Here is a 288,358-nt window from a genome sequence, read left to right as displayed (position 1 = left end):
ATCTGGCTTCTGCATCAGTGAGGATTGGGAGAAACTGGGAAGCATCCCTAGCCTCTAGCCTGCTGCCTCCCTGGCTAATTCACTCATCACTTCAGGCTACATTTTTCTCCTCTTCCATTGCCACCATATCCCAGGCAAACAAATGTATTTCCCCTCTACCCCCATTTTCTCTGGTGTTCAGTGAACCCATTTTCCAGCCCCAGATCACCATCCAGCTTAAAACTTCCTTCATCTGTTTTTCTTCCTCCCCTCCCAGAGTACAATCTGTGACAGAGAAGTATCCAGCCAATGGTTTCACAATTTTACTTCTGTTCTTTGTTTCCTCTGCCAGAATCTCGGCTCAGCTGCTTATCCTTTGCTACCTGGCCTAACCATAGCCTTTCAAGAATTCTCTTTCCTTCTAACCACCCTCCTGTTAACCCTTTCCCCAGAACACTGGGCACCTCATGACCTCTGACCACAGCACTCCTCTGCTCAGCAACCTCTCATGGGCCAGCCACTGGAAGCCTCCCCAAGAGCTGATCCTAGCTCTTTCTAATGTGAGCTCCTGTTCCCCACTGGGTAAACCTCACAGTGGAGCCAGTCAGGTGATTTTCTGTTCCCCAAACACATTATGTGCCTTCCAACCTCTTTATGTACTTTCATGCCATTCCTCCACTTTCCTCTCAAAATGCCATCAATCCTTCAGAGTCAAAACCAAACATCAAAGTTTCCTTACAGGCACAGATAGCATAGAGTGTTAGTCACTCAGTCATGTCCAACTCTTCGCAACCCTGTAGACTGTAGGCTGCCAGGCTTCTGTGTCCATGTAATTCTCTAGAATACTGGAGTGGGTAGCCTTTCCCTTCTCCAGGGGATTCTTCCAACCCAGGGAATGAATCCAGGTCTCCTGCATTGCAGGAAGATTCTTTACCATCTGAGCCACCAGGGAAGGCCCTGTAGCACACAGAAGTCCTGGCCTATTTATAAAAACATGATTATCCAGAACTTTTGTGAATCTGTATATCACATAGATGTATATATCTTGGACTCACAAAACACTTGATAGTTAACAAAGAATTTTCACCCATATTATCTCATTTAATTCTTATATCAAACCCATTAGATGGGCAATATCAACAGCTGACTAACAAAGAAGCTGAATCTGGGAAAGTTGTATGGGTTACTCAAGGTCACCTAGCTGAGAAGTGACAAAAGTAGGTTTCACACCCAGGTCTTGGAACAACTCCGGGGTGCTTTCAACCCTATCACAATGACCTCCACAGTAATTTCTGCAGCAGATGGGGAAAGAGGCCAGGTAATGGAGGGTCACAGGAGGTTTCTGGGAACAGCAGTGGCATGATCAAAGCGTTGCTGCAGGAAGATTGATCTGGTGGGGCTGCGTAGAGGGGATGGAAGCAGGAAAGCCCTGCTGGAAACCATCTTGCCCTCCTCTGAACTCCCGGGGCTCTTTGTTTATACTCCCTATGAAGCATTAATCCAGTGCTGCAAATGGGTTATTTATTTGTTTACACGACTCCCTTCCTACTAACACTTTGCTTAGAGCAGAAAGGATTTAATGTGCCTTTAAACTGTCTTGTATTTTACAGCTAGATTAATACAACTAGGTTCTTATCTTCTCCACTTAATTTTAAGCCTTGAGTATAAAAAACATGGATTTTACATCTCTGTACTAACTGCATGTTTGACATGAGGCCATACTGATGGTGGATGTTCAGAATCTAACGAGTGAATGACATTTGAGACATTTCTGCTAAAGATAGGACTGGAGAGGAGTTATGGCTAAGTAAATTACAGTGTTTGATATTTCACAATAATCTGCAACCATTAATAGGATGAGGCAAAATTATATGAGTTTAAATGGTGAGAAGACTGTGATAAACTGTTTATAAATCACAGAAAACGAGACATTCCTAGCAGTTAAGAATCTGCCTGCCGACATGGGACACAGGTTTGATCCCTGGTCCGGGGATGATTCCATAGGCCGTGGAGCAATTAAACTCCTGTGTCACAGCTACTGAGCCTGCATGCCCTAGAGACTGTACTCGCAAAACAGAGAGTAACCCCACCCCCTCAACAACTAAAGAAAGCCTGCGTTGCAGCAACAAAGACCCAGCACAGCCCACAAATGAAACTAATTATAAAAATTTCTTAAAAAAAAAATCACAGAACACACACACGTATATATATGAAAAAAAAAGTGTGTGTGTGTTTGGTGCATATAGAACTATTAACGCTGGTTGCCTCTGGGAGAAGTAATGGAATCAGGAAAGAGTCATGTGGAATTTTATGTTATAGTTTATATACAGAGTTTACATAATAATTCTGTATAGATTTGTACACATTGGAAAATGTATTTTACAATGAGTTTGTATGACTTTTGTGTGTCCAGAGAATTTGGTAATGCAAACCATATACAACTAAGGACTAATATTACAGTTCCATGTTGTCTTGTCACCTTAGCCAGGGTGAAGAAAAGAACCATTTAGTCTCTCCCATGTGCTAAATGTCTTCATTTAACTTAATCATGAAGACTCTTTCCAGGCTGTTTGTGTATCCACCTCTGAGTCCAGTTTCCCTCTCTGTATTGCCTGTGCCCAGTGGAGGCAGAAAAGATGCCCTACACATCGTCTCCCGGTGTCCTTTTCTTCTTTACTTTTTAGGACTTAAAAAAATTTTTTTTAGGACTTTGAATGGTACATCCTGGTCCCTCCCTGTTTGACTCTCCTTCATCTCCTTGGGCCTGCCTGCCTGGATCCAGTCCAGTTGGCTACCACAGACACCCCAGTAAGATATCACAGTGCTCCTTGACATCTCCAGTGTAGCTCCTAGAGGCTTCAGTTACATGTGTTAAACCACCCTGGACCTTTTCTTTTACTTTCAGGAGAAAGAAAAATTCTACCACTTCTGACTTTCTTCCCTCCATCTCCCTGCCACTCCAGGTCAACAATCATAATTTTTCAGAAGGAAATTATTTTCTTAAAGATTCCATTGATGACAAAATACTGTCATTGGGTGATTACAACCTTTTCTAAGTATTAATACCTAAATAGTATTTAGAACTAGGGTCATTAGCCTTCTTTTTCTTGCATTTGAGTATTTTCTCTTTTGAAAAGTACATTTTTCCCCTTGATTTTTTTTTAATTCATCCATGGCTGTGTGCATGCTAAGTGGCTTCAGTTGTGTCCAACTCTTTGCAACACTATGGACTACAGCCTGCTAGGCTCCTCTGTCCATAGGATTCCCCAGGCAAGAATACTGGAGTGGGTTGCCATGCCCTTCTCCAGGGAACCTTCCCCACCCAGGGATCGAACTCGAGTCTCTTATGTCTCCTACACTAGCAGGTAGGTTCTTTACTGCCAGGGCCACCTGGGAGGCACTCTATTCATCAACTCACCACTGAATATCTTTTTAAAAATTGCATTAAATCTCACGTTCTAGTCAAGGCTATGGTTTTTCCAGTAGTCATGTATGGATGTGAGAGTTGAACTATAAAGAAAGCTGAGTGCCAAAGAATTGATGCTTTTGAACTGTGGTGTTGGAGAAGACTCTTGAGAGTCCCTTGGACTGTAAGGAGATCCAACCAGCTCATCCTAAAGGAAATCAGTCCTGAATATTCATTGGAAGGACTAATGTTGAAGCTGAAACTGCAATACTTTGGCCACCTGATGTGAAGAACTGACTCATTTGAAAAGACCTTGATGCTGAGAAAGATTGAAGGCAGGAAGAAAGGGGAACGACAGAGGATGAGATGGTTGGATGGCATCACCCACTCAATGGACATGAGTTTGAGTAAACTCCAGGAGTTGGCGATGGACAGAGAGGCCTGGCATGCTGCGGTGCATGGTGTCACAAAGAGTCAGACACGACTGAGTGACTGAACTGAACTGAACTGAATGTTCATCTCTCTTAACACTTTAATTATAATCAAAAACAAGTCATCTTATCAGACAGCACTATGTAATTTCACGTTGCATGACCAAGTGAACCACACTATAAAATACGAGGCTACTGAACAATCTCCAGGAACCCGAGGAGACTGTTTGTCATGACCAGGCATGCTCTACCACTGCTGTCACCGTCTTTCCCAGTTCCCTCAACTTCTTAATGAGCATCCCAAAGCTCAGGGGCAGTGTCGCTGAGGCAGTCAAGTCTGAAACCAAGAACCCTTTCCACCAAGAACCAGCTGGGTATGCAGTGCATCAAGAATGCCTACGATGAGCTCCACAGTCACCATACTTCATATACCTGTGCCCAGATGCACTGTACCTGACGTGTTATTGATCATATATAAGATAGGCAGAACTACATATGTAAACAACTTTCGGCAAGAAAGAGCTCTCTGCAGGAGGCACTGGCCTGTCACTAACATTAAGTCAGGCACCCCCTTGCTCTACTCATTTTCAACCCCAGCAAATCTTTCAAGTCTTTGGATCACACAATACCACACCGAACCTGTTGGATCTTTCCTAGACCAAAGAATTAGAAATGAAAAATAAGTAAATTAACAGATGCTCAGATCTCTTCCCTAGCTTCCCCTTAAGTCATCTTAGGAACAAACTGTGTGAACAAGATAGCATCTAAGGAGAAATCAGGGACTTTCCTGGTGGTCCAGTGGTTAAGACTCCATGTTTCCAATACAGTGGCCCAGATTCAATTCCTGATCAGGGGACTTCATCACACATGCCTCAACTAAGAATTCGAATGCTGCAACTAAAGAAATAATAAAAAAGAACCCCATGTACCACAACTAAAAAAGATCCCGAAAGCCGCAACTAAGACCGGAACCCTCAGTTCAGTCCAGTCGCTCAGTCTTGTCCGACTCTTTGCAACCCCAAGAACCACAGCACACCAGGCCTCCCTGTCCATCTAGAATACCGGGAGTTTACCCAAATTCATGTCCATTGAGTCGGTGATGCCATCCAGCCATCTCATCCTCTGTGGTCCCCTTCTCCTCCTGCCCTCAATCTTTCCTAGCATCAGAGTCTTTTCAAATGAGTCAGTTCTTTACATTAGGTGGCCAAAGTATTGGAGTTTCAGCTTCAACGTCAGTCCTTCCAATGAACACAGGACTGATCTCCTTTAGAATGGACTGGTTGGATCTCCTTGCAGTCCAAGAGACTCTTAAGAGTCTTCTCCAACACCACAGTTCAAAAGCATAAAGTCTTCAGTGTTCAGCTTTCTTTATAGTTCAACTCTCACATCCATATATGACTACTGGAAAAACCATAGCCTTGACTTGACAGAACTTTGTTGACAAAGTCATGTCTCTGCTTTTTAATATGCTGTCTAGGTTGGTTATAACTTTCCTTTCAAGGAGTAAGCGTCTTTGAATTTCATGGCTGCAATCACCATCCACAGTGATTTTGGAGCCCCAAAAAATAAAGTCAGCCACTGTTTCCCCCTCTATTTGCCATGAAGTGATGGGACCAGATGCCATGATTTTAGTTTTCTGAATGTTGAGCTTTCCTCTTTCACTTTCATAAAGAGGCCCTTTAGATCTTCACTTTCTGGCATAACGGTGGTATCATCTGCATATCTGAGGTTATTGATTTTTCTCCCAGCAATCTTGATTCTAGTTTGCGCTTCTTCCAGCCAAGCATTTCTCAAGATGTACTCTGCAAATAAGTGAAGTAAGCAGGGTAACAATATACAGCCTTGACATACTCCTTTCTGAATTTGAAACCAGTCTGTTGTTCCATATCCAGTTTTAACTGTTGCTTCCTGACCTGCATACAGGTTCTCAAGAGGCAGGTCAGGTGGTCTGATATTCCCATCTCTCTCAGAATTTTCCACAGTTTATTGTGATCCACATAGTCAAAGGCTTTGGCATAAATCAATAAAGCAGAAATAGATGCTTTTCTGGAACTGTCTTGCTTTTTCGATGATCCAGTGGATGTTGGTAATATGATCTCTGGTTCCTCTGGCTTTTCTAAAACCAGCTTGAACATCTGGAAGTTCACAGTTCACATATTGTTGAAGCCTGGCTTGGAAAATTTTGAGCATTACTTTACTAGCATGTGAGATGAGTGCAACTGTGTGGTAGTTTGAGCATTCTTTGGCATTGCCTTTCTTTGGGATTGGAATAACAAGGGACCTTTTCCAGTCTTGTGGCCACTGCTGAGTTTTCCAAGTTTGCTGAGATGGTGAGCACAGCACTTTCACAGCATCATCTTTTAGGATTTGAAATAGCTCAAGTGGAATTCCATCACCTCCACTAGCTTTGTTCGTAGTGATCCTTTCTAAGGCCCCCTTGACTTCACATTCCAGGATGTCTGGCTCTAGGTGAGTGATCACGCCATAGTGATTATCTGGGTCGTGAAGCTCTTTTTTGTACAGTTCTGTGTATTCTTGCCACCTCTTCTTAATATCTTCTGCTTCTGTTAAGTCCGTACCATTTCTGTCCTTTATTGAGCCCATCTTTGCATGAAATGTTCCCTTGGTATCTCTAACTTTCTTGAAGAGATCTCTAGTCTTTCCCATTCGATTGTTTTCCTCTATGTCTTTGCATTGATCACTGAGAAAAGCTTTCTTATCTCTTCTTGCTGTTCTTTGGAACTCTGCATTCAGATGCTTATATCTTTTCTCCTTTGCTTTTCGCCTCTCTTCTTTTCACAGCTATTTGTAAGGCCTCCTCAGGCAGCCATTTTGCTTTTGTGCATTTCTTTTTCTTGAGGATGGTCTTGATTCCTGTCTCCTGTACAATGTCACGAACCTCCATCTATAGTTTATCAGGCACTCTGTCTATCAGATCTAGTCCCTCAAATCTATTTCTCACTTCCACCATATAATCATAAGGATTTAATTTAGATCATACCTGAATGGTCTAGTGGTTTTCCCCACTTTCTTCAATTTAAGTCAATTTGGCAATAAGGAGTTCATGATCTGAGCCACAGTCAGCTTCCAGTCTTGTTTTTGCTGACCGTATAGAGCTTTTCCATCTTTGGCTGCAAAGAATATAATCAATCTGATTTTGGTGTTGACTATCTGGTGATGTCCATGTGTAGAGTCTTCTCTTGTGTTGCTGGAAGAGGGTGTTTGCTATGACCAGTGCATTCTCTTGGCAGAACTCTATTAGCCTTTGCCCTGCTTCATTCCATATTCCAAGGCCAAATTTGCCTGTTACTCCAGGTGCTTCTTGACTTCCTACTTTTGCATTCCAATTCCCTATAATGAAAAGGACATCTTTTTTGGGTGTTAGTTCTAAAACGTCTTGTAGGTCTTCATAGAACTGTTCAACTTCAGGTTCTTCAGCATTACTGGTCGGAGCATAGCCTTGGATTACTGTGATATTGAATCGTTTGCCTTGGAAAAGAAGAGAGATTATTCTGTCGCTTTTGAGATTGCATTCAAGTCAGCTAATAAATAAATATTTTAAAATAAATAAATAAATAAAAATAAAGGAAAATCACAAGAAGTCGACAAGCCTATACTCAGTAGGGGATGGTGATGATCTGACCCCTATCTTAATGGTTAACTGAGATTAGTTCCATTTTTCCCTTTAAAAACTCTCATGGCCAAGAATCATCAGAGGCGATCTTTGGGTGACACTGAGTCCACCATCTCCTCAGATGGCTGGCATTTGGATTAAAAGCAACTTTCCTTTCTACCAACATTTACTTCTCTCAAGGACTGATTTTTGAGTGGTGAGCAGCTGGACCTGAGTTCAGTAAAAAGTGGACATCAGGTAAAACTTTTACAAAAGAGCCTGTAGAAAATTTCAGGAAGGTTTTAAAGTTCACATTAAATTGTTCTTGCATGAGTCTGATGTCACCCAAATTCTACTTTCTAGGCGAATTCATTCTCTCACCTCTATAATCCTGGAAATTGAATCAAGCCATAGTTTTAATATTTCGTGGTCACAGATTCCTTGAGAAATTGAGGAAAACCAGGAGACCTCTTCTTCCTGAAAAAAGTACACTTGTTTATAAATATGAAAATCTACAATTTCAAGGCTTTTGCCCATTCTAATGCCCTTCCCATCTCAGAAGTTTGTTTTTTTTTTTTTTCTCCTCTTAGATCCTAGGTTAAGAAGCCTGAACTACAAAGCAGCACTATTTCCAATAGCCAAGACATGGAAACAACTTAAATGTCCATTGACAGATGAATGGATGAAAATGTGGTAGAATATTACACAGAAATTAGAATGAAATAATAACATGTGCAGCAACACAGACAGACTTAGAAATTATTATACTAAGTGAAGTAGGTCAGACAAAGACAAATACCATATGCTATCATTTATTTGTGTAATCTAAAAAAAGTGATACAAACGAACTTATTTACAAAACAAAAATAGACTCACATATATTGAAACCAAACTTATGGTTACTAAAGGGGAAAGGGGAGAGGGGTATATTAGGAATTTAGGGGTATCAGATACACATTATATAAAGCAGATAACCAACAAGGACCTACTATATAGCATAAGGGACTATATTTAATATCTTGTAATAACATATAATGGAAATGAAATGAAATGACGATTGCTCAGGCATGTCTGACTCTTTGGGACCCCATGGACTGTAGCCTGCCGGGCTCCTCTGTCCAAGCCAGAATACTAAAGTATTTGTTACTTTCTCCAGGGGAATCTTCCCAACCCAGGGATCAAACCCAGGTCTCCTGCATTACAGGCGGATTCTTTACCCTCTGAGCCACCAGGGAAGCCCAACATATAATGGAAAAGAATCTGAAAAAGAATATAGGTATGTATATGTATAACTGAATCACTTTCTGTACACCTAAAACACTAAATCAACTATACTTCAATTTAGAAAAGAACCTTGAATTAAAGGGAATAAATCAATCTTCTGGAAAAAAGTCCAGGGTTGTTGTTGTTCAGTCACTAAGTTGTGTCTGACTCTTTGCGACCCCATGGACTGCAGCACATCAGTCTTTCCTGTCTTTCACCATGTCCCAGAGTTTGCTCTTCTCATGTTCATTGATTGGTGATGCCATCCAACCATCTCGTCCTGTCTCCCCCTTCTCCTCCTTCCCTCAATTTTTCCCACTGTCAGGATCTTTTCCAGGGAGTTGGCTCTTTGCATCAGGTGGCCAAAGTATTGGAGCTGCAGCTTCAGCATTAATCCATCCAACGAATATTCAGGGTTGATTTCCTTTAAATGGAGCTTATAGATGGTTCTTACAGAGGATGAGCAGAATGGCTTTAAGCTTGTAGGTCAATCAGGAGTGAGGCTGAGAACAAAGGTCTATGCCAAACTGCTGACTTCCCTCAGATAGCAGAGTTGAATGCTTACAACAAACTTTTGTATCAGATCAAAGTGGGTGAAGCCTGGCTCTGTCCTATGGTAAACGCAGGCAATTTACTCATCTCCCATAAACTCCATGACCTTCAGTTTTAAAATGAGGAGAGGAATGGTTTAATGGGGATGATCTTAAAAATGAAGGACTTATGAAATTCTCCTTAAAATGCCTGCACAGATACTATGTATAAATATTATGTTGTTTCTCTTTTTCAGGCTCTGAAATGATTCTGTGCAGGTCATTGACACTATTCAGTTCAGTTCAGTTCAGTAGCTCAGTCATGTCCAACTCTTTGCGACCCCATGGATTGCAGCACGCCAGGCCTCCCTGTCCATCACCAACTCCCAGAGTTCACTCAAACTTATGTCCATCGAGTCAGTGATGCCATCCAGCCATCTCATCGTATGTCATCCCCTTCTCCTCCTGCCCCCAATCCCTCCTAGCATCAGGGTCTTTTCCAAGCATTGGAGTTTCAGCTTTAGCATCAGTCCTTCCAGTGAACACTCAGGACTGATCTCCTTTAGAATGGACTGGTTGGATCTCCTTGCATCCCAAGGGACTCTCAAGAGTCTTCTCCAACACCACAGTTCAAAAGCATCAATTCTTCGCAACTCAGCTTTCTTCACAGTCCAACTCTCACTTCCATACATGACCACTGGAAAAACCATAGCCTTGACTAGACGGACCTTTGCTGGCAAAGTCATGTCTCTGCTTTTGAATATGCTGTCTAGGTTGGCCATAACTTTCCTTCCAAGGAGTGAGCATCTTTTAATTTCATGGCTGCAGTCACCATCTGCAGTGATTTTGGAGACCAAAGAAATAAAATCTGACACTGTTTCCACTGTTTCCCCATCTATTTCCCATGAAGTGATGGGACCGGATGCCATGATCTTAGTCTTCTGAATGTTGAGCTTTAAGCCAACTTTTTCACTCTCTTCTTTCACTTTCATCAAGAGGATTTTTAGTTCCTCTTCACTTTCTGCCATAAGGGTGGTGTCATCTGTATATCTGAGGTGATTGATAGTTCTCCCGGCAATCTTGATTCCAGCTTGTGCTTCTTCCAGCCCAGCGTTTCTCATGATGTACTCTGCATAGAAGTTAAATCAGCAGGGTGACAATATACAGCCTTGACGTACTCCTTTTCCTATTTGGAACCAGTCTGTTGTTCCGTGTCCAGTTCTAACTGTTGCTTCCTGACCTGCATACAGGTTTCTCAAGAGGCAGGTCAGGTGGTCTGGTATTCCCATCTCTTTCAGAATTTTCCACCATTTACTGTGATCCACACAGTCAAAGGCTTTGGCATAGTCAATAAAGCAGAAATAGATGTTTTTCTGGAACTCTCTTGCTTTTTCGATGATCAGAGGATGTTGGCAATTTGATCTCTGGTTCCTCTGCCTTTTCTAAGCCAGCTTGAGCATCAGGGAGTTCACGGTTCCCGTACTGCTGAAGCCTGTATACTAGAGTATGAATTGAAATCAAATGCTAACTCAGCAAAAGCTTCTGCACATTGAACTTTCTTTCGGTGTAGGAAGCTGTCCCATGTCAGTCCTTGGGGAAAAAAATGGCAGCCATAAACACAAGGTAAAGGAGGAAGTTTAAAAGACACCAGAGCATCCTTTAAAATCACAGCTCTGAGATAGCTGAGCTAGATCTGGATGCAGGAAGGGACAAAAGGGAAGGACTGCAGCAGGGATTATGGAGTCAGGAGGCACATCTGGTCCTCTATAAGTAAGGAGGCACATCTGGGGCTCACGTCCTCTATATTCTGCTGGCTGTATCTGAAATCCAAAATTAAAGTCCATCTACGGTCAGTGAAAGGCTGGCTGCTCAGTCATCTGGAAGGTCCTATGGTCCAACCCACAAATCTAAACTGAGCAAAGATGTCAACTACATGAGTTAAAAAATACTGCCTCAAATTGCAAGCATATTGGCCTGACATCTATAACAAGGGAGCATGGCAATATAGTAAACACAGTTGATGGAATGCAGAGGCTCTATCACAGAGAACAGATGTCAAGCCAACCTACAAGGTGGCCAAAGTCTTGAGATCTTTGGGTACTGGTGGTAACCATGCTTTATGATTCAGCCATGTAATGCATCGTCCTGACCACTGCTTTTGACAGAGTTTCATTATTGTGATAAATGGCGTGGTTACAATAGCCACGCATGGTTCCCACTCAGGACGTTCTGTCTTTATTATACCAGGACACCCATAGTTTCTGGAGAGGCTTATGGTCTATTCTACTAACTCTCCAAGGAAAACACATAGAGCCTTTAGAATGATGACATAGTGTGATCTGAGGAGATTTAAGCTTTTATTTATCAATTTCTATACTAGTAATCTCAACCCCTTGAAGTATATAAAGATTTTATTTCATGTTCTATTAAAACAGACCTGTAGCACTTCCTCTAATTTAATGACTCAGGTGCATGTAATCTTAAAACATTGAAAGTCAGACATCTGTGTATGTGCTTATTGTTTTTTAGTGTATATATATGTTACAAACATAGCAAGTTGTTTGATGAAAGCATATGTCTCTGGATTTCATTTTACTTCATGGAATGAAATCTGAAACAACTCAGATTATTTAAGTAGGTTATTTAAAGCATAACATTGATTGTGCAACTTGTTTTGTTTTTTAAATATTTAAAAGGCCCATGAGTTGTTTGACCCTACAAACAGAGATTTTGGTTTCTAACTTGGTCTGATCTTCATTAACAACTGTTCCTTCCTCATAAACAGAAGAAATAGATAGGGATGCAAAGCTCTCTGTGTGCATGCTAAGTTGTTTCGGTCGTGTTTGACTCTGTGCAACGCTATGGACTGTGGCCCACCAGGCTCCTCTGTCCATGGGATTCTCCAGGCAAGAATACTGGAGTGAGTTGCCATGTCCTTCTCCAGGGGATCTTCCCAACCCAGTGACTGAACCCACGTCTCTTATGTCTCCTGCATTGACAAGAGAGTTCTTTACCCTCACTTAGTATCACCTAGGAAGCCTGAAGAGCTCACTAACTCCTTCCAAATCTGATGCTCTTGATGTGCTCTCACTCTTTCTCTCCAGTTAACTTTTTACAGGATTTGTTAACTGTCAGTTAAGGATAGATTAAATTTGGGAATCTTCACTTCTTGGAGAGCACCAAGCATTTGCAGGACTGAAAGTGATGAGAGATAATCTCTATTCTAAGAGACTAGCTTTAGTTCCTTGGAACTACTTAACACCTTGTTTCTTTGATTAACTGAAAACTTTAACTAGTAAAGCAGAGTTAAGAACGAAAGATGTAATTCCAGGGCCCAGGCCCACTGTGTATGTGAATGAATGGAAAGTTAATTGAGGAAAAAGGCAGAGTGTATTTCATTCATTGTTAATTTACGTGGAGTTGATAAGCAAAGAAGGAAAATGTTTTTAAATTCCCAGGTATGTTTCTCAGCTTATGTCAACATTTTGGGTTTCTTTTCCATGGTAATTTCAAAGGTCAGAATTGTGTTTTGTATGTTTTTATGAAATATTTTACAGTATAAACTTCTCTCTTGGAAAAGCTTTCATAGATGTAGCGTTCTAAAAATGTAAAGGATTTTTTCTAAGAGACCAGATTAAACTTTGAACATTCACACTGGTTCAGTAAGATAGTTAACTGTTTTCTTGTACATTTCTTAAAATGATACAATTCTTTCTCAGATGAAAGATTTTACTTTTAATGGATACAAAACTATGTAAACCACTTAAAGTTCCAGGGGGGTGAAATTGCAAAGCTGGAGAAGTGACTGGCTGCAAAACTGGAGAAGTGACTCGCTGTAGTGTCTGATGAACCTCTTCTTTGTTTCCATTATTTTTAGTTTGTTTTTCTAAGAATTTGCACCCTTGATTTTGGAACTCATTATTTCAAACTCTAAACATCTTAAAAACGAAAGCTGAAACTATAGAATTTTTTATGGTTTTAACTTGATTGTTCCCTTCCACCTTGAAAAGTGCCCACAACTAAGCCAAATTTGTAGAAAATGGCAAATGTTTTGGGTATGGAGTGATGTCCATAGCAGTGTGACCTTTCCTGCCTTCTCGTTGTATTACACGAAATGTTCCCAGCATTTTTCTAGAAAAGCTAACCTTATTTTTCTAAGACTCCTTTCATTATTTTTTTAGTCAAAAGGAGAGAAGTAATTTGCAAGGAGTTGGTATTGTGATAATGCCCAGGGATTCATTCTTTAGTGAGAATTCAGAAATGCATAACAAATAAAGACAGTTCAGTTTTTTCATCTGCAGAAATGGAAAGGAAGTTCATGGTTTACAAAGAAAGAAGCAATAATGCACTTACCTTATAAGACATAGTGAAGTAGTGCAGCAGGAAATTGAAAATATGCACACATGGAAAGGTTAAAATAGTTGTAAGAAAACTTTTGCAACAAACTTCATAAAGATTAAATGTGAGAGACCACTGAACATTCTCCCTCCTGTTATCTCGTTCTGAAACAAAATTACAAAGCACTGTTCTCAAAAGACTTTGTATTTTATTCTTGCCTCTGCTGCTGAAACTGAATGATCAAAAATAAGTTCCGGGGGACTTCCCTGGTGGTCAAGTGGTTAGGAATCCAACTTGCCACGCAGGGGACGCGGGTTTGATCCCTGGTCAGCAACCAAGATCCCACGTGCAGCAGAGCAACGAAGGCAGAGCACCACAGCTAGAGAGAGTCCTTGTACTGCAACTACTGAAGTACATGTCTTCTGCAGACTGAAAGACCCCACAAGACACAGTGAAGATCTGAATGCCACAACTAAGAACCCATGCAGCCAAATAAATAAGCATTATTTTAAAAAACAGCTGAGAATGGTGTTGCTTTTTTCCAGTGTCTTGGCTGTTCTCAGAATTCAGGAAAGATAGACTCTGTAATGAGACACATACACACACCCCAAAACCTTACATTTCCAAAAATAACACTGAGATTCCAGTATTCTTCCTCTTGCTTTTTGGTCTTGAACACCTATTCCTAAAAAATTCTTCTAAACTTGACCAAGGTTTTCAACCATCTCCTTGTCTCTTAGTCATTCAATCTGGTCCTCATATGCTAATTTTGGCCTTCCTCTGGTCAGGCTTCCTGTCATGGAGTCCAGATAGAAAGAATAATACGGAAAGAGGAAAATCAAGAGAAGAAAATGTCAACAGATAGGAGAGAGTGGAAGCAAAAGATTAAGGCAATTCCACAACTACAAAGGCCTAGAAAAAGAGAAAGAACCTGAGAAGGTTAATTATTTTAGGCCTGTAAAACATTTGTGCTTTTCAGACAAGGCTGGGAAATGAGGAAGTGATCAGCAAATGGAGAGAGAAGTTGCATTTCACCACCAGGGACAGGAGGAGCTGTGCTTGGGAGGGGGCCGTGGGCAGGAGCCAGTCGCGGACTTAAAGCTCATGAGCCTTCATGACATTTGATGAAAGGGGAGTGCCCAGGGAAGATATTTCTCTTCTTCTTAAGACTAGCAGCCTGGATTCCAGGGCCACTCTTGATTTCCCAAAGCATCCTAAGACCTCTTTTTTCAGCTCTGAGTCAGGATGGGTGGGGCAAGGAGTCTGGATATACCCTTTGGTTATGGGAGGCTTTCTGAGATCTTTCTGATGCTTCCAGGGTGATTCCAGACAGCCTGGTCTAAGTTTGGTAGGATGACCATACCCTACCAAATTGCTCAGGGCAGACAAAATTGACACCTGTTATCCCAAAAGAATTTAAGAGCACATCAAAGAGATGGATGTAAATCCCAAGCTCATCCTAAAGTTTAGTCTCTGAGATCTCTAGGAGACCAGTCATTCAACTGCTTTTTTGAATCTGAAGGAGTGTGAGCCAGAGTAGTTCACAAATGACAGAAGCCAGCAGCTCTCTGCATTCTCCCTGCAGGCTCGGGAGGGAAGATGACAGCCATAAACTAGAATCATAGGAAATTCTGACGTGTGCCCGCATGCTCAGTTGTGTCCAACTCTTTGCAACCCCACAGACTCTAGCCCCCTAGACATCTGTCCATGGGATTTTCCAGGCAAGTATACTGGAGTGGGTGGCCATTTCGTCCCTTAGGGGATCTTCCTGACCCAGGGATCAAACTTGTGTCTCTGGTGTCTCCTGCATTGCAGGCAGATTCTTTACCGCTGAGCCACAGGGAAAGCCCAGGAAATTCTGATATTCACCAATAATATTGAAGTCGTTCCTTCAATTCAGTTCAGTTCGGTCACTCAGTCGTGTCCGACTCTTTGCGACCCCATGAATCGCAGCATGCCAGGCCTCCCTGTCCATCACCAATTCCTGGAGTTCACTCAAACTCATGTCCATCAAATCGGTGATACCATCCAACCATCTCATCCTCTGTCGTCCCCTTTTCCTCCTGCCCCCAATCCCTCCCAGCATCAGGGTCTTTTCCAATAAGTCAACCCTTCACATGAGGTGGCCAAAGTATTGGAGTTTCAGCTTTAGCATCAGTCCTTCCAAAGAACACCCAGGACTAGTCTCATTTAGGATGGACTGGTTGGATCTCCTTGCAGTCCAAGGGACTCTCAAGAGTCTTCTCCAACACCACAGTTCAAAAGCATCAATTCTTCGCAACTCAGCTTTCTTCACAGTCCAATTCCCACATCCATACATGACCACTGGAAAAACCATAGCCTTGACTAGACGGACCTTTGTTGGCAAAGTCATGTCTCTGCTTTTGAATATGCTGTTTAGGTTGGTCATAACTTTCCTTCCAAGGAGTAAACGTCTTTTAATTTCATGGCTACAATCACCATCTGCAGTGATTTTGAAGCCCCAAAAAATAAAGTCTGACACTGTTTCCACTGTTTCCCCATCTATTTCCCATGAAGTGATGGGACCGGATGCCATGATCTTAGTTTTCTGAATGTTGAGCTTTAAGCCAACTTTTTCACTCTCCTCTTCCACTTTCATCAAGAAGCTTTTTAGTTCCTCTTCACTTTCTGCCATAAGGGTGGTGTCCTCTGCATATCTGAGGTTATTGATAGTTCTCCCGGCAATCTTGATTCCAGCTTGTGCTTCTTCCAGCCCAGCGTTTCTCATGATGTACTCTGCATAGAAGTTAAATAAGCAGGGTGACAATATACAGCCTTGACATACTCCTTTTCCTATTTGGAACCAGTCTATTGTTCCATGTCCAGTTCTAACTGTTGCTTCCTGACCAGCTTATAGGTTTCTCAAGAGGCAGGTCAGGTGGTCTGGTATTCCCATCTCTTTCAGAATTTTCCACCGTTTACTGTGATCCACACATTTGGCATAGTCAATAAAGCAGAAATAGATGTTTTTCTGGAACTCTCTTGCTTTTTCCATGATTCAGTGGATGCTGGCAATGTGATCTCTGGTTCCTCTGCCTTTTCTAAAACCAGCTTGAACATCAGGAAGTTCATGGTTCACATACTGCTGAAGCCTGACTTGGAGAATTTTGAGCATTACTTTACTAGCGTATGAGATGAGGGCAATTGTGCAGTAGTTTGAGCATTCTTTGACATTGCCTTTCTTTGAGATTGGAACGAAAACGGATCTTTTCCAGTCCTGTGGCCACGGCTGAGTTTTCCAAATTTGCTGGCATATTGAGTGCAACACGTTCACAGCATCATCTTTCAGGATTTGAAACAGATCAACTGGAATTTCATCACCTCCACTAGCTTTGTTCGTAGTGATGCTTTCTAAGGCCCACTTGACTTCACATTCCAGGATGTCTGGCTCTAGATGAGTGATCACACCATCATGATTATCTAGGTCATGAAGATCTTTTTTGTACAGTTCTCCTGTGTATTCTTGCCACCTCTTCTTAATATCTTCTGCTTCTGTTAGGTCCAAACCATTTCTGTCCTTTATCGAGCTCATCTTTGCATGAAATGTTCCCTTGATATCTCTAATTTTCTTGAAGAGATCTCTAGTCTTTCCCATTCTGTTGTTTTCCTCTATTTCTTTGCATTGATCGCTGAGGAAGGCTTTCTTATCTCTTTTTGCTATTCTTTGGAACTCTGCATTCAGATGCTTATATCTCTCCTTTTCTCCTTTGCTTTTCACTTCTCTTCTTTTCACAGCTATTTGTAAGGCCTCCTCAGACATCCGTTTTGCTTTTTTGCATTTCTTTTCCATGGGGATGGTCTTGATCCCTGTCTCCTGTACAATGTCACGAACCTCACTCCATAGTTCATCCCTTAAATCTATTTGTCACTTCTACTGTATAATCATAAGGGATTTGATTTAGGTCATTCGTTCCTTAAGTCATGCTAAATAAAGGTAGGTCTCCACTAGTGTATTCATTTAACTCCTCAAAAGATAAAGAAAAATTATAATCAGAGCTAAAATACCTAACAATGAAAGGTAACTGTGCTCTTGCTCTTTTAACCACTTTGGGAAAAGAGAACCAATTACAGCAATAAGAAAAAAATAGAAAGTAAAAAAAAAAAGATATAGAAAGTCATCACCCATAATATAAATGGGTAGGGCATTTCTTTGAATAATAATCACATGAATTTTACAAAAAATTTTTGCTTTATCTTTATATTTGATCATCAAGACAACTTGTGAGATGAGAATCATTAATGTTATCATAAGGGCTTCCCTGGTGGCTCAGATGGTAAGGAATCTGCCTGCAATGCAGACCAGGGTTTGATCTCTGGGTCAGGAAGATTCCCTGGAGAAGGGAATGGCAAGCAACCCACTCCAGTATTCTTTCCTGGAGAATTCCATGGACAGAGAAGCCTGGAGGGCTATAGTCCACAGGGTCGCAAAGAGTTGGACACGACTGAGTGACTTTCATTTTTATAAAAACTCACATAAATTGCAGGAATACAGAGAGAAAAAAGTAACAAACCTATCATCAAAACTATCATCTCAATGGAATAGTTTTACACATGTTTTATTTCAATGAACAACCAGAAGGACCTCTTGAGTTCAACTTTCCTTGCCAGCTAGTCTAGAAGATTCTGAACATTAAGGAACATAAAATAGGTAGTTGAGCCATAGTCTTGTAGGAATGCATTGCTTAAGTGACTCGTTACTATTCAATAACATACGGTCAGGAAAGTATTAAAATATCAATGCCCATTCCTCCTGTTACCACTGAAGTCTCATTTCTTCTTGCTAAATCTTTTCGTATGTCCCAACTCCAGGGCCCTTAGGATAACACAAATAATGGAACATGATTATTAGTCACCTTAAATCTTCCTTTACCAGGGTTATAAACTTAACTCCTTTAACATTTCCAATTGATGTAACTTGAATTTCTAATCCTATATAGATGGTGTTGTTTGAATACTTTCTTTGTGTTGCAGGAAATTTTAACAGGTTTTACTATGGTATCCATTCATTCATTACAAGAAAAAGATGTATATAATTTACCGATGTATTTATGTTGTTCACAGACTAAAATTTCTTTAGTTTCCTTCTTCCTCTTTCCCAATTTTTCAGCCCTCCCCTAAGTTCACTTCATTTTACAGGTAAGATTCCAGTTTCTGAGAGAAAGTGATAACCCCAACTGAACTTTAAATTAGACTTTTCAGTTAATTCTATGATCTATAACACCCCACTGAAGTTCCTAAAGACCTTTCATTGGCTAAAATGTTCCTTGTCAGTGAAGTTTTACTTGAAATGTAAGACTGAATTGCTATGTTTCTTTTTATCAGCAAAATACCTATCAATCATTTCGATTTTATATGCACGGCTCTACTAAAAGTAGAACTCACGATTACACAGCACTAAGTAAACTGCACAGAGTTTTCTTTGATAAAATGAAATATAAATTACACTTCCCTTTTCTCTGCTAGGCAAAACATATTTTTCTAGGTTTTGACTTATGATTATTCCCCTTGTAGTTTTCTGTCGTTGTCATTAATAATTGAAATTGCTTTAATACCTGAAGCATGTGCACTTGAAAATCACATTAGTCTAAGGATACAAAAAACCTTACTGTATCTTTAAACATCAAAATGATCACTTTTCACACTTGGAGGTTATTCAAGTCCCCTTCAAGTGAGTTTTTTTTTTTTTTTCCTCCATGGGTAATATTCCCTCCTGAAAAATCTTATACGGATTAAGCATCCAGTACAATTATCAATAATTGTGTTAATAATGTTAATGAAAGTGTACAGTTAAATGACAGAGACAATTAGTTCACACCATTTGGTTTATTTATTTAGCAGGGAGTATTGTTTAACATGTCAGTCCCGAGAAACAGAAACAGCCATGAAGGGGCTTAACATTACTAATAAAACAATCAGTATCAAAATATTTTATGTAACAATTTGTCCGTGTTCATATAATAATCTGTCAACCCTATGATTTGCTTATTATGTGAATTAACTCCGTAATCGCTCTGAGATTGGATTCAGTGACACCGTTTAACAGCTCCCGACTCGGGGGCTTTTACTCAATATTTTTAGGGAAGGAGCTGTCAGGCTAATCTGAGGATATTTGGAGAAAGCCAATCAACTGTCGCAAACTCGTAACCATTCATATTTTTCGTGGTTTGGTAGAGATTTTAACACTTCTCCCCTCCTATCCTCCACTTTCACTCCAGCCCCTCCTTCTTGGAAACGCTTTGAAAAATTAAAAAAATAACAATAATCTTAAATCCTTGTGCTGGCTCTACACTTGTCCCTAATTGGCGAAAGTCAAAGCGCCCTGCACCGGGACGCGGCTGAACGGAGCACGGGGACCAGAGGCCACCGAGGAGGCGGAAATGGAAAACCCCTCTTTCCGCCTCGGTCGTGGGCACTTGCTCGCTGCAGACCCGGGAGCCGCCGCCACCACCGCAGAGACCTCTAGGTGGGCGCCCAGGGCGCTTCTCTGGAGAGCAGCCGCCCCTGTACTCGACCCTAGTCTCCCTGCGGGCAGAGGAGGTGTCTGCGGGTTTCCCGCGCCGCCCTCGGTTTGGAAACCTGATTGCTCCCCAGCGCAACTTTCGCGCCCCAGGCAGCGGGGTTCCCGTCGGGGCTGTGGGCCAGAGGCACCCGGAGGTCGGCAGTGGCCGAGACCTCGCAGGCGGAGGGGCGCGGGCGGCGCGTCCCGAACCCTGGCGGCAGCGAGCGCGCGGGGGACGGCCGGGTGGCTCCGGGGAGCGCGGGCTCGGCTTTCCGGGCAGCGCAGCAGCCTGGCCCGCTACCCAGAGCGGTGGGGAGGGGGCGGCGGGTAGCCGCTGCAATCCGCTACTCAGCGCGAGGGCGGTGGGTGAGGGGCGACGGGAATGCCACCCCAAAGCTATTTTAAGTACAAAAGCCAAGCCATGGGTCATTCAGGACACCTAAGGAACAGTAATGAACCACAGCCTCCACCCACCCACAAACGTAATATTATGCATATGTGCTTGCCCCACGTTGGCTTGTCAGATTTTCCTTTATTAATTCATCCCTCTGCCCTCCTTCCCTGGCAACAATTCAGCCACTAGATTTTCTTTTTCTTTCCCCATCCACCGCACCCACCCCGCCCCCACCTTCGGACTAGAAGTTGGCTAACATCTCTTTATAGCAGATTTCTATTTAGTATTTTTTTTTTTTAATCATGTTTGGTAGGAAACTCACAAATACATACTCATACAAATTTGTTTTTCAGCAGCATCTTCTAGGAAGGCATTCCAAAGTCTGTCAGTTGACGTCATAGGAGACAAATAAGCCTAATAATTTTGGAAAATGAAATTAATGATCAGGATAATTTGGGAAAGGAATAGAAAGAACCAACTGAGACTCATTTCCACTTACTTATCAGAAACCTTATGACTGACCATCACTGGAGAGCAAAGCAATGCCAGGAATGTCACATGCTTCTTAGATCTTGGTATCCTGTCTGGGCAAAGATCCAGTGTTCAACACTACAGAGAAAGGGACAAACCTGTGTAGCCAGAAGTGAATAACACAGGCAGAGCAACCTTTGAAAGGACATAATTTCACTCAATGAACAGCTGGACCAACCTCTTCTGGTAGGACGAGTTAAGAAAGAATTGGGAAAAGGATAAAATAGGAATAAATGTGGGCTCCTGTCCTCACAGATCATTCAGTCTAGTGACAGGAAGAACGTTTAGATGGTAACAAGAGGTAGAAAGTGTAAAGACCTCTAAAATTGGCTCCAATTAAGTACTAGGGAATTCAACGGAGGCACGATTGCTGCTGCTGCTGCTGCTAAGTCACTTCAGTCATGTCCAACTCTGCGCCACCCCATAGACGACAGCCAGCTAAAAGATAGTCTTTTATTGAGTCCGGTCAAACTTCATCCCTATCTTGGGCTCCAAGTAAATGGAGGAATTCACTAAATGTCATTTCCCTGTAAGAATGTCTCTGCCTCTTCTAGAACCTTCAGTGTGTTTCCTTCTATTAGTCTTAAGCCATCACCTTCGTCCCGTTCTGTGTTTCTTAAGCATTCATTTTAGGGTCAGTTCCTATAAACTGAGGCTGAGCTGAGGTGACACAATCAAGGGGGTTAAAAATTTATGAGCTAAGTATGTTTTACTTATTCTTTCTTTCCAGAAAGAATCTGGGTGGTCTACAACTCAAAACACCACGTTTCAAATAAATTGGTAAAATCAAAATAGAAAACCAGAGAAGAAAAAACTGGCAACTTGAAATAAGGCAACCCTCAGAGTGAACGTAGGGTTGCCTTGATTTTAGTAATGAAGTTTCAGATTTGGTTGAGCTTCTTAGCAGCCAAGGTAAAGAGAGAAAAACTTGGATAGCGATCTTGCTTAAAAGTGCGAAGAATGCCTTTATTTTCAAATAAAACTAAATTTTAAAAGAATTTACTCTGCAGAGTATCATAAAACGCACCAGGGGATGTAACTGGCAGTGGCCTAACAGCACTTTTATAGAAAAGCAAAGAGGCTATCACAAGCCCTTTTGCTTGTAATAATCTTCCACAAAAATCAAGACATGAATGAAGCGGAGTCTTTGCAGACTGAGCTAGTATATTAAGAATTCAGTACTGCGGGTTCACTTTAAATCACTAAATAACATATCCACTGGGCAGCCTTCCCCATGTATCACTTCTCTCAGCTGAGCCAAATAGCTTAAAATTAGGATTCTTCTCTTTGGTCAGAGCCCAGAGTGTTGGTATTATTAATACTTCGGGATCATAGAGTACAGATTCACAGGGTTTGGAAAACAACTGAACAAATGCTACATTTGTCATCCTTCTACTAAAGCGACAGAAGCAAATCAGTGTGTTCACACAAAGACCACCCCAGGTTTCCACAGAGGTAGACTGCAGGGGCATCTCAAGGGTGAGCCAACATTTTCCTTAGGAAGTTGCTTTGAATGTGCTCCAGCACTTGAACAAATGTTTAATTGAGTCCCTGGAGCTCCATACTGTTTTGGCATGGAAAAAATGTCAAAGCTGGTGTTTCCTAATCACCCACAGTGGCTGGAGGAAAACATCAGTACCTATGAGTGAATGACAAGGCTTTCTGATGGGACTCCAGTATGAGTTCATTGCAAAATGAAATTGAATGAGTTGAGAATAGCTCCCACAAACTAGGATTTTAATTTTATTATAGTTGGTTAGGCCATTATTTTCAACGGGTGTTATATACAACAGCTACTTTTTTTTTTTGAGGCCATTTTTGGTTCATGGTAATAAAACAATGTCATCAGACCTGAGGAAAATGTTCCTCTTCCAACTTACTATGACAGGGAAACTTTTAAACAAAGATCACCCTGTTTCATACCCTCAAAGGACTGTTCTCTGATCTGTCAGGAGATTGTTCCTTCTTGTCTTAGGTTTTATAGGAGATGAAGAAATGAGAGTTTTTCTGAATTTTTAAAATTGTGGTAAAATATATATAATATCAAATTTATCATTTAACCATTTTTAAGTTTCCAGTTCAGTGTCGTGCAACCGTTACCACTATCTATTGTCAGAAGTTTTCCGTCTTCTGCACCTGAAATTGTTTCATTAAACACTGACTTCCTATTCCTCTCTTCCCCAGTCCCTGGTAATCACCATTTTACTTTCTGACTCTATGAAATTTGACTGTTCTAGGTCCTCATATAAGTGGAATCATATAGTATGTGTACTTTTGTGACTGATTTATATCATGTAATATAATGTTTTTAAGAACTTTTTAAAAAGACTGTGAATAATCTATGTTGAAATCATGCCTTTTGACTGATAACCAGTTCTTATGCACAAAATGAAGAGTCAGTGAAGCCTGCAAACCATCTTACATTGTTCTAAGAATCTAGGCAGCTTTCTCACCAAAGAGTTAGGCAATGTATCATTGAACATTAAGGAAGAGTAGTTGCATTTGTAACCTACTGGTTCCTTAGGTAAACTGTCAGCCTGAGAGCTTCACAAATATAGAAAACTGGAAAAAGTTTGGGGGGAATTATGCAAAAATGCAGTTGTATTTATAATTAGTGAGATACAGTGAGTTGCTGAGGGATCATTGTAAGTGTAAACAAGATCCTACCAGAGGTGTTGTCTGAAATAATCTGGTAAAGACTTGCAAACATCAGTCAGAACAGTCTGATTCTGTTTCTGCTATCTGTTGTTACTGTGAACAAATAAACCCCAAATACAATAGCTTAGAACTGCCATTTTATTTTGCTCACAATTTTATGGATCACGAATTTGGGGATGGGTCAGTTGGCCTGGGGTTTCTCCTGTTCTTACATTGACATGTCAGCTGGAACATCCAACATGGGTGGGCAGATGATGTTAGCTCCTGACTAAAAGCTTGACTGGGGCTACCAATCGAGTGATTACCTGTGGCTCCTCCAGCACAACACTCTCAGATATTCAGACTTCTTACATAGTAACTGGCTTCACCTACAGCAAATCTGGGAGAGCCAGAGGGACACTCCATGGCCTTCTATGATCTAGCTTTGGAAGTTACAGAGCTTCCATACTCTAGAGTATGGCAGTTACAGTTCTGCCATACTCTATTGGCCAAAATAAGGTCACCCAGATTTGCATTAAGCGGGCATGCACCTCACTTCCCAATGAGAAGAGTAGCAAAGTATCTAAAGCAACTTTTTAAATAAACACTACACATAGCAAAATGTTCTAACTCAATGATAATCAATATTAATCAGCTGAGCTTTGGTAGGAGGAGCATGAAGAACCTAGCCCAAGAGGCATCAAGAATCTATAATACATTGGAACAAAATTGGAACAAAAATGTAAAAGGAATCACTGATGGGTGTGAAGCTACCACACTAGCCTTTGACTGATTTAGCAAGAGAAAAAAAAATCTGTCATGATTTGGCTAATGCTATTTCTAGTCTCTGACATTAGCAGCTGAAGATAATTCCTAAATGCTACACTTTCTAAATTCTCTAACTAGACAATTCAGTTATGGCTCTAAACAGACTTAGAGCAATGAAGCTGAAGATTAGGCTGATAAAGAAATTGTAATTTCTAATGTGATATTCATCCATCTCAAGTATAGTGTAAATCAAAACTGGACTCTTAAGTATCTAAAATATTCAATAGTCATTGATTGAATACTTCCTGTGTGGATGAAAAACAAATACATAAATAATTGCAACATGGAGCTATAACGCAAAAACAGAGACAGTGTAAAGTATTTTGGTTGGACAGCTAATGGAATGATTCATTCAGATTGATGGATCAGTGAAGTTTAAGCGGTAGTAACATCTGGCCTGGGTCTTAAAAGATGAGTAGGAGGTTACAAGGTGAATAAGGAAGAAAAGAAAGAACATTGTTGGTAGATGGAACAGCATATTCCAAAGCACAGAGGTTTGAAATAGCCCATTGTGTTTTAAGCTTAGAGTCCCTTGTGTTTCTGGAATAAAGCAGGAAAATATAGCTTTGAAGAGTTTGGATGCTTGAAGTCAGTCATAGCCAGATTTGATAGTTGCTGTTGTTTTTGTTCCCCTACCCATGACATGTGGGATCTTACTTCCCCAAGGGATGAAATTTGCTTCCCCTGCATTGGGAGCCCAGAGTCTTAACCACTGGACCACCAGGGAGGTCCTAGATTTGAATCGCAGCTCTGCCACTTGACGGCTGGGTGGCCTTGTGTGACATGGTGGCCTTGTGGCCATGCTAAGATTGGATCTCATGGTGTAGATGGAGGGTGGCCCTGAAAGGACAGAAGCAGATTTGGATTTGCAAACCACTCTGATGGCAGCTCAGAGGATGAATGAAAGAAAGAAGTCAGAGAGACAAGCTATAATTGTTATTGGAGAAACATTCAGAGTCCCTACTATATCCACACACGGAGGCACTGGGCAAACAAACAAAATTACCACCCACCTTTGGGGGAGTTTATATTTTACCAGGGAAAACAAGCAAAAAAGCACGGAAATATATAAATGCAAAGACCACTACCCTTACCTGCAGCTTTTTAAGGCCAAAGATTTCAGCTCTAAATTGGCCATAGAAAGAAGAGATCTCTAGGAATACCCGCTGAGATTGAAGAATACAGATGCTATTTTTTAAGTGTCTTCTATTATCTATTTTGTATTCTCCGTCGCTCTCTCGTTCCCACGTTCCATCTTTTTGGTTTCGCTGGTCAAATTTTTTTTCTGTGCAGTATTTCCATCTCAAAAGCTTTCCTTAACCACGAAATCTTAGGAATTCCAAATGCCCTCGCAACCCAAAGTTCTACCTAGCACGTTGAGACTACAGTATTCAAACGCAAGAATGGGGGACAGTGGGGATTTGAACTGGTTGTTATTTAAGACCTCTTCACATCCTCCCATTGTGTTCATTTTGGCGGGTGGGTGGGGTGCCCCTTCCAACAGTACATTTGCACACATACACACACCCTCTCTGATGTAACTCTCACTCTAGTTCAACAAATATTTTAATAGGACCCTTTGAACAGATGTGACCTGTGGATTTATCCGATGACCCCCATCGGAAATAATCTGAAGTCGGGGGAGAAGACTGCCTTCCTCTCCAGGAGAGCTTTTATTGTGTACTCTAGTTAATGAGCCTCTTTTCAGCCTCAAACTGGGCGCGTCATTATCCATGTCGGCAAGGCAGGAGGAAGAGGTAAGAAGTCTCTCGGGTCCCCGGGGCTATCAGCCCTAGTTTCCTCCTGGCCCGAAGGCAGACCGACGAAAATCCACCCGAGTTTTCCTCGGGTTCCCAGCCGGACCATAGAGCGGAGAAAAGTAATCGATTTTGTCTGGGGCTGCGGCGCGCCTAACACTTCCTGCGGTGATTTGCAGCCGGGGCTGGAGGTCGAGAGCTTCCCATTGGCTCGCGGAACGACGCCGAGCAGTCTGGGTAGGCGGGGCCGGACGAAGGGGCGGGTCGAGGGCGGGGCCTGGAGCACTTGGTAACTTAACTCCTCCGAGCGGAGCAGGGCGGGACAGAGGTGGAGGGGGGACGGCCACGCCCCCAGCGCTCCCTCCTAGGGGTCCCTTGGCTCGCGGGGTTTTTTCTTTTAAGAATGAGCGGATGCCAGTGACAAGTTAATAGCTCTCCCAGCGCTCCTAGGTTAAACGGAACCTCATTCCTGCTCGAGTCTCCATCCACCGACCTGCCCCTGGCCGCCGGGGCGAGGGCAGGGGCAGGGAAGGCGTCTGCCACCCAGCCGAGGGGCCTTCTGTTCACAGTCCGCTGCCTCCCCGTTGGGCTTCGGCCCCGCCCACGGTCCCGGTTGATGACCCGGAGCCCCAGGCCCGCATTCACCAGGCCTCCTACTCCTCACACTCTCACCCCGGCCTCCTCTCCCCCGGCAGGTCCCGCCCTCACACGTGTGTGCACTCATGCCGCGTCCCACACTGGAACCAACCCACACCCAGCATCTGCCCCTCACACTGGCCGATCGATCGTGGGAATCGAGCAGAGGCCCTCCCCTCGTGCCTGGCCCCCCCATGTCATCCATCTCCCGTCCCGTCAGCCGCCAAGACTTCAAAGGCGACCTGGCCGCTGGAGGTCCTTCGAGCGATGCAGATCGCGGGCGGCCCGGGCACGGGGGCTCAGCCAGGCCGCAGCCGCTAGAGCCCCGCGGCGGGAGCCTGCTTCCTCCGCGGGTGGGAACTTTCCGACGAAGGCGGATGCTTGGTGCCTGACCCTGTCTCTTGATAGAGTCTCCCTCGGAGCTTAAGCCCTATTTCCTTCCTTCTTTCCTCTCTCCAATTCGGTCACCCCTCATTGATAGGCTCTAATCCTTTGATCTCAACTGCTTCTGCCTGGAAGATTTGGCCGCCTTTTCCTTTGCTCCCTGCCTTAGCGAAAAGCCGATTCGTTCTGAGCCGCATTGATGGCAGGGGATGGGGGGAGGAGGGCTGCTTCCAACTCTGGCACCACCTGGGTGGTCGCCGCGACCGAATGATTCCCTTTACAGCCATTCTTCTCCTCGACTCTATAAAGGCCGTTTTGCACAGAAGACCCTGAAGTAGTCTTATTTTGACATTGATCTTGCAGGGGTACAGTGACTAGTTTAGATTGATCTGTATATAGACTATGAGATCTTTTTAGGGTAAGGTGTGTTACTCAGTTGGATCACTTCAGACCCTAGTACAGGGCCTAGTAAATAAATAGTAGCTGTGCCTTCAGTCATGTTGAAGGAACCATCTTTTTAACTGAGGCTTACCTAACACTTTATCAGATACACTTAAAATGTTATATACAGCTTTCCAAGAAGAGAAAGAAGACAAGAACGAAAGGGAGGGTGGGGGTGGGGGGAATCCCAGAATAATTTCAGATCCATTGAAAAAAAACAGGTATGATTTGCATCTTCAGAGCTAACCCAAACAGATCCTGCACATCTAAATGATATCACAGAAGTGCTCAAACCATCATTAAACACCTCAGGTTCATATTGTTTTCCAGGCTAACAGTGCTCACCTTCCTTACTATGTAACGTTCTCCAACTTGGCACTGTTATTTTTTTCTGACCCACATTCAAGCTCTAGGTAAATGCTGAGTTGAGAACACAAGACTTAGCTGGATAGAGACTGTTCAAATATAGAAAATGGCAACCTATTTTTTTTCCAGTGAGAGAGCTTTTACGCTCTTTAAAGAAAAGTCAAGGGTTCACAGAACAAGATTATTAATCCCTTTTTAGAAAACATGGTGGCTAGATAGAGGCAGAGGCCCTGGGTGTGCCAGGGAATTAATAAACACAGTATACCTTCCTCTCTATTGTTTACAACATAGACAAAACTGTTCAATCAACAATAAGTTTTTGAGATATGCTCATTTTGAGACACATAAATCTTTATTGCACAGTTTTCCACTAAATGACTATTCTAGAATTTACTTATTCATTCTCACAAAATGGATATTTAGGATCCCTTTTTTCCTTTTTTTTTTTTTTTTTTTGCTATTAGAAAGAATGTTACAGTGATGTCTTCATACTGGGTGGTCTCCTTGTTTGCTCATGAGAATGCTTCTCTCACTTCTATCCCTAAAAATAAGGGTTGTAGAGTTACATAGCTTCATCTTTACTAAATAGTGCCAAATTGTTCTTCAAAGTTCTCATAACCATTTGCTGGCTTGTTAACAGTGTGTGAGACCCCCCTCACACTCTCACCCCGGCCTCCTCTCCCCCAGCAGGTCCCGCCCGCACACGTGTGTGCACTCACGCCACGTCCCATACTGGAACCAACTCACACCCAGCATCTGCCCCTCACACTGGCCGATCGATCGTGGGAATTGAGCAGAGGCCCTCCCCTCATGCCTGGCCCCAGTGTGAGGCCGGGGTGAGACCCCCACATCCCTAGCAAAACTTAGCATTATCAAACTTTCCATTTTTCTCCCAATCTCATGATAAAGAATGTCATTTGAATTTACATTTCCCTGATTCCTCATCGAAGACTTGTAAAACTTTTAACCAGCATTGTTGAATAGAATTTTCTGTGATGATGGCAAAGTTCTCCCTTTCATGGATTTCTCTTCACTTTAGTTGTGTGTGGGGGGTGTGTTTGTGTGCATGCACATGCATGCTCAGTCATGTCTGACTCTTTGCAATCACATGGATTGTTGCCTGCAAGGCTCCTCTGATAATCTAAACTGTCCAGCTTATACTGAAAATTTACTGAGCATTCAAAGTGTTCAAAGAAGTTGGAAAATGTGATCTATAGTCAAAGTAAATAAGTAATCAATAGAAACAGATACTGAGATTCCTCAGACGATGGAATTAGGTGACAAGGACTTTAAAGCAGTGATAATAAATATGTCCAAGAACTTAGGAAATGATAGGTCTAAAAGAGCAAATAAAGAAGAAATAAATGGAAATTCTAGAACTGAAAAGTATTAATACAATATCTATTATGAAGTACTCATTGAATGGGCTTAACAGCACATTGGAGTCTGCAGAAAAAAGGCCAGTAAACCTAAGTACAGATCAATAGAAATTATTTAATCCATAGAACAAAGAGGAAAACACTTTTAAGTGGTGGCAAAATATCAAGCAGCCTAATGTATGTGTTGAGTCTCAGAAAAAGGAGAAAAAGAATGGAGCAGACAAAAAGTATTTGAGGAAGTATTTCCCAAATTTGGTTTTAAAAAGCCATATAAACAAACAAAAAATTGACCTCCAAATCCAAGAAGCTCTGCAAACCCCAAATAAGATAAATACAAGGAAAACCACATTCCAGCACATCTTAGTCAAACTGCTGAAAACCAAAAACAAAGGGAAAAACAGCCAGAGAAATAAAGAAAACAAATCATATTCAGAGGAATGATGACAAAAAAGAAGGCTGACCTCTCACTAGAAACAATGGAGAGATGCAATGAGTATATGAATATTACTTTTATAATATTGAGGGGAGAGGAAGAGACCGATGAGGAAGAGGAAGAAAAGAGTAACAGTGCGGCAGCCAAACAGAAGCAACTGCTCGATGCTAGAAGCAGACTTGAAGGTGCCTTGTTGAAGCAGCTGGACTGCACTACCTAATCTAGAAAATATTAAGGAAGTAACATGCATGAAACCTACCCTCAAGGAGCTAACAGTGCCGCTGACAGTGTTTGATTAGCTATAATAAGATCAAAGAAGAGACAGAAGTGACCTAGCATGGCTGTGGAAGCTGGGAAGGGACAGGTGGGAGGAGAGATTGAACAGGGCTTGAAGAATGCAGTCAGATTTGGATGAAGATGGAACTCCGCATACAAGACCAGCGCTTGAGTACAGGTGGAGGACTGGGCGAGCTGCCCTCAGGAATCTGACCTCGATGGAAGTGGGTGGAGGGAGTGAACGTGTAGGGATGATCATGCTTTATATTTTTTCATACGTTTTTGGTTGTCTGTACAGGGCTACACGTAGAGTATATGCACACTTAGTCGTGTCCAACTCTTGGCGGGCCCATGGACTGTAGCCTGCCAGGCTCTTCTGTCCATGGGATTTTTCCAGGCAAGAATACTGGAGTGGATTTTGCCATTTCCTACTCTGGCGGATCTTTATAACCCAGGGATCAAACCCATGTCTCCTGTGTCTCCTGCATTGAAAAGCGGATTCTTTACCACTGTGCCATCTGGGAAGCCACAGGTAGTATAGGGTAGGGATCAAATGTTGAGGCTCTAAAGTCAGACTGCCTGGGTTAATCCTTTCTTTGACACTAGTAAACCAGCTACCAAAGCAAGTTACTTAACCTCTTGGATTTTTCTATTTCTTCACCTGTAAATGGATAATAAAACTATATAATAGGGATGTCACAAGGATTGAAGGCAAATATATATATATAATGCTCTTAGAGCAATGCCTGGAATACAGTAAATGTTCAGTAATGTTTACTGTTCTTATTAAATTGGATTCCCAATATATATATATTTGTTAGAGGAATTGGTGGTATTAACTGAAGTAAAAGTATATTTAAGTCAGCTGGGATATAAAGCAATGTAAGAAGTCAACCACAAAAATGGAAGCTACATCTGAAGTGACCTTCACTAGCTGCTTCGGGTGGTGTGAATGAGGCACTCCACAAAGCAGTGGCGTCTCACTGAAGATGGAGAAGGAGAGGTGGAAGCCTTTGATCTCAGGAGAGAAAATCTTTAAAAGACGGGAGACCTTAAACTTGGCTTGAGTCAAGTTATATAATTTTTAAACATCACTTGAAGAACACCTATATAAATCTAGATTTATTGCCTATCAAGTCACCTCTAAGCAAGAAAGTAAAGTCCTATCTCCTTCGCAAATAAAAACTATAAAGCAAAAACTGACCAATTACTACAGTCAGATTGACCAATTACTATAAAAAGCTGCTTGTTCACCACCGAGGTATGACCAATACAGAGAAAACTGGCCATTTTCACTTCATACTCATTTGCGGAAGATGACAAATATCCCCCTTGAATGAATACTTTCTAATCTGAAACTGCACGTGAAGATTCCAAGTGGAAACCTCTACTCATTTTTAAGTTCCACATTGTTGGTAGTACTGTTTCCAAAGAAGCTGCCTTAAGGTTATTAATGTGTGTTTTTAGCCAAGAGCCCTAGCTCATGACATCCACCATCCAAAGCCCAAGAGAGAGGGCTTACTTTGCAGATTCCCACCACAATATAGAAGGATTAGCTTGTACTTTGAGCTGCCATATGTCTAGCCAACTGATATCCATCTAGCCATAAGAGACTTTATCTATTTTTCAAATATATTTCATTCCATATAGCAATTACCCATTGGATGATATCAGAATTTCTGGTAGTTTCTGTAAGCGCCACAATTGACTTAAGATGAAAGGTGAATTAAAATGTGAGGTTCTGGGACTCCATGGAGTCTGGAGTGAATATAAAACCATGGATCTGAAGGTTTAACTCTCATCCTGTTAGCTGAATGACCATTTAAGTCATTCCATCACTTCATGGGAAATAGATGGGGAAACAGTGGAAACAGTGTCAAACTTTATTTTTTTGGGCTCCAAAATCACTGCAGATGGTGATTGCAGCCATGAAATTAAAAGACACTTACTCCTTGGAAGTAAAGTTACGACCAACCTAGACAGCATATTCAAAAGCAGAGACATTACTTTGCCAAAAAAGGCCCGTCTAGTCAAGTCTATGGTTCTTCCAGTAGTCATGTATGGATGTGAAAGTTGGACTGTGAAGAAAGCTGAGTGCCGAAGAATTGATGCTCTTGAACTGTGGTGTTGGAGAACACTCTTGAGAGTCCCTTGGACTGCAAGGAGATTCAACCAGTCCATTCTAAAGGAGATCAGTCCTGGGTGTCCTTTGGAAGGACTGATGCTAAAGCTGAAACTCCAATACTTTGGCCACCTCACGTGAAGAGTTGACTCATTGGAAAAGACTCTGATGCTGAGAGGGATTGGGGGCAGGAGGAAAAGGGGATGACAGAGGATGAGATGGCTGGATGGCATCATCGACTTGATGGACATGAGTTTGGGTGAACTCCTGGAGTTGGTGATGGACAGGGAGGCCTGGTGTGCTGTGATTCATGGGGTCGCAAAGAGACGGACACGACTGAGCAACTGAACTGAACTGAACTGAAGGGTTTGAGAACTGATTTTATGTTTAGGCCCCAAGTAAGTAAGTGGTCAGTTTTATACTGAATCATAAATTCAACTTATTTGTGGAAATGTTTAGAGACAAAAGGAATAAATATACAAAAATCAAACCATTAATTTCTACAAGACTTTGAAGATAGACAAGGTGCATTTTGCAGAATAAAAAAACTAGTCCTGTCTAAGGGAAACCTATTACCATTGACTCTCAAGCCTCTTCCACCAGAACCATGTGGCAATGTGAAATTCTTTAAGATATAGGAGAGAGACAGCAACCAACATACATGCTCTTGCAATAGATGCAATGACTTTGGTCAGGACTACTTTCCTTACCTTGCTTTATGTAGCTTCCTGAAGCTACGCAGATTGAATAATTCTGTCCAAAAAGCATCCACATGATCCAGAAAAAAACTAGCAAGATTCTGGTGAAACACACTACAAGATAAATTCCACGTTATCAAGAGTTGAACAAAGAAAGACAAATATATGATATCACTTATATGTAGATTCCAAAAAGATGACAGAAATGAACTTATTTACAAAACAAATAGATACATAGGTCTAGAAAATGTGGTTGTTGTTGTTGTTCACTCACAAAGTCGCATCTGACTCTTCACAATCCCATGGACTGCAGCAAACCTGGCTCTTGTGTCTTCCACTATCTTCTGGAGTTTGCTCAAATTCATGTCCATTGAGTCAGTGATGCTATCTAATCATCTCATCCTCTGCTGCCTCCTTCTCCTTTTGCCTTCAATCTTTCCCAGCATCAGGGTCTTTTCCAACGACTTGGCTCGTTGTACCAGGTGGCCAAAACATTGGTGCTTCAGCTTCAGCATCAGTCCTTCCAACTGAATCACTTTGCTGTCCACCTGAAACACTGTGAATCAACTATACTTCAATTTTAAAAAAAGAGCTGAACATATTCTTGTCTTTGATCGTAAACTGAAATTTTCTGAAACTGAAGCTTGTTACTGTTTTGGCAAACATGAGTTTTCCTCTATTCCTGAGGCATCCTCTGGGACCAGCTGGTCCCCAAAGCCTTTGAGATCATACCCTCTGAAGAGTACCACTGAAAAGAACAAGTCTTGGCACTGTACCATGTCCCAAATCTCTTCCTTCCCCTACTTTCTCTTGGACTTAGGAGACTTGGCAGTGTTACATCCTCCATAGCGTCCACACAGAAGCCTCTTACAACAGTGCCGTTCCAGGTATTCTGTTATGATTCTTGCAGTCACCAATGCCACAGAACCCATCATCAGTGAGAAGGACCTTTAGGGCCACTGTTACTGAGAAACAAGACAACCTTTAGCAGTCCATCCAACTAACATCTGAGACATCAATATCGTGCTTGCCTTTGAAAGTTGGAAGACATGTAACTTCTATTTTGCTGCAAAACTTGGTGCTCCTGGACATCGAAACTGCTTATTTTGGAGAGGGGGAGCAATGTCACAGGCTCTGTGACCTAGATATGGAAAGTTTTGTTTCTTTCTGAACTCTTCATGCTTTTTTGTAGTGATAATTGCTTGACTCTGATTAATAGTCAGATTCCCGGAGATGAACCAGAGCAAGGGCCCTTCTTCTCTCCTACTACACGTACAACCTTTTCTTTATTGAGGAGCCTCATCTCCACCTTCTTACACAGGCACAGTTCTCACTTCCAGTGCTCGTGGAAAACACAGGGTATTTAGGGTATTTGTCTTTACGTAAAATGATGTCAGGCATCCAAGCCTCCAGTGGATTTTGAGACTCTGGATCCTTGTGGGGGGGTGGGGAGTGCGGGGGTTGCGGAGGTTGGGGGTAGGCTGTGAAATCATGTTTTGAATCCTAGAGGTAAGAATTTTAATGAGAAACAACTGTTGAATAAGTCTCATTTTCTGAATGTGTACCACAATTTTATTTTGAAAAATGAGTTTTTGGTAAAACTGGCCAGTTTAATCAGAGTCGGGGAGAGAGGGGCTGTTTCAAGCGGCTGAGCAGAACTGAAAAATAAGTGAACACTCTTAAAGAGAAAGGACATGCTCTCTGTGGTGAAGAAACAGGAGAACTTTCAGTCATCCCACTAGGCCCATGTTTTCCCGGCTCTGCAGCACTCTTGTAAATTTGTAAATTTGCCACAGCTCACTTGTAAATTTGCCAGGGTGGCAGGGACACATGACTCTTAGCTGGGAGGCCTGCCAGCTATCAGAAGCCCCCAACTCTTAGGAGGGAGTAGGGGGCGGGTGCCCAGAGACCACCCTGGGTTATATTTATTTGGGGGGACACTTGCTGGTTCTGATAGCAAATCTCCCTAGACAGATGCAGCCCACATTGGAATGTCTCGGAGAGAATTCCACCAACTCCCCAGTATCAGACCTAGCACCTTATAAAATAAATCTTTACACTATACCAAAGGTAAGGACAGACTTCCCTGTCTAGCCCTAGATGTCACCTGATCTTTCAGGTTCTTCTGTGCCTGAGTCCATCTCAGCAAAAACCCCTTGTGTATTCTCCATAGGCAGAAACCCATAATTCTTACTCGTTTTATCGATTCTCCCTCTGTTCACAACCCCCTCTTTATTCCTCTCGTTCCTGGTTACCTCATTGTCCCTTGGCCTCCAAAGAATCATCTCACACCCGCAAGCCAGACAGATTAATGTCTCTATTTCCCAAGGTGTGTGTTTGGTCTGACTCCAGCTGACCACTGGGATTCTGGAGCCACGATCCTACCCTGAGGGGAAACTCCTTCCCCTTTCATACCAAATGTATGCATATTCCTGATTCTCAGTCTCAGCCTGGAAAAAAAAAAATGTAACTTCTCAAACATTTCTGAGAGGAAATTTAACACTCTCTTATCATACACAAACCTCCCTTGAACCTTTGAACCCTGAAAGAAAGACAGGCCCTCTTAGCAGTTTGGAATGATACACATTATGGTCTAATTTTAAATCACTATCTCTCAACTTGGGTGATTTAACCAGGGGGTTTGCTGGACTCAGGTACTGATGAGATGAGCTGGCCTCCTCTGCTCTATTTGCATCCCCACTGAACTCACCACCTACGATCTGCCCTTACAGGAATTCAGAAGCATGCCCTTCTGCATCGACGCCTGGAAGACGGGCCTAGGGATGCAGGGACCTCAAGAAGTGTTATGTCCTCTTGAAGAAAGGAGGGGAGAAAGAGAAAAAGTTCTAGAACAGTCTACTAGCACAACTTTTATTTTAGAGATGCCACTCCAATTATCATAGTTTTATTGGCTTATTTCTCCACAGTTTTTGAAGAAGCAGAGTTATGTGCATTTTGCTTACAAAAAAAAATTATTATTGGTCACTATAGTTTTTAAGAATTCAGTATAGTTTTCAGAGAGAAAGTTGAATGAACATAGTATATGTTAGTTTTGTTGACTTTTGTGCTGCAGAATTGCATTCATGTCATGATAATCACACATTCGTGACTTTTACCCAGAGAGACACCAGAAATGAACAGCAGCAATATGTGCACGTAGGGAGAGTTCCGTGTCAAAAACCCTAGAGCAGTGCCCCGTTTCCATGTCCCCTTGTTCTCCCCTCCTCCGCTTTCTCCTTTCCTTACCCCACTCAACAAATGGTCATTTATCTAAAAGCCTCGAAATGTAAAATTAAAAAAAAAAAAGGCATTTAGTCCCTGATAGATCCTTTCAAAGCTTTGTAACTACTGTCCATTTATATTCATACATCTACATATGTGCGTTCCCTGATGGCTCAGTGGTAAAGAATCCTGCCTGCAATGCAGAAAACGCAGGAGATGTGGGTTCAATCCCTGGATCAGGAAGATGCCCTGGAGGAGGAAATGGCAACCCACTCCAGTATTCTTGCCTGGGAAATCCCATGGACAAAAGAGCCTAGTGGGCTACAGTCCATGGGGTCACAAAGAGTCGGACACGACTGATCAGAGCAGAGCAGAGAGAGCATACACATATGTACGCATTGCCAGGAGCCCAGTCATTGTTCAAAGCTGAGATGCCATTGAAAACAGTGTTTAGATGCTTTAATTAGATGGGGAGTTCTTGGTTTGCTTTGCTTTTCATATTTTGTTGGCTGGGTAGTTTAGGGTGTGGCACTGAAAGCAATGCAATGACTTGAAATTCTACTCCTAATGGTAGAAAGGAGGTTTAGGGGACCAGAAGAAGTAGAAAACAACTAGTCAGAATTTTCTCCTCTGGCATCCCCTGTGCTAACTGACACAAGAGATTGTGGCCTGCTTGCTGTGCTAAGGATGAGTACGAACCACCAGCCTCTGCCCCAAAATCTCCACTCACGGAAGAGAAGAGGTCTTCTGCAAGACTAGTGTTCAGGGACTTCCCTGGTGGTCCACGGGTTAAGAATCTACCTTCCAAAGTGGGGAATGCAGGTTCAATACATGCCTCGTGGAAGCTAAGTCCACACCACAACTAGAGAGCCCAAGTACAGCAATGAAGACCCAGCATGGCTAAAAAAAAAAAAGTTATTCTTCCAAAAAAGAAAAAGACTACTATTGACAGTGATGATTTCATTTAATGTAATCATGTAGTCATCTTGAACTGTTCATCAAGTTGATGGCTGAATATAGCTTTACTCAAATTCAGACACCTAACTTGACTTTCTTTGCATCTGCTTAATAAAGTAGCAATGTCATCTTAAAAAAAAAACCTATAGATTTTTGAAACCCTGCATTCAAAGGTAATGTCAAAGTAAAGAAGCAAAAAGGAAGCATATGCAATTTTTCCTAACATATTGGAGGATGCAAAAAATCAAACTGAGCAGGTTTCAGGTCTTCTTGTTTCCAAATGACTCATCTACTTCCTGGCAGGCTGTACTTCCCAAGACAGTGGTGGTAAGATCTCCCATTACACATGGGCTCCTTGCAACCTGAGCTGGACACTTCTTGGACAGAGGGCCTGTGACTATGGCACCGGCGACACTATGTGACTTCTAAAGGCTATGCCATAAAAACGGATCCAGTTTCTATCTAGTTCTCTTGATACACTTGCTCTTGGAACCCTGCCACAATGCTGTGAAGAAGCCAGGCAGCAGCAGAGACAGGCCACATGTACGTGTTTTGGCTGACAACCCAGTTGGGGTCCCACCTGTCAGCTGACATCAGTTATCAGTCTGTGTGTGAACAAGTCTTCAGATGACTCCGGTCCCCAGAAGCCAACCCCAGAATTTGAGCCATCCCAGCTCACGCTTCGTGGAGCTGTCCTTGCAGAGTCCTGCTCAAACTGCAGGTCTGTGAGCAGATAAAGGGGCTTCCCAGGTGGCACTAGTGGTGAAGAACCTGCCTACCAATGCAGGAGACCTAAGAGATGAGGGTTTGAACCCTGAGTCAGGAAGATCCCCTGGAGGAGGGCATGGCAATCCACTCCAGTATTCCTGCCTGGAGAATCCCATGAGCAGAGGAACCTCGAGAGCTACAGTCCGTAGGGTCAAAAAGAGTTGGACACAACTGAAGTGACTTGGCACAAGCAAATAAAAAAGACTTGTTTTAAGCCACTAAGTGTGGCGTTTTCCTTATGAACCAATAGGTAACTCCAACCCTGAACTTTCCCCTCCTTATGGGAGTTTGTTGTTGGTCTTATAAATATCACAACATATAAACATCCACATATAACGAAGTCATGTAAGCCAGGATCTTAAGTTCCTAAGATTTAACCCCAGGAAAAAGTGAAAGCTCTATGCAAAATGAGTTACCATGGTTTAAGAAAAAGAAGTTTAAGAGCCAATTCAGCCATCACTAAAAATGCAGTAATGATGACCATTCCTGGGCACCTAGGATTCATCATCCATTGTACTGCAGCAGAGATGAACTGAGAAATGCTTCCTGAAAGAGATGGTTGGTTTCAAAAGATCAGAAAAAGAGGAATCTGAAGAAAGGATAGACAGGCTAGCAGAAGGCAACATGAGTTAAGCATGTACTTGGGATGAATCTGATCTTTGTATCACAGAATTTCAAAATCTCAAGATTACTTGAGGCTAACCCCACTTGGTCTAATTCACCACTCTCGTCAAATCTGAGTCCAATCTGCAACATACTGAAAAGTTATCATCTAGTTTCTGATTAAATATCTTTGATGCCAGGAAGAGCTCTCTTAACTTCCTAAAGAAGTTAGCTATTAGAGACCTTTTCCTTTGGCTAAACTAAAATCATCTTGCTGAAATTTTTAACTTGTGGTTCTATTGTGAAGTTGCATATTTTGCGGGGAGTTTGGTTTTAAAGTAAACACATGGCAACAGTTGCATATAGCTAAACTTGGTCTTGAATGTTCCTCTGGAAAGTACCCCAATAGTCATCAGTCTGAGTCCTCAGCCACAATTCCCTCCAGTGTTGGAACTGATTCCTTGTTTTTTCTTTTTATGTATTTATTTGCTGTGCCGGGTCTTAATTGTGGCACTTGGGATCTTTTAGTTGAGGCTTGTGGGATCTAGCTCCCTGACCAAGGATTGAACCTGGGCTCCCTGCATTAGGAGCACAGAGTCTTAGCCACTGGACCACCAGGGAAGTCCTGATCACTCTTTCTTTCATTGAGAACCAAGGAAATTATATAGTTGATTTGCATATAGGACATATAAGGACTTTTAAAAAATGTATCAATTCATTTCAAGGCTAGAGGTACACTCTGGGGAGATGTTCATGCTCTGAGAGGCAAAATGGTCCTGAGGTGGGGGATTCACACTTTTTGTCTCCTGCACATTTGGGGGTACACATATACTCATTAAGTGGATAGCTGGAGGAGCCTGCCACACGATTTAGACTGTGTTATTCCCTTTAAAATATGATTACTTTTGCAGAGCCATATAATTGAATTTGCATCCTTTAAATACAATACACGGAGCTTTCCTGGTGGCTCAGATGGTAAAGAATCCACCTACAATGCGGGGAGACCTGGGTTTGATCCCTGGGTAGGGAAGATCCCCTGGAGGAGGGCATGGCAACCCACTCCAGTATTCTTGCCTGGAGAATTCCATGGACGGAGGAGCCTGGTGGGCCATGGTCCATGTGGTCAAAAAGAGTCAGACACGACTGAGCGACTAAGCACAGCACAAACACATACATGACATATTACTGTAGCCTTTTAAAGCCACATGAAGTGAAGTGAAGTGAAAGTCACACAGTCGGGTCCAACTCTTTGCGACCCTATGGACTATACATATACAGTCCATGGAATTCTCCAGCCCAGAATCCTGGAGTGGGTAGCCTTTCCTTTCTCCAGAAGATCTTCCCAACCCAGGGATCAAACCCAAGTCTCCCACACTGCAGGTGGATTCTTTACCAGCTGAGCCACAAGGGAAGCCCGTAAAGCAAGTCTACTATCTGTTTAATGAAAGCCTTTGAAGACAGTTATTAGAACACTTTAAACTGCTCCACATGAAACATCATCTTCCTTTCAATGTTTTTCATAGAACATGGTTTTGAGCCCCTCATTCTTTCGTATTTCTCCTCTGAACAGATCTGAACATGTGTTCTTTTAAGTATAAGCCCCTAGTATCGATCAGGTTTTCCACGTGTAATCAGGTCAGCATAGGATAGAAGAGGCAGATACACATTACTGTTCTCAATATGGACTTTTGTTACGCAAGCTGAAAACTGCATTTGAGTTTTTGGCAATTATGTCCAATTGTTGAATTATAGCTACCACAGTCCTGTGTTTTTTAAAATCATGAAATATTGAAAGATGTAGAAAATAAAACAGATACCCACAAAGTCATCACCAAGATCAACAGATGTTAGCTTGCCTTATTTATCTTTTTCCTTCTGTGTGTTTATTTTAATATTAGTTTATTTGTGTAGTTGGCTGTGCTAGGTCTTAGTAGCAGCATGCTGTATCTTGGATCTTTATTGCTACATGCGAGATCGTTAGTTGTGGCATGCAAACTCTTAGTTGCAGCATGTGGGATCTAGTTCCCTGACCAAGGATTGAACCCAGGCCCCCTGCATTGGGAGTATCAAGTCTTAACCACTGGGCCACCTGTAAAGTCCCTCTGTTGTATTTATCTTCATCTCCTACATACGATAGCTCTGCAGCCACATTAACCACACCACCAAAAATTACTGTTTCACAATTATTTATTAAATCCCTAGTGTGTCATTTTGGGGGTGTTAATTTTGCTATTCGAGTGTATTATATATTATCTCAGCTTCACATTATTCACAAATTTGATTAGGGGGTCCTTCATATGCATTTATTACAATACTAAATGGGATAGGGTTGATGACAGAGACCTGGGACCCACACTAGGGACAATCCTCTAGAATGGCTGAAGCATTATTGTGTTTCTATGACTGCATGCCTTTGTTTATACTGTTCCTCCAGCCTGGAATTGCTTCTTACTTCCTTCCTCCATCTGACTAACTTATGTAATTAACCCTTTAAGACCCAGTGTCCCCTGCTCTAGAAGCTGCTAAGTTAGGTACCCCACCTTTGCACATTTCTCTACTACAACACCTTGCTCTACTGCAATCATTGGCAACGTGTCCATCTTCCCTCTCTCTTCTTCTTTTTTTTTTTTTTTTGCCACATTGCTGGTTTTCAGGATCTTAGCTCCCTGACTAGGGATTGAACCTGGGCCACGGCAGTAAAAACACCAAATCCTAACCACTGGACCAGCAGGGAATTCCCTTTTTTCCCCATGCCCCTCTCATCTTTTAAGCCTTTCAATGGCAAAATGTTCTCATATATATCTTTGCATTCTTAGTCTTTATCAGTGTGCCAGAACTTAAAAACTGCTAGTTCATATTAGGTGCTCAAAAGTGCTAGTTAAATAAAGATGTAAGAATAAAACAATTCAGTCAAATCTTCCTTCCTTTTATTACAGAAATACTTTCCACAACATCTCTAATAGATCATCACTTCTAACCACAGAGATTTGCTACCCCACAGGACAACCCATTACTTATATGAATGGTTCTGGATTTTGAAAGACTTTTCTCATATTAAGCCCCAAGTCAGTTTCCTGTACCAACACTATAAGTTCTCATTATGAATAAGTCGAGTCTCTTCTCTGCATGTCAAGGATTCTTTTATGGCACTCACTTGGGTAACTAAACAGTTATTAGTGAATATGTTATACATGCAGCTAGCAGAGCTGAAGAAATTATTTCAGTGCTCAGAATGGAGGCACTTTCTGAGGCATCCCATTAAGGATTTCTACCCTGAATTCTTTCCAGAAGCTAATTGGGTCTGTGAAGGCCACAGAGTACAGGTGTTCCATGTTCTATACGGCTCACATTCCTATGTAAACACGCTGCCACTTTCTTGAGCACTGCAAGCTCCTGGGTGGTCTTCGGGCCGCCTTCAAAGGGAAACAAGTTGGATTTTCTCTCCTTGCTAATCATTTGAGGACCTGGTTAGCACAGAGCTAGACTGTATTCTGGAATCTATTTCTTGAGTCCCTACATTCACACCTAAGGAGAAATTTCAGTGATTAAATCTGGCCCAAAACTTGTCTGAATAACCAAAGAGTGACCGGGAAAATACAACTGGGAGAAACCGGTAACTTCTGAGGAAAGTTCAATGCCTTTCTATCAGTTCTTGATTATAATTGTCACTTAGTATGGTGGGAGCAGTTGACATTTGCCCCTGAAAAATATGAAAGCAAAACATTTCCTTACAACTTAGGCTTTCATCCCGCCAGTGGTAGATATTTTCAAAATGGTGATCAGTTGGCAATATTTTATAACAGCTCATTCTTTATTCTCTCAGTATAAAATAAAGTTCTTCTTGTGAGTCAGGCAACGTACTAGGAATGTCACAGGCCTTACCTGATGGAACCCTTGTGACTAGACTGAAAAATAAATACTATTATCCGCATTTTACAGATGAGGCGGCTGCGGCTGCGGCTGCTGCTAAGTTGCTTCATTCGTGTCTGACTCTGTGCGACCTCGTAGACGGCAGCCCACCAGGCTCCCCCATCCCTGGGATTCTCCAGGCAAGAACACTGGAGTGGGTTGCCATTTCCTTCTCCAATGCATGAAAGTGAAAAGTGAAAGTAAAGTCGCTCAGTTGTGTCTGACTCTTAGCGACCCCATGGACTGCAGCTCACCAGGCCCCTCTGTCCATGGGATTTTCCAGGCAAGAGTACTGGAGTGGGGTGCCATCGCCTTTTCCATAGATGAGGCACTGGAGGCTTAAAAATTATGAAGTATGTCCAGTGGTAATGTCTTAAGGTCCAGAATTACTAAGTTGCAGAAACAATTCAAATCCCGATGACTCGGGGTTCTGACTCAAAAGCCCATAGGCTTTATATCAGGCAATGCAGGCTTTCATTTTAAATAAGCTTCCCTGCACAATCTTCCATTGGCAGTTGAGCCGTGCTGACTTCCTGATCCAGTGTTCCTGAATCAACCCTTTCATCTGCATGTGGGTGCACCCCATCAAAGTGATAACATCCTTGGATTAACAACCAGAGTATATCTAATTTTGTTTTTAAATAATGTTACTCTTAAGAATATCCAAGCTATATGAAGGTGACTGCGTGAATGTCTGCTGGCTTCTCTCATCTACCTCAGCTCTGAGCTGACAAGATGGAAGGGGTAGAAGGAGGTGATCCTTACTCGAGAGGGCCCAATAGAAGTATTTAGTAAGAAGACCAATTTCTTTTAAAAGTTTTGAGTCATCTGGACTGAGAATTCAGGGGAGAGCTTTTGTTAGTATTCATCACGAGTATTTTATTCATGTTATTTAGGCTTTTTTTTTTTTTTTCATCCATCGCCATGCTCCATGCTTCACAGCAAATTATGTAGACCAGGGCCTGACCAAATCTGACCCACTGCCTGTTTCTGTAAATAGAGTTTTAATGGAATACAGCCACGCTCACTCGCTTACATATTGTCTGTGGCTGTTTTTGCACTACAAAGGCAGAGGGAAGTGGTTGCAGCAGAGACTGCGTGGCCCACAAAACCGAAAATATTTACTTTCTGGCCCTTTACAGAAACAATTTGCCTACCCCTGCTTTAGGCAGAACAAAAATGTATGGATGTAGCGGTCCAGCAAGGAATCTCGGTGTCTAGACTAGAATGTGGAGGAATTTGGACTTGGATGGCTGGACTAGAGCATCTTTAAAGGCTCTTCCAAACCTGCACTTTGAGGCTTTAAAAATTCAGCCATATATACATGTGGATCTATAAAATATTTTCTCATAAAGTATATAAAGTAGGACCAAGATAGCAGATGTAGACTTGGAGGACAATAAGTATGTTAAAAACAGGCATTTCCATTTTGCTAATTCTTACCATGCTGATGCTCCAGCAAACTACGTATCCAGCACATTAGTTAAACCTTGAAGAGTCTCTAAAGACAGTTAAGGCTGAAGTGAGCCATGTCTGATTACACTGACATCAAGTATCTGGGAGAAAGCCATCTACATAATTGTACCATTTTGCTTGTCGGTATTTGTAAAATGTTATTTGTATCTTCGATGAAAAGTCCCTCCAGCCATGGAAGCTTGTAATGATGGGGATGTTTTATTAATTTATTTATTGACCAGGAAACTTATATATACTGCTACATGAAACAATGGAGGAAATGTGGCCTCTGCCCTGGGAGACAGCACTGCTCAATCCTGACTCTCTTCTCGTGCCTTAGGACCGGTTATAATGTTTTGGTTATTTTTTAAGATAGTGCCAAATAATTAAGATGCATGTCTGAAAATTATGTATAATGTCAGAGGCCCAAATCCATGGGACCTAATGCCAACTAGATGTCTTTTTGCATCCCTGGGAACGTTGGGTGCATTTTCATCAGAAAACCCATCTTTTGAAATTACAGGTTTTTTTAAGGCTCCTGTATTCTCTGTAGATCATCATTTGACTCACTAGTTAGTCACCTGGTCTTTTAACCTGCACCAAACTTTCTCTGCCTATAAGAAGGATGTCAAAAGTAGATTTTTACAGACATCTGATCACTGATGTGTAGCTTCAAATCATTATGCACAACTATTTTAAAAAAATATTATCTTGGTCTATTTTCAAGAGTCTATACTGGGAAATATAAAGACTGAAGTCAATTTCTTTCCATTGAATTTAAAATCAAGACAGATTTATGTGAGTAAACAGCAGATAGTGAAAATACCTGTTGAGTTTTGAATGATTTGCATGGGGAAAAAATATCTTAGGATTTGAAAATTGGAAAGAGGTCCTATCTTGGGTGGAAAAAAGATATCCTGCCAGAGGAAAGACGATTTCTTTCCATGTGTGGACATGGGGATTGTGGGCATGACCCGGCAACAGGTCAGAGCTGTCCTCACATTACTCTTGTACAGTGCCATTGTGAACTCGTTGATAGAATATTTTGTAATTGTTCTCAAGTCAGCCAATATATGAATCTTTTGTCTTCTGAGTCAATAAGGAACAGCATTTTCATCACCTATTTCTTTAGTATTTCCTCTCTTTTCTTCACCTGTAAGTGTCTAATAAAATATTCTATGTTAGGTACTTAAAAAGTATTTATTGACGAATGTCTTCACTGTTTCAATCAGCTCATTGGCATATCTACTGAGAATCAAAAAAATTGCACAAACTTAGGCTCAAAAGCCAAAAAAATTCTGGAGAGAAAATTTATAGCTTCTAGAAATGTTTAAAAGAGAATTTCTATAATGTTCTACATGAATCATTAACATTTCTTTCACATAATAACAATTTGTCAAAAAATCAGTAATCAATCTGTCCACTTAATGATTCATAATTTTTTAACAAGTAATAAAGTATCAGGGGTGTGTGTTTCAGTCAGGCTGCTCAGTATACAGCTTACTTTAGCAAGAGACAATTTCTCGGGTCTTTAAAAATTCTGGTATCAGGCAAGATGCTGTCAGCAATCTCAATGATACCTCAAAATTGTATGGTGAGTTTTTAAATCTTCAAATATATTTTCAACCGATTCTATTACATTTCCTACTCATCATAAGTTACAGATTTTCTTTCTTGACTGGGAGAAGAAGGAGTTGAATGACAAGCAATTCACTGAGAATGTTTTAATACATGGATGGGGAGGGATACTTGGGTGTATAAGGCAAGTGGGAAGACGCCCAAGGGTTGTTTGGAATTTTTTCAAGCAATTATGCTAATAACTCTAAAGCAACAAGTTCTTGATGAATCAATAACATTGAAAAAAATGGTCTTTTGGCAAACTAGTTCTTTGATGGATTGGTAGTCAATGACTTACTATTTGATTGATTTTCTGCACACTGGTCTACTTCTTATAAAATCATCTTTTCTCTCCCAAGAGAGACCCACTTGCGTGGATTGCCAAAAACAGTCTCATCTAGAAGCAGGTGGAGGAAGCTTCTGCCATATTTTCCAGCCATATAACTTCAGAAAAATAAATCGCTGCACTCCGGGTAAAGGAAAAATTCTCATCAAGTGTCTTTCTGAGAATATGCAAAATCTTTTTAGTTACTGAACATTTCAATGTGATTGCATTAGAAATAAGATTCCATTTTAATCATAAAAATGGCTTTGTCACAACTTCCAGTGGAGGTATGGGCTAGGAAGTGAAAGAGAGGAAAACTTGGATACACACAGGAAGGGATAGAGAAGAAGACTATTTGTAGGAAAAAGAGTAACAATGCTTAAGGCTGTCAGGAACAGAGGAAAGATGCCCGAGGAAACAAAATGGTATAGAGCCATTGGACTTTGGTGGGTGCTTACATACATAGGTGTTGAGTCCTCGTCTGAGACAAAGACAGTTATGTGCATTAAAGATAGAAGATTCATCCTCCCCCAAATAGTCAACCTTCCTAAAACATTTGGCAACAAACAGTTGGTAACAGATGTAAGCAATTTCCAGGCTTGCTTTGTGGACTTCATGTCCGTATACCTTCGCAACTGAAATGGGGATCCAAGGACTATAAAACGGGACATGGATTCTGACCATTGGACAAACCACTCCACTGATGTTTCCAGCGGTCACAGCCAGAGACTGATGGCAAAAAGGTACCAGAATTGACTGCTTGAGTAATGAAAGGTACTAGGTGTCATTGTTGAAAGACTGATCTACATTCTTTTCTCTGTTATTCGGATACTGGCATCCACGGGAAAAAAGGTCTGCAGAAAAAAACCCAAATATTACATTACCAAGTTTCCCATTGCATCATGTGTGAGGTGTCTAAGATTTTAAATACAGATCTCTATTCTTTACACATAAAAGTGTTAGCTTTCTTATTTCAGATATCAGTGCAGAATCCGGATTTCTCACCAACCTATCTTCCCATACAAAGAAACTAAACTTGAAATCCCTGGAAATTCTTCTTGGTATGAGTCTTTGTCTTTCCATTTCTTTGTTTCTTTTGCCTCCTCTTGCTTTCACTGGATGGAATTTATGCCTTTCTTCACTGAAAAAGGAGCTGCATCGAGTATAGGGGATCAGGAAGAGGTTTTTTTCACCTCCATGATTTAGGTAGCGATGCAGACATCTGGCAGCAAGGAGTTACAGAAAATCTCTCTATCCTTTCTTTTCTTTTTTTTTAAAGGGAGCCATTACTTCAGGTAGAGGGTATCAGCTAACATATTTCTGCAGGCATTGGCTCTTTCAAGACCTCCATTGGTGATCAAACCAAATATTTAAAAGGACATTTGCGTAAACAAAAGCATGGTCTGCATTCACAAACCATTTTCAGTAAGATCTCTTTTCAGTCAAGACTCTGACCATCTGCTTGCCATCTTATATTTTTTAATATTATTCTGTCAAATATATGCTCTGTCAACGCAGGTAAAAGAATACTTGAAAAATCTGAACGTACACAAATCAGGGGAGTCCAGATGACATGAATACTGAAGTCTGGAGGGAATTAGCTAATGTAGCCTTGCAAATAAGTACCCCCAAACAGAGCAGCTTCACAGCAATATTTTAACATACCGCCCTCCCTCAGGAAGTGCACAGGTAGTAAAATAAATACAATCAACATTGTCTTAGACTCCCCTGGCATAAACTGCTACCTTGGACAAGTTACCATTTACAAGGCCACACATACGAGCTTACTTGATCACTAAAAGGAAAAAAAAAAAGAGCATGTCACCAAGAAAGAGTGAAAAACAGAAAGAATGGTATTTTTCTAAAGATTATAGAGATTAAAATAAATAAATTTATATTAAAAAAATAAAAAATAAAGATTATAGAGGAAATCTGCAGGTTATTGTCTACTAACGGTGGCTTTCCAAGATCTAGAAAAGGATAAATCATATATGAGATGTAGCTGGGGTCCTAACCAGGACTGGAAACCAGAACGATCCTGATTCTGATGAGACTGGTCATGTGGCTATGTAACCACAGCCAGGAACCTCAGGTGGGCCAAACGTAGGGATCTGGCTATCTCATCGTTGAATACTGTGGTAAATTAAAAAGTGACTTCAAATTCTTTGACATCCCTCTCACTGGATGTTGGGGTTTATTTCCCCTCCTTTTGGGTCTGGCTGGCCTATAACTGCCCTGAACAACAGAGTCTGGCAGAACAATATGTATACCAGTTCAAGTCCAGCCCTTAAGAAGGTTTCTATCTTGGCTTCTTGACAAGTTGAATTGCTCTAAGGCTGCCATGTTGTATGGAAGCCCAAGCTCCTGACCCACAGAACCATGAGCTTCAGAGGAGGGTTGTTATTTCACATCACCCACTAAGGATGCTTTGTGATGCAGCAAGAGACAGAGCTAGCAGCTCCCCTTCCTACTTCAGGAAGCTTGACTCTTTTCCCTTTCTCTGTGTCTTCCTTTTTTTCTCCCCCTATTCCTCATTGTTTTCTTACAGCCCACTACATGAAGATAACTAGAGACATTTTTGTTTGCTTGTAAATGAACTCAGATTTTGGTACTGTTTTTCTTCCTTGTTCATTATTTTAGAAGAAGGTGAGCAATACTTAAAACTCTCTCAAAAAACAAGGTGATTATTATTTTAATGTAGGCATCAATGAATTCTTTCCAGTGGCCCAGAACCTTTAAAAAAATAGTGAATTGTAGGGATTTATCTGGTGGTCCAGGGGCTGGGACTGCACAGTCCTGAAGTGGAGGGTCCAGGTTCCATCTCTGGTCAGGAAGTTGGATTCCACATACAGCAACTGAGAGATTGCATGCTGCAGCTAGGACCCAGCATAGCCAAATAAATACATAAGTATTTTAAAAAATATATAATTATCTAGTAATATTACTAAAAAACCTTGTTAATTATAAATATGAACAATTGGAAAGAACTCAGATGTCTAACAAAATGATTAAATACTATGCAACTCACTTAAAAAATGCTCTTCTGACTATTTCAGCATTTCCAGGGCTATCTTTGCCTCATCTCTGAATACTCTTATCTTGCTAACCCTGATCTAATTATCAAGGCCCTGATACTGTTCCTCAAACTTATCAGGTATGCTCACACATCAGAGCCTTTGCACGCGCTGTTCCTTCTTCCTAGAAAATTTCAAGAAATGCCCACAACTCGCTCTCTCTCTTATTTCAAGCTCCGCTTATCAATGTAAGCTTACCTGACTATTATATGTCTAACATAGGACTCTTTCCTTCTTGACACTCCCGAACTCCCTCATCCAGCTATATTTTTCTCCTTACTATTTATCTCCGTCTGATCTATGGTGTTCTTACTTTGACTACTGTCAGACGACCGACAATACATATATCATCGAGAGAAAAGAACAGGTCATGAAATGCTATGGGGAGTTTGTACACATGCTTTACGAAGGTGTAACAGTCTCAACTCAACGCATAATACCTAGGAGAGATGAAGAGTCTCGTTTTGCCAGTCAGATGTAAAATTCGAGGAAGGCCTGGTGCTCCGGCCTGGGTGACAGAACAGCACAGAAGGTACCAAGAGATGGAGGGAAGGTTCAGAAAAGGCACAGGAGGCAGAATGTGGGGTGAGCCAGAGCCGAAGAAAGCACTACCCTGCCCATGCAGCAGCTACAGCCCCCTCTTCCTTACCAGCAAAATGTTGATTTTCTAAATGAATCAATTATGTTTTAATTGGAGTGTAATTGCTTTACAATGTCCTGTTAGATTGTCTCAGAATCAGCTATCAGTATACATATATCCCCTTTCTCTCAGCCAGCCTCCCACCCTCCCCTCAGCCAACCCCTCTAGGTCATCACAGAGCACCAAGCTGCGCTCCCTGTGTTTCACAGCAGCTTCCCACTAGCTAATTATTTTACACATGGTAGGGTACATATGTCAACGCCACTCTCTCAGTTCATTCCACCCTCTCCTTCCCCGCCCTGTGTCCACAAATCCAATCTCTACATCTGCAATCCTATTCCTGCCCTACAAATAGGTACAGTCTGTACCATTCTTCTAGATTCCATATATATATATATGTTAATCTCCAATATTTGTTTTTCTCTTTCTGTCTTACTTCACTCTATATGACAGACTCTAGGTAATCCACATCATTACAAATGACCCAATTTCATTCCTTTTTATGGCTGAGAAATATTCCATTATAGATATGTACTACAACTTCTTTCTCCATTCATCTGTCAGTGGACATCTAGGTTGCTTCCATGTCCTGGCTATCGTAAATAGTGCTGCAAAAAACACTGCGGTACATGTGTCTTTTTGAATTACGATTTTCTCAGGTATATGCCTGGTAGCTGGATGGTTGGGTCATATGGTAGTTCATTTGGGGAAACCTTGGGACCAGCCTAAAATACTCAGTCTTGAATTTCCCTGCAGTTAGGAGACTACTACATGAAATGTATTGGCCAATGAGAACTGAAGTGAGAGTTTCTAAAAAGCTTTTATTTTTCTTATATAGGTAGTGACCTTTCTTGTTTCCCCTTCTCTTTGCCTCAGAAGGATATGAGACTTAGAGCCACAGCAGCCATCTTGTAGCCATGAGGTACCAGATACGAGGCAGCCACTTACGATAAGCATGGTGAAACGAAAAGGCAGAAAGAGTCTGATTCCCAAAGGAATCAGGTAGCTGTGGTTCTATCTCAAAACTGCTTTCTCTGGACTTCTAATTTTTGCAGCCAAATGTGATTTAGAATTTTTAGGAGTTTTATAATTTTTTTTATTGAAATATAGTTAGTTGACAAAGTTGTGCCAATCTCTGCTGTACAAAGTGACTGTTTATTCTTTTCCATTATAGCTTTTCCATAAGGGAAAATTGGAGATTGGATATAGTTCCCTGTGCTATACAGTAGGACTTTGGTGTTTACTCATTCTATATGTAACAGTTTGCATCTACCAATCCCAAATGCCCACCATATTCTTCTCCCACTGCCTTGGTAACCACAAGTCTGATTTCTAATAATTTTTTACTTTCTTCTTTTAATTTACCATTTTTTACAATAAGCATATGCTGTTTATAGCAACAGTTAGAACTGGACATGGAACAACAGACTGGTTCCAAATAGGAAAAGGAGTTCGTCAAGGCTGTATATTGTAACCCTGCTTATTTAACTTCTATGCAGAGTACTACATTATGAGAAACGCTGAGCTGGAAGAAGCACAAGCTGGAATAAAGATTGCCGGGAGAAATATCAATAACCTCAGATATGCAGATGACACCACCCTTATGGCAGAAAGTGAAGAGAAACTAAAAAGCCTCTTGATGAAAGTCAAAGTGGAGAGTGAAAAAGTTGGCTTAAAGCTCAACATTCAGAAAACGAAGATCATGGCACCTGGTACCATCACTTCATGGGAAATAGATGGGGAAACAGTGGAAACAGTGTCAAACTTTATTTTTTGGGGGCTCCAAAATCACTGCAGACAGTGACTGCAGCCATGAAATTAAAAGATGCTTGCTTCTTGGAAGGAAAGTTATGACCAACCTAGATAGCATATTCAAAAGCAGAGACGTCACTTTGCCAACAAAGGTCTGTCTGGTCAAGGATATAGTTTTTCCAGTAGTCATGTATGGATGTGAGAGTTGGACTGTGAAGAAGGCTGAGCGCCGAAGAATTGATGCTTTTGAATGGTGGTGTTGGAGAAGACTCTTGAGAGTCCCTTGGACTGCAAGGAAATCCAACCAGTCTATTCTGAAGGAGATCAGCCCTGGAATTTCTTTGGAGGAAATGATGCTGAAGCTGAAACTCCAGTACTTTGGGCACCTCATGCGAGGAGTTGACTCATTGGAAAAGACTCTGATGCTGGGAGGGATTGGGGGCAGGAGAAGAAGGGGACGACCGAGGATGAGATGGCTGGATGGCATCACTGACTCGATGGACGTGAGTCTGAGTGAACTCCGGGAGTTGGTGATGGACAGGAAGGCCTGGCGTGCTGCGATTCATGGGGTCGCAAAGAGTCGGACACGACAGAGCAACTGGACTGAACTGAAGGAACAGTAGACCTGCTTTCTTTCTCTCACTTGAATTCCGGACCAAGTCAGAAACAAGTCAAAAGAGCAAGGCAGAAAAAAATACAAAATGTACTTTTACAGATAAAGCTGGTGTTGGTGAATGTTTCCTCTATCAGCAAGTTAGCTTCCAGAATGAAACAGATTTGCCAACCCAGTCACAGTTTGCATCTGGCAATCCTAACTCCTCCCTCAAGAGGGGCCCTGCTCTTGTAAAACTACAACATGAAAAAGTAAAGCTATATTCTCATAGATAGGTGGCTCCCAAAAATAAAACGAAGAGGAAGGGCTGGCCAAGGCATGCTCAGCTTCTCTTTCCAAACTCATCAAGGAGACCAAGGTCCTCTTTCTCCTGTTCAAGGAGCTTGCTTAGCTCACTCCTTCTCTCCCACACTCCACCAAGGGCAAGGTCAGTATGCCCCCTTCCTACCCCGCCTCATCAATAGACAACATCACCCCCACACGTCTAGCTCCTGCTCCTTACAGGAAGCTCACCCAAAAGTGGCGTCTGGTTAGGGTGTCAGATGCTCTAACTCTCCTTCCCTCTCTTCCCTGGGCAGAGGTTTAATCTCTTCCAGCTTTATCCGTTCATTTATATACTCTTTGCATCAGTTGGGTCTCCATCTGAAGATCTGACTCTGGAGAAATACTCTCTGGATTAGGAACATATGAAAACACATATGGAGTCCCTCCAGCCAGCTCTGACTTCCAGAATCACAGAGGAAAAAATCAGTCTTGTTCTATCGTTTTGGAAACAGAAATTTACTTTCAGCTTCAGGGAAAGTTCTCATTCTGGTTCTGCCATTTTCTTGCTCTGAGACCTCAACTCTTCAGTGTAACCTAAGATCTGGTTTCTTTGCCTGTTAACATTGGCATGTCAGGCATAGCATGGCTACCTTGTGTGCGTGTGCGCTAAATCACTTCAGTCACGTCTGACTCTTTGCAACTCCATGGACTGGAGCATGCCAGCATCCTCTGTCCATGGGATTCTCCAGGCAAGAATACTAGAATGGGCTACCATGCCCTCCTCCAGGGGATCTTCCTGACCCAGGGATCACATCCTTGTCTCTTACGTTTCCTGCATTGGCAGGTGGGTTCTCTACCACCAGAACCTCTTGGAAGCCCCAGCATAGCTGCCTTACAGAATACTTTTTGTAAGTTTTCTCAGGATGATATACCAAACACATAGGAGGTAATCAAGAAGTAATGGTTTCTTTGCATACCTGAAACTAATAAAATATTATACTACAATATAAAAAACTATGCTTCAACTACAAAAGAGAAATAATGGTTGTCATTTCCTATCTCTAATGTAAGGGAAGTTTCTCTCAGAGAGCTTTATGGTAGTCTTTTGGTCCATCTCACTTTTGGATAAGTGTTCCCTCTCCTCTCTAAAGAAATCACACATCCTAAGTTTAAAAAGAAAAAAAAAGCTATTCCTCGTTTTCCCTTCACAGAGCACTACCAAAGCTAGTGAGTGAAAGTCGCTCAGTCGTGTCTGACTCTTTGCAATCCCAGCCTATGGGATTTCCCAGGCAAGAATACTGGAGTGGGTTCCCATTTCCCTTCTCCAGGGGATCTTCCCAACCCAGGGATCAAACTCAGGTCTCCCACATTGTGAGTGGATTCTTCACCAGCTGAGCCACAAGGGAAGCCTGCATAATCCAAAGACCAAAACTGTCTCAAAGCCAACAGTCAATGTGGCTGCCGCAGAAGACAATGGAAGTCCTTCAGGGCCATGATTGTTATTCCAAGCCCCCATCTTCTGACCTTGATATAACCTGGTGGGGACCAGTGGACCATACATCAATTCCCTCTGTTCTCAAAGAACAGGAAGTAGCTTCTGCCATAACTTCTCTCTGTAAAGCTAAACCCTTATGAGTACTTGTCTGTGAATGGATAACATGCAGGTACCTCGATGACTTAGTCTTTAAAGGACTAGCAGCTAGCCTAGGGCAGGGAGCAGTGGTCTTTAAGTAATGGTGGCTCAGTGGTAAAGAATCTGCCTGCAAAGCAGGAGACTTGCAGAAGACTTGGGTTCAGTCCCTAGGTCGGGAAGGTCCCCTGGAGAAGGAAATGGCCGTGCACTCCAGTACTCTTGCCTTGAAAATCCCATGAACGGAGGAGCCTGGCACAGTTCAAGGAGTTGCAGAGAGTCAGATATGACTGAGTGACTAAACAACAAACAACAACATCCAGTGAATGAACGATCCAGGACCAGACATATTGATTCAAAGGGCTCCCATATAAAATGCATCGGGGAAAACACCGTGTCATTATTGTGATCATTTTCTGCAAGTCCATTTGATTTTAAGTAATGATTCCCCCAATGCAACATAAGGAGAACTCTCTTTGTACAACACTTCTGTGTGTCTTAGACCTTTGTTTTTTGCCGGACTCCGAGGATATCTAATCAATTCTATTACAATGAATGCCCTAATCACAAGGATTTGCCAATTGGATTCGTGTCCTTAAAACAGCATTTTTCCTTTGGTTTGCATTATAATCTCAGGGAGAATTTAGTTTTATTATAATGATGTGGCTTTAGTTTTAATATATGTGTCATTCTCCTAAGAAGATACATTTAGACTCTTTTTGTAATGCAAATTCTCAACCCCTAATTTATATGTTGTCAAGTTGGGGTTCTAGCATACTGTACTTGAATTTCTTAAAGCATGGCACACCTGAATTAGCTTTGGGGATAAAAGGAATACAGAGAAAATTGTAAGCAAAACATCTGATACAGTTTTACTTGCAAAGTTTAAATTTTCTGAATGGGATCAAGATGGCAAGGCTTGAAATGTGGCTGAAGGGAATAAGAGAACTATGGTAAATGTCTACATATCTGAAAGTGGTAGTGGCGAAGGTCTTTACCGTATTTCCTGGTGTATTTCTCCTTAGATATTTCCACATATGGACACACACATTGGAGAGACCTAGTGGAGAATTTCCCTGTCTCTTCCCTAGAATCATTACTGTCCCATACATTCTTCTGTTATGTGATAATGGCCATTCTTGCCAGCATTCCCTTTTTAAAGTAGATTTTGCTTTAACTTTACCAAACAAGAAAAAGGATTGAATTTAAAAAGCAGTGTAAGTCTGCTGGCTACTGGGAAAGGGCCTATCCTCAAATCTTACCTCTTTGGTCCTACAGAGGCCTCTCACTCCACCGTCCAGGTTTGCTTGAGAGGCTGGGGTAGGGGGCATGGTGGTCAGTCTGAGTGGGGGGTGGGGGATGCTGTCCCTGCCCTCACTGAGCTTACAGTCCAAGGAATGTTTGATTAAATGAGCCAGTCAGATAATAGAGCCCATGACAGGATCCAGGTCGGAGGCTTTGTACTCCTCTGTCTTTGGATGGGATTCTCCAGGCAAGAATACTGGAGCCGGTTGCCATTTCCTCCTTCAGAGGATCTTCCCAACCCAAGGATCGAACTCATGCCTTCTGCATCAGCAGGCATATTCTTTACCCACTGAACCACTGGGGAAGGTTTAAGCCTCTTCTGCAAGAAGTTGCAGGTTTTTTAAAAACAGCCACCTTCTCCTTCTGAGTGATCTCTCCTTTAGGCTAAGTAGACTCAGCTCTTTCAAACCCCTGACATGATTATGAATTCCCCAAGCCTTTGTACTATAAGGCTATGATACAAGTGACTAAGAACCTAACCAATAATGGTTTAGACAAGACGTATGGTTTTCTGTCTAAAATTTCAGGGAGATGAGCTATGACTAGTATGGCCCTGTACACCACCACAGACTTCCATCTTGTTCTTTTGTACATGGCTTACATCTCAAGGTCTGAGTGTTAGCATCCAAGTTCTAAGCAACAGGACAGAGGAGGGGCAGAAAGACCTGAGTGTGCCTATGTGTTGACCCTTAGCAAGGCCATCCAGAAATTGCCAATCTTGACTACACTTCGCTGATTCAAATTTAGTTGCATGCCTGCACATCTAAGGAAGAGAGGCTGGGAAATGCAATGTTTTCTAGGGAGCCATATGCCCTGCTAAACCTTGGAGGTACTCTTGCTTTAGGAAAGGGGGTAATGGATATTAGGGACAACCAGTTGTATTTAGCATACCATCCCTTTGTGTCCTGTTACTCATGAATACAAAGCTGCCAGAGTCAAGCATTTCTGCCTTTATTATCTAAGCATATTCTTTGATTTCCTCACTTCTGGATCAGGCCAGCATCATATCCCCGCCAGGGGCCTTCAGGAAAATAATATTTGCCTTGTTTGGCGGGCTCGTGGCAGAAGGAAACTGAGGCATCAATCTTTGTTGCTGATGTGCTGCTGTTGTCTTGCTTTTGTAGTCTTGTTGTCATTTTTCAGTCACCCAGTCATGTCTAACTCTTTGCTATCCCATGGACTACAGCACATCAGGCCTCCCTGTCCCTTACCAGCTCCCGAAGTTTGCCCAAGTTCATGTTCTTCTTCAATGAACATAGTCTTGATGAACCCAGGCACAAAATACTAATGCAGCCTCAGATCATTGGGACCATTTTCATAATCACATTGAATTACTGACCAGTATCAGGAATTGAGATTCTCTGCTAGTAGCAGATATCCAAGTGGCACGATAACTGATTAAGGGTTTATTCTTTCACATAAAGGGAGTTGAGAGGTCGTATACTTCAGAGCTGCCATAAAGGTTCCAAAATGCCATCAGGAACCCAATGCTACCTTGTTGTTTTTCTCTGAAACCCTTACTTGTGTCCATCATTAATGACACAACATGGCTGCTAGAGCTCCAGCCATTGTATCTATATTCTAGGCAGGAGGAAAGAGAGGAGCAAGAGGCAAAAAGGATTTCCGTCCTACATGAATCAATACCTTTAAATAGCGATCTTAAAAATCATTTGCAAAGATTCCCATTTATATCTCATTGGACAAAACTTTTTTTAGGGGGCAGGTTGGAAAATAAGTCTTAGCTAGGTACTGTGCTGCTCCAAATAAAATTAAAGTTTTATTATTAAGGAAGAGGAGAAAACAGAAATGGGTAGGCAACTCACAGTCTCTGCATGTTACTGATAACTCATGTGTCTGTTCTGTCTCATACCTACAGTTAGATATTTTGACCCAAGCAGAGGACCCTAAACCTTATCTTACTAAAAAGTGCTCGTTTCAGCCTATGAGAATCTTTTTAGATCCAATATACTCATTATTCTTCAAAACTAAATCATCTTTAAAGAAAGTTAAGTGAGCCAGCTGTTGAAACGTTCTTTCTGATTTTCTACCAGTTGGTGAAATGATGAAGAGATGGTAATAATCTATCTCCCAATATTTTTCTCTGATGCCTCAGCTTCAAAGACTTCCATCTCTATTCCAGAACTCTGAGATCTTTTTGAACAATTTTGCTTTTTCTTTTTGCAGAAACTTTTTATTGCTAGGGAGATGTAATTATTATTTCAAAGAAAACTTTTTTAGTTCATCTTCCCCTTCTTTCATTTTACCAAGTGTAGATCGCTACGTTATTAAAGTGTTACCAGCATCCACCTCAGTACTGCTCTGTTCTTACCACCCCACCACCCCACCTTTTCAGAAAACCTTTAAACTAAAGCAAGAACTATTTTTGCAGCATAAACTTTGCCTGGTCAATGATCAAGTTTCTGCTCCTTTTTGAGAGCTTTGGCGTAATCTAAATGAGTATATCTTTTTTTCTTTTTTTTTTTTAATTAGAAATTTTAGTTCAGTATATAATCCTCTGGGTAGAAAGTTGCTTCTTTTTTATTTTTTTCCTTTTTAAATGAGAGTTAAGAGTTATGTAATTGATCTTGTTTCATATTTTGAAGCTTTTTTAAGAAATAGAAATAATGACACTGTAACAACAACAAAAACAAATGGATTATTTTGAACCTTAAAAACAGCACCCAACAGTAGGAAAAACACTGCAATCACTAATTCCAGACCCTCTCTCTTGAGTCCTTATTTACAAAATATTCTTTCAGCTCCTTGCCTCTCACAATAGGAATTGATGGCCCTTTGCAACATTTGAAAATCTGTGTACTCTCTGTTGAGGGTAAAGGGGCCCAGCCTTCTCCCGGAGGGGAGGGGAAATTCTTTGCATTCCTTCCTGATGAATCACACACACACACACACACACACACACACACACACACACACAGAGCATGGTTTCTCAGTGGTCCTTTGGTGGGATACCCTGTTACAGGCTGAGACCTCACACACACACACACACACACACACACACACACACACACACACAGAGCATGGTTTCTCAGTGGTCCTTTGGTGGGATACCCTGTTACAGGCTGAGACCTCCAGTCATGAACTCTGCCACTTACTCACTGTGTCACTGGGGCACACAGGAAAACATTCTGGGCTTTAGTTTCCTTGCCTGTTCAATGGGGATGGTGATAGATATCTACTGTGCAGGATTCTTGTGGTTAACGAGATAACACAGGTAGCCTCTAAAATAAAATAGTAAAAGATAAGCTGGTCCTCTTTGTTTTCCTTTCCATGTTCCATTGTCAGTGCACCAGGTGGAATACTGCAGTCTGCAACACACTGCTTTCTACCTACTATAACACGAAAAATACAGGGCTGACACGGTGCGCCTGCGCGTGCTGTGCATGCACCAGCCAGAGGCAGCAGGAGCAGCAGCCAGCCTTCACTGAACGAGCTTCTTGTCAAACACTGTCTAGACATCAGCATTTTAACCTCTCCCAACAATGTAAGAGTGGCTGTCACTGTCCTTTAGTCGCCAAGTCATGTCTGACACTTTTGCGACACCACGGACCATAGCCCGCCAGGCTCCTCTGTCCATGGGACCCTCCAGGCGAGAATACTGGAGCAGGTTGCCATTTCCTCCTCCAGGGGATCTTCCACATCTCCTGCTTGGCAGACAGATTCTTTACCAGTGAGCCACCAAGAAAGTCCGATCAATGAGTTAGCATTGCCCTAATTTTGAGGAACAAGAGACTCTGAGAACTTGAGTCACAAAGTCGGTTAGTACAGAGTTGACAGTAAATGTCCTCTTTGTGTGTCCGAGATGCATGCCTTGTGTTAGGCAGATTCCTAAGAAGGCCCCAAATTTCACTCCTCTGTCATCCATATCTCATATAATCCCCTCCCCTAGAGTCTGGGTGGGACTGTGAGTCAGAGGAGAGAGTCGATGCTATGATTACATTATAGCCTTTAAGACTCCATCTTGGCAGAAGTCAGGAAGATTCTCCTGCTGACTTTGAAGAAGTAGGTAGCCATGTCATGAGGGGGCAGTAGGTTAAGACCTGACAGCAATCTTCAGAAGCATTTTTAGCTGGCTTCCTTCTCCTTGCCAACATCCACCAGGAAAAGGAATTTCAGTCCTACAACCTATGTTACTGAGTTTTGCCAACAATCTGAACAAGCTTGGAAGAGGATCCAGATGAGAAATGCAACACTGGCAACGCCTTGACTGCCACCTGTGAGACAGACACACCAAGCGGGGAAGCCAGACCTTCCACATCAGCACTGCTGACCTACAGAAACCAAGTTAGCAAGTTCATGCGAACCTGTCACGCAGCAACGGAAAATGAATACATGCTCTTTCTACTAGGCTCGGCCGGACCCACAGTCGGGAGATTTTTAGATTCTACCTGCACCTTCTTTGCCTACCAGCCTAGAGAGCTAGGAGCTTCCCAGATGGCATCAGTGGTAAAGAATCCACCTGGCAACACAGGAGGCATAAGAGATGCAGACTGGTAGCAGAGACTGTTCTTTCTGCCTGGGGTCTCCTCCCTGCCTCTCAGCTTCCCCGCTTCACTTCTCTTATCCTTTTAAAACTCAGCCCAAGGGGCACCTCCTACCTCCTAGATGCCAAAAAGTGTTTGTTGACCATGATAGGGTAAAAAGTCATTGCATTACAAATCAGACGGTCTTAGAGTAAAACTCTTCCCTCAAAATCCCCCTCAAGTATTTTTTTTTTGTATCTCTCACATTTTATTTTGATGTATCTACTCTTTCCTTCCTATTATCATGTTAGAGCTCCTCATGGCTCAAATTCTAAGTGATTTATATTTGTATTCAACTATATATGATTTAATAATAAATAATAAGTACATTTATTTAAAAAAAAAAGAGAGAGAGACGCAGATTCAGTCCCTGGGTTTGGAAGATCCCCATCGAAGGAAATGGCATCCCACTTGCCATTTCCAGTATTCTTGACTGGAAAACCCCAAGGACAGAGGAACTTGGTGGGTTACAGTCCATGGGGTCACAAAGAGTTGGACATGACTGAAGCAACTTAGCACAGCACCAGATAGCTAGGTCATTTCATTTTTAAAAGAGGAGCCCAATCATACTTGTCTTTTCTCCTTGATAGAGTGGCTGTGAAGCTTATCTAAAAATGTGGACTTTAATGTTCTTGGTGGGATATAGAGGGCTATCTTAAGTGATATTTGACATGTTTAACAACCAGTCAGAAAGGATGCTGGCCAGAAGCAATAGGCTCACAGTGGTACATGCTGGGAAACATATCTCACAGAGCAGGTGGGAAAGGTATCTGCAGGTTCAGATATTGATGTGTGGGAGCCCAAGACAATGTCACCAGGAGGGAATCTGAGCTCATAATGGAGAGATCTAGGACTTCCTTGGTGGTCCAGTGGCCAAGACTCTGCACTTTCACTACAAGGGGCACAGGAGTGGCTAAGACTCTGCACTTTCACTACAAGGGGCACAGGTTCCATCCCTGGTCGGGGAACTAAGATCCCACAAGCCACAGGAGTGAGTCAAAATCACTCATGTCCAACTTTTTGTAACCCTGTGGATTGCAGCCCACCAGGTTGCTCTGTCCATGGAAGTCTCCAGGCAAGAATACTGGAGTGGGTTGCCATTCCCTTCTCCAGGGGATCTTCCTGACCCAGGGATTGAACCCAGGTCTCCTGAACTGTGGTCAGATTCTTTACCATGTGAGCCACAAGGAAGCCATGGGGCACAGCCAAAACAACAAAAAAGAGAGAGACAGAGAGAGAGAGGGAGAGACCTCCATTCAGAAACTCTCTGTTCTGGGTGTCTTATAGTTTGGCTTTCCCATTATTTTCTTTAAAGTCTCTCATATTTTCAACAACTATTATGTCAACATATTCTTTCTAAAATAGACTCCGCTATTAGAGAGTGAGCATCCTTCATCCTCTCCATACTTCTGAGAAACAGTGGTGTCATTAGCTCTTCCCTGAGTCTGCTCAAGCAGAACAAAATGGAAAGATTATTTAATGCTCAGACGTATACTACTGAATGAGAAATGAGAGGTTGCTTCTTTACAGTGTCATTCACATTTATCCAATTTGACTGTGTTGATGCAAATTTTGGCCTCCAAGTTCCACGTTTTCCCTGTAGATACTTTGCTTTTTTTCCCTGCAGGTATTTTTGTCTTCTTTCCTAGGCTCAAGGTTCCCCAAGTATCTCAGTTGTTTTAGTGGCCTAATTGTGCAGTGGCATATTTAAAAGTCATTATTATCATCATCTATTAAATGCAGCCCAGAACAGTTTAAAAAATTGGGTGAGGCATTTTTGCAAAAGCATTTATGATGTGGGCTGCCAAGGAATGTGCAGCTGCAGGAGCTTCTTTCTCTAATCTCAGACTTTTACTTGAAAATGTATTAAGGGTGGATACCTGTGAAGAGGAACCAATTTGATCTCCCAAGAGCTAAAAGCACTGGCGAGAAAGACACACTTTGCCTGAACATGCTGAATCTACTGATCCTAGGAAATGTTAGCACTTAAAAAGTAGTCTTTTTATATAGAAATGAGCTGCCTTAACTAGGACTGCACCTGCTATCTTACTAGTTACGCCCACTAAGAATGGTAATGGTCATCTGAGTTAAATTCACCCATTCCAGTCTATTTTAGTTCACTGATTCCTAAAATGTCAGTGTTCACTCTTGTCATCTCCTGTTTGACCACTTCCAATTTACCCTGATTCACGGACCTAACATCCCAGGTTCCTATGCAATATTGCTCTTTATAGCATTGGACTTTACTTTCATCACCAGTCACATCCACAACTGGGTGTTGTTTTTGCTTTGGCTCCGTCTCTGCATTCTTTCTGGAGTCATTTCTCCGCTGATCTCCAGTAGCATATTGGGCACCTACTGACCTGGGGAGTTCCTCTTTCAGTATCCTATCATTTTGCCTTTTCATACTGTTCATGGGGTTCTCAAGGCAAGAATACTGAAGTGGTTGGCCATTCCCTTCTCCAGTGGACCCTACATTGCAGGGCTCATAGTTTCATTGAGTTAGACAAGGTTGTGATGCATGTGATCAGTTTGATCAGTTTTCTGGGATTGTGATTTTCACTCTGTCTGCCCTCTGATGGATAAGGATAAGAGGCTTATGGAAGCTTTCTGAAGGGAGAGATTGACTGAGGGGGAAACTGGGTCTTGTTCTGATGCTGCAGTGCCATGCTCAGCAAATCTTTAATCCAATTTTCTGTTGATGAGTGGGGCTGTATTCCCTCCCTGTTGTTTGACCTGAGGCCAAACTATGGTGGAGGAAATGAAGATAATGGCAACCTCCTTCAAAAGGTCCTGTGCATGCACTGCCACACTCAGTGCCCCGACCCTGCAGCAGGCAAGCTATGATCAACCTAGACAGGATATTAAAAAGCAGAGACATTACTTTGCAAACACAGGTCCATCTAGTCAAGGCTATGGTTTTTCCAGTAGTCATGTATGGATGTGAGAGTTGGACTATAAAGAAAGCTGAGCACTGAAGACTTGATGCTTTTGAACTGTGGTGTTGGAGAAGACTCTTGAGAGTCCCTTGGACTGCAAGGAGATCCAACCAGACCATCCTAAAGGAAATCATTCAGGAATATCCATTGGAAGGACTGATGCTGACGCTGAAGCTCCAATACTCTGGCCACCTGATGAGAAGAACTGACTCATTGGAAAAGACCCTGATGCTGGGAAAGATTGAAGGCGGGAGGAGAAGGGGACGACAGAGGATGAGATGATTGGATGGCATCACCAACTCAATGGACATGAGTTTGAGTAAGCTCCAGAAGTTGGTGATGGACAGGGAAGACTGGTGTGCTGCAGTCCATGGGGTCGCAAAGAGCCAGACACAACTGAGCGAATGAACTGAACTGAACAGAAGAATGGTAAGGCTATGGTGGTGGACACACTGCTGTGTCTAGTGACAGAATAAGGAGGGCTGCAATGGGACAAACGTCAAATGATGTTGGGAAATACTGAGCATTTCCTGGAGCTCAGATGTGGACCATGTAAAAGGGAGCCAACCTGGAAATACCTTAGAAGGGGTCCTCCCCAAATAGGTAAGAGCAGTGGAAGAACAAAGCTAGAAGTTTAGTTTCTCCTTATAACCTATAGATGTAATATCAGTCTGTCAACCAATTACAGCTGTATTTTTTTGAAGATTTTTTAAAATACGTTAATGAGATACTATAAACAATTGCTACTTAACAGAATGACAAGTTAAGTCACATTTGTTGGCATGGAGCCTTTTTGAGAACAGAAGACAAAAAAAAAGTTAAGTAACTTTTGAAATTAAACACTGAAGTAATTCACAAAAATGGGTGTTTGTCATCTTCAATTCTAATTGGTAAATCGTAATCCCAAAAGGATAATAGGAAAAGATAAACCACATTATAAAAATTGGAGTAATATAATTTTCTATAAGTTGTCTAAACACTACAAAGAGTTAAAAAGGAAAATAAAAATTATTTTCAATTACAGAACACTAAATAACTAATCCCTTCTGAATTGCCTAAACTACAATTTCTTTGGGAATGTACAGAATACACAGCCAGAAGATTCTTGCTAAAAGGAATTTCAACGTTTATTTACTCAACCTCATGAATGTAAATGTCATTTTAGGATAAAAGAGTTATTTGGGGGGATGGGCTGGGAGCAAACATAAAAGCCCCCAGGTTCCATGAAACAGTCTTACGTCTGTTCCACTCACCAGCAGGAATTATATTTGCAACAATGACTAAACCCAGAAACTTCTGTGAGGTTACTGGGCACAGAGGCCACACACATGATCTTCCCAGGAGAGGTGTGTCCCCAGGTGAAAGCTTTCATTCAGACCCTGTTGTCTAAAGAAGGAAGCAGGTTGGTAGTAACAGTTGAATAGTGACAGAAGACAAAAGTGGAAGGAGAAAAAGTGATAATAACAACACTTTCAGCACTTTCAAGGTCCCTTTCAATTTGCAAATGCATGCAAACTGAAATGCCCAGAGGGACCAGGAACATTAAGAGAAAGAAAAGCCAGCAGCTGTGAGAAAAGACAGCAGGACAAATGCTGCAGAAAACAGCAACTGACACTCTGCTTCAGGGGCAAGGGCAGTAAGGAGCAGGGACAAGTGTTGGGAACTGGAGACTCCACGGCAGGGGACACATGGTGGCTGAGCCTTCGGAGAAAGGGGATCCAACAGCCAAGACACTCAGTGCCCCCTGACTGCAATGCCCTGAACTTTTTCAATATTACCAGCGAGTCTTTTAAAAGCTGAAAACACTGCTGACCAGATAAAAAAGCGATGTTCTGTGATCCATGGTATGTGATCAAAATACTTTTTTGAAAATAATAATTTGGTGTTATTCAGATTCTAGTAGAGTGCTTACTAGTGCCTAGAACTGTGCTTCACACATATTAATCTTTTTCATTCAAATTAATACATAGCACCGCATGGGTAACAAAGTGTCAAATGTGAATTATTATGGTTTTGTTTTTTGTATGCAAAATAATCAACATATAAATAATTCTAAATAACTGCTCTTGATTCCTCCTAATTATATCCTTAATCATGTGAGGAGGCACCTGGAATGGAGTAGGTCAGACAGGGCATGGTCCACCCTGATAAGATGAATTTAGAGAACTGGAGAACATTTATGAAAATATTGAAGAAATCAGACCTATTTATTAGCTGTCAGAGCCGTGTGACTTTCATTACCTTCTATCAAACACTGTATTTGTTGTAGGAAGCACATAGGGATAGGAGAAAGATACAATCTGTAATTTCTGAGAATGTTTTTAAATGCAGTATTGCAATCTTGGTATGTGAAGCAAAAACTCTAAGGAACCAAGTTTACTCTTGTAGAAAAGATCTATGGAGGCTACTTCACTGAAATACCAAAAATCTGTATCCAGTGATGACTGAAATGTCCTAGAAAGTCATTTTTTCCCTTAAATTGTGCCCATTTAAAAGACTGGTTTCAAATAGAAAAAGGAGTTCGTCAAGGCTGTATATTGTCACCCTGCTTATTTAACTTCTATGCAGAGTACATCATGAGAAACGCAGATCTGGAAGAAGCACAAGCTAGAATCAAGACTGCTGGGAGAAATATCAATAACCTCAGATATGCAGATGACACCACCCTTATGGCAGAAAGTGAAGAGGAACTAAAAAGCCTCTTGATGAAAGTGAAAAAGGAGTAAAAAAGTTGGCTTAAAGCTCAACATTCAGAAAACGAAGATCATGGCATCCGGTCCCATCACTTCATGGGAAACAGATGGGGAAACAGTGGAAACAGTACCAGACTTTATTTGGGGGGCTCCAAAATCACTGCAGATGGTGATTGCAGCCATGAAATTAAAAGACGCTTACTCCTTGAAAGGAAAGTTATGACCAACCTAGACAGCATATTCAAAAGCAGACATTACTTTGCCAACTAAGGTCCGTCTAGTCAAGGCTATGGTTTTTCCAGTGGTCACGTATGGATGTGAGATTTGGACTGTGAAGAAAGCTGAGCCCCGAAGAATTGATGCTTTTGAACTGTGGTGTTGGAGAAGACTCTTGAGAGTCCCTTGGACTGCAAGGAGATCCAACCAGTCCATTCTGAAGGAGATCAGCCCTGGGTGTTCTTTGGAAGGACTGATGCTAAAGCTGAAACTCCAATACTTTGGCCACCTCAAGAGAAGAGTTGACTCACTGGAAAAGACTCTGATGCTGGGAGGGATTGGGGGCAGGAGGAGAAGGGGATGACAGAGGATGAGATGGCTGGATGGCATCACCGACTCAATGGACATGAGTCTGAGTGAACTCCGGGAGTTGGTGATGGACAGGGAGGCCTGGAGTGTTGCGATTCATGGGGTCGCAAAGAGTCGGACACGACTGAGCAACTGAACTGAACTGAAAACTTTTTAAATAATAACAATGGCAAAAAGTAAATTTTCTTTGAAAGAGATATATCAAATACTTAATATTATACTATGGTCTCAGTTTTTTTAATTCTCTGAGATATTTAAAACATTCACATAAAGTTACTGAAAGCAAGTTATTTTGAGAAAAGGAAAAGGCTGAAGAAGTGAAGAGGAAAAAGAGAAGGGCAAAGATCGAAAATACGTATTTTACTATTTTCTGGAAAGTCAACCTTAGGTTTCATATTTTAGGAACTGAGGTTATTATGGGTCCAAAAATGAATAAACACACATAAAGATACAATGAAAATAGTTTTCTTTTTTTTTTTAATGAAAAGCTTTAGCGACCTCCGTCGTGGCCTAGTGGCTAAGACTCTATGTTCCCAATGCAAGCGGCCTGGGTTTGATCCTTGATCAGGGAACTAGATCCCACATGCCCCAACTAAAGAACCCGCATGCAGCTGCTGCGGCTGCTGCTGCTAAGTCGCTTCAGTTGTGTCCGACTCTGTGCGACCCTATAGACGGCAGTCCACCAGGCTCTCCCGTCTTTGGGATTCTCCAGGGAAGAACACTGGAGTGGGTTGGCATTTCCTTCTCCAATGCATGAAAGTGAAAAGTCAAAGTGAAGTCACTCAGTTGTGTCCGACTCTTTGTAACCCCATGGACTGCAGCCTACCAGGCTCCTCCTCCCACGGGATTTTCCAGGCAAGAGTACTGGAGTGGGGTGCTATTGCCTTCTCCGAGACTTGGTGCAGCCAAATAAATAAATATTTTTTTTAAAAAAAGCTTTTGTTTTCCAGCAAACAATTTTAGAATTCTTTAACTGAATGTGCTTTTTAAGGGTACCTACAGAGACAGCACATAGAGGCAAGATTTCATTTTAAAAGTTTTTGTAGATTTTCCAAATCATTTAGTTATAATGGAATTGGGTTATAATGGCTAAAATAAAATCATCACTAGAAATAACTGTTTTCAATTTCAAGGCTTTGGAGATGAATTAGACTTGATATCCAATTCCTGAAGTGAGATACCTGGGAAGTGTATTGATCTCAGTAGGAAACATACAGCGAATTCAAACATTCTTGCCCTCTCTAATTTCTGTCATTTCTCCAGGATGCAATATTGCTTTTGATTTACTGTTTTGGCTGGGGAGAGGGGCACTTTCAGAGACTTCTAACTTGGCCTTTCCATGGTCTTTGATAACTCTGACCACACCAGCCAACACAGAAATCAGTCAGCTACCAAGTTATCTAGTTCAGCTACATTTGGAGACCAGGAAATGACCACTGCAGGGGCCCACAGTCCCAGTGGGCTCACCACTGAGTGGCCAGGTCTCCATCTATTACCTGGCCCTTCTGTGACCACATGCTAACAGAGAGCTAAGGTAACGCTTTGGTCCCAGGGTATCAGTGTTCCTTTTCCCTAGTAATCGGTCACAGATTTCTTTAGGGAAGGATGGGGGAATCCTTACTGTGTTCATTTCCTATAGTATTGTAGGGTTCTTCTTCCTGGGGACTCAGCCTCTTTAACCGCTGGGTTCCAGGCTCAAAAACTGGCTCAGGTTCAGAAAACTTTTATTGGGATGACTGCCCTTAGCTTCCTGATCATCCCCGCTTGAGTGCGTTTGTCTTTATGGATTGAGTAGTACCCTCATTTAAAAAAAATTTTTTTTAAGTAATTAACTTTTTAATTTATTTTTGACTGCTCTGGGTCTTCATTGCTGTGAGCGGGCTTTCTTTAGTTGCAGCAAGCAGGGGCTCCTCTCTAGTTTTGGTACGCAGGCTTCTCGTTGCAGTGGCTTCTCTTGAGTGGAACACAGGCTCAGTAGTTAAGGCTGGAGGGCTCACAGGCTCAATTGCACCTCAGCATGTGGGATCTTCTTGGACCAGGGATTTACCTCGTGTCCCTTGCATTGGCAAGTGGATTCTTAACCATTGGACCACCAGGGAAGTCCGAGTAGCATCTTCCTTGGCTGCCCATCTATTTTGCCCTTAGAGATACTGTATTCTAATAGTGTCCATAATACACTGAGCATAGACCACTCTCTCTGCCTTTATGACTTTGCCTCTCATTACAGTAACTATGTTTATTTAGGGGTTCTATCACCCCCACTGCTGCCAGAAATGGCCTCTCCTGCCATCCCGCCTGGTGTTCAGGGGACAAGCACCACTGAACTTCTTAGCAGGGCTGGTGAATGGCCCCTCTCACCATCATATCCCTGTTGCTTGGCAGATGATGCTCCTCCCTTGTTTCTGTAGAACAAAGGCTTCTCGTGGCTTCCTGGTCTTATACCACACACCCACTGAAGGAGAAAGAGTTTCTCCTCCCATCACAACAATTCTGGCACAACTACCTCACTTATTGTGATGCACCGCCTTTTCCAGGAGGCATCTTGGTACTGTGCTTGTACGCGGGCCTGCATCCTAGATCCTAGATAAACACTCTCTTATTCAACTTTCCACTACCCTTTATCAAGTGCTCACAGCATCCAGAAACACCCACCTGCTTCGGCCCCTACCCATCCATCTGCCCTGGGAGATCTAGTTCCCTCTCTCCCTCATCAGGTCCGATATGTCCTTGGCTGGGTTACGTTGGGACTGCATTCTAGTTACTGACCTCGTTAGCAAGCCAGGGGAAGGGCTACTCTTAAAAAAGGGTGGGCCCTTGTGCAGGCAGGCTCAGTGGGTTCAGGGGGAATCTGGGAATTCATGATTCTCATGAACATCAATCCAGATGTCCTGTCCATGTGCCAAGGTCACTCCCCTCCTTCCTCCTCCATCCAGGACTCTGACCTTGGCATAACAGATCTGTCTTGTTTGGGAGCATAACCTCCTTTTGAGCTCTGCTACTGTCATGATTAAGTCCTCTGGTCCTCAGCTTTCTCTGCTCTCCCTCCAAAAGATGAGAGCCTCTTTGTGCAGCCAAGGAGGCGGTCTCTGGCTTTCAGTCTTAGCTTTTAAATTTAAAGGCTTGGCTTTTTTGTCCTAATTGTATTTTTGAGAGTGCCCATTGAGTTTGGGTATAGCCAACCAATTCCACCATCCTCATAGTTAACCCTTTCTCACACATTTCTCAAATTCCTACAGCACCACACCAATTAGTGATTTTTGTCCCACGGGTCACCAGCATATCAACCCAGTTCACCACCGTCAAAGGTGTTAACAGTTGCACTGCTGCCTTGTACCAGCGGTTACCTGGACAACCCCAGTCATGGAATTCAAATTGCCAGCCAAGAGTTCCAAAATTCCATCCCAGGATCTGCTTTCTCAACCATTCCCGGTACTCCTAGTGGGGTTCCCCAGGAGGCAGACTCTGAGGTGGAGATTAGAGTTGGAGAGTTTTATAGTATTATGGAGCCTCATGGGATCACTTCCCACAGGAAAGGAGAGATGAAAGCAGGACTGAGCAAAGACATAAGTCAAGCTGTGTTGCAGTTTCAACCGAGTCTGCAACCGACTCTATAGGGCTCTCTAAGGCTAGGATGCCCCTTCTATGTTGTCTTGAGTTGGGGAAAAGGCCAGCCATTATACCCAACACTGATCAGTCATTGCATGCAGACATCACCAAAAAGGGTCATGACCCTGGGTGAGGCAGTTGTCTTCAGCCCATGCAATCCCCACAGAGGGCTGACCATGGAGGGCTCCCTGCTGGAGGAACTCCCAGTATCTGGGAGAGTTAAGTCCTTCATCCCTGAAAGGGGTTCTGGGTGGTGCATCCAAGTGTCCACCACACCCCATATTTGAATCTCTTAGACAGATATTCCTGGCTCAATGGATTGCTCTTTGCAAAGGTGGCTATTCATTTTAAACATCTGCAGAGAGAAGCCAAATAACACTGTGGCTCTGAATTATACTTTCCAGGTAATTGCCATTCACCTCACAGCTTCATCTACCAGAATCCTCTATCATCCATGTGCTCTTAATTCACACCAGCATTCTCTAAACCCACAATTCAGGGTCAGAACGCTATGCCTTTGGGGACACCAGGTACTAAGGCTTAAACTGTCTTTTTTCTTTCTCCATCTGCTTACTCTTTAAGACCTAGTTCAAATGTTACCTCCATGGTGACACTGTCCTCTAGTCCCCTACGCTAGAGCTATTTGCAATCTTCTTTTCTTCTCTACAAGTGTGTGGTAGTATAGTACTTAGCAGGCCATATTCATGATGCAAAGAGCTAAACTTGAGAGCCAAACTCCCCCTGTACCTAAGTCCTAGCTCTGATATTTAATAGCTGTGTAACACTGAGTAAGTTATTTAAGCTTTCCCTGTCTCAGTTTTCTCATCTGTAAAAGAGCGCTCTACCTGATAGGGTTGGGCTTTCCAGGTGGCTCCAGTGGTAAAGAACCTATCTGTCAGTGCACGAGATGGAAGAGGCTCAGGTTCAATCCCTGGATCTTGGAGATCCCCTGGAGGAAGACGTGGCAATCCACTCCAGTGTTCTTGCCTGGAGAATCTCGTGGAGAGAGAAGCCTGGCAGGCTACAGCCCATAGGGTCACAAAGAGTTGGACATGACTGAAGTGACTTAGCCATACTCATGCACCTGATAGTGTTATTGTGGAGTTGAATGAGGTATATGCCCAAAGCACATAGGACTTTGCAAGGCACATAATTTGTTCTTTATGTCTCTGCTATTACCTCATTGTAACTATTCGAGATTGTGCTTCATTTATTGGCTCATCAGGGCTCAGTACCATTTATTTGCCCGTTAGTAGCCAATAGAAGCAGAAGATATTAACAAGAGGTGGCAAGAATACACAGAAGAACTGTACAAAAAAGATCTACACAATCAAGATAATCTCGATGGTGTGATCACTCACCTAGAGCCAGACATCCTGGAATGTGAAGTCAAGTGGCCTTAGAAAGCCTCACTATGAACAAAGCTAGTGGAGGTGATGGAATTCCAGTTGAGCTATTTCAAATCCTAAAAGATGATGCTGTGAAAGTGCTGCACTCAATATGCGAGCAGATTTGGAAAACTCAGCAGTGGCCACAGGACTGCAAAAGGTCAGTTTTCCTTCCCATCCCAAAGAAAGGCAATGTCAAAGAATGCTCAAACTACCACACAATTGCACTCATCTCACACGCTAGTAAAGTAATGCTCAAAATTCTCCAAGCCAGGCTTCAGCAATATGTGAACCATGACCTTCCAGATGTTCAAGCTGGTTTTAGAAAAGACAGAGGAACCAGAGATCAAACTGCCAACCGGATCATGGAAAAAGCAAGAGAGTTCCAGAAAAACATCTATTTCTGCTTTATTGATTATGCCAAAGCCTTTGACTGTGTGCATCACAATAAACTGTGGACAATTCTGAAAGAGATGGGAATACCAGACCACCTGACCTGTCTCTTGAGAAATGTATACACAGGTCAGGAAACAATAGTTAGAACTGGATATGGAACAATAGACTGGTTCCAAATAGGGAAAGGAGTATGTCAAGGCTGTAGATTGTCACCCTGCTTATTTAACTTATACACAGAGTACATCATGAGAAATGCTGGGCTGGAAGAAGCACAAGCTGGAATCAAGATTGCTGGGAGAAATATCAATAACCTCAGATATGCAGATGACACCACTCTTACTCTTGTTGAAAGTGAAAGAGGAGAGTAAAAAAAGTTGGCTTAAAGCTCAACATTCAGAAAACGAAGATCATGGCATCTGGTCCCATCACTTAATGGGAAATAGATGGGGAAACAGTGGAAACAGTGCCAGAGTCTATTTTGGGGGGCTCCAAAATCACTGCAGATGGTGATTGCAGCCATGAAATTAAAAGACGCTTACTCCTTGAAAGGAAAGTTATGACCAACCTAGACAGCATATTAAAAAGTAGAGACATGACTTTGTCAACAAAGTTCTGTCAAGTCAAGGCTGTGGTTTTTCCATTGGTCATGTATGGATGTGAGAGTTGGGCTGTGAAGAAAGCTGAGCACCAAAGAATTGATGCTTTTGAACTGTGATGTTGGAGAAGACTCTTGAGAGTCCCTTGGACTGCAAGGGGATCCAACAAGTCCATTCTAAAGGAGATCAGCCCTGGGTGTTCTTTGGAAGGAATGATGCTAAAGCTGAAACTCCAATAATTTGGCCACCTCATGCGAAGAGTTGACTCATTGGAAAAGACCCTGATGTTGGGAGGGATTGGGGGCAGGAGGAGAAGGGGACGACAGAGGATGAGATGGCTGGATGGCATCACCGACTCTGGACGTGAGTTTGAGTGAACTCCGGGAGTTGGTGATGGACAGGAAGGCGTGGTGTGCTGCGGTTCATGGGGTCACGAAGAGTCGGACACGACTGAGCGACTGAACTGAACTGAGCCGACTATTAGTGCCTGGCACATGCAGAAGATAGCAATAAACACTTGCTGACTACAGCTATTACTGTAACACCTAGAAATCTGTATCTAGCACCAGGATGATAATGAATTGCCATTATGAAAAGCTAACAATACCATACGTTGCATGCAACCTTAAAGAAATATATACATTCTCCCTTGCGATGGCAGTGTTAAAGCAGTGTTTCCCAGAGTGTCTTTAATGAAACACCAGTCCTGCAAAATAATTCACAAAAAATGAATCACAGACCAAATAAGCTTGGGGAATGATACACACACAATTGGATCTACATCAGAGAATTAAGGACTCTGAAAAGTTCTATGGAGATGTGGAGTTTAATAGATAGGCACAAGTTCTTTGCCACTGCTCCTTTTAAGAATTAGGGTTTAGTTCCCTTCCTGCTCCATGAAGATTGAACTGAGTGACCAAATTCTAATGAACAGATTACAGCAGAAGTGACCTAGGCCTAAGACGAGGTCATAAAAGGTTTTACCATCTCCTTGTCTTCTCTCTTGGATCAGTTACTCTGGGAGAAGCCAGTTGCTGTGTGTCAAAGAGAAGCCCGTGCAGCAAGGAAGGAATGCCCCCCTCCACAGCCACATGAGTGAGCCTTACTGAACTGAGTTTTCCAGCCCGTCAGGCCTTCAGATGACTGCAGCCCTGGGCTGCATCTGGACTACACACTGTGAGACACTCTGAGCCAGAACCACCCAGTAAAGGTGCTAAATATGGGGGAAGTTTGTTATATGGCAATAGATAACTAAAGGATAATAAAACTTGTTTAACTGAATACAATCCAGTGTTTGACCCTGGACTCTGTTCCACGCAGTGCTCATCAACACTGCAGCCCATACTCTTATAAGAATCTTAAAAACAGCCTTACGATTATATACTGTCAAGTTTCTCTGAAGCTGGTTTTCAATCTTTTAGAAATAACCTTTCTTTCCCTTTTTAAATCATCCTAGAACTGATAACTTTTTAAAACTCCACTGTCAGGACTTCCCTGGATGTCCAGTGGTTAAGAATCTACCTGCCAACGCGGAGGACAAGGATTCGATCTCTAGTTTGGGAAGATGCCACATGCCGCAGGGCAACTAAGCCTGTGCACCACAACTATTGAGGCTGAGCTCTAGAGCCCACACGCCACGATGGCTGAAGCCCATGCGCCCTAGAGTTCATGCTCCACAACAAGGGGCACCCACACAGTGAGAAGCCCACACACGACAACTAGAGAGTAGTCCCCACTTGCCACAACTGGAGAAAGCCCGTGCACAGCAACAAAGAACCGATGCAGCCGAAAATAAACAGATCAGCTTTAAAAAATTCATACTCATACTATCCTCTCTGGGTTTTTTAAAGGGTAGTCTCAAGATCTTTGCTTTGCTAAAATGCCACCTTTTACTTATAAGAATAGTCTATTTTCATTAACCTTAAGTTCATGTGTGGCTTTAAAAATACATTTCAAGTTTTATTACTGAAGTGTGTATTGAAGTTTTAATATGCCTTACTTAAATTATTTTAATGTGCCTTACTTAAATTATTTTCTACCAGATTCAAATTAAGTATTAACTATTTTATGTAAAGAAAAGAACCCAAGCACTTCCTCGAAGTGTTGCTCCAGTTGTTTAGTCACGAAGTCGTGTCTGACTCTGGATCCCGTGAACTGTAGCCTGCCAGGCTTCTCTGTCCATGGGATTCTCCCAGCAAGAATACTGGAGTGGCTTGCCATTTCCTTCTCCGAGGGATCCTCCATATCCAGGGATTGAACCCATGTCTTCTGCATGGGCGGGTGGATTCTCTACCACTGAGTCATCCTAGGAGTAATTCCTTCTCAAAAACAAACCAAAAAAATCTTTCGAGTTTAATGTTGTTACTATATCAGCTTTTTAGATGTTCACATAAAAAATAATTAATACCTCTAAATAAATAATAAAATTAATGGTACAGGTTTCATTTCAGTATATTCAGATCTATGCTCATTAATATTCAAAGGACCCTGAGGTGAATCAGTATTGTCCTTGGGTGGTTTATCAAAGTTTTAGGTTGTCCATAATAAACTTGCTTTCAAGTTCAATGAAGTCAGTGTGGCATTTGCTTAATTATAGCTTTTTAGACATTTCAACTTCCTCTACTTACTTTGCATGAAGAGAAGCCCTTTGAAGCTCAAATACTTAGCCACCTCCCTACTTTATAAATAAGTTTTGAAAGAGCACAGATTGTCACTCGTTAAGGGAAAGCAGACATTTCCTGCCACTGCAGTAAGGGAACAGCTGGATAGAGAGGCTGAGTAGGGAGACCAAGCATCTTTCTCTGAGCCTGAACCACGTCTCCTCAATTCATCTTCATCGTTTTCCTTGAAGTGAATATCTAGAACACCAGACACATTAGTTTTCAAATGTAATAACCAAACACATTCCAAAGCTAAATGTAAAGAATTTTTAGTTTTACTACCTAATCTCTGATCTTCTGTTTTATATTAACTTAATCTCTGATCTTCCCAAATAGTCTGAATAATTGAGAGGACTCAAAGGTGGCACTGCCTCGAGAAATCTGTATGCAGGTCAGGAAGCAACAATTAGAACTGGACATGGAACAACAGACTGGTTCCAAATAGGAGAAGGAGTGCGTCAAGGCTGTATATTGTCACCCTGCTTATTTAACCTCTATGCAGAGTACATCATGAGAAACGCTGGACTGGAAGAAACACAAGCTGGAATCAAGATTGCCGGGAGAAATATCAATAACCTCAGATATGCAGATGACACCACCCTTATGGCAGAAAGTGAAGAAGAACTAAAGAGCCTCTTGATGATAGTGAAAGAGAGTGAAAAAGTTGGCTTAAAGCTCAACATTCAGAAAACGAAGATCATGGCATCTGGTACCATCACTTCATGGGAAATAGACGGGCAAACAGTGGAAACAGTGTCAGACTTTATTTTGGGGGGCTCCAAAATCACTGCAGATGGTGACTGCAGCCATGAAATTAAAAGACACTTACTCCTTGGAAGAAAAGTTGTGACCAACCTACATAGCATATTCAAAAGCAGAGACATTACTTTGCCGACTAAAGTCTGTCTAGCCAAGGCTATGGTTTTTCCTGTGGTCATGTATGGATGTGAGAGTTGGACTGTGAAGAAGGCTGAGCCCCGAAGAATTGATGCTTTTGAACTGTGGTGTTGGAGAAAACTCTTGAGAGTCCCTTGGACTGCAAGGAGATCCAACCAGTCCATTCTAAAGGAGATCAGCCCTGGGTGTTCTTTGGAAGGAATGATGCTAAAGCTGAAACTCCAATACTTTGGCCACCTCATGCGGAGAGTTGACTCATTGGAAAAGACTCTGATGCTGGGAGGGATTGAGGGCAGGAGGAGAAGGGGATGACAGAGGATGAGATGGCTGGATGGCATCACGGACTCGATGGACGTGAGTCTGAGTGAACTCCGGGAGTTGGTGATGGACAGGGAGGCCTGGCGTGCTGCGATTCATGGGGTCACCAAGAGCCAGACACGACTGAGCGACTGAACTGAACTGACCTGAACTGAAAGGTGGCGCTGGTGGAAAAGAACTCTCCTGCCAGTGCAAGAGACAGAAGAGACGTAGGTTCAATCCCTGGGCTGAGAAGATCCCCTGGAGAAGGAAATGGCAACCCACTCCAGCATTCCTGTCTGGAAAATACCATGGACAGAGGAGCCTGGCGGACTATGGCCCATAGAGTCACAAAGAGTTGAACACGACTCAAGTGACTTAGCACACATGTAAAAGACAGTTAAAGGGTACAATTTCTTCATAGTTGGTTAACCATATCGAGCTACTCTTCTTCAGTTCCACAGTGAAACCAATGAAATATGTATTTCTATTATCTATGGCCATGGGCTTTAGAACTGTATGGATTCTCAGTGGGGAGAGATAAACTGGGAATTGGGGATTAATAGATACACACTATCGGAGAAGGAAATGGCAACCTACTCCAGTACTCTTGCCTGGAAAATCCCATGGACGGAGGAGCCTGGTGGGCTGCAGTCCATGGGGTCGCTAAGAGTCTGACATGACTGAGTGACTTCACTTTCACTTTTCACTTTCATGCATTGGAGAAGGAAATGGCAACCCACTCCAGTGTTCTTGCCTGGAGAATCCCAAGGCCAGGGGAGCCTGGTGGGTTGCCATCTATGGGGTCGCACAGAGTCGGACATGACTGAAGTGACTTAGCAGCAGCAGCGGATATACACTATATATAAAATGGCTTCTCAGATGCCGCTAGTGTTAAAGAACCACCTGCCAATGCAGGAGACATAAGAGACACGGGTTCGATCCATGGGTTGGGAAGGTCCTCTGGAGGAGGGCATGGCAACCCATTCCAGTATTCTTGCCTGGAAAATCCCCATGGACAGAGGAGCCTGGCAGCCTATGTCCATAAGGTCGCAAAGAATCGGACACAACTGAAGCAACTTAGCACACATGCACATACATAAAATAGATAAACAGATACCTACTGTATAGCACAGGGAACTAAAATATCTTGTATTGGACATGAATTTGAGCAAACTCCAGAAGATAGAGAAGGACATGGAGGCCTGGCATGCTGCAGTCCATGAGGTCACACAGAGTTGGACCCGACTTAGTGACTAAACAACAACAAGAATAACCTATAATGGAAAAGAATCTGAAAAAGAATGTAAGGACATAACCGAATCACTTTGCGGTACATCTGAAACACTGTAAATCAACGATTTGCTCAGTTGCCTACTTGTATCTGATTCTTTGTGATCCCATGGACTATAGCCCACCAGGCTACGGAATTTTCCAGGGTAGAATACTGGAATGGGTTGCCATTTCCTACTCCAAGGGATCTTCCCAACCCAGGAATGGAATCCACGTCTCTTGCATCTCTTGCAGCAGAAGGTGGATTCTTTACCACTGTGCCACCTGGTAAGCCTGTGAGATGTTGGGCAAGTTATAATATATGTGATTTTATCATCTGCAAAGTGGGGGAAATAGCAGCACCGATCCTACAGAATTACGGGAGAATTATATTAGTTATTATACACAAAGCAAATGAGCTGATAAGTGTAAAGCATTTAGAACAATCCTTGCACAAGTCACGTGTCTCTGTAAGTTTTGACTCTTACTGTTCATATTAGTATGATTATTGAGGAATAAGGAAAAATGGAATAATAGTGGAGTTAATGTAAGAATCAAATACTTCAATTAAGAAGATAAACTGGGAGACTGGGATTGGCATATACACACTGCTATATATATATTTTATATATGGTGTAAATAAGAACATTACTGGGTAGCACAGAATGACGCTATTTATAAATAGCAATGAGGGACTTCCCTGTTTGTCCAGTGGCTAAGACTTCAAGCTCCCAATGCAGGGGGACTGAGTTCAATCCCTGATCAGGGAACTAGATCCCACATGCCTCAACTAAAAGGAAAAAAAAAACAACCCTCCATATGGCACAGCCAAATAAATAAATATTTTAAAAAACAGAGCACAGTGAGTTAAGCGCTGTGTTAGAACATTTACATATATCATGTCTTTATTCTCAATACAGTCCTAGGATATGAGAGATATTTCTAGTTCTGTTTTAGAGGAAAAAACAGGCTCAGAGAAGCAGACTGCATCACAGCTTATAGTTAAAAATAGTTTTATCTTGACATCAAAATTGCAAATAACTATAGGAACTATTATTTTAACTTTGTTACAATAATTCTTGTCCCTTAAATTTAAAAAGAATCTGTTTATAGGATATCTTTTAATTCAATTGTTACCTATAATCACAGACTCCAATATAAAGGCAGAAGGTGCAGTGGCATTAAAGATTGTATCTGTTTTCCTGTTACACCCTTAAGCATGTCAGGTATATCAGTTCTACAATCAACTGTGATAACTAGAGAAACAACAAATGTCCCAGAGGGAGCATTTTCTAGTGATTATATCATAGATACATAATAATATCTTTATAAGCTAAGCAGGAAAACATTCTCAGAAGCAGATTGTTCAGGTCAGTGATTTTAAAAGAATTCCATAGGATGAATAGCCCCTCTGTCAGAATAAAAGTTGTGGAGCAAATTCCATTATAATTCTCTTTTCTCAGTCACTTGGAACTTTCTCAAAAAGTCTCTTTCCAAGTGAAACTGTCCCTGGTGGCTGCCTCCCAAATGTGATTTTTTTTTTTTAAAGTTAAAGGAAAATTTGTTTCTCCATCCAAGAAGGAAATAGTTATTCAACCACTTTTTTCAAAGGTTTTTAAGTATAAATACCTCAAAACTCAAACTTTTAAATACTTAACATTTTCTGTAAAATTAGGTAGCGCTCAATTATTCTTTTTGGTATTAATATAACACATGAAAAATGAGGGACAAAATTCACTGAGAATTTTACAAAGTTTGATGTTATTTGCTGTATCAAATCTGGAGTAAAAGGAGGACTGGTTTTCAAGAGCTACAGTTGGACTGAAGTTGACTAAACATTTGACTGAAATTTCATTCGCAGTGTTTTATCTATAGAACAAGTCATGGAGCCAAACGTGTGTGTGTTAGTTGTTCAGTCATGTCTGACTCTTCGCCACTCCACCGACTGTAGCCTGCCAGGCTTTTCTGTCCATGGAATTCTCCAGTGTCCATGGGGTTCTCCAGGCAAGAATACTGAAATGGGTTGCCATTCCCTTCTCCAGAAGATCTTCCCGACCCAGGGATCGAACCCTGGTCTCCTGCATTGCAAGCAGATTCTCTACCGTTTGAACGACAGGGAAGTCCTGTTCAAATGCCATTGGGCCTGTGACAAGGCTAGCAAAGCTATTTCTGTAGTATTTCCCTCTGCCTTTGGTGATTTGCCTCTATTGAGTGAGAAGAGTCTTTTAAAGGTGAGTTCAGCAGCTGCCTAGGAACTCAGATGTCAAGGTCTCCTTTGGGTCTTCTGTTTCACCAGCGAAACATCTCCACCTCACCTACCTAACCAGGGAGTGCAGAACACTAGGCCTCTACATGTGAATTAATTCCCAAATAGTGTTTCAGGAAACTCTGTAAGGTAAGTGCACACATGCAGTTATTTCAAAAAGCATGTCACCTGCAAATTCTGTTGAACTGGACATTGTCAGCTATTATTCAGAACAAAGTTTAAAAAAAACACAAACAACTCACTTTGTAATATGTAAAATAAAAGAGGTGTTAACCAGCCAGCAAATTTGCAAATAATCAAAACTCACCTGAGCTGTTTGTTGGTGCCTACTATCAGAATTCTAAAACTAAGCTGAGCTGCCATTGTTGTGACATTTTATAAGCAGTAAATAACAAATGGGACTGTGAATGGCATGTTATTTTAGATAAATTGGTTTAGCAGCAAGTTACCCTCCAAATAGGAAAAGGAGTACGTCAAGGCTGTATATTGTCACCCTGCTTATTTAACTTATATGCAGAGTACATCATGAGAAATGCTGGGCTGGAGGAAGCACAAGCTGGAATCAAGATTGCCAGGAGAAATATCAATAACGTTAGATTTGCAGATGACACCACCCTTATGGCAGAAAGTGAAGAAGAACTAAAGAGCCTCTTGATGATAGTGAAAGAGTGAAAAAGTTGGCTTAAAGCTCAACATTCAGAAAACTAAGATCATAGCATCCAGTCCCATCACTTCATGGCAAACAGATGGGGAAACAGTGGAAACAGTGCTGACTTTATTTTTCTGGGCTCCAAAATCACTACAGATGGTGATTGCAGCCATGAAATTAAAAGACGCTTACTCCTTGGAAGGAAAGTTATGACCAACCTAGACAGCATATTAAAAAGCAGAGACATTACTCTGTCAACAAAGGTCCGTCTAGTCAAGGCTATGGTTTTTCCAGTAGTCATGTATGGGTGTGAGATTTGGACTGTGAAGAAAGCTGAGCACCGAAGAATTGATGCTTTTGAACTGTGGTGTTGGAGAAGACTCTTGAGAGTCCCTTGGACTGCAAGGAGAAAGGAGATCAGTCCTGGGTGTTCATTGGAAGGACTGATATTGAAGCTGAAGCTCCAATACTTTGGCCACCTGATGCGAAGAGCTGACTCATTTGAAAAGATCTTGATGCTAGGAAAGATGGAGGGCAGGAGGAGAAGGGGACGAAAGAGGATGAGATGGCTGGATGGCATCACTGGCTCAATGGGTTTGGGTGGACTCCGGGAGTTGGTAATGGACAGGCAGGCCTGGCGTGCTGCGGTTCCACAAAGAGTCAGACAGGACTGAGTGACTGAACTGAACTCCAAAAGTGGATTAAACAAGGTAGAAATATTTCTCTGTGGCTAAAAAGTCTCAAGACAACTGATCTTGGTTGGAATGGCATTCCCCAGTGACAGGGACAACCTCCTTCCAGGTGGTTGCCTGGTTATGTGAAGCTTCCATTCCAAGATCAGTTCATGTTCAAAGATGGTGGCTGAAGCTTCAGACATCGTTATCTCCATTTCAGTCTACGGAGGAAAGAATGAGGAAGGTGCATGCACTGTGTCCTTTCTCCCACTTAAAACACACAGGCTAGAATTCACATGGTCTCACCTGATTGCAAGGAAAGCTAAGAAATGTAGCTCTTATTCTAGAAAGATACGTGTCCAACTAAGACTCAGGACTTCTCTTTTTGAGAAGGGAAGCATGCGTATGTGAAGTAAAACTTTGATTAATTGATAAAAATAGTAAGTTATTTTGCTGTTGTCCAGTCACTAAGCTGTGCCCAACTCTTTGAGATCCCATGGACTGCAGCATGCCAGGCTTCCCTGTCCTGCCGTCTCCCAGAGTTTGCTCAAATTTATGTCCATGGAGTTATAGTGATCACAAAAAATGAGAAGGAGTGGTGGACTGAGATATTCAAATTGCATTAAGTCAGAATACAAAAAAAAACTATGATTGCAGGGTGTTTCCTTTTATCTGTTACTTTCTCAAGGTCTTAGAGGTCGAATTATCTTGAAAGTTAAGATCTAACTTAAAGATCTGCACATTCCAAAGCAAAGTGGATATTTGTCAATTAATGAGAAATTCAGATTACGTAGTTTGCAATCTCAAGGTTTGGAAAATTCCATATTAAATCAAGAATTGTCTTGATTGCCACTCTATGGTAATGTTTATGCTTAAATATTTACGATCTCTCAGAAAGATCTTATTGCTAAGAAAGTATGTCATGTCCTTCTCGCTATTTAGTACCTGGCTTCAGTGTACATTGTTCAGGTATTTTAAGAAACTAATATTCTCACTTCCCATCCAAACTGGAGAGAAAGTCATTTTGTTCAATGAAATATAAAAAAATAGAGTACATATCATTTAAGAATGCAAGTGATTTCCTTAGGAAATACATAGTGAATAACTTGAATCATCTTTAGGTGGCTATGAGTAAGAGTGCAGATTCTTCCACTTACTAAAGATGCGATGTTGGGTAATCTAACTTCTCTGAGTCTCAGGCTTGTTTGTTTGAAATCTAGAAGATAACTATTTCAAAGGATTTTCATGAGGATTAATGTGTATGTATGTATACTTGGCATACACCAAGAAGTCAATAAAATTTAAGCATACATTACACACTAGTGTTGTCTGTTTCAATCCAGCTACTTACAATTTTATGCCCATGCTCCATTTTTCCTTTCAAAAATTTCCAAGAAGTTGATTTATTAAGAGTTTCCCAACTAGGCTTATCTTTTAAAATTTGTTTAATATTTATGAAATATTACTAGATAATTATATATAAAAGCATACATTCACATACTCCGGTGTCAAAGTAAACAGGTAGAAGTTAGAGATATGTGATTAAATGAAGTGAACTCATTCATTCCCACAATCATTAAAACACAAAAAGTCAAAATCAATATTCCTTTTTCTTCTAACAATCATTGAAGTTTTTAGAATTACGCTTTTTTCTTTAATTTATAATTTTGTCTTTGCTGAGAAGGATGTTCTCTTCAAAGATATTTTAGTAGTTAGGGCACTGAAATTTACATCCACGTATTTTAAAGGTTTTTGTCACTTGTATGGAAATTATGTCTTTTAATAACTTATCAGTGGTCCAAGACCTACCAAAAGAGCCTTGTTCAAGATATAATAAACACGTGTACCAAAACTGCTTTAGCTTCCAGTCCCTAAGCCCAAGCTGTACCACATTTGCTATAATGGAGCAATATATTATCTTGAAATGAACTGTGGAAGCACTTTTTTTTGTTGTTGCACTAACATAAAATTTTAGAGAATAAATATATCACAGTGAAAAACTGGAAAATGTGAAACATTGCATCATTTGTTTGCATTTTATATAAACATCAATATTGCTTTTTCCAAAGAAAATATGGAAGAATATTAATTCTGATAAAAAATAAGTATTGCTAATGAGCCAAGCACATGAGATATTTGTCTTACAGTTTTATTAAATAAAAACCTCTACTAATAGAAGAAGATCATGTTACCTTTGGTTCCTATTCTACAGATTTTTACATAGGCAAAACCTCCTCTGCTTTCCTGGGAACATGTTTCAATTAAGCACGATGAGCATATTTCAATTAAGGTTTATATTTCATACATATTTTTACAGGTGTTAATGCCTACCACCATAAATATACTCAAGAGTCACACAACTGTAAAAGAGGGTCCCATTCTTTGTTTCTGATGGTGCATGTATGTAACCCCAAATGTCTACAGAGCCAGCAGTTACAGTGGACAAGCATTTCTTGCTGAAGTCACGTCAAGATAATGCCAAACTACTATATGTTCTTGTCAAACCGCTGCCAAGTTCTCCAGTCCAAAACCCTAATAATCTGCCTCAACTTAAAAGTCACCTTTAAAAAGAATTGACATTTAAAAATCCCATTCCTGGGCATATATCCAGAGAAAACTATAATCTGAAAAGATACATGCACCCCAATATTCATTCACAGCAGCACCACTTACAATAGCCAAGACAAGGAAACAATCAAAACGTCCCTCAACAGAGGACTGGATAAAGAAGATGTGGTACGTATATACAATGCAATACTACTCAGGCATAAAAAAAGAATGAAATATTGCCCCTTGCCACAGCATGGATGGACCAAGAGACCATCATACTAAGTGAGCCAAATCCCAAAGACAGACATCATATGATGTCACTTGTACGTGGAGTCTCAACTGTGGTACAAACGAACTTATTTACAAAACAGAAGCAGAGTTACAGATTAGAAAACAGACATGGTTACCAAAGGGAGAGTGGAGGAGGAATAGACAAGGACCTACAGTAAAGCACAGGGGATTATATTCAGCAACTTGTAACAGCCTATAATGAAAAGTGTATGAAAAAAGAGTTCATATGTGTGTGTCTGTGTGTGTGTGCTTGGTCGCTTAGTCGTGCCTGACTCTTTGTGACCCATGGACTGTAACCTGCAAGGCTCCTCCATCCATGGGATTGTCCAGGCAAGGATACTGGAATGGGTTGCCATTTCCTTCTACAGGGGATCTTCCTGACCCAGGGATCAAACCCAGGTATCCTGCACTGCAGACAGATATTTACCATCTGAGCTGCCATGGAAGCCCCATATATACATATATATATACGTATATATATGGAGAAGGCAATGGCAACCCACTCCAGTACTCTTGCCTGGAAAATCCCATGGACGGAGGAACCTGGTAGGCTGCAGTCTATGGGGTCGCACAGAGTCGGACATGACTGAAGCAACTTAGCAGCAGCGGCAGCATGTATGTGTATGTGTGTGTATCTATATATATATATATATATATATATATATATAACTGGATCACTTTGCTGTATACCAGAAATTAACATAACATTATAAAGCAACTACACAGCAATTTAAAAAAGAACTAAATTACAGCATCGATGTAACCATTTTCTGGCTAATAACTGCAGGTATACTCTTGCCTGGAAAATCCTAGGGACGGAGGAGCCTGGTGGGCCACAGTCCGTGGGGTTGCTGAGAGTTGGACATGACTGAGCGACTTCACCTTTACTTTTCACTTTCATGCATTGGAGAAGGAAATGGCAACCCACTCCAGTGTTCTTGCCTGGAGAATCACAGGGATGGCAGAGCCTAGTGGCTGCTGTCTATGGGGTCGCGCAGAGTCAGACATGACTAAAGCGACTTAGCAGTAGCAGCAGCAGCAGCAGCAGCAGAAATGCCCCTAGAACTAAATGCAGAGAGAGGTAAAATCAGCTCTTAATGACCCACTTTGTTGGAGGGACACAGATCTATGGGCTGTCCCAAATGACAGAGTGGGAAAACCACTTCCACAGTAGCAGAATTTGTTGTTTTCATATTTGAATATGGACTCTAAGAATTAAATTCCAAGTTAAGGTTCTAGTAATACTACTTGTCCCAGGAACTTGAGTTAGTAGCCCAAAGTCCCCAAGTTTCAGGTTGAGGTGTTCACTCAATCAAATTCCTTAAGTATTTGCTTTTCAAAGGACTTTTGCATGCAAAGTCAATAGTTGAGATGTCGACAAAAATACTTGGGAGGTAGGCGTGAGTTTTCACTTGAAAGCAGCACATGTGTTTCACTGGGTGAGTGAACAGAAATGTCAACACAACAGAGAAGTACGCAAAGACAGAGTTATCCACAGTCACAAGAGGGTGCTGGCTGGTCTGTCCACAGAAATGTTTAATCTAGTAGCGCTACTGGGTTATTTTTTTCCTACTCTAAGGCAGGAGGATTGCCTGATCATAATATTAGAAGCATGAAAAACTTATGGTCTAGCAAAGGATTGAATAAAACCTACCATGCGAATTTATTTTAGGATTAAAACAATAAAGTTGACAGGGTTTTGTTTTTTTTTCAAATTGACCATCTGACTTTTGTGTATTAAAACAGCTAACTTGATTTAATCAGTAATATTCTTGACTTTCCTCTTGTCACACGAGTGTATGTTCCTCGGTTCTTTGTCTCGTCACAACAAAGATTTGGAGTGACGGACATTAAAGCCCCCTCGGCGTGTCACAGCTCTCAGGTCTTGGATAGACCGTGTTATAGCTCTCAGGTCTCGAACGGACCCTGTTATAGCTCTTAGACAAATCAGTATTACAGCTCTATTTTATTTAGAAGATAGCAGGAAAATCCATCTTCACGGCGTGAGGGTATGTCGATCCAAAGTAACAAGTCTCAGATTAATCCTGAAGCTCAAAGATCCTTTTCTACTGACTTAAATGTTGATTTGGTTTGTGCTATCTTTGACATTTTTGTTTTAAGGTATCAGTGTGTTCTTAAAGAGATGGGAATACCAGACCACTTGATCTGCCTCCTGAGAAACCTGTATGCAGGTCAGGAAGCAACAGTTAGAACTGGACATGGAACAACAGACTGGTTCCAAATCGGGAAAGGAGTACGTCAAGGCTGTATATTGTCACCCTGCTTATTTAACTTATATGCAGAGTACATCATGGACAATGGTGGGCTGCATGAAGCACAAGCTGGAATCAAGATTTCTGGAAGAAATATCAATAACCTCAGATATGTAGATGACACCACTCTTATGGCAGAAAGCAAAGAAGAACTAAAGAGACTCTTGATGAAAGTGAAAGAGGAGAGTGAAAAAGTTGGCTTAAAGCTCAACATTCAGAAGACTAAGGTCATGGCATCTGGTCCCATCACTTCGTGGCAAATAATTGGGGAAGCAATGCAAACAGTGACAGACTTTATTTTGGGGGGCTCCAAAATCACTGCATGGTGATGAAATGCAGTGACATGGTGATGAAATGTATGGCTGCAGATGGTGACTGCAGCCATGAAATTAAAAGACGCTTACTCCTTGGAAGGAAAGTTATGACCAACCTAGACAGCATATTAAAAAGCAGAGACATTACTTTGCGAACAAAGGTCTGTCTAGTTAAGGTTATGGTTTTTCCAGTAGTCATGTATGGATGTGAGAGTTGGACTATAAAGAAAGCTGACTGTAGAAGAATTGATGGTTTTGAACTGTGGTATTGGAGAAGACTCTTGAGAGTCCCTTGAACAGCAAAGAGATACAACCAGTTCATCCTAAAGGAAATCAATCTTTTATGATTTCCTTGATTTCCATTCGAATGAATGACTATTCATTCGAAGGGCTGATGTTGAAGCTGAAACTCCAATACTTTGGCCACCTGATGCCAAGAACTGACTCATTGGAAAAGACCCTGATGCTGGGAAGGATTGGGGGCAGGAGGAGAAGGGGACGACAGAGGACGAGATGGTTGGATGGCATCACCAACCAACTCAATGGACAAGAGTTTGAGTAAACTCCAGGAGTTGGTGATGGACAGGGGGGGCCTGGTATGCTGCAGACCATGGGGTCGCAAAGAGTCGGATACGACTGAGCGACTGAACTGAACTGAACTGAACCAGTGTGTGGTCGGGGCTTCCACAGTGGCTCAGTGGTAAAGAATCCGCCAGTAATGTAGGAGGTGCAAGAGACACTGGTTCAATCCCTGGGTTGGGAAGAAGGCATGGCATCCCACTCCAGTATTCTTGCCTGGAGAATCCCTTGGACAGAGGAGTTTTGTGGGCTACAGTCACAGGGTTGCAAAGAGTCGGACACAACTGAAGCGACCTAGCACACACACACCAGTGTGTAGTGGGCTGAATGTCCCAAAAAGATAGTTCCAGGGACTTCCCTGGCAGTCCAGTGGTTAAGAATCCACCTTGCCGTGCAGGGAACATGGGTTTAATTCCTGGTTGGTGAACTGAGATCCCACATGAGACAGAGCAACTAAGCCTGCAATCGGCAACTACTGAAGACTGTGTGCGTTGATCTGTGCTCAATCCAAAACAAGAGAAGCCACGGCAGTGAGAAACCCATGCAACTAAATGAAGGGTAACCTCCACTCACAGCAACTAGATAAAAGCCTGGGTGCAGATACAAAGACCCAGTGCAAACAAAAAAAAACCTTTTTTTTTTTAAATCACATTGCTCTGAACATGTTGTTAAATCAAACCTCTGCTGTCTTCTCAGTTGACTGCAGAATGAATTGGTACAGTTGGCCAATGCAAGATACAAAAGCCCCTAAGACAGCATTGGCGAGGGAGGCCGGCAGCCCAGCCTCTTAAAAGCAGCAGCAAGTCATCCCAGGCTTTAACTCAGACTCAGTCCTGGGTAGCAAGGCAGGTGGGCCCCTTCCATCAGCACATTAGGCTGAGATTTAGTGCCATCACAAAGTGCTTAAACGTGCTGCTGAAATTCACGCAGTCTATATTTCTCATTGTATAGAAGTGAACTAGTGCCAGCGACTACCCTGAAAGCTTCTGGCTCATCTGAAATTGTCTTTGTAGTGCTATTTACACTAACATTTTTCTTTTATTTTTGGATGAGGTCTTTAGTAAAACAGAAGAACTTCCTCTGCCTTTTTCCTCCTTTCCCTCCACGCCACCCCCTTCCCTCTTAATCTCATGAGTGGGGGAGGGGAAACCACAGGACAGGATATCTGGCTTTATGCCACTGTGTCCTGCAATTGAACAGTCAGCAGATGAGTCCAGTGGTGGTATTTGAGAACAAACAAAAGGAAAATATAAATCCTTTAGGCAGCAGATATGTGTAATTTACTCTAGTTTTCTGTTTCAACTTTTTAAAGAATGCAAGATCTTAGACAATAGCGAGTCAGAAATAAGCCAGTTACAGCACTAAATCTCCCTCAATTAGGGTCATAACAAAAGCACTATTTATAAACAAATGGTGCAACTTGATAGGATTAAAAGACTGGTGGATCCAATTTATCATCTCCATCCACAATGTCCCAGGAGCGGTGAAAACCCTGCTCCTTATAGAGCAAGCCATGGAAGCATTTTCAGAAAAATGTTAGAATCCCTGGTTCCACAGAGGGTCTAAATTTGTGGCTATTAACTTGGGCTTCAGGCTCCCTCTCCTCGTTTTCTGTCAGCCCCAATATTTATGTAAGCAAAAATGTAAGGCAGTGGCACACCAACATTGGTGAAAACTGTAGGTTAGCTAAGGAAAATGAAATATCTGACATAACACCATCAGTTATAGTGCCTCTGATTTGTAAGCATTTGTGTTCCATTCTGAACAGATTTGCAAGATGAAGCCCCCCACAAATTAAATAGCCCCAAGACTGGATTCTTTGAGTCTCCATGTATAACCTTAGGCTTTTGTCAACCATTAAATGCTTAGGCGTGGCCCAGTCTAGGTCTCTGCCCTCACCTGCCACCGCTCCTTTTTATAGAGCCTTCTAGATGAATAATGCAGATCAAACATAGGCACCATGCTTCCCTACCTTCCTCTTTGATGAACCATTCCTTCTTTGGCCTGGGCATCTTCTCTCTCCCTGCCCCATGTTTAGTCTCTTTCTATTATTTTTTAGAGTTATTTGTACATTGGATCTGCTCCTAATCAACTGTAAGCCCTTGAGTGGAGGGAACTTACTCACTTTTGTCCCCTCTTATCCCCTGATCAGCCCCTAGCACACTGCTTTGCACATAGCAGACACTCCACAGTTAATTTTTGACTGCATAGACGAGCAAATAAATGACAAGTAGATTAAAAACCAGAAGCCAAACATTAAATAATTGAAATAATGATCTGGAAAAACAAACAGGGAAAAATAAATTCGAATCATAAGTAGTTAGTTCTTCATGAGAAAAATACTTGTCCTGTGAATCATTCTATATCTTTATCCTGCATTAAAATTTAAACTGGAATGTTCCCACTTAAAATGTCTGTGTACATTACATGTTCCAAGAGAAGTTAAATTCATAATCATGACTGTACTGTATTCATAAAAGGATGTTTTGCCATATCAGTATTAATGTCATTTTTTTGGTCTTTCTTGGAGAAATGTACATTTTAAGGCTAAGACTTCGCCACAAAAGAAATTCTATCCTAAACGTCTGATGCCAAGCCACTAAAAATTCAGTTGTCTATACTGTGAAGCCATCCAAACACCTCAATGAATTTTTTTTCCTTGTACTACATGGCTGCTCATCTGAACAAAGAAGAAGACTCACACATCATAAATTCTTGATGGGAAGATTGATCTGAAAAGGAAGATATGGAATAAAGTGTAAAACAGTGTAATATAGAGTCCTTGGTAAATGACTGGATTAAAAGAACGAGTGAACAGGACTTCCCTGGCGGTCCAGGGGTTATGACTCTGGGCTTTCACTGCAGGGAGTGTGGGTTTGGTCCCTGGCCGAGGAACTAAGATCCCACATGCCATGCAGCATGGCCAAAAAGTAAAATAATAATAATAATTCAAGTTAAAAAAAATTTTTTTAATAAAAGGAAAAGTGATCTGCCTTTCTACTAGATGTCTTTTCAGGGAGTATGGGAGCCCTCGCATGCTTTCCCAGATAGTGTGGTAAAACATGAAGTTAACTTTAGATGCGTCTTTGTTTATTAAAAACAAAGGCTTTGGAGTATCATGACTCTAGGTACCAAGAGGGAAAAGGGATAAATTAACTTGAGTACACGACAAAGAGATCCAGCTTAAACAAGCACAGAAAGCATTCTCATCACCTTTCAGAGTTTCTCTCTCTGATTCTAAACTCTGCATCCCCAAACCACTTCATGTTTCGGGACGGGAGAGAAGATGAGAAAGACAAAACGATGAGGGGGAGGACAGGAAAATGGGAACAAAGTGGAGGTGAGGCAGTAGCGGGACCACTAAAGAGCATCTAGAGTTACACAGAAATGGGGAATGGAATAAAAGCTGCGGTGAGCACCAGAGACAAACAAGATAAACTGAAGATTTCGGAATCATGCATGATAGACTATGCCTAATAATTCTGCAACCATAATCTAGTGGATGCCATGTACAGACACAATACTAAGCATTTTACCTGTACTGGAATCAGGGGTCCCCAGCCCCCAGGCCATGCACCAGCACTAGTCTGTGGCCTGTTAGGAATCGGGCTGCACAGGAGGAGGTGAGTGGTGGGTGAGTAAGCAAAGTTTCGCCTGTATTTACTGCCGCTCCCCAATGCTTGCATTATTGCCTGAGCTCCACCTCCCGTCAGATCTGTGGTGGCATAATAAGTACTATACCCTCGAATCATCCTGAAACCATCCCCACCCCACACCTTATCTGTGGAAAAACTGTCTTCCATGAAACCAGTCTCTGGTAGCAAAAATGTTAGGGACCACTGTATTAAATCATTTAAGCTCATGTCTGACCTAAACCATCTCAAACAAAACAGGAAATATATTGGGTTGTACAAATGAATAGTCATTCAGCTGTTTTCCAAGGCTCAAAAAATGTATTCCTCTCTCCATTTCTTCGCTCTATTGCCATTTTATTGACCTCAGGTCCTAGCAGGCTGCCCCTTTCTAATCCTCAAAAAGCTGCCTATAGCTGTGAGTTGAGGTACTTATTTCTTGCTCAATTCAGGGTGGGGGAAATACAGTTGGAACAAAAGTCCCAGACAAAAGTTCCAGAATTTGTTGTCCTGATTTGCCAGGTTTTGTCTTGTGATTATCCCATGAACCAAACTCAGTTCTGAGGAATTTGCTGACTGTTTTAAGCCAAGTATAGATTAACCCTGAAACTTAGGGGGTGGGTGCAATTCCACCCAAACTAGATTGATGAGAAATTCAAGGAACCATTAGAAAGGGGGCACAAATGAAATCTTTATAAAGGTAGACTGCAGAGATGGTAAAAATGGACATAAAAATAGATAAGTAGCTATTTAAAAAAGCAAAGACTCAGAATGTAAAATATTTCTATGATTCAATTTTTGTTAAAAGCTTCCCTGGTGGCTCAGAGGGTAAAGAATCTGCCTGCAATGCAGGAGACCTGGGTTCAATCCCTGGGTCAGGAAGATCCCCTGGAAGGGGGCATGATGACCCACTCCAGTATTCTTGCCTGGAGAATTCCATGGACAGAGGAGCCTGGTGAGCTACAGTCTACTTTACATGTATTTTAACATATGTATATATGCATGTGCCTGTATTTATCTATACTGAATTGTAGCAAGAGAAGCCATCCCAGGCTGATTTAGGTGGAAAGGAAAAATATTTTTTAAAGGTTTTGACTGGTTTGGAATCTCCAGGAAGTTGGCTATCTTGTGTCAGACTGCTAAAAAGAGGACCCTGAAAGATTTGTACACTAGTGATTTATTAAATGACGCTGGGAGATGCCTGTTAGGCAGTGGGGGAAGCAGGACAGGGAAGAGGAGAAAGCCCAGCAAAGGTGCAGTCTCCAGTGATGGTCCCCAAGGTAGCTACAGCCTGATCCCACAGAGAAACACGGTAGTAGAAGTTGCACCTCAGTATGGCCCCAACCCAAGGTCTAGCGGCTGGCCTTTCCAACTCTGCACCTCCAAGTCACTGGATAAGGGCTGTTACCCAGGAAGGCAACTTCAGAGGACTTCTAGCTTTCTGTGCCTCTTGGCAAAAGCTAATCGAGGAGCCGCGCAGGATGTAGGTGTTGCTTTTAGGATGAAAGCACCTTAAGATGCCGGGATAATGAAGCACACGAAACAGTAAAAGGGGATCTGGTGAGATCTGGGCAAGGCACAAACACGATGCACTCGTTTGGCAGAACCAGCTTTGAACGGGGCCCACTTAAACACAGTGACCACACTGTGCAGCTGCCCTGGGAAATCCTGCGTGGGGCTGGTGTCCTGCTGTGAACCCAGTGCCACTTCCCACTGCTGACTGTGGCCACCACCACTGCCCTCATCAGCGGGGATTCCTTGTGGTTCTTGCTCTTTGAGTCCCTAACTTCTAAAATCTAGAAACTGGGCTTTCCTGATGACTCAGACGGCAAAGAATCCTCCTGCAATGCGGGAGACCTGGGTTTGCTCCCTGGGTTGGGAAGATACCCTGGAGGAGAACACGGCAACCCACTCCAATATTCTTGCCTGGGGAATCCATGGACAGAGAAGCCTGGCTTGCTACATCCAGGGGTTCAAGGACACGACTGAGCGACTAAATACAGCACAGCCCACCGGGGGCTAGGTGATGGAGGTTAGAATGCGTGTTTATACCTCTGCTGTAGGAGATGCCAGAAAAAAATATCTGGCATTTTTAGCTTCTATACTGAGAGGCAAGCTGTGCATCATTATTAAGTGGGAATTCCCAAAGCACTGGGAGAGGATGCTCACCTTGTGTGGCCAAGAAGGGCAAGAGGTGTTCTTGACACATACTCACAGATACATAAAACATTTAAGAATTATCCAGACACTATTAACAGACATTACCTCTGGAGAGTGGAATTTTATATCTTTCTGTAGTATTTGAGAATTTTATAAGGGGCTTATTTTTTTTTTTTTAATGTTGAAGAACTGGTTTACTTCTTAAAAGATCTATGCCTTTATTAAGAACAGCTTTTAGGAGGTCTGAATGTTTTAATTAAATTATGTACTTTCTCCTTTCAGATTTGGTGGTGATCAAGCATTTTTTTCATTCATTTATTGAACATTTATTGAATCTTGTGCAAGGGCCACACAATGTAAAAAGACACAGCCTCCGCTCTCAATGAGGTTGTGACAAGGATTGGGAATAAGATGCTTTTGAATTTGCGAGTTTTATTTCATTTTGCTTTCTCAAATACCAGCCAGACTTTAGCTTCAGAAAGTAAGTGCCTCAACTAGGCAGCTTTAACTAGCTCTCCTTTTCTTCCCTATAAAATGGAATTGAAGACTGTAAGCTGTAGATCTTCCTGATGATTTCCAAGCTAAATGATGTTGGTGTATTTGAAAGAAAGTTGCTATGAAAGTATTGTATGCTCTTGAATTTCATTTATTTAAGATTTCATTAGAATTAGGTAACATCACCTCATGTTTTGTGTCGGACTGCAAAAGACTTATTGCTATCCAGATGTAATCCTTTAGCTGATGGTAATATAAGCATTCTCAAAGCTCATATTTCTAAGCCAGGGATTTAACACAAAACCATAGGTAATAAAGATGTATAAAATCTAGCATCTGAATCATCCCATCTTCCTGACATCTCATTTTGATTTATGAAACATTTAATGATATGGTCAAGCCAAGTGGTAGCTTGAAAGGAGTTACTTTATTCTACCACTCACCCTCAACTCCCTAAAGGTCCATATGGTCAAAGCTATGGTTTTTCCAGTAGTCATGTATGGACGTGAGAGTTGAACCATAAAGAAAGCTGTACACTGAAGAATTGATGCTTTTGAACTTTGGTGTTGGAGACGACTCTTGAGAGTCCACTGGACTTCACGGAGATCAAACCAGTCAATCCTAAAGGAAATCAATCCTGAATATTTATTCATTAGAAGGACTGACGTTGAAGCTGAAGCTCCAATACCTTGGCCACCTGATGCAAAGAGGAGACTCATTAGAAAAGACTCTGATGCTGGGACAGACTGAAGGCAGGAAGAGAAGGGGATGACAGAGAACGGGATGGTTGTATGGCATCAACTCACTCAATGGACATGGGTTTGAGCAAGCTCTGGGAGACAGTGAAGGACAGGGGAGCCTGGTGTGCTGCCATCCATGGGGTTGCAGAGTTGGACACAACTGAGTGACTGAACAATACCCTCAGCTCCCCAAAGCCACCTTAGGGAAGCAGCTTGCAATGTGAATTCAGCAGCAGGAGCCAGCCACTTTTACCAACCAGTGTATCTCCCCCAAGTCTCTCCTCTCTAGAAACTCTGAAACTCCACTGCTTTTAAAAGTCATCCTGGTTGACAATGGTCCAGTTGGCTGACATAAAATCATACACTACTCTCATAGGTAGCTAACACTCTTTTGATTTGGAATTAACTTATTATAAAAAGAATCACATTTGAAATCCACCCTTACATTCTGAAATATTATATGTCAACTCAGTTGACCAAAGTAACTGTTTCCAATCTGTTTTCTGTGGAACCCTAGGGTTTCATGAAGGTGCCTTTGGGCAGAGAAAGCCAGAGACTGACAGTGAGGCTGAGGGGCGAAAGCTGCAGAGTGCTGCTTTCCTGCCCAAGATCAATCCATTCTCTCCTAACTTTCTACATACTGGGCTTCCATGTAAAGCCTTATTTGGAAAAAAAAGTTTCTGTTAACTCAAAGTGACTTGAAATTTAAAATGTGTATTCTCTTCAACTCAGAAATGTAACTTTAAAAAATTACACTGCAGAAAAGAAAAATTGAACTCATGATCAAGATTTATATATCAAGAACTCTGTTATCATTACTTTGTAATAGCAGTACATTGGGAACAACCTAACACTTTGCAATAGGGGAACAGATAATCAAGCTATGGTATAGTCATACTATAGAAAAATACTGTACAGCTGATCAAAATGCATGAAAAGATCTTCAGGACACATTTAAGTTTTTTAAAAGAAAATTTCAGTAAAATGTGCTTAGTACGGTCCAATTTACGAAAAAATAAGGCTATATAGTTGCCTACTGTTGTTTTTGTTTAATCGTTAAATCACTAACTCTTTGTGACCCCATGGACTGTAGCCCACCAAGCAGCTCTGTCCATGGGATTATCCAGGCAAGAACACTGGAATGGGCTGCCATTTCCTTTTCCAGGGGATCATCCAACCCAGGGATCAAACCTGTGTCTCCTGCATTGGCAGGCAGATTTGTTACCACCGAGTCACTAGGGAAGTATATACTTACCTATATATTTAATAAATGCTTAGAACAAGGGACAAGAAAGTTATATCAACTGTTTCTAGGGATTACCTCTAAGAGAATATGTAAGGTTGGTAGGCTGGTAAAGAAGGACTGTCACACTTTCACATTTTCTTCCAAATCTTCCTGAGTTGTTTGAATGTTCTACACTCAGATTTTATCCACTTATAGTTTATGCACATTATTATAGAACACATTTTTACAGAGCTTGAAACCAACTGGGTGAGATCATCATGGTGCTATGATGAAACCATGAATATCTGCCTTTTTCCTACATTATCAAGTCAGTGCCACAGACAGAGTATCTCCGTTTGTCTAGAAAACATTGAACCTACTAATCCCAGACCAGTCTTCTTAACCACAGATACCACTGTTACAGTCAGATCAGGTGAGAGAGTGTCACTGGTTTGTGGCTTTCAGCTCAGCATGTGTCTTATTGGCAGGTTTGTGGCTCTGCTCTGTTTTTTGTTTTAAACCATATCATACAATTCATCCATTAACAGTACCCAGTTCACCACTATTTAGTATGTTCAGAGTCGCAAGACCATCACCACAATTGATTTTAGAGTATTTTTATCACTCCCAAAAGACAGCCCTTACCCATTAGCAGTCACTCCTCACGCTCCGCCCCATCCTCTACAATCCACAGATCTGTTTTCTGTCTCAACAGATACACCTATTCTGGAAGTTTAATATAGATGAACTTATACAACACGTGACCTTTTGGCTCTAGCTTCTTTCAGAACAAAACTGTTTCAAGGACACCACTGCATGCGTCAGTATGTCACTCATTTTCATTGCTAAGTAACAGTCCTTTAGAGGGATAAACCACATGTATCCATCTATTAGCCGATGGACATTTGTGCTGCTTCTGCTTTTTGGTTTGTGAATAATGTTGCTCTCCACATTTGCACCTAAGTTTTTGTATGTACCTACGTTTTCATTTCTCCTGATAATGTATCTGGGAGTGGAATTACTAGGTCATATGATAATTCTACTTTTTAACATTTTGAGGAATTGCCAGACTTTTCCAATGAGGTTCTACCTATTTACATCCCCACCAGCAATGTATGAGTGCCTATATCCTTGCCAAAACTCGTTTTGTCAATCTTTTTGATCATGGTCTTAGGAAAGAGGAAGCAGTTCCCATTATGTTCTTGTGTATTTGAGAATGACTACATGTATTAATTAGGCTTCTACTACAATAGCATCACATAATAAAAATAACCTCAAACTTCTGTGGCTTTAACCACAAGCATCTATTTCTCCCTTTAACATGTGTGCAGTGACGGTGGCTCTGTTGGGCTTGGCTGGGCATTGGTTCTGATCCATTTCATGAGTCCTTATCCTAGGACCAGGGAATTCTCTTCTCATAAGGGAGCTCAGAATCTCAATCTCAAACAGAAATACCCTGTGACCTAAAACAAGCACAAGTCACTTCTCTCAAACCATTATCAAAAAAATTCATGTCTCCAAACCCAAGTTTAGTGGAGCTGGTGAGCAAACTTGGCTTGCAATGGCAAAAGGTGCAAGTGTGTAAGCTTACTAAGTATAGAAGTAAAAAGCTGGGAGCAATAATCCAGTCTACCCTACCACTCAATTCTCTATCTCCACTTCTATCCTCTTTCTTGTTTTCTAACATAGCTTAGCTATTATGTGTAATATGTTGCTGTCATTAAATTTTACTATGCCTCAAATCGCAGAAACCCTTTTTGTTAACCAAATAACTCCTCCTCCCAACCTCTCCATCTAGACAACACCACCCAAATAGGAATTACCAGAAGCTCAAATAATTACAAATTAGAGCACTCGTCTCCCATCATGCTTTCTTCTCTTTTGAATCAAATGCTGCTAGCTTCCACCCAATATTTCTTCTTCTTTCTTAGAAAAAAAAAAAAAAAAACTGATTTGATTCAGAATAGCAATGTGCTTTTTCCCCAGCCTCTCTCATTTTGTAGCTGAGGTTCACCCTGGGATAAAAGTCTACTGTGAATTCCTGGAAAACTTTGGTTTGTCATTTTCTTCTCATTGCTGTTACCTAGGACAAGGATGTAAGCCTAGAGGTGAAATGGCTATATTTTAATCATCCCTAGATGAAAGCCACTTGCTAAGACTCGGTGCAGAATGCAAGGAGGAACATGGAACATGTATACCATCACGAAGCTCAGCCCCACCTGGCCTGCCCGCTTCTGGAGTATCATGTCACCCTCTGATAATCAGGCATCAGTGTCCACATGGACTACCAAATAATTTAGAAATGTTTTAATATGGTAATTGAAAGTGAAAGTGAAGTCTCTCCGTCGTGTCCGATTCTTTGTGACGCTGTGGACTGTAGCCTACCAGGCTCCTTCGTCTGTCCATGGGATTTTCCAGGCATGAGTACTGGAGTGGGTTGCCATTTCCTTCTCTAGGGGGATCTTCCTGATCCAGGGATCGATCCTGGGTCTTCCGCATTGTAGGCAAATGCTTTTACCGTCTGAGCCCAATGTGGTAATTAAGATTTCCTAAATGCTCTATAAACTTCTAATCTTTCATCTCAGTTATTCTTTGCTCTCTCAACCACCTACGCACCCAGTTTCCATTCTTTGTCCTTCTAAGCCATTTGTGTCCCACCTACCTGGAAGCTGATGTTGGTGACTTGTCATCCAGGGTCCCTTGCTTGTTGGCTTTTTGTTGGGTTTGGCCACGGAGGCACTGGCATAAGCAGGGCAGAAGGAAAAAGAAGTCAGGATACTTCTTCCTGTCCACTCTCTGCTTTGGTGCCTCTTCTCTGGCAGAGGTCACAAGCCTCCCAACCTCAGCTCCCATGCGATAGCCCTCTCCCAGGGCTCCAGCTCTCCGTAGGGTCCTTCATGCTACTTCCTCGGGTGATAATGGCTCCGAACACTGCTGGTGTCTGGCGGACTCAACATTCCTTGTTTGCTCCTATAACTCTGCCCAGTCTCCATATGTGGCCCCTGCAGTCCAGGGCCTTCAAATAAACCATCTTCAATGAACTGTTTCCAGCTGGCCCCTGACTAACACAGTAAAACCTTTCTCGGCATACATGCTTCAGGTTTGCATTTCAGTTACATTTCTCATAATCTTCCCTTTGCTTGAAATCCCTTTCCTCCCACTTAAGTGTCTACCTGCCCTTCCAGGCCCTCTCAAACACCACTGCTTCTAAGTAGCCTCCCTTAATTCCCACACCACGGAAATCTCTTCTTCCCCGAAATTCACTCAGCACATACTTGAGAGTTATTACCTGTATTTTGTTTTAAATTCTAGTGACTTACGTACATGTAACTCTGGCCAGTTTGTACATTCTTTGAAGTCTGAATGTACACTTACATCTGATTTGTTTTTCTCTCTCTCCTTCATATTCCTCCTTGAACTCTACCTCCCTCTCCAAAGCGCCTGGAATAAAGCTTCGTGCTAAATGGGTGTTCTATTCCTCATTTTTGTTACCATTTGTTACTACTGATTACTATTATAACAGACACCAGTTACTAATTTATTATAATGGTACACTTTATAAAAATTTATGAAGGGGATGGCATAGATTAAAATTTCCCTTTGGTGATAATGTGGTTGTTACATTTAAAATATGCAAATCCATCTATGATAATATACATCTATGATAAATGCATATGAAAATATGTAATTCATCTATGATACATATATAATAGGGGACTTCGTTTTTATTTAAAAGTTTTCTGATGATAAGTCAAATCCCAATACTTTTTCTTGGGTATCAAAGACACAAATCCTGCATGGGCAAATATTCATTTGTAACAGGTTTTTTAACATTATGAGTTGGAATAGAAGTGACAGTTATCTTCTAAGCCAGTATTTTAAAGCTGTGTCCTGGGGAATGCTATCCAGTCTTGCCAGGAATGGGGACATACTGAAAAGCCCTCAGTAGGCTTTCATTTGAAGAAGGGTTCTGATCTTCAGAATTGAAAACAATTTCTCTAATCTCACCTCCTATTCCAAACACCCTTACAGTGTTTCTGCTTAGTTGCTAAGTCTCTTGCCTAAATATCTCCATATCTGGAAATTCACTGACTATGCAATAAGATTAAACAATGTGTTTTCAAACAACTCTAAGTTTAGAAAGTTCTATATTATATTTGGCTGAAATCTGATGACCCCTCTTTCTTCCGCTTGAAGCAGTAAGGAATATAGCTAAAGTTACTTCCTCAAAATGACAGTACTTTACGATGGTGATTCTATTGCCACAAGTCTTTCTTTAGTTTAAAAACCTCATTTCCTTCCAATGGTCTTTGTATGACTTATTTGGAAAACCAACTAGGGTCGCAAGTTATTTGTCAAAATCTCGCTTAAAACACAATGCCTAGAACTGAATATAATTTTCCTGATGTATACTGACAAGGGCAAAACATAGTGATATTATTACTTTCTCTATTCTGAGTATTTAAAGGCAAGTTTTAGGAATTATCGATTTCTGATCTGGCATGTGAGGAGCTTATAAGTTACTATTCCATCCTAACCAGTAAAAGCTAAACAAACTAAAGAAAAAAATGCTTCTTAGATGCATAAGATCACATGGCAAATCACCACCTCAAAAATTGGAGACCTGGGTGAATATAGAAAATAGTAACTTCCCAGAGCAGAAACTTCTGGAGAATAGTACTGGGGTAAGAAAACCTGAAACGTAGTTGATGGATTGCTAAAGCAATAAAACAACAACAAAAAAAAATTAATTAAAAGCATACAGATTAGGAAGAAGAAAAAAACAGGTTTTTTTCACAGATGATGTAATTATGAAGAAAATCCAAAACAATCAACAAAAAAAATTCCAGGAACTAGTAAGTGACTATAGCAAGGCTGTAGAAACAAGGTTGTTATACAAAAGTAAATCTCTTTCTTACATACCAGCAGTAAACAAGCGGAATTTGAAATGAAAGCCATTTTACCATTCATATTAGCAAGCCTCCTGCAAAAATGAAATATTTTTGTATAAATCTAACAAAATATGTGTAAGACCTACATAAAAAAAGTTATAAAACTCTTACAGAAGATATGAAAGAACTAAATAAATGAAGAAACATTCCATGTTCATTAATAGGAAGATTCAATACAGTCAAGATGTTAGGTTTTTTAACTATGGATTCAACACAATCTCTATCAAAATCTCAGCAAGTTATTTCATGGATTTCAACAAGTTGATTCTAAAGTTTATACGAAGAGTCAAAAGCTGCATAGTAGCTAAGGAGTAATACTCCTTAGTATTGACCAAGGAGTCAAAGTCAGAATACTGATGCTATTCCACTTCAAGATATACTAGGAAGTTACAGTAATCAAGACAGTGTGGTATTCACAAAAGAACAGACAAATAGATCAATGGAACCAAACAGAGAGCACAGAAATAGATCCACACAAACACAGTCAACTGATCTTTGACAGAAGAGCAAAGAAAATACTATGGATCCAAAAACACCAAAACAAACAAAAAACAGACTTATAGACAGAGAGAACAGGTGGTTGCCAGAAGAGAGGAGGTGGAGGATACAAAATTACTAAAGAGGATTAAGAAGTACAAACCCTCACTTATTTAAAAAAAACACCATGGGAATGTAACATGTGGCATAAGGAAAATAGTCAGTAATATTATAGCAACTTTGTATGGGGACAGATGGTTACTAAAATTATTATAGTGATCATTTCATAATGTATGCAAGTGTCAAATGATTGTGCAGTATACCTGAAACTAATATAATACTGTAAATCAAATATATTTCAATTAAAAAAATAAGTACAATGGACAGTCTTTCTCAATAAATGAAGTATGGTTGATTTTTTCCTCCTTTTGAAACTAATTCCTCTGTATGAATACTTCATATTCATTGTCTTAAATCATAGTATGGCTTGTTCGTTGTTTTTCTATCTTAATTTGCTCATTAACAGGATTAACTATTCCTTCTACTTTAGCATATCTGAAAATTTGTGTATTATGCCAGAATGCTCATAGAAGAGACCACCTTTGAAGCTGATGTCAGCACAAAAGAATGTATAACATCCAAGCTACACTTCTCCATCTTTTCACAAAGATGTCATAAAAATTTTTTATCAAACGCTTACTTAATTCCAAGTGTTCTAATTCTACTGTATTTCCATGGTATGCTGCTGCTACTGCTGCTAAATCACTTCAGTCATGTCCGACTCTGTGCGAGCCCATAGATGGCAGCCCACCAGGCTCCCCCGTCCCTGGGATTCTCCAGGCAAGAACATTAGAGTGGGTTGCCATTTCCTTCTCCAATGAATGAAAGTGAAAAGTCAAAGTGAAGTCGCTCAGTCGTGTCTGACTCTTCACGACCCCATGGACTGCAGCCTACCAGGCTCCTCCATCCATGGGATTTTCCAGGCAAGAGTACTGGAATGGGGTGCCATCGCCTTCTCCCGTGTAGTATATATACTGTTGTTCTACAAGACCATGTATGACATCCTGTTGACATGAAAAAAATATTCATATTATTTACATAAAAATAGCTTATGAAACAGAATGTGCAGCATGAACCTATAGTAGTTCATTTAAGGTCTAGAAGGCTTCAGATGTTACAGGGTTATCTGTGAGTGATGGGGCAATTAGTAATTTTTTTTCTTTGCTTTTCTGTCACGGGCATTTTCTACAATGTATTTTCTAGTGTAATAAATATAACTGATCCAAAAAAGGAACAAATTCTTCTAGAAGCATTGTAGAGAAAGGATTTTCAAAATGTAAGGTAGAACTGGACAGACTTGGTGATCACTTGATGTGGGAAGAGGAGGGTTTAGAGTGATCCCCAACTAAAGAGTGATTGCTAGCTAAGAAAATCACTCACTTGAGCGTATTAATTGGTTAATTTAAAAAATCAGCTTTGGAGGAAAATATGATGGGCTACTTTCTATGGTTATGTAACCAACCACTTCAAAATTTAGTGGCTTAAAAATAAAAACATTTTTTTTATACTCATAAAAGTGCATCTGGGGCAGTGCTCAGCAGGGGTCTCTCCTCCCTGATTTGCTCTCATTAGTTTGGGGAGTTTTAGGGCCTGAGCTTGAGGGGATCAGGAATTATATGAATGTATGACCTCTCCATATGTCTCACCAGTATGGAGGCTTCAGGAATTCCAAGGTGCTGAGACTGAGGTGGGGGCAGGGGAGGCGGAGAGAGGGCAAGAAGAAAGGATGGAAAGCAGCACAGATCATGTGGTGCCATGCTAGCCATTGCTTCACTACAAGCCCAAAGACATACAGCAGGTGGTTGGGTGGCTTGGTAGGTGTGGTGCAACTACTTGGGTTGTGGTCTCCAGACAACTGTATGAGTAACTGTGTGTTTTTTGAAGCAATCCATGGGATGGAGGAAGGAAAGGGAAGTTTACCTGACCTGATCCTTCCTATATTGGTTTTCTGTTGCTGCACAATAATTCACCACAAACTTAATGACTTTACAGATCATTAAAATACCCACTTATTAGCTCATAGTTTTGTAGGTCAGAAAGCAGGTAGAGCTGGGTTATCTGCTGGGGGGCGGGTATCCCAAGGTTTGAATCAAGGTGACCCCTGAGTTTTCACTGAAGGCTCTGGAGAAGATTCACTTCCAAGCTCATTCTTGCTGGCAGAATTCAGCTCCTAGTGGTTTTACAAAGGAGGTCCCCGTTTCTTGGCTGGCTGTTAGTTTGAGGCTGCCCTCAGCTCTTAGAGGTCCTCTGCTTGCCTTGTGATGTGTTCTCTCCATATCTGAACAGGTAATGGACAGTCAAATCATTCTTGAGCTCTAAATCTCTAACTTCCTATTCTAAAATTAGCTAGAGAACATGCTCTGCTTTAAAGGTACACATACAATAAGGTCATGCTCATTAGGATAATTTATCTTTTTTTAAAAATTGCAGGACAATTGTTTTACAATATTGTTAGTTTCTGTCATCTATCAACATGAATCAGCCATAGGAATACATATATCCTCTCCCTCTTTAACCTCCCTCCCATCTTACACCGTATCCCACCCTTCTATCTAAGCTGTCACTGAGCACCAGATTTGACCTCCCTGCATCATACAGCAAATTCCCACTGGTCAATTGTACCAACTAACAAAATCTAATCTTGGGAGTAAAAGCCATCAAATTATACATCAATTATACACAGCACATTTACCAGGGTCCAACTTTTTGTGACCCTACAGACTATAACCCACCAGGCTCCTCTATCCATGCGATTTTCCCAGCAAGAATCCTGGAATGGGTTGCCGTTTCCTCCTCCAGTGGGTTTTCCCAACCCAGGGATTGAAGCCGCGTCTCCTGTGCCTCCAGCATTGCAGACAGATTCTTTATGGCTGAGCCACTGGGAAAGCCCACCCCAGGGTGGTAGACATTCCTGTATCTGATTTAAGAGCTGCTGGATAGTATACCAAGACCAAGACGGGCTGACGCTATAATGTTAACAGATGAGCCATGGAAATGAAACTATGCCACCTCTATTCCACTTCTATGACTTTTGACAAAAAGAATGCTCTGAGAATCCTCACACTTTTAGGTATTCAATAAATGTTTGTTGAAGGACCTATGTATTGGACAGAAGAGAATAAGTATTTCTAAGAGTAAATGAGAGACTACCAACAGGTAAACAGATTTTAAATGAGCACCTAGCTGTTTTCAAAGCATCTCTCCAGTTCTGAATGCATTACATTCCTGGGTCCTGAGAAAGTTAAGAGGTGAGATTACTGCCAAACCAATTCAACATGTATTTGTTAAGTGAACGAAGGAACAAATTAATTTTGTTTGGTGATCCTTTGTCTACAGGACTTGAAAGCCTATCCAAACCACCACCTCACCCACCCCCATCAAAATGCTAACTTAGTAGTGTATATTCTTTCTTGGTGATACTGTACGAAAACTGATTATCATTCTTACATTTCATTAAATACTAAACATCTTTTAAAAGGCACGATTACTAAAACTCGAACTGTGAGTTTGAGGAGTGCAAATAAGTTCATGTTAAAACACTGGAAGTATTTTTCGGAAATATGTTTGTGGAGAAGGAAATGGCAAGCCACTCCAGTATTCTTGCCTGGAAAAGTCCATGGACAGAGGAGCCTGGCAGGCTGCAGTCCATGGGGTTACATGACTGAGCATGTGTGCATGAGGGTGGAGGGTGATGGGTTGGTAGCAATAAACTGGTAGAACAAAAAAAAAAAGAAAGAAATATGTGTTTGCCCTGTGCTATACTGATCTTCTAGATACTGAACATATGTATATGTGTGTATATGTATATGTGTGTATATATATATGTATATATGTGTGTGAATATATGCTATACATCACATTCAATAATTATTAATTACAATTTTTTCTGTGACCCTATACAGATTTACTTCCAAAGTATCTTGCTTTAATAAATCTCTGGTTAATTATGTATAAAATACATACAGGATTAATTCAATCAGTTATAATCTGAGAAAATCCTTTAATCATTCTTTAACTTATGAATATGTTAAAGGATAAATATTTGATAAAGTACAATGTGAGAACTTCAATACCTTCATCACAGATGCATTTTCTTTTAATCGGAATAATTTTGATTATTCTGAATAATTTTGAAGATATTTTAATATATGTAATGCTTTTCTCATCCTATGGTACACTTGTAAAATAGTAAATTAGTATGTCTATTATGAACAAAAGTCTATTATGAACTAAATACTACCTACATACAAATGGTGCAAAAAACAGGTGTTAGAAATACTACCTCTCCCCATGAAATTTACTTCCAATTTACAGACAAGACACAATTAGAGAACAAAATATGATGCATTTAAAAAGTCTATTAGAGTTGGAAGAACCCTCAGAGATTTTAATCCTAAAATCTCAGATTTATCCTAAAATCCTCTCAGTTGAGAAATGAGGACAGAAAACATATAGAAACTGGAAAAAAGTATAGCTTCCAGGAATGAAAATATATAAAACGGCTACATGCAATATTTGTTTCCTATCTTTCTGATTATAAATTCAAAAAGGGTCAAACAGTCTGATAGCAAAGCGACAATGGTCCAAAAATAAGTGGTTCTCACCCCCATTTTTCTTCTGTGCTGTTCTTAGAGTCAAGGATTAACGCAAAAATAAAATTCTGGAATCCCTTCCTTGCCCGCTCTGTTTAATTGTTTTTATAATCCAAGAATATGATGTGCCCAACTTCATAACTGGCTAGCTGAAATCTTCGGTGATTTCTCCTACACTCATCCTCAGAATTTTATCTCTAGTCCAAGCAAAAAAACCCCAGAAACCCATTTTGTATGTGTATGTAAACTGCACACCACTGTGTGAATGTGATCACATTAAAATACGTGCAAACTTGGCAGTTAGGAAATGTCACTGCAATAGTTAGGACGTGAAATTTCAATCTCTTTGATGAAGATACCATCTTTCAGCCAAGCCCTGGCAGAAAATCTTAGGTTCCTGTTAGACCCCTCCTTCCTCAGTCAGCTGCCGGGCTCCATCCGGAGGGATGGGGGCTCTCCTTTTCCATCACAGTTAAGCGTTCCCAGACTCAGGAGAAACCCTGGGTTTCTGCAGGGCACTCAATATGCAGCTAAGTGTCCCAGCTCTGTAAAGGGCAGCTGGAAATGGATTTAAAATGGCAACGCCGACCAATCAGCGCCGCCGCGCCAGAAGCAGACATTTACACGCGCCTCCTCCACAGGCACAGAGGAACCTGGCGGTGCCTAACTCCCTACTTAGGGCTGTAAAGTAGGCGTTTTTTAATTCCACGGTGGTCTGTATTTGGGGGAAAGAAAAAAATCTTCCTTGAGTAAAAGTTTTTATTTTGGAATTGGCCCAAAATAATTTTGGGTGTGATGTGTGAAAATCTGAACCTAATTTTTTTCAGTTTTTTGTTATTCAAGGATGAAAAGAGGTACATTTTTAAATGTACTCCACCTTTTTCAAAACGGACTGGGGTCATTATGGTGTTCACATAACTCAGAAACAGCCCAGGCTATAAAATTAGGACTTGGCAGAAAGGGAGTTCCTAGGGAGAAGGTTAAATCGAGGTAAACTGAAGGGAGAGTTGGACAGTTGGCGCAATTGTGGAGTTAGGAAGCATGAGGTCCGCTCGTTAGGCAACTCCTCTACCCTGCGAGCGCTGGAAGCCGGGTGCATAGAGCCAGTCGAAGGGAGGTTTCGCTCGCCTTCAGCCCTTCCCAGAGAAAAACGCTCAGTGGAGGCTGGTGCGCTTGTGTGCCTATGTGCACACTGTTTGCAACTGTGCATGTGTTTCTGCGTGCATATGTGCATACAAGTGCGCGCATGTTTGTTTACATGTGTTTATGCCTGCATGTGTCTGTGGGAGTGTGCACGTGTATCTAAGTGCACGTGTGTGGATCTGCGAGCAAGTCTGTGTGTGTGTGTGTGTGTGTACGTACGCGCGCGCGTTCTCGATGGGTCGTGCAATCTGCGAGGAGGGTATTCCGGCACAGAGCAGGGCTGTGGGGTCTTGTTCCTACTCCCCTTCATTTGATCCTACTCCCAGGAAACTAGAACTCTGCCGCGCGTGCAGCCAGACGCTTCCTGCAGTGTTGGCTCCGCATCGTAGAGGTGCAGGTAAAGGCCAAGCCCCTAAACGCGGCTCCGGGGCAGCCACATTCCCGCGCCTTTCTAGGACAGCCGCCCAGGAGCGACCTCGGGCGGCGGGCGGGGCTAGGCCGGCGGCGAGCCGGCCCGGGATTCCCGGCCTGTCCCTTTAACCCCGCCGTGAGGCGGGAGCACGTGAGCGGGGCTCCGGGTGGCACCCGGGCGCCGCCGCCGCGGAGGCAGTTGTATTTCGAACACTGCCTCTGGCCCGCGGCCAGGCGCCTTGGCTCGGCGGTCTGCCTGGCCTCCCTCCTCCTCATACTTTTCCTCCAGCGCAGCCCCCTCCCCTTTATCCGCCCACGATTAGAGGTGGGCACTCCCCCCATCTCGCCGCCCCCTCCCCAAGCACACACACACTCAACCCGCTCGAATTCTGGGGTAGAAACTCAGAAAACTTCCAGCCTGGGCAGCGCGCGCTTGGTGCAGGACGCAGGAGTAATCAGCCCGTCCCCCTCCAACTCTCCGGTGCCGCTGCCGCCCGCTCCCGCCACCCGAGAAGGAACGGTGCCACCCACCGCTCCGTCCCCTGCCTGCGCCCAGTGCCCGACCGGATCCCCGCAGAATCTCCCCATCCTCCCTTCGCTTTCCGACTGCCCAAGGCGTTATTTGTTTTCTCTCTCTTTCTCTTTCTTGCTCTGCGAGCGCGGAGCGGGGGGGAAGAGGAGGAGGAATTCTTTCCCCGCCTAACATTTCAAGGGACACAATTCACTCCAAGTCTCTTCCCTTTCCAAGCCGCTTCCGAAGTGCTCCCGGTGACCGCAACTTCTGATCCCAAACTGAGAGGGGAGCCTCCCAACTTCAATTCCTCTTTTCCTTCTCCCTCGCTTTCCTCCTCCTCTCACTACCTCCACCTCCACCGCCACCTCCACCTCCGGCACCCACCCACCGCTGCCGCCGCCACCAGCAGCGCCTCCTTCTCTCCTCCTCCTCCTCCCCTCTTCTCTCTTTTTGGCAGCCGCTGGACGTCCGGTGTTGATGGTGGCAGCGGCGGCAGCCTAAGCAGCAGCAGCCCTCGCCGCACGCCAGCTCTCGCCCACCCCGCCTCATTCTCCAGCCCTACCTCGCAATCTCCCGAAAGGTGCCGGGCTGATTCAGGGCGACAGAGGCGAAGCGGCTGCAGCGGCGGTAGGAGCGGCGGCGGCAGCGGTAGCGGCGGCGGGAGGCAGGATGAGCGCACGCGGTGAAGGCGCCGGGCAGCCGTCCACTTCAGCCCAGGGACAACCTGCCGCCCCGGCGCCTCAGAAGAGAGGACGCGGCCGACCCAGGAAGCAGCAGCAAGTCAGTACGCGGGCGGGGTGGGGGCAGTAGCCCACCTCCGCTACCTCCGCGAGGGCCCCGCGACGCGCGGCCACCCTAGCGCGGGAGTCCAGGCGCCACGGCCGCCGCACGCCGCCGCGGGGGCGGGCTGCGGAGTCCGCGGCGCGAGTGCGCGGCTGAACCCCGCTTCCCTCCGGGCCGGGAGGTGGGAGCCGCGGCGGGCGGCCGGGTGCGAGCAGGAGGTGGGGTCGGGCGAAGCGTCCTCGGACTTTCGCTATTGTGCCCGGCCCGAGTGGCGCGGTGTCTCCTGGCGACGGGAAACGGCCGGGTCCGACAAACCGGGACTTGCCAAGTACTTTCCTAGTCGCTTTATAGTGGCCCGGGAGGCAGGGGTCCTCTGGCGGGTCAGGGTTGGAGGGGCTGAAGTCTTGGGAGCCCGGAGGCTCTTTCTCCCGCCAACCCGGGCTGCTCGCTGGCCAGGAACTGGCGCGCCGCAGCCGCCCCCTTGGCGCCCTCCCCAAGTTCTCGGTGGCCTGAGACTCGCGCCCTCCCGACAAAGAACTCGTGGGCCCGCCCGGTTCTGTTAGGGCTCTTTAAATGCGGCGCGGCGTCCGATCTGCGGCCGCCGCTGCTGAGGTGTCCCAGGAAAGGGGCTGCAGGAGATCCTGCGTCCCCGCGGGACAGAATTAACTAGTTTGGCTAAGGGCGCAGTGGAAAGTAGTGTCCAAGAGGGTGCACGGTAGCTAGGGTCACTTCCTCGCCAGGCGCCCAGTCCCCCTTTTGCCTCCGGATCCCGCGCCTCAGCGCTGCAGACATTAAATGTACCCTTCCAGAACGAGTGGCTGGGGGCTGGGAGGGGACGATCGAGGGGCGCCCGGGACCCCGCCGAGTGGAGGGTTTTGTCTGCGGATGCAACCAATTAAGCGTGCAGCCGGCGCTTGCAGAGCTGCGCGCAGCGCCCAGGGCGGAGGGGTTTTGTTCGCGGCAATTTCCAAGCCTTCGCGGGTAGGGCTTGAGCGGGACTTGTCTATTGAGAACATTTAAACTCCGCTTCCGCGGGCTTTAAAACTACTTCTGCGTTCTTTAGCTTTAAAGCGCTTCTTTCAGGGCAAATAGGCCGAGTAGAAAATAATCCTAGAGTCCCAAAGCTACCTAGAGCAAGGTGGGGAAACCGAACAATGTTTGCTTGCCATTGCGTTTTAGAAAAGCTGTTGTACCTTTTTGAAATCATCAAAGGAAACAAGCCAATCTAGAGGCCCCAGACTTTTCCCGCTCTGCCCGAGCGACACTTTACACCGCGTTAGGATCCTGTTTTACACCTCCCAGGAAGTCACTGCCCTTCCCCCCGCCCTTGTTTCCCACCCGCCGCCCAGCTTTCTCAAACTCTGCTAATTGCCCCCCACCTCTGAAAAATAATCCAAATAAAATTGCAGCGGGGTCTGGAGGTGATTGAAGGTTTTACCTTTGAGTTAAGGCAGAGTTCACAAAGAAAGAAAAATGTGTCTCCGATGTTTCTCCGGATGTGCCCACTGGCGCTAGTGGTCCCACAGAAGCTTGCAGGAAACCTTTCCCAGATTGTCTAAATAGGATGCGAATTTTCATTGAAGACTTTGATGCATTTTAAGCGAATTAGTCTCATTTAATCACCGAATCTGAATGAAATGTTAATTGATGATTCACTGGATAAATATTTAGGATCTGGAATATTAATCATCGCATTCTCTTAACCACTTGAGTATTTACTACTTGGCATAGAAGCCATTTAAAGTTTTGCTAAACCTATTGATAGTTTCAATTTCTCCATCCCAGACACTTGCATTCCTTCTCACTACCACCCGCCCCCCCTACCCCTTTTAGTTTCCTTCAGTTCATCCCCATAAGGGTTTTCCCAAAAGAAAGTTTTGGGAAAAATGCTTATTTTTATCAAAAGATATTTAAATGTAGACTGGAGACCATGCCTGCATCTCCAAAGGGAAGTGAAGAATTGAAGCAATTATCTAGATAATTCAAGCAAAGCCTTCCACAACGGAGTTACCCTAATTATTTGGAAATTTTAGGAGGAATGGAGTTATTTTAAGTTGAAAAAGTTGGATAATTGTTCCAATATTTTACTCAATGTGTTGATTGAGTCATAATTGACTTACAATGCAGATATACAGAATGCTCAAAAGCCACCTTTTCAGTATGGGAGATTGTTGAAATATTTATGATGTTAGCTTCATATTTCTGTTGTTTAAAATGGTAGTACAGTGGAGAGTAGTATTTGTGTAAAATGCTTATTATTTCTCTCAGTTGCCAAATACACAACCTTGCATATTTTGCACTTTAAGGATACATAACTTTCTTTCTGGAACATGCAACCTTGTCAGCCTTTGTTACCTTTCTCTGGTTGAAATAGAATCTAGTTTTCATATGCAAAATAGAATTTCCTCTTTTAATCCCTGGATTAAAAGTCTAGTTATTTCCCCTTTCTGTAAACTCTGTACCAGCATCATCCATTTGTGCTTGAATTGAATGTGTTCCAACGGTTCTGTTGAGCAGCACAGGCAGAAAATATATCTATAGAGTCAGGGTCAATTTCTTTCAGACATTCTTGCCACAACAGAATTTTTTTTTCCCTCGAAACTAGGAGCCAACCGGTGAGCCCTCTCCTAAGAGACCAAGGGGAAGACCCAAAGGCAGCAAAAACAAGAGTCCCTCCAAAGCAGCTCAAAAGGTGAGAGATTTCTTAAGTCCTCCCAACTTTCTCAACACCCGTAGGAACCTCCTTGTAATTTTCCCATTCTAGATCCACACCTAAGGATTTCTCCCAAGTGGGTAACCCAAGACTCATTTCCTTCATTTACTATTGGTGAGATTTCCAAGCATATACTTAGCATAAAAAGTTCATGAAGCTGCTTGGGGTTGTTTTTAAACAATCACCAAATAATAAGAAACTTAAAGCAGAGATGGGGGGGGCGGAGGTAAGAGAGTAAAGAATAAACAAATAAGATTTGTACCAAAAAAAAAAAGATTTGCACCAGTTGTGAAATAGTTAAAAAAAAAAAAGTATAGATTTTGTTTGGCAGTGAAGTTTTTGCAATTTCCTTAAAAAATAATAAAGATTAATTTACTTTGTGCTTATTTACATGATTACTGGAAAACCAAATCCCTCTCTTCAAGTTAAGGACTTTGCCAAATAGGTGATAATTAGAAGTAAATTCAATTATAGGATTCTGAGGGGGAAATTCACAAATTTTACAGCTTTAAATGTGCTGATAAAGTATTTTGCTTGTTTGCCATCAACCTGCAATATAATACATCATCGTCTCTCAAAAGCCTTTCCATCTCAGGTGATACAGAAATGTTCTGAATAAGACAATGAGAAATTTTTAAAACAAATGTTTGACTCATTTCTTGTACATTTTGGGGCAGAATAGAACCCAACGAAGTGTAACTTCCAGTGTTTTTCTTTATAAATTTTAAATTGCAGTTTAAAAACTTCATGTTTGATGGTATTTGAACTCACAAAGAAGAAATATCTCAGGATCAGTGCATACACAGAGAAATGAAGGTGAAGACATAAATCAGTTTTTAAGCTTTACAAATAAATCAGAAAAACGTTTCTGTATTTTATTTGTAGGTTTGTATACTTGTTAAAAACAAAGGTTCAAAATTCAGAAGTCAATTTTTATGTATCTTTACAGTAGATTTGAGTATACTATGTACAGTGTTTGTTAAGAATAACTATATGCTCATCTTTGGGGAATTAATGTTTTGTGTGGTTTTCTCTATGACTGTGAGCACTAACCATATTATATTTGATAGGTTTCAGTGTTGTAAACTACCATAGCAACCAGGGATACATATAAAGTTATTTAGGGAGCAACTGTGAGTTTTTGTCTGTTTTAAGTCTTGAACAGAGCTGAAAGAGCAGATTTCTAATATACTTAAATATAATTGCTTCTCAGAGTGGAGATTTAATCATGCTTATATTTAATCAATACACTTTAAAGTAGTTCTAAATTATCTTGTCATTTAAAAATGACAATATGTAATCTGGTATTACTAACATGAATACTTTGTGTTTTTTTTACCTGCTTATTAAATTAAATAAAAAGGGCTAATTTACCAAAGAAGTTTTTTTGTTGTTGTTGCGGAAGTTAATTTTATCTTAATTCGACTCTAATGAAATGGCAAAGGAATATCTTGGTAGCTAGCTGACAGACATTTAAACTATGATGTAATTGCCCTGAAAAATGCATCATTATAACATTTGCCAGGAAAAAAAATCTGTAAATCTCATCATAAATAAATTATTTAAAATTTAATACAAAAGAGGGAAAATTATCTCTCAGATTTTACGGTATTACATTTTCTGAATGAGTAAAGATATACTTCTATCACCTTTTCTTCATTTTGAAAAGTTTGCCAGTGACTAACAAAATCTTATATTGACAAAAGGAAAGCTGAGACTTGTGCCTAATTTACCACTTAAAGCAAAATAACAGAAAGTTGGTCTCTTCCCAAGTAAGGTGTAACTTATTGTTAGTTACTTTGGTGATAGGTGTTTATAAATGACCCTTAGGCTACTCATCTTTCTGATAATTCTTCATGTGTATGCATATAACATTACAACTTCCAAACCAGAAGTAGGATTTCTTTTTCCCAAGGAAAGTTTTCTCTGAAATCTTTCATTCTTGCAGACAAAAGTATTTCACACACTTCTGTTATAAAAGTTCCCTTTCTAATAAAACTGGATAAATATTTTTGCTCAGAACATGACTGTTATAGTTCTTCAGTTTTATAAATTACGCTTCATTTGGAAAAGATAATACTTCACAAAATAATGAATGACATTGATGAATTATTCATGGCATGAGTAAACTTAAGGTATTTTCAGTTTCAGATCAGTATTTATTGAGTTTGCTTTTACCTTATATAAACATGATTATCAAACATATTTTTTGTCAAACATATATTCTAACAAAACATATTTTTGTTAGGACTTTGAAAAGCAATTTTTTTTGGAAAAAGTTACATTGTTCATATCATGTAAGATAAACATACCCTGCTAGACTGACCAGGGTAGGGATGAGAAGTCTTCTGTGATTAATAAATTGGGAATTCTCCTACAAACCAAAGCTCATCATAATGGAAAATATATAACAAAAACTGGTAAGTATATAAGAGAACAGAGCTCTAAAATTAGAGAAGATGCAATGTACACTGGGATCCTGATGATGCTGTATGTTTAAATTTTCTTGCTGCTCGAAATTTCTTTACTTACACAGTTTGTATTTGGACTCAGTAACTGGCCTTGGGGCATTTGAAAACAAAACTGCTTGTTGGAAAATTAGCAATGTGAAACTTGACAATGCATGTGGAAAGTTGCAAGACCAAGTGGAGGACTACTAAATTAGCTATCACTTTAATTTCAGGCCACATTCAATATAAAATTGATTTGTGTAATACAAAAAACAAACATTTATGAAAACACAATTTGTTATGCTTGGAACTTTTGGAAGAGAATGTAACTATTCTTGACTTTGCTTCTAGTCCATTATGACAAGTTCTCATGGATAACCATTATGTAGAAATTCTAGTTATTCCCAAGAGCACCAGTCTGAGTGCTCAAAATTCATCTCTGAACCAGAGTCATATTGTTACCTTAATAAAAGATCAGAAGTTAATGTTTTCCTGAATAAATAATTTATTCATGTTGAGTATGCATGTGTGTGTGTCTTGACCCTTTTATTTATGTGTTAGTTTGAGATATACCTGTGACCAGTTGCCTCATAGTTTCCTTTTTGTTTTATTTTGTTTTCCTCTCCTGTTTGTGCTGAATGAAAATACTTTGTATTTTCATATTTCTCATGTTTGGAAAGTAGAGAGATATAATCTCCTTTAGTTTAGGGTTTTTGTTGTGGCTTTTAAATCATAAAAGAACACTGGAGGGATTTCTCAGAAGTCAAAGTCATCTGTAAGTCTCAAGCCAATTGTCCTTCAGGTACTTTTAGAAAAAAAAAAAAAATTCTGAGATTGAATTAAATTTAATTGAAAGAACTGCACATAAAATAGATCTCAGGTGTGAGATAGCCTTCCTTCATATCATAGACATTCCTGAACTTCCTTTGGACTTTAGGTATAGTAAAGAGAAAAAGCACAAAATGAAAATAGGGTTTAGGTAAAGTGTACTTCAAATAATGTATTCAGACAAACACTTGATTTATATTTTCCATTTGCCTATACAAAGAAAACCTGATATGAATTGGATACTGTAAAGAAATAAAGAAATTGTCCCTTTTCTAATCATGTTCCTTTCTCGAAAAGTGGTTGATTTTTCACAAATGATTAATAACACTATGCACAGATATTTTAGAAGGAAAGAATGGGGTTTCCTCATCATTTCAGACAAATGTTCAAGCATAGATCCTGAGTGAGGGCATGATTTTTTTGCAGGATATAGTAGGTCCAACTGAAGACAGGAACCAAAAGCATCATTATAGGTAAGCCAGGGAAAGATTGAATTGGAAGTTGTGGTACAATTCCAGCTTATAGCTTCTATGTTACTAATATGACTTAGTTTGAATTCCTCTGTTTTTATAGGCAAGCAATTTCCACTGGTACTCAGGGCTCAAGGATACAGATGATTCCAGTCAGGTGGAGTTACATAAAGCCCAGTTGTTGTCTCCATTATCTTGGTATTTTAGGCTGTTCTACCTAAACAATTGCCTCCTTTTTTTCACTTCACTTTCCAGAGAGGACGGAGCCTTAATGTATCAGTAAATTCTCTTTCACAATGCCTTTGAGTCATCGTAGATTATGATCCAAACATGGAAGATTCAAATGCATTTGAGTTATTTTCTGAAGTCCCTTTACTTTAGGGGACCCAGAAATCTCTTTCTTTGGCAGTTATCATTCTGAACTTTTTCATCGAAATCCTCTCATTACTTTGACTGACCTCCAGCGCTGGCTCATTTTTATCTCAAGGTCTCAACAGATCATTTTGCTCAAGAGAACACTCCAGATTGGTATTCTGTTTCCTTTTCAGTTCTTTTTAAAGACTAGATGGGTGCTGAAGAGCATTTTATGTTAGTTAAATCATTCAGACCTATCTTATCTTGTTACCTGACTTTCTGCAGTTTCCAGAACTCACTTGGGAACCATATAGTTTGGCATAAGGGTGGAACAATGAATTTTACTATCCTTAATTCTGAAATTGTCAGCTCTTGAGTTTTTGTTCTGCCAACCAGGAGAAAAAGGTAAATGGAAAATGGATTCCATTTTAGGCTGCTGCTTTATTATTCTATATTGCTTTAATCTACTGAACATTGCTGAATGGCATCTTCTGATTGATTCAGCAAGGAGCAGTCACAGCCATTTTTTTTTCTCCAGGATAATGTAAGGAACAGTTTGTTTGGAAGGTCACCCATGTGAACTCTCATATCATTGCTATTGATTTCTCTGATTACAAAAGAGGAAGAAAGAACCGTTTAAAGAGGAGAATCCTAAACTTTGAAAATAGGTTTTCCTGTCATTTTGGCCTTGGCTTTAATTTTGTTTTTGTATAAGTGAAGACAGGCATGTGTAAATAATGACATGGGAGTTGACAACAAGGACTTCCTTGGGGAAAATGAGCATGAACTACAATGGATGATAGAATTCACTTTTATTTCCTCTTTGAAAATATGTACTGATGGAAAGATTGTAATTGTTTTTAAAGACTGAAATGGTTGCACGTACAGTTTGGAAACTCATCGAACTAGATTAGCATAAAGGTTAAGTGAGAATTACTTATCATTTAGTGTGACAGTCAATCCAGTGGATTTTGATTACCACAGCACATTGATTTACACTGTATTTTTGAAAGAACTACTAAAAGAAATAAATGTGACTTTCTTTACTCTTTTAGGTGGCTCCATTTGCTCTTAAGTCTGTCGGTCTTGGTCATATATACATATATTTGTAAAAATACATGGAAACAAAGCAGGGTACCACTGAGCTGATAGTTTCTCTAGCTCTTTTGTGTGTTTGTGTATAGACTCGCTGACTGATTTAGAGTAGGGGCATTCTGACTTCCATGCATTATCACAGTACGCTGTGAGCATTTAGAATAACAAAAAGGTTAATAGCTATCTAAATTTGACCCAGAAGTCAGAAGTAGATATTGCACTTGGTTCCCAGTCTCAGCTTTTGCCTATGTCTTTATAGGAAACTCGGAAATATTTTAGTCTTAACTACTCATTTGATTTCCACGCTGGAAGTGTTGTGTGTGTGGTGGTTTTTTTTTTTTTTTTCATAATTTCCCCCAGGGATCAAACCTGGGTCCTCCTGCATTGCAAACAGATTCTTTACCATCTGAGCCACCAGGAAAGCCCCACATTTCCCCATGGATACTTATATGGGACTGTCTCCCAGAAGAACAGACCTTTTATTGCATTAAAATCAGATGAGGTCTCAATTCCACCACTTAAACACGTGGATAGATTGCTTAATCGCCCAGTTGGGGGTTAGTAATAGCTGCCTTACATAAGTAAGACAATGCTCAGAAAATCACTCATTACTTTGGAAACTTACAGAATTGGGAGGGTGGTTTTTTTTGTTATTGTTTTCTACTTTTTGGCCTTTCGTTTGGGTGTGTGAGATCTTGATCTTAGTTCCTCACCAAAAATTGAACCTGTGCCCCCTGCAGTTGGAGCACAGAGTCTTAAAACTGGACCCCCAGGGAAGTCCCAGGGAGGTTTTTTTTTTTTTTTTTAAGTAACATTTCAAAATATGGAGGGAATTAAGACATTACATTGGTTTACCCACTGTAGTAGTCTTGCCTGGAGAGCAGAGTTGGACACGACTGAGCAACTAACACTTTTCTACCTAGTGCTTTAACTTTTATCAGCCTTACCTTACATGTATAGCTCTGTTAATCTTCTGATGTAGGCTTTGTGGTCTTCATTCCACAAATGAGAAAACTGATTCAGAGACGTAGACTGTGACATGTCTAAAGTTAAGCTGTCGTAAATGGGAGCATCTGGATTTGAGTTCAAATCCAATTCTAAAACTTATGATTGTTCCATATTATGTGCTGTCAAATACTTTGTAAAATATTTGCTACAAGGTAGATTATGTTTTCTCCAGTAACCAGAAACATAGGTTGGAAGTTAGGTTTTGAGAAACCTTTGCTGGGCAGTTCTATATAAGCTTATAAAGGCATTGGGAGTATGGGCCCTCTGCAACCCACCCTCACAAATTTCTGGCCCCCGAGTAAACCAGAAGGCTGTGCCTTTGAAGATCATGGCACATCCAGAAGTTTTTTTATTTGCTAAATGAAGGAGCTGGATGAAATGTCTTCTAAAGCCCTACCAAGCCGTAGAATTCTGATGGCACGGGGGAAATAAGACACACAGGTGATATAAATACCAGAGTGACTTTCCGTCCTTCCTTCATGCAATAAATATGTAGTGAGTACATCTTATGCACCAGACACTAATGCTAAGCACCCTTTCCAAGTTCAAGAGTTCTATTTGCTAGATGAGTTTCCTTTCTTAATTAATTTTTTAGTGCTAATACATTTAAGAGCCTGGAGTACCAGAACTTCTTAGGGGCAGAAATAATTACATTTCCTACTTAACATTCTTCCCAACCCTCATGAATCTACAGTTCTGAATCTGAACTTCTTTGAAAAGAGAAAAACATGAATGAAGACAAGTCAAGAGGGAATAACGTTTCTAAAATATGACAGTTGCAAATATTAATGTAACGGTGCTGATAATAGTCTGAAATTCAGTTCTTACAAATGCAGAATTCCCACCCTCGCTCCCTACTCACCCACCCTGAGATAAGCAGTTAAGTATTTAGAGTAAGTTATTGTCTGAATTATGCATGGGTTCGTAGCGTGGAACCAAATTCCAGTCTGGCAAAGGAAAACCAAATATACACTTCCACAGTATTGCATATGTTGTTATATTAAAAACAAAACAGGCCTCCAAAATGTTTTGTTTGTTTTCTATTGAAAAATAATATCCTGAAGAGCGTTAAACACAGGAAAAAAAAAGTTAAAGCCAGTGTTTTCCAATATGTAAAATTCCTGGATCTGTGCTGGTTTACAAATGAAAATCCTAACTGGTTTTACAGGCTTTGTGAAGTTTGATCAGAATGATTAAATAATGTGGGTTTTAAGGAACAATGAAAACCTCCCAGATCGCCGCCACACAGCACAGCTAATGTGCTTCTTGTGGATGTCGTCTCAGAAGAGGGTTTCAGCTTACATGTAATACTGGCCCCAAGACCAAGGAGCAAGTTCACTTTTAACAAGTCCAAGTGATAATCAGGATACTTTGCCCTTCAGTTAATGGTGCAAATTTTATTTTTGAAGAGACTTTTTGTAAATGGGAAGCTCGGCTTAAAGACTTCTCCTTTGCTGGGCTTTCTTGCTCTATGAGAGATTTGCTTTCTCTAACTCTGAAATGTAGTGAAACAACCCTCTTTTAGAAAACAACCCTCTTCAACAGATTTTAGATACACCCAATCACATCATGGATCTGGAAGCATAACCACCATACAGAAAAGCCTAGCATAGAAGCGCCATTAGCCTTTAAGATCTCAAGCAAACTCCTGCTCTCAACCGCACCTACCATTCCCAGGCCCATTAAAAAGGATTTCTATCTTCCATGTTTGTATAATTTACTACTGAGTAAACTGCAATCTTACAGTCATTCCTAAAGATTAAATCAGACACTGCTTCTGTATTAGGGAATTTTCTACTCCTATAACTCACAATGTATCAACCAGAGGGTTTCTTAAAAGCTTCATTCTTAAGGTGACAGATGGGTGTAATGGAATATTTGCATTGACTGAACCTTCTATGAGATTGGACTAACTTGAAGGGAAACTTTCCCTTTAAGAGTTCGATCACATTAGAAGTGAAAGAACATATATTGAACACCTCCCGTATGGCTGCCACATCACTTCTCACTGGAGGCATTAGCTCCATTTCACACCTGAACCCAAATTAAGGTTTTCAGGGACCTGCCCAAACTCATAAAGCCAACATCGCAGAGCAGAGATTTGAGCCTTAGCTTTCCAGAGCGGAGTCTGTGTTCCTCCCTCTCTCGGAGACAACACTCAGAAAGAATGTGTGATTTGCTGGGCACCTCTAGTTACTCATGCCCTTCTGACTGAAGGTAAGACAAGGCTACCAATCCCTGAGAAGAAATGATTGCTTTGTGGAACCATTCAAAGTAGTAACCCCTACTACTGTGATTCAGAGTGCCCAAATCTGATGCTTAGCTGGAGTTAATTGATAATTTCAGTTAACTAAGATGTCTTTTTATAGTAGCAAATATATGAATGGTAAAGGAAGGTAGCATTGTTAGGAGAATAAGAGTCTGGGCTTTAGAGTCCAGCAGAACTGGGTTCAAATCTGCTTTGTGTGCAGACTGAGTTATTCACCTTGTCTATTTAAGACTTAATTGCTCTTTGCAAAATAAGAGAAATAACAATAGCTGCCTATACGGCTGTTGTAAAGATTAAAGTAACACATGCGAATGACTTGGCCCAGTGCCTAGGGTACTTTAAATACTTGATAAATATGCACTAGCATTATAATCAGATGAAGTTTCGGTTAATTCACAGAACCTGTTAGATTAATGCCAGGTCAAGACGATTTGGTGAAAAATTTTGTGATGTAAAAGTCTTACTTTGCCTATGTACCTGTGTATCTTTGTATCTATCAGTTACCTCCATCGGTTTTTACCAGGCAGATTGAAGAAAGAAAGAGTCATCTGACAGTGTAGACAGATACTATACAATAGGAAATGGTAGTATCATTGTACCAAATACACTGTCTGCTAACGCAAGTAACAGAAGTAAAATGTAAAACAAGTTATCCTGGCTCAGGTTACCTGTATTTTTGTGTTTAACCTTGAGAAGATTCTCATACACACAAGAGTATGTACTAAGTTTTTTTTACTCTGGAAATGAAAATTATAAATGTATTTTTATAGGAGTATATGATGGGTGTGTGTTGGTGAATTTCAGGATTACAGTAGGGGTGATAAAAGAGAAATTATGGTATTAAAATCGTACTCAAAAGGGAAGAAATAGCTGTGATACCAGAAAAATCTGTGAAGCAAAGCAATGAAACAAACTCTCAAGGGAGTTAGAAATATATTTATGACAGGTCTATGTTGAGTATGAAATTGTTAATAATATACATTTTTTATTAATTATTATTTTTAGCATCCCTAGTTTCTATCTCAGAGATAAACACTGATGATTTCTGCCAGCTTATTTTGCTTTCTCAGCTTTTGGTGAACTGATAGACAGGTGATTGTTTGAGGCAAAGAATAGGAAATGAACTACGTAGAGGTGGGCTAATATTTGTTTCTTTGATTTGGAAGCCTATATATTTTCCCTCATGTTTAGATTTGCTTTTGATTAACAATGTACTTTGTAATGTAGAAGTACTTTGTAAATTGTACAGTAATATATAGTGCTAATTTTCATAATTTTAGTTTTGCTATGGAAAGAAAATCATTTAATAAACTTTTTTTAAAATCTTACTTTACATAATTATGGATATATGGGAATTCCTGTTTTTATTACAGTCAGAAATAAGGATAAAATGGCTTTTTTTTTTGGCTGCACCATGCGATTTATGGGATCTGTACCTTGTTCAATCCTTGTTCTTTTGACCTCTTGTTCTGTCTTACCAGGGATTGAACCCAGGCCCAGGCAGTGAAAGCCTGGAGTCCCAACCACTAGACCACCAGGGAATTACTGCAAAATGGCTTTTTAAAAGCATTTTCATGCATTTCAGAGATCATTCCAGGAGAGTCTATTAGGGTGAGGGTTGCCTAGATCTCTCTTTGCATCATGGAATGAAAAATGAAGAAGATGAGCCTTCAAGAAGACTGAGATTGTTAAAGCAATGTCAATACCTCATCTGCAAACCAGAACATTCTTACTTGGAATGGGTCCTTGGTGCAGCACTTAAAAGAAATGTCAGGTAGGAAACGATATGACTTCCTTTTTCATTTTGCAGAAAGCAGAAGCCACTGGAGAAAAACGGCCAAGAGGCAGACCTAGGAAATGGGTGAGTAATAAGATAAAATTTGTGTTCTTTATTTGTAATGAAAAATTTCTGGGTTCTTTTTGTTGTTGTTGTTAATTTATTTCTTTTCAATTGGAGAATAATTGCTTTATAATATTGGGTTGATTTCTACCATAACATGAATCAACCTTATCTATATATATGTTCCCTCCCTCCCACCTCCCACCCCATCCCACCCCTCTAGGTTATCACAGAGCACCAGATTTGAGCTCCCTGCATTGTATAGTAAATTTCATTTTATCAATTACATTAATTTCTAACTTCTGGTTTGATGAATCTTTGAAAGGGTTAAGGCAAATTACCACCATTCCTTACCCTCAGGCTCCAGGAGTTTACTCAAAACACTTTTCTTGCCTGGGAGTGTCTCCTTTTTCTACCTCTTATCAACATGAAAAGAGTCTCTACTCTTCCTTCAAATGCAGTAACAATGAGATGACTTGTTCCCTGGGTTGAGTAACTAAGGTTAAAGGGTATTATGAAATGTTGGAAGTTGATTACAAATGGTGATAAAATTCAGATGAAATGTGTGTCTGAGATAACTTTTTACCTCTTTCTTTTTGTTTCTTATTGTTACTATTTCCTGGATGACTTCGCTTTGGACATATCTCATTTTCTAGGTGGTTTGTGTTTTCCTTTTCATATTGCCTTTGTTGGAAAACCAGGTTTTAATCTCCAGTTTTTCTTGCTTCCCTTAGTGGTCATTTTTACATACTGGCAGTGGCTTCCATGCAAGCTTACTTGACTGCATAGGCACACAGATCCTCAATCTTTTTGAGGTCAGAAATTCACTGGTGGCTGAAAATGCATGCTCAGTCGCTAAGTTGTGTTCCACTCTTTGCGACTCCATGGACTGTAACTCACCAGGCGCCTCTGTTCATGGGATTTTAGATAGAACCCAGGTCTCCTGCATTCTTTACTGTGGAGCCACCAGGGAAGCCCTCATTTGGAGTGATGTCATCTAAATGACAACTCTCTTCCTGACCCAGGGATTGAAATCGTGTCTCCTGCATTCACTTCAGTTCAGTTCAGTTCAGGTCAGTCGCTCAGTCGTGTCCGACTTTTTGCGACCCCGTGAATCGCAGCACACCAGGCCTCCCTGTTCATCACCATCTCCCAGAGTTCACTCAGACTCACATCCATCGAGTCCGTGATGCCATCCACCCATCTCATCCTCGGTCGTCCCCTTCTCCTCCTGCCCCCAATCCCTCCCAGCATCAGAGTCTTTTCCAATGAGTCAACTCTTCGCATGAGGTGGCCAAAGTACTGGAGTTTCAGCTTTAGCATCATTCCTTCCAAAGAAATCCCAGGGCTGATCTCCTTCAGAATGGACTGGCTGGATCTCCCTGCAGTCCAAGGGACTCTCAAGAGTCTTCTCCAACACCACAGTTCAAAAGCATCAATTCTTCGGGGCTCAGCCTTCTTCACAGTCCAACTCTCACACCCATACATGACCACAGGAAAAACCATAGCCTTGACTAGCCGGACCTTAGTCGGCAAAGTAATGTCTCTGCTTTTGAATATAGTATCTAGGTTGGTCATAACTTTCCTTCCAAGGAGTAAGCGTCTTTTAATTTCATGGCTGCAATCACCATCTGCAGTGATTTCGCAGGCAGATTCTTTACTGGCTAAGCCACATGGGATGGCTTTGCTAATTTTACCACCTGAAGCTTGTTGTTTATACTGCTACATTGCTTTGCTCTTCTGGTCTGTCTTTCCCAGTGACAGAGGAGACAAGTCTCAAAATGAATAAAACCATTTCTCAAGAAAGATGAAGGCATCTTCCCTACCCAGGATCATCTATGATGGGATCTTTAGCCTTCCCTTTCTCTCTTCTGTGGTTCCGTCTTCATGCTTCATCTTTTTCCAAAGTTCCTTTGCTGCTCTGCTGGATTGCATTTTCCTATTAGTTTGCCATTCCTCTCCCATCAAGAATTCTGCATCCCTTTCTATTTATACTTTGGTATTGCCTTTCATTCAGTTTATTCATCTTCTTGTATTTTTTTCCCCTCTGCTCAACATGTATTAGGATTAGATTTCTTAGCAGAAGGAAATGGGGATGATCTTTAGATTAAAAACATCTCAGTGTTGCAGGGCAAACTTAAAGTAAGAGCATTTCATTCAAAACCTGCTGGTCCAGAAATGAATTCTCTCCAAACCAACCCACCAGGTGGTGATCATCTAGACTCTGCTCGATTACTTTTCATGTTAGGAAACTCATGTCCTCTTAAGGCTGCCTCTTCTTTCCCGGAAAGCTCTGGACATTAGAAAATACTTCCATCTGACTCCTTGTAACTTCCATTCACTGTTCCTAGGCCTCCTTCCTAGGAATATACAGAGTAATTGTTACTTTTACTTGTGATAGCTCTTCAGACAGATGAAGGCAATTAACATATATACTCTTTGTTCTCTTTTCTGGTTTGAATATCTCTAAACCTTTTAGCTCTTCCCCATAAAGAAACATTCTTCTTATTCTCCTCTGAGTATGCTTGTTTTCTTTGTCTTTTGTAATATGTCACCCAGAACTTAGTATCATATTCCAGGTGTGGGCTCCATAACCAGTGGGTTTATTACCTCTCTTTTAGACATATGGTTCCAGTTACCTATTACTGTTTCATCAACCACCCCAAAACTTAATAATGTAAAAAGAAAAAAAAACCCTCCTGGATTCTTTGTGTCAGGAATATGGATAGGGCACAACAGAAACAGAAAGGCTTGTTTCTGATTCAGGATGTCTGGGGCTTCAGCTGGGAGGATTCAAGAGACTCTGGATGTGTGTGTGTGTGTGTTGGGGGGTACCTTTCATGCTTGGGGCAGAATCTGGAAGTATCTTCACTCACAGGGCTGGTGCTTTTGCAGAATTGGCTTAAATCTGGATGCATCTGAGAGTGTCCTCTGGAGCATCCACACACATAGCCTTTCCACCTTGGTGGTCTCAGGGTAGGTAGTCAATCTTGTAACATGCACTCTGGCCTTCCAGAGAGCATGTTCTCCCCAGTGAAGAGAAAGCTGCAAGCAAGACCTCTTTTTTCCTTTTAAGATTCTTTTTTGGTTATGGACCATTTTTAGAGTCTCACTGAACTTGTAACAATATTGCTTCTGTTTTTAATTTTTGTTTTTTTGGCCACAAGGCATGTGGGATCTTAGTTTCCCATCTAGGTATCGAACCCACACCCCTTGCATTGGAAGGCAAAGTCTTTACCACTGGACCACCCAGGAAGTCCCAAGCCTTTTTTGACTTAGATGTCAAGAAGTGCTATTCCGTTATACTAGTGAGCACACTATTGAGTAAGCTGGTGTTGGCGTACATATCAAATATAGATCTACCATTTTATTGTTTATTTTTTCTTTCATTCAACAAGTATTCATTGACTTTCTTTCAGGGGATGCAATGGTAAGAACAACAGGCTCTGTCCCTGATGGAGGAAGCTGTAATTAGTTGAAGAGTTACGCAAACAATTGTAACTTTGCCATCTGTGCTTAGTGCTGGGAAGGAGCAATAAGGGTGCTCTCAGGGAGCCTGGTGGGCTGCCATCTATGGGGTCACACAGAGTTGGACACGACTGAAGCGACTTAGCAGCAGCAGCAGCAGAGCTTGCAGTCATGATGTGATCGCTATCAGGGAGACCAGGAAACACTTTTCCGAGGTGATCCTTGGCTGTGGTCTTGGGGATCTGTAGTGACTAACCAGCTGAAATATACCTTAGACAAAAGAAGTAGTACTTGCAAAGGCCCTGTGGCTGGATGGAATACATTGAATAGGGGTGAAAAGCCAGTGTGACTGGGTCAGAGGGATCAGAGGGTGCAGGTGGGAGATGAGATTGTACAGGTGGATGGAGACTTTGCTCACCAAGTTTAGGAAGGGTTTAAAAAATCATATACATTTAATTTATTTGCTTGAATGATTTTGCTCATGGAGGTGAAATGACCAAATTGTGTTTCAAAAAGATGCCTTGGCTATATAGCAAGGAGTATATAGGTTTGCCATTTTTCTAAGCATCAGAACTAAAACGGCATCAATGGAATATATCCAATTGAACTCATCACTAAGGAAAACCTGTATAAACTTTATTATAGGCAACAAAATAGGAAATAGATAAGTTGTTTGAAATAATGAGATAAATGTTGCTAAAATGAAATGCTACTGCTGCTAAGTCGCTTCAGCTGTGTCCGACTCTGTGCGACCCCATAGACGGCAGCCCACCAGGCTCCTCTGTCCATGGGACTTGCCAGGCAAGAGCACTGGAGTGGGTAGCCATTGCCTTCTCCCAAAATGAAATGCATTGTAAGCAAATACAACGAGGCTTAGCCAGCACACAGCTTCTATCTAAATAAAGCCCCAACTCAGCTTTATTTAGATATAATTGATGCTTTCGAACTGTGGTGCTGGAAAAGACTCTTGAGAATCCTGTGGACAGCAAGGAGATCAAACCAGTCAATCCTAAATGAAATCAACCCTGAATATTTATTGGAAGAACTGGTGCTAAAGCTGAAGCTCCACTACTTTGGCCACCTGATGCGAAGAGGTAACTCATTAGAAAAGACCCTGATGCTGGGAGAGATTGAAGGCAGGAGGAAAAGGGGACCACAGAGGATTATGAGATGTTTGGATGGCATCACGAACTCAATGGACATGAGTTTGAGCAGACTCCAGGAGATAAATAAAATATGGTACAGGAATAAACAAAATATATTTTATGGAATAAAATATGTACAGGACAGGGAAGCAAGAGTTTATGGGGTAGCAAAGAGTCTGACAAGACTGAGCAACTGAACAACAACAATTGACATTTGACCTTTCATAAGGTCAAATGACTTATCTTTTGCAAAATAGTTACCCCAGTGGCATTAGTTAACACCTCCATCATCTTACATAATTACCATTTCTTTTTCTGTGGTGAGAACATCTAAGATCTTAGCAACTTTCAAGTATATAATACTATGTTGTCATCGTTGTTGTTATTTAGTCGCTCAGTCATATCTGACTCTTTTTCGACCTCGTGGACAGTAGCCCTCCAGGCTCCTCTGTCCATGGGGATTCTCCAGGCACGAATACTGGAGTGGGTTGTCATTTCCTTCTCCAGGGGACCTTCCCAACCCAGGGATCAAACCAGCATCTCCTGCGTTAGCAGGTGGGTTCTTTCTCATTGAGCCACCAGGGAAGCCCGTAATCCTGTGAATTCCAGTCACAACGCTGGACCTCCAGAACTTATTCCTGGATGTTTGCACCCTTTGACTAATATTTCCTCATTACCCCTGTACCTTCTCCCAGCCCCTGGCAACCACTATTCTACTGCCTTTTATAAATTTGGCATTTTTGGATTCCACACAAACAATATCAGACTTTCTTCACTTAGCATTAATGTATTCAAGGTCCATCCATACAGATGGCAGGACTTCTTTCTCTCTCTGGCTGAATAATATTCCATTGTCTGTGTCTACCGCATCTCCTTCAGGCACTCATCTGTCCATGGACTCTTAAGTTCCATAGCTTGCCTCTTAAGTGGCCTTCCTACCTTTTCTACCTTCGGCTTTCCTGTGTTTTCCAGTTCACCTGCACAGGGTATACTCACATCACTGTTCTTCATGGACCCTCCCCTGGATCCATGGCTGGCCACTGAACTGGTTACAACCTTCCCTAGCTCTTTGAAGTCCCCACAGTTTACACCCACCTCCGTTTATGCCTTTATTTCCCACTACTCATTCTCACACAGCCAGTGTTTCAGCCAAGCTGGAATAAAATATGTAATAATTAAAGGACCTAAATGTTTTTATTTTCTCAATGGATTCTTGCTTATTTGAGGGAGATCTGGATTCCAGGCACCTGATATTCCGGCTGGATAAGGAGCCCATGTAAAGCGCCCACCACAAAAGCCCTTGCCTTTCTGGGAATAATTGGGCCATCCTCATTGACCCTTCCTGGTTTCTAATTTTTACTGGCTATGAGAATGGAAAATATTGTGTAGTGAATTGTTACAAGACCCTGATTTGTTCCCCAAAGAAGAGTTGTTCTACTTAGAAAAGGAAATAGAAGGAAATTGTGTTGTTTTTTTTTTTCTCGACAGCGTGTTTCCTCTTTGCTCATATATATTCTGTTGGGTAGAGTGTGCATGGCCGGTCACAGCAAGGCATTCAGTTCAAGGGCATTCTTTACTGGAGAGCTTGTACTAAAGAAATAAATTATTGCATTTTCCATAGGAAATAAGCCTTGTACTTTATAGTAAGCTCAATTTTTTCCAACAGTGTCATTCACTGACTTCCCTGTATTAGAGCTATGTTTTTGAACCGACAGGATTTACTAGGTGCAGGACCTAAAAGACAAATTGCTCCCCTTTTATACTTCTCATTTGTTTTGTTTTAAAAGTTCTTTTGCTTTTAAAAAGAAGTCTCGTACATTTTATAGTGTCCTGTAACAGGCCTGGAAGAAGATATGTACAGTGTAACCCTCTCATCCGATGTGATTGGAATCAGTACTTGGTAGGTTACTCCAAAGCTGATGAACTGAAAGTGTGTAGCTGTAGAAGCAGAATTTGTGCCAGTCTTGCCTCTTCCGGGGATGGAGTGTGGACTAATCCAGTGACGACTAGCTAGACTTTGTTTAAGCTCACTTATTCTGCTTACTTTATTCCCCTTTGCCTTCTGTTTTCTTGTGAGTTTGAATCAGATTTCAGATCCATTATTCTGATGAGCTGCTTTGGACTTTCACATCTTTTGGGTATGGAGGAAGTAAGAGATAAAGGAAGGAAAGAGAAGTGGGACTTGACTTTTCTACTGGTCTCTTGAGTCAGGAGCTCAGGATTTGGATTCAGGTGGCTTGGGTTCAAATTCTGGTCCATCACTTGATTCACTGGGATTTTGAGCAAATTACATGACCTTTTAAAAAACACTTTAAAGATTATTTTAAATATTTGATTAACTAATCTTCTCATTTAAAAGATTATTTAATTTTAGGTAATTATTTTAATTGTTTCAGGTATATAACATGCTGATTCACAGTTTTTAAAGATTATATTTCACTTATAGTTATCATAGGTTGTTTTAGTCATAGTATTTTGTGCCTCTTAATCTCCTACCCTTCTCTTGCCCCTCCCCCATACCCTCTCTGCACTAGGAGCCCCTATTCTCTATGTGTATTAGTCTAATTCTTTTTTGTTACGGTCGCTAGTTTTATTTTTTAGATTCCACGTGTAAGTGATATCATACGGTGTTTGTCTTTTGTCTCCTTCCCTATTCCACTTAATGCATAACCTGCAAAATTTTCTTTCTTTTTTTATGGCTGAGTAATATTCCATCGTTTTCTATATACCACATCTTCTTAATCCATTTGTCTGTTGATGGGCACTTAGGTTGCTTCCATATCTTGACTATTGTAAATAATGCTGCTGTGAACATTGGGGTACATGTATCTTTTTGAATTAGTGTCTTCATTTATTTTTTATATTTTTGATAAATACCCAGGAGTGGGATTGCTGGGTCATATGGTAGTTCTGTTTTCAGTTTTAAAGGTCCAGTTTCCTCCTCTTTAAGAGTGGTACAAGAGTGGTACATTTCTTATAGAGTTGTGTGAGGATTAAATAGGGTATTGATGCAAAGGGCTTAATACAAGGTCTGGCATATAGTAAATACTCAATAAATGTTCAACATTATTATTAATTCCACTCTACACTTTCATGTAGATATTACACACTGCCTAAACCCTAATTACTTATAGCTGCCTATAGTTACACATGGAGTGAGGTGACAATTATGTTATCAAACTCATCAAGTACCCTTTGTGGTGTAATTAGATCTTTAATATATCTGCTGAATATCATCAAGTTTAAGAATAGCTTATAAATAATACTAAATTACATTTTAAATCTACTTATAGTTAAGGAAAATAAATGGCAGCTTATAAGCCTGCTACTCTAGAGGTTTGATGTCATATTCATCAATTCAGAAAGTAGAATTTCTGCTGTTTGCCTCAGTAGGCACATGCAGAGCTGTTCTGGCTTCTTAGAATCTACTTAGGTATCTGTTAGTCAATCGTTTTGCCAGGTGAAACTAGGCATTTCATATTTATTTGTATTTCTTCATTTTGGCCTTAGAAAGGAGCCCATCACACAACTGATTTAGTGATGGAAAGTATTTGGCAAAAGTTTTAGAGAGTGGCGCTAAGGTTCAGGAATACATGACAATAATAAAGATGTTAACCTTGTATATGAAATGCTCCATCCAGATGTTGCTTTGTGAAGCAGCTAGTGCTTCTGGAGGAAAAAAAGTGAGGACAAACTAATAAAGAATAAATCAGTGGGAACCAGGGATGTTTTTAGGTGTTTTGTTTTCAGAGGATCCTTATGAGAAAGGAAATTAACAAGGGGAGGGAAATACTCCCCAATATAAATTAATGGTTTGTAAAGGAAAAAAAAAATCATTCTGGAGATACTGAAATTGACCTAGAAGTTGACCCAGAAATTGACCCAAGTACCAGATGCTGAAGCTTAACTTCAGTTGGTCACTAGAAAGTTACTAACAAACCCCAGCTGTTTTCTCGGATTGCTGATTCTCTTCTTTTGGTAATGGGGTGTGTGCGGTATGTTGATTTAAAAATATGCATTTCCATTCCATCTCTTTTGAGGGACAGTTGTCTTTCTTTTATAAAAGAGCTTGTGATCACAAGAAAGTGATGTAATTTCATTTGTTAGACATTCTAGATAGGCGGCAAGAGCTTTTTGTTTTTCTGAGTTTGTAGAAATCTAGAAACTTAAATTATGATTTTAAAATCAAGTGGGAGGAACTAAATCAAAGTAAAACCTCTTACAACTAGACTGATTGAAACTCTTTGGATTTCTTCTAAATATTCCAAGTATTGATGTATTGAAGAACCTGGAAATCTACTGTTGAAAACATTGGGTTTTCATTTCCATTATTTTTTCCCTCCAGATGTTTCTTACTTTTTTTTTTAACTTTTAGCCACTTGTAATTTAATACTTGCTTGTTTAAACTGAAAATATTTCTTCTATGGTTAGAAAGAAATATCCAGTAATGCATTTTGCATATAATTGTAACATTTTACTGAGGGAAAGAAATGACTTTGATAGAACATCAAAAACCATCTGTTAATGGAGTACGTGAAGATAAAACCATTTTTCATTTGAACATGTTTAAAACAACATGCTTTAAAAACCTAGATCTGCTTCCTCTAAAACACATGAGTTTTTGACATATGCTCAGTAATTATAATACAGATTTTCTGATGCTTAGAAGGTGTTCAGTATTGGCAAACTATATTTTCTGAAACTACCTTCTTTGCAGTATTTTGTAATAAAAATGGAGTTTTGTTTTGTTTTGTTTTGTTTTTTGGCAAACCACAACAGAACTCTGTGGGGGAAAGTGATTTAAATTAACTTTCTTTTTAAATAACTTATTGCAAAATTCCCTAAAATGCTTATTTTAAATTATAAGATTAAATAATGAAAACACTAATAAATAAATCATGCTCAGAATGGGAGAATTGGATTTGATCATTAGTATTCCGATCTCTTTTATTCTTTTATTCTTGTTTCAGTATTGAAGTCCTGTTCTTAATTTTTCAGTTATGATATTTTTAACAAAGAGATTGATAACTAGCTCTTCTTGGTCATCCAGTTCAGTTTGGCATGACCAGCTTCTACCAGATGCTGACCATTCAGGATTATTCAGACATTGACCTTCGGGTCCACTGCTCAAATGATTCTACCACAGTGGCCATGTGGTTTTATTAAACTATGATCCAGGAAGAATATGTTATCCACTTGTGGCTGAGTGGCAGATTATAGACAGGAGGCAGTTAAAATAAATGTCCCGTTTCTCTACCCAAATAATCAGATCAGTAAAATCTTGGCCAAGGTAGTAATCTCAGTTTCACTCTAATTAAATGGCAGGTGCTATGAAATTCAGTGACCATTTTATATGACAGTAAATGTATTAAAGACTTTATCCATACTATCATACACTTATTTACCTATGTTTCCCCAAATCTGAGTTTTTATGGATGGCAGTAAGTATTTCTAAAACACTGGAAACCCTCCTGTTATGTATAAATGACACTAATATGCCATATATATTTTTTCAACAAGGTAAGATAGGTAAAAATATTACTCCATGTGTCAAGAGAATGTTTTTGTTCTCTTTTAAAGAGTGGAATCTGTTTTTAAGGTTTTTGTTTTTTTTTTTAACCAAGGAGTTCTTGATTTTAAACTCTTCCATATTTGACACAAATATTTCACTATTTTTGGCAAAATGTCAATCCAGTGGGATTTAATCAAACCTACTGTTTCTTTTCTGGACATAGGTAAAGACGGTTTTGATGAACTGTGTACCTTTGGGCAGGTTGCTCAATGTTCTCAATACTTTCTCTCCCATTTAAGTAGGAATGGTCTATCCATAATTAATGAATGTCAAGCATTTTGAGTTGCAAAACATGAAAACGTTTATTACTACTACCAGCACTATTATCCGGGGACTGATTGTTGATTTTGTAGAAGGTTCAGCCTCCTATTCCCTTTTTTGTGCTGTTTTTCCTGCTCCCCTCTGCTGCCTGCCCTTTGGCCATTTCACTGCTCATTAGCGCCTCCACCAGATGCAGGGCAGGCCTGGTAACAGGGTTCAACTCTGGTAAAAGGCTTGGTGGGAAGGAGGCTGGGAGTAATGACAGACATAGGGTTTTCAGATTACCTGTCGATTTGATACATCCAAGCCACCCCCAAACCCTGTCCTCAGGGGTAAATTTAGTGCAGCTATGACATTGAAATTTATTTTTTATTCACTATTCATTCTTTTAATACATTTATAAAACTTCATGATAAATTTTCATTCTTATAATTTTCAAAGTAAAATATCTTTTTCAGAATGCTGTTGGAAGTGAAGTCTCTTTTTTGTTTTTCCTTAGTATTGATGAGTGGCTGCCGATCAGGCTTGGTTTATTTAGCAAGGCTTTGTCCCTGTTCAAAGACAGAGGAATTGCACTGTCTACTCTTGCATTTTGTGACCGTATGGACTGAATCCCGCCAGGCTTCTCTCTCCATGGGGTTTCTCAGGCAAGAGTACTGGAGTGGGTTGCCATTTCCTTCTCCAGGGGATCCTCCCGACTCAGGAATCAAACCTGCGTGTCTTGCGTCTCTTGCATTGGCAGGCAGGTTCTTCACTAGCGCCACCTGCTAAGTGCACTCTTGGATTAGAGGCAGGTTGGGAAATGACAGTTGTTTAACTTCTGGCAAGTGGAGATTACCTTATGAAGCAGGAGGCACCCTGTTGGGGTGTTTAAAGATCATAGAGCTCACCCTACCTCTATGACCAAGGGAAGCCATGTCATCAGCTGTGGTTTCACTGCTGATGTGAAGTGCCAAAAAATGCACTTCTAGTGTCTCTTTGAACATAATATTGTGCAGAAGGCTCAGCATGTAAGACAGACAGTGGATAGAGAAGAAACTTAAGCACTTTGGTTCACTTGTTTGTTTGCTTGTGTCTTTCTTGGCTTGACCATTTAAACGCTAGGGCTTCAGTTCTGAGACCTGTTGACTTTATGACTTTACATTTGTCTAACAAAGTCTTCTGGCAATATTATGGATCAAGACTTGTGCTAGGTCCTGGGAATGTAGAGGCCAACAAAGTCGGTGGAGGCTGCCTTTTGGGTGTTCGCAACGGAAGGAAACCTGATGCCAGATCATTAGATCGCTGCTCTGTGCTTCAGATGTCGTGCGGGTAAATGAAAGCCCAGATTTCAAATATTTTGAACTCTTTCGAATTAGAGAGACCTTCCATAGAAGTGATTATGTTGCTTTGAACTTTATATATATATATATATATATATATATATATATATATACACATATATATATAAAATCTGTGAATTAGTTGTACTGGTGGGAGTTATATTCTCTCATTATCACCATGGCACATATCCAGGCTAGTATCAGATGTATGATTTATTAAAATAGTTCAATTATATTTAGTTACACGTGTGCTCAGTCGTGTCTGACTCTTTACGACCCCTTGGACTATAGTCGCCAGGCTCCTCTGTCCATGGGATTTTCCAGGAAAGAATACTGGAGTGGGATTAGCTGAGAAGCCTATATTTAGTTAAGTTAGACTTAAAACAATTAGGTGGGCTTCCCTGGTGGCTCAGTGGTAAAGAATTCACGTGCTATTGCAAGGAGACTCGGGTTTAGTTTGTGGGTCGGGAAGATTCCCTGGAAAAGAAAATGACAGCCCACTCCAGTATTCTTGCCTGGGAAATCCCATGGACAGAGGAGCCTGGCAGGCTTCAGTCCATGGGGTCACAAAAAAGTCGGACACAACTTAGCAACTAAACAGCAACAATAAAAAGATAGGTATTAAATAGTCAGATACAGGCTCCGAAAAGAAAAGGAGAAAGGGAAACAGAAAGACCAGAGTAATCCTCTTGAGCCGCCATTGTAGCATATATTCATCTTTTCTCTCTTTGTTCTTGCAAAAATAATTTAATTTATATTTATCAAATAATCTAAAGATCACTAGGTGGTAAAACAACTTGATCATGTATTTTAATGTTTCAGAATCGTGCTTCCATTTGTATTTAAAAATTAGCTCTGGGAGGGTAGAGAGCACGCTGTAGTTATCTTTTTACCCTCAGCACCTAGGACATAGGGAGGAATTCACCAAAGTGATTAAGAGCTCAGACTGCCTGGTTCCCTTATCAGCTTATCAAGGCAAGTTGCTCATTGTCACCAGCCCAGTCTCCCTGGGTGCAAAACATAGGTTAATAATAGTTCTCATCCCTTAGGATTGTTTCATAAGAATTAAATGAGAAGCCTTCAAAAATTTTTATTCATCAAGAGACAAGCACTCAATAGATCATAAGCGTAGATGTTAGTATAGTTTCAGGTCCATCAGTTCAGTTCAGTTCAGTCGCTCAGTCGTGTAAGACTTAATAAATGTCTGGGGAACAGAATGATAGTATTTCATTAATGTGCAAAAAGCATGGCCTTTCAGTTTTTGTTTCCAGTACTAAGTGTGGATTTGAATTGAGTTCCTTCTTTAATCAGAGGTTTTGTATTTTTGGAGTGCCCACACAAGGGTTAAAAGTACAACCTGTAGGCATCAAAGCAGTGTTTATCACAATTTTGAATTCCAGCCTATGCCTTTCCACTTAAGAACTACGCTGTGAGCCACTATCAGCCAGGCCCGATGCAGACTTTGAACGCCTTGCTCTATATTAACGTTTCCATTTGCTCACCCCTGGAAATAGCATTCTGCTTTCCAAAATAGACTCTGGCACTCTACCTTAAAAGAATTTTTTGTCACAGCTTTGGATCATCAGAAAAACAGAAAAGAGCTTTATTGGCAAAACGTCACAAGATAATTTTCAAAGATAGTTTCTGATTTTTTGTCTACGTGAACTCATTTTCATTGTCTGTCTTCCATTTCCTCTCCTCCTGATTTTTAGTACTAACCTGCAAAGAAAGATGAGGAGAATCAGTTGATAACTATTTGTTTCTTTGACTTCTTTTAAGGCTATTTTGAAGCACTTAAAGTGACACATAAAGCAGTGGGGTTTATAGCTAGGGATTCATTGGGGGGAAATCTAACGCCCTAGGTTTACATCACTGTAGGCACAGGACTTCACAGTAGGAATAACATAGGTAGCAATGTCACATAACTTAGAAGTTTAAGCATTAACATTACCAATAAAGGAAGTGCAGGTCGGCCAAGTTTCTAGACAATCCAAATATTTTCAGTCTTGAGGGAGCACCCTATTGCAGGAAGCACCAACACCCAGGGAGGTATGGAGGAGCAGGGAATCGTAAAGATTATAGCTGATACTATTCTATATAAAATACCACTTGTTTTGCAGTCTTTTATCATTCCCTGTTTCAAATGATTCTGACATCAGAGAAGACGTATATCCGCCAGTGTGTGTCTGAAGTTGATCCCAGAATCTAATTTCTTCATTACAGAATCTCAGTAAGAAAATACATTTTCTTTCCTGCTGTTGTCCTCTCAGATGGCCCAACTTTAATGGTCTTTAAATTCCCTAATGGACTTCCCAGGTGGCATAGTGGTAAAGAATCCACCTGTCAATACAGGAGACAGAGGAAACTCAGGTTCGATCCCTGGGTTGGGAAGATATCCGGGAGTAGGAAATGGTAACCCACTCCACTACTTTGCCTAGGAAATCCCGCAGAAAGAGGAGCCTGGTGGGCTACAGTCCACAGGGTTGCAAAGAATCAGACACGGCTGAGCACACACACACAAATTCCCTAATGCATTTTGATGAAGCATTTGCAGACCTGGCTCCCTCTCAGTTGGTAGATCTGGGGTGGAACTGCAAGTGCAAATGACCATCTCTGTGGTCGCCCCCCACCATTCTCTTGAGAGACTGGCATTCGATGAGTAGTGCTTCTCATACCACTGGACTTTTCGTACCACTTAGGAAATCCCATAACATTTCATTCTCCTGCGCTCTTACTCAGTTTTCCATTCCTCTTCTAGGAGTAGGTTATATTTGATTTTTACATCCTTCCATCTCCTTTCTTATCTTTGGACCGTCTATTTCCCATATGGATTGGATGAAAATGAACTCATTCCCAACCCTAATTCACATCCCTATAATTCTTTTCAGAGAAGTGGTATAGAGTTTACTGACTTTCCATTTGGATTTGCCATTTAGAGTGCTCATTTCCAGGCTATCAAACCAAAACAATGGTTTATTAAGTCTGTATGTTCATTTGGTCATGCTCTTCCTCCAGTGGTAATCTACTTCTTTTGTAGACATTAAAATTGACCAATGAATGAGCCAGGCTTAGGATTTTGTATATTGTTTGCATGATATTCAGGCAGCTGATGAGCTACACAGAATTGTTTGAACTCTATAATATTATAAGCAGAAAAATGGCAACTTTGTCTAATGCATAACCAGTCTGCTTTGCTGTTAAATCCCATCTCAGTGTAGATCAATTGGGACCCATTTTAGAAATTATAGAAACAAAACATCTCTATTACCTTACTTGCATTGTCAAAACCTCTCAAGGATTCCTTAATATTCACAGAGAACCCATTCATATCATGCTCATTGGCAACACATGGTTTCCTATTAATTGCATACATCATATTAATGTATAGATTATATAATGTGAGAGAACGTGGCCATACATGGTCACGGTATGAAGAATTCCCTTGTGACTGACTTTTTTTTTTAATGAATAAAGAATTTTCTGCCTAAGATTATTAAAATATGGTGTGTATTCAGCACTACTATTCGCTATTGTTTTAAGTAATATGCTATGATAAGATTTTAGACCCCCATGTGAGAAGCTGACATTTTATATCCATAAGGCAAACAGCTTTTTGAATCTGTGTGAAAATTTAGGTGTCCTATTTTGTGGTTTTTATCTTCTCATGAATTTTTTGAGAAAATGTTTAGACTGATTTCCTTACAGTCATGAAAGTCTCTTTGGGAGAACTTACGTATGTGAAAAAGCCATCTAGAAAGGAGATTTCTTGAGAACCCTTGGTAATGGTGTGCAAGTTTAATCACTCCGCCTGTGACAGGAAGGTCTTAAGACGTTCAACCTAAATTTCTCCTTATACGGTTTTCAGTTCATTTCCTCTTGTCTTGTTCCTAATGGTGATAGAGAACATCTGGTATGTCCTTTTTCAAAATAAACCTTCCTACTTGGAGTAGCAGAAAGTGTGCACACGTTGGGTCCTAACAGATTTGGGTTTGAGCCTGGTCCTTATCTCTTACTAACCTTAAGCCGTTACCTCTCTGATCCTGAATTTCTTCTTTTGTGAAGTGAGGCTGATCAGCCTTCCTTTGCAGTTTTAGCTAACATGTCCCATTCCTGGTAAAGCCTCAACATGTGGTATCTTGTATTGTTATTGTTAAAATCTGTGAAATTTTATTGTCAGCTTTTTCATTTTGCGTAATAACATTCCCAGGTCTCTCTGACGGTGTTCTTTTCTCCAACCCACTGATCATGGTTCTGGGTTTCCCAGGTGGCTTGGTGGTAAAGAATCTGCCTGCCAATGCAAGAGACACAGGAGTGGGGGCTTTGATGCCTTGTTGGGAAGATGCTCTGGGAGGTAATGGCGACCCCCTCCAGTATTTCTTGCCTGAAAAATTCCACAGACAGAGGAGTCTGGCAGGCTGTAGATCATGGGGTAACAAAGAGATAGACATGGGGCAGACATGACTAAGCTGCACGCACACAACCATGGTTCTAAACAAGACTTCAGATGGTATGGTAGTGGAACACTAGGTTTTCAATGAAAGGCCTCTCTGACTTCCTTTCCAACTTAATGAATTTCTAGGTATATGACCTTGGACAAGTCACTGAACATCCTTGAGTCCGTTTGCCCATATGTAAGATGGGGATGATAATTCTGACTTCTCTACCTTCCTCACTGGATTGGAGTGAGGATTAAAAAAAGTCATTTATGAGTCACCAAGCACCACACAATCATCAAATGATAGCAGTAAGTGTAATCAGCAAGTAAAAAATTTAATACTTTACAATAGGGTGAAAGAAATTGGTCTTGTTACTTATCTAACTTTTAAAACATAGATCTCTGAACTCAGCCTCACCCTTATCCTGCAGAGCAATTACAGGGCATTTACTCTTTCTCTGTTTCCACTTTCATCAGCTCTTATGGTTGGAAGGCTAAATCTGACAACTTTCAAAGATGTACGACAGACACATATTAAAACAGCTTCAACATTACAGGGCTTAAGTTTGTGTACAGAGAGGTTGAATCAGTAAGCAGATTTAGGTGCATAAAGACAGGGCCAGGTGTAATAAAGAGATGACATGACCCAGGAGGGGGGAAATGAGCAGCAGGGATCTCTGCAGCGATGGGCAGTAATGAAGAGGATGCTGAGGCTTAAGATAGGCACTGCAAAGCTCCGAACAGAAGAATGTTGTGGTCAAACACATCTGAGTAAGAAGAGAACTTTAGGACTTCTGGGACTGCTCAGAATCTAAGTGACCTTGGAGGTTAGAGGGAACCTGGGCAGTAGAGGAGATAGCCACGTTTAAGTAAATATTTACATGTTTTATTGGTTTCATTGTTTAAATCTATTGGATATACAGTTAAAGAGTTTGTAGTTAATCAAAAGCTTTTCCCCATGTTTGGATTTGGATTCATCTTTTTGTTTTGTTACCTCAATTCAGTTTGGTGCCAGGTTTAATTATGGAACTAATGTGCTTAAGTTTGGGTACTAGAGAGTGGAATTTGGTTAAATATCCCTGTTGATTACTTAAATGACTCGAGAGTCTAAGAAAACTAGCCACAGTGATCCAGCTGTCCTTTTCGGATTTGTACATGCTGCCTTCCTGGAGTCCTTTCTCCCATGGCTGTCTGTGACCTTAGCCATTGAATCATGTAATCGTTTCTGGCCTCCAAAGTCAGTGATTCTCAGCAGGCAGAGTGGTGGTGTGATGTCATGTCTGGGGCATGAGCCTGTACCCTCACCACACACAGGTCCCACCCTTCCTGGTCTCGGCAGCTCAATACACAGTGCTTGGCACATCGTGAGCGCTCAATAAATTTAGCTACTTTTCCTGTCTCTCCCTGGATCTCAAATAGGAATATCCAAATTTGAGAACACCACCATAGCATTTGACTCCCCAGTTAAAATCCATGGAGAAAACTAAGGCAGTCGTGAGGGAATGTAAGTCTAAGAAGATGGCTGCACTGGTTTACAGCGCAGCTTCTCATAAATCATAAAAAGACCTCTTACGGGATTAATGAGTTTTAGCTTAATGCAAAATTGATAAACTATGTATAATATTGTGACATTTGAAAGCATTCAGAATGAAAAATAGCTGATGGGGGTACATGTTTTGAGATGCTTGGTGTTCCACATTTTTCTGACCTCACTCTGCCCCCCACCAAAAAAAAAAGATCAGAAGGAAGGCCCCCCACATGGCTTCCAAATTTCTGAATAGGGAAAATATCAAACTGGAAAGGAAGCTTTTGACAGCTTTATACATTTACAGATATTTTTAAAATAAAAAATTTCTTTCTTACTCTTTCTCTGGGTAGAAAAATTAGACCCCTTTTCTTCTTTTCTCCTCCTTGACCTTAAATTTTAGAAAATATATTCTTATTTTTCTTTTTAATTTAAATTTCAGATTCACATGCAGTTGCAAGAAATTATACAGAAAAATTCCTTTCTCAAGTTGTCGCATTTCCCCCTCAATGGTGGCATTTTGTGAAACTATGGTACAATATCCCAGCTAGGATATTGTATGAGTACATTCCCCCCAGATTTCTCCAGTTCTTTGTGAACACATCTGTGTGCGTATGTGTGTGTTTTCAGCTCTGTACAGTTTACCACCTGTGAAGATTCCTGTATCCACCACCAGAGGTATTCTTTCTGAAGACTGTCAGTTGCTTGAGAGTTTTCAGCACATCCGGTGATGACAGACATGAAGATGTGTCTTCTCTTCTGAACACACAGGAACTTTGTGTGACTGTAGCGAGGTGGAGAGTGGAAATCTGGCCCGTGGCTCCTGTCTGTGGCTGTGTAGTTACTCTTGCACATTCCCTCATTAGAAAGGGCTGGCTGGCCCAGACAGAATCATAGGTGGGCTTGGCACACAGCTAACTACTTGCCTGGAGTAACTTACGCTTTTGTACTATATTAAGAGTTCTGCCAATTTCAGAGGCCAGGAAGCGAAGAGTTGGCCTAGGAGTGTAACACACCTGCTTTTCCCCAGGCCACAAACAACAGGCTGATGTGAGTACCTGTTTGCCCTAGTAGGATATACTGAAACTTGTCTCCAGAGACCTGAGGCTGTGGATAAATGCTTCCTCCCACCCACCCCCAGAAGAGTGCTTCACACAGATTTTAGATGTCCGTGAGGACAGATATTCACTGGGGGAAATGTCCTGTTAATTGCACTTTGCCTATCTGGCCCAGTCTCTAGAATGAACTGTAGTAGAATCCCATTATCATGAGACCTTTAGGAATATATACACTTGAGAATGCCACAGTAAGGTGTGTATGTGTGTGCGCATGTGTGTGCTCAGTCGTGTCCGACTGTTTGTGACCCTGCGGACTATAGCCCACCAGGCTCCTCTGTCCATGGAATTCTCCAAGCAAGAATACTGGAGTGGGTAGCCATTTCCTTCTCCAGGGGATCTTCCCAACCCAGGGATCAAACCCAGGTCTCCTGCATTGCAGGCAGATGCTTTACCACTGCACCCACCTAGGAAGCCCCACAATAGCATTACATTCCCTAATTTTAAAACAGATTGCACCTGTCACATACATACACACAGCAAAGCTAAACTGAGATGCAAACAGTAGGCAGATGGACAGGATGCCTCACCAGCTAAGTCTCCTATACTCCAATCTGAGAAAAACTGGATTTGTAAGTAGCTCCAACTGTAAATATGAAAATGTCTGAATGATGAAGGTCTGTTATGTTACACTAGTCACTCCTGGAATCTGAGTGTTTGATTAGATGACCAGAATTTATGGTGATGATGGTGATGTTTGGACATGAAAACCAATGAGCAAAAAGCTGTAAATCTGATCACTATGGCAACCATTTAGAGAACACATGTACTGTATTTATTGCCACTGTCCTATTGGATCCTAAATCCCAACTAAGTCACAGCATATACAGTGCTTATTTTCTTCCCTGGATGAGTACTTTTCCTATTGGCAAAGTGAAATTAAAAAATCATGGTTTGCAAGTGACATCCTTTATTTGGGGTGGTAACAATCATCTTGACTAAACACAGGCTTACTTTTGAATCAGATGGAGACATTTTGAAAATCTTGGAAAGGCAGAAAAACTATGCGTTAAAAAGGAAGTGTTATAAAAGAGTATCAGGACAGGCTATTACTTCCATAGCAAAGTTCTTTGGACCTGACTTGATCCAAATAAGTGTGGTAGAAACTGCTGGCGTGACCCTGGAAGTGGCAAGCGAGAGCCAGCGGCCCTCCGTCCTGTGTCCTGTTGTCTGTCACTGAGACCTTGTCAAAGCGATGCCAGAAGAGTGATTTTTGTAAGTATGAAAATGTTGGTCTGTCTGCTGCTTTATCTGCCCGTCGGTAACCCTAGACTTAGAGATTAAATAATTGAGTTCGCTCATGTTCTGCGGGTGACAGTATGAAAGCTGAGAACAATTAAGTGTCCAGCTCAGGGTCATACCACCTCGTTAGCTGGGACAAGAACCAGGTTTCCTGATTCCTAGTCCATTGCTTTTTCCCTGCAGGGAGCAGCTTCCTGTCACCCCCCAGTCTTGTCTTGGTTTCCCATTTGTAGTGTTGACAGTCCTCCGGCGCCACCTCTTTCCTCAGGTCCTGTGTTCGTTTCCCAGGGCTGCCGTGACAAAGGAGCATGAACCTCGGGGCCTTAACACAACACGAATTTATTCTCTAATGGTTCTGGAAAGCAAAAGTCCAAAAAGCATAGAGCCATGCTCTGTCTGAAGGCTCTAGGAGACACTGTGTTCCATGCCATTCCCTTGGCCTCGAGTGCTACTGGTAGCTCTTGGCTGCGTCGCTCCAGTCTCTCCTTCTCCTGCCTTCCTGTGCATTCCCATGTCTCTTCTCTTGAAGGAACACCAGTCATCTTTGATTGTGTTAAGTTGCTTCAGCCACATCCAGCTCTTTGCAGCCCTGTGGATTGTAGTCCGCCAGGCTCCTCTGTCCATGGGATTCTCCAGGCAAGAATACTGAAGTGGGTTGCCATACCCTCCTCCAGGGAATCTTCCCCACCCAGGGATCGAACCCGAGTCTCTTAGGTCTCCTGCATTGGCAGGCAGTTTCTTTACCACTAACGCCACTGGGAAAGCCCCATCTTTGATTACGGCCCACCCTAATGACCCCAACTTAACTTGATCACGTATACAAAGACCCTGTTTCCGAATAAGGTCACATTCATAGTTGCACAAAGGGTTAGAACTTCAGCATCTTTGAAGGGGATCACAGTTCAATCCATAATAGGTCTACTTAGCTTCCAAACCATATTTAGAACTAGGCAGTCTTTGTAACACACCATGAGAACTGTAGTGAGTTTCATTAAGTGTAAAGCATCATATCCAATATTTGTAGTTGGTTACAATAACACATTGAAAAGATTTATAGACTGTTTTGGGTGTGATTATTGGATTAATTCCCCACTTTGAAACCATTTGTTGGGTCCTGTTTATTTAAAGGAAGGAATGAATAGACCTGAAAACACCTAATTTTCAGTTTACCCTGGAAGCCAATAAAAGTTTTTTGTAAAGAATTGAAAACTGTGTCACAGAACATTCGCACTGTATTTGTGTAGTACTTTAGTCTTATCTTCAGTTGTTAGATGCTTGTTTGCATGTGCTAACGCCTCTAGCTAAGATGTAAAAAAATAAAAACAAAAAACAAATTTTTGAAAAATTATTTTGTGGTAATAAAGTCTAGAACAGAATGTGTGCTCAAAGTATTTCATGGTGTGTGTACAATTTTTAAGTAGAAATTAAAAAGAAAGAAATCCTACCTGCAGTCAGCACTCTCCACTGTTTGCATTCCCCTGAACTTCCCTTGTTGAATACAGTCATTTGTGTTTCATAAACATTCTTCCTGACTTCATTCTCTTTAGCATTATTTGATCGATCTGGAAGGAAATGTCCATATAACCTTAATTTGTACATTTTTTAAAAAGTCTTTTTTAAAGCAAGTAATGGGAATGTATGCTGTGTCTTTTATTAACTTTTATATATGTGATTCCAAATCTCTCTTTAAATTAATGTCTTTTAGCTTCAAATTGACTTCTTCCCATAAGGCTAGTCCCCATTTCCTATAATCTTACAGACCTAGGAGAACATTTTCCCTTCTGTCGTTTTGATAATTACGTCCTCCGTGCTCAGTGGTGGCCTATTAACTAACATGAATACTGTGGGCTTGCAAAATAGCCTCAAATTTCCATATATTAGAACTGTGAGAATTTTCTATAATGGTGCTTTAGCAATAATGATGGAGGTGCAGGCATTTCCTGAGGATTAATGACCAGCTGGGAGGAACCAGTGGCCCTTGGCTCTGCCTCCCAGCCAGCCATTAATTCCGAGGAAATGTCTTTTGCTGAGGTCGTTACTGCTATTACAAGCTTAAAATGGAAAAACATAATAGGCATATGAGTTACTTTTATGGGTTGATGCAGTTTCCAATGGTATGTACTAATTTGAAACAATGACTATGTATACATAACAATTGTAAGTCAGACTGTTTGAATCATCCTTTAGTATTCCATATGTTTTATAACTGGAGTTATACAGCTCTCTACCTTTCCTGCTCAAAAAAAAAAAATTGACTCCTTAATTTCTACATTGGTTCAAGGCTTCAAAGTGTTGTGTTTCACTGACATATTTAGAAACATCAGTTTCTGTTATCAACTTCAAATAATATTCAGGTTTCACACATGGGCTGAAAGGAAAAAAAAATGAGTTCATTTTCCATTTTTGTGATAATACTTTTTCTTTTAGAATGAAAGATTGAAAGAAAAAATTTTAAGCCCTGTAATAAATTGCTGTGCTGCTTTGATTTTTTTTTTTTTTTGCTGTCATTTGTATAAGAGACAGCCTTATATTTATACTTTCCCATAGTGACTCCATGAGACAACAATGCACAACTTAGTTTTTCAGCACTGCAGGGTTTTTAAAAAATCTATATTAAATATTGCAACTGTGGGAAACCCTTTAATACAGCAAACACACAAAAAACACTTAAAGATGAAGCCAAAGTGTCAAAATGCTTCCTACCACGCTCCTTTCTCTTTTTAATAAGTAGCATTTTTTGTATTTTTCCTTCTGATCTTAATCATCTGGCATGGTTTTTCATCTCAGTTATTAGCAGAGCCAACCTAGAAACATTCCTAAAAGTTGTAAAAGGGAGAACCTGAACAGTCCTGGAATATTGCCATCCTTGCCCCGATGGAGAAATGTGGACAGCATCATGCAGCCGTGAGCCTGTGGGCCATTTTTACCTGTCTCACCTGTTAGTAACTCTCTGTGTTTGTCAAACCTCCGATGTAGGCCAGGCTCAGTGGGGAATTTGAAATATTGCAGGACACAGATGTGCACTAAAAGCAGTAGGAATCAAGCTAAGAAGTCCTGTCCTATTTGGCCCTCAACTTCCGGTCCCACTTCTTCAAATTTGCTTGTAGCCTACAAGTCATTGTTCATGTTGGTAGACTTATCTGTGCTCAGACTTTCTTGAGCCTACTTTGTCAAAGGTCTCTACATCTCCCCATTCTGCTTCTCCATCTCCTCAACTTTTGCCATCTACAGAAAGCTTAGATGCCGCTTTGTGTCTCTGACTATTCCTCTGTTTTCTTTCACTTTTGTCGAAGGTGCTAGGATTCTCCCAGTTCTTCTGGAGCAGCAATGCCCAATAGAACATTCTGCGTTGATGGAAATGTTAATGTTCTGTATTTGTGCCATGCAATATGGAAGTCACTAGCCACCTGTGGCTGCTTGAACAATTGAAATGTAGTTGGTGCGTTTGAAGAACTAGATATTTGGTTTTACTTCATTTTAACTAATTGAAGTTTAGATAGCTTCACATGCTAGTGACTACTGTATTGGTCAATGCGGTCATCTTGGATCCATGATATCTTCGCCTTGCCTCCATTATCTGTCCTTTTCACCTTCAGTTAAGTTTAGTTAAGTTGCTCAGTCATGTCCACCTTTTTGCGACTGCATGAACTGCAGCACACCAAGCTTCCCTGTCTATCACCAACTCCCAGAGCTTACTCAAACTCATGTCCATTGAGTTGGTGATGCCATCCAACCGTCTCATCCTCTGTCATCCCTTTCTTCTCCCGCCTTCAGTCTTTCACAGCATCAGGGTCTTTTCCAGTGAGTCAGTTCTTCACATCAGGTGGCCAGAGTATTGGAGCTTTAGCTTCAGCATCAGTCCTTCCAATGAATATTCAGGATTGATTTCCTTTAGGATGGACTGGTTGGATCTCCTTGCAGTCCAAGGGACTCTCAAGAGTCTTCTCCAATACCACAGTTCAAAAGCATCAATTCGTCAGCGCTCAGCTTTCTTTGTAGTCCAACTCTCACATCCATATCTGACTACTGGAAAAACCATAGCCTTGACTAGATAGACCTTGGTTGGCAAAGTAATGTCTCTACTTTTTAATATGCTGTCTAGGTTGGTCATAACATTTCTTCCAAGGAGGAAGGATCTTCTAATTTCATGGCTGCAGTCACCGTCTACAGTGATTTTGGAGCCCCCAAAATAAAATCTGTCACTGTTTCCATTGTTTCCCCATCTATTTGCCATGAAGTGATGGGACCAGATGCCATGATCTTAGTTTTCTGAATGTTGAGTTTAAGCCAACTTTTTCACTCTCTTCTTTCACTTTCATCAAGAGGCTCTTTAGTTCTTCTTCGCTTTCTGCCATGAGGGTGGTGTCATCTGCATATCTGAGGTTATTGATATTTCTCCCAGCAATCTTGATTCCAGCTTGTGCTTCATCCAGTCCATCGTTTCTCATGATGTACTCTGCATATCAATTCTACTGTGTCTTTTTCCCCTGAAGGAGACCTTAATGCCCTTCTACTTCAACTTTACCATATTCTGCCTTTGGTCTCTTGCCTAGTTCGATATGACAGAATCGAGAAGCCTCTGTGCATAGACCTAGAGGAAGTATAGAGACCAAGAGAGCATAGTCCAGGGACTTACTTGATTGTAGTGGTTGAGACACTACTCTTCCACTGCAAGGGGTGCTGGTTCAATCCCTGGTTGAAGAACTAAGATCCCACATGCCTCGTGGTGCAGCCAAAAATTTTTTAAGAAAAGAAAACAGTCCATTTCATCTCCTCTACTGGCTTACAGAGTAGAAAGAACCAGAGTTTTCTGTGTTATAGGGAACAGACAGCTCATGATCCAGCATAAACCAGGAGTAAGCCATTTGCGGATTTTCCTGAAGGACTTTATGGCTTTGAGATGGGACGTATTACAAAAGAGTGTGATTTTATTTATAAAAGGGTTGGAAACTTTTAAACCGTTTTAAATGAGGTAGTTCATAAGGTATAACACCATTACCTCTTAAAATACCACACTAGTGCCTCAGAATTAAGGTGACTGTATGTCATGGGTGTTTTTCAGTTCAGTTTCAGTTTATGCTGCCTGTTCCAGCGTAACTACCAGTAGCACTCCTGCCAGTCTCCAAGGTGTCCAGCTTGGGGGGTAAATCCTATAATCCCCTGCCTACAGTCTGCCTAAATTTCATGCAAACACACATGCACGTGCAGTTTGTACCTCTCCTAATCTTGTTGCATTTGTGCTCTTAGGTTACTTCCAGATTTTTCTTCCGTGTCACTTCTCTATCAGGTCATTCCTCTGTTTGGAAACTGCCAATAGCTCCTGAATCAATTATAAATTTTTCAAGCCTCATAAATAGAACTATTGAGCTCTGTTTTTTTCCTCACATACATGTAGCCAAGTGAATAAGCTTCCTATTCCACGAACAAGGCGGACACTTTCTCACCTTCACTTTGACTGGAATCTCTTTCTCGCATGTCCAGCTGCTGAAAATCTTCTCCAGCCTTCCACGTCCAGTCTAGACACCATTCTTTTATGAAGTAACCCCTGACTCTTCTGGTCAGAAGTGGGCTGTCTCACCCCTGAATACGAACATATGTTGTTAGTGCCTTGCTTAAAGCATGATCCATTTTCCTTTGTACTGAGATTTTTTGAATAGTTCCCATCTTTGTTTAGCAGTTTTACAAACTCTTTGAGAAGAGGTACCACGTGTTTTGCATTTTCTTTAAAACCCAGGACAGGGGTATACAGTAGTTGCTTAATACATATTTGTTGAATAAAATTTAAAATGCTTATGGCTGGGCAACTTAGGTCATTCCCAAACGATGATTTCTTAAAACTGTGTAATTGGAAGCTTTTTTTTTTTTCCCAAGTATTTCCACAGTTTATGCCATTAATTATAGTACTCAGAGGAATTACTGCTGCTATTAATCTCTTGGATCCAATACTTAGAGATGTAAATATAAGTGACATTAGCTCTACCACTGCATTCAGTGAGATTACAAAGTAGGGAGTAGACTTAGAAGTAGATGTCAGAAAAATACCTGCAAAGATAACAAAATGTAGAAAATCTTGCTAAGTTTAGTTCAGGAACACAGTCTAAGATGAAACTGCCAAACAAGATTGATAACATGGTGGCCTACTCTTCTGCACTTCTGGAAAGAGCTGTGTCTATTTGGGGGAATTTTCCTCCAAATAAAAACCAAAAAAAATGTGTTTCTGAGTGACTTTTATAAAGATCATTTAAAGAAGTAACACTTGTTGATTGGGATGGACAAAAGAAAGCTGCATGTGGCAAAACTTATCTGAGAATATACTTATTGTTTTTAATCATTTTCTATATATATATGGTACACTGAATTTAGAAAATAAATTAGTTTTCTTTTAAAAAATTATATTGTAATTTTAAAAAGTGCAATTGACATATAACATTATATTAGTTTCAGGTGTATAGCATAATGATTCAATGTTGGTGTATATTGCAAAAGGATCACCATAATAAATCTGGTTAACATCTATCATTAACTATAATTGCTATACTGTAAGTACACGCTCATGACTTAACACTGGAAGTTTGTACCTTTTGACTGTCTTCTAGATGTTTTGTATATTTGATTTAAGCACCTTATATGTCCATGGTAAACAAAATGATAAAATCTTAAGAGTAAATTCAGTAAAGAAATATTGCAACTATTTTCTGAATAGATAATTCTTTAAAATTTAATTAATCGACATTTAAAAATTATGTGTGGGCATGTTCCTAACTACACAATGAGACTTTAGATTTTAAAGGGTGGTAACAAAAGAATAAGCATTGGATATGTTTACTTTTTCTCAGACTCTTGCAAGAAACTTACCAAAACACATATGCACACCCTGTACAACTTCAAACAACAGAAAATGGCTTTTTCTCTACCCACTTCTCTCCCTGCTTCCCACAATCAGTATCACGACCTCGTGGTATCCAAGTTGGTCATGTCTGACTCTTTGCAACCCCATGGTCTATAGCCTGCCAGGCTCCTCTGTCCATGGAATTTTCCAGGCAAGGTTACTGGGGCAGGTTGCCATTTCCTACTCCAGGGGATCTTCCTGACCCAGGGATTGAACTTGCATCTCTTGCATTGGCAGGGAATTTTTTACCACTGAGCCACCTGGGGAGCCCACCACCACCATGACTACCAATAGGCTTAAGTATTTGAAGTACTTTCACATTTTTATGCTACAAGAGAAGTAAAGAAAAACTATTCCTGAAAGTGCATTTAAAATACTGTTTTCAAATAGTTAATCTTCTAGTTGTACAAAACAGAAGCTGGTTGTTAGAAATCTCATGTGCTTCAAACATTTAGAAGGCGGTAAGTGTAAAGGACTAGAAGCATGAGTCTAGTGCTTCTTGGAGGGTGGCCATATGCCCATAGCTAAGAGAAAAAAAAAACCCAGGAAGGAGAAGAATGGGTTTAGATAAATTCCAAGTAGAGATGAAATAATCATATCCTTGTTATGTATGGATGACGTTTGAGAAAGGAAGCTGAGCCGCAGATAAAGATACGAGGGCTATTTGTGGTAGTAAGTGAAGCCATGGCTGTGGATAAAGATCACTAGAAAACGTGGAAAAAGAAAAGTGAGGGGGAAAAAGGAGGTGATGCAGGAAGTGGAGAAGAAAGGGAATATGGGAGCATTACACACAGGGAAATGAAATAGGCTGCTAGGGATGGTTTATGGCCCAGTGGTCGCTCCATGAACAGGACGTCTGCATGACTCCCTGGCCCCTTCCTCGCCCGAGCTCAGCTCATGGTCTTTAAGTTCTCCACAGACTCACTGAAATAAGCACACCACAGACAGCAGTGAGCCCTGCATGCTGGTGATGCCATCAGCGCTCAAAGACAGCAAGGGAATGAGACCAAGGAGAATCCTTTTGGAGGCCAGGTCATTAACTCCTATCTATGACATCCCTTTTTCCATCTGGAAAAGTTAAATTCTCTTGTGCAATTAGCTTTGCAGAATGGAGCAGTTTTGTTGGTTTACTGATACTGTTGAGCAAAATGGGCACAAGTGCAAGTCCTGGCCCCAGCAGTTGATTGCACCTTCCTTTCTGAGGTAGATGTGAATGTAAAGAAGAGAGAAATGTCCCTGGGGTGTTGCTGATTAAACTGACAGCCTTAGCTTTCAGGATCATTAGATTTCAAAGACAAAAAAAAAAAAAGGCCCACCAAGATGATATCCTTTGCACGGATCAGATGATGAGGAACTGAGTTGTAATTTGGGACTCATTCACAAGAAAAGGTCTGAAGGGTTTTCACATGAATAGGATCATAAGGGTCAGAATGCCAGGATCTGTGCCCACCGCAGTCTCTCTGACCTGTAATAGACTTTGCGTCTAAGACTGGCTGAACAGTTTCGGTAATGCAACAGAAAGGCTCTATTCTGTAGAGCTAATTGCAAAACAAAACTCACTTCTCCAGATGGAAAATGGGATACTCAAATCCACTGAAGGAAAGAAACACAGTTTCCCCCACCACAGCTCTGCAGTCTTAGTTCCATGGGTCTTATGTATGTGCAGTAAACATTTATGACCATATTTAGGTCCAGGCAGCATGTGGGATTTTGTGCTAGTAGTTGCTGATGAATACCTCCAATAGGAATCCTTTATGTCTGAGGTATCCATGGTAACTAAGTCGAGCCCATTTCCATTGTGCTGTTAGCTGGCCATACTTTGACTCTGTGGGCTCCAGGATTCCTAATTCCTATAACAACCCAGAGAGGTAGGTAAGTGCTTTTCAGAAAAGCAAACTTAAGCAAGGGGTTTGAGATTTGAAGAATAGCAACCAAGATGATAATTTTTGACTCACAGGTTAATTTAATTGAGGAGTGCTCCAAAGTCAAAAATTCCATAGCTAGCAACAGAATTATGATTATTAGGAAAATAATAGCTTTTTTTTTTTTGCACCTCTGAAATCTTCTGCGATGTTATGGACTTCACCATTGGTTGTATATTTTGTAGGTAGCTCGTGTTCACCCTGCACTTGGCAGAGATCGCTAGATTTTGTTACCTTAATAGCAATGTTCATTTTTTTAAGTACAGGGAAATATTTGACGTACTAGAAAAATGCTTTGAAATAATGACATTAATATTATAATGTTTGTATAGGCTTTTTTCCCCTAGGATACCCTGCAAATGTTCTGTGCCCATTTAACACACACAGTAGGTGTGCTTTTGTTTGCATGTGCCCTGGCCACTTGAGCACCAGCATAAAATTGTCAGTGACCTTTATTTCTTAGCTCATTTAACTGGGATCAGACATAGTGGGATGTATTTTATTCACTTCAGTTTTTTTGAACATTAGTGTATTTTTGCTTGATTTTCTGATGGTGCACTTTTTTTTTCATGAAAAGGCATTTTATTTTAAATATAGTAGTGTGTACCTGTCAATTTGTTTTGTACTAAACATTTATAAGTAGAAATGAAACCACTGTGTATAAATGAAGTGTGAATGCACTGAAAATATTATAGCTGCTGTTTTAAAATAGTTATATTAAATTTAAATCTAAGTTAGTCCTCAGACTTTCTAACGTTTTCCTATTTGAATGGAAATACAATGTGGAATGCACCAGAGTGACATTTTTCCATTTCCCCATTGCCAAGATGGGAAGACACTTGCACTAAGCATCTTGAGTCCACATCTATTTTTCACTAATATTCAAACTGTCATTATGGCTAAAATGACGGAGCATCAAATGTATGAATTCTAGGGAATCACATCAGATTTACTTATAATTGACTTGTGTGCAAGGAGAGCAGGTCTCTATGTTGGAGAGAAAAAAAGTTTCAAAATGTATAAGAAAGAATGGAAACCAAGAATCATCCCTAAGGAGAGCTATTTGCTCATTCAGCTCACCTTTCTCCTATCAGTGCTAATCCTGGGCACCGTGCCAAATATTGAGGATACACTGGTGAGCACTTCAAGGCCCCTGCTGTCATGGATCTTACATTCTAAAGAGGGACTATGAACAGTGGCCTAGTTACACAAGAGTAAAGATGATCATTTCTTGCCGTGATGAGAGTTGTGGATAGAGGTGAACCATGTTCATGTAACAGAGGAGTCGAGGAGGCTGCTTTAGGTGGGGCAATCTGGGTGGGCATCGTGGAGGAGGTGCCATGTGAGCTTAGAGCCCCGAAGGAGACGAAGCCAGCCTCACAGCTGGTAGATCTGCTGGCCTGGCTGGCATTAACAGCAGATGGGGATGAGGCGTGGGGGGTTAGAAGGGGCTTGCTGAGCATCAGCTTTATTTTTCTTATCCCTTGGATTATGAAGAATGCAGTAGTCAGAATACCCAAGGATTTGTTAGAGATATTATAAGAGGCAGGAAAAAGGTGACAGGATTCACTCTGTCTATTCTTGTGATACCTATGTGACTGTTTGTAAGCTTTAAAATATAATAAAGGTTACCTCTCCCACCTTAGCCCACCTTTTATTTTTCAGCACAGATTGAAGAAAGCAATCAAAGCAGTCATTATTAAAAATAGTCATTCTTCTTCTTAGCAGTGCTAACTCAGAAAATAAAATCCCTGGCACTTAGTTGAGATGTAGACCACATGTATCAGCACTGCTTGGCCTTGTGCCCCTTAAACCCATCTGAGTCAGATTGTTCTTTCTGCTGCTGTTTTCCCTGTAGAAATGAGAGAGACAGAAAGTATGTGTGTAGGGATGGGAAAGGAGAACTCAGTTCTGGTTTCTACACACTGCAGAAGCACATAGTAGAGGAGGAAACAGAATATGTGAAAAAAGAGGTAGAATGAGGTGCAGCAGATTCCTTAGTTGTGGGTTGAATTACTAGCTCATATAACAGCAACAAAATGTGGACACTGTGAATTAGGACCTGCTGTTGTTCTTAGCTGGTGCTCATGAGGTAGTGGATGGCATGAGCTGTGAAGAAGAAGTGACTTGTCCTGTTTTGATGATGAACAGAGGTCTAGCCCCCAAGGCACTGAATTCTTTTCCAGCTTCCTCCTCTGAGATCTTCCTCTGAAATCTTCTGTGATGTTATGGACTTCATCGTTGGTTGTGTATTTTGTAGGCTGAGAACATCTTCCTCTGTTGGGAACATCTATGCTTTGGGAAACAAAGGTAGCATGAAAACCTTGAGATCTTCTCAGGAAGAGGAACCTCTAGGAACTTATTCTTCTGGGGAGAGCCAGGACTCAGAACACTTGGAAGGGTATCTGAGCAGGAGGAGCTGGAATTGGCCGGCCAGTGTTTATTATGCTTAAGCTACAGAGCTAATTACTGTGAGCAGACACAAAGGAAAGAGAAGACCAAAACCCTATCCTCGTGATACTGACAAATCAGTTGGCCTGAGCACACAGGAATTAACTAAAGAACACTTCTGCCAAGTTTCAGTTGTGTAAAAGGGGAGGAGATGAGTCTTGTGGGGAACACAGAGTTGAGCCATGAGCAATTGGTCAGTAAGGCTGCCTGCAGGAGAATTTTGGGTGGAGTTTTGTAGGAAGTGAGGACAAGATTGGAGTTAACATACATAAAACTTGTCACCTGAAGAAGACTGGAACCACCTGGAGGTTTAGAATGCAGTATCTCTTTCCTATATGTTCCCTGAGGTCCCGTGTTACTCTATAGCAGTGTTTACCAAGAGCTGGAACGAGGGACTTGGGCACCATGTTGCTAAATCCATGAAACACTGGCCTTCTGCTCTGCCACCGGCCACAGCTCAAAATGGAAACAAATGTCACAGGCACCTGTAGTGCTGTCCCTTTTGTCTTCCTATGTCCACTCACTTTCGAGCCCTTTCTCCGTCCGACATTGCTCACAAAGGAATCTCTGAGTCTGAGAAGGAACAAATATCCAGTAACCTTCTGCCGCTGGCCTCACTGAAAGGGGAGAGAATTGTGTTGAATGCCGTTGGAAGTGTAAGGATTTCTTGTGACAGTTACGTCTCAGGAGAAAACTAGTGGTTAAATTGCTAAGTTCTTTGAGTCACTTGCAGTGCAGATAAGTGCCTGACCTCTCAGTATCATGTTTCTGACTTCTTTGTTCTGCCTTCATTTTTTTTTTTTTCAAAATGCCATTTTCATTTGTTCTTAGAGTGAAGAACATGTCAAAGAGCCTCTCTAGCAGTAGGTGGTTTTTACAGAGCACATGAAGAATGAAAACTAAATTATCATCCTGGAAGCAGTCCACCAGCATCAGAGAGGTGTCAGATTACGTGCCAGTCGGCTGTGTCAGAATGTGAAAAAGGAAAGGGAGAACTGAGGCAATGTTGCATCAGTTGGGCCCAAAGCACCCTTTACCTTGAATATGGAGAAAAATCGCAGCAAGAATTTTTTTTCTCTTTTACTCTTTTCTCCATGGTTCTTATCTAATTCAGTATATCTTAAATGATAGTTTATAGAATGCTGTCCATCAGGGAAAAACCCCAGGTAGTACTGGTCTTGCATGTTCTCACCTAGCTCTTTTACCTGAATCCTCATTAGAATCTATGGGAATGTTAGCATCATTCCCATAGATTAGTTTAAATTAATCTATATTAGTCTTAATGCTATCAGCTAGGTGATTCGTGGGTTTTATTGGTTATTCTTCTTTCTAAAATTTGACCACACCGTGAGGCATGTGGGCTCTTAGTTCCCCATTCCTGCATTGGAAGCGCAGAGTTTTAACCACTGGACCACCAGGGAAGTCCCCTTTTTTTGGTTATTCTTGATAAACTAATGGAATCATGGCATTTGGAAATTAAAAATTAAATCAAGAATTTGTGCCAAAACTCAGATACAGATACAGATATTTTAAGTGCCAGTGCTGTCCCAAACCACCAACACATTCTGTACAAATTAGCCTAACAGATTACCATTGATTTCCTGTTCCATATATTTTAAGAGATTGACGTTAGTAAGCTGCTTTATTGTTGTTGTGTAGTTGCTAAGTCGTGCCCGACTTTTGTGATCCCATGGACTGTAGTCTACCAGGTCCACGAGATTTCCCAGGCAAGAGTACTGGAGTGGGTTGCCATTTCCTTGTCCAGGGGATTTTCCCAACCCAGGGATCGAACCCTCATCTCCTGCACTGGCAGGCGGATTCTTCACCACTGAACCACCAGGGAAGCCCAGTAAGCTGCTGCTGCTGCTGCTACACTTCCTTAATCAAAGAGGCAGAAACCTTTGCAAGACACTCAGCTGATGAAATGGCACACTAAAGTGAGTCTAGAAAACTGTTAACTGTTTTCTAACACCCCTGCTGAACTCAACTCACTACCAAGTAGACTTTGATTCATTTTTGTGTAGAGTTCCCTAGGCCAGGTTAGTTTGGCTATATCTATGTATTTATCAATTGAAATAGGGTACTGCTGCTATTATCATCATGTATCTATACATAAATCAGAGCTAGGCCAGAGGAGGAACATGCTAGATCACAGAGCAGCTGAGAAAGATGACAGCAGTGACTAGAAAATGAAACATAATGGTTGTATTTCAGGGACCCTACCCAGCAGATGGTAGTTATCATAGCTTTTGAAGTTTCATCTGATTACTTTGCCAACAAAGGTCCATCTAGTCAAGGCTATGGTTTTTCCAGTGGTCATGTATGGATGTGAGAGTTGGACTATATAGAAAGCTGAGCGCAGAAGAATTGATGCTTTTAAACTGTGGTGTTGAAGACACTTGAGAGTCCCTTGGACTGCAAGAAGATCCAACCAGTCCATCCTAAAGGAGATCAGTCCTGGGTGTTCATTGAAAGGACTGATGTTGAAGCTGAACCTCCAGTACCTTGGCCACCTGATGCAAAGAGCTGACTCATCGGAAAAGACCCTGATGCTGGGAGATATTGACGGCAGGAGGAGAAGGGGACGACAGAGGATGAGATGGCTGGATGGCATCGCCAACTCAATGGACATGTGTTTGGATGGACTCCAGGAGTTGGTGATGGACAGGGAGGCCTGGAGTGCTGTGGTTCATGGGGTCGCAAAGAGTTGGACATGACTAAGCGACTGAACTGAACTGAACTGATAGGTTGATTGATCCTCAAGTCTAACCTGACATTGTAGTCCACACTCCTCTCTTGCTATCTGCTGACATAATTGGGGAGAAGTTGAAGTTACCTTCTGTCAATGGGGTAACTCCTCAGCAATCATAGTAAACTACCCTCCATTGCACCATTCCTCCCTATAAAATGGGCCAGAGATTCCTGTTCCATTTCTGTATTTAAGAAAGAATGATCAAACTCTTTTATTTAAAAGGGATACACACACCCCTGATGTTTATAGCAGCACTACTTACAATAACCGAGACATGGAAGCAACCTAAATGTTCATTTACAGACAAATGGATAAAGAAGATGTGGTGTGTATATACAATGGGATGTTACTCAGCCATTCAGCCAAAAAAGTGAAATGATGTCATTTGTAGCAATATGGATGGACCTAGAGATTATCATGGACTTCCCTGGTGGCTCAGACGGTAAAGAATCTGCCCACAATGTGGTAGACCTGGGTTTGACCCCTGGGTTGGGAAGATTCCCTGGAGACGGGAAGGGCTGCCCATGCCAGTATTCTTGCCTGGATAATCCCATGGACAAAGGAGCCTGGCAGGCTACAAGTCCATGGGGGTCATGAGGAGTCGGACACAACTGAGCAACTTTCACTGGAGATTATGATATGAAGTGAAGTAAGTCAGAGAAGGAAATACAAATACCATCTGATATCACTTATATGCGGAATCTAAAATATGATACAAATGAACTTGTTTACAAAATAGGAACAGACTCATAGACATAACAACATACTTATGGTTACCAAAGGGGAAAGGGGTCAGAGTGGGATAAGTTAGGTGTTTGGGATTAGTAGATACAAGCTACTATATATAAAACAGATAAACAACAAGGCCCTACTGTATAGCACAGGGAACTGTATTCAATATCCTGTAATGCACCATAATGGAAAAGAACATGGAAATGAATTTTCATATATACGAATATATATGAAATGCATTCATTATTTTATATATGCATATATATGATATATATATATATATCATATATATTGGAGAAGGAAATGGTAACCCACTCCAGTATTCTTGCCTGGAAAATCTCATGGACGGAGAAGCCTAGTAGGCTACAGTCCATGGGGTCACAGAGTCAGACACGACTGAGCGACTTCACTTTCACTTTCACTTTCTATCATATATATATATGATATATATATATATATAATTCTGCTATACACCAGAAACTAACAACTTCGTAAATAAACTATACTTCAATTTAAAAACAAGAATGGTCAAGAAATACAGTTCACATTTCATTCTGGTATATGCTATTTGAGCACCGTTTCTCATTGTAAGTAAGGTAAATAGGGCATCTAAACATAGTCCCACTTAATATTCATAATCATTACTTATTAAATGACTCCCAAATATCAGGTTATATTCTAGAACCCTCAGAATAAACCTTCAAAGGGGACCTTATTGACATAATTTTATAAATGAAACTGAGTTTTGGAAAATTGAAGTAATTTGCACAAATACACAGTTCAGTTCTGTCTTTCAGTTGTGTCCAACTCTTTGCAACCCATGGACTGCAGCACGCCAGGCTTCCCTGGCCTTCACCAACTCCTGGAGCTTGCTAAAACTCATGTCCATTGAGTCAGTGATGCCATCCAACCATCTCATCCTCTGTCGTCCCCTTCTCCTCCTGCCTTCAATCTTTCCCAGCATCAGGGTCTTTTCTAAGGAGTCAGCTCTTCACGTCAGGTGGCCAAAGTATTGGAGTTTGAGCTTCAACATCAGTCCTTCCAATGAACATTCAGACTAATTTCCTTTAGGATGGACTGATTGGATCTCCTGGCAGTCCAAGGGCCTCTCAAGAGTCTTCTCCAACATCACAGTTTAAAAGCATCTATTCTTCGGCTCTCAGCTTTATTTAAGGTCCAACTCTCACATCCATACATGACTACTAGGAAAACCATAGCTTTAACTAGACAGACCTTTGTCGGCAAAGTAATGTCTTTGCTTTTTAATATACTGGTTGGAGAAGGACATGGCAACCCACTCCAGTACTCTTGCCTGGAAAATCCCATGGACAGAGAAGCCTGGTGGGCTGCAGTCCATGGGGTCACAAAGAGTTGGACACAACTGAGTGACTTCACTTTATTCACTTTACTTTTTAGGTTGGTCGTAGCTTTTCTTCTAAGGAGCAAGCATCTTTGAATTTCATGGCTGCAGTCACCATCTGCAGTGCTTTTGGAGCCCAGGAAAATAAAGTCTGTCACTGTTTCTATTGTTTCCCCATCTATTTGCCATGAAGTGATGGTACCGGATGCCATGATCTTGGTTTTTTGAACGTTGAATGTTTAAGCCAGCTTTTTCACTCTCCTCTTTCACCTTCATCAAGAGGCTCTTTAGTTCCTCTTCACTTTCTGCCACAAGGGTGGTGTCATCTGCATATCTGAGGATATTGATGTTTCTCCCAGCAATCTTGATTTCAACTTGTGCTTCATCCAGCCTGACATTTTGCATGATGTACTCTGCATATAATGGAGAAGGAAATGGCAACCCACTTCAGTATTCTTGCCTGGAGAATTCCATGGACAGAGGAGCCTGGTGGGCTACAATCCATGGGGTCGCAAAGAGGTGGACAACACTGACTAACACTACACTCTGCATATAAATTACATAAGCAGGGTGACAGTATATAACCTTGACTTACTCCTTTCCCGATTTGGAACCAGTCCGTTGTTCCATGTCCTGTTCTAAGTGTTGCTTCTTGACCTGCATACAGGTTCCTCAAGAGGCAGGTAAGGTGGTCTGGTATTCCCGTCTCTTTCAGAATTTCCCAGTTTGTTGTGATCCACACAGTCAAAGGCTTTGCCATAGTCAATAAAGCAGAAGTAGATATTTTTCTGGAATTTTCTTCCTTTTTCTGTGATCCAATGGATGTTGGCAAAAGTTCAGTTCAGTTCAGTCGCTCAGTTGTGTCTGACTCTTTGTGAGCCCATGAATCGCGGCATGCCAGGCCTCCCTGTCCATCACCAACTCCCAGAGTTCACTCAGACTCACGTCCATCGAGTTAGTGATGCCATCCAGTCATCTCATCCTCTGCCGTCCCCTTCTCCTCCTGCCCCCAATCCCTCCCAGCATCAGAGTCTTTTCCAATGAGTCAACTCTTCGCATGGGGTGGCCAAAGTACTGGAGTTTCAGCTTCAGCATCATTCCTTCCAAAGAAATCCCAGGGCTGATCTCCTTCAGAATGGACTGGTTGGATCCCCTTGCAGTCCAAGGTACTCTCAAGAGTCTTCTCCAACACCACGGTTCAAAAGCATCAATTCTTCGGTGTTCAGCATTCTTCACAGTCCAACTCTCACATCCATACATGACCACAGGAAAAACCATAGCCTTGACTAGACGAACCTTTGTTGGCAAAGTAACAAAATAAGTCTAGAGTCCAGGTCTATCATACTCACAAACCCATGATTTTTTAACACTATGTTGCCAATCCAATTAGAAAAATATGAAAATCTTATAATTTTCAGTCTTTCTTGTACTTGGCTTTCAGATTAAAAGTATTGGTTATGCTTTGCAAAAATGTGGTGCTCAATATTCCAGTTAGATTTAATAAACATTTATTGAGCACTTAATAGGTTCCTAAGTACATAAAATATGATTCTTAGCATTAAGAACTTAAAATCTAAGGGTAGATATGCATACACTTGAACTTCTATTTGGAACTCCAGTTATGAGCCAGGAGCTATGCTAGATGCATTACAAACATTATCTTGCTTTACTATTATATCTTTCTAAGAGTCTTATAAAGTAGGTATTTTATAAATATTTTTGCCAAGATGTAAATCATAAGCAAAGATCAATTAGGCCTGTATTCCAACTAGGTAAAATAAGGAAAGTTTTATCAAGAAGATCAATGGCACTTCAAGCTGAGCCCTAAAGAGTATATGGGATTTTGATAGGATGGCTGGAAGATGAAATTCCTGGAGAAAACCTTCCATGCTATGTGAAAAGAAGGAACAAATCAATGAGGGCAGGGAAGTGTGGGGCGTGTTCAAGTGAGAACAGATAGTTTGTATGGGATAGAATAAATTAGGGCCTTGGTGTGGGAAGGAAGTGATAATATAGGTTATGAAGACCATGCCCTGCAGGCCCACGGAGATCGGGCATCATAGGAAATGAGAAGCTACTAAAGACTTGGGCGTAAGAGAATGATACATCTGATTTGATTCAGAAAAAAGTCAGTCAGAAGCCTATATCAATAACCATAGATTGTCTCATGACCAATGCATTAGAATTATTTGCTACAATCATTTCCTTTAAAACATCATTTTTAAAAAGAGGTATTTAAAGTACAGGTAAGTAACATTTTATAAGGGCTTCTCTGGTGGATCAGATGGTAAAGAATCTACCTGCAATGCAAGAGACCTCGGTTTGATCCCTGAGTTGGGAAGATCCCTTGGAGGAGGGCATGACAACCCACTGCAGTATTCTTGCCTGGAGAATCCCCATGGACAGAGGAGCCTGGCAGGCTAGAGTCCATGGGGTCCCAAAAAGTCGGAGACAACTGAACAACTAAGCACACACACAGCATTTTATAAGATGATTTCTATAGTTTTCTAATGCCAGGAGCTGGTAATCACATGCCTTGACTAACTTGAAAGGATTTTCCTCCTTCTAGCTTCTGGTCTAAGTATTACCAATGAGCCCTCTCCCTTTATTTCTTGTAAACTTGATAGAATTTATTGTATCACTATTTTGATACATGAGTCTATTGTCACCAATAGATGTAGTCTTTGGAGGATTTGGACTGCGGTTTTTGCTTTTTTTAATATCTCCCAAACTCTGCAGAGGAGAAGGCAATGGCACCCTACTCCAGTACTCTTGCCTGGAGAATCCCAGGAACAGAGGAGCCTAGTGGGCTGCCGTCTGTGGGGTCGCACAGAGTCGGACACGACTGAAGCAACTTAGCAGCAGCAGCAGCAAGTTCTGCAGAAACCATTATTACTTCGTGAATACTTGGTGGATGGATGAAAAATTGAATGGAGAGCCCCTAGCTTCACTGTAATTTGCACTCAGCATCAAGGTGAATGCTTAACCCAGGGCCACAGTGAGAAAGACTTTGGGACTTCTGAAAACCAGGTTTCTGTAAATTGTCAAATAGATAAATTCCATGGTTTCTACAGATCAGTGGGTTCCACACACATAAATTCGAATTCACTAAATCTAGGCTGATGGAAGAGGTTAACCTGGATGAGGGTTTTCTAGCACAGGAGTCAACAGTGAATCACGGTCCAGATCCAGCCCATTGCCTGTTTTTGTATGACCTGCAGGCTGAGACTGGTTTAAGACTCCCCTGGCGGTCCAGTTGCTGAGACTCCAAGCTCCCAGTGCAGGGAGCCCAGGTTCGATCCCTAGTCTGGAAACTAGGCCCCACACACAGCAACTAAGACCCATTTTCTCAGTCTCTCAGTTATATCCGACTCTTTGCAACCCCATGGAGTATAGCCCACCAGGCCTCTCTACCCATGGCATTTCCCAAGCAATAATACTGGAGCAGGTTGTCATTTCCATCTCCAGGGGAGCTTCCCAACCCAGAGATTGAACCCATTTCTCTGCGTCTCCTGCACTGACAGGCAGATTCTATACCACAAGTGCCACCTGGGAAGCCCTAAGACCCGGTGCAGTCAAATTAATTCTTTTTAAAGAATGGTTTATATATTTTTAAATAATTGAAAAAGGAATAATAGTAATATGTTGAGACATGAAAATCAAGTAAGATACAGAAACCAAGTTTCATTATACAGAAACCCAAGTTTTACTGGGATACAGTTACTCTTACTTGTTCACATCCTGTGTCCTGTCTCTGACTACTTTCTCACTACAGTGGCAGAGTTCAACAGTTGTCGCAGAGACCACCTGGCCTACAAAGTCTAAAACATTTATTCTATGGCCCTTCACGAAAAAGTTTGCTCACCCTGGCTGGACTGTGTCTTTCTGGCCTTCTTAATCCATTTACATGGCTTTCTTCCTTTTCTGTGCAAATGGAAAATGAGTTTAAGTTCATTAGAAGCAAGAAACTTTTAGCTTTGCCTTCAGGTTTTTTTCCCCCTCCTTCTCTTGAGAATCTTGAATGTTCTATATATATCTAGATTTGCAAAGCTAAAGAATAATGAGGTAGAATATGTTTTATCCATTAGTATAGCCCTTTTCTATGGGGATCCAGAAAGTATGGTTTTCTCTTTAGGTTAGAGAGCCGCATTCCTTTTCTAATCATATCCCATTTTTAGTTCACACTCAGGCTGTCAGTTCCACAGAACAGTGTCAAATGAGCTTCTTAGGATCTCTTTCTTTTTAATTTCTGTTTTTTGGCTCTATTGGGTCTTTGTTGCTGCACGAGCTTTTCTCTAGTTGTAGCAAGCGGGGGCTGCTCTCTAGTAACGGTGTGCTGGGTTCTCACTGCGGTGGTCTCTTCGGTTGTAAAGCACAGGCTCTAGGGCACACAGGCTTCAGTAGTTACAGCGCATGGACTTAGTAGTTGCGGCTCGCGGGCTCTAGAGCGCAGACTTGATCGTTGTGACACGCGGGCTTACTTGCTCCGCAGCATGTGGGATCTTCCCAGATCAGGGATCAAACCCATGTCTCCTGCAAGGGCAGGCAATTTCTTTACCACTGAACCACTGGGGAAGCCCTTTAGGATCTCTTGAAAACCTCTTCCAGTGGCCTCTGCCAGTGTCTTGCCCGGGTAGTTTTCCTCAAAAAGGCTCAGGGATAGTGGAATAACCTTGGATTATGAACAGTATATTTCACCTTCCTGTTTGGCGTGTTAATGCCATCTGTGCTCTGCGGTTTTGTTTGCACTTCTCAGCATCATCACTTTCTGGGCTTTCAGAGCCTAAGGCTGAAGCCATTCTGAAATATCAAGGAGGCAACAGGACCCAAAGTGAAAAATATTCACCCCTGAAGCAGATGTGATCTGGCTTCCGTTCCCTTCATCCCACGGAAAGCACTCGACTTCAGGTCATCAGGAACTTGCTGGCTGCCAAATCCTAGGGATGTGTCTTGGTCCTCATCCTGATGTCTTTTTTGAAGGATCTGGACTTTGACGATTCTTCCGTTTTCACGCTCTCTCTCCTTGGTTCCCAGAACAAAATCTAGTCCTGACATTTGCTCTCTTTTTTTTTCCGAAAGCTCCTCAGAGCTGCTAGGTGCTTCTCTTTTCACTTGCCCTTCCCACATTTCTTGTCTGCAGGGAGACAAGTGAAACCCACTATGTTTCACTCGGTGTGTCCGTTCTGAGTAGACTCCTGACATCTACATTTCGGTTATTCCCTCCATTTCGAGGACTGTATCCATAGCTACCGTGAGTGTGCCATCACTCATCCGATCACCCTGAACTCCCTTCTTTCTGCATTTTCAACACTCACAGAGTCCTGTCATTTATTTACTGCACCATATGTTCTGAGTTTTCTTCTCCTCCGTGCTCACTGCTGCTTCGTTTTTCAGGCCCTCATCATCCCTCCCTTGAACTCTTTGCACTGGTCTTCTGCCAGGTTCCCTGTCTCCAGCCACCCTCAATACTCCTGCAAGCGCTGTCTCCAAGACCAAATGCCTCTGTGGCTTCCATTCACCCAAGGGCAAAAGTTTAAATTTCTTATGTTGCTTCTGGCATTAGCCTGAGTTTCTCATCTTGCCTCTTATCATCTTCTGGTTGTAATCTTCGCTCCATTAGTACGGAAAGCCTAGTCTTTCCGAAACCTCTATTGGTTATTTCACACCTCCGCTCTGATTGTTGTATTCTTGACCTTCGTCTCCATCGGGACAAATCTCACACACCTCCCAAACCCCAGTTCAAATATGGTTCTCCATCTCCCAAATGACTACCCCCTCCTCTTTGCCATCATTGGAGTTCTGCACACTCCCTGAGGAGAACACAGTTCACAGTGTACTCTAATTGTTTGTTTACCCTTTTTCACACAGAGGACTCTGTCTCCTTCCTCACTGTATTTTCAGGTCATAGCACACAATCTATCTCAGACAAAGCATCCAAGAAACGAATGTGTCCAACCTGCATGTCAGTATCTACACTATGTCCTTGGGTGCTGTTATGTTGCCAGGCATGTTAGAAATGAATGGCGCTAGGAAATCCAAGTAGACCAGTTATCAGCAGAAAAGGTTTATTTCCTTCTTTTAATATTTAATTTGTGTTGAATCTAGGCTGAGTGTATGTGGCTATATATAGTCACTCTAGAAGTCAGGTATGAAAAAAAAAAAATAGAAGTCAGGTGTGGGAAGATTGGTATTTATTTTAATAGACCAGAGTGAAAGAGAAGAGGAGAGACTTCTAATGTAATTATTAGTGAGTCACATTCATTAAAATTTAATTTTTCATACTGATACAGAGAGAGCTTGGTAGAAAGCGTAGTGTCTAATTAGTCATATAAAGTATGTGTATATGTGTAATATGAAATATATGTATATGTACATATGTATTTAAATGTCAAACATTACTAAGTTGACTGTAAACCATCTGTCTACAATGCAGGAGACCTGGGTTCAATCTCTGGGTGGGGACGATCTCCTGGAGAAGGAAATGGCAACCCACTCCAGTATTCTTGCCTGGAAAATCCCATGGACGGAGGAGCCTGGTGGGCTACAGTCCATGGGGTCACAAAGAGTCGAACATGACTGAGCAACTTCACATAAGTTATATTTTATTATAGTCATCCTCAGGAAATTATTGTTATAAGCCCCATAATAAACACAGGGGACTTTAGGGGCTTCCCTAGTGGTCCAGTGGTTAAGATTCTGAGCTCTCAGCCTAGGGGGGACGGGTTCAATCCCTGGTCAGGGACTAAGATCCCACATGCCAAGCAGGGCAGCCAAAAACAGGAACAAAAAAAAAGGACAAGAGACTTCATGGGGTTAACCTGCGGGGTTAAACATATTGTCCCTGCTTTATAGAACTCAAAAATCATATACATAAAAGATAAGTAATAAGGCCATTTAAAGTAAGCCAATTAATGGCAAATAATAAATGAGATTCTATTTTGTATCCTGGAGGAGGAAAAGGCAACCCACTCCAGTATTCTTGCCTGGGGAAAATTCCATGGACGGAGGAGCCTGACGAGCTATAGTCCACTGGGTCTCGAAAGAGCCACACACGACTTAGTGACTAAACACCAATAACACCTTACTATAGCTCTGTGCAACAGTGGGTGTTTAATAAGTATTTGCTTAGTGAATGAAGTGACAATGGGATGGACCAAATTGGTAATAATTTTTCAGTTGTCCTTTCTTCACTTTTTGCATTTACCTGGAGTCGGGTCTTGGTTTGTTTTTGACACTAGGTAGTTGTGCATAAGAGTACGAATTTATCCTTAATACTTTTCATAGATCTCAGATAAAGCTTATTTTTATTTTACAAGTTGGAAATCAAAATTAATAAATATATAATGTGAATAATAAATGTATACCTAAAGCATATAAGTAACAAATATATGAAAATGTAGATAATTTAAAGCTCTGTAAAGTCTGCTGCTTCACTGAAGGCTTTGTCAGTCTTGCTGAGACACGTTGGGTGAAAGTGTAAAGTCTTTAATGACATGAGGCAAATATTCAGGAAATTTTAACCGTTGTCTTTTCAATGGGAGCAAATTGTTTCAGACAACAAATTGTAGGTTTCCAGTAGGAAGGAAGCCAACTAAAGATGTGGTTCCTTCTAGAAGTTGTTTTAGTCTTTTTCAGAAGGAGGTTTAGGGTGATCCCAGGTGCCTCACCAGCTTCATTGGAGTGAAATACAGGTAACCTGTGTACACTCGATCTTTGCCAATTCGTGATACCTACCAGCCCAGATTTACCCATGGAACCTCCTTATGGCTTGGCAAAGTATCTTAAAAAAAAAAAAAAAAAGAATGGATGATCATGTTCTAATTCATCTATTTTTCTGTATCTATATAGAAAGGTTAATATTTTCATGTGCATGCATGCTAAGTCCCTTCAGTCATTTCCGACTCTTTGCAACCCCATAGTCTATAGACCACCAGGCTCCTCCTCCATGGGATTCTCCAGGCAAGAATTGACCCAAGGACTGAACCCCAGTCTCCTACATCTCCTGCATTGGCAGGCAGGTTCATTACTACTAATGCCACCTGGGACTCCCCTAATATTTTCACAAGTATGCTTAAATAGTAGAGATTTCAAATGGTCATCCCCAGGGCTCTCTTCGCTTTGTCCAGTCTGGAGCTCCATCTTATGGAAATAGCCACGTTTTGAAGCAGGTGTGGCTCTTTCTGCATTTTCTCCAGGGCAAGCAAATTGGAATCTCACAGGTCTGCCTGTGCGCCTGTCTCCTCTTCCCTCTTTATTCAACCAGAAAGAGGGTTTTCCCCAGGAATAGTCCTGTAGACGTACCATGGAGCTTGATGCTGTTGCCATAGTGAATTTCTCTTTTCAAAACTGTACATGTGTGAAAATAAAAAGGAACAGTTATGTCTTAATAGGGTTCATGCAGCAGGTAATTATTCCAAAGTAGCTCCAAACTGAATTTTCACTTCTCCATTCTCATCTTGGAAGACACATTGACAATGGCTCAGCCCATGCTTTCTTTGGTTGTCTTATTGACAGTAATACCAGATGGACCTTATTTAATTGAGTAGCTGTGTATTCTTAAATGAGTATATCGTATTATTCCAAGTTGACTTATTGGCATAATCTCGAAGACCATGTCATTTATAACACCTCAGTTTATTATTTCAACCATCACACTGGCTTGCAGATAATTCCTTATTTAAATCACTGTACATTTTATTTTTTTTTTTAATACCAAGGCTTATTTCAGTCATAAGTCCATTCTCTCTGAGGTGGAACTACCAATTTGGTAGCAGTGACTTTCCTTTTTAAAATTTGCTTTTTGTTTGGATTATCTTCACTGTCTTAAGAAACAAGCAAGGTTAGTCAGTAGAGAAAGAGCTCATTGCCACTCCAGCTATTTTTAAACGCTTTGATTTTTTAAAAATGGTTAGATGGAAACGATTCAACTAGGCTGCCCCTGGCCTCTGTTTATTCTTTTATTCTTGCTTCATGGTTTTCAATAACACTGTTTCTTTAGAAAGTCTTTCTTTTTTTCCCTAAACTACTTGCTATATAAGAATGTAGCAACTAGAGATCATTTTAATATGCGCTTATAAATAATTCACCTTAGCTGAGCTGGTCTGTTGATTAAGTATGTATTTAAGGCACTTTTTTCCCCCCTATAAAACAGCAGTTCTGTATAATGTTTTTCGTAGAATGAATTCTGATTTCCTCAAAATTCATCAAATATTGTATTTAAATATTTTCAGGAGATGTGCCATGCTGTGCTTATTCGCTCAGCTGTGTCCAATTCTTTTCGACCCATGGACTGTAACCAGCCAGCCTCCTCTGTCCATGGGGATTCTCCAGGCAAGAATAGTGGAGTGGATTGCCATGCCCTCCTCCAGAGGATATTCCCAACCCAGGGATTGAACCCAGGTCTCCCACTGCATTACAGGCAGCTTCTTTACAGTCTGAGCCACCAGGGAAGTCCATTAGTACACTCACTCCCAAATCATGGTGTCAAATATAAACCAGACATGTTTAAAAAGTGATGGAAAATATCTTCTTTGATAATTCTTTATTTGCCAATAAGTTACTTTGCAGAAGGCAATGCCAAATAGTCCCATTCCTTCCTAATTTTGATCTGTATACAACTATACATCTAGTTTTCTTTTCAGGAAAGCCACATCCTAGGAACCCAGAAAAGGATGCTATCTGGGTAATTCTCAATTTCTCTTTGTATCATTTACAAAGCAGGCAAAACCACTCCTGACATTTTATTTTTGAAAACCATAAAATCATTTCACCACCAAAGCCCAAACTTTCTAAATCCAATTTCGACTGAAGAACAAATACTTCTGTCATTTATAAACCTTTGAAGTTGGGGGTTCACATCGAACTTTCCAGACAGCCCTCAACAAAGCCATATCAACCCATGTCTCTGAAGCACATTAAATTATACAGTGCTCCCCATGTACGAGGCGTGTTGGCCACTGAAGGAAAAGAACTTAACCCTTGAGTAGGCCAGTTTGTTGGTGTGGGGGTGACAGGTGTGCTCCAGCGAGGTCACTGGGAGAGGTGGAGTGTGGGGGTGCCTGCTGGAGGGTGCAGGGAGCTGGCCCTTTGCACTCCACTTGCAAGGCTCGTTCTTTGTAGCTCTGTTTTGTGATGTGATTTATGGGAGCTGCAGCTCACGGGCCATACATCACCTTCCTGGTCGGCTTTGTTGACACCTTGTCACATTCTTGTGGGCTTGAGGAATTCATTGTTCTTGTTTGAACTGATAAGAACCAAAAAAAAAATTTTTTTTTTCTCACTGAGGCCTTGGGAAAGGCCGAGGGGGTGGAACGTTGACGTGGTGCAGCGAGGCTGCACTTTCCCAAGCAGAGCAGCCTCGCCACCTTCTCCTGCCCCAGGAAGCCTCACCCTGAGGTGTGCAGCTCTGGGTGTACCCCGGAAGTCGTTTTCTGGTTGTGAGGTGTCTCTTTTTTGCTGAGATGGGATGGGAGAGGGGCTTCAGGAGGAGTAAAGAAGAGGAGGGAGTTTTCCTTCCAGAGATGGGAGCTAGACTGGCTAAGAAGAGCTGCCAGTGGAAGGTAAAATGACCCTGGGCACTGGGGAATGTAGAGCACGCGGTGACTTTTGATGTGAGCCGGTCTCTTCGAAGTTCATCCTTTGTAGAGAGCGTGCTTTTCGGGCATGCTGCCATGCTGACCTCTCCCCTTTGATGTGTAGCGCCCCATGCCTCACTTAGTATTTTGGCAGCCTGCACAGGCTGCCATCTGAGGCCAGCACTTGAAGAGAGTAGAACATTTCAGAATAGCAACTCACGGAGCCACTGATGTATACAGAGGATATTACCTCCTGTTTCCACAGAGCAAATGCATGATCTGCCTGCTGTTTTTGTTTTTATTTTTTTTAAGATCTTTACAGAATAATCTGTCTGATAACTTTGCTTCAGAAAACATAGAATGGATTAAACTTCCTTTTTCCAAGAAAAGTAACAGGTCAGATCATATAAACCACCTCATGGGATCCTTAGTGCTCATACTTCCTGTGTGAAAACAAGAGGTTTTCTTTGAGAGCAGCTTAACACAAACACAGTCCATTCACTAATATTCTCTGTCATCAGCTTTTGTTGAATGGAAGGAAAAGAACCAATTTGCACCCCAGCCAAGGGCTGGTGTCCAGGGAATTTAGCATTTTTGTGTTGTACTGTTAACAAATTCAAGTGTCCTGTCGTAAATCCCCTCACCTGGAAGCATCATTCACACATCCCCACTAGGAACCTCATGTTGAACTGGAGCCACAGCTTCTTAAAACGGCTCTTGCAACCATGTTTCCTATAGAATGCATGTGTGCAAACTCCTTCTGGCACTTGATTTGCCAAGCAGTTACTGCGCTGTGAACAAGGAATGCTAGAAGAACTGCCAAGGTAGGTGATCGGAGAATAAGATTGAAGAGTCGACATTGCGATAATACTGAATGCAAATGAAAGTGACCTAATAAATGTGTGATAATACAGTGATTGCATGGTTAAAGTGAGAGACTAGTTTTGGAAGGCATACACTTTGTGTGTGGGTCATCTGTCTCGCTCTGAAGTGCTGTTGTTTGACTAATATTTAAATGTCTAAATATATGCAATGCTGTCCGCATCGGCATCAAACCTCTAACACACATCCAGCTTTGAAAATCTACAAGCCCAGATCCTCCCATTCCTTACAATTCTGATGAGCCTGCCAGTTCTGCTTCTGCCTTTTCTCTTAGCTCAGAAGCTACTCTGGCTTCCAGGATTTAGTTTATTGACAGTGTTTCACTGCTCTCTGCTGGAGAAGCCCAAAGCTAGGCCTGGCTTCCAGGGCTCAAATCATTTGCAAGGAATGCAGGTAAGATGGCTCAGCTGATAAACTCCCTGCCTCTGAAATTCACCTTAACACAAGGCTTACCCGTGCGTGTCATAGATCACGGTTGAAGAGCCGTGGTGTGCAGACTAGGAACAGGTTTCTCAGAGAAGACGATGGGTAAGATGAAAATAGATCGCTGCCCAATCTCCAATTCGTTACCTCCAAAGTTGTCCCATAGAAAGCTAATCCATGTGGTGCTACACAGAAACTGTGCAGCATTCTCAAGTTAATTCCCATCCTTCCATTTTGACACACAGATATATACTTTATTCTGCTACATACGTCTGAGATGGTCATCCCGCAGCCCCTCAAAAAAGAAAAGCTCTCTTGGCCAAACTATTTATTTCTTTTAAACTCTTCCTTTAGTATGTGTGTGTCTGGAGAAAAGAGATCAAAAGTATTTAACCAAATAAACCAAGAGTGTGTTAGGGACATTTTTTCCTAAAACATTTTCTAGGCAGAAATAAATATTAATTTCCACCTTCATTTTCATGAACACAAATCCATACCTTCACAGAGATGTTATACTTCTCAAGCATGAAACAGAAGTACAAGTGCAAAAAGAAAAACAGCCAACGCTTTCAATGAATATTGTTTTTCATATCCATTTTGAGTATGTGTATACACATCAATTTATGCATGTGCACATGTGTGATTATTGCGTATATTGTACATATGTATGTTTTGAAGGGATAGGGAGAGAAGAGAGAAGCCTAGTACATCTCCAGAGTGGACTGTGCTCTTTTAGGCTCTTTTCAGTCTGGCATCTTTTAACTTAAAAACAACTTGATGGATAGAAATCATAAAAAGCCATGTTAGAACAGCATTAAAGTGCTCTTCTATTCTACAGCATTCCAAGTGAATTATTGCTGTGCTGTCAAAGAAAACAAAAACATTTGGGAAGGACTGTTTATTTTACAGTGGTTGACCAAAAGTATGCAAGTGGTTATAAAAAAATGTAGACAGCTAACGATGGGAGGTGCCACTTGCACATTCTGAAATCCATTCACAAACCTTTGACACTGACTCCCGATCACGAGAGATAATATTAGAGGCAAACACATTTTCCATGGAGAAAATCCTAGCGCTTTCAGAGCCTTGCTCATTCAGAGCAAACAAATAAAACCGCTATCTTCTATCCTGTATCACTGGCATCTTATCACAGAGCCTGATGGCATGATATTTTTTTCTTCCAAGAAGAGCAAGGAAATTTTTGCAAAAATATTTCGCTAGAAGATTATGGCAACATGATCTTTTTTTGTGTGCTCTACAGCCTTTGTATTTAAAGGTTAAAATAAAACCTGCCATTGACAGTGTTAATAGTCTTTCATTAAACAAATACATGATTTTTAAACTAGATAAGAAATGAAAAATCCTTAACACAGTCCCTTTGTATTAAAGATAATAAAATGTATAATCAGAGAAGATAAATTACTTGTTTTAAAGTTGCATTAGCTAGGCAGTGTGGAGGGATGAGAGTTAGAAATAGGAGGTTGCTGTTTCTGAGATAGCTCAGTGGTAAAGAATCCTCCTGCCGATGCAAGAGACGCAGGAGGTGTGGATTTGATCCCTGGGTCAGAAAGACCCTCTGGAATAGGAAATGGTAACCCACTCCAGGATTCTTCCCTGGAAAATCCCATGGTCAGTGGAGCCTGGTGGGCTTCAGTCCATGGAGGTCACAAAGAAGCTAATGCGACTGAGCATGCTCGCACACACAGACGATATAGAGTCAAGACCTCATTAATACCTCCTGGGAAATGCTTATTTTAATGTTTAAGGATTTCTCATTAGTGAAGAGACCAAGGAATCTAGGTCCCAGGGTTTAAGTTTCTTTTACTTCTTAAAAAAATTCACTGATAAATCAGCATCCACTTAACCTTCTGGTAGATTGATCACCAGATATATTTTTGAGAAATGAGAATGGTCATAACCAGCTCTAATTATCTTTATCATGGGTGAAAGATGTGAAAAGCTCTTTGATAGTTCCTAGCATGATTCTTTCACATCAAGCCACTCCATAAACATTGATTGAAAGAATTCCTTCCTGTCGATGCCATTGCAGCTTGTTTTCTGGGTGGTGTGCATTGTAGGATGACCCCACGTCATAAGGGTATCCTTGTGATAAACAGACAGACAGCTTACCACCATTGGGCATCCGGCTTTCCTAACACTGTGCCCCCAGAGTGGAGAGAGTGAAAGAAAAAGAGAGGAATTGGAATCAGAATCACGTGCATCTGAGCCCCTACCTCAGCAGCTCCTTCTGGTCCCTGAGGGTCTCCAGGCTCGGAGAGTTTTGTGTAGTGTTGGCCCGAGAGACGGTTGTCCTTTGGACAGCTCAGCTGTGTCTGTCTCCTCACCGAAACAGCATCCGATTTTGTTCAGATGTAGCATTTGCCTTCCCTCCGTGACATCCTTGGGTTAATCACGTGCTTGCTGGCCAGGATATGTAAATAAAACTTGGCTACAAAACACTTAAAGGATTATGAAGCAATCTTGCTTAATAGTAGTGAAACAAAACAAAACACCACTCCAGCAAATCCTCGTGTGTGCTACTAAGTCATGGAAAGATCCAGTTATGACTGGAACTGTCCTGGCCTGAGTATTGTCCTAGACTCAGAGAGAGGGAGGGAGAGAGAGTGGGGGAGGATGACAGGGAGAGGAGAAACTGTGCTGCAGACAGCCCCAGCATGCGATCCCTGTAGGCAGTTGCTAATGAGGACGCGGAGCTGGTGGAGGGAGCCTGCTAATCCGGGGAACCCGCCTTTCCCACCCGTGCTGGGATGACTGAGTCACCGCCGCTTACACATCCTTGAACTGCACACCTTTTCCTGTGTGCTCAGAGGTGGCCTGGACCCAGGGAGGACCTCCCCAGGAGGTTGCAGTCTGCAGAATGAGAGATTCAGATGTGTATGCCTGTGGCAGGGGGGTGTTCCTGTGTGGGTTTGCAGTTAAAGCTGTCCATCTCCTGTCCCTGGCCGGTTGCTAGCACAGGACCACGAAGCATCCCCTTCCAACTTGTCTATCACCAAAGCTGTCTACTCTGACCGGAGGGAAACGAGCGTGGAAACCCCAGGTGGCTCTGCGTGCCAAGAGCAACCTTAGTCAATGAGAGAGCTCAGCAGATGGCGGGGTCCTGCGTGCCGACCTTTCTGCTGCTCGTAGAGAATCATGTGCTGCTATTTCTGTGGCTTCTGCCAGTTGGCCCCTGCCCACCTTTTCTGTTCATACTAAAGCGGCCAGGAACTGAGCGAAAGAGGAAGCCTCCTCGGCTGTGCTCCGGGCTGCTCTGCCAGGAGTGCGTCTGTAGTAGGTCCAGCAGCAAAAACAAAACAGGGCAGAGCCGGGGGAGGCCCCGGCCAGAGCAGCTGAGCGTGGAAACAAAGAAGCCCGCCAGCAGCAGCAGCCGGCTGTGGAATGTCAGGCTAGAAGGGAACTTTCAGAGTGGCCACATCGTCTCCAAGAAGGGAAACTGAGGCCAGAGAGAAAGTAACAATATCTGGGCAGTGGCTGAACCAGGTCTGCTGAGGACCTGTCCACACCACTTGGATTTTAGTAGCTCTGGGGTTGACAGTGCAGCCCCGGACAACTTACTTAGTCTCCCTGACCTCAGTCATCTCATCTATAAAATGGGAATGAGACTAGATCCTCCCTCCTCCTACGAATCGCTCTGAAAATTAAATGAGGAAGTGTAAGCAAAAGCACTTGGTGGCGTGCCTGGCCATTAGGAAGTGCTCAGTACACGTTGGCTGGTCTCCTATGATCGGGGGCTTGAGATGCCACTGAAGAAAGAGAGAGAGAGAGAGGGAATTGTTCCCTACATATCTGATCTGTGAAATGTTTTATAATTTGAAAGCCTTTCCCAAGGAGAGGTAAACACATTTGATTAAGACCAGGCTGATTTTGTGATTTTGCTCAGTGATGATGTGATTGGAATGTTTAATCAAGCAGCAGACTCCCCCTTCCAGGAAGAGCCCAACTGTAATAACGAGGAGGAAGCGGGTAATGTGAGAGCCCTGGAATTGTTGCCGGTCAGACTTCCTGAATGCAGGGTTTATCCCCTTTGTGAAAGCCAATTCTGAACCTTCCTGACTGAGAGTTTAGAATAGTCGGCTTCGAAGTTACATTCTGACTGAAAAATGCTTCCTAAAAGCTGAGGAATTGCTCTAGGGGTAAAAGAAGGGAGGAAGTGGTGAATAATACTGCATTTTGCAGAAAAGACTAATGATAGATGATTTTGCCCCTTTAGGCCCAGGTGTAAGGAAGGAATTAGGAACCAGCTTCCCTTCACTTCACTTCTAACAACACTTAATTCCCAAAGTGCTTTACATCAAGTTCTGACACCAGCTGGTTGGGAATCAGTTAGAGATCACAGTACAAGAACAGTGACCCTCATTGGAGTGTCAGGTATTGTGCAAAAGCACCCTGTATTTGTAATCCCATTTCATTTCCACAACAGCCCCATGAAACATTTCCCTGTTTTGCGATGAGAAAAGTGAAGCTTGAAGAAGTTAAATAACTCACCCAAGATCATGCAGCTAGTAAACGCTCCCCTGCTCTTAGCCAGTGTGCCATGCCCTGCTGCTGCTGCTGCCTCCATGCCCTGCTTTCCTCCTGATGGTAACCTTACTTCTAACTTGAATCTCTGTGGCCCGCCGTTTTGTGTGTTTTTTTTTTTTCCACTGTAAATTTAGGACTGTGCTACATTCTTGCCAAGGCTACTTCTTTCAAAATTCTAAATACTTCCAGAAAGAGGTACAGTTTATAATAAGGAATCTTACTTTCCAAATAAATTCTACCCTATTAAAATCAAAGGACCAGTTGCCTTTCTTTTTTTTTCCTCCTTTTCGGTATGTATGTGTCATTCAAGTTACAGAATTCAGAAAGGGATTAAAAACTAGGAAAAACTGTCATGTGGTATTTTGATATATGTGCAAGCCCAGTGACTCTAAGGAAAAAGGAACATTTTTACGAAATTACGCCTGCCCAGTTGAACCTGATAAGTTTAATTGTTTAATCCTGATAAGTATATCAATGCACAGGAATTTCTCCTTTTGTTGTCAGAAGCAAATGGTAAACTTTATTTGTGCTGGCCTTTACTTTAAGGAAGACTATGTGTTTATGCATATTATAATAATTTATATCCCCAAGGTAGGCCATCTAGCTATCTCAGCATTATTACTTTACTAAGGGAAATTTCTCTATCAAAAATTTTTATGTTCTAGTGGAATTATGCCTCTAAGTTCTCAATATTTATCGGTATCTTTGAAATTTTGTTAGTTAGCCTCATCGAGATTACTGTGTGCTAATAATCACTAGCTGTGAGGCCTTGGACAATTTTCTTAAGCTCTCTGAGCCTTAGTTACTTCAGCCACAAAATGGGAATTATAATGGGGTCATCATATTATTATAAAGAATTGTTAAGAGCATTAAATGAGTTAATTTTGTAAAGTGCTCCAGATTGTTCCTGACACACAGTATTAACTAATATTTTTAATCACTGATCACTTTCAAACAAATTTGCTAAGAATTGTATCCATAAGTTTTCAATCATAATAAGGCTTCAGCTTATTCTATTTGTATTGGTATTCAGCATTATAAAGTTTGGTTTTTTCATTTCTCACTGATGTCTATAAATTGCATTTACTTAGAAAGGCTCTTAAGAAACTTTCATATTTCTTTTACTTCATCCTCTCTTTAGTAAGTGGTGACTTACTGTTTATTTTATCCTTCGAATTTTATCTAGAGCAGCTTTTGACTTCAAACTGTGACATATAATGCATCAAATTACACTCATTGAATTGATTTATTCTGAACTGCAGATTATTTTAGGTAGAATTTGCCCTCATTTTTTTTCTTGGAGTCCAAGTTTCAAAGAAACATGTTTTTGGTCCTAGTCATGGTAAATAGTGGGTTTTTAAATGACATCATGAGATACATATTTCTCAGATACAAAAGTTTGTTGTTATGTTCTTTTGGCCAGAAAAGACTCCTCTTCCTGGGAAATGTAGCCACAGAATGCTGGGTTTGAGTTTTATTAATATCCTTGTAGATTGAAAACAAAATGTTTTCCCTCCCCGTTTTTGTTCTTTTCCATTTGGCAAACCCGGTGATTTGCCACATGAGCCAATGTGTGTCTCATTTGCTTATTTTCTTGTGCACTAGCAGCCCTGGTGATGTCATCTGGAATGTGTACAGTCCCTGGGAATAAATAACATGTTGGAACAAAGTTTTCTTTGAGGCAGCAGAAGCATTCGTGCACCTTACAGTACACTCTGGGCTTCCCAGGTGGCTCAGTGGCAAAGAATCCTCCTGCCAACGGAGCAGACGCACATTCAGTCCCTGAGTCCGGAAGGTCCCCTGAAGGAGGAGATGGCAGCCCACTCCAGTATTCTTGCCTGGAAAGATCCTATGGACAGAGGAGCCTGATGGGCTACAGTCCATGGAGTCACAAAGAGTCAGACACGACTGAGCATGCATGCACATGCGCACACACACACACTACACTTTAAATAACCCAATTTCCTTGTTAAAAAGTAACGTCAAGGCCACCGCCTCTCCATATTTCTTGCTTCAAATAATAATAATCACAACAATGATATGTGAAGATTTTTATTATAACTATTGATTATAAATTGAGAGCCACGTTTTCAAAATTATCTTAAAATATGACCTGATGATATCAAATATCTATACTATGAAAATGTCTTTTAAAAAAAACGAATTACTAGGTTAAAAGATCAGACAACTTAAACTTGGCTTATGTAAATATCTCTGTTACTCTGTTGTTCCCATTCTTAAAAATGATTCATTGACTAGAACAAGTGCCATTTTTTATGAGTAACAGTGCTGCAAGGAATTCAAACTGTTTTCAAGCTGACGGTTCACTGAAGGTTAAAGATTCTCTGGCATCCTTAGTCCCTGTTTTGTCCTCCTGATGGGGGGTTTCTTTTGAGTCATCATTCTTGCAGGGAATTGCTGAGAAGTACGTTGGCTAGAAGACAACACAGAGGTATTTGGGGAAGGAGGCAGATATCCAACCAGGGCATACCACTGAATTCTAGTGATATTTCCAGACAAAGCTTCTCAGTTTGCCAACGAAAAGCCAACTGGCAGTGGTCACTTTCACTCTCTGCCTTATCTGGAACACATTCTCGCTCTTTGAAGGCACAGTCCATTGAATTCCTCACTTCCTGTTTCATGCACTGCCTTCCTCTTGGACCCCTTAATAAGTAAGCAAAGACTCTCTTAACCAATAGGTTAGATTATGCAATTCTTGTGATTTTTAATGACTTTGAGCTCATGTAGAAAGTAATGCCTGTTTCTCATGGCCCAGAATTATAGAAGGCCAATTACCTCACGCTATTTATTTGGCGATTTAAGTGATGTCTTTTCTATAAAGAGCTCATTACACAGACGGCCCCCGTGCAATCAGTGTTACTTTAGTGGGGAGTTCCAAAGACGGAAGTTTGATGCCGTCTCCTAAGGCCAGCTCTACGAAAGCAATGAAAATCATAACTTTTCTTTTTAAAGGTGGCGTTCCAGTATGGAAGAATATTAAGAAAGATATTTTATGCTTGGACTCTGTGCAGTTCTAAAAGTTTTAAAGAACCATAGTCAGATCTTAACTTTGATAATTAAAATAATTGAACAGTGAAGATTTCCTGGAGTTTAATCCCTAGGACCTCTATGGTAAGATATCTGTACACAATACAACCTGACACAGATAAGCTTAAAAAAATTTTTTTTTTAATTTATTATTTTAATTGTGCCTTCCTTGCATTTGACCCACACAAGGCATTTTTTGACTTTTGCTTGGCTGCTTCTTGATCTCTCCCACTTACACAGACACATACACACACCCCTTCACAAAGACTACTAGAAATAGTAGTTGTTTTTTCTAAGGTTATTAATAACCTTTTCCATAGTGGTTTAGGGGCATAAGGTGTCATGCGTGAGTAAGGGAGGCACAGATTATTTTCATCAAAAGAAAACACTGAATAATACGTTGTTTACATCTTTCACTCATTGATTCCTTCACCAGTGTATATAGAGTGTCTCAGAGCACTAGACATTTTGATCAAATTATCTCACACAAACTTGAGCAAAGATGACTCCAGGAACCATGGACCAACATCCCTTTAGAGATGCACTCAGCCCAGCTTATCTGACTTCAGAGTCTGTGTTCTTTCTCCCAGTGGTGAGCTGCCCTCCACGTGCATACTAGCAAGGACAACACACCTGATACCTTGTTTTATTATACTACTGAATTCTACTGGCGCCCGACTCCAGTCTACACCAAAATAGCCAAAGTATTAAACATTTCTTAAAAGAAATATTAAATGTGCCCATTTTAATCTCCTGAAATTTTTTTATTATTCTTGTTACATAAATGGCAGTATCTCAATTAGATATTTAAGGCTTCTTTAATTTGGATTTTGGTAAGATTTATTGTTGTAATTAGTACAGTATCACCATTGTTTTTTTCTTTTCCCCCTCAAGTTCCAAGAAAGAAAAAGGACTTTTCTTTCAACAGATCAAACAATCCTCAGTGCACTACAAGCTGCCTTGTTAACTGGCATTTGTTCCTTCTCTTTCCCAACAAAATAATCTCAGATGCACTATAGATGGTCAGACAACCTGATCTAAACCTGTTGGGTTGGCCAAAAAGTTTGTTTGGGTTTTTTTCATAAGCTGTAACTTTTCACCAACATGAGTAGTAAATAACTATCAATACACACAGATAAAAAGAGATGAGTACTTTAAAAGAGTTTCCATTCCAAGAACGCTACCTGAAAACCCAGTACACAAAGCCAAAGGAGTGTAGGACAGAATATTTTAGCTTTGCAGGATGGTGAATGAATCAGAGTAGGACTTTACATAGGCAGATAGGTAGGTGATTGTGTGTGTGTGTGCTTAGTCGCTCAGTCATGTCTGACTTTGCAACCCCATGGACTATATAGCCTGCCAGACTCCTTTGTTCATGGGATTCTACTGGAGTGGGTAGCCACTCCCTTCTCCAAGGGATCTTCCCGACCTAGGATCAAACCTGTGTCTCCTGCATTGCAAGCAGATACTTTACCCTATGAACCACCATCATTCAGATAATAGTACAATTCAGTGAAGTGGTACTCTTATCATCCCCTTTTTGCTGATGAAGAAATCAAGGTGCAGATTGGTAAAGTAACCTACTGGAGACTTCAACAGTTGAATATTGATGAATAAGTGACAGAGCCAGGCAAAACAGGATGGCTTCAGAGCTGTCCTCTTTGACCACCTATTTTCTTCTATCACTCTGAAAAATCCTGTCTTCTCCACTGGAGAAAATCCAGGCTCTCTCCCCGCAGTTCCTACTCATTTTACTTCTTCCACAGTTACTACAAAAGTAGATCCATACAACAACAACATTACCAACTCATAGAGTAATTAAGTAGCACAAAATCATACAAATTCCTCTAGGTTAATTTTATCAGCAAAAACACTAAGCAAGGTGAGAGTCGGCCAGATCTTGGAAAGTATTATGCTGTGAAGTTAGTAGTTACTAAGTACAGGCCACTGTAGAAGTATAGCACTTAAAACATTGTATTATCCCACTCTGTTCAACTCCAGTAGGACAGAGAGCATGTTTATTTTGTCTTCATATGTCCAGGCCTTAACACAATGCCTGAGACATAATATCTGCTGCTGCTGCTAAGTCGCTTCAGTCGAGTCCGACTCTGTGCGACCCCAGAGATGGCAGCCCACCAGGCTCCCCTGTCCCTGGGATTCTGCAAGCAAGAGCACTGGAGAGGGTTGCCATTTCCTTCTCCAATGCATGAAAGTGAAAAGTCAAAGTGAAGTTGCTCAGTCATGTCCGACTCTTAGCGACCCCTTGGACTGCAGCCTACCATGCTCCTCCATCCATGGGATTTTCCAGGCAAGAGTACTGGAGTGGGTTGCCATTGCCTTCTCCGAGACATAATATCTATGTAATTAATTATTAGTAAATAAGGATTGGACTGATTAATAGGTCTTGGTTTGGAGTCCTTTTAAATTCCTACTTAATCTTTCATTAATAGATTCTTGGAATTTGGCCAGTGCCACAAAGAGTATCACCTGGCATTATTCTAAATATTATATTTCTTAAGATGAAAATCTTTCTTTAACAGCCTTATTATACTACCTACTCAAGCTAGCTAGCTAGTTGGTCTATGAACGTCCACATTGCCCACTCCCACTGTGCTTTTGGGTAGACCATAACTCCAGGGAGGACTGTCCCTTCTTGGATTAGGATGAGATTGAAAGGACCATCTTCTGCTTCTCCTGTTGACTCTTGGATGTGAATTGGACCTTTCTTTCCTTCCTCCGCTGCCTCTTCCATGTCTTCCTCTTCCCAGCCATTGGGACAAATTTGTCTTTAATGCAAAGCATAGAAACTTCTTCCGAGCCTGTTTTATTTCGTTTAGTGTAGTTAGTTTTCAGTGTTGTCAGTTTCTGCTGTACAGTGAAGCCAACAGCTACATATATACATATATACCCTCCCTTCTACTCAACCCCCATACCCCCAATCCCACCCATCTGTGTCATCACAGAGCACTGAGCTGCTCACCCTTACACCTAATAGCCTATTTAGAAGCACTGTTACAGCAGGGAGTTTCCTGGTTTCACAATCTGTTTCTGCCTCTCAGAGGCCAAGCCTTGCTAGGTTCATGGGAGATTTAGCCAGAAAACTGGTAAGGCAATTAATCTGTAGTTAACCACAACAATGAATGAACACAAAGAAATGCAGATGTAAGTAGGGGATAAACTTTAGGTGGTTCCATCAGTAGTGATTCATGACGTTGAACTCTAATAATGTTTTTCTCCATGTTCTCTCCCAGTTCCCTCTGTGACCCTAGAGCAGAATTTGGAGATGACTGTTGGGCTTGAGGGGGTGGTGGTTCTGTGGCCATAGCTGTGAAGGTTGGTTCAATGGATGTTAATCTGGCTGATGCATACTTTAATAAACATGTGGTTGAAAGTGGCACTGTGTTCATTTAGGGAACAGTGGTAGACTACAGTCTCTGGGCTCACAAAGAGTCAGACACAACTGAGCAACTAACACTATAGAAACTAGGGACTGTATAGTTAAGAGAGTGGCTTGAACATTAAGAAGCCCAAGACAGCAGAAGAGTAGTTTCTGGCTCCTCCACGTTTGGGCTGCAGATCAGAGTAGAGAGGGAAGAGGCAAGACCGCTAGGCTGGGCTCCAGCCTAAGCATGGCCTTCCTTGGCTATGAAACCATGGAAGCCACTTCTCTGATCCCCGTGGGTCTCTTGCTTCCTCACCCCTGATAACGGGCAGTCCTATCTCAGGAGTATTCCTTGAGAGTGTGAATTTAAAGTGCCCAGCCCCACACCTGGCACAGAGGCTGTACTCTTGAGGCATCCATTCTCTCCAGCTTCTTCGTTTTGTGTCCCTCTGCTGACTTTTGTACCCTTCTGCCCACTCGTTCCATTCAGCAATCCCGAGTCGAACAAGAATGTGCCTCCTTGTGTCCTGGTTGCGGAGTAAAGCGCCCTGGCTCTCGATCGGCTCTCGCCCTGATGCTCTTGGCTGGGAGACAGGGGCTGCTGGCAGGAGCCTGAGAGGGAACGCACCGTGGTAGCAGCAGGAAAGAATTTGGCAAGGAGGTGCTCGCCACATGATTGTGATTCATACTGTACTCGCGAAGTGTGGCAAGAGGGCTAGGAGAGGCTTTTAATGCCAGCGTACAGAGAGCAGAGACACTCATTTTCAAACATCGCATTCTTTTTATAGTACAGGCATGCCTCATAGGGAAAATATTGAACTTGGCCTGCCAGCACCACGAGAGTCGTCCCAACTGTGATTTTATTACTTGAGTCACTCCCTGAATCAGATACTGACTGCAGGGAGGAAGTCTTCTATTAAGGATGCTTTGAAATTGTGTTTTTAATTAATTAACACCAACTCTGGGCTGGTTTTTAATTTACTTCTAGCTGACTCTTTTTTTTTTTTTTTTTCCCCTCTCTTTTTCTTGCCGGAAACTTTTTTTTTTTCTTAAGACATTTCCTGAAGGTCTCCGCTGGATCATTTCTGGGTATGTTGGTGAAAGAGTCATCTGTGTCAGCTGAAGAATGGGAGGGAACTCTTCAAAGTAGAGTTCATCATCTCTGAATGAATCTGATACATGGGAACAGCGTAGTCAGAGCCGGGGGGTGGGTTGTGGTGGGGAAGGGTCTTTAAGAAAAAAAAAAGGTCTGGCATAATGCTTTCTGATCCCTTCAGCCGTCCTCAATTCATTCATCCTGTTGTTAAAACTTAAAACTGGAGCTGGCCAGCTGTTGGGAAAAGTCCTCCGTTTTATTTCAACCAAATGCTGCTGCCTCCTGGGGCTGGAAGGGGGCTGACTCCAAGCACAATTATAAATGTGTAGCTTTTTCAGGCGGCGGAAACCTACAAAATGGCCTTGATTCACAGGGCCCCTTTGGCTCAAAGGCTTTCTGCTTCCCGTGTGCCATAAATCTGTATCTGCATCAAAAAGTGTAAAGGCTGCAGTGTATGGAAGTCCCTCTTCCTCTGCGAGTGTGTCTATGACAGATTTATACTGATGGCTACCCCGCTGTACTCACAGATCCCTATTATAGTCATGCCCCACTAACTTGGCCCCCATTTCCTGGAGACGGGGAGACAAGGTCCAATGTGAAGGAAGGAGGGCTGAAATTACAGCTTCACTCACTAATTGCTGTTAGTACAGGAGGACCTTTAAGGGCCACGTTCTCTTCGCAGCCCCATCCACCGTCTCTTCCCGCCCTGTGTGGTTAAGCCTGAGAGCCCAGGCATTTACTCTCACAATGAGATCTGCCAGGATAGGGCACTTCAGAACCTCACAGTGTCTGAGGACTGACCAGACATACCTTTGCAAAGAAGAAATAACCTCTTCTGTTATCATTTTTTAATATCTCCGACGTGACGTCGTTTTCTTCCAGAGAGTACGTGTTAAAGAGAAGGATTGAGTCCACTTAGGTTCTGTATATTAGTATTTACAAACAGATGCAGAACAGAATTTGTTTCTGCAACTACCTCCTTCTTTGAGCTGTTTGTTCTTACAATGTTCAGTGTCCTTTGAACTTGTAGATCTCAGAGCGATGGCTCGTTAGAACCCACTTCTCTTCTATCTGAACCTTCATGGTTTACAGCTTAATGACAGTCCCTATTGACAAAGAACTGAATCAGAGCTATGATTTCAAGTGTTAAGCAACTAAGTGGCAGACAGTTTAATTGGTTGGATTTCAATGGGGGGACTGGGATCAATAGGGAAAGATGTTAGAACAGTTTGAATTTTGTAAGCAAGAAATCTAAAAAGCAAGACTGACTGATGTCTGCCTTTCTGACTCCCATTTAGAGTCTAGAGTGCCCTTCCTCCGCATTGTGTTATCATTGTTTTTGCCCAGAGTACTCAGATACACCACTAGCTGAAGTTGAAAGTTGCTACAGATATTTTTATTTTACTTTTTAAAAATTTTATTTATTTTCTTCTGCGCTGGGTCCACATTGCTCTAGTTGCGGAGCTCGGGCTTTGCACTGCAGCGGCCGCTCTTGTTGTGGAACGTGGGCTCTAGGGCATGTGGGCTCAGTAGCTGGAGTGTGGGATCTTCCTGGATCAGGGATCGAACCTGTGTCTCCTGCTTTGGCAGGCGGATTCTGTACCACTGAGCCACGAAGGAAGTCCTTTAATTCACTTTTTTTAAAAAATTGTAATTCCGTGAAGAAATGATATAGAAGAGTGTAAAGTTACAGAGCCAACAATTGTGATGTTTTTGAACTTCCAGTTCTTATTCATTTTGCTTCTTTACCTTTGGCCAACTTAACGTGAGCATAGTTATGTGCTCCTAGTGTTTGTATTATATCCACTGCATTTTTTTTTAACATACTGAAGATTATGGTTTAAATAGAAAGTCAGATTGCCTTTTGAAAAGCTGAGTTTTAAAACTCCACCATCTGCTAGATTTGTGAAAGAGGATCTGGTAAATGAAAATTGTGTGTGTATGTGTGTGGTTTATTTTATAGGCACTGCATACTTCTTTGATGATCTGTTTTCCAAGCTCATTCTTATCTTTTAGAAGATGTTTCCAGGATTTATGCATTTGGCAAGATTTCAGAGAACTCTACAGTGGTGAAGAGGTACACTGCATTTATAGGGAATCCTGAATCAGGGTCGTTGAGAGAGTTTATCTGGTTCTGTGCTTAAATTTATTTCTGCTCTGGATATTTCTTCAAATGGATCTTTTTTTTTTTCTTCATTGGCGAGATGAAGCATTGTATTCATAAGATCTCTAATAATAGAGCTTTTCTAGTCCAGACGTAGGGGGAAATTTGCAAAATGCATCAGGAGAGTATGCCAGTTGTTTTTCAAGCTATCATGTACATTGAGAAATTATTGTATTCATTAGTGCTTGCAAAACTATATATTTAATGATGCAAAAGTAAAATTGACCTCTCCCCTTTGGTGCACAGATGTATAAACTTTATGGGAGTACACCCTAAGGTAGAGACTTTTTGGAGTAACTCTTAGAAAGCACAGAGTTGGTCATAAACAGTGATGCAATAACCCTACAATTATGTATGCTCAATTATTTGGAGGGGAAATCTGGGGAAAGTGTTTTATATGGTTACATAGACAAACAGAAGTGAGGATGGAAAAACACAATCCAAAGGCTCGGATTTGTTGTGTCTACCCCAAATAGCATCCTGATACAAGCTTTATAATGCAAATCCACTGGTACCAGTAAAATGGCATTTAAAACAAATAATAAAAATGAATAACATTTGCAAAGCAATAAAGATACCACCTTTGCAACCACTTTACTACAGTTTTGAAAAATGTTAGTAAATGGGTCTCTAAAGATGCAAATAAATAATATTTTATTAGATCTCAGCCCAGGAGAAAGGGGAGGAAAACCTTCAACTAGAATTACATGATTATTACTTTGCTCTTCCCTCAACCCAGAAAATGTTAAAATGGAGCATAAAATAAGTCTATAACAAGATTTATGAGGAAAGGTATTAGGGGCACATTGTGCTGAAAAGTCATTAAAATTGTTTGGGCTTGAAGAAGAGGAGGAAAAACCTCCTTAGAAAAATGTGAAATTCAGCTGCATCAAATGCCTACCTCAAGTGTACCTAAGGTTCAGCTCCATTTTCTATTAGGCCAGCTTCCTTGCACCAAACAAAACCCTAAGATTCTGTTTTCATCAGGAAAATTTGCTCAAAGAAATGATGTTGGCTTTGCATTCCTTCTGTCCGCTCTGGTAGATCCAGGCTATTGAAGAGTAGCAACAACGTAGGGCTGTAATTTTTGTATCCTTCAGGGGGTTTTCAGTAAAATGTTGCTGCTGTGCACAGAATAAAGGAGAATTACTGATGTCCAGGTGCTCATGCCTTAGTGTCCCTTCTTCGTCCTGTTTAGCCTTCCTGGTGGATTTTCTTTCTGGTTGGTTGTCCGCGTGTTTGGATAATCGTGATAACTCAGCATTATCCTGTATGTTTTGCTGCGGTCTGAGTTTGGTTAATACCTTTGATTCAGTATTCTGTGTTCTCCTCTCTCCTTGCCCAGTGCTTTTATGTTATGCTAAATCTCAGTGGATTCTGTCAGTCAGTTTGAGGGGGAGTGAGGGAATGTGTGTGTTTTCTTATCTGTCAAGTTTTAACTTGGACTTACTGTTTAACCAGGAAACTCTGCAGGACAAAGGAGATCTAACGAAAACACTATTCCTGTTGAGAATCTCCAAGGTTATGCAGTCATATAAAATGGTGGTTTGGGAAGAAGTTCTGTAGTTCATCTTTATCCAAGTGATAGTTTGAGGGTGTTTTTTTTTTTTTTTAAAGGAATGTTTCAAGGAGGTCTTTGAAAAACATTTTCTTCAAATGTTCATTGCATCTAAGGTCCCATTTTTGTCCTTTTATTTGCTCCAGAATACCGCCAGACTGCCAACAAAGGAAGGCCTGTACTCCCAGGAATTTTCTGCATTCCTCTCTGGAGTAGGCATTTTTCTCAGCTACAAAGGCCCTTTGGCGAATTCCCTCTAATCATTGGATTTACCCTGGGCTCTGATAGGTGCCATTCATGGACTTGATCTGCTGTTTGATGGGGCTGAGGCATTAATGGGATCTTTTCATGATAAACAAAACTGGGTAACATTACCAGAGGGGTCACAAAGCCGCTCTTGTCGGAGGTGTACTGCTTTCTCCCTCTTTCTCTTTCTATTTTTTTCCCTCCTTCCTCTTAGTCTTTTCCTTTCCTTTCTTTTTATGAATGTACATTTCTGTCTGTGTGAAGCAGGGCCACTTCCAGAAGCAGATCTTCTGACCTTCGCTGTTGCTCACCAGTCAATGGCCAGCTACAGGTCTTTGTTGGGTGTAAGATGGTTCTATAAACTGATCTGCAGTAGCCCCACAGCCTGCGGGGAGGTCTGTGTTTTCCTAATTGATTAAACATTGGAGGAACACTGCATGAAGAATATGGTTTAGAGATCTTTCTTACACGCTGGCATTTAAGTCCTGGGATTTGTGATGAATGAGGCTGTGGGAACCAACACTTAGAGTGAGAATCTGACTCCATGTGGCTCCTCTGCCTGATACACCTTATACCTCTAGCCTGTTGTCAGTGTCATGCTTTTTAGGGCAGTTTCCTGTTTGCTTCCGAGAGGAATGTAGAACTGGTTCGTCGAAACCTGATCCTTGCAAAATAGTACAGAAGTGAAAAGCGTGGATCAGATTTGTTTTTAGGTGACACGACACTGGTTTTTGATGAAAAGAGACTAACATCATGAGCTAGGGAACGTGCAGTGATGTTATCTACATCATTTTATAAGCTTTCAGAAAAAAAAAAAAACTGTCTTATTTTGAATGGGAATCTTTGTGATGTAACTCGGGAGTAAGTAGAATTTCAGGCATCCTAATAGAGATATCCTGTTTACTTTCAACACGTTGTCTTATATTCTGGCTTCATACTGGGGCCCAGGAAAAACGACTAAAGAATGGTCAGGGAGAGCACAGAGTGAGCAAGTGCATTGAACAGTGTTTTAAAATTCAGAAGGAGAAATGTAGTCCACTAGTTAGGACTCTGCACTACCCCTGCAGGGGGCCTGGGTTCAATCCCTGGTTGGGGAACTAAGATTCTCCATGCCATGTGATAAGGCCAAAAAATAAAAAAATAAATTAAAAACTAAAATTTAAAAGGGACTTTAGGACCAAGGTTGGTAGGTAAAGAATGATGCTTACCACTTCTCCTAAAGAAATAAGAAAGTTAAATGATTCATCCATAGAAAAGGACAGCACAGTGGTTACATGTTTCCACAAGCCATTTATGTCAATTCTTTAATTCTGATGTGTCCTGGTTAACTGTGGGTGTTCCATTATGGACCTCAGTTCCTACTAGGAAACAAACATATTAGGCTGCTTTCTAACTAAGATATGGTCATGCTATTTCACAGCCCCCAAAGATCCCTCCCTTAGTAAGCTTTTTAATATACAGGTGCTGTAGTTCATGGAGAAGGCACTGGCACCCCACACCAGTACCCTTGCCTGGAAAATCCCATGGACGGAGGAGCCTGGTAGGCTGTGGTCCATGGGGTCGTGAAGAGTCAGACACGACTGAGCGACTTCACTTTCACTTTTTACTTTCATGTATTGGAGAAGGAAATGGCAACCCACTCCAGTGTTCTTACCTGGAGAATCCCAGGGACGGGGGAGCCTGGTGAGCTGCCATCTATCTATGGGGTCACACAGAGTCAGACTCGACCGAAGTGACTTAGCAGCAGCAGCAGCTGTAGTTCAAGTGGGGAAAGTTTGCCAGCCTGCACAACAGGATAGAGAATCATTATCTGCGGTAGATCAGTGTTTTATTCATTTTCTTTCAGATTTTGTTTTTTAATTATTGCTATTTGGGCTTCTCAAGTGGCGTAGTGGTAAAGGATCCGCCTGCTAATGCAGGCCAGGAGACACAGGTTTGATCCCTCGGTTGGGAAGATGCCCTGCAGGAGGAAATGGCAGCCCACTCCAGTATTCTTGCCTGGAGAATCCCGTGGACAGAGGAGTCTGGCGGCCTACAGTCCATGGGGTCGCAAAGAGTCGGACACAACTGAGCATGCATGCATTTGTTATAGTCAGTTCAATATAATCTATTGAAATCATAAACCAGTGTTCAAATCTGTTTTCAGTGACTTTTGCAACTGTTCCAAAGTGGAGCTTCCGAGTCTCAATAGAAACCTACAGTGGCTGGTGTTGCCTGCTGAGCCTCATCATACCAGTTCCCAAAAGCCTAGCTAGGAATTTTTATTTTTTTCCATAAGGAAAGCTTCATGAGAGGCTTCTTTCACAGTCCAGTGGTTAAGACTGCACACTTCCACTGCATGGGGCACAGGTTCAGTCCCTGGCCGAAGAACTAAGATCTGGCATGCCATATAGTATAGCCAGAAAGTATTGTTTTTTTTTTTTTTAACGGACTTCCCTGGTGGCTCAGATGGTAAAGCGTCTGTCTACAATGCGGGAGATCTGGCTTCAATCCCTAGGTCGGGAAGATTCCCTGGAGAAGGAACTGGCAATCTACTCCAGTACTCTTGCCTAGAAAATCCCATGGATGGAGGAGCCTGGTGCAGGCTACTGTCCATGGGGTCACAAAGAGTCGGACACGACTGAGTGACTTCACTTTCACTTTTTTATCTTATTTAATAGTCTGTGGTTTTACATATATGGTTATTGAATATATTCAATGTACTTTAAGGGCATAAATTTCATTTATATCTACTAGGGTCCCAGCCATAATGGCTATATTTTGAGCACCAACTGTGTCAAGCACTTGCTTCACATTATCCTTAATCTTCTGAGTCCCACTTTACAGGTGAGGAACCTGAGGCTCAGTGTGGCAGCAGGGTTAGAGGGTAACGGAGCCAGATTCCAACTGCCTCAGGCAAACTGCACTGGCTATGTTCTTCCCCATCTGCCCTCTTGTCCATTCATTTATAACTCATGCTTCCAAACAGATGAAAACCTAACAATTCGGTCAAATATCCAAATGTTTCCAAATATCTGTATTACAAAGATTTTAGTTTATGACACGTTGGGGAGCAAGTCCTTTTCAATGTTTATTTATTCTCTGTAGTACCTACATTTAACTGTCCCCTCCCCCCGCTAATGGCTCGTATCCTCCTTTCCCCTGCTTCAGAATTCACCCGTTACTTCATTGGCTTTCTTCCTTATCATCACAAGACACACACACTTGGGAAAATCTGCCTTATGATGTGATAATCGCAAGATAGTTTCTGAATTGCAAAAGGTTTAAGTAGAGGAGGGTGAGGGCTTGAATCAACTTTATCTCTGGATGAGAATTCTGGTCTGGGGAATTAAATGGAAGCGTTCTGGCCAAGTTTTGAATGCTTATTGAGGAAAAGCCTAATTCACTATCTATAGCAAATTCTCTACATTCTAGACATTTTACCACGGTCTGTAGCCTTTAGGATTCTGTAATTCTGTGGAGGAAAGTGATTATTTCCCAGATTGTGTTATTTTTATGATGAGAATTGGAGACTTTTTAATCTCTGGATAGTTTTCATTGTAATTTATAAACACCTCGCTGAATCTTAGGAAAGCTGGCGTTTCTAGTTCCATCATGAATGATCACATCTCCCGTCAACATTTCTGCCATCAAAGTAGCTCATTTCCTGATATTTGGGTTTTTTAGCTTCTCACAAAGTCAGACATTGAAGCAGCTATGTGGGGACCTCAATAAAATGATAAGTAAATAAGATTACGATCCAAGGAAAGGGGAAAACGTTTGTCTCAGTCATCTGACTGTTTCGAGTTTTTCAAAACTCCAACTTACAAAATAATTATTTCACCATTGTAGATTTTGTTATATATGGCAGTTTAGATTGTTTTACTAATTCCTGGTAGCAAATTAGGTCATACTTGCTCTGTTGACAATGAAAATGATTTGAATTGAATTCCCTTTGGGTTATTTCAGTCATTGCTACCTCTGAATATGATAGAAAGAATGGTAAATGTCAGTCTCTACATTCTTTAGTAGAGCTTTCCTGTATTCCACATTTTATATAGTGAGATTTTGCTGTGAAAACACTAGATCTTCGGATGTGAAATGGCTTAGCATTTCTCACACTGCGATTCCAGGGATTCATTTCTGTGCCCAAGATAGGCTCCGGTTCCTCTCCTCAAGATTCCTTCTCAGGGTGTTATCAAACTGGATAGAATCTGTTCCTTGTTGAGAGCATAGCCACGCACTGGAGATCAGAGCTTATCAGACAAGAATCTCGTGCAGGGTTCAGGTAGGAACCAGACACATGGCATTAACGCTACCACAGTGAAATCACATCAATTGCCAGTCAAGGACCAGCAGTGTCAAAGGAGATTGACGACTCTGTGAACTGTAATGCGTGCCTAGAGCAGGCCACAGAGAACACAGCCACAATTTTATGGCTTTCAAAATCCACCCCATTTTTGTATCAGAAGCTCCAGTCATTTCTGGAGACTCACTAAATTCCACCTGCTCACAGATAAAGCTGGATAAATCCACACCCTAGCCAGAGCAATTAAGGGAGATTTTGTGGTGTGCTCAGTTGAAGTAGATTATTAAATTATCAGGAATTTTGTGAGCTGGTTGTTACACACAACAGTTATTAAAAAGTTAAGGTATGTACACATATAATGAAATATATTAAAGAGAAAGTTAATACACAAAGATCATTATTTCCAAGTTTTTACTGGACTTTACTATTATTTATACACTTGAGGTTATTTATGTTTATTTTGTTCATCAGGAGAAAACAGTATGTAATGCATGCCTCTCTTCCAGCCCTACATTCAGTGATGACACAGTGTGGTAGCTTGAAACTGACCACAGTGGGAACACTTATGATACAGAATCTGAAAATGCTACAAATAGAGCTTGGCATATTGTTTTGATGATTGTCCAGATTTCAGATACGATTATTGACAACATTTTAACAGTTAGGTTAAATTTAAGCATGCTGTGTCTGTAGCCTTCATTGTGAATAGAGAAAAAAAAAATGAGGAAATGGTTTTCAACTCTTCAGGAACTATTATCTAATTCAGCAAAGAAATTACTCACATTATTGATGACTGAGTGAAGTTCATTGTTTCACTTTGGTCTTACTTGTTAGTATAAATGAAAATATCAACCTGTATTTGTGTTGGAACTGCATTTGTTAACAACATGGCTCTGTCTTTGCTAAATTGAATAGGAATCAAGCATGCCTTTGTAGCCTGATTTTGTGACACTATATTTGGGGATAGAATTATAAAAAGTGATTATGAATTTTGTAAGAAATAGCAAGTCAAACCACAGTTACAGGTGTTTAGAATTAACAGACAGTATTTTATGTCTCATTATTATTATTTGAGATTGTTTGCAATACATTTTTCATATCACAAAATTTACAGTTAACTTGTGTAAGTGTAAATGTGCACACAGTTTTTTCACCTGAAGGGCCTGGTGCTAACCATTTACTAGATAATGGAAGACAGTAGAAGCTTTATGACCCGATTTCCATAAATCCTCCACAAATTTCTCTTGAGTCCTATTTTGAGGTCCTTGTCATTTCGAGGACGCCTGTGGAACTTTCAAACAGAATGAAAAGTCACACACGCGTACACACACATACACGCACACACACTTGCACCTTGGGGAATAAAGCTATCACCATGAACCTATTTAATCTTTGAAAATCTAATCAATACTTATATCTAAAATGCACTTAACTATTTCAGAAAACTAAGTCTTTTATGTTAGGCCCATAGAATAGTGTTTCAAGAATAGTAAAAATTGATGATTATATGAACTTTTTTCAAAATTTCAGTTTCTTTTTTGAGAACCAATTAGGTGCCAGACTCTGTCCACAGAGACTTGGTCCGTGTTCTCTAGGTCAAGCTCAAATGTGTGTTCACAATACAGATCATCCCACTTGAAAGATATTTTTTTCATTCCAAATACATAGGAAAATTGGAGAATTGATGTGAATTTGTGAAGGCCGATGTTCATCTGAGTTTGTTTTCCATAGACTGGTAACACTAAGTCAACACTATTGACCATTGGTTTTGTGCGGTATTCTGTAGCAGGCACATTCTTCAAAACTAATGTTTAAATAAATTCTGTGATCTAGATTCTGATATCTCCATTTTACACCAAAATGAGACATTCTACACAAATGTCTGCCTGCAATGCGGAAGACCTGGGTTTGATCCCTGGGTCGGGAAGATCCCCTGGAGAAGGAAATGGCAACCTACTCCAGTACTCTTGCCTGGAAAATTCCATGGACAGAGAAGCCTTGTAGTCTACAGTCCATGGGGTCGCAAAGAGTCGGACACGACTGAGCGACTTCACTTCACTTTCGTTGGAGATGGGATTTGAGTTTGGGTCTTCCTGATCCAAAAATTCTCTCTTTTCTGAAAAGGTTTTTACCCTGAGGCCCTAAGAAATAACACAAAACAAATACAAAATATATTCTTTCTTACATCATTTCCTGAACACCCACAGAGCCTGGGGAAATGCTTTTCAACAAGTGCGAGGATAAAACCAAGTGACTTCTGGATGACCAGATTCATTTTCTGCCTTAGATAGCACAGCATGAGAAAACAGCTGCCCAGGAATGAGAGCATGGAACAGGAGACAGAGTCTTGAGATCTCTCTTTGGTGGAGAGGAAAGTGGGGAACCGTATTTTGATCTTGCTGTTTATCTCTGATAACAACCAAGTCTTTGACCCACTGATGCCACAGGATACAGTTACTCCGCCCACAGTATGGCCTACTGCGCTTTCTCCTCCCTCCCTCTCCATCAGTGTGCTACTTAGCAAGCAGTAACCCAGTATTTTATATCTCAGTTGTTTAAAGTAAAATGATCAGATAAACCAGGTTGTGTAGTTAGAAGATAAACCACACTGAGGTGTGATATAAAAGAAGAGAGAATATGTTATTTATAAATACTGATCCAAGATATACATGTGTGTATATATATATATATATATATTTTTTTAAAGAAATAAACATCAGGACATGTGATATCACTGGAAATACTGTCTCCCTTTAGTTGCTTTATAGCTCCCTGTATATCGATCTGGATTTTTTTATTTATATCTTTTCCACAAAACACACAATTTGGAACTATGGCTTTGCTGATGAGAAAGGCTGAAACTTGGGACACTTCACTAAAGAAATGCCTGGGAAACTGTTGAATGTAGAAATAGTCAGTGTACCCTAGGAAATGAAGAGGAGTGTAGGATTGTTGGTCTTTTAAATTAGGATTATTAATTGGTTTAAGCCATCAGTTGGAGGCGATATAAATTACAGTCTATTAGGAAACTTCGGAGAAATACTGAAGAACACAGAAGAGTGATCTGTGTGGGTGGGAAGGGATTCTTTCTGGTGGAAGTTGGAAAGCCTGTGGTCACAGGAGCAGACTGAGACATGGGGTGGGGGTGGGGAGGCGGGTCGGAGCAGTCCCTGTAAAAAGGAGCGAATAGAACAGGTTCGAAGTGTCGCAGTGAATATTTATATAGGTCAAATGTTAGCAAAATGTCTCTGACAGCCCTGTCAAACACTGCATCGGTGGGCCTAGAGAGGCTGTTTGTGTTCCGAGCACAGTGCTGCTTCGCCTAGAAAATGACTATGGATTAAATCTCAGAATGTCTGAACCCAAAGTTCAGCCACATCCTCTGGCTGCTAGATCGGTGCGATGCAGACTTCTGTGCGTAATTAGCAGAAAACAGATAACATTCATTTCTATGGCTGGAGTGAGACAAAACGCACGCTGACAAATTAACATTCGCAGTAACTGCCTAGAGCAGCTTGATTTCCTGGTAGAAGCAAAGGGGACATGTTTCATTTGAGGGAGGTGGTGTTAGATCTGCCAGGAAGAGTAAATAACAAAACCAAACATATCTCATTGTGATTATCATGAGTAGTAATTATAATGTCTTGAATGTGTCGGGTAATTTGCAACGCACTGCTTAATCCAGCAGATGAATCATTAGTTTCATGTTCTAGGGAACTCTGGGCTGGGGAGGTTGGGGAGGTTTTTTCCAAGGTCACTGTCTGGGACTAGAATCTGGATTTACTGCTTCCACCCATTACTGTCCTTTGGCTGAGTGATCAAAGCTTTGCCATCACTATATCTGCTTCTAGATTATAAACTTGCCTAACAGTTGCAAGCTGCAGAGCAATTCATTTTGCAACTGCTTCTGATATCAAGCACGGTACAATTATCAGGTAATCTCTTTCAAATAATTGTGGCATATCCTATTTTTCCACAGTAGAAAGCATCCCAAATTAAGATGACAGTGCAAGCCACTCCTGACCCTCAGTTCCTTAGCAATAGTTGCTTAACTGCATTTTTTGTTGCGGTCTTACAGGTAAAGTTTTGCTATTTCGTAAATGAATAAAGCAAGGTGCACAGAGAATGATCCCTATATGCCCAAGAATCATTGGTTGGTCTGATGATTCTGAATAATATTGTTTATCAATCACTTCAAACAATCGTTTGGATATTTGGGGGATTACATTGCCTGCTAGTTTGACTACTTACTTTAAAACTCTTAAGCATGTAGTGTATGTATAATTCTATCGCTTAGTGAGTTTTTGATTAGGCAAAACTGAGGAGTGAGACAGCATTTTTTACAAAAATTAAAATTAGCAGTTAAACAGAAAATCATTTACATCAGATTCTGCAGCACATGTCCTCTTTTTCTTCTTAAAGGTTTGGCTTTCTGATTATTTGGGGAGGTTCTAACAGACTGACTTTATCTCTTAAATACATACGTGTGTTTTTATGACTGGGGAATAAGGATAAATACTAAAAGAGTATTTATTATTATGTAGAATTAGTGATGTTGATATTTTCAGTTAAACCAAATGAAACTGATGTTTTTATAAGACAGAAATGGTTAGATATTTTCTGTTTCTTCAGCTTCAGCCCACTGATTCTTTATCAGGCTTTTTATCAAGCTTCTTCCATGTCCTTTCACTAGCTTTTGAAACCAATTCTTTTTTCAGCAGAAAAGAAAAGAAAAATCTTACCACTCGTCTGTCACTTTGCTTGTTCATCATTTTCTCTAGGTTGAGGAATAGAAGAAAAATTAACCAAAAAGTAAATAAAATACTTCATATCAAAACTTGTCCTGTGCCTGGATGCTGCTCTTATCACAGTCAGATGAGTCTTCAGCTTCACTTGCTCTGAAAATAGCCACACAAAGCAATAAAGTGCATGTAAATGTTTGTCTCTTTACATGTCACTATTTTTTGCTTGTTTCTTCTTACATAAGGAATATTTTTCTTTAAAAATGTATTTTGAACACATATATTCTTTTTTCTGTTTACATTAAAGTAGCATTTTTTTTTAAGAAATTTTGGGTCATTCATAAAAGTACAAGAAATCAAATAAAAATTGCCCTTAATCTTAACTCTCCAGAGGCAGTCAGCATTAATATTTTGGTATAACTCTTTCAGAGACAAAGGAAAGAATTGTTTTAAAAAACCAAATGTAGTATGGAGACAAGCTTACTTAGAAAATTTGGATAATACTTTACCTATAATTTGGATTCGGCTTTTTACACTTCACAGTATACTGTAAGCATTTCCCACATCATTAAATACTCTTCAGAGTAACCAGAGTGGATCAGCAGTAGTTCACTTAAAACAAGTGAACAGGCTGCATTAAAAACCAGCCAGAGCCTTACTAAAGAGCTGATGCTATGAATACCAATCATAGCTTAGTTGCTGTTCCATATGTTAATTTAATTTGACAGAGTAAGAGTCTTTGAAGTCCTAATTCTCTTTTGCATCCAATAAACCAGTTTTTATAGTGCCTGAACTTTTAGACATCAGCCTACAGCTAAACTCTTGTCGGGAAGTTGCCATGAGGTCACATGGAACGATGGCCGGAGGGGGAGGTTCTCTGAAGTCTTGTGAGAGAGGTGAGGGGGACTGGGAGGGGTCGCTGGGGGGCTCAGTGCCTGTGCGACAGCATCTTGTAGGCATACAGATGTGTTGCCATTTTACACAAGAGCCCTTGAAGGGTGGTTTCTACAGAAGCGGGTTCAGTAGCCCAGCAATATTCATTAATAAGTGTTTTAAGTACATCTTTGTGTTTCTCTGTGGGCTCCGTGGCTTTAGGAGGGAAAAGCTAAGCAGAAGCCTCAGCGGTACGTGGTTTTTGCTTCCCCTACTGGAGCAAAAAGGAGATTCTGGAGTCTTCCCCACCCTCAACATTTAGAATTCAAACTGTCGCAGAATGTTGGGGGCGGGGATATCTTTGTTTTCGCCATGGTCAGAATTGGTGGTACTGATCAGAGGGGTGGAGGCCACTAAAGAGGAGGATCAAAATGAAAGGTTAAGAATAAATGATGCTGAACACCAAGTCCTATGGGGGAAGGATTTTGAGTTTTCTTTTATTATTCTTTGTTTAGATTGTAAGTTCTTTGAGGGCAGAATAGCCAGCCTATAAAGCTTTATATGCTTAGGAGCTGCTGTGAGAGTCTTAGTAGTCATTCTAGTCATTCTCAGTTGCTAAATCACCTCCAATTCTTTTTGCTCCCATGGACTGTAGCCCACCAGCCTCCTTGGTCCATGGGATTTTCCAGGCAAGAACACTGGAGTGGATTGCCATTTCCTTCTCCAGTGGATCTTCCCGACCCAAGGGTCGAACATGGGTCTCCTGCATTGCTGGTGAATTCTTTACCACTGAGAGCCACCGGGAAGCCCTAGTCATTCTAGAGGCTCACCATTAGATATAGTGGTATAATTGCTACAAACATTAAAGATCAGTACCTTTTAAAGCTGGGTTTCATTCACAATTACTGCTCATCTACAACGTGCCACACCCATGCCACGTAAGCAACTTGTTCCAGTGGTGAATGGGCAGTCCCTGAGGCTGAAGATGATGGAAACCAAGCGTGTGAACTGTTCACTTCAGTGAAGTCCTCTGGTGGAGTCTTGTGCTGAGTGTTCTGGGCCTCTCAGCATTTGTGTAATGTTAGATCACTCAACGATTAACGAGCAGGAGGGAAAATGATGGAGAGATTCAAAGAGGAGTTTGTGCCCCTCTTTAGAAGCACCTGGAAGGCCTGTCCTTTGGGGAGTTCTTGGTTAATGACAGCAGTTTGGGAATAGGGAGCTGAAAGATAGAGTGGCCCCTGGGGAGATACACAAGCCAACATTTAGGGAAATTGGTCATTAACGGGAAGTTATTGGACAAGCGCTTAATTTTTCCAGTAGGGATGTTTCTAGGTAACAATCCTGTTGTGGCTAAGTGGTTCTGGGACGTGGTAGACATGGGATTAGGCAGCTGCACTGGAGAGCCATGATGTCATTGGGTTTCCGACATCATTTCCAGGCCTCCTACTGCGCCTGAGTGGTATGGACTACCGCTGTGACCTAAGTTCCATTTTGGCATTCCCTTTCAGCTTCTACCACGGCTTGTCAGTCTTTACAAATGTAGCTTGACTGCCTCTTGACACTAGATTTCTCAGTTTTTGCTCCTTTAAATTAAATGGACACTGTGTCTGTCTTAATCCTGTTTGTACTGATATGACACAATCCCACAGACTGGGGCGATTATAAACATCAGACATTTCTTTCTCACAGATCTGGAGGTTGGAAGTCTCAGATCAGGGTGCCAGTGTGCTTGGGTGAGAGCCCTCTGTGTATTCCCGTGGTGGAAGAGGCCAGCCAAATCTGGGGCCTCTTTTATTTTCTATTGATTTATTTTTTACATTTATTTGACGGTGTCACATTTTAGTTGCAGCACAAAGAATCTTCATTGCAGTGCACCCTCTAGTTGCAGCTCCCAGCTTCTCTAGTTGTGGTGCTTAGGCTTATTTGCTGCATAGCCGATCAGATCTTGGTTCCCCAACCAGGGATTGAACCCACATCCTGCATTACAAGGTGGGTTCTTAACCACTGGACCATCAGGCAAGTCCCTGGGGCCTCTAAGCACTAATTCCTGAGGGCTCTGCTCATGACCTAGTCACCTCACAAAGGCCTCTCTCCTAAAACCATTACTCTGAGGGTTAGGATTTCAGTATATGTATCTGGGGACACACATTCAGACCATAGCGAGAACTATATAGTCTTAAGATTAAGCATTTAGAAGAAACTACATTCTCTCCTTGGGGAGGAGAAAGGTCAGTTAGACAATCAAGTGGACCGAAAATTTGACTAAGATTTGGTATGAATACGTTTGTGAGATCTTACCTGATTTCTATGATGAATTATGGTCCGGTATAAAAGGCGCTCTGACTTGCTCTTGCCTGACTTAGAAACAGTCTTTGCATACCAGTGACAGCTATATATGACCTGGCCTTCCTCTCCCTGCTCAAGAACAGGCCCAGAAAACTGTTGGCCTGAGCTATGAACTCATCCTCTCCACTTGGTTTATCTCACACAGCATTGTAGCATTGTTCTTAAGTCTGTTCTGTTCTGTGCAACTTCTTGCTCATGTATTCCTATACTTCTCATCTTGTTAAAGTCTTATCTCTTGGCTTCCACATATTTCCCTGCTCCACCTCTGTTCTGGCCTGGCCACTGTCCTCTTTACTCTTTCCCTCTTTGCATTCTCACTGTGAGGTGACTGATCTCCATTGTTTCTGGGAAGTGGCATTAGATGGTCTTCTCTTGGCTCATCCACAGCTTTTCCACAGCTCAGGGTCACTACATTGCAGTTGTTTGATTATGCATCTGTCTCTGCCTTGAAGAGACTTTCATCTTTAGCAATTCCCTTGGCATCTTATGGGAACTTAATAGATGCTCCTGTTTTTACCCACCATAATTTCAGTAAGGAAGTTTATTCTGCTTTCCAGATAGTCGATTTACAGACTTTTGAAACTCAACTGTTGTGTAGGTTGAGGACTTCCTGCATTGTGGTCAAACTACAGCGAAAGGCTTTTTGTTGCAGAACTGTAATCTTGATGTACTTTGGCCCCACCTGAATTCCACTGTAATTGCCTTTACAACATATATCCTGCCATCATCTTAAAAAAGGTTTAGTTCTGAACACATCCGCTGGCAGAGGATTTGTTTTGCTTTTCTTTTCTAGGAAACTGTAGCTTAGCAAACTATTAGACTGTCTGACTTTAATTTTTCTTACTTTTAACTGTTGATTAATTTTTTTTAATGTGAATAGATTAGCTTTGTTTGTGTATTATAGTCAATAATTATATGTTAGCAGTTTAATAATTTTAATAGCAGAGAGTACATCTAAGTCTTCTAGTATTTGTTTGCATGTAAACCCTGTACCTAAGAGCTGCAGTACTTTCAAAAGAGCACATCAAAGTAATTGTTTTGCCTGGCGCCTGTACAAATTTCTGCTGGGACCTGTCCCATTTAATATAAATTATATTACCTGTGGAATTTAAGAGGATGTAAGGTGTAACATGCCCAGCAGGCAGGAAATTTAAACTATGGATTGCCTTAAAAAAAAAAACTTTTGTTTGTTCCTGTAATATGGGATACTTAGCATCCCTAATTTATGTTTAATCTTTTTATAAGCATAGCTTGAATTTTGCATTCATGTGGAAAACAAGTTCAAAAATCCTTTTGTTTTCTCAGGTTAACTTGAAAATGAAGACTGTCTAAAGCCAGTGGCACTGAAGCTGTGCCTGACTTGGTGATCTAGGGAAGAGATGCCATTGTCTGAATAAGTCGATTTAGAAACAGCCCCTGCCCTACCAAAAAAGTGAATAGTGACAAAATTAGGAGCCCTAGACCTAATTTAACCAAGTCACCATGCTTCAAGCCTGATGTCATGTCTCTATTTTGCCTACATAGACATGAATTTAGGAGTAGAACATCCATGGGCAGGGTTATGGAAACATAAACCCCATATTCATAAATCCATTGCATATAATTTTATACTCTGCTTACAGGACCAAGATGTTAGACTATACCACGTGGCAGGAACACGTACCCACCCAGACATGCCAGGAGAGGGCTCTGGCCTTCCTGTTGCGTCCACATCTTCTGTGACTCCCTGACTGGCCTCTCTGGTGTCCTGTGCTCAGCCCTTTGGGACCATTTGGTCCTAACGTGAGATTGTGTGCCTGTGTGCTAAGTCACTTAAGTCCTGGCCTAATCTCTGAGACTGCATGGACGGTAGCTTACCAGATTTCTCTGTCCATGGGATTTTTCAGGCAAGAATACTGGAGTGGACTGCTGTTTTCCTCCTTCAGGGGATCTTCCCGACCCAGAGATCGAACCCATGTCTCTTATGCCCCCTGCACTGGCAGGTGGGTTCTTTACCACTAGCGCCACCTGGGAAGCCCAGGATGTGAGATTGCTGCATGCATTGTGTCTTGGATGTTGAATGTGTAGAAGAAACACTTTCACTAGAACAAAGAAAGAAGAGATGGGTTAAAGTTAATAGTACAAAAGAGGATATACCGAGATGTAGAGAGAAAGAAAGGCGAGAGAGAAACAGAGAAGGAAGGAGGAAGGGAAGGTTAGAGAAGCTAAGAGCAAAGCTCTAAAGATTGGCTCCTAGAGCCTCCCTTTTTTGCGCCCCAGATGGTTCTCACGTTCAGTCATACTCAGCTCACAGTCTGGCCTTGAGCACTTATCCGTGGGATACCACAGCTGAAAAAATGCTCCCTTCCTGCCCCCAGGGGGAGGAGGGGGCTCTGTGTAATCTTTTAATTCAGTCATTGTCTTACCATTCACATTAAACAGATCTCCATTACTAGGAAGGCTTTTTCTTTTTTGTCCAGTAATCCACGTATTCTTTCTAGATGTCAGATATTACAGTTATGAAAAATAGTTACCACTTACTTAAGTGCTGTGTTAAATCTTTTATATCTTACTTAACAATCTTGATACCTTACTCAGTCTTTACTCCTGTAAAATAGATACTGTCATTGCAACTTTATTGATTACTCAGTAAGATAGGCATGGATATAAACACTTGTACTGATAATTCTGCATAAAGCCTGTTGTTTTTCCTTTGTAGCTAGATGCATCTCTCTCTGCCCCGCTTCTGCAGACTCTGATTTTCCATGGATGTCTTCAGAGAGGAACATGGGTGCTGGATCCTGGACACTTTTTTACAGTTCCCTCCTTTTTTCCTTTTTACAGTAGTTCCTTGTGAGTTCTCGGAACACTTTCCAACTTAAACAGAAATGCACACCTCCATTTCTTTTGGTTTTCTTACATGCGTCCCCTTTCCTTAACAGAAAAAAACTAAGTGCCCTTTGTTCCATGAGTTGACTGAATTCAGAGGGTAAAATCAATTCAAGTTTTGAACTGTATAGACTTGAACAACTAGCAGTTAGTAGTCACTGAACATCAGTGTTTAAGAGATCTGATTTTCCATCTTTTGTTTATCCCACTGAAGTTTATTCCATACGATCCCCCCCGCCAGACTCTGCAACCATGGGGCCTTATGACTAATAACCTTATAAATAATAGCATCAAGAAACAAGGCTTCAGAAGTACGCAGATATTGTGTACTTAGTCGCTCAGTTGTGTCGGACTCTTTGCGACCCCGTGGACTGTAGCCCGCCAGGCTCCTCTGTCCATGGGATTCTCCAGGCAAGAATACTAGAGTGGGTTGCCATGCCCTCCTCCAGGGGATCATCTCCACCCAGGGATCAAACCCAGGTCTCCCACATTGCAGGCAGATTCTTCACCATCTGAGCCACCAGGGAATGATACCAGTGACAGACATTGGCTAGTCCTAAAAGCTGATGTATATCTAATAGGAACTCAACTTGATTTCAACATAAGACTCTATGATCTTGAAGACTCCAGATCACTTGGAATACTGTGATAAGTTATATTAATAAGCTTAAGGCACAAGCAAGCTTAGAAAATGTCTCTGTGCTCAAATGTTGAGTCTGGGAAAGAACTGAGTTTTGTTGTTCGAAAAACGGATATTCAAAGGTTGGGATAGCAGAAACCCTATCACTTGACTCTAAAGTCAGTTTTAGATGAAAGGAGAGGTTAATAATGGGGCTGGTTGTTGGGAGGATCAGGCTTCTAAAAACCTTGATATGCTTTCGGCCTTTCCCGGAAGCAGGTGACTGAGTAGTTACCGTCCACGTCGTCTGCTCCACAGAGCAGCTTCTCTGTTGGCACACTGCTTGGCAGAGCTCCAAGGAAAGCTGTCCGATGACAGTGAGATTAGGACGCAGGAAGCAGGGCTGGGTGAGAGGCTGTAAGCTCTCTCTGTCTCTGTAGCATGGTCAGTTCCACCAGCACAGCTCCTAATGAGCACTGGATCATTTGAATTTTCATGATATCAGACAGTTTCATTTGAAACCCTTTCTGTCTGTAGTATGTGGATCCCTTATGCTGTAGCTTCTCCACCTTCCTTAAAACCCAGGGCATCTTTATAGAAAGAACACCATACATGGTGAAGGCTCCATCTCGCTAAATATCCAAGATGTGGGATCACACTGAGCTCTTTATTTATCAGTGATTTCATGCTTGAAATTGTTTAACAAGCATGTCCCAATGGGAATGAGGCTATATTATGGTAGCATCTCTATGCCAACTTCTGCTCTCTGTGGATCTGGGTATATTTCCAGTAATAGATACTATATTATATGAAGTATCTAGTATAAATCAGAGCTTCAGACCATGCTTCCTAACTTAGAAACCATAGCTCTCTTCAAATTCATTATCTGTAACTGTATTTTCTTCCCATTAGCTTTCCTGTTTATCTTCTCTTTATAATCTCAAAACAATCAATAATTGCAATTCTTATTAGCACTTTTCCCAAAATGATTCTTAAGACAAATAATAAATATTTTTAAATTTCTCCATATTATTTTGGTAAACTAAACAAAGAAAAGTTTTCTAAATGTTAACGTGAACTTGATGTATTTTTTATATTTTGTCATTTACTTCTCCAGAGAACATACTATAAATTTTTCAGAGCTGCGATTAAAAAAAAAAAACGATGACCTCCTCTGTTTCAATTTTGAGTAAATGGATGAATAAACAAATGGAAAGAATGTTCTCTGGGTTCAGGCTTCAGATCGGACTTGTAGCAACGTAGAGAACAAAAGCTTAGGAACTACCCTGGCAGTCCAGTAGATTAGACTCCGAGCTTCCAGGGAAGGGGCGCAGGTTGGATCCTTGGTTGTGGAACTAAGATCCCACATACCACGCTGTGTATGGTGGGATTCCTTTTTCCTTTTCAAAGGGAAAAAAGAGAAGAACAAAACCTTAATGCTTCCCATTCTCTAGAACCATGAGGAATCTGGTTTCCTCAACATGTCTGTAGAAGGACATGGGTATCTAAGACATACGAGTCCTTTTTATTGTTCTCTTAATCTGATCAGTGTTTTTCAGCAATTCTCCTGCCACCCTTGCAAGCAGTCTCTAGAGTTTACAGTGATTCACATCAAAGTTAAGGGAACACCCTGAGGTGGTATAGTTGACAGCCAGCCCTCAGAATGTGGTTGAAAATGTAGGTTAAGATTCTGGAAAGAATCCTGGATTGGGGGTTCATTCAGAGACTTAAAGTCGAGTCTTGGCTCTGTCAGTTACAAACTAGATAAGTCCCTCAACTCTCTGGGCCACCGTTTGTACAACTCAAAAAATAAAAATTGCCATAGAATGATAAAGCCTAATATACTTGAAATTGAAAAGTAAATGGAGCATTCTATTTTCTAAAATGAGATTACTCTTGCATGTGTGCTAAATCCCTTCAGTTGTGTCCAACTCTGTGCAACCCTATGGACTGTAGCCCTCCAGGCTCTTCTGTCCATGGGATTCTCCAGGCAAGAATACCAGAGTGGGTTGCTATTTCCTCCTCCAGGGGATCTTCCCAACCCTGGAATCAAACCCTCGTCTTTTACATCTCTTACATTGGCAGGGGGGTTCTTTACCACTAGCACCACCATTAGATCCATACAAATATAAGGTTAAAAAACAAAAAAAGAATAAGCTGCTTTGAGGATTGCCAAAGCCCCTAATGTGGTCATTTAGCACTTATGTATTTCTGCTGTGAGGCAGGACCACACTTAAATTCTTCCATTCAGATTAAAACCTATATTGCTTGAAACACTTTCAGAGAAGGGGAGGCTATAGGACGTGGTTCCACAAAGACCTTATTGAAACAAAAGTGTTTTCACTATTTGTCAGCATGATTGTTTTGTTTTCTGTTTGTTCCACATCCAACATTTCTTCCTCCATTCCTTCTACCATTTTGTGCTGTTTTGTAGTTTGCTAAATTTGGCTTAAAGCTCAACATTCAGAAAACGAAGATTATGGCATCCGGTCCCATCATTTCATGGCAAATGGATGGGAAAACAGTGGAAACACTGTCAGACTTTATTTTTGGGGGGCTCCAAAATCACTGCAGATGGTGACTGCAGCCATGAAATTAAAAGATGCTTACTCCTTGGAAGAAAAGTTATGACCAACCTAGATAGCATATTCAAAAGCAGAGACATTACTTTGCCAACAAAGGTCCGTCTAGTCAAGGCTATGGTTTTTCCAGTGGTCACGTATGGATGTGAGAGTTGGACTGTGAGGAAAGCTGAGCGCCGAAGAATTGATGCTTTTGAACTGTGGTGTTGGAGAAGACTCTTGAGAGTCCCTTGGACTGCAGGGAGATCCAACCAGTCCATTCTGAAAGAGATCAGTCCTGGGTGTTCATTGGAAGGACTGATGTTGAAGCTGAAACTCCAGTACTTTGTCCACCTCATGCGAAGAGTTGACTCATTGGAAAAGACCCTGATGCTGGGAGGGATTGGGGGCTGGAGGAGAAGGGGATGGCAGAGGATGAGATAGCTGGATGGCATCACCGACTCGATGGACAGGAGTTTGAGTGAACTCCGGGAGATGGTGATGGACAGGGAGGCCTGGAGTGCTGTGATTCATGGGGTCACAAAGAGTCAGACACGACTGAGCAACTGAACTGAACTGAACTGATTGAGTGGCAGCTTTTCTTCTCTTCCTTCTCCCTGGTGAGTTCCTTCAATGGTTTCCTTTATTTTAAGCAAACCTCACTTTTTATCTTTTCTCCAGAGTCAGTCATCTTGACTTCTGCACAGGAAGAAGATTCCACAATGTTCCTTACCCACTAAACTCCATTACATGTAACCATCTGAGAAGGAAACTTTCCTTTGTGTTGCAGTGGAAGCCCATTTTCTATTCTTATTTCTTCAGAGTAAGTTTCAAAGGAGCTGAGTACCATCCTTTAGGTCCACCCTTCCTAGACGTTACTTCGGTAAAGTGATCTCACTTTTCAGTGTTTTTTGTCAAGCATGCGTTCTAGAGCTTCCTTTCACTTTTTCTCATCAGGCATATTGTTCAGCCTGTTAGTAAGTATCGTGGTGTGATTGAAAGAATATGGGCTTTGGGACCTCCCTGGTGGTCCAGAGGTTAAGAGTCTTGCCTTCCAATGCAGAGATGTGGGCTCAATCCCTGGTCAGGGACCTCAGATCCTACATGCCACAGGACAACCAAGCCCACGTGCCACAACTAAGACCCAATGCAGCCAAATAAATGTTTAAATAGAAGAGAAAGAATATGGGCTTTGTAGTTAGACCTGGGTTTGAATCTGGGCCGTGTGACTCGGAGCACCTACCTTATCTGAACTTCAGTTTTCTCATTTATCAAGAGGGTTAACTGGGCTGTGTCACACAATGCCTGTCAGAATTGATGATGCAAATAATGTTTCTAGTGTATAATCTGTGCTCTGATAAATATGAGTTCCCTTTCCCTGTGACTCTCCTCCACGTCAGGACACTTATTTCCTACTAGTTTGGAGCCTGGGATTAAATAGAATTTGAAATAATTCTACTTACTCATCCCCCTATGACATTCATTTCCCCCCCATTGTACCGTTTCATCACTAGATTTCCTCCGAGGTATTCATGCCATTCTGTGTCCACATGGACAATCACGTCCAAGAATCATCTCTGAAAAGAGAACATACCAAGGAAACAAAACCGTCAGAAGTGACTGAATTGGCATTTTTGTCGTTCAGTTGCTCGGTCGTGTCCAACTCTTTGCGACCTCATGGACTGCAGCACACCAGGCTTCCCTGTCCTTCGCCATCTCCCGGAGCTTGCTCAAACTTATCTCCATTGAGTCAGTGATGCCATCCAACCTTCCTGTCCTCTTTCGTCCCCTTCTCCTCCTGCCTTTAATCTGTTAGAGGAGTCTAGGATAGCTCTTGACTTCATTTCACCTTGAAGAGTTTCCCAGGTTAGCTCTATGTGGCTTCTTGACAGCTCTCTCCAACACAGGACCTGTCAGATGTCCTGCAGATCGTTTCAGAACTTAGTTACTCATTTCTGGGTTTCCACCTGAGGTCTGGGTGAATTCCAGGATACAGTTTCACTGCTGATCTGTGTGGCACCCTTGTGCAAATTATAAAAAGGCATCCATTCTCAGCAGGTGCAACAACATTATGCCTGGAAGGATGGCCTGCGGGGTGGAGGGCAGACTAAACTTTGGGCACACTAGTACAAATTTAACCTTTTTGTAGAAACCGGAGTGCTGGCTCTGGTGTGGCTTAACGTTAGCAGGCAGATGCTCACGACATACTGGCTTTGTTTTTTTGATGTCATCCAACGTTAACCTTCCTTTCTCATTCCATTGGCCTTCCTTTTTTCCTATAGCTATTATTCTTGATACGGTGTATAATAACATTTCATTCCCTGCTTCAGATTTGCCCCAGTTACTTCTGCTGGTTCTAGCTACTTCTTTACATGCACTTTTGAATTCCTGCGCAGCCTTTACTTCATGTGGAGTTACTCTTTGTGTTTAAATTATAGGCAATTTGGGATTAAGCCAAATAGATGTCCCGAACATTTTCAACCCTCTATTCATAGATTCTTTTTAAAAGCAAATTGGTGAAATCAATATAGTTCATTCCTTTCAGTGTTGTTTCTGCCTCTTCTCCATTCCTCTCTGGAGAGGACTGTAATGAGCATCTGAAATGGCCTAAACCAAATTAATGGCAAGGCAAAGAGGAGGGCTCACCAAGAGACTTCATGATCCACACATTGGTAACTTTCACAGGAAATGGGAGTTCAGAGGTTCTGAGAGGAGTCCTCTGTTCTCTCCCTTAGCAGGAAAGAAGATCCTTTTCCGTCAAGTTTACAACTTGTGTAAGTGCTGCATAGAGCAGTAAGGAGGTGCAGTGAACAATTAAATTTTCCAAAGCTTACTCAAACCAGTTCTGGTGAACTTATAAGTCTCAGCCAGCTTGTTCTCGTATCCAGTAACTATTGGTTCTTTTTAAATTCATCTCAAGAAGATAGAAGAAAACTTGAGTGCAAAAAGGGAGGGATCAAATTAAGAAATGAGAAACCAGAGGCACACTTTCCTGACAGCTTGATGTACTATACTGCAGATAAGTCCTGTGATGGATATGCTTGGGAATGCCATTATTAAATTTGCCTTGCCTTCATCTTTCTTCATTTATTTCTAACATGCCTGTTTGGCCAGTGCTTGCCGGGGAACATAACAATAAAACCACCATTAAGTTAAGTAAATAGAAAAATCTAATAGATATTCATATAACTTCAGCTGGAGGCATTTCTTTCATGCTCTGTAAATCACCAGAAAACATGGGATAGAAACCATTCCTGATCTGTCTTAGGCTGTGCAGGGTACCCTGAGAAGTTTGCCTGTTGATTACTTCTCCGCGTGTGTTGAGGGAAGAGAGCTGGGCAGAGGAGACCATGAATGCAGAGCAGGCTGGTGGAAGATAGAACTGAGGAGCTGGGGACACCACTGCTTTTCTTGCTGATGGGAAGGTGGTGGCCAAGCAGCCAGGCTTTGGGAAAAGAGATCATGCAGTCTGGTTTTTACATGTTGGCTTTAGATAGCCATGAACTATCTAGTCTGTGTATTTTGTATTCATTGGGAAATAAGGGACTAAAGAGAAAGTGAAAAGTGAGGCCTAGAGATGGAGATCTGGGGCTCCTCTGAGTATAGGTCCTGACTGCAGCCATGTGGGTGCTCAAGGGAGTGAGAAGAGAAGAAAGAGAAGACCCAGGAACCCTGGGGCTGAACTCTGGGGGTACTAAGTAATGCTGTGTAGAGAGAGGAGGAGGGAGTCAGAGAAGAAAGAAGAAGCAAGTAGAGATATTTGAGAGTCCCATGGCCTGGATCCTATGCTGCTGACTCCATGAGGAGGTTGGGAAGTCTACTCTGGAAGTTGACTAGTTGACTGGACCCCTAGAACGGGGACACTGGTAAGAAGCTCAGTCAAGTGCCTCGGTGTTTGGTGCCTCATAAACGGGATGAACAAAAGCTTAGACTGCTGGAAAGAGGCAAACTTGGGGCAGAATCTGGGTCTGATCATCTTGAGAGAATAAGGGAATGAGTGAACAAATGAATCAGTCAAAGAAACAGATACAAGTAATCATGGGTTTTTTCCCATAAAAGAGGATAATAGCATAGTACTCAACAGTGCCTATAAAGTCACTGACAGGCCTAATACGTAGACAGGCAGAAGGGAGGAGAGGAGTTGAGAAAAGAGAGGTATCACTGAGGAGAAGAGAAGACAGAGGTGGTGAGCAAAGATGACCAGGGGATTCCTGGAGTGTGAAGTTGGAGAGGTCAACAACTTAAATGTAGGGATTTGGCCTTTAATTTTCATCTCTAGCTGTTTCCCAAATATTCATCTTGTCCCTCGGATGGAAATTTAAACCTCTTGGCAGAGATAGAAACTTCTTTTGTCTATCTCTCTAGTACCTAATACAGTATAATATTTATTCTATACTTAATGACAGATTGAAAGAAAGAGAGGCACATTTTCAGTCCTTACACATTTCAGTGTGTAATTATTGAGAAATTTAATCAAAGGAAACCTTTTTTTGAAGTATATTTACAATGTTGTGTTAGTTTCAGGTGGTTTAGTTTTATATATGTGTATGTGTGTATATATATATATGTATATATAATTTTTTTTTCTCTTTTTCACATTCTTTTCCTTTGTGTTAAGTCACTTCAGCCATGTCTGACTCTTTGCAACCCTATAAACCATAGCTGGTCAGGTTCTTCTGTCCATGGGATTCTCCAAGCAAGAATACTGGAGTGGGTTGCCATGCCTCCTTCAGGGTATCTTCCCCACCCAGAGATCGAACTTGCATCTCTTGTGTCTCTTGCGATGGTGGGCAGGTTCTTTGCCACTAATGCCACCTGGGAAGCCCCTTTTTCCTCGTAGGTTATGATAAAATATTGAGTATAGTTCTCTGTGCTATACAGTAGGCCCTTGTCTATTGTCTATTTTACAGATGAAACCTCCAATTCTGATAAATCAAACTAAAACACCCCTTCTCCATTCACAGTTGACTTTTTAACTTGGATTTTGTAAACCATTTACCCCAACTTTTTCCTCTAAAAGAATGTACATTGCTTGTGAAATGACCTTCTGAGCCCACCATACAAGCTTCCTTCTTAATCTTAGCAAAATGAGGACATACCTGCCTAAAGGATTTGAAATATGCTTCTCTCTCCTCCCTCATTCCAATTTTTGTTCTGTTTCCATAAAAATAACTGTAAGTATTTGCAGATGAATTTTAAAGACTGTGTTGTTCTGAAGGAAAATGAAGTGTCCGTGTAAGTCTGATAGAAAGACTTACAAAGAGAGCTCAGGCATGTTGAGGTGGAGTGTGCATGTGGGAAACATAAGCAGGGGCTGGTGAGAAAATTTGGTGGAGGTGGTTAATTAATTTTGAACCTGGGAAATGCCTCCATAGTTAGTCCACAAGATCTCCTTTAAAGAATCGCAACACCTGGAAAACATCAGCTTTTTAATTTTCTACCAATTTGCGTGCAGCAAGGATCTGAATGAGAATGATGCTTTCAAGTGGCTTTGAAAGCATCAAAAATGTGGTTTTCTTATCATTCAAAAATATCTGCATATATTTTTCTCAGACTTTAAAAAGGAAAGAAATAAAATTTGCCTTCTGGTGGAGATCAAGATGGAAGTGTTGACAAATGTCAGAAGGCTGGAGAGTCTAGAAATAGTCTTGGGAATGGCTTCTGTGTGTAACTTGAGCGTGCTCTATCACCTGTGCTCCTATAAGGGCAGAGAAGAGACTGTTGAAAAATGCTCTGTTACATTTTTTATTAAATTTGTAAGGGTTGCTGGCACCTATTTCCTGGTAGTCATTCCTGCATTTTGGGGTGATGTCAGTGATACTATGGAGCATGAAATACCAGTGGGTCAACCGTAACAAAGTGCCTCTAGATGTAAAAAAGTGTAGAACTACTGTATGACCCAGCAATTCCACTTCTGAGTATATATCTGGGAAAAATGAAAACACTGCTTTGAAAAGATACATGCACCCCAGTGTGCATAGGGAGCACTTAGAATAGCCAAAATATGGAAGCAATCCAAGCGTCTATCAACAGAGGAATGGATAAAGAGGACGTGATGTGTATATATAGAGACACACACACAAACACACACACACAGTGGAATACTATTCAACCATTAAAAAGAATGAAAATTTGTCATTTGAAGCAGCATAGACGGACATGGAGGGTATTATGCTAAGTGAAATAAATCAGACAGAGAAAGACATATGGTATCACTTATATGTGGAATCTGAAAAATACAACAAGCTAGTGAATAAAACAAAAAAGAGTCAAACTCAAAGATATGGAGAAGAAACTGGTGGTTATCAGTGAAGACAGGGGAGAGGAGAGAAGCAAGGTAGGGGTAGGGGGTTTTAAAAAGGGTTATTATGGGATTGTATGAAATCATGTGTGAAACTTTTGAAAACTGTGAATACCTCAGAATTTAAAGAATCTTTCATTTAAAAAAATGTGTCTGTAGGAGGGCAGGGGTACTGCTCTGGTAAATCTCTCAGGATAAGAAAGAAAAAGGAGGTCTAGACAGTCTTGGTTCATCTGTAGAACGTTCCCACAGAAAATGGATGAATATCAGATAAGAACGTTTATCAGACCTCATGAATGTTACAGCCCACATCTCTGTGGGAACAGTTTGCAGTGCAGACTTGCTAAATCCCAAACATGGAAGACAGACAGCACTATAAAAATATAGACTGGTGCCCTGAGAAGAACAATAGCCAGTCTTCGTTAGTCACAAAGATATAAATGCTCGAGGTTGTGGTATGCTTGTTAAGTGACACATAAGACAGTATGACTAATGAAAGTACAGTGGTAGCCTGTGGACTCCTGGCCCCAAAGGAAGTTCAGGTAAATTAGGCTAGATAAGAAGATGGTAGTGGTCCACATACTGGAAAGCCAAGTATGTGCTGATCCACTTTTCTATTTCCCCTTTTGTCAGACTTTCTTAAGACTGTGGAGGAGTCTTGAGCTGGACTGCAGGAGACAGGTGCCTATAGTCAGTTAATTCCCAGCTTTAGAAGCAAGAGGAAGTTGACAGGCCTGGAGGTGCTTTCATTGCTAAGGGCAGGCGTCTTGAGTGCAGAACGTTGCAGGTGAAATAAAACATCCAAAACAGAAACTAAACATGATATCAAAAGCTAATGCAATAATTCTCCCACATTTATGTGAATTAGCTGTTTTCCCAACCCTGGAAAGTCAGAGACCAATGTGGAAAGGTGTGACATGTTTTGTTACTTTCCATTAAATTGATGAGAATTAAAATGCCTGAGACTTCATCAACATCAGTGAAAGACATGTCGTAAAATCAAATAAGTGGTAGAATATGTATATAAATGACAACATAGGAGCAAAAACTCTCACTGGGTGGTGTTCAGATCTGCTCTGTTTATTTATGGCCTTATTTAACATGATCCTGTTTTACTTCAATCAGCTGTAAAAGGAACACGATGGACCTGAGACAACCCGAGTTTTCTGTGACCAGAGGTGGTCTGTGAGATCCATGATATTGAGTGGTTTGCCATTTTTCTTAGGCAGAGAGTTAAATTCTGGCTCCTGGAAGCTGGTGTTTGGGAGAAAACCACTCAGTCTGTGGAAGAAGGGAGCCAGTATATTGCCAACAGCTCCATGGCAATGCAACCTGGTTATTCCCTAATTGGAGTTTACGTAGTCGTTCTCCTTTAAAGTGTTAGTTGTTCAGTAATGTTCGGCTCTTTGTGACTCCATGGACTGTGGCCCGCCAGGCTTCTCTGTCCATGGCATTCTCCAGACAAGAATACCGGAGTGGGTTGCCATTCCCTTCTCCCAGGGATCTTCCTGAGTCGGATCGAACCCAAAGCTCCTGCAGAGGAAGCCTAACCATTCTCTTTAGGAAGACTAAGCAATTGTTTCAGTTTCTTTGAGAAAATAACCATCGTGTGAGGGATTACTCTTGGGTAAAATTTAGAAAGGGAGTTCACCTCTCCCACAGGAAAAGCTTGCCTCTCAATAGGAATCCAGATTTAGGAGCAATCTCCAAACCTGAACACAATGTTTCCTGGATTCCCAAATTTAGAGACTAAATTTGGGGGTTTGCCAAATCCTCAAAAACATCAAGGGTCTACTAAAATATAATAGGAAATGATATAGAAAAGGGAAAAACACAAGCAAAATGTAAAAGATTTTGCAGAATGTGTATTTTAGATCCAGTTCTCCTCTTGCTAACCACGTGGGCTTGGGAAAGGTCTGACCATAGCTATGGTTCAAGGGGAAACTGCTCTTCCTCAGTAACTGGTGTGCCCTGAAGAAGGGTGGCTTGCTCCTCTCGCTGACTTAATTATAAATCTGGGTCCAGTAAAAGAGAACGCAAAATTCCCTACAGCCATATTTATAGGAAAGCTCCTCGGGGAATAAGAGGACAAGATTCTGGGTGCTTTCTCCCCAACCAGAGCACCTCTGTCCTTATCATTTATACAGACTGATATTCCAAGACTGTGTGTGGGAGGAAGTGTTCTTTGATGAAGGAAAACTTGTTACCCACAATGGGCTTCGCTGTATTAGACAGGTCACCCTCAGTTCCTTGCTTTCAAGAAATAAGCTGGTACCATGGTGGGCTCCCGGTGCCAGCTCCTAGCCCTGAACTAGGCAAACAAGATGTGTTATGATACTGAAGACTGTGTGACTTGTCTAGTGAATATCTTAAGCTCCGTAGGTTCCCAGAGCCAGGGAGAACTGAGAATAAGTGTGTTAGGACACCAAGAGAAGTCCCGTTTTATAGCATCAAACGGGAGCTCTGGAGGCTGTCTGATCCAAGAGGCCAAACTTTCACACCCCCAAGAAATCTTTCCCCAGTGGCAACCTCAGCCTGCCTGGGAACGTACTACTCGATAGTAACTAAAATTTCCCCTGCTGTTATTTAAAATTTCTCCTGTTCCTTTTGTCATGGTTTATTTGGGGAAAAGCTTTGCCTACTTCCTACTCTCCTGAGTGTTACTAAAGCGAGAGGCTTTAGATCCTTCACTTCAAAGCAAATAAAATTATTTTCATACTTCACCCAACCTGATTCTGATCTCATTGTTCTCTTTGTTGTCTCTGAAGATACTCTCCAACTTCCCCAACATGTTAATTTCTGGGCTGTAGATTGGATGTAAGGCAGGTACTCAAATTTTGCAAATGGCTTGTGGTTACAGATTCCAGTTGTTCTCTGTCTTGGCTCAGCCTCCCAAAACACACACACACACACACACACACACACACACACACACCCCTTGAAGGTCACTCAAAGTAACAATATCTGTGAGGTCTCCTGAAGAGTCCTTTGCTGTGCACTAGAATAATGTGTGGTTCAGAGGTTCTTCACATCTCAAGATAATGTCCTCATACATATTTTTTCATGCACACAAGTAATCGGTTTACTTTCCCTTTTCTTCTCTCTTCCACCTCTTCCAAGTTCATTCAGAGGATGCCTTCTCACTTTCTCCCATGTATTTTCTACCATTTTGTCACATTGCTAGAGTGGCCCAGGCAATACATGTATCAAAGAAGAAAAAGAGCAACCATATGTTTTGAGGTTGAAATTTAATAGAATAAAGAAAGAATGCCATTAATCTCCAACCCTTGAAAATGCCTAGAAGCTCCCATTCAGACCCTCCTCAAAAGTTTCCATCCACTGTCTTTTATTAAAATCTGGTATTCCTCGAATGTCAGGTTCCAAGACGAATTTCAGAATTCTTAGGAACTTTTACTTAACTCTTTCAATTAATTATGAATCGCTCAAAAGTATTGCTTTCTGTCATTTCCATTACAAATGTGCTACATGTTAGGTTGCCCAAGTGATAGCCTGAGAATCTTACCACCACTCAATACCTTTTTTCACTGAAGGGGAAATATCTTCCAAATATGAAAAAATTTGACACGCAACTCAGCTGTTGGACTGCTTCTATTCTAACGAGGATTTGATTGGCTCAAATGAGCAGGAAGAAATAGTCCTCTAGCTTATGAAGCATAGCTAAAGAAAACATCACAGGTGGAGCAAGGAAATTTCATTTCCGAGACCTTGGAAAGTAATCCGACTTGCAATTAGGGGTGTGATTAGGATGGATAATCAGCTCTCTGGATGCCCGAGTTCTGTTCTGTTCCTCGGGCCGTCTTTATCTTTAGAGAAGTGCACTGCTTGCGGCTCATCTTATTTCGTGGGCCCTTGTCTTTGAGTCCCACACAAGGCTTCATAGTTGAGCACTTAGTAATTGCTCCTTGAACTGAATTTCACCCGAAGCTGATAAATGGTTCTTCCCCATCAGATTTGGAGCAAAAAAGTGAAATTAAATCAAAAGCATTTAAAAGTCCTCAGGTTAAATCACCTCCAATAATTTAAATTTTCGGTGAGTGGGAGGGTACAGATCTTGGGGGCATTTTCGGTGGCGTGTTCAGGGTTGAGAATGTGTTATGTCCACCCATGCATCCTTACACAGCCGAAGGAAGGAAGTTGTGAAAGGGGAGAAAATAGAGCCATTGACTGAAGCGCCATAAAGCTGTTTTTAGAATGACTGCTCCTGTTGTATTGGGGAACACTTCCTTTGAGAAGGGGGTATATTATGCATCCTCTTTCCATTAAGTCTATTTTGGGAAGAAATTACAGAGGATAATATATTACCAGCTCCCAGGGTTCTCTTATCAACACCGTCTCTCTTCTCATTACACACCTACTTAGAGCAAAATCAGTGAAAGCGTCTGCTCTCAGGGACACAGACCCAAGACAATCAAAATTCCCACTACATCACTGTATTTATTAGGGACGCCACTGATTTTTGAAAAAGTGTGAACTCCACCCCTAAAAGCCGTGTGTGGAAACAAGCACAGTGGTGCCCGTGGTGGTTTGAGCCTTCAATCAGTTTCAACAGTGGCAAAAGTCGAGGAATTGTTTTCTAAACAGTGTGGGGCTTCTACTCTGGGTGAAGACTTCTCTGTATCTGGCAACTACTCTCAGTTACTGAGGAATCAGAAGTGTACTTCTCAATGGTTTTACAAATTATGTGTTTAACTTTGTGGAATTAATTCCTGGGAGGAAGAGGAGTGGAGCAGAGGGTTTCAAGGCCAGTTTACAAACTTGAGTTTTTAAAGTAATATTTTCCCCCTGAGCACAGCAGTGCAGTGAAGTTCTATTTCAGCCTGAACGCCGTGTACATCAACATGTATGTTGATTTAAACATGAAAATAAAACAACTTTGATGTTCAGCAATTTTCTTTTAAAATCCTGTGTTGTTTCACTTTTTTTTTTTCTCAATCATTAGACAACTACCGTTTTCTTTTGCCCTTTAAACCTGCATTCAGTCAGTTCAGAAGCCGGTTTACAGTCTCGCTAACTTCTGAGATCATGAAGGCAAGGTTAGCAGGATCACCAGCAGCAGCAAGAAACTCTGAAATGCCCCCTTTGTCCCACGAAACATTCAGCAAGAAGCTCCCCTTCAGCTGTTTCCCAACACACACGCAGCTCCCAGGGAGCTGTGTGGCAAGAAAAATGCAACCTCCACTTCTAGAAGCATCCCTGTGTTCATTCAACAAAAGAAAAAAAAGAGTGTCTTTGTATTTAATCATCTTCCTGGCTCTGTGGATCAGGGTTAACTGTGAGATACATAGGGTTCTTCTTTCTGCTGAAGTGTCTGAGGGGAGAGTGTGCTATGGCATCCTTCTAGGCAAAGGCCTAGTTTTCCTTCTCCTCCTCCTCCTTTTTTGGTAAAGGGAAGAGTTGCAGTGTTTTGTAGCCTTCTTTCAACACATGAGAGTTTTATCACTCATTTTAAAAGCACAACTTACCATTTTCAAACTAGCCTGAGTTTCAGCCCTGCATGGTTTGCACAAAATGGCCCTTTTCTTTCTCCAAGCAGGATGGTCACAGGTGCCTATTAATTGCTTTACTTGTAGGAACTGAATGTTTTCCCTTCATGGTAGGAAAACCAAGAGCATTTTCTGAAATGTAATTCTCTGAGCTGCAGTCCACAATCACGCGAGGCTCTAAGAAGGAATCACAACTTTCTGAAAAAGATGAATTGCTCCTTCACCAGAAACCGTCTGCCTTTTGACTTCTCATTCTACCTCTGTTGGGGGTTGCTTTTTGCTGCCAGATGTATTAACCACACTGGAAAAGACATTCCTTCACTTTTAAGTGCTGGGGTTATAGACCAACATGGTCATTATTTCACCTTCAAAGAAGGCAAAGACATCAGCAGTTCTTTGTTTTATAGAATTGTGACATTTGACATTTAAGATGGGGACAGTGGAAATCTAGTATGTTCAAGAGACTGATCCAAGATCTCATAGCCAGTTAGAAGCTAGAAATGAGTTAGAAGCCAGTATTTCCTGGTTTGCGCTCATGGAAGAGAGAGACTTATTTGTCCCTATGCTATGTACGCATCCCCAAGACAGCATCCTCATCCCCTTCATCAGTTCTTCAAGTACCGTACATCAGTTACTTCAAAGAATACCCCTTTACTCAATTTTAACTAAATTTAACTGAAAATAACTCTGACCTTTAAAGAGGATAGTAAACTCAGTAGGGAAAAACATGATCAAGCCAGTTGTTTGCCCTTGACCAGATCCAATCACTGATGATCCATTTAACAAATTTGTCTAATGCATCAAGATATAGATTTCTTTAACTACCATACACATAAGTATGGGGTATATGGCAGGGAATAGCAGGATTTTGTAAATGATGATGAGAACCACACAGGGAGGGAAGCCGTAAAAGATAGAATAAGAGGGAAGAGGAAAGAAATGATAACCTCAAGAAAAGCTGAAAAGTTATGAAGTACTTTCAGAGTAAAATATATTGGACACCTCAATATATTTGAATGCTTATAAGTGGAGATGCTTTTGAGACTTCCCTGGCGGTCCAGTGGTTAGGACTCTGTGCTTCCAGCGCAGGGGACGAAGGTTCAATCCCTGGTCGGGGAACTAGGATCCCATATGCCTCACAATGTGGCCAATAAAATAAGAGGAAATACTTTCTGCAGTGTCTTTGTTCTGTAATGCATATCATGTACCTAAGCAAAATGCTTTTTCTCTCTGAGCTGGACAGTAGGAAGTAATCTATCTTCAACTTTGTTTGGCTTGTAAATAACACTGTAGAAAAGATCTGTTGCACTTTGAGACCTTCTCCATGTGCTCCCTCTCACTCTCAGAGGCCATTTAAAGGGCACAGCCATGACCACCACCTTATTCCTTCAAGAATTGTTTACAGAAGACTGAAAAATGTGCCCAGGGCCCATCCCCTCCCCATCTGCAGAACTAGCCCCATTCAAGTGGGCTGGCAAAGCAAGCCTGGCTTTAATAGAGACAGAAGAGAGAGTTTGGGTGGGCCTGACATCTTTCAACACATGCTTTTTGCTTTCGCCTACTGAATTTTTAATTTCCATGGAGAGTCAGTGGGAAAAGGGACACTGGACTTCTTCCTTTTTGTCTGCTGCTTTGCAGGGATGGGAGACTGTGCTTTGGGAGACCCTGAAGCACGTGGGAGACCATGAAGTAGATTGTCATTTCCTCCCCTAAATAATACATTACAAAGTGGAAATGCAAATTTCCTATGGAAGCTCTAAGTAGCAGGTGGTATTTCCTTAATATATTGTTTTTGACCTTCAGGGAAATTGGTATTATGTGCTGACTTGGAAAATTAAAATAGCATCGAAGTCCTCCATTTTAAATAAAACAGCATCTTAGTTAATTTGAAAACATTAGACTGGAATAATTCACCAGCAAAAGACATAATGTGTTTCACTTTTATGCGTTATTTTAAGGTTTGAATTCATGGAGGACAAGAGAGGGCTATGGCAGAGCTGAATTTACTAACTCATTGAGAGTTTTTTTTTAAGAAGGGAAAATAGGTGCTTTTAAGTTTTGCTTTAAACCTTTGCTGTTAACTAACGCTGTGATACATTTAGTCAGTTGTACAAAGAGTTAGGCGTGGAACTGTTCAGATGACGAATCTGAGTTGAACTGAAGGTAAAGACATCTGTATTTTTCATTCATTTGCTCAGCAGCACTAAATTTCAAGCTTGTGTTTTGTTCAGCATCAAAGACAAAGTTGTTTTATGGTTATTGGATTTTTTTAACTCACATATTTCATGAAAGGGATTCAAGTCACTAGATCTTTATGTTCCTTTTCGTTATTTTGCTGCCCAGCAGCCCTTCTGTGTGCCATCTTGTAGAATAAAGAAAACTTAATTTTATTTTTTTTCTTTGCCTTTGAAGAAAAAAATTTAAGAGGTTTAAATACCATTCACATTTTGGAATTTCCTTCTTTACTCCCTCCTGAAACCATCATCTTACAACCACGTAAAGCGATCCAATGTTGAAATACTTAAGAGGTTCTCGCTCCTATAAATATCCTTTATATGGTTATAACTTCTTTGTTTATCAAGCACAACAAGAATGAAATCCAGGAGCTAACAAAGTTTATAGATATATGTATGTATGTGCACACACGTGTGTAGGCAGACTGATACATATACAAATCTTTGTGTGTCCAAATATGCACGGTAGTTTCAGCATATATATTGCTGATCAGGCATTTGTATTCTTTTCCTCCTAAAAATTCTGAATGAATGGACCTCTTGGTGACGAGAGGCCAAATCACTGCAACCAATGGAGAACTGGGATATTGACCAAGTCCAAGACACTGGAGTTGTTTATATAGCTTAAACTAATAAATTTAGCTGGTTTAAAGAGTTATCTCTGTCCTTCAGTTTGTGGCACAGTTTGGCTTCGTGGTCCAGGTTTTTGACTGCCAGAAATCTCCGTTTTCTTCCTAAGAAGTGTGAAGCAAGAGACTTAGTAAATTTCACTGAGGGTCACGTTCACTGTTACTGCCCGACTCCTTCCCAGAAGAAAGAAGCGAGAGCTGCAGGCAAAATCAGAGACTATAAAAGTTCAGCTAATCTTTGGACTCTCAGAAAGGGTTAATTCTCCAGACAGTTGAATATTAACACCTTTAAATTCTTAACTTGAAATTTTGATAATGTCGTATATGAAAATCTGGCTATTGGATATGGTGTGTGTGTCTCTGGCTACATACATAAATGCACTGGATAAAATTCCAGGTGATTCTTGATGACATTAAGTTATTGTCATAAGCATCACTAGACTTGTTAAGTGGCAAAGATCATGTTCTTTCATCCTTTCTTCCTTTCTCATTTCTTGAGTATGAAACAAACGATGTGCCACCCTAGTCCTAGAAGGCACTCAGTGAATGTGTGTTGAAGGAACAAAAAGAAAGGATGAGTAAACAAGCTCAGTAGGTAAGTAGAAGGATAGATTCAGTTCAGCAAACATCGTTGTGGGTGTAGGACCAAGCGCAGTGTTCACTGAGACTGGGGATAGTTATATGATGGTACAGAAGAGTGCTATGCAGGAGTGGTTGTGTTCCCCACCAGACTGGTGGTGCCGTGTTGCATGTTTGCAAAGTACTCCGAACATGAAAGCAACCACTCTTTCATGAAATCGGAAGGAATCTGTGCATCCACCAGACTCTGGGCTCTGTGACAAGACTACTGGCTGTAGAATCCTAAAGCAGCCATCTCCTCCAACGGTTTCCTCACTTCTTAAAAAACAGTTGTTGTAACAGCTACAGTCAATAATGAACTTTTCTTTGCCACTGCCCTTCAAAACATCTGGGGTTTTGGCATCCTCAGCACACATCTCAGACACCAACATGCCGGTTTATTCCCTGTGATTCTGTCCCCTGTGGGCTAAGTCTGTTCTCGGGATGTGACAGAGGAACATTCCTCACCACTTTGAGAACTGGGGCCAGGATATTTTGGGAAATGAATTCTATTTCTACAAATACTTTGTCGTCATTACACTCCTATACTATATAACCTCCTCCTATATAACCTGGAGGCAAAGCATGCCTTTTGGAATAGAATAGTGTAGATTTCAGTGTCTGTTTCATCCATTATTAGCTGCGTGGGTTACCTTGGGGGCCTAAGGTCCACTGGTCAGTCCTCAAAAACATAGTGATATATAGGAAAGACCTTTGCAGAGCTCCACAGAAGCTTGTTCCTTTATTATTGTCACCTTTATCAGAAGATGATGCACACCTGACCAGACACAATACCAGGCTAAACATCTTTTTTAGACTTTCCTTAATGTTTGTCCCTTAAGCATAAGTAGTACTGTAGAATTCCACTTTCATTTACCCCTGTCCCCACAGCTAGAAGCGGAGGCTTGACTGCTGGCTAGTAGCAGGGACCTCTCAAGAGTGTGCACAGCTTAGCATCCTGAAGATACTGTAGTTGTTGAGTCTTTGAGGGGAAAAATGTTAGGAAAATCAGATTGTGCACATAGCCACACTTGCACATCAGCTCTGCGTTCTGTTGATGTCAAACAGTGGGTTGGAAACTTATCTTGATTTTAAGATTATATTTATACAGGGAATATTATCAATTATTAGAACCATTAAAAGCATTGCTGAGAAGTCAACATGTAGTCGAACGTCATCTTTTGGATGCTTGCTTAACAGTTGTTTGAGAATAGTCTGGTAGTCATCGTAGTTCAGAGTAGAAAGTGAAAGTGAAAGTCTCTCGGTCATGTCTCTGCATCCCAATGGACTATACAGGTCATGGAATTCTCCAGGCCAGGATACTGGGGTGGCTGGCCTTTCCCCTCTCCAGGGAATCTTCCCAACCCAGGGATCGAACCCAGGTCTCCCACATTATAGGCAGATTCTTTACCAGCTGAGCCACAAGGGAAGCCCAAGAATACTGGAATGGGTAGCCTGTCCCTTCTCCAGGGGATCTTCCTGACCCAGGAATAGCTTAGCCCAAAGTAAGCTACTTGAAATTTCGTTGAATAAATGAAATCTCTTTGATGGAAATAACTGCATAACAGCAATGTGATATACATGATCATTATAGCCTAAAGGCGCATCTGATTGATTTGGGTTTTCTTCTGACTGCAACACTCATGCAGACATAATGTGAATAAAACACTGTTGTATCTTAAAGAGAAGTCTACTCCTGACTCTTTAACAGCCTAAGCATTCTAGGTGGAGGTTGCAGGCAACACATAACTTTGAAAAAAGAGAATTAAGCTTGCTTTTATTGAAATTCTAATTTCATAACTTGCTGAAAGTTATTATTAGAGGGAGGTAATTTTTGAAGAAAATGCTTTTTCTTTAAAATCCTGCAGCCTAATTGGTTCAGTTCAGTTCAGTCGCTCAGTCATGTCCGACTCTTTGCGATCCCATGGACTGCAGCACACCAGGCCCCCCACTCCATCACCAACTCCTGGAGTTTACCCAAACTCATGTCCATTGAGTCGGTGATGCCATCAAACCATCTCATCCTCTGTCGTCCCCTTCTCCTCCTGCCCTCAATCTTTCCCAGCATCAGGGTCTTTCAAATGAGTCAGCTCTTCGCATTAGGTGGCCAGAGTATTGGAGTTTCAGCTTCAACATCAGTCCTTCAATGAACACTCAGGACTGATCTGCTTTAGGATGGACTGGTTGGACCTCCTTACAGTCCAAGGGACTCTCAAGAGTCTTCTCCAACACCACAGTTCAAAAGCATCAATTCTTCTGCACGCAGCTTTCTTTATAGTCAACTCTCACATCCATACATGACTACTGGAAAAACCATAGCCTTGACTAGACAGACCTTAGTCGGCAAAGTAATGTCTCTGCTTTTGAATATGCTATCTAGGTTGGTCATAACTTTCCTTCCAAGGAGTAAGCGTCTTTTAATTTCATGGCTGCAGTCACCATCTGCAGTGATTTTGGACCCCAAAAAACATAAAGTCTGACACTGTTTCCACTGTTTCCCCATCTATTTCCCATGAAGTGCTGGGACCAGATGCCATGATCTTCGTTTTCTGAATGTTGAGCTTTAAGCCAACTTTTTCACTCTCCTCTTTCATTTTCATCAAGAGGCTCTTTAGTTCTTCTTCACTTTCTGCCATAAGGGTGGTATCATCTGCATATCTGAAGTTATTGATATTTCTCCCAGCAATCTTGATTCCTGCTTGTGCTTCTTCCAGCCCAGCATGTCTCATGATGTACTCTACATATGTTAAATAAGCAGGGTGACAGTATACAGCCTTGATGTACTCCTTTTCCTATTTGAAACCAGTCTGTTGTTCCACGTCCAGTTCTAACTGTTGCTTCCTCACCTGCATACAGATTTCTCAGGAGGCAGGTCAGGTGGTCTGGTATGCCCATCTCTTGAAGAATTTCCACCGTTTATTGTGATCCACACAGTCAAAGGCTTTGGCATAGTCAATAAAGCAGAAATAGATGTTTTTCTGGAACTCTTTTGCTTTTTTGATGATCCAATGGATGTTGACAGTTTGATCTCTGGTTCCTCTGCCTTTTCTAAAACCAGCTGAACATCTGGAAGTTCACAGTTCATGTATTGCTGAAGCCTGGCTTGGAGAATTTTGAGCATTACTTTACTAGCATGTGAGATGACTACAATTGTGCAATAGTTTGAGCATTCTTTGGCACTGGAATGAAAACTAACCTTTTCTAGTCCCGTGACCACTGCTGAGTTTTCCAAATTTGCTGGCATATTGAGTGCAGCACTTTCACAGCATCATCTTGTAGGATTTGAAATAACTCAACTGGAATTCCATCATCTCCACTAGCTTTGTTCATAGTGATGCTTCCTAAAGCCCACCTGACTTCACATTCCAGGATGCCTGGCTCTAGGTGAGTGATCACACCATCGTGATTATCTGGGTCTTGAAGATCTTTTTTGTACAGTTCTTCTGTGTATTCTTGCCACCTCTTCTTAATATTTTCTGCTTCTGCTTCCCTACCATTTCTGTCTTTTATCGAGCTCATCTTTGCATGAAATGTTCCCTTGGTAGCTCTAATTTTCTTGAAGAGATCTCTAGTTTTTCCCATTCTATTATTTTCCTCTATTTCTTTGCACTGATTGCTGAGGAAGGCTTTCTTATCTCTCCTTGCTATTCTTTGGAACTCTGCATTCAAATGGGTATATCTTTTCTTTTCTCCTTTGCTTTTCACTTCTCTTCTTTTCACAGCTATTTGTAAGGCCTCCTCAGACAGCCAGTTTGCTTTTTTGCATTTCTTTTTCTTGGGGATGGTCTTGCTCCCTGTCTCCCTTACAGTGTCACAAACCTCTGACCATAATTCTTCAGGCACTCTGTCTATCAGATCTAGTCCCTTAAATCTATTTCTCACTTCCACTGTAAAATCATAAGGGATTTGATTTAGGTCATACCTGAATGGTCTAGTGGTTTTTCCCCACTTTCCTCAAGTCTGAATTTGGCAATGATCTGAGCCACAGTCAGCTTCCAGTCTTGTTTTTGCTAACTGTTTAGAGCTTCTCCATCTTTGGCTGCAAAGAGAAAGAATACAATCAGTCTGATTTCGGTGTTGACCATCTGGTGATGTCCATGTGTAGAGTCTTCTCTTGTGTTGTTGGAAGAGTGTGCTTGCTATGACCAGTGCATTCTCTTGGCAAAACTCTATTAGCCTTTGCCCTGCTTCATTGGTAGTCATTAATCAAATTTAATAAAATGTAGGTTCCTCTCAAAAGAAATCCCTGACAATAGTACATTTTAAAGCCTAGCTCTCTTTCCCAGCAGCCCAGGGTGTTTAGAAGACAGGAGAACAAGGGAAGTACTTTAAGCTGTGACATCTTGCAGGGGTGCAGTTAAGTGCTTTAGGCGCTGCATTCTTTATGCAGTGTCATATTACAGTAATATTATGAAAAAAAAGCTACAGGGAGTTCTCATACATGCCTAACACATGTAGCTTTAATGTCCATATAGCTGGATCCATTCAACAAATGGGATCTGGGGATCAGATGCAACTTGCAAGCCACTATTTTTAAGCTGTTTTACCATTAAGTAATTGTTACTTGTTAATATTGTGACTACATGTGTTCTTTGCTCCTCTCTGTAAATCTTTTGTTCCATTCTGTTTTTTGGGGTTTTTTTGGCCTTATGAAAATGTCGGGGGAGGACATCTCTATCCACAAATCAAGTGCTTTAAATAGCCAAGAGAGAGCTGAACAAAGGAAATCGGGCTAGATAACATCTTTGTTAAATGTATGCCAATGAACTTTGCATCACACAATACAAAGGAAATTGCCATTGTCCTGTGCAAATTCGGTGAACAAAGCACATACAAAATCCTATTCTGGTTGCCATGCATATTCCTGTGCCTCTGAAACCGGAATCTTGAAGGCCACAGAAGTGACACATTGGCAAATCAGAGATGAGGGGTTTTAAATTTATATCGCAGAGAATCCGGTAATCATTCACCGTTGTGAAAACCAGTTCTTTGATGCTGAACAATTCGAATCACAAGCCAGGAGGGCTGCTACTGCTGCTGCCTTTGCTGTTACTGTTACTACTACACCACCCCCACCAGCCTAGTGCTTTTAAATAATGTTTATGAAGTTTTTACAGCCAGCAATTGTGCCATGCATTTTAGAGACGTTAATCAGTTTTAATCACTGCAACAACCCAGTGGAGGTATCCACATTAGACAAATTAGGAAATTGAGGTTTAAATTGCTACCAAGTCACAGGGCTTGTGCATGGCTGGTCTAGACCTGATTTCAAAGGCCTTTCTGGTGCTAAAGTTTCTTCTCCACCACTGCCTTAAATTTCCTTTGCATGCATGTGCCTCTGTGTGTGTGTGTGTGTGTGTGTAGGGACTAAAACTCTGTAGGGTACCAAGACATCACCTCCAAATCTTGACAAAGTAAATAGAGTTCCTTGGGGGAGAATTTCTCAAGGCCAAAGAGCTGCCCCTGGAGTATTCCAAAGCAGCTTCCACATCCTGAAAACAGCAACTACAATCAAAGATAGCACCTTACAAACATACTTCCTTTATTTTTTTTTAAAAAAAAAGCTGCTACCACCAACAGTCCCTCCTAAGATCAGAGATGCACACACGGATCTGGCAATAAGCCCAGACATATCAAAACATGTATTATCTAGACCCAAGACTTGAATCCCACTGTCCTACAGAAAGACAAGCATCTCATTTATAGAGACAACTCATTCACCGAATAGGTACACTCCCCTGCTGAAGTGACAGGGAGGTGGAAGAGCAGCATACAGAAAAGAGTAGTTACAGGCAGGCAGCCGAAGGCCCCCAGCACACCCACAAGAGCCCCAGCCCACGTCTGCTCTACTTCAGTTCAGCCGGCCAGTACTCCGGTTGACTCTTGTTAAAAGTCAACATTTAGTCAGCTTCCAGAATATGGGCAGAAGCTCCTGTGAGTTATCTCCTTCCCATCTCTAGAATCCCTTTTGGACATGACCATTGAGTTGCAGCTGGGTTTTAGGCAGCGTGGCACACTCATTAATTGGCTGTCAGGAACAGCTTACACCCTTCGGTCCACGATGAAATGAACTCAGATCTGGATTCACCAAACGCAAATTCCAAACAGGCTGGGAAAGCAAAAACCACCTACGACTGTCTCTATAATAATCGTAAAACTGCAATGTGTACAGTCTACAAAGAGGCCTGTTCTTCTTCTATCTCCTGTGAAAAGGCTTGACAAAGACAAAAGCTTTTTATGCACCAGAGTAGGACAAACAGGGCAAAGAAAAATCTTGTGCAGCTGATTTCAGAGTCAAGAGGGCACTTCTTGCCAGTGCTCAAAGACAGAGAGAAAGGCATGGGGAAGAGTGAAATACTCAAAGCCAACTGGTTGCTTTTGTAGATCCAGCCCCTCTTTTCCTTTGTTCACAGTGACCGTTTCCTTGCTCGGGAGTAAGTCTGATTTGTCAGAGCTGGTGGGCGATTCCATTCCTCTGGCAGGAGAGAAGAGCAGTCTGCTTGGAACCATAGGAAACAGACTGTCTCTCCTCCTGGAGACATCGACTTTCCTGAAAGTGCCACCAGCAACAGTCATACTGGTCTTGTAACTCTGGGGGAGATACACTGAGAAGAAACATAAGGTGGCAGAGCAGAAGGTTAGAAAGAACCTGATGTCCTAAGGATTTTACCAACTGAATTTAACCTGCTAAATTAACCAGTTCTGAAGAGGCATCATCTCCAAGCTTTCTGTTCATCATCATAACATCCTTGGGACTTCCCTGGTGGTCCAGCGGTTAAGACTTCACCTTCCAATGCAGGGGACATGGGTTCAATCCCTGGTGGGGGAGCTAGGATCCCCCAGCCCTCAGGGCCAAGATAGCAAAGTGCAAAAGCAGAAGAAATATTGCAACAAATTTAATAAAGACTTTAAAACTGGTGCTCCTCAAAAAAAATTTTTTTTAATCCTTAAAAAGACAGTTGGGTTAATTCAACAGGTTAAATCCCGTATTGTATTCTAAAGCATACAAGAAGAATTTTCTTTGCCAGGATACATGAGGTTCATCAGAATTCATTATCTACATTTTTATAGATTGTTGAAGCTTCTGTTACCCCTTGCCCACATACACTGACCTACAGGGGTGTAAAGTCGTATTTAATGTGTCTTTTCATGTTTTTTAAAACATATACACATCCCTCTCCTCCGTTTCCTTAGATCCGTGAAAAAAAAAAACCTCTCTCATGTCAACTACCTTGTAGGAACCTTGGTGGAGGGAAGCATTGTAGTTTAACCATTGTTTTCCTATGATGATATTTCTCAGAGTACCAGCCAGAGGACCATGGTACTTATTTATGGAACAGGTTACTAAATCCATCCTGAATCCAGGAGTGGAGTCAGGAGTCTGCATTTCTCTAGCATTCTTTTATGAGATCTAGGAAAGGTTATTACCACCACCTGAGGAAGAGAAGCTAGAAGAAGAGGAGGACCTCCTCCAGGCAAAGAGAAGGCGTAGAAATCGGTCGAAAACCTTTTTTGAAGGTTGACTCCATGCAGGAGACAGGAAGTATGCTAGGAGCTGAGTCAGGTGGGTGGGCAATTTCCCTGGGAATTTTCCACTGGTGGCGTGATCTGCTTAGCGTTTGCGGATACACATCTCAGGTTGAGCATGGATGGTCACCATAGCTTTGACTAGTAATTGTGCCTTAATGTAAATATATATAAATATTATACATTTATATGCGGCTTTAAATGGAGTGTTTTAAATGACTCCTTCTGTATGGCAATGTATATTTACATATATCATGGGTAAAAAATTCATGCCACGGGTGGTCACATTCCACAGAGATGAACACATGCACAAAAGCACCCACCAGTGAATTCAGAGACCATACAGGACAGGGGATTAAAGGGAGATTTCTTGAGCAGAAAGCCACAGGGAGGAGGTTCAAGAGAGAAGAGACATACATATACCTATGGCTGATTCATGTTGCTGTATGGCAGAAACACAATATTGAGAGCAATTATACTCCAATTAAAAATAGTAAATGTAAATATTAAAAAGAGAAAGAAAGCCAGAAGGAATGAGGAGAGCTGTCTGGTGATATAGATGAGGAGCTGGATGGAAGGACCTGGCATCTGATGAGAACCAGGCATCTTTATTCTTCCTCACATTTTGCTCACAGACAATAATACATGAAGCTGTTAACACCATAGAGACAGGAACTGTGTCTATTATTTCCTATATCGTAGACACCATGGAATTTATAGCTAATGTTTTTAACACCATCACTTAATAGAGCCTGTGATAAATGGGGGGAAAAAGCAAAAGTAATTTATTAGCATTTATCACAGAAATCTTAGCTTTCACAATTCTGCCTGAATTTTTTTCCATAAACTTTTCAAAGAGAATAAAGGAAATAAAAGGGTAAAGGAAAGTGTGTATATAAATATATATGTATATGTAGATACATATATTTATGTACACACACATATATATATGTGAATAGCAGGGCAGGATTTCAACTTTTATAGAAATCTAGTGAGAAACAAGCTGCTATTTGTATTTCTAAAACATCTTGAGACTTTTGACTAAACTTTTCAGAACTGAAAGTAGTTTTCTGATACTGACTTCTCGTTTAAGAACATTAGAAGCGTTCTTTTGAACTAAAAGATCTTTTAATATTGTTACATGAAAATTCAGGTTTTCCTCTTATTTGATCATTTTTCTTCTCAGTGAAGTCATAGCCCCAGAAAGCTAGGTCTTTATGATCTTTTTAAACGTATGCTCTTTTTATGGATGATGGTTACTTATAGCACTAATTTTTAATAAGAAAAGAAGCACAGAATAAGCAGATTGCTGCAGCAGCATGGGATGATAGAAAGAGCAAAAGATCTGGAACCATGTGACCTGCGTTACCATTGTGGCTTCATTATGTACTGGCCTTGTAATCCTTTGTAAGTCACTGAGTATCTTTAGGGTTCTACTTGCTCATATAAATCTGAACAGCGGTACTTTTCCACAGTTGGCTGTTGTGGAGTAAATCAGAAAGCACACATTAAATCACTTTGTAAAATGTATTATTTTTGTTATTGTACATCCTCTGTGATCAATCGAAATAGAAAGTGCAGCATCATATCACCTTACCCTGAATTGTAATGAAAGAAAGTTTGATTCAGTGGGTATGATCATGAAACAAAGTTGGGAGAGACATTTCTGGAACGGTCAAAACAAATACATAGTTTTTAGAATGACAATATACCAATGCTAGGGTCATCCGTTGGAGAGCGGTTGAGCTGAGTTAGGTAGTTGAGGGGGTCGGTTGCCTGAAACTCCCTTAAGTTTCAAATAGAGACTTTGGAGACAAGCCCAATGAAATGTGAGGTTTTTCTGAAAAAGGAAGGGAGACATTTTAATTTACGGATTCTGAAGAAAGGAACATTAATCCAGAGAAAACCTCCAGGGAGGATCCAGGAAGAAGGTATTCTCTGGAAAGATGGGTGTGCTGGGTACTTTCTGGAAGTGTGAGAATGTGAAAGAAAGAGAGCTCACTTCTACAACTGTTTAAAACGTTAAAGGATTTAAGCTAATGTTCGGGAATAGTTAACATTTCTCGGACTGAATATGGAACTTCCTCCAAGGAAAACAACTCAACTGCTAAAGTCAGCCCCAGGCTAATGCCAAGAAAATACTGCTAAATTAGGGTTCTAGGAGAGATATGACTCAGTTAAGTATCGTAGAGCTCTCAACCCATAAACTATCCCTTTGTAGTCCTTGAGAGCATAAGAGATTACAAATAAATTTACTGACTCTTTCCTTAAAGAAAGGAAATGCCTAAAATCATGATTCAGCTTTTTAAATTCGGTTTCCATGTGTAACTAGTATAGCTGCTGGGAAATGCTGGCTCCTCAAATCATTTTGTAAAACCATTTAAAAAAAATTTCATTGGAGTATGGTTGATTTACAATGTTGTGTCAGTTTCTGCTGCACAGCAAAGTGAATCAGTTATGCATAGACATATATCCAGTATTTTTTAGATTATTTTCCCATATAGGTCTTTACAGAATACTGAGAAGAGTTCCCTGTGCTACATAGTAGGTCCTCATTAGTTACCTATTTTATATATAGTAGTGGTAAACCATTTTAAAATATTTTATCCTACAACCCGAACAGATGTTCTCGGTATCAAAGAAGGTTTCTGAGTATTGATTCTAAATCTCTCTCATTAAAATAAAAGTAATTAGAACTACTTAAAAGTCACATGATTTCCATCCTATGCACATGGACAAACACACAAGAAAAAGTATCACATGTGATATGAAAAATTGTGTCTCTAGTTCAAGTCCAAATCCAATTTCATATAATCACTCTGAATAATCTGTCAAATGTTAAGAAGACGTTGTGTCCTAAGTAGACTTTCAAGTATGTCTCTAACAGATTTGGAGTATTGATTATTGATCATCTCCTTGCAAAGAGTCAGACTTGACTGAGCAGCTAACACAAATACACAACAGAATCCTATAATATACAATTTAATTTCCATTATCTCATAGATGTCTACGTTATCCATTATTGAACATTAGTCCTGAACTGTCAGGATAAAGTTGACATTAACTAAAGTTTGAATTTAGTCCATAGCATCTATGCACATGTGTTTGATTTGTCAAAACCCAACAGCATAATGTTTCACATATTTGTTCATTTTCCTTTGGTGCTGTTAGCCATGTGTGCATTTTCAAAATGAACTAGCTTTGTGAATGGTTATAGAAAGAAAAAAAGAAATATGTAAAGAGAATAAATAAATAATTTGCATCTTTAAAAAATACAGAGTTAGTGTTTCTGTCTAAAAATATTGTGTGATGAGGAAATAGATCTGAAACAAGAATAATTCTTTTTCCGTGAAGCAACACTAACCTTGCAATTTTTACTCAGCTCCTTTGCGTAAGGATGAATTCTCCCCCCCAAATCTTGGAGAACTGTAAAAATTGAAATGAAAAGTCGACTCTTGAAACGATATATTCCTTTACCCCACCTGTATGTAACTGTCTACTTCAGAATGCTTTATATCCCCAAAGTGCAGCCATCTTCTCTAAGATAACAATGCTTGTTAAATGCTGCAACTCAGGAGCATACCAAAGTATCATTTAAAAATTAGTCATAATTTTAACACTCCTGCCATTGCTGCATTTTGTTTGGTTTTCTGATTTTTTAAAACTTAATTCTAATCTTTAACTTTCCAAAGTGAAAGCAACGAAAATTTACTTTTATCTATATTTTTTGTGATAGAGATGAATGATATTTTAACTCTACATCGAGTCTTCAAATTTCTTGTGTTTTCTTTTCTTCAGTGAACTTACCTCTGCTTTCTCATATTCCCCATTAGAAGGGAAAATAGCTCTTCTTTCTTATAATTATCCTTTTCTGTAATTTGATGAACATGCTTCTCTACGTTTGATTGCATTGAACATAGGAGCAAATTAATCTAAAATGCACATTATACTCTTAATATCTATTTCCTCATTTGTCTCCCAGTTAGATTCTAGGATTCTTGAGACTAGGAAACATTTCTTATTCATTTTGTACACCCAGTCCCCATCTGATGTATACTTTATCATATATCAATTCAATTTGATAGCCAGTGAATAACTTCATCAGGTCAAATTGTAAAAGGTTGGCTTTCACAACTAATCAGGACACTGAGGTTTTTAAAGAATTCTTCACTGATCTTTCTCCTCCATTCTGAGGGTACCAGAAAGGTACCAGAAGTCAGAAAGGTACAAAAACTCCACAGTACTAGCTCCCAAATCTGTTTTCATGAGAGCTGCAGTGGCTCATTGCCATACACACACAGGCTGATGCTGATAAACACTAACTACAGCAGACTGTGACTGTTCTCATCCTTGAACAGATTAAACAAGGCCAGCTGCAGTGAGGGCACTTTGCTATAATAATCCAATAAATACTTTTGAAATGATGCTTACTTTTGTCGTTTGCATGAAGTCCAAGAGTAAAGCCAAGTAGAGTGGAAAATAAAGGACACCTCCCCTTCCCCCCAATACCAAGCAAAAATTCCAGAGATTTTGCCAAAACTCCCCATAGATTTATCACTTGCTAGGAGACTTTGTACAAAGAACTACAAAATCTCCTTTACGTTCTGAGGGCCAGATGTTACTGTCAAATTGTAACCATTCAGGGCTACGTGTGTACACACGTTGCTCCGTCATCTCTGAGTGCACACGGGAGGGACAGGGCATAGAAGTTGTGATCCAACCTAGGCTTTTTCTGAGCTGAAGAAAAATTGACAGTAACTACTGAGTTATGGCGGATATTTTCTCCTTTACGAAGGCCTCCCACCACAAGGAGGCAGGATCCTTCTCAGCTTGAAGAAGCTGTTAATACAGAAAGACTCTCAGCCCAACAAGAGTGGTATATGCAATAGGCAGGACTTCCCTGGTGGTTCAGATGGTAAAGAATCTACCTGCAATGCAGGGAGACCAAGGTTCAATCCCTGGGGCGGGAAGATCCATCCCCTGAAGAAGGGAATGGCAACCCACTCTAGTATTCTTACCTGGAGAATTCCATGAACAGAGGAGCCTGGTAGGCTCCACGGGGTCACAAAGGCTTGGACACAACTGAGCGGCTTACACATTCATTAGGCAAGGGATTTGTGTAGCTACAGCTCAGTTTCATCCTCACATTGTTGAACTAACATTTGATCTGAAATTCTTCAAACTTCAGACACATCGTCCTATCTAATTAACAGAAACATTCCTTGTGTGCTTAGTCTCTCTGCTGTGGCTGATTCTTTGCGACCCCATGGACTGTAGCTCACCAGGCTCCTCTGTCCATGGGGCTTCTCCAGGCAAGAATACAGGAGTGGGTTGCCATGTCCTCCTCCAGGGGATCTTCCCAACCCGGGGATGAAACCCAGGTCTTCCACATTGCAGGCAGATTCTTTACCATCTGAGCCACCAGGGAAGCCCAAGGTGATTCCTTGGGTAAATCAAATAACTTTTTGACCACTTGGTGTTAGGGAATACTCTGAACTCAACTTCCCTATAGTGATGTCACTGAGAGTTCACTATTCATTTTTAAATTTGTTTTTATTTACTTATTTATTTTTGGCCGTGCCATGCAGAATATTAGTTCCCCGACCAGAGAGTGAGCCCATGCCCCCTACAATGAAAGTGCAGAGTCTTTTTTTTTTTTTTTTTTTTATATTTTTTTTTTAATTTTTATTTTTTTTTTATTTTATTTTTTTTGTTATTAAATTTTAAAATCTTTAATTCTTACATGTGTTCCCAAACATGAAACCCCCTCCCACCTCCCTCCCCATAACATCTCTGTGGGTGATCCCCATGCACCAGCCCCAATCATGCTGTATCCTGCGTCAGACATAGACTGGCGATTCAATTCTTACATGATAGTATACATGATAGAATGCCATTCTCCCAAATCATCCCGCCCTCTCCCTCTCTCTCTGAGTCCAAAAGTCCGTTATACACAGCTGTGTCTTTTTTCCTGTCTTGCATACAGGGTCGTCATTGCCATCTTTCTAAATTCCATATATATGTGTTAGTATACTGTATTGGTGTTTTTCTTTCTGGCTTACTTCACTCTGTATAATCGGTTCCAGTTTCATCCATCTCATCAGAACTGATTCAAATGAATTCTTTTTAACGGCTGAGTAATACTCCATCGTGTATATGTACCAAAGCTTCCTTATCCATTCATCTGCTGATGGACATCGAAAGTGCAGAGTCTTAAGAGTCTTAACCACTGGACCGCCAGGGAAGTCCTGACCATTCATTTTTAAATTGAACTAGAAGCCACCATGGGCTTCCCTGGCAGCTCATTGGTAAAGAACATACCTGCCAATGCAGAAGACATGGGTTTGATCCTTGGGTCGTGAAGACCCCCTGGAGAAGGAAATGGCAACTCACTCCAGTATTTTTGCCTGGGAAATCCCATGAACAGAGGAGCTGGGCAGGGGCTGTGGGGTTGGGATGGAGGTTACAGGCCTTGGGGTCTCAAAAGAATCGGAGTTCTTAGTGACGAAACAACAATAAGAATTCACCTCAGGCAGAAGATGAATCTGATTGCACTTGTGTGGTTACAAACATAATCCTAAGCGCCTCTGTTTCAATTAAGCCATAAAGGACTCTTTGGGAAGTTTAAAAACAAATATCTTTTTTAGCGGGATACCATATTTAATTAAAAATTTTAAATAACTGAGCTTATCCTGTGAGCTGTTATTTTGTGAGATGTGAAAGTCCCCTAAAATGTAACTTTCATTTAGAAATGAGAAATGAGAGTTAATATTTTAGGGGCCTTTCATGTGTCACAAAAGAAATGAAGGTTTTAAAATTCTTTTTTAGTAAACAGCTAGGGGATGGATCTGTCTTGCCCTGTATTGCTATGAGAATGAAAGAAGGGTCAACGTGAAAAAAAAAAGAAAAAGTATGTATTGGGAACAGAAGTACCTCTTAACTGAACAATGGTCTTATGATTTTAAAAGCCAGTGGGCAAAACCATCTATTGCTAGCTGGCAATAAAACAAAGAATATAATCAGATTAAAAGTTTGCTACTTACATAAAACCAAAAGACCCATCTGCGTGGAGATCCAGGAAAGGACTGTATTCTTCAAAAGATCAACTTAAACCCTTTGCATAATAATCATCCTTACTTTACTAAACATTGTACCTCATTTTTTAAAACATCACAATGTTAAGCCCAATCCAAGCTTCTTTTCATTTAATGTTTAGGTCAGTATTGAAATGAACTACTAATGTTCAGGTTCTTTATTATGAAGGATTTTCTTTCAATACCTACTAGAAGGGGTGGCTTAGCAGCCTAGGCATCAGCTTTAAAATACCTAGACTCCCTGGAACCATAGGCTGGATTCACAGGAGGACCGGGGAGCCCCTTAATTATGCTGAAATAAATTTCCTATACCAGTGTCTTTTTACAAAATTTTAAAAGCCAAAATACTCTATGGACATTAAGAATTCAATCATTTTTCCCCTTTCATTTGAAGAAATACTGCTTTGCTGTATGATCTCAGAAATCCAAAAATAGGTTCTTTCCTTTTTCACATTCTTTGCATGATCTAGTTTAGCGTGCTGTCTCCTAAACTATTTACAGACTTTAACAACAGTATTTATTTGCTTAAAGGTTGTACATTCAATTTGGCTGTCCTAGTCAGATAAAAGGTTTAATCTGCAGAAAACAGCGTATTGATGTCCCCGTGGTTACAGAGGGCCCTTCTTAATCTTTTTATAATTCATTCAGCCGATGGGTTTTTTAATTGTCTTCACAGTTTTATTTAACATTAACTTAATTCAAAGCATTTCTTCAAAGTTCTTTGTTGTTGATATTCTTTTGTTCTGGGAGGAAGCTCTCTTCCACCAATTGTATTTCAGATGTTAAAATGCCACTGTGGAATGAGAGAGTTTCATTACAAGCTATTTGAAAGGTGTAACCATCTTATAAGGAACTCAGAATCTCAGTGCAAGGCACGGTTGACATGCCAGGTCTGCAGAGTGCCTAAACTGTGTAAACTTCCCCACATGGACAGACTTAACTAGAAGTGGAACCATCAGAACTGTCTAAATCAGCAACTTAGAGGGCTTTGCTATCTGTTCAATAGCACACGCCTATAAGAGAGATGTCCTCAGACCCTCCACAGTAGGTAATGATGCAAGAATCTCCAAGTAGGGAGGGGGAGCAGCTGGACCTTGTGGGACTGAGTCTTCCCCCGGGGTTCACTCTCCATCAGTAGCCTAGGAGAGTCAGAGCTGGCCCTGCTGACAAAACCAGGGGCCTTCCCGGCTGTGGTGGCGTGTGGAATCCCAAGAGATCCCAAAGAGCAGAGTGAATCTGGAGGTGGGAACCGAAGTCATGAAATAATAGCTTCTCCTCCAGGGTTAATCAGATTTGATTTTTCTAAAGAAAAGGTTGAGAACAGGTTGGGGATTCAGAGAATTAGGAAACCCTGGTTGTGGTAGCTTTAGAAGATGATCTCAGGGGAGTTAATTAAATTCCCTCTGCCTTAGTTTCCCTCTGAGCGAATGAAAATAACAAGTCCTGGGACCTTCCAGTCACAATGATGCTGATGTTTAAAACAGGATTTTAGCTTCTATACAGGAAATGCACGTGCAAAATATTGCTCCCTTATTAGGGTGCAGGGAAATATACTGCCAACCACACTCCAGGCCCATGTGTGCAGTTGATATTAGTCAGTTTTTATTAAAATATAGTGGTCGACCGTGGTTTCAATGACAAGAATCCTAAGGGGCAACTGGTTTCTAGGTATTTAAGCTAGTTGGTACCCCAAGGAAGATAAAAGATTTGCAGTTTGTTTGGTGTCTCCGAAGATTTCCAGACAGCAGTTTGTTTCCTCTCACTTTTTATGAATGGCCGTAGTATTGTGCTTCCGTCTGCATTTTCTACCAAAGCCATTCATAAAAATAAAAAACAAAACAAAATAACAACAACGGAAAACGTCGTCGGCGCAGTCTGGAGCCATTGGGTGCCAGAGGCTGGGCAGACATCCCGGCAGCCATAGCCCCAACCACCATTGAAAGTCCTCAAGGGTCTGTTTGTTTGGTGGTCTGAAAAGTATGAAGTGCTGTGTGGAAGGGCAGCTGGAAGAAGTTCTGTGACACGGACTAGGCCGGGAGCCAGGGCTGGCAGGGTTTCAGACATTGTCTTTCCCCTCATTGAAGTGTCAGGACCTAATTCATGGAAAATTGGGCGAGCTGGCAGCCCTTTCAGAGGATTTCATTGAGCCCCACAGTGTGCAGGAGTCACATGAATGCGGGCTCCTCAGCCAAAAAGGGAGGGGGACTTCTGAGCAGGAGGAACCAGTCAGCCTGCAAGAATGTGTGGGGATTTGAAACGATTTGGGAGTAAACATGTGTACAGGTGTAATCGGCAGGGGAAAAAAAGGGGGAGGAAGAAAAGTGGTCTGTTCTTACAAATGACTCTTTGAAATGAATACTCTCTGAGCGCTCAGAGAGTATTCTTGAATCCTAAGAGGCAAAGAAGTCCTAATCATTCTCAGTTGGATTCCACCTGGAGAAAACATCATCTCAGAGCCTGGGCCTTTATGATGTCATCTCTACTGCGATTTAAAGTCAGAGGGAAGAACTTTTGGGTTTTGTTTTTTGGGTTTTTTTTTTTCAGTAAACAAAAGTATTTTGCCTTTCTTTTGTTTTTAGCGTGTTCATCGACAAAAATAAAAGTTCTGATTTTTTTTTTAATAAAACATGTCTACTACAGCAGCAGTAAGACATCACACCATCACTGAAAGGAAGGAAAATGAATAGAAGTTCTACCCTTTCACGATAAGAGTGAATTTACCTTAACTTCTGTTTTCTGGGAGAACTGTAGCAAGTTTCTTTCTTTCATTTGTACCACAAAAGCGTGTCATTGCCCATCAGGGTGGTGGTTCAGTTGTATTTGCAAATCTCAGTGATGTGTGTGTGTGTATGCTAAGTCACTTCAGTCGTGTCCTACTCTTTGAGACCCTGTGGACTGAAGCCCACCAGGCTCCTCTGTCCATGGGATTCTCCAAGCAGGAATACTGGAGTGGGTTGCCATGACCACCTCCAGGGGATCTTCCTGACCCAGGGGTGGAACCCACATCGCTTATGTCTTCTACAGTGGCAGGCGGGTTCTTTACCACTAGCACCACCTAGGAAGCCTAGATGAATAAATAAGGCTTATATTCAAACAGGAGAGTGAGTACTGGAAGTAATTCATTAAAAATTTGCGGCTTCATGGGACTTCCCTGGTGCTCCAGTGGTTAAGATTTCGTGTTCTCAATGCAGGGGGCACAGGTTCAATCCCTGATCAGAGAACTAAGATCCTGCATGCCCCAAGGTGCACCCCCCAAGAAAAATGGGCTTCAGATCCACCTTTTATAGCAACAAAGAATAACTTAAATGTTTTTCTAATATGCTAAATATTGGACAGCTAACTTAGGCTGGACAGAAAACAGTTTGCTCCAAAGGGGGGACTTTGCATTACATCCAGAATTAAATAGAGACGATAGAGATATGCAGATACAGATATGACAAAATATTCTGCAAATGTTACCGTCAAGAAAGCGAATGAATTCTGTGGGTTGAAAAAATTGGGAAAAAAATGAGAAAAAAAAATTGGAAAAAAATGGAAAAATGGGGGGAAAATTGCACATCAGATTCTGATAAGAAACTTTTATCCAGAACATATAAAGAACTCTTATAACTCAATAATGAATAGACAAATACATTTTTAAAGATTCAAATAGACATTTCTCTAAAGAAGATATACAAATGGCCAAAAGGTACATGAAAAGATGGTCAACATTATCAGCCATTCAGTTCAGTTCAGTTCAGTCGCTCAGTCGTGTCCGACTCTTTGCGCCCCATGAATCGCAGCACACCAGGCCTGCCTGTCCATCACCAACTCCCGGAGTTCACACAGACTCACGTCCATCGAGTCAGTGATGCCATCCAGCCATCTCATCCTCTGTCGTCCCCTTCTCTTCCTGCCCCCAATCCCTCCCAGCATCAGGGTCTTTTCCAGTGAGTCAACTCTTCACATGAGGTGGCCAGAGTACTGGAGTTTCAGCTTCAGCATCATTCCTTCCAATGAACACCCAGGACTGATCTCTTTCAGAATGGACTGGTTGGATCCCCTTGCAGTCCAAGGGACTCTCAAGAGTCTTCGCCAACACCACAGTTCAAAAGCATCAATTCTTCGGCGCTCAGCCTCCTTCACAGTCCAGCTCTCACATCCATACACAACCACTGGAAAAACCATAGCTTTGATTAGATGGACCTTAGTCGGCAAAGTAATGTCTCTGCTTTTGAATATGCTATCTAGGTTGGTCATAACTTTTCTTCCAAGGAGTAAGCGTCTTTTAATTTCATGGCTGCAGTCACCATCTACAGTGCTTTTGGAGCCCCCAAAAATAAAGTCTGACAGTGTTTCTACTGTTTCCCCATCTATTTCCCATGAAGTGATGGGACCAGATGCCATGATCTTCATTTTCTGAATGTTGAGCTTTAAGCCAACTTTTTCACTCTCCTCTTTCACCTTCATGAAGAGGCTTTTTAGTTCCCCTTCACTTTCTGCCATAAGGGTGGTGTCATCTGCATATCTGAGGTGATTGATATTTAGGAATATTCAAATCAGAACCACAATGACATTCACCTTCACACCAGCAGGATGTAAAAAGACAGTAGCAAGTGTGGGCATGTATTTGGAGCAATTGGAATCCTCCTACATTGCTGGTGAGACTATAAAATGATGAGGCTGCTTTAGAAAACTATCTGACAGCTCTTTAAAAAGTTTAACAGTTAAAAAAAAAAAAAAGGTTAACAGTTAACCTCTATCACCCAGAAATGCCACTCCTAGCTGTATACCTAAGCGAAATAAAAACTTGTACACACGAAAACTCATACATGAATGTTCATAGTAGCATCATTCATGTTAGCCAAAAGTTGGAAACAACCCAGATGTCCATGAACTGATGGATATGTAAACAAAATATATCCATACAAGGGAATATTATTTGTCAATAAAAAGCAATGAATTACTGGGGCTTCCCTGGTGGACCAGTGGTTAAGACTCCCATGATTCTAGTGCAGGGGGCGCAGGGAACTGAGATCCCACATGCTACACCACCAAAAGATAGGTAAATAAATAAAATTATTAAAAAGGAATGCATTACTGACACATGCTATAGCGTGAATAATCCTAGAAAACATTTTAAGTGAAAGAAGACCATATATTATATGATTACAAAAGATACAAAAGACTGTATATTTACGTGACATGTCCAGAATAGGCAAAGTTACAGGTGGCACTAATGATAAAGAATCCGCCTGCCACTGCAGAGATGCAGGTTCCTTCCCTGGGTCAGGAAGATGCCCTGGAAAAGGAAATGGCAACCTACTCCTGTATTCTTGCCTGGGAAATCCCATGGACAGAAGAGCCTGGTGAGCTACAGTCTATAGGGTTGCAGCAAGAGTCAGACATGACTGAACACACAACACACGTGTAGGGACAGATTAGTAATTGGCTGGGGACTGGAGGCTGGCTAGAGAGGGAAGAGGGAACGGGAGTGGGTGATAATGGATAGGTCTCTTTCCCAAGAGCTGAAATCTTCTAAAATTGGATAGTGGTGATACTTGTACTACCTTCAGACTATACTAAAAAGCTTAGATGTATACACTTCATATGGGTGACTTTTATGGTATATAAATTATATCGCAAGAAAGCTGAGTTTTTTAAAACAAAATTGTAACAAATTAAGCCCTTTCACTTCCTAAGTTTTGTGATATGCTAGTTAAAACAAAGTGAATAGAATAGCAAGTTTATTTTGATGTACCTGCTATGTATTACAGACCTTAGTTGGGAATTGTTTTAAACATCCTTTAACCTGAAAGAAACCATTTGAACTTTGAAGAAACTTTCATCTTCGCAAATAAGTGTCAATATTTAAAACAGGTAGACTTAATTATTCTCATTGTGTGTGTTTCCTTTTAAATTATAACAATTCTTTTTTTTTTCTTTCTTAGCCACAACAAGTTGTTCAGAAGAAGCCTGCTCAGGTAAGAGAGAGTCATATTGTGATTTTTTTCTCCCAATTAATGTAAAAAGTAAGACAAAAAAAAATGACCCCAAATAACCTTTATTTAGTCTTTCTCTAGTTTTGATTATGTCAGCATTGTAGTGTTCTTGAAAACTGGTTGTATCCTTCAGACAGAGTCAAGAATATATAGTCTGAGGTTTTCAAAAATTCTGAAAGACATCAAGACCTAAAGTATACAAAGCAAATAAAAATACTTCTAAAAGTAAACCCTTTTAGTGCCTTATATAAAACAAATACTTAATCTTCTGAGGTGTTTCGCCCATACTTAAACATCAGATTTTGCCCTTTCCATCTAACAATCCACATCCCATTGACTCCATACAGGACTTACTAGCTGCAAAGTATATCATGATCCATGACTAGAAACATATCTGTTCATTGACTTATTTCCCCCAAAGAAGGCCTGGAAATTGAGAAATTTTTATATAATTTTGCTATTGATGAACTCTCTGATCTTAGCAGAGTGAGTCTCTGAAGTCTTTGGCAGCATCAAAATTAGGAACTGTCTTTACTTCTCTTGTTCCATATGCCTGGAGTTCCTTGTCCCAATTATAATCTGTACTTGGAAGCATAAGAATCATGTTTATTGAGAAAGTATGTCTTGAATAATAAATTAAAATATAAAAATGTCTTGCTGTTTTCCCTTTTGGGGTTGAAAGAGATGCACAGGAGACTTAGGTGTATCATACAGAACCTACCGAAGTAAGTTATTAAGCAGTATCACAGGTTACCACGTTCTCTGTTGATCTTTCATATAATTTATCTGTAGGATCTTTTCCCTAGAGTTCTCTAAAACTGTACCTCTCACCCTGTTCTCTTGGGACAGTGTTGGTTTGCATGGGAAAGGCAATCTCCTATATCTGCTGTTCTTTGCAAATGCAGCTTGAAAGAGAATTGAAGCTTCTAAACCAATATAAGCATACAGGAAAAAAGTATCTGAATAATTACACACGTGCTTTAAAATAAAAACAGAGTTTCCATGAAAAAAAAATCGTAATCACAGCTGTTCCCTTTCCTAAAAGCCAAGAGTGGTAGGGGACACTAAAAATAAGCACACAATGTTTCTAAGCAATATTAAACAGAGCAAAATATAAACAAAAGCTTGACATTTTAAAGTAGGAGATCCCAAATATATTACCCTCTCATCCTTCATTAGTAGGGAAATCAAGAGAAAATTAATTTATAATTCTGTGCATTGGGGTCAAAGTATATTGCTGTGTTCACTGTTACATCATGGGCTGTGAATGACAGGTTAATAATCTAAGGTGGTCTGTTAAAGCTTTGATTCAGTGTCTATTTTTGGGGTTGTAGGGAAGATAAGGCAAACAAAAACACAGTCACTGCATATGAGAAATGTGTAATCTACTTCAGAGGTTCTTAGCCTTGGCTGCATATTGGAATCACCTACAGATACTATTAATATAATTATGTATATCCAGTTGTATATATTAATATACGTAGTTGACCCTTGAACAACATGGGTTTGAACTGTGATGGTCAACTTAAACGGGGATTTTTTTTTTTCACTAACTACTACAGTACCACAGGATCCATAGTTGGTTTAATTGGTGGATGCAAAAACATGGATATGGAGTGAGGACCAACTATAGGACTTGAGTATCTAAGGCAAATCCCGGAATCAGCCCACCTCAGATACTGAAGGACAGACAACTGTAAATGTGTGTACATCCTGAACCCTACCCAGTGGTGTATGCTGGAGCCAGCCCTTGTGAGGCAATTGTGTCTCTTCCAGATTCTGTGTTTAGTGATGTCAAGTAGGTGACTTGAAATCCATTTTGGTGGGAGTAGTTACACCATGGAAATTGATATATACTACAAGTCAGGACTTTATTTTACTGGAGAGCAAGTTGTTGAACTTTTACCTGCATACCACTGGCCTCACCCTTCAGTGATACTGATTATTTAGTCTGGAAACCCACGCATTAGTATTTTATGAACTCCTCAAGTAAGTAATGGAGAGCCATGGATGAAGATACTCAGTGAACACACTTGAGAAGACATTTGAACATTTGTTGAGCAAATGAAGGCACAATGAGAGTCTATGAGGCACAGCGTGATATAGATGAATGAGTGGGATTCCCTGTGTTGCCTAAGGGGATGATCCTCAGAAAGAGTTTTGATCTTGTTATTGTTTAGTTGCAGAAGGGAAAATGAAGACATAGATTATTCTTTAGGAATAGAAGATGTTTTAGATGAGATGAATGGCATATTCAAAAGTAAAGAGGCAGAGACAGGTAAATCACTGGTGGAGGTTATCCGCATGGCTAAAACTGATTACAAATTGGGCAATAATACACCAAGACATAATGTAAGTGACATCAGACATTTTTGTCCCAAGAGAATCAGAAATATCAAAGAAATCACAAATGGATGGGGTTAGTCCTCACTGATCAATCTTGCTGTCTTGCAGACCATGCTCCAGATTTGCCCTTGAAAAGAGAGTTTAGACTCAGAATAAAAGAACATGAGCTCATTGGGCTTCCTAATCTATATTGTCTTAAGGACACAGTGATGAATTATATAAACATGGGGACTACACGGAAGTTTGTGGAGGATAATGTAAATTTCACACCACATTTGAAAGAATCTCTTTCTTTTCCATCTGTTTCTGTCAAAATACCTTCCTGGATGGCTTTTCCATGTGGCAGTCTGGATTAATTCAGGCTCGTATCCTTTCTATCAACACTACTTCAAGGGGTTACATTCAGATCCTGTTTTGAGGTGGCAAAAATTTTAACACAATTAAATATTTTACATCCAAGAAAAGAACTCAGCAGTGTATAAGGCGGCCTAGGTTTTTCTGGCCCTGCCAATGGATGAATTAATCTCTCTATTCCCTATATATCCATGAACTGGGAAAATAACGGTGCATCTTCACGTGCTCCAAAGGACATTTTAAGAGTTGTATAAATTCCAGGGAATAGTATTACATTCTGACTTATTTTTGGATGCTTGGCTTTTCATTTCTAGGGATTTGTGTTCTCAAAAATATCCAAGGTCTAATTAGTTCAAAACTACTATCTTTTTTTACCTCAAGTGTTTTCACTGCATCTTTTTAAAATAAAGGATTTTTTAACAAAGGGAAAATTTTATGGTGATTTCCACATACTATCATTAGGACTAAAGCACTTGGCTTGTGTGTAATTCCATGTGTATGGAGTTACAAAGACTCTCTTCTAAAGTATCCTAATGCCGTCAAAATGCTTGTTGTCGTTGTTCAGTCACTAAGTCATGTCCAGGTCTTTTGCGACCCCATGGACTGCAGCACGGCAGGCTTCCCTGTCATTCACTATCTCCTGGAGTTTGTTCAAACTCAGGTCCATTGAGTTGGTGATGCCATCCAACCATCTCATCTGCTGTCACCCCCTTCTCCTCCTGCCCTCACTTTTTCCCAGCATGAGTCAGCCCTTCACATTACATAGCCAAAGTATTGGAGCTTAAGCTTCAGCATCAGTCCTTCCAATGAATATTCAGGGTTGATTTCTTTTAGGATTGACTGGTTTGATCTTCTTTCAGTTTAAGGGACTCTCAAGAGTCTTCTTAAGCCACAGTTCAGAAGCGTCAGTTCTTCGGCGCTCAGCCTTCCTTATGGTCCAGCTCTCACATACATGCGTGACTAGTGGAAAAACCATGACTTTGACTCGATGGACCTTTGGCAGAAAAGTGATGTCTCTGTTTTTTAATATGCGGACTAGGTTTGTCATAGCTTTTCTTCCAAAGAGCAAATGTCTTTTAATTTCCTGGCTGTAGTTACCGTCCGCAGTGAGTTTGGAGCCCAAGAAACAAATGTCACTGTTTCTGCTTTTTCCCTATTTGCCATAAAGTGATGGGACCAAATGCCATAATCTTAGTTTTTTTCATGTTGAGTTTTAAGCTTTTTCACTCTCCTCTTTCACTGTCATCAAGAGGCTCTTTAGTTCCTCTTCGCTTTCTACCATTAGAGTAGTATTATCTGCATATTTGAGGTTGTTGATATTTCTCCTGGCAATCTTGATTCCAGCTTGTTATTCATCCAGTCCAGCATTTCACATGATGCACTCTGTTTCAAGTTAAATAAACAGGCTGACAATATACAGCCTTGTTGTACTCCTTCCCAATTTTGAACCAGTCCATTGTTCGTGTCTGATTCTAACTGTTGCTTCTTCTTAAATTTCCTCACAACTTTGGGGATGCAACTTTTTAAAAATGGATTAAAGAAAGTCATAATTCATTCTAAGGAGCCAAATTCAGAATTAGGCTAAATCTCAGAATTTAGATGTGCATATGTGTATATAAGTACATACATCAAGAGAGGAATAAAAATTTAAGGAAAACCATTCTGCAGAGGTGTGCTTGGGAAGTCCACCAGGTGCCATCAGCTGCAAACCTCAAGTGTGTGTCACGTAACCCTGATGGGAAAGTTAATAACCTTAAAAATCTAAAAGGGAAGATCTCTAATATTTAATATTAAATTTATACGTTTCAAAACCAGTGAAAACTAAGCTTACTAGAGAATTCTATATTTTCATTTAAAGTAAAAAAGTAAGGTTAGCTAATTTCCTAGTTTTTTAGCCATTGATTGCTAAAAAAGCAGTTGATTTCTCAGCCACATGGATTACATTCTCAATTTGAGTAGGAAATTGGTAGGTTTTGTTGCTGCTGTTGTCCTTTTTCTAAAAGAAACCTTATAAGATACAGGATTATTATTATTGCTAGAGGGGGCTTTGTTTCTCAAGTGTTAATTTTCATAAGAAAAAAAATCTCACTCCATCTCACAATTCTAAGAAGATTTTGTTGATTTATTAGCTATCTTATTGTTTCTTGATTTCCACCTTTTAAGATTTTAAACTGAAATTAGAAGTGAGTCCTTATATATAATTCAGATATTTTTTTTCTCACGTGAGCCCTACTCAGAAGGTATAAACAGCTTTAAACAATCCAAGTTCTCCTTCCTTTCAACCCAGTTTCCTCATTGTTGTAGTGCCCTGGCAAGCTACACCTCTAGCAATTAAGACAGGTAGAAACCTGCTCCTTTTCAGCTTTCCAGTGAGAGAACTGGAAAGTTTTCGGTTTCTAAGAGACTGGAAACAAAGCTTTCTGTTTCGAAATAGAGCTTTTACCTGCGAGTAACATCATTTGTGGGTGGTGTGTGTTGGGGCAAAGAAATCTAAGCCTTGGTTATCATGGGATTTTCCCCCCCTTAAAAAAAAAAAAAAGAAGTTGAATGCTTTTACAGAGACTTCAAGGGCAGTTTTAAGGATGTTTATATTTCAGACAACCTAAACATTGTTTGGAGCAAAATGAGAGATTTCACTTTGGGACAAGCAGGTTGATGAATTGCAGTCAGCATCTTGTTCTCAAAGAAGGCATTTTTACTGGGGGCTTTTAGTCTAGACATACAAAGGAGGAAGGAGGAAAAAGGGAGAGTTCTCTAACACTCATCTTTTACGTGGTATCTTGGCCAGTGCAGTAAATAGTTCATCATAAATCAGACTTGCAAAAAAGAGTCACTCTCTACTCACTCAGGGAGAATAGTGATTTATGCTGCTTAAGTCATAAAGAGTACTGATTTATTTGTTTTCCAACTTATGCTCTTTCAAGCTGGTAAAACAGTTTGTGGGCCAGTAGTAAATGTTTGGTACCAACTGGCAAAACATAAAGAATAATATCAAAGCCCACCTTGAGTGGGACTGTTTTGTGTATAGGAAATACATTTTTGATTTAACCTCTGACCTCTGACATTGCAAAGGTCAAGGAAAAAGAAAAGATCCAAGTAGAAGGCATCATTTAACTCTTATAATAAAGTAGCTCAAGGAGATACAGCACATGGGTAGGGCAGAGGAAGCGTATCAAAATGATCATCAACTGTAAACATATGAAGTCATTAGCTTAGTTTTAATAAAGGAATATTGGCGAGATGAAGTCAGCTGTTTCTTGGCATGGGATGTCTTACAGAGATGACATAAACGTCTAACGGAAGTGAAAGAACATTACTCAGTTTGGGGCACGACATAAAACTCCAAAAGGCAAAATATAGTGTTTCTGAACTTGACAGATTTCCTATAAGAGGTTTTTTTTTTTTTCTTTTTTAATATGATTGCCTCTAACTATGTGGTAAAGCCTGTGGATTAGGCTAAAAATAAAATGGCCATGTCTGTCTGCTTTCCTTTGCATATTGCAGAGTGCTTTTCCTATGCATTTTGATGTGAGTTGTATAAAAAGCTATTATTTATTCAATATGTAAGATTTCTTCTTATTATCCAAACCCAAATTAATATGAATAAATAGTAACTGGCTTTAAAACACTGTCTTTCTAAGGAAATCCTTAATGTTTGAATAGAAATATGTTGGTTTGTCCAAGAAACTTTTTTAACTTTGAGGGAATGTTTGCTGGACACGGAAATGTTTCTATTGAAGAATTATTTAACTTACTGTTATTATTGATATTTTCATAATCATCTTCAAAAGTCTTTGTCTCAGGATAATAAACAATGTTTGGTGCAATAATGATTAAAACTCAGAAATGTTCTATTTCCTGGCAACAAATACAAATTATGAACAATTTTATATACATAGAAAACAGAGAGAAAATGTTTCTGCTAATAATCTGAGCCATCAATAAACACATCCAGAATAAAACCATTAAGCAACCTTTAATCTATCCATTTGTAAAAAGAAGAACATTCCTCAATAGTTTTGGAAATGTTGAAATGAACTTCCTTTTCCTGAGTGGTTCCTTCATATAAAAATCTTTCTGCTTCATCTTTAACTATTTTTTAAACATGACATTTCTTCAATAAGAATTAGAAACTGCCGGACACAGGAGCCTGGAGGGCTACAGTCCATAGGGGCGCAAAGAGCCGGGCACAACTGAAGCAACTTGGGAGGCATGCATGGAAAACTGATGAAGCTTGTGATCCTCAGAAATCATGACTTATAGGATCGTGAAATCTGCAGTTAATGAGTGTGCAAGTCGCTCAGTCGTGTCCGACTCTTGCAATTCCATGGACTATACAGTCCATGGAATTCTCTAGGCCAGAATACTGGAGTGGGTAGCCTTTCCCTTCTCCAGGGGATCTTCCCGACCCAGGACTCAAACCGGGGTCTCCTCCATTGCAGGCGGATTTTTACCAGCTGAACCACAAGGGAAGCCCCAAAAATTTGCATTTAGTTTATATATAAAATGAACTGTCTATCTGAAAAATGTGATTCCCTTCTGAAGATATTTTTAAATAGTCTTCCATCCCAGAAAAGAGTTCGTAGTATCCCAGAGATGAATGTTACCTCTCTTTACAGTATTTTCAGGGATGAAACTCTGATCAGAGGCATGCACAAGACAAACAGGAGTGTATTACAAATCTAAGATGTCATATTTTGGTTTTTTTGGGAGGCATTCTTTAGTAACAGGTTTTTTTCCCTTTCTTTCACAGCTATCTATCATTGAACCACAGATAAAGAAATAAACACAAAATGAGTAGCTATAATTAATCATCATAGCTCCACACTGTAGTCTTACAGAATTTTTACTCTTTTTTTCAAAATTTTCCCATTTTGTTGTCACATTTTTTTCTCACACCCTGCTGATGGGTATTATCATTATTGTGTAACACAGTGCGAAAAAGGCACAAGTTATATACACGTTAATGCTAGGGCTGATGCCCATGGTTATTGATATCTAGGATCAACCTTCTTTACCGTAAACATCCTCCAGTAAGACCTTCAAAGGGCTCCCCCGGTGGCTCAGTGGTAAAGAATCTGCCTGCAATGCCGGAGACGGGTCAATCCGTGAGTCGGGAAGATTCCCTAGAGAAGGAAATGACAACCCACTCCAGTATTCTTGCCTGAGAAACCTCACGGACAGAGGAGCCTGGGGGGCTACAGTCCATAGGGTTGAAAAGAGGCAGACACAACCTAGCACCTGAACACACAATAAGATCTTAAAACTGACTTTTATTAAGTTGATGGTAACACATGCAAGGTAGACACTTGTATATTTTTACATACATAAGACTAAAATTAATAAAAAGATAAGGTACCATAAATATCCCAACTTCTGAAGCCTCCTTTTGAAAAACATTTCCACCAGAATGCCTTGCACTTGCCAGATCATAGGGTTTATATAGGTTCCATTGAACACGTTTTTTTTAAAATGTGATATAAAATTTTCCTAGTTGAAGGAAATAATCACTTTCCATGAAGTTAAACAGCCCCAATCCATTTTAAATTAAAATATCTGACCAAGAAATAGAAAATGTCTGATTTGTGGTCTCGTGGGTCACTTAGCTGCAGATGGAACTTGAAAACTTGGTTTCTGGTCTCTGCTACAGAGGAGGGGAACCCATAATTTTTGTTCTAGCAGGACTGGCTTGAGATATTCATGAACAAGAAAAACTCTTGCGTGTGTCATTCCAAGTCCTTAAGGAACTGAACATACTAAGATGACAAAAAGAATGTCACTAAACCATAACTACTCTTTCTAGAAGACAAGGTATTGTTTGGTTTACTAGCAAGATAGCTTAAATTACAGATGCATTTGTAGCCTGCAGCACCGTCTAATAAGAGAGTCACAGAGTTCTTTGCAACCAAGGTGGGAAAAATAAGTATTTATTAAAGGTGACATAAAGGCAACATGGACTTCTGTGACTAGCCCTTCTTCCTGCACACAAAGAGGGGCATGATGGTGTCAGCACCCCTATAATTTGCAGGGAGAGTATTTCCATTTCTTGGTTCCATTGAAAATTTGCTGGCCTCCTTTCCACTGCAGATCTTCTGTTTAGTCTGCATCTGAAAATTAAACCCAGAGCTTCAGCTCTTGCCTTAAACCTTCCTCCAGTGCACACCCTCACCCTTGCCTGTGGTGGTAAGACCTATGGTTAAACACCTAAGACATTGAAAAATTCCATCCAGCATGAGGGGATCAGGATGTATATTGGGATGTCTTCTTCCTCCTTTTGAATCAGTGAGCAAAAGTGCATCCAAGGGTATATGCTAAATGCATCATGCTGAACAAAATCAAAAGAACGGGGAGAGGTGAAAACTGTCTTTCTAGGTTTTAGTGGGTTTTTTCCCCCAAGCGTAATGAAAGCAATGAAAGAGTTACACTTATTAAATTCCGTTTGGGGGGAACAAAAGAAAAACTTTAGGCAAAATGAGTGCAATTTTTCCAGCAGTCATAATAAAAATATAGTTCTCCAACTCTGCATACTTTCTTTTCCCTCTCTTCAGTTTTCTGCCAAAAAAATCCACGTGTTTCACCCCCGTGCGGTGCAGCCTCAGTGGTCTTTGTAAGGTAACTGACTGGATGGCTGGGAGCTGTTCAGTGTTTAGAGGCCTTAGTGGCTGGTGCTCATAAAAATGTCACTGTGCACTTTCACTTTGAAAAGTCCTTTTATCCTACATTCCTGAAGCGCCATTCCAACAGTAAGCCTCCTTGACCAGACTGTGGCTGCCTGGCTTTCCCACCTCGCCAACTAGCCCCTAATGAGATGTGGAGAGTGCTTGGCGACAGTCTTTCAATGACTCAGTATTGCCTCAGAGCTGCCGTTGGGGGGCTACCCAAGCTCAAAGATCCTTTGGCCATATGCAGCAAACATGAAGCAATTTAAGTAAATAGCTCAAGTTCCAATCTATTGCCTACAGCAAATGGCAGTCTTTTAAGTTACTTAGGAGGATTGAATCTCAGGGGTTTCCTACCATCTACTCTGCTATGAAAATCAGATTCCTAGGGGATGTCAGGACCAGATGCATCTTCCTTTTATCACTGGTTCCTGTCTGTCCATTCTTTGCACCTCAGAAGGGCCCTGTGTGAAGTCTGGTCAGCAGCTGAACATGGATTTTCTGACGCCATCCTTTTTTGGGGGGAAGGGGCGCTATACTGGGTGTCCGTTGCTTAGCTCAGGCTTTCCCTACTTGTGGCAAGCATGGGCTCCTCCAGTTGCAGCACGAGGGCTTCTCATTGTGGTGGCTTCTCTTGTTGCAGAACACAGGCTCTAAGACACACAGGCTTCAGTAGTTGCGGCACACAGGCTCAGGAGTTGTGACTCTAGAGCTTGGGCTCAGTAGTTGTGATTTACTTGCTCCGAAGCATGTGGAATCTCCCTAGACCAGGGATTGAACCCATGTACCCTGTATTGGCAGGCAGATTCTTATCCACAGTGCCACCGGGGAAGTCTTCTGACTCCATCATCATGCATCCACGACATACAGATGGTTCCTGAGAAGAAAAGCAAGAACTCTTCTCTCCCAGCCTTACTTTGCAATCTGCTGTTGAATCACCTGCCCCAGTTGAGTCAATGAACTGTGGAACAAAAAAAAAAAAATTTGAAGATTTTTCTTCTCTTAATTACACGCATACTTTCTGTCACAGCAAAAGGCCAAGTTACTGGAAGGGTGAGAACCGGCGTTTGCAGAGCTGAGAGCTGCCGCCTCTCACATGCACCTCCAACATGATCCCCTTGGCAGCCATGTCATCCTTTAGAGGTTGGCCAGTCAGGGCTATGCCAAGAAGAGAAAACTCTCCACAAACCAGACACTTGTGAGAACCTTCATCCTGAGCATGTGAGAGCTACATGACCTCCCGAGGCTGACCAAGTGAGGCTCCCACCCTCTGACATCCTGGTTAGAAACCCAGTCCTAGCAGAGGCATTTCAGTGTCCATGGAAATAAAACAACTCTCCATGTTGTATTAAGAACCATTAAATAAAGGAAACAATATGAGAATGAGGGACCGTCATTTTCGGCTAAATTGTGTCTAAGGGATTTAAATAAACCCCTTCCATGTCAGGAGCTACAAGAGCTCAAATCAAGCAAAGTTTCTGGGAATGTTTTGAAAAGCTGATCACATCCCATCTACTGCAAGATCTTTGTAAGTTCATGGCCTGAAAATTCGGTTTCCTTCTGGATTTGGAAGACCTTTTTCCAGATAGTCTAGAAAAATTGATCAGTTAGGAATGGAATAGTTTCAGCTTGATCTGGGGCCCCAGGGGCCTTCCAACTTGACAGCCTTCTGTTAATTTGTTAACCAGGGGAAGAAGCAATCAAATCTATCTGCCACCTTGTACGCCGTAGTCTGTTTCAGGGTAGTCACCTAAGTCCATACCTCCTGTCCTAATAAGGAGTCCTTTCGGGATGGTTGAAGAGTGTATCTGCCGAACAACTTAAGTGACTTTCTGAAATTTAAATATTAAGTGTAAAGACAAGGTCAAAGGGCGGCTGAACATTAGCTCAACTCTCTTGCGTCCGTCCATGGCTTTGATCCCCTTCCATCCTCCTTTGTGGCCAGGACTCCATACATGGAGAATCTCAGGATCCTGGCCTGTTGCCTATCAAGAGGTATAAACCTGCTGCTTAAATATGTGAAGCCCAGTTTGGGTGTTGGGAGCAGAGGGGAGGTAGCTGCAAACGTTCCACGTTTCCTACATAACCCAAAGCAGACTAAACAAAACCAGTGTGAAATCTCATGACTTGATGCTGCAGTGGTTATATTTTTTAAGCTATAATCCATTCATTTGTATGTGTGTTTATTCCCAGGATTTACAGCTCCCTCAGTCTTGGGTAGGGGGAAGAGAAGGTTTGAAACCTTTTGCAAAGGGTTTGCAATAAGCAGTGGCCTATTAAAGCTCAGGATACAGTGAGTGAGTGCGTGTGTATTCGTGTGAGCCTGTGAGTGCCCGTTCATGTGGGCTTTTCTTCCCCCCTCCCTTTTGCTGCTTTTACGCAAAAGCGTCACACATGGTAGCATTTAGGAGTTCCTTCACAGCTGAAGTGCTTCAAACACTAATGAATGGAAGTTTGGTCATATAATGCAGACAAGCTTTAAGGCATGCGTTACTGAATGGTGTACTGTAGTGACCTGGGAAAGGAAGAGAGGTATAAATTGTGTCAGTTAGCCACCCAGACAAAATGAAGCCATGTGGAAAATCAAATCTATTAAAGTATGAAGACTGTTATAAGCTGTTTGAAGCTGGCCATTCCTAAAGTTTGCTGCAGGAGTAAATGTTTGCTTCTTCTCCCAGATCTTTTTCACATGCCGTCTTATGAGACAGTGTACAGCGTTTGATAAAAATCATCCTGTCACTAAGGACGCTTTTATCAGAAATGTTTATTGTCTCCGCTTTACCACCCATGTCCTGAAAGGTACTGCACATTTGTTAAATAAGCAAAAGGAAAGAGAACTTTACAGCTCAAGCCGGCTTGCAGAAACTCCAACAAATTCCAGAGCCATAAGGAATCAAAAAAGGGAAAGAGAAGGGGGAATTAGATTTATGAAGAGAAGGCCCTGCAAAAACATATATATTAGATTTTCTCTGTTTGGTTAGCCCACCATTAAATGCTTGGTTGGTGTGGATTTAGTATTGAGATTGAGCTGTTAATGGCAGACTGTGGCCATTGTCTTACAGTGTGCTTTAATAAATACAAGGAGGAAATCCATTTGGAAAGGAAGTGAGTCCTCAGCTCTTGCACCCGTTTCTCAGGCTCTGCCTTCATGCTGCCTCCCTCACTGTGGCGGTGGCATCTTGGTCACACAGGAGTGCCAACACCCATCTCACTCTGCCCAAAGCCTGGCTGTCCTGGCCCTGCAGCTTTGGGTATATGAGTTCTTGTGCCTTGATTTTTCTCACCTGTAGAATGGGAATAATACCAGCCAGTCCCTAAAAGCGTCAAGTAAGCACCCTAAGAGCATCAGCTATGATTACCAATATCTGCAGGACACATTTCCTTTGTGCCTCAGGAATGGATCCCCTTCACTTGATTTGCTAGTTTTTAAAACTGATGACTGGTGAGCTATCGGGAAAAAATTTATCTTTGTCTTTTTTCCCTGTCATTGGTGGGTAAGCTCACGCGGGCCTGACATTCTCTGGATGGCAGACAATTGAATCTGCTGAGCAGCCGCCATGATGTCAAGCCTTAAGTCAACAGTGGCTAATGACGGCTCTGGGAAAAAACAACACCTTGATTCCTCAATTATGGTTTAAGAAGCCCTGGGAACAAGGGGCTCGCCAGTCATCCGCATCTTCTTTTGAAGCCAGCATAATGTGCTGTAGAAACAGGTCACTTCTGAACCATTTGTCAGAGCAGGCCCCACAGTGTAATGGCTGTGCCCTTTGTGTGTTCCAGGAGGAAACTGAAGAGACATCCTCACAAGAGTCTGCGGAAGAGGATTAGGGGGCGCCAGCATTCAATTTCTACCTCAGCAGCAGTTGAATCTTTTGAAGGGAGAAGACACTGCAGTGACCACTTACTCTCTGTCGCCATGGTCTTTCCACTTTCATCTGGGGTCAGGGGTGGGGGGGTGGGGTGGGGGCGGGACGGGGGTGGGGGTGGGAGAAGTCACGTAACCTTAAAAAGGACTATATTAATCACCTTCTTTGTAATCCCTTCACGGTCCCAGGTTTAGTGAAAACTGCTGTAAACACAGGGGACACAGTTTTAACAATGCAACTTTTAATTACTGTTTTCTTTTTCCTTAACCTACTAATAGTTTGTGGATCTGATAAGCAGGAGTGGGTGGATGAGAAAATAACCTCTGAATCGGGTTTAGTCAATCACTGCACTGCATCCAAACCAGAAACGTGTCACCTACGTGACACTGGGCATTCCTCCAGGCCAGGCGTGGTGGGAAACACTGGCCACCTCAGATGCCACCCAGCCCGCTCAGTAGTGAAGCTTCTGTGTAGAACACCAAAGATAGGACTAGCTACTACTTCTCTCTTTTTCATATAACCTTGTAGACACTTACTTGATGATTTTTTTTAATTTTTACTTTTATTTCTAAATGAGACGAAATGCTGATGTATCCTTTCATCCAGCTTAACAAACCAGAAAAGGTGATGTTCACTTTTCAAAAAGGGAAGTACGCAAACTCTGATTGCCAACTCCTTTAGTTATGGATGCCGCTGCATATCTGCAGGAGTAATAAATTTACTCACAGCCCTTGTTTTTTTTACTTTCAGGAACCCTCATCCGGGTAGAATCTACTTCCTACAGAGCCAAATGCCATTTAGCAATAAATCACACTTGTCAGCCTCAAAGCATTTTTAAGGAACCTAGACAAGTAAAATTATCCTCTTTGTAATTTAATGAAAAGGTACAACAGAATAATGAATGAGGAATTTAACCTGGATTACGAGGTGGGAGGAGCGAAATCCAAATTTCTTTTGCCATAGTTTATACTACAATTTAAAGGACGAAAAAAAAAAAGCAGGCTCTCTCTCTCTCCTATCTTTCTCTCTCTTCATTGTTTATCAGTTTCCGTGAAAGACCTAAATACCACTTACCTCAAATGAAGCTTATGTGTTACGTCAAGTAATACGTTTTGACATAGGATGATTGGATGAGGTGCTTGACCTCAGCTCACCACCTCTTCATTCAAACTGCACTTTTAGCCAGAGATGCAATACAAACCCACTGCTCAATACTACCTCTGAATGTTACAATTAATTTACAGTTTAGTACTTATTACATGCTGCTATACACAAGCAATGCAAGAAAAGAAAACGCAATGGGTAGGTGATACAAATCATCTACAGTTCTTTTTTGTCCACTTATTTACAGTTAAAGAAGCAGTCTCCTTACTGTGTTTCAGCATGGCTATGTATTTTTCTATGGGATTTTTTTTTTAATTAAAATTTTACAAATACTTGTTTCAGCTTCTCTGCTAGATTTTCTACATTAACTTGAATTTTTGTTTTTAACCAAGTCGCTCCTAGGTTCTTAAGGATAACTTTCCTCCATCACACTACACATCACACAAAATTTGACTGTAATGTTTAAATATTACCTTCCAAGTTTGTACCTCACATGAATTGTTTAAGGAAATGGACTAATTGACTTGCAAAGACCTACCTCCAGACTTCAAAAGGAATGAACTTGTTACTTGCAGCCTTCATTTTTGTCAATGTTTGAAATATTTCAGACTGCAGCTAACCCTCATCAAAACTATTTTTGTAAAAGGCTTTTTTGATAGAAAGGAACACGTTTTTACATACTTTTTGCAAATAAAATAAAGCCAACCTTCAAAGAAACTTGAAGCTTTGTAGGTGAGATGCAACAAGCTCAGCTTTTGCATGATGCAATCAAAAATATGTTTTGAAGATTAGTTGACTATGAAAAATGCTTGACAGATATTTTCATGTATTTTACACAAATGTGATTTTTGTAATATGTCTCAACCAGATTTATTTTAAACGCTTCTTATGTAGAGTTTTTATTCCTTTCTCTCCTAGTGAGTGTGCTGACTTTTTAACATGGTATTATCAACTGGGCCAAGAGGTAGCTTCTCATGACGGCTTGTGTCAGTCTGGCTTTTAGCACTGATGCCAAATGAAACTCAAAACCATCTCTCTTCCAGCCGCTTCAGGGAGGTCGTTTCAAAGACCACGTACCTCTCTGAGACGGGCTCACTGTTGTGAATCACCAAAGGAGCTATGGAGAGAATTAAAACCCACCAGTACTGTTAACTATGCATTTAATAAGCAAATAAACAGTGGCTCATAAAAATGGAAGTCCCACTCCTTATCTTGGGTTGGGTCTTTTGAAACCTCACTGGCCAGCAACTGAAGCAGTTGCTCATGTTGGCCAAACTCAGAACACCCAGCAATTTCCATCTCTGATGAAGTTACTCTCTTATTTCCTATACGTTGTACAATCAAAACACACTACTACCTCTTAAGCCCCAGTATACCTCATTTTTCATACTGAAAAAAAGCTTGTGGCCAATGGAACAGTAAGAACATCATAAAATTTTTATATATATAGTTTATTTTTGTGGGAGATAAATTTTATAGGACTGTTCTTTGCTGTTGTTGGTCTCGGGCTAAGTAAGACTGGACATTTAACTTTTCTACCATTTCTGAAGTTAGGTATGTTTCCAGGAGAAAAGTATCAAGACGTTGAACTGCAGTTGACTTTCTCCCTGTTTCTTTGAGTGTCTTCTAACTTTGTTCTTCATGTAGAGTTGCTGTCTATGATTGTACTTTGAATCGCTTGCTTGTTGAAAATATTTCTCTAGTGGATTATCACTGTCTGTTCTGCACAATAAACATAACAGCCTCTGTGATCCCCCTGTGTTTTGATTCCTCCTCTTTGTCATGACTCCATTAAATGAGTAATAAAGTTTGGTCAAAACAGGTGAAGGAGAGAGACATTCACAAGTCATTTTGTTGCACCTCCTACACACCGTGCACCCACGCCTCACACACACCAATGTAAAGTTTTCAAGCACAGCTCTCTGAGGGTTCCCAATCCACGGATTCAACCAACCACAGATTCCCTAGAGCCGACTGCATAAAGTGATTTCATATAAGGAACTTGAGCATTCTTGGATTTTGGTATTGGGGCTTTCTTGGTAACTCAGCTGCTAAAGAATTCTGCAATGCAAGAGACCCAGTTTCAATTCCTGGGTTGGGAAGATCCCCTGGAGAAGGGATAGGCTACCCACTCCAGTGTTCATGGGCTTTCCTGGTGGCTCAGATGGTACAGAATCCACCTGCAATGCAAGAGACCTGGATTCAGTCCCTGGGTTGGGAAAATCCCCTGGAGGAGGGCATGGCAACCCACTCCAGTATTCTGGCCTGGAGAATCCCCATGGACAGAGGAGCCTGGCGGGCTACGGTCCATGGGGTTGCAAAGAGTCAGACACAACTGAGCCACTAAGCACACCACAGGGATCAAACCCGTGCCCCCAGGATTCTGAGGGAAGGCTATGTCAAACTCCTTGAATCAGCTGTCCTAAATCTACATTTCATAATCTGACGTTTAACTCCACCAAGACAATCTTCAAAGAAATGTAAAGGAAGAATAATCATAGTTTAAAACAGAGTTTTCACTGAAGGCTTGCTTCTGCAAAGTTTGTAACTGACCTGTCAGTTATCTTTGAATTGATGTCTGGAGCGGGCCAACAGTTTGGTGAAAAGAATAAGAAATGAAAGTCACAGAGTGTCTGCCGAACAGGAATCTTTTTATTCTGTAGCACCCATAAGCAGAGTCAGAATTATTCCACCAAGTTCATCTTTACACCTCTGTTGCCTTTTGGAAGTAAATCCAGCATTTTTTAAAAGCTAAGTCCTCTAGGTTGTGCTGCCACCATTGTCACTACAGCCCTCTTTGCTTAGCTTTTTAGGAAGCGCTTGCTCATTTTAAGAAACCTATCAGGAAATTTATTGTCAAACTTACTACTTCATTCCTTCATTTGTTTATTCTCACAGCCTATATTTTGTGAGTGCCTATTTTGTGCTTAAATCCAAGACCAAGAGGTCTTTCAAAATATTATCTCCTTGGAAAAAAAAATTATGCAGGTGCAGAAATGACAGGCAGCATGCAAAAAGAGCTAAATAAATTGTTTAGGCAACAAGTTGCAAGAATCTAGAGGAGGGAAAGCTGTTTCCTGCTGGAGTGGATCATTAGTTAAACCTAATAATAGGACAAATGTATTTAATAGAACCCATATTTAGTCTCTTCATTTTTATTAATATAGAAAAGCAGATAAGAAAAAATTAATTCTTGAAAGCAAAAATAAGCCAAGAGAGAATCTTTGACTTTAAAAAGGAAGACTAAAAAAGGACATATTATGTCCAGAATAGGATAAGTAGAAAAATGAGATTAAAAAATTTCCCATATTTTAGAGATGATGCTCATTAATGATCTCTTATTTGGGTTTCTTGTTAAAAAAGTTTAAAGTATTGCATTCACAAAATAAGTTGTACACTTGTGAAAGTTATTAAGAAAGCTCTTAAGTTTAAGTTCAAGGAGGGTATCCAAAAAAATCAACGTATTCAAACATCAGAGGAGCCTCTAGTAGGTGAAAGTGTTTGTCACTCAAGCGTGTCCGACTCTCTGCGACCCTATGGGTTGTAGCCTGCCAGGCTCCTCTGACTATGGGATTCTTCAGGCAAGAATACTGGAGTGGGTGGCCATTTCCTTCTCCAGGAGATCTTCCAAACCCAGGAGTCGAATCTGTGTTTCCTGCACTGGCAGGCAGACTCTACCACTGAGCCACTGGGAAGCCCCATTCCTGCCTACAAAGAGTCAAAACTTCTCATGAGGGAGCTAGACTCGGAGAGCTATGTAAATAGAACCTTACCAAGTTACCCTGAAAGTGGCTGGAGGCATCTTGAACTTGCTGCCAATGTTAGGGACAAATCGTAGGTCCTCCCACAAAAGGGCTATAGCGCCACCATTAGAGACGGATCCCGGGCCTTCAGGGACAGTGAGTCTCAGCTGGGGTAGCATTTCATAAACAGTGGGGAGGGGAATGTTCTAACAGGTCTGGGTGTGATCCGCTCTGGTGAATTCGGGGATGGTAAGTGGTTTAGGTTTTCTTTTTTTAAGAAAAATATAGTCGCTCAGTCGTGTCTGACACTTTTGGACCCCATGGACTGCAGCTCACGAGGCTCCCCTGCCCATGAAATTCTCCAGGCAAGGATACTGGAGTGGGTTGCTGTTCCCTTCTCCAGGGGATCTAACTGACTCAGAGATCAAACCTGGGTCTCCTACACTGCAGACAGATTCTTTACTGTCTGAGCTGCCTGGGAAGCAATAAAAACAGCACTACAGAAAAAGTAACAGTCTGGTCAGTGGGGTGAGATGCAAGCTGAGACTACAGGTTAGTGGATGAAGCTTCAGAAAAGGGAAGCCCAAGAGAGGAGACCAGGGCAGCATGAATGTGCTCCGTATCAAGTTTTATTTATGTAAGATTAAATTTTTTCTTGAACAGGAGTAATTCTTAAAGTTAGGCAAGGTCATCCTTGAGCAATTACTCTCAGATTTAAGAGATCTGGTCTAAAAGGGGAAGAGAAATTGAATCAAAACTACTTGTGAGATAGGAAATACACATGGGCAATGACCACAATCAAAAGGCAACAACAGAGGTGGTTTCGCCATCTATAATACTTGGCTCTCTGCTCTCTTCCTCAAGGAGGTGGGACATGGCTGAGTAAAATCCCGTGTCCCCACGCCGTTCATTCTGTACATTCGGGACTCCATCTACGCTAAGGCAGCCAAGTCCCAGTAGAGCCTATGGAAAAACCCCCATGTTAGTAAACAGCATCTCCGGTTTACAATAGATGATTCTTGTCCTCTGCCTCCAGGCCTGAGTCACAACCTTAATAACGCCTCCACCCCAGTCATCCAGGAGTCATCCCTCCCTCACTCCTGCAAGCCTCCCAGCACCCTAGTCCTCCCACTGTACTTGAACCAACCCCTTGTGATCCGTTAGTCCCATCTTTCCTTCTCTCATCTGATTAACTATTTTCTCACTTTTGGATTCCACCTGTATTGTGGCCGCCCCAACCCTAGATTAGGCATATATTCTGAGAAACATGGAGTAACGACGTTTGAAAATGCTTCCATGTCGGAACCTGGATGTGGGGAGAGGCGGGTACATACGTAGAAAGAGACTTTCTGTCGGAGGAAAAATAGCAGATGAAGATCAAGCCCTAGTGGTCTGCTGCTTCTGAGAATCCAGAGAGACGGAGCAAAGAAGAGCCCTGTGACACACTGCCACAACGTCTCCCTGAATACTCCAAATCCCGGAAGCTCCAGTGACCTCCCAAGCCATGTCACTGACTGGCATTTGCTGGACTGCAGGCCATGTCAGCTATGTCACAGAGGAATCTAGGGAAGGGAGTTGCCATTTAGACAGCACCACTCCGAAAGAGGGCTTCCCTGGTGGCTCAGGATTCTGCCCCCAGTGCAGGAGACCCAGGTTCGATCCTTGGGTCAAGAAGATCCCCTGGAGAAGGAAATGGCAACCCACTCCAGTATTCTTGCCTGGAGAATTCCATGGACAAAGGAGCCTTGTGGGCTAGAATCTATGGGGTCACAAAGAGTCAAACACAGCTGAGCGACTAACACTTTCACTCCAAAAGATGCATGTAGTTCAACCCATTTGCAAAGGTGGTGATGACCAGGGACACAGGACAAGACATCCCGTTGCCCCATATGATGCAAGAGGTGCGGACTCTGGACCTAGACTGCCTGGGTTTGAATCCTGTCTCTGTCACTAATTCACAAGTCACATAACTATTTTGGGATCAATTTTTTCATTTTTAAACAGAAATAGTAACAGTATATATCTAAAGACACTTGTTGGGGAAGTTCCCTGATGCACTCGTTAGGTCTTGGTGCTTTCATTGCCATGGCCTGTGTTCAGTCCCTGGTTGGGGAACAGAGATCCCACAAGCTATGCAGCACGGTCAAAAAAAAAAAAAAGGCATCATTGTAAGGATTAAATAAGCCAGTATAGGTGAAATGCTGAACAGCATTCAGCACATAGAAGATGCTATAAAGGATTGGTTCTTTCTGTTATCCAGCCTCTGGCTGCAGGGTGGGCATAAAACGAGCATGTTTTCCTCTAGAACTTAGAGGAAAACAACGGGATATCCTGTCATCCTGTGTCCTTGGTCATCACCACCTTTGCAAGGGGGCTATTTGATCTTTGCACACAAGAATATCCACAGACATTGTCCAAAATATATCAAACACTTCAACCCCATTTTGGTTGTATATTCAATGCATGGAAATCATTAATATAACTACAGACTCCTTTTCCCCCATTGCCATTTGCATTGTATTTGATCTCAATGGATTTGGTTACTTAAAGCAATCATCCCTTGAAAAATCAGCAAGATGCAAATTGCCTGCATTACAGCAATGGTCTTAGGGCTACCCTTGTGGCTCAGCTGGTAAAGAATCTGCCTGCAATGCAAGAGACCTGGGTTTGATTCCTGGGTTGGGAAGATGCCCTGGAGAAGGGAATGGCTACCCACTCCAGTATTCTGGCCTAGAGAATTCCATGGACTGTATAGTCCATGGGGTCGCAAAGAGTCAGACACAACTGAGCAACTTTCACTTTCATTTTAGGGGTCCCTGATGCCCTGCAGCTTCACTGGCTCGTGGGGTTACTCACTTTCTGCCATTCAGTCCAGCCCTCAGGCCTGGCTGCTCCAGACTCCTGACATTGTTCTTGGTTGGAAGGATCACAGTGTTGGAGGAGGGACCTTTGTGGGGGTCTTCCTCCTCCAAGATCTTAGCACCTAACTCCAGTTCTTCCTCCAGATCCCAGCCCCCTGCTTAATGTTGTTGTTGTTCAGTCGCTCAATCATGTCTGCTGCTGCAACGCCATGGACTGCAGCATGCCAGGCTTCCCTGTCCTTCACTATCTATCTCCCAGAGTTTGCTCACACTGACATCCAGTGAGTTGGTGATGCCATCCAGCTATCTCACCCTCTGTCGTTCCCTTCTCCTCTTGCCCTCAGTCTTTCCCCAAATCAGGGTCTTTTCCAGTGAGCTGGCTCTTCCCATCAGGTGGCCCAAGTATTGGAGCTTCAGCTTCTGCATCAGTCCTGCTGCTGCTGCTGCTAAGTCACTTCAGTCGTGTCCGACTCTGTGTGACCCCAGAGACGGCAGCCCACCAGGCTCCCCCATTCCTGGGATTCTCCAGGCAAGAACACTGGAGTGGGTTGCCATTTCCTTCTCCAATGCGTGAAAGTGAAGTTGCTCAGTCGTGTCCGACTCTGTGCGACCCCATGGACAGCACCCTACTAGGCTCCTCCATCCATGGGATTTGCCAGGCAAGAGTACCGGAGTGGGGTGCCATTGCCTTCTCCGGCATCAGTCCTTCCAGTGAATTTTCAGGATTGATTTCCTCTAGGACCGCCTGCTTAATGAGACTACACTAAGTGCACTTCTGCAGCCGGTCTTTGCCCCTCGCCTGTTCATCTGCATCCAAGAATGCCACCTCACCGTGTTCCTCTTCCATAGACCTCTGTTTCCACTTAGAGTCCCCTTTGCCTGAGGATACTATTCTCCTTCGACCAGTTGAGAATAACTGACAGCTTAGTGGAATACTAGAAGAAAGAGGAAACAAGGAGATTTCCCCTGCTTGCAATTTTCCCTGATGACTGAACTGTAGGTGGTAGTGAGAAAAGCCAGCCCCATGTGAAACATGAAATTTGTGATGGACCAAAGAAAAGTCCAACTGAACTTCCAGAAGGGAAAACAGATCCAAGAGAGGGAAAAACAGCGGCTGCTTGTTTCCATGGTACAGCCAGCACTGCTCACTGAAAAACCAGAAAGTGAGGTGAGGTCAATGTGAGTAAAGGTCTCTAAAGTCACATACTTTATTATCAGCATGAATGGAAGAGAGATACCCTTGAGTTGCCAATCAGGCGGTGGGTTTTGCCAGAAGGAACAAGAAGGAAAACTTGCTTCAGGGCACTGAGATATTGCTATTTCTGATCACGGCATAATTTGACCTACCTTGTGGCTCAGCTGGTAAAGAATCCACCTGCAATGCAGCAGACCTGGGTTCAATCCCTGGGTTGGGAAGATCCTCTGAAGGAGGGCATAGCAACCCACTCCAGGATTCTTGCCTGGAGAATCCCCATGGACAGAAGAGTTTGGCAGGCTACAGTCCATGTGGTCACAAAGAATTGGACATGACTGAGCATTGAAGATTATCTGAACTCAACTATTCATCCCATTTATCAATCCAAGAATATAGTTCTGGGGTCTATGTATATGAACTCTAACAGATTTCAAGGATTTTCTAAACAGTAGTAAGCAAGCTGGCTGTGGGACCCAGGACATTCTGTGGGGCCACCAGAGTTTAAAGTCCCATTCCTTTATCTTTGGTCACCAAATCTGTAGACTCAAAGAATTTTCCTGTGGCCTTGTACTCAAATCAGGCAGTTGGCAGGCTGATGTATGGTCATTATTTATTACAATGGGATACATTTGGCCATAAAACAATTATATTCAGCCCAATCCCCAGCCAATTTAATACTGTCACGGAAAATAAAACCTGCAATTCAACCAGCTAAAGAAAATGTAAAACTTTCACAAATCCACAGGTATATTGCACTGCCTGTTCAACTTCTGCTGAAGAAACCTTGCTAGTACAAAGAAATTCAAGTACCTCTTTTGTTTTTTGATGATGACTTGTGGCTTGAGGGATCTTAATTCCTACCAGGGATTGAAGCCAGGCCTTCGCAGTGAAAGTGCAGAATTGTCACTTCAGTCATGTCTGACTCTGTGACCCTGTAACTGCAGCCCACCAGGCTCCTCTGTCCATGGGGATTCTCCAGGCAAGAATACTGGAGTGGGTTTCCATGTCCTCCTCCAGGGGATCTTCCCGACCCAGGGATCAAACCCGCATCTCCTGCATTGTAGCAGATTCTTTACCGCTGAGCCACTAGGGAAGAAGCCCCTTACTACTAGACCATCAGGGAAGTCCCTCAAATACATCTTAAATGTGGCTGCTTTCTCTCCATCTCTGTTGCCACTTCTACAGTCCAAGCCCTGAACCCCTCTTTACGCTCTGGCTGGGTAGTCTCACTGCCTGCCTCAATTTTTTCCATCCTCAGTAAGTGTGATCTTTCTAAAACCACAAATCTCATCACAAATCTAATGCTTGCAGGTAAAATTCAAAGCCTCTCTCCAATGATCAGAATCAAGTGACACGGTCCGGCTCCTGCTTCCTTCTCCAGCCTGAGCTCTCACCAGCATTCCCCACCTGGTGCCCCCCATCCTCACTCCACTGGCCTTCCTAGGAGGCTTGGGATGCACCATTCTTTTTTCTATCATTTTGAGACCCCTCTCACAGGCTCCAGTACCCTCTGCCTGAAATTCTTTCCTCCTGGACCCTTTTCCACCCTGACGAACCTCCTCCTTGCTCTTCAAGTCTCAGTTTATTGATATATTTTTATTTTTTGGAGTATAGTTCTTTTACAATGTTATGGTAGTTTCTGCTGTATAGCAAAGTGAATTAGCCCAAGTCTCAGTTGAAATATTACTCTAGGGACCTTTCTCCCTGCCCACATTCTCCATTCAGTCAGGTCTTCTGTATATTCTCAAAACACTCTGGACTTCTCCCTGGTAGCAATTCCTGCAACTGTCAGTAAGCTTTGTGTAACTTGCCATGCCCTCCTTCAGGGGATCTTCCCAACCCAGGGATTGAACCCAGGTCTGCTGCATTGCAGGCGGATTCTTTACCAGCTGAGCCACAAGGTAGGTCAAAATATGCCGTGATCAGAAATAGCAATATCTCAGTGCCTTGAAGCAAGTTTTCTTTCTTGTCCCTTCTGGCAAAACCCACCACCTGATTGGCAACTCTAAGGGTATCTCTCTTCCATTCATGCCGATAATAAAGTATGTGACTTTAGAGACCTTTACTCACATTGACCTCACCTCACTTTCTGGTTTCTCAGTGAGCATTGCTGGCTGTACCACGGAAACAAGGCGGAGGGTGAGGGGAGGTCTGTCTCATCATATTTGCATGCCTAGCCCCTAGCACAGCAGACCCTCCCACTGATTTGCATGATGAATCAGCCACATGGTGTCTCTATTGGGCATCTGTTCGGTGAGTAGAGCTGACTCTGAGCAGACCACCCAGTAGAGACCCACAGCCTCCCTCAGAGCCTTTCCGGGCTCTCTCCTGTCCTCTGGGCCCCTGCTGACCTTCATGCAGACCTCATTGTCCTCCTCTGCCCAGGGTTCTGCACCCAACACCCCTCCCCTGTGGTCTCCCCATCTCTCCCTCAACACATCCAATACAGTCTTTCCTTCACTCCATTTCTGTCAGCTCAACTTAGGGCCAGTGTGCTCATTTTGAAAACACCAACTGGTAAGCAAGTGAATTAACAACGGCTGCTTCCCAGACAAACACCAAACACCGTGTCTCAGGCACAGTACGAACTTGAAGCAGACAGGGGTTGCTTAAGCTACTTGGTCTCTATTTTACTTTCCTCTGGCAACAGGACTCCATTTTTTATTTATTTTTAAATTGGGGGGGGGGTGCAGGGAGGAAATTCCTCTCCTTCACTCTCAGCCTCTGAGATTCCTCTGGTGGCAGGGGAGAGCATGTGACTTAGGCTAAGCCAGTTGATATATTTTGACCCTCTGATTGGTTCAGACACATGATCCAAGGCAAACCCATGAGATTTCATGTCAGCACCTTTCTGAGACTAACTAGTAGAGTGAGTCTCTTTCTCTGGTGGGATTAAAGCTGGTAGGATGCATGCCTGTGGCTTCTAAGGACAGGGTGGGGAGCAGGAAGGCATGTTGCCACAGCATGGGATGGGCTTGTCTGAGGATGAATCCCATGCAGAGGACACCAGAGGCCAGATCTGGACGAAGTTCAAGTGTGGAAGACATTATTTGAGCCTATTTGTGCCTAAAGGCTAAAAACGTTTCTTCTTTACTTGAAGAATATCAGATTTGGTTTTTTCTCACTTTTACCCAGGAGAATCCTGACTATGACATAAATTAAAGAGTAAAGAAATGGTAAAGTAATTATACTCCAATAATGTGTGTGTATACATATATGTATACAAATATATACACATCAGTTCAGTTCAGTTGTTCAGTCATGTCCAACTCTTTGCGACCCCATGAATCAGAGCATGCCAGGCCTCCCTGTCCATCACCAACTCCCAGAGTTCACTCAGACTCACGTCCATCGAGTCAGTGATGCCATCCAGCCATCTCATCCTCTGTTGTCCCCTTCTCCTCTGCCCCCAGTCCCTCCCAGCATCAGAGTCATTTCCAGTGAGTCAACTCTTCACATGAGGTGGCCAAAGAACTGGAGTTTCAGCTTTAGCATCATTCCTTCCAAAGAAATCCCAGGGCTGATCTCCTTCAGAATGGAATGGTTGGATCCCCTTGCAGGCCAAGGGACTCTCAAGAGTCTTCTCCAACACCACAGTTCAAAAGCATCAATTCTTCAGCGCTCTGCCTTCTTCACAGTCCAACTCTCACATCCATACATGACCACAGGAAAAACCATAGCCTTGACTAGACAGACCTTAGTCGGCAAAGTAATGTCTCTGCTTTTCAATATACTATCTAGGTTGGTCATAACTTTTCTTCCAAGGAGTAAGCGTCTTTTAATTTCATGGCTGCAGTCACCATCTGCAGTAATTTTGGAGCCCCCTCAAATAAAGTCTGACACTGTTTCCACTGTTTCCCCATCTATTTCCCATGAAGTGATGGGACCAGATGCCATGATCTTTGTTTTCTGAATGTTGAGCTTTAAGCCAACTTTTTCACTCTCCTCTTTCACTTTCATCAAGAGGCTTTTTAGTTCCTCTTCACTTTCTGCCATAAGGGTGGTGTCATCTGCATATCTGAGGTGATTGATATTTCTCCCGGCAATCTTGATTCCAGCTTGTGTTTCTTCCAGTCCAGCGTTTCTCATGATGTACTGTGCATAGAAGTTAAATAAGCGGGGTGACAATATACAGCCTTGACGTACTCCTATTCCTATTTGGAACCAGTCTGTTGTTCCATGTCCAGTTCTAATTGTTGCTTCCTGACCTGCATATAGGTTTCTCAAGAGGCAGGTCAGGTGGTCTGGTATTCCCATCTCTTTCAGAATTTTCCACAGTTTATTGTGATCCACACAGTCAAAGGCATTGGCATAGTCAATAAAACAGAAATAGATGTTTTTCTGGAACTCTCTTGCTTTTTCCATGATCCAGTGGATGTTGGCAATTTGATCTCTGGTTCCTCTGCCTTTTCTAAAACCAGCTTGAACATCAGGAAGTTTATGGTTCATGTATTGCTGAAGCCTGGCTTGGAGAATTTTGAGCATTACTTTACTAGCATGTGAAATGAGTGCAATTGTGTGATAGTTTGAGCATTCTTTGGCATTGCCTTTCTTTGGGTTTGGAATGAAAATTGACCTTTTCCAGTCCTGTGGCCACTGCTGAGTTTTCCAAATTTGCTGGCATATTGAGTGCAGCACTTTCACAGCATCATCTTTCAGGATTTGAAACAGCTCAACTGGAATTCCATCACCTCCACTAGCTTTGTTCGTAGTGATGCTTTCTAAGGCCCTCTTGACTTCACATTCCAGGATGTCTGGCTCTACGTGAGTGATCGCACCATCATGATTATCTGGGTTGTGAAGATCTTTTTTGTACAGTTCTCCTGTGTATTCTTGCCACCTCTTCTTAATATCTTCTACTTCTGTTAGGTCCATACCATTTCTGTCCTTTATCGAGCCCATCTTCGCATGAAATATTCCCTTGGTATCTCTAATTTTCTTGAAGAGATCTCTAGTCTTTCCCATTCTGTTCTTTTCCTCTATTTCTTCACATTGATCACTGAAGAAGGCTTTCTTATCTCTCCTTGCTAGTCGCTGGAACTCTGCATTCAGATGCTTATATCTTTCCTTTTCTCCTTTGCTTTTCGCCTCTCTTCTTTTCACAGCTATTTGTAAGGCCTCCCCAGACAGCCATTTTGCTTTCTTGCATTTCTTTTCCATGGGGATGGTCTTGATCCTTGTCTCCTGTACAATGTCACGAACCTCATTCCATAGTTCATCAGGCACTCTATCTATCAGATCTAGGCTCTTAAATCTATTTCTCACTTCCACTGTATAATCATAAGGGATTTGATTTAGGTCATACCTGAATGGTCTAGCGGTTTTCCCTACTTTCTCCAATTTGAGTCTGAATTTGGTAATAAGGAGTTCATGATCTGAGCCACAGTCAGCTCCTGGTCTTGTTTTTGCTGACTGTATAGAGTTTCTCCATCTTTGGCTTCAAAGAATATAATCAATCTGATTTCGGTGTTGACTATCTGGTGATGTCCATGTGTAGAGTCTTCTCTTGTGTTGTTGGAAGAGGGTGTTTGCTATGACCAGTGCATTTTCTTGGCAAAACTCTATTAGTCTTTGCCCTGCTTCATTCCACATTCCAAGGCCAAATTTGCCTGTTACTCCAGATGTTTCTTGACTTCCTACTTTTGCATTCCAGTCCCCTATAAGGAAAAGGACATTTTTGGGGGGTGTTAGTTCTAAAAGGTCTTGTAGGTCTTCATAAAACCATTCAACTTCAGCTTCTTCAGTGTTACTGGTTGTGGCATAGACTTGGATAACTGTGATATTGAATGGTTTGCCTTGGACACGAACAGAGATCATTCTGTCGTTTTTGAGATTGCATCGAAGTACTGCATTTCGGACTCTTTTGTTGACCATGATGGCGACTCCATTTCTTCTGAGGGATTCCTGCCCGCAGTAGTAGATATAATGGTCATCTGAGTTAAATTCACCCATTCCAGTCCATTTTAGTTTGCTGATTCCTAGAATGTCAATGTTTACTCTTGCCATCTCTTGTTTGACCACTTTCAATTTGCCTTGATTCATGGACCTGACATTCCAGGTTCCTATGCAATATTGCTCTTTACAGCGTCAGACCTTGCCTCTATCACCAGTCACATACACAGCTGGGTATTGTTTTTGCTTTGGCTCCATCCCTTCATTCTTTCTGGAGTTATTTCTCCACTGATCTCCAGTAGTATATTGGGCACCTAATGACCTGGGGAGTTCCTCTTTCAGTATCCTATCATTTTGCCTTTTCATACTGTTCATGGGGTTCTCAAGGCAAGAATACTGAAGTGGTTTGCCATTCCCTTCTCCAGTGGACCACATTCTGTCAGACCTCTCCACCATGACCCGCCCGTCTTGGGTTGCCCGGTGGGCATGGCTTGGTTTCATTGAGTTAGACAAGGCTGTGGTCCTAGTGTGATTAGATTGACTAGTTTTCTGTGATTATGCCCTCTGATGCCCTCTTGCAACACCTACCATCTTACTTGGGTTTCTCTTACCTTGGGCATGGGTTATCTCTTCATGGCTGCTCCAGCAAAGCACAGCTGCTGCTCCTTACCTTGGATGAGAGGTATCTCCTTACTGCCGCCCTTCCTGACCTTCAACGTGGGATAGCTCCTCTAGGCCCTCCTGCGCTCACGCAGCCACCGCTCCTTGGGTTGCTCCTCCCGGCAGCTGTCCCTGGCCTCAGGCGTACGGTGGCTCCTCCCGGCTGCCGTCCCTGGCCTCAGGCGTGGGTAGCTCCTCTTGGCCACCCGCCCTTAGTGCGCTGGGTCGCAGCTGGCATATATATGAGATGGCTGGATGGCATCACGGACTCGATGGACGTGAGTCTGAGTGAACTCCGGGAGATGGTGATGGACAGGGAGGCCTGGCATGCTGCGATTCATGGGGTCACAAAGAGTCAGACACGACTGAGCGACTGAATTAAATTGAATTGAATTGAATATATACATATATATAAAATTAAAAAGTGAAGAAATGAATGAACACAGTGAAAGTCAGCAGACATGACCTGCAGAAGGCCTTGATTCTTGTGGTTCTACCAGCCTCAGCGTGTGAAACCCTGGATGAAATTCTGAATTTCAGTTTCCTTATCTACAGACTGAGGAAGCTGGTTGGACTAGATCTTTAATATTCTTTCTAAGTTTAAAATTCTAGGATTCTGTGATAGCAAGATGTCCATAGAATCTAAAGGCAAAAGAATTAGTTCCAAGTGCTGAGAATTTGGAATAAGAGCCCATAAAGAAAACAGTACTGGATCAGGAGAGACTCTACCTGGTCTTCCCACAGTTCATGTGTGCAGGGCTTCCTATTATGCTTCCAGGTTAGAGAAACAAGGAACTTCCCTTACTGATAATAGAACCTGCTAGAGTATGAAGCCAATAAACAGAAAAATAGCAACCTCATAGTGGTGGAGTTTTGTGAGATAGCTTGTTTATTTCACAGTCACTGCAGGTGTGTGTGTGTGTGTATAACTTACATACATAAATGATATATATAAATATACATTTAACTTTAAGTTAAACATTGTGGGAGATATGTCCTTCCTTAAATTTAAGATAATATAAAAATAGAGTCATTCATAATTAAACATTAATAATAATATACAATTCCTATTAGGGTCTAGTAAACAAAGTAGAAGGGCTTCCCTGATAGCTCAGCTGGTAAAGAATCTGCCTGCCATCCAGGAGACCCTGGTTCGATTCCTGGGTTGGGAAGATCCGCTGGAGAAGGGGTAGGATACCCAGTCCAGTATCCTGGCGTGGAGAATTCCATGGACTGTACAGTCCATGGGGTTGCAAAGAGTCGGACACAACTGAGCAGCTTTCTCTTCATTTCAAAGAAAGTCGAGCGAGCAAAGAAAGTAAATGAAACATCACTTATTATCACCTGAAGAGCCTAAGCCACTCCATTTTGTTAAAGAAGACTCCATTTTGTAAAAATTCCCGGAAAAGAGCTTTTTGGAAATCCCCTGACCTCACCCCACCACCTGTGAGCCAATCAGATCCCAGATCAGGATCTCCTGACTTTATGTTCAGGACTTATGAGCTGCCCAGGAAATTCGAATTAAGCCAGGGAAATGGGAACCAATCAGAACCCGTGGCCAGCCCGGGAAATGAAAACCAGTCAGAACCCAACACCTAACCCTTCCACAGAAGGTAACCAATTAGATGTCTCCCAACCCAGAAACTCCCATTTTTCAAATTTTTCACGTGAGAATACCCTATATAAGCAATGTAACCCAGAGTTCGGGGCTCCTCTCCTAAGCCGCTGTGTGGGTAACGGTGGGAGCCCCAACTCAAGCTTGGTAATAAAAACTTTCTTGCTTTTGCATCGGATATCGGCTCCCTGGTGCCCATTGGGAGATTTCGCTACTTGGGTATAACACACCCAGAGATGAATGAAAGATAATGTGGCTATTATTCTGATAATAGATTTGGAACAAACTCTGTTTCAACTTGTAACTAAATATGTCTCTGGAACACCATTCAAGTCAAAGATATACTCTGTTTAACAAAAGCACTTTTCTTACAAAAGGAACACTTGCTATGTGAAAAGAGAAACTGAACCAGAGGCTAATCTCATATAAATCAAAAAAATTCTCCCATAAGTATTATTAGTAGTATCTTAATTTATCATTTTCCCTCAGAGTTACATAGACTGAAAACCTAGCATCGCAGATAAAACACATAAGCCATCAAAGTAGAAAATTTTTGTTCTTCTGTTTTTCTCTTTGATTTGTTATTTCTTTTCTGGTCACATATTGGAACTAAAAAATGAAATCTTGTCTAATTTCTCAATAGTCAGATAATGATCTTAAACAATTATCTTTCGAATAGCCTTAGATTAAAATTTTAGAACCACCTTTAAAGTTCACTTTCAACTTTTTCCTGTCATTTGAAAGGGCATTCCGTACATATTAGGTCTGGTCCAGTAGAGAGCCATAGAAAAGGCATGGAATAACTATGATGCCTCTAGAGGCTTTTAAGCCTCAGCTGAGCAGACGAGAGAATAGGAGAGGGAGGGGACTGTATTGAAGCATTTTCACATCAAATAATTCAGAACCAGGTCTCATGAGTGATAAGGTAAGTTCAATTTTCAATGTGATCTTCGTTAACTATTATTCAAAGCCTCTGAAGAAACAGGAAAAAAGAACAACTGTCTCTCACCTATTTGTCAAGCCATAAATAAGAGGCTAGGTTATAGCATGTAGCGCACACCGTTTTGAAAGTTTTTTACTTTTTTTCTTTCATGGGGCTATAAAATTATATAGTGCATTCTCAACTTCGGAACTTGCTAGAGGAAAAGAGCTTAGGAAATATTCATTTCCTACAGAACACAGGAAGTAGGCACAGCCTTCTCGGTATCTCTTGTTCCCTTAACTTCTGGATTTAGGCCAAGATTATTCAACTCATTAGCCTTTGACTCAGTAATTGTTAAGCACAGCTGTGTAGTTGTTTTGGTTATTATTTTTCATACATAAACAGTATGTGCAACCTAACGTGGAACTGTACACAGTGACAGTGGCTTTCATTCCTTCGTTTATTCTTTCATTCATCAAGTGGTTATTGAGCACTTTCTGTGTACCGGGGCACTACATCGTGTGGTGGGGCTGGCAAGACAAAGAGTTCAGTCTCTGTGTCTAGGGTCCCTGAGGGCCAGCAGTGAAGACTGAGAGTAAATGACAGCAACAATGTAATCTATGGAGTCAAAGTCAGAGGAGTCCTCCAGGCTCCCCAGGAGGTGGAGGATCCCCATCGGGTGGGGTCATTGTTGAGACAGGCTTCTCCAGGGGCACCACTCAACTGAAGCATGAGAGGTGGAAAGGAGTTTAGCCAAGCAAAAGAGGGAAAGGGTGGGAGGGGGCTGCTCCCACAAGATCCAGGAGCCACCGAGGAAGCCCTCAGAAGATCCAGAGCACAGTCTAAACACCAGAAACAGCCAGATGACAGCACTGCGCTAAAATAACCTTTGTTAAACAACTACCAAGGTTTCGATTTCATCTCTGGAATGACGAAGAGTGACTTGCAGAGGTGACGGCTCCGTGTGTTCCTGAGCTAGTGATGGATGGCATCACAGCAGAATATCTGGGCACAGACGGGAGGAAGCAGGTCAGAGCTGAGGCCCAGAAATGACTCTGTCAGAAGCCATCTCATGTTGTGAAAATCTCGTAAATTTCCTGAACCAAAGCTCACTTACATTTCAGATGAACAGACTGAAAGAGAAATGAGGAAAGGAAAGAAGGGTGGAGGGAAAGCCACCAGATGACACAGACAGATGTCTCTAAAAGAGCTTATGCACAATTGTTCTTTCAATTTCTACAGTTCCTGTTGACAGGTGCTTTTTCAGTCCTACAAGGATTTCCTACGAAATAAAAACTTTTAAAAATTATTGCATGATGCTTTTTTTCTTGCATTTTAAGGACATGAGGCATATCAAATTCGTATCTTTGTTATGATGATTGAGAAACAGAATTCATTCGATTGAGATTAGGTTACTAAATATTTATATTTGGGGATTGAGGGTTTTTTTTCTATTTTCAGGTTGAATCCAGATGTTTTCAGTTTGCGTAAAATGACAACAGATATGTGTAATGCCTTCTTCAATAATTCGTATAAATCTCTGCACAATGCCTAGCATATAATAAGTGCTCAATAAATGTTAGCTATTATTACTGTTGAAATGTGTTTACAGTAAATAAATAAAAAATGTTTCCTAAGATATATACACTCTCTTAAAAAACAAACAGTACAGACACATGGTGAAAAAAGCAAGTAGTTCTTGAAAGCTTGTGATGAAGATCAACAGCAGTTTGCCTCTTCCCCCTCTGTCTCTTCATCCTTTCCTGAGATGCAGCTGAGTGCCTTTAACTCTCAGTTATTGCTTCAGATGGCTGTCTCATATTTGTAAATTATAGCCTTACCTATCATTTTATTGTGAAACCAATTTGAGGAGTTGTCAACTAACTAACTTCTTTCCACGAGGAGGATTTAAATCTTGAGTTATCCTCTTATTCATTCACTCAAGAAATAATTATTGAATACTGACGGTATGCCAAGCACTGAGTAGGCGCGCACCGAGGGTGCCACTGCGAACAAAATGTCTTCCCGGCGGGCAGCTTACATTCTAAGAGAAGAGACGTTGAACAAAGAGTTAAATATATTGTATGCCGGGTGGTTAAAAATTCAAAGGAAAATAGTTAAGCAAGGTGGGGCTAAGTGGAGGGGCTACAGTCTTAAAGAGTTGGTCCAGGAAGGCCTCACTGAAAAGTTGTGCTTTGCGCACAGGAGCGTGTTCTCAGTCACTCAGTTGTGTCCAACTTTTTTGGGCTCAGTGGACCATAGCTCACCAGGCTTCTCTGTCCGTGGGATTCTCCAGGCAAGAATACTGGAGGAGGTTGCCATTTCCTCCTCCAGGGGATTTTTCCTGACCCAGGGATTGAACCTGCCTCTCTAGGGCAGATTCTTTACCACTAGCACCACCTGGGAAACCCAAGAAGTTGATTACTTGACTCTAATCCTTGGAAAATTTTCTTATATTGTTGACAAGTTCTTCACCTTTGTTTTCTCTATTCTTTATTTTTGGATGCCCTGTTGATAACATGTTGGTCCTGCAGGCTTAATTCTCTACACTGCTTGGATATTTTAAATGTATTTTTTTTAAGTTTTGTTTTCTGGGAGATTTTCTTGATTTTATCTTTTTAACTCTTCGTACCGCAGATATACGGTATATATATCTTACTTTTGAGACTCCTGAGGTCTCCTGGGAAGTCATCTCTGACTTCCAGCCTCAGTATAGAAACCAAATTGCTGACATTTTATGCCCAAACAAGTGGATGGCAGTCCACTGACCCATACAATCACCCTGGTTTCAGCCGTAAGCCTAAATACCACCCACTGCTCTACTGGGAATTCGAGAATCCTGTCTTTCTGGGATTCCTCTGAGCAAATCTGATTTTTCTTGTCTATATGTCCCTCTGTGTGCAGTGAGAGAGGCTGCTTCTTCTGTTCTGCTAAATTTGCTAAATCTATATTCCAGAAATGTGTGGAAACCTTATTTTTTATCGACTCCAATCATTCTTTTTGTCCTCATGGATGTATAGCTTTCACATGCTTTTACTGATTCTGATGGAATCTAGGGAAGAAGAGAATATTAATGTATTGTCTAACCTGTTCTCTATAATTGGATATACATGTACTACTTTTAAAAGCATTTATTGATTGCTAATTTGCATCATATACATGCATACATTTATGTACAGTTTCCATGAATTTATCCCAAATATACATTATATATGGCTGTGTATACACAAATGTATGTACATATGTGTGTATATATGTAAGTGTATCTTTTTGTGTGTTAATCTTTCTTCTATCATTCCACTCTTTCAGAGTTGAAATACATAAACTTAAGAAATATCATCAGCCTCAAAGACGTAAAGTCCTATACATTATGTTTCAAGGTTAATAGCATAGCATATTTGAGGACCTGCAAGAATGGCTAGAGTGTAGGTTTATTTTCGGAAGAGGGAAATGATCACAGAAGACTCTGGAGAGAATTTTTTTAAAAACAGAGCCAGAAGAGCCAGGGAAGCAAAGTTAAGAAGTCTGAAGTTCATTCTATGACCGATAGAGAACCACTGAATGAGCAGAGCATGATGCGATCAGATTTGTACTTTAGAAAAGTCACCGGCTACAGCAGAAAGAATTGAGTAGGGGAGAGGGAGACGAAGATCAGCTTGCAGGTGGTTGCGGTGACAGAGTGATAAAGGCGGCTTGAACAAAGTCAGTGGCAGGAGAGACAGAATTTGAGAGAGACTTTGCAAGGAGAGTTGATGACTCATGGTGTTTGTTAGAAGTAAGAGTGGAAACAGGAAGAGGAGTCAGGGATAACTGCCAGTTCTGACCAAGGCAGTGGATGCTGGTGCCACCTGCTAAGATCGGAAGCACAGATGGAGCAGCAGGTGAAGAAGAAGAAGGTGACGTGGGAAGAGAGAAGAGGCTAGGATCCAGAAGCCAGCTCTCTCCACTGAGGCAGACCACAGCCAACCACATGGAGAGGGAGATTCAATCTACCCTAAATGCTGCAGCACTAACTGGTATCTCCTGCTGGTCACTGATCAGAGATGGTGATCTGGGGACCAGAGCAAGAACAGGATTGTCTGTTAAATCACAGTTCACAGAAAAGACACCACCATTTCCACAATTTATCTCCAGGAACAGAGAAAGGTACTCCTACCATAAACCTTTTAAATTGTATCTTTGTTACAGGCCTCTAATGGCAGATTCAACATGCTAATTACAGCTACATGCAACTGTACTCCCCAAATTGAAGATACACATTCTAGTCAAGCACACATACAACACTTATCCAAATCAATCCCACACTAGTCACAAAAGACGGCACAGAATTTTTCAAAAATGTAATGTCTTAGAGATTACATTTTAACCACATCATTACTAAATTAGACAATGACAATAATCATATAGAAAAGAAGAAATACTACATTGTGATTGGAAGTACCTTCAAACAATTCATGAATTGAAATGCAAATGATGATGGAAATTACAAAATATTTAGACATGAACAACCATTAAAGTATCAGAATATATGGTGGTTCTTAGATATAAATTTATAGCTTCAAATATTTCTTTAAAAGTATTGAAATGAATGAGCATTTCTTTCAAGAAAGTGCATAAAATAACTCAAAAAAATTAGCCCCAAAGTAAGATCTCGTCTTTCTTTAATACAAAACATTATTAGGTGCATTTTACTAGAATAAAAAATGGGGTGGGGGACAAAGGAACATTATTGGGTAAATAAACAAACACCTATTGGGTAAATAAACAAACACTTATTTTCCCAAGTAAAATTTTTATCAACCAAGTAATGAAAATGCTAATTTCATTCCATCTGCCCTCTTTGCTTTTTTATATCTATATTGATCAAAAACATCAATGGGTTAATATTAACAGATATTTGACTTTGTCATAAAAATTATATGTATATATTGAAAAGCAGAGACATTACTTTGCCAACAAAGGTCCGTCTAGTCAAAGCTATGGTTTTCTCAGTAGTCATGTATGGATGTGAGAGCTGGACTGTGAAGAAAGCTGAGCGCTGAAGAATTGATGCTTTTGAACTGTGGTGTTGGAGAAGACTCTTGAGAGTCCCTTGGACTGCAAGGAGATCCAACCAGTCCATTCTGAAGGAGATCAGCCCTGGGATTTCTTTGCAGGGAATGAGGCTAAAGCTGAAACTCCAGTACTTTGGCCACCTCATGAGAAGAGTTGACTTATTGGAAAAGACTCTGATGCTGGGAGGGATTGGGGGCAGGAGGAGAAGGGATGACAGAGGATGAGATGGCTGGATGGCATCACTGACTCGATGGACGTGAGTCTGAATGAACTCCGGAAGTTGGTGATGGACAGGGAGGCCTGGTGTGCTGCGATTCATGGGGTCGCAAAGAGTCGGACACAACTGAGCGACTGAACTGAACTGAACTGAATATCTATATGTACATACAATATGATTGTATATATATATATATATATATATCACAGTCTAACTTGGACATTTTGCCTCTAAACAGAAAACGGCTCTGAGAGAAGCAAGATATAGGAATGAATAAGGACATGGGCCCAGGGTCAGACAGCCATGAATTCTGTCTCCACTTTAACCGTGTACTACCTGAGTGACTTTGGCAAATTTCTGAAAACTTCAATTCCCTTCTTTGTAGATTAGAATTACTGTGACACTGGTACCAGCCACAAATGACAGTTACAAGTTACTGAATACACATTGCTGGCATCGGGTTGGGGCACTTGTTTTTGTTTCACCATTCTAATAGTGACATTGAGTTTTACCGAGAGACTGCTATAGGCTGAAGGTTGTATGAGTGCCTTCTGAAGGCTTAGGAGAAAATCTGTTTCCTTGTTTTTTTTCTGGTTTCTTGAGGCTGCCACGTTCCTTGGTGTGTGACCTGTGAGAAATAAATTGCTGTTTACAAGCTAGGCATTATTGGTAAAGAACCTGCCTGCCAATGCAGGAGACATTAGAGACACGGATTTGATCCCTGGGTCAGGAGGATCCTCTGGAGGAGGGCATGGCACCCCACTCCAATATTCTTGCCTGGGGAATTCCATGGACAGAGAAGCCTGGTGGGTTACAGTCCATAGGTTTGCAAAGAGTTGGACAAGATGGAAGTGACTTAGCATAGCACAGTCCATGGTATTATGTTATAGTGGATCATGCACCAAGACAGAGACATTACTTATGATAAAAACTCAAGGATTCCTTATCCAGACAAACAGCTGTTCCAGTGGACAAAGGAAGTATAAATAAATCCCTAATCAATAACTTGGCTATTTTTTCCTTTCTTATCCAACTGAGTGTATTGCTGAAAGATAGGTATGACACAGACAGACACACAAGTAAATCTCACACTTTTGTCATTTTTCCCCTTTTGGACTATCATGGAAGAGTTTCTTCTAGGACTTGAGGAGTGGTGTGTACTTTTTCACACTTTTCCAAAGAGGAATAAGCAGACTTGTAAGGTTTGGTAGACAGAATAATAACTCCCAAAGAAGCCCATGTCATAATCTACTGGACCTGTGGATAAGTTACAGTATGTTAGGTTTCACTGCAATGGGGATTTAATGTTGTAGATGGAATTAAAGTTGCTGATCAGCAAGTCCTGAGATGGGGACAGTATCCTCAATTATCCCAGTAAGCCCAATGTAATCGCAAAACATCTGTAGAAATAAATGTGAGAGAGAGAAGACTCAGTGTTGAGTGACGCAGCCTGAGAAAATCTCCACCCACCATTTGCTGGCTTTGAAGAAGGAAGCAGGTTACACACCAAGGAATGTGGGCAACCTCGAGAAACCAGGGGAAAAAAAAAAAAGGAACAGATTTTCTTCTAAGCCTTCAGAAGGAACTCAAGTCTTGCCACTGCTCTCATTATAGTGCGACCAATTATAGACGTCTGACCTCCAGGAACTTAAGTGAATAAGTTTGTATTGTTTTAAGCCACTGAGTTTGAGATAATTGATTGCAACAGCAGTAGGAAATGAGTACATAAGAGTTCCTTACAAGGAAAGAAAGAGGAGGTGGCCACTCACTAGATATATTTCTGAAAGGACTTTCTCCCCTTTCATCCACAAAATCCTGACTGCGTTTGTGATCCCTGCATCGGTGACAGTTTCTCAGGATTCAGCCTTGGGACATCTCATTCCTGTGTGTTCTGACTCTATAACTTCACCCACATTCGTGGCTTTCGATGCTGTTTTTATGCAGGGCTGATCCACAAGTTTATGTCTCTCACTCAGCCCTCCTTGCAGAGCTCCAGGCCAGAATATCTCTGTTTGGGAATCTCACAAGGATCTCAAGCTTCATGGGTCCAACACTGAGTTTTTTCTTTTTCTATTCTCCACTCTCCATCCTTATATCCCCAGCCCACTTTTCCCTAGATTTCCCCAACTGCTCATGCTGGAAACTCATCAAAAAACATTTGACACCTTTTCTCAACCTTGCAAAGAATTGGACACAACTAAGCACGCAGGCACACACACTCAGCCTCTGATTACCACGTCTCATAAAGTCTGTCTTCAAATACATCTCTAGTTCATCCAATTCTTGCCACTGTTTGTCACCACCCTAGTCCAAGTTATCATCATATCTTCCCTGAACTATTGTAACAGCCTCCTAAAACACCTGCTTCCCTCTTCCCTCAGAGCATTCTCAATACTGCAGCCCAAAGTGACTTTTTTTTCTGCACCACACAGCTTGAGCCGCTTGTGGGATCTTATTTCTCCAACCAGGGATCGAACCCAGGTCCTCAGCAGTGAAAGCTCAGAGTCCTAACTACTGGACTGCCAGGGAACTCCCCAGAGTGATCTTCTAAAATATGAATGAGACAATCCATGCCTCTGCTTAAGATCTTTGTATGACTCATACAAGAGTATCAAAACATGCTCTTTTCTGGCTGGAATCATGGAGAGTACCGAAGAAAGGAAAAAGAAGGTTCCTGCTATACTAGAAACCCGTAAGAAAAAGCAAAGGAACTTCACAGAACTGAAGATCAAGAGGCTGGGAAAGAAGTTTGTGCAAAACATGCTTTGAAAAGCAAGGAGAAAGTTTATCAGTGGAAACGCTAAGCACTATTACAGGCGTATAGGCAGATGTACAGAAGTAAAATTGCTAGGATGGCAGGAAAGGCTGGTGACTTCTACGTGCCTATGTGCCAATCCAAATTGGCACTTGTCATTAGGATCAGAGGTAGCAGTGGTGTGAGCTCAAAGGTCCGAAGGTATTGCAGCTTCTTCACCTCCTCCTGATCTTCATCGGCACTTTTGTGAAGTTCAGTGAGGCTTTAGTCAACATGCTGAGGATTGTCGAACCCAGAATGCATGAGGGTACCTAAACCTGAAGTCAACAAATGAATTGCTCTATTTTGCCTATGGCAAAATCAACAGAAAATGAATTGCCCTGACGGGTAACACATGGATCACTCAATCTCTTGGTAAATGTGGCATCGTCTGCATGGAGGATCTGATTCATGAGATCTATTCTGTTGAAAAACATTTCAAAGAAGCAAAAAAACAAAACAAACAAAAAAAAGAAAAACATTTCAAAGAAGCAAACAACTTCCCATGACCCTTCAAATTATCTTCTCCACAAGGTGGAATGAAGAAAAAGACCACCCATTCTCTTGAAGATGGAGATGCTTGCACAAGATCAATGGGCTTATTGAAAGGATAAACTAAGGTATCTGCATCGATTAGTTTGCAATCTGGCCTGTTAATAAACAGAGACTGCTTTCAAACTGAAAGACAAAGGAAAATCCAAACCCAGAGCATGGCTTAAAAGGCCCTGCGTGGTCTCCCCCCATTTCTCAAAATCTATCTTATGCCACTACCTCAGGGAGCCACGTGGGCCTTCTAACTCCTTGAATCTTCCAACCCCCACCTCCCCCAACCTCAGGGCCTTCATACAAGCTATTCCTTCTGTCTGGAGCACATCTCCCGACTTTCCACATGATTCTTCAGCCTTCAGGTTGCATCTTATCAGCGAGATCTCCTCCTACTTGAAGAAGTTCTCATAACATCCTGTTATTTTCTTCCATTGTTCTTAGCAAAATCATTAATTATACATACACTTAAGTATTTAATTCCGGTAACCCTTACTGGTCTAGACGTTCCCCAGGTCATGTCTCCTGTGTTCATCTCTGCCTGACTCACCCCAGGCACAGAGTCTCACACATAGTAAGTGCTCAGCTCAGTTCAGTTCACTCACTCAGTCGTGTTCAACTCTTTGCAACCCCATGGGCTGCAGCACACCAAGCTTCCCTGTGCATTACCAACTCCCTGAGCTTATTCAAACGAATGTCCATCGCATTGGTGATGCCATCCAACCACCTCATCCTCTGTTGTCCCCGTCTCTTCCTCTCTTCAATCTTTCCCAGCATCAGGGTCTTTTCCAATGAGTCAGTTCTTTGCATCAAGTGGCCAAAGTATTAGAGTTTCAGCTTCAGCATCAGTCCTTTCAATGAATATTCAGGACTGATTTCCTTTAGGATTGACTGGTTGGATCTCCTTGCACAGCTCAGTTCAGTTCAGTTCAGTCGCTCAGTCATGTCCGACTCTTTGCGACCCCGTGAATTTCACCACACCAGGCCTCCCTGTCCATCATCAACTCCCAGAGTTCACTCAAACTCATGTCCACATCGAGTTGGTGATGCCATCCAGCCATCTCATCCTCTGTCGTCCCCTTTTCCTCCTGCCCCCAATCCCTCCCAGCATCAGAGTCTTTTCCAATGAGTCAACTCTTTGCATGAGATGGCCAAAGTATTGGAGTTTCAGCTTTAGCATCAGTCCTTCCAAAGAACACCCAGGACAGTAATGTTTGATGAAAGAATAAATGAATGAATGAAAGATGAATTTGGATGAAGTTGACAGAGTTTTTAAACTCTCCTATTCTGGTACTTCCTTAGTGGTCCAGTGGTTAAGAATCTGCCTTGTGATGCAAGGGATGCAGGTTCAATCCCGGTTGGGGAACTAGGATCCCACATGCTTCAGGCAACGAAGCCCCTGCGTGACAACTGCTGAGCCCGACCACCGCAGCAAAGTCCCAGTGCAGCCAAAAGGAAAAAAAAAACCCTCTTCTGTCACCTTCTAGAAATTATTTCTTCCTCTGTCCCCCATTAGATTCTCTTTGTCACTTCCTCCTCCCTTCCCTAGCCAGTGTCTGTGCTCCTAAACCTTACTGCAGCATCAAAATAGGTCTATCCTGCCACATTCCCACAGGGACTCTGCCCTCTTCTGGCCAATATGGGAACTGATTCCATTTCAATGGCGCTTGAGGATTTATTTTCCATCTCAGGTATTTTTATCTTAATCAGCAGCCTCTGGAAGACCAAGAGCTTGACGCAAAATAAAGACCCCAAATCCATTTCTATTTAATAATGGGTATAAATTCAAGTCTGTTATCAAATTCGTGAATGATGAATTCTTAAATATAACCATAGCAGATGTCATCTGTCCATTCAACACCTATTGATTAACTATCAACACTGGCTGTGAAACTTAGAACTCTTCAAGGAGCCTCAGACCCAACAGTGGAGAAAGATATTGTAAGTAGATTAATGAGACTGTCCCTTCTGTAGATCATCCCCATCTCATTTCCTCCGGACAAGGACACAGGGGAGGAGGATGAGCCCTGGGTTAAAATTTTCATCAGCTCCTATACACTGTGTTATGCATATGTGTGATGTTAGTTGCTCAGTCGTGTCCGACTCTCTGCGACCCCATGGACTGTAGCCAGCCAGGCTCCTCTGTCCATGGGATTTTCCAAGCAAGAATACTGGAGAGGGTAGCTGTTTCCTTCTCCAGGGGATCTTCCTGATCCAGGGATCGAAACTGGGTCTCCCGCATTACAGGCAGGAGCCACATCGGCATGGGCTTGCCCAGTAGCTCAGAGGTAAAGAATCTGCCTTCGATGCAAGAGACCCAGGTTTGATCCTCGAGTCAGGAAGATCTCCTGGAGAAGGGAATAGCAACCCACTCCGGTATTCCTGCCTGGAGAATTCCATGGACAGAGGAGTCTGACAGGCTACAGTCCAAAGGGTTGCAGAGTCAGACATGACTAAGCGCCCGAGCACATACCCATTATGGCACATATAAGAGCTTTTCATATTTCCATCACACCTGAAAGAGGAGCATTTCTAATAAAGATTAGAGGTAGGATCAAGAAAAGGAGCTAACATTACTCTACATTTCCAGGGAAATGTTTTAAAACTCATATCTTTCTTGTAAGCCTAGATGACATTGCCTTTGAGAATCGTCAGTGCTTGTACATGTGTGATTGACAGTTAATCGTGAGACCAGAGGAAACTCTTGCTGGACAGAGTGTCTACCACTCACCCTAACAGGGAGACCTGGAAAGTAGTCAGGGTTTGGAATACTCATATCTACCCTGGGCTACCCTGAGGCACTCAGAATGCCAAAGGCCACTCGGACTGACCTGCTTATGCCACCTCTTCCCACCACCATTCCTCATTCCACTCTCACTCCTGCGTGTTGTAAGAGTAAGAGGCTGAAAAACTCAGGCTTGGGGAAACGTAATGCTAGGGAAGAGGGATGGACCCAGGAATAAAACCAAATCCTGTGCCATATTTTCTCATTTTCCTTGTTAGGGCTCCTTTAGATACACCTATCATTTAAAAGTGTACATTTAATTTTCAAATACATGGGGTTTTTAAAGTATCTTGGATATTAATTTCTCATTTTAATGCTTTCTTCTCTGCAATCACCCTTTGTGTTTTTTCAGTCTTCTAACTTGACTGAAGCTTTCAATGCCTAAGTCAAAGATCTCTCTTGGTAAATGTCATATTGCACATGAAAATATGTGGGTTACTTTCAAATATCTTTTGATAGCGATTTCTGACATAATTCCACAGTGATAAGAGAGCAGACTCTGTAGGATTTCAATACCTTTGGACCATGAAATTCTTGCACCTTGTTTTATGCCCCTGGATATGTTCCAATGTCTCCTAGTTTATACTCTATGGGAACTTGAATAGGATTTGTATCCTATTATTGTGTGAAAATTGTATAAATCTTAATTATGTTGAATTGGTTCATGGTGCTTTTCAGGTCTACTGTATCCTTCTACTTTTCTGTATATCCATTCTATTAATTTTTGAGAGTTTGATATTGAAACTCCAATTAAAAATCTTATCTACTTAAAAAATAATTGTAATATATAGTGTAACTATATGTAACTTTGTTCTGTATTTTCCAAGTCCCCTGTAAATGTATAATAATACTTCTATAATTAAAAAAAATAAAAAAGAATGAGGAAAAAATTTTTTTTTAATCCTGTGTGTAAGGGTAGAATTTCCCAAAAGGTAGGTGGAGTTTCTTTTGTGGGAGTTTAGAAAGAAGAGGCATTTTCCAGGAGAAAGGATATGTCCATATCTGAGGACAAGATCTGGGACATTCATGAGGAAACACCCTGTAAATTGTTCAACTTCTTGGATTATTTTCTCTTAGACTGTGGGAAATGCTGTATTTAGTGTACAACATTTAGAGAATTTACTTTTCTATTATATACTATTTATTATTTTATTATGTCATATCATTATGATATAACAGGTATATTAACATAATAATATTAATATGCTATATCATAGTAGTACTATGACCCTCCATATGGTAATTCTTTTTACATATACCAAAACTGCAATAAAATCTGATGTACCCATAAATCACTGTATGAGAACGTTAAGGTAAATACAGATGTAAAGCAGTATCATTATATTCATCAGGATCTTTTGGTGGTTGCAGATCAAATTGGCTCAAGTGAAAAGATGAACTCACTGGATTATTGAACTGAAAATCCAGGTGCTCAAACTGAACATTCAAGAATCTCTCTTTCCTTCTTGTAAGTGCAGTTTTCTCTGTGTTGTCTTTTTATTTTCAAGCAGCTGCTCCCATAGATGGGTGAAATGGCTACTAGAAGCTTCAACTTAAGAAATCCAACAAAACCAGAGCCTCTATTTCCAAAATGTTTCATAAACAGTGTTAAGCAGATACCTATCTGCTCCACTTGTAAAAGCTCAAACCGGTCATTGTGGATGGGAATGGACAAACCTGGGTAAAATGCCTATCTCCAGAGAGAGTAAAGTCAGATCCTCGAACCACATAAAGCAAATCTGAAATGACAAGTCTGGATGAAAGACACATAGCATTTAAAGACAGATGTGTACTGATAAGTCCTCTAAATGAAACCTTATATTTTAAATTGATTTTCTAAGCAAATATATAGCAAACTGAAAGAATAGAGGAGTGACCCAGCAATCTCCCTCCTGGGCATATATCCAGATAAAACTCTAATTCAAAAAGATACATGCACCCTGTGTTCATAACAGCACTATTCACAATAGCCAAGACATGGCAACGACCTAAATGTTTGCTGAGAGATGAATGGATAAAGAAGATGTGGTGCCTATATACAATGGACTACTACTCAGTCATATAGAAGAACAAAATAATGCCATTTGCAGCAACATGGATACAACTAGAGATTATCATACCAAGTCATGTAAGTCAGAAAGAGGAAGACAAATACTATATATACGCTGTCGCTTACATGTGGAATCTGAACTATGGCATAAATGGACCCATAGACAAAACAGAGGCACGGATGTACAGAACAGACAAGTGGTTGCCAAGGTAAGGAAGGTTGGGGGAGGGATGAACTAGGGAGCTGGGGTTAGCAGATGTAATCACTTATATATAGAATGGATAAATAACAAGGTCCTACTGTAGAGCGCAGAGGACCATCTTCAAATCTTATGATCAACCATAATGGAAAAGAATATACAAGTGTGTATACATGTATAACTGAATTGCTTTGCTGTATACCAGTAATTAACCCAACCTTGTAAATCAGCTATACTTCAAGGTTTTGAAAAATCACTAAAGAATAAAAAGAGAGGAGGAAAAAGTTTGCTTCTTAGAAAGGGCCAGCAGGGAGTGAGGTCAGGGCTAGTAGTTGACTCTGGCGTAGAGGGTTCCAGGTACGGGCAAAGAGAAGAGCAAAAGCTCCAAGAGTCGCAAGTGCTGGGAGTGCCTGACAGACAGTGAAGGGCCGCTGTGGCTGGAATACAGCAAGCAAGGAGTGAATGGTAGGCAAGGAAGAAAGAGAGGTAGACAGGAGGCAAATGAGAGACCACCTTGTAGATCAAGGCAGGAAGGCACTGAAGTAATTTGAGCCCAGGATCAATATGCTGTTACTCTTATTTTAAGAGGATGACTGCCTATTGTTACAGACTTTAGGAGGAATCAGGGGAGGGGAGCAAGGAACCAGATGAGTGAGGAGGCACAAAGCGTCAACAAAAGGTGAAAGATAACAGCGACTTGTGTTACAATGGTGGTGGTAGAAGTTGCATACATGGTCATATTCAAGAACTGTCTTTGAAGTCAATGCCAATAGTATCAGGAGATGGATTTGATAGAGGATGTATGAGAAAGAAAGGGATCCAGGATGATTTCAAAGTTTCTTGCTGAAGGAAGCAAGAGTTCCATGGAGGTAATATGTAAAGAATATTGGCAGCATGTCACAACATCACACACACAGGTTTTATTGACGAGCTCATGAACTCTGTTCCTTACAATCTGGCATTCAATGCCTGCACATGTCTGGCAATCCCAAACACTGCTCTCAAGACTAGCATACTTCAAGCCCACAGGAAAACACCTCTTGCCTCCTATACTTGAACTACAAGCATATGACTGTCCTGAATGTGTACAGGTTATGCTGTTACCAATCCTTGGGGTAAAATACTGCTTTGAGTGAGAAGAGGATTGGAACAGTGCAAGTTCTCAGGTAAGAGAGACAAAAGACCTTGTCACATCTTTCCTCTTACGTAAATAGCATCATTTCCCAGCAATACTGAACATCAATTTTCTTGCTTCTCTTGATATTCCAACTTGGGAGATACCTATCAACTATCTTTATTTGAAACTGTTGCATATAATTTCTGGAAAAGAAAATTTGCAACATTTTTAAAATTAATATTACTCTTAAATTTATAGGCTTCCCTGGTGGCTCAGAGGTTAAAGCATCTGCCTCCAATGTGGGAGACCCGGGTTCGATCCCTGGGTCGGAAAGATCCCCTGGAGAAGGAAATGGCAACCCACTCCAGTATTCTTGCCTGGAGAATCCCATGGACGGAGGAGCCTGGGTCACAAAGAGTCGGACATGACTGAGCGACTTCACTTTCACTTAAATTTATATGTATAGACCTAGAGATAACTGATGCATGAACTATAATACTGGTTGTTTATACTAGTAATTAGATGAACATTAAAGCTTCGATTTGCAAATGGTTTTACTTATATGAAAATAATAAGATCTAACTTTTTAAAAATTTTAAATATATGTAAATTAGGCACAGAGTCTTGTGGAGGTAAGCCATGAACTTTAGCTCTGTAAAGTGATCAGCTGTATTTCTTTATCCACAGTCAACCTGCCATGGATATTCCAGCATCAATCCACTAGTATGAGCATTTTTTTGAAAATGGACTGTTTGATTTAAAATTTTGATATGCATTATTAATAATTATCCCATGTATTTTTCCCTTCAAATCTTGCAGACAATTTCAACTGTTTAGAAGATATAACTTTCTTGAAAGCACAGAAATGAAGGGTATCTACAAACTCTTGGTTCTCACACCAACCCTTTGACATAGATGGAGATAAGAAGGATAACAGCATGAATTAACCTGCCCTGATATAGCTAATAAGCAATAGATCTGAAGTTCGAATCTAGGTCTGCTTGGATCTAGAGAGACCTAGAAGGTGTCCTTTACATATATACACACACACATATACGCATGGAACACTATTTAGTTTTGGATTTAAAATAATCCAAAGAACTATGCATGTGTGTTCAGTCACTTCAGTTGTGTCTGACTCTTTGCGACTCCATGGACTATAGCCCACCAGGCTCCTCCATCAGTGGAATTCTCTAGGCAAGAATACTGGAGTGGATTGCCATGCCCTTCTCCAAGGGATCTTACTGACCCAGGGATTTAACCTGCAGCGCCTGTGTCTCTTGCATTGCAGGCAGATTCTTTACCCACTGAGCCACCTGGGAAAGAACTACGATCACCCTCAAAATGTACCTCCTTGTGGTTTTTTCTCTCCTGGCAATTTTACAAGATTTGGACAATGGCCACGTCTGTATAATGAACAGATGGAATCTGGACTCTTTCCATCTGGCCCATCTCTAAAACACACTCATCTCAATGGATTGGTGCTGGGGTTTCTGTGGTGAGTTAAGGGACTCTTCAGCCAATACAGAAACACAGTTGCTCAACTGAAAGAGCTAAGAGATAAGGGTTTCCTTCTGTAGAGTTCTTAAGTCCTGTTCAATTCAGTTCAGTCACTCAGTCATGTCCGACTCTTTGCGACCCCATGAATTGCAGCACTCCAGGCCTCCCTGTCCATCACCAACTCCCGGAGTTCACTCAGACTCACATCCATTGAGTCGGTGATGCCATCCAGCCAACTCATCCTCTGTCGTCCCATCTTCTTCCTGCCCTCAATCCCTCCCAGCATCAGAGTCTTTTCCAATGAATCAACTCTTCTCATGAGGTGGCCAAAGTACTGGAGTTTCAGCTTTAGCATCATTCTTTCCAAAGAACACCCAGGGCTGATCTCCTTTAGAATGGACTGGTTGGATCTCCTTGCAGTCCAAGGGACTCTCAAGAGTCTTCTCCAACAACACAGTTCAAAAGCATCAATTCTTCAGCGCTCAGCTTTCTTCACAGTCCAACTCTCACATTCATACATGACTACTGGAAAAACCATAGCCTACACTAGACGGACCTTTGTTGGCAAAGTAATGTCTCTGCTTTTCAATATGCTATCTAGGTTGCTCATAACTTTCCTTCCAAGGAGTAAGTGTCTTTTAATTTCATGGCTGCAATCACCATCTGCAGTGATTTTGGAGCCCCAAAAAATAAAGTCTGCCACTGTTTCCACTGTTTCCCCATCTATTTGCCATGAAGTGATGGGACCGGATGCCATGATCTTTGTTTTCTGAACATCGAGTTTTAAGCCAACTTTTTCACTCTCCTCTTTCACTTTCATCAAGAGGCTTTTTAGTGTGAGTCTATTTGCCCCACCAAGAAATCAGTTGAGAGACCGAATTTTTTTTTTCAAATTAGAAGCATTTGCTTCTATTAAAAGTGTTTGTCTCAAAATGGATTAAAGACCTAAAGGTAAGATCAGAAACTATAAAACTCTTAGAGAAAAACATAGGCAGAACACTCAATGACATAAATCAAAGCAAGATCCTCTATGACCCACCTTCTAGAGTAAAGGAAATAAAAACAAAAGTAAACAAGTGGGACCTGATTAAACTTAAAAGCTTTTGCACAGCAAAGGAAACTATAGGCAAGGTGAAAAGACAACCCTCAGAAGGGGAAAAAATAATAGCAAATGAAACAATTGACAAAAGATTAATTTCCAAAATATACAAGCAGCTCATACAACTCAATACCAGAAAAACAAACAACCCAGTGAAAAAGTGGGGAAAAGACTTAAACAGACATTTCTCCAAAGAAGACATGCAGATGGCTAAGAAATACATGAAAAGATGCTCAACATCGCTCATTATTAGAGAAATGCAAATCAAAACTACAATGAGATATCACCTTGCACCAGTCAGAAGGACATCATCAAAAAGTCTACAAACAATAAATGCTGGAGAGGGTATGGAGAAAAGGGAACACTCTTGTACTGTTGGTGGGAATGTAAATTGATACAGCCACTATGGAAGACCATATGGAGATTCCTTAAAAAACTATAAATAAACCACCATATGACCCAGCAATCCCACTCCTAGGCATATATCCTGAGGAAACCAAAATTGAAAAAGACGCATATATCCCATTGTTCATCACAGCACAATTTACAATAGCTAGAACATGGAAGCAACCTAGATGTCCATCAACAGATAAATGGATAAAGAAGTTGCAGTACATATACACAATGAAATATTACTCAGCCATAAAAAGGAATGGGTTTGAGTCAGTTCTAATGAGGTGGATGAACCTAGAACCTATTATACAGAGTGAAG

General features: G+C 41.3%; 1 protein-coding gene across 1 annotated transcript; it reads left to right on the top strand.

Annotated features, from left to right (window-relative positions):
- The first annotated feature begins 107,632 nt into the window (after window positions 1–107,632).
- HMGA2 (high mobility group AT-hook 2) lies at window positions 107,633–252,321 on the top strand. Its single transcript, XM_068972136.1, has 5 exons — window positions 107,633–107,743; window positions 110,352–110,438; window positions 120,744–120,794; window positions 239,020–239,052; window positions 252,210–252,321. Exons 1-5 carry the CDS (start codon window positions 107,633–107,635, stop codon window positions 252,255–252,257), a joined length of 330 nt encoding a protein of 109 aa, XP_068828237.1. The 3' UTR covers window positions 252,258–252,321.
- The last annotated feature ends 36,037 nt before the right edge of the window (window positions 252,322–288,358 follow it).

Source organism: Capricornis sumatraensis, chromosome 4 (genome assembly GCF_032405125.1).
Source record: "Capricornis sumatraensis isolate serow.1 chromosome 4, serow.2, whole genome shotgun sequence".
Taxonomy (NCBI): Eukaryota; Metazoa; Chordata; class Mammalia; order Artiodactyla; family Bovidae; genus Capricornis; species Capricornis sumatraensis.
This window is presented reverse-complemented; position numbering and strand designations above follow the sequence as displayed.

Excerpts from the sequence above, each read along its gene's own strand:
- HMGA2 (XM_068972136.1), top strand. The coding sequence starts at position 107,633 with ATGAGCGCACGCGGTGAAGGCGCCGGGCAGCCGTCCACTTCAGCCCAG. Across the intron at positions 107,744-110,351 it reads GACCCAGGAAGCAGCAGCAA|GAGCCAACCGGTGAGCCCTC; the intron begins GTCAGTACGCGG and ends CCTCGAAACTAG. Across the intron at positions 110,439-120,743 it reads CCTCCAAAGCAGCTCAAAAG|AAAGCAGAAGCCACTGGAGA; the intron begins GTGAGAGATTTC and ends TTCATTTTGCAG.